This window comes from Dendrobates tinctorius, unplaced genomic scaffold (assembly GCF_039654945.1).
Source record: "Dendrobates tinctorius isolate UK_male_01 unplaced genomic scaffold, ASM3965494v1 ptg000173l, whole genome shotgun sequence".
In the NCBI taxonomy this organism is placed as follows: Eukaryota; Metazoa; Chordata; class Amphibia; order Anura; family Dendrobatidae; genus Dendrobates; species Dendrobates tinctorius.
Window position 1 is genome coordinate 2,895,624 of NW_027361840.1, and position 288,358 is coordinate 3,183,981.

At 48.8% G+C, this 288,358-nt stretch overlaps 4 protein-coding genes and 1 long non-coding RNA gene across 5 annotated transcripts; 2 read left to right on the forward strand and 3 right to left on the reverse strand.

Moving 5' to 3' along the window:
• Positions 1-46,330: 46,330 nt before the first annotated feature.
• On the reverse strand, positions 46,331-160,567 carry LOC141053930 (uncharacterized). The gene is made up of 3 exons (XM_073551100.1): positions 160,280-160,567; positions 100,148-100,256; positions 46,331-48,703 (listed from the first exon to the last, which is right to left on the reverse strand). The coding sequence occupies exons 2-3, from the start codon at positions 100,206-100,208 to the stop codon at positions 46,524-46,526; spliced, it is 2,241 nt and encodes a 746-aa protein (XP_073407201.1). The 5' UTR covers positions 100,209-100,256; positions 160,280-160,567; the 3' UTR covers positions 46,331-46,523.
• LOC141053952 (uncharacterized) lies at positions 92,258-96,834 on the forward strand. The gene is made up of 2 exons (XR_012221299.1): positions 92,258-92,455; positions 96,199-96,834. It is a non-coding gene; the product is annotated as an uncharacterized lncRNA (long non-coding RNA).
• On the reverse strand, positions 145,097-147,802 carry LOC141053994 (uncharacterized). The gene is made up of 2 exons (XM_073551136.1): positions 147,641-147,802; positions 145,097-147,570 (listed from the first exon to the last, which is right to left on the reverse strand). Exons 1-2 carry the CDS (start codon positions 147,795-147,797, stop codon positions 145,541-145,543), a joined length of 2,187 nt encoding a protein of 728 aa, XP_073407237.1. The 5' UTR covers positions 147,798-147,802; the 3' UTR covers positions 145,097-145,540.
• On the reverse strand, positions 148,336-150,405 carry LOC141053995 (uncharacterized). Its single transcript, XM_073551137.1, has 2 exons — positions 150,286-150,405; positions 148,336-150,215 (listed from the first exon to the last, which is right to left on the reverse strand). Exons 1-2 carry the CDS (start codon positions 150,298-150,300, stop codon positions 148,341-148,343), a joined length of 1,890 nt encoding a protein of 629 aa, XP_073407238.1. The 5' UTR covers positions 150,301-150,405; the 3' UTR covers positions 148,336-148,340.
• A 42,254-nt stretch (positions 160,568-202,821) lies between the features above and the next one.
• Positions 202,822-209,058, forward strand: LOC141053989 (uncharacterized). The gene is made up of 2 exons (XM_073551132.1): positions 202,822-202,895; positions 205,364-209,058. The coding sequence occupies exons 1-2, from the start codon at positions 202,822-202,824 to the stop codon at positions 207,417-207,419; spliced, it is 2,130 nt and encodes a 709-aa protein (XP_073407233.1). The 3' UTR covers positions 207,420-209,058.
• The last annotated feature ends 79,300 nt before the right edge of the window (positions 209,059-288,358 follow it).

Here is a 288,358-nt window from a genome sequence, read left to right on the forward strand (position 1 = left end):
CACTGCGTCCCCCTCTGGGGAACTGCTCCCTGATTTCCTACAGTTCTCTCGCTCTCAAGTAAAACCTAAGCTCCACCCACCTCCCAGCACCCTTCATGAACCAAGCTGGGTGTCATATAAGGTGCCCTGCTGTTCTAAGGTGTCTGTGCTGGGTGCAGGTGCTGGAGTCTGGTCAGGTGTCTCCATCTTACCTGGATAGTGGGATACTACACCTCAGGAAGAGGTGCAGTACCTCTGTGGCAACTGAACACTCAGGGGCACCACATACCCCCCGTTAAGCATAGCATATCCGCGGGCTGTAACAAGTAAGAAAAACATGATGATACTGGAACATACAAAAATATTTTAGATAGATCTGTCAACCTATTAGCAATATCAAACGCATCTTCCCTTTATGGGAGGCACTTATAGTTGAACATTGCATAAAATAGTTTAACACATTACCTGTAAGTTACTAATGCTATCTTATATACTATTACCATTTTAAAGTGCTACTGGCAACAGCTGTTATCTGTTTATTGGTTCGATACCATATTAAAGTTCCTTCATTACTACTGAAATACTTTTTCCATTTCCTTTTACCACTTTTAAACTGGGTGACAACCGCCATTCTAAGGTTCGTCACCTACTACAAACATCTTGGTCCCTAATTAACCATTTCTGTTTCCATTTTTCAAAAACTGCTTTAGGATCCTATCTATTATTATCATTTTTCTAGCTGCATTCACCATAAATATATATTACATCCTGCACCTATACATTTATCATACACAAGTCTTACCTAACAGTTGCGTGGTAACTGTTACCAATACCTATAGCCTATTATCTACATTATCAACATATGTTTCTTGTACACAGCATAATAATTACAGTTATATTATCACTTTTACTATTACATCCAAAAGGCTATTTATTAAGTGAAGTAGGTGACAGATACTGTTCCAGCCGGTATCTTCAAGTGTCCATCTGTTGTCTGGAGAACCCGCTCAAAACCTCCGACGTTGGTCCTGGGTGGGCTGCAGGACATCCCTGCTCTTCCCCTTAGACCCTGTCTTTGGCCACACCCAACGGGTTTTGGTTCAGGTCTGTGATTTTGTGTGATGATGAAAAGATTTGCGTAAAACCAAGGAAGAGCACCTAAAAAGGTGTTGAACTATGTACAAATAGAGTGTCCGGATCACTCAGCGTTCATGATCTCACAGTCTGGAAATATTTTGATAAATACCCTCCTGGGGTAAACTATTTACAATAACTTGCTGCAAGTTTCGTTCAGCTCGTAAGGACTGGAAGCATCTGGCTTTTGTTGCCTCCAGGGAAGAACTTCTGTATTCTTTTTGCTAGGGTGCACAAGACATGCATTTTCCATTAGTGTATGCTGTAACACTTCCTACAATTGTTCTGGAGGGAGAACTGCCTGTGGTTGAGTCATGGCAGCTTGATGCTTTTTAGAAGCCGGTGACATTGCTGCTGAAGGTGGCTCCAGTGCTTTGCCCACCACTTGGTTAACTGTGGAAGCTGTTGCTGTAGCTGCAGGGGTTGCGGTGGTTACTACTGCCCCCTGGTGGTCAGATGAAGCTTTTGGTGAATGCTTGATTGGTTTTGGTGCCCCCTGGTGTTCTTGCGGTACTGCTAGCTCTGTGGGAATCCTGTGGACATGAAGCGCGTACCATCCCCTGTCTCCAAGATGGCGGGTGAAGGAGACGTACTCCCCCAGAAACAGGTCACGCTCTGGATGCCCGTGGATTAAATGAGCTTCTACATCTCGCCTGTTGACAAATAGTTCTGGGGCTTCCCTGGAGTCCTGTATGAAGCCGAACCCCCTCTTGTTGTCAAAGAGGAGGAATCTGCCCCATCCCATGGGACTGCAGTCATCCAGTTGTTCACCCCGGACCTGTCTCTTGTGCATTAGATCCCGTTCCACCAGGGCCTGCTTCTGCCTTCAGTGCTCCATCTCCTCCTGCTCAAACTGGAGCACCTGCCGATGGCAGAACTACTCCGTGGAGATGGGAAACCCCCTGACTTCAGCTCCCTGTACATCCCTTTGGGGAATTCCTGCCTGCTGCACGCTACTGAAGGTGTCCACGGCATGGGGACAGGTTCCAGTATCCCTCCCCTGGGCGCTATTTTCCGGTCCCAGGTGGCGTCCATCACAACCTGGCTGGATTTTGGGGTCGGTGGTAACCCGATGGGGCCTAGCAGGACATCCCATGTCCCAGGGGTGATAGCTGTACCTGTTCCTCCAGAGCCATGATCATTCTCTTCAGCCTCAGGTGACGGGGAGACTGTTGCGGCAGGTACCGGGAAGCTGGCGATGGGTATCGGGGAACTGCTGGTGGGTACTGGTGGTGAGGGTACCAGGGGGATGGCGGACTGCTCCTGGGTAGTCTGTCTTCTCAGCGCAAGCAGAGCCTGTCGCTGCTGAAGACTCCTGCTCAGCTCCTCGATCTCCTTCTCCAGCTGCACCAGGTCGAAGTCTGCTGAGGGGCCGAGCCTGATTCCATAGAGCCGAGAGAAGCTGGTATCTCTCCACCGAGCTTCACAGGCCTCCTTCCATCTTCCATCATGGCCTCCAGGTGCTGTGTCTTCTTCTTGGCTCTCTTTCCCACCGCGGAGCTTCTCTCCACCCCCTGGGGCGGTGTCTTTTTCCTTTACCACCATACCAGGCCAGAATCTGGACCCCTCTGGGTCTAATAGATGCACCTCTTCTGGGGTGGCTGAGGGCTGCTAAAGTTATAGGCTGGGGAGGGTCAATATGCATGGCCCCTTACCAGTCTGAGAATACCAATCCCCAGTTGTCCACTTTAGCTTGTCTGGTTATCAAAAATGATGGGGATCCTACTTCATTTTTTAAAAATTATTTATTAAATAATTTTAAAGTGCACCTGTCAGCTGTTTTGGCCGCTTTAAGATGCGGCCACCACCTTCCAGGGCTCATCTACAGCATTCTACACTAGTGGCCAAAATTGGGGCAACACTTCAAATTTTTGTCGTTTTTTAACCCCTTAGCGGCAGAGCCAGTCTGCAGCTTAATGACCAGGCCAATTTTTACAATTCTGACCACTGTCCCTTTATGAGGTTATAACTCTGGAACGCTTTAATGGATCTTACTGATTCTAAGAATGTTTTTTCATGACATATTGTACTTCATGTTAGTGGTAAAATTTCTTCGATAAGTCTTGTGTTTATTTATGAAAAAAAAGGAAATATGGTGAAAATTTAGAAAATTTTGCAATTTTAAAACTTTAACTTTTTATGCCCTTAAATCAGAGAGATGTGTCACACAAATTTCTTAATAAATAACATTTCCCACATGTCTACTTTACATCAGCACAATTTTGGAAGCAACATTTTTTTTTGTTAGGAAGTTATAAGGGGTAAAAGTTGATCAGCGATTTCTCATTTTTACAACAAAATTTACAAAACCATTTTTTTAGGGACCACATCATATTTAAAGTTATTTTGAGGGGTGTGCATGACAGAAAATACCCAAAAGTGGCACCATTCTAAAAACTAGACCCCTCAAGGTGCTCAAAACCACATTCAAGAAGTTTATTAACCCTTTAAGTGCTTCACAGGAACAAGAGCAATGTGGAAGGAAAAAATTAACATTTAACTTTTTTTTGCAAAAAATTTACTTCAGAACCAATTTTTTTTATTTTTACGAGTGTTAAAAGAGAAAATCAACCACAAAGTTTGTTGTACAATTTCTCCTGAATACGCCGATACCCCATATGTGGGGGTAAACCACTTTTTCAGCACAAAGCAGAGCTCGCAAGGGATGGAGCGCCGTTTGACTTTTTCAACGCAGAATTGGCTGGAATTGAGATCGGATGCCATGTTGCGTTCGGAGAGCCCTTAATGTGCCTAAACAGTGGAAAACTCCAAGTGACCCCATTTTGGAAACTAGACCCATTAAGGAACTTATCTAGATGTGTGGTGAGCACTTTGAACCTTCAAGTGCTTCACAGAAGTTTATAACGTAGAGCCGTGAAAATAAGAAATCCATTTTTTTCAACAAAAATGATCTTTTCGCCCACAAATTTTTATTTTTACAAGGGTAACAGGAGAAATCATACCTGCACAGTTGTTGTGCGATTTGTCCTGAGTACGCTGATACCCCATATGTGGGGGGAACCACTGTTTGGGCTCATGGGAGAGCTTGGAAGTGAAGGAGTGCCATTTTGGAATGCAGACTTTGATGGAATGGTCTGCGGGCATCATGTTGCGTTTGCAGAGCCCCTGATGGGCCTAAACAGTGGAAACCCCCCCACAAGTGACCCCATTTTGGAAATTAGACCCCCTAAGGAACTCATCTACATGTGTGGTGAGCACTTTGAACCCCCAAGCGCTTCACAAAAGTTTATAAACGCAGAGCCGTGAAAATAAAGAGACTTTTTTATTTCCACTAAAGTTATTTTTTAGACCCCAATTTTTAGACCCCCAAAGTTGGTAAATAGTGGAAACCCCTCAATTCTTGCTCCAACCTTAACCCCAACACACCCCTAACCCTAATCCCAACCCTAATCCCTAATCCTAATTCTAACCCTAATCCTAGTTCGCCCTAACCCTAATTCTAACCCTAGCCCTAACCCTAACCCTAGCCCTAACACTAGCCTAACCCTAGCCCAAACCTAACCCTAGCCCATCCCTAACCCTAACCCTAGCCCAACCCTAACCCTAACCCTAGCCCTACCCTAACCCTAATGGAAAACTGAAAAAAAAATATTTTCTTTGTTTCATTATATTTGACTATATAAGGGGGTGATACACGGGGGGGTTATGTACTTTTTTTTATTTTGATCACTATGATCATTTATCATAGTGATCAAAATAATGAATGGAATCTGCCAGCCGGAGCCGGCAGATTCCCGGCGGGCGCACTGCGCATGCGCCCGCCATTTTCAAGATGGCGGCGCCCATCGGAGGACGCCGGCGGGACGTGGGACCACCGGGAGGCGACGGAGGGCCACGTAGATGTACCGGGGGGGGGGATCGGGGACCCTATTTCTCTCTCCTCTGATGTGCGATCACATCAGAGGAAAGAGAAATTAAATGTAAAATCGCGGCTTTTTTTGGGGGTCGCCGTTATAGGGTTAATAACGGCGATCGCAAAAGCGGGGTCAGTAAAAACCGACCGATTCATGTTCTCTGGGGTCTCAGCTACCCCTGGCAGCCGAGACCCCGGAGAAAATCTGACACTGGGGGGCGCTATTCACTTGAATCACAGCGCCGTGAATTAATGGCGCTGTGGTTTTAGTACCCTTAACTACCGCCATTAAAAGGCGTATCGGCGGTCATTAAGGGGTTAAAGTGTTTAGCATGCAATCATGCAAAGTGTTTATAACAATAATGCCACAAGTAGTCTATGGTAGATTAGAACACTTCTACATAGAAAAAAAGGTTACCATAATACAAAATATCTCATCATTACTTCTAATAGAACAGTGAAATGGCCGAATAAAAATGTCACATCCTAATATTTTAATTTCATGCTATCCCCATGTGTTCTTCCTTTAGTAGCATGTAGGGTATTCTTTGCATCTTCTTGGCATTGATTCAACAAGGCTTCAAATAAAAATTTATGAATTTTACTCACAGAGAATGAAGTACAGTATTTCTTGTCATAATTATAAAAACTACCGACAAAATATCAAAAACAAGTCTCTTAATATCTTTAGTAACAGATTGCGTGCCTGGGCTATAAATATAATCACATAATCAAATAAGAAAGATCTCCAAAAGTTCCAGAAGCCTCAAAAATTATTACAAATTTTAAGTGTATCCACAATAAACTTTAAAGGGGTTGTCCGGGCTTTTCACATAATCTCAGTGCATATCTGGGCTGCAGAATGCTGACAATAAGTAATTTACCTTCAGTGGCCAGTTTGCAGGGTTTCCAAGATATGATCTCTTGCTTCTAAAAAAAACGTCCGGGGGGGTGTTCTGGCATTGAAATGAGAACTGGTCGCTTCCTCCTACTCTACTAAAAACATGCCCTCTATAGCAACAACCCCACCCTCCATAGCAACAGGCCCTCCCCGACCACATGAAGAAGCCTATCCCTCCTCACACAATAACAAATCCTCCCCCTCTAGCAGCCTCCACGCAGAGAGCAGGACCACCCAGCTGCTCCTCCCCCAGACACACGCTGAACAGTGATCTATGGAAAGTAAAACAATTGAGGAGGAAACGACCAGTTCTCATTTCAAAGCCAGAACACCCCCCTGGACGTTTTTCATAGAAGCAAGAGATCATATCTTGGAAGCGCTGCAAACTGGCCACAGAAGGTAAATTACTTATTGTCAACATTCTGCAGCCCAGATATGCACTGAGATTATGTGAAAAGCCCGGACAACCCCTTTAAGTGTTGCCACAGTTTTGGCAACTAGTATATAATGCTGTAGCTAAGCCCCAGTTCCGACCTGAAAGATATGAAGAATAAGTTTTATTATACTCATCGGGGGGCGGTCCGATGCGGTTCGGTCCGATGGGTGTTGCAGGTCCGGGTCCGGCGCCTCCCATCTTCTTAAAAACATATATGACATGCACAAAATGTGAACAAGTCGGTCAGACAGTGCTCACGCCACCCAATGGCTGAAATACAACAAGAAAACACAAAATGACAAATTTGCAAAAATACCCTGCAGTAAAAAATATGGCAGTAATCAGCAAGTGCTGGATAACAAATACAGGGTATTTAGTCGATACGTTTTTTGCAAAAAATATATGCCAAGCTGCTCCACCACGTCACGGTAACCCTTCACGGAGCAGTTCCTATCTAATGTATTTAAAACCTGAACATGTGAACAGTGTCTAAATGAACAGGATAAACATTTCGACTAAATACCCTGGATTTGTTATCCAGCACTTGCTGATTACTGCCATATTTTTTACTGCAGAGTATTTTTGCAAATTTGTCATTTTGTGTTTTCTTGTTGTATTTCAGCCATTGGGTGGCGTGAGCACTGTCTGACTGACTTGTTCACATTTCGTGCATGTCACATATGTTTTTAATCTGTTTTTTCCTTGCTCAGCATGGTTTGGAAGACCCCAGCCCTCTCTTGTGTGATATGCACATAAATGAGCTGCCATAAACCACAAGCCCATATACTAAGGAGGCGCCGGAAGTGTCCTCACAGTATAGCTAGTTGATTGACTTTTCTGCAGCCTTTCAATAAGTGTTTGGGCTGCCGAATCTGAACAGTAACACAGCATTCCTGGAAAATTCCGTGTTTGGTGTCTGTGCATGGACACAAGGTGTTCGGTACGAACACTGAACTTTACTATTCGGGTTCGCCCATCCCTTGTCAGAAACTCTTGTTTGGACATGCAGCAAGACTTGAGGGGGATGGCGCAGCATTTGACTTTCGGAGTACAAGTTTTGCTAGAATAGATTTCAGATATCATGTCACATTTGCAGAGCCCCTGAGATGCCGTAACAGCAGAAACCCCCCCGAGGTGACCCCATTTTAGAAACTATACCTCTCCAAGAATTACTCCAGGGTTGCATTGAACATTTTAAATGTACAGATATTTCACAGAAGTGTATAACAATGGATTATGAAAGTGAAAAAATAAATTATTTCAAGTATAATGTTTAAGCACAAGTTTTCAGTCCCTCTCCACATAAAAAGCAGACATGGTGTTTTGTTTAGAGGAAAAAAAAAGGTTGAAGTCAGCTCACCTTTCTGCTATGTGCAGCTTGTCTCACCATCAGCCAACGCCCTGCACGGATCCAAGAGAGTAAGGAAACATCAGTCCAAGAAATGGAAGGATCCAGCGATGTCAGGAGACGGTTAAAAACAAATATTTATTGTCAATATGGCATTAAAATATTCTCAGGCACATAATGTCCGGCAACACTGCATGGAAACAGTGGTTAAAGTGGCCTAGGCTAAACTACACCCCTCCAAGCCCGAATACTGTTGTGTTTTCCTGGTGTAGTTATTCTACAGAATGACTACAATGCAGAAAGTAGGGCTACACTAAGGGTGTGTGCACACGCTGCGGATTCTGCTGCGGATCCGCAGCGGTTTTGGTCCTGCAGAACCGCAGCAGAATCAGCTACGTTGTACAGTACCATTAAAATGAATGGAAAATGGAACCCGCAGTGCAGACGGTGCGGAACTTTCCACGCGGATTTGCTGCGGTTTCAAAACCGCAGAAAGAATTGACATGTCAATTCTTTCTGCGGATTCCGCTGCGGTTTGCCATCTGCTCCATTGTAGAGATGATAAACCGCAGGGAAAACCGCAGATAAACCACAGGTCTTCTGACCTGCAGATTTTACTAAATCCGCTCGGACAAATCCGCAGAGCATTCCGACAGCGTGTGCACACAGCCTTAACAATATGTGTTGGAGGAGTTGCATTACACTGACAGTAGATGGCGCTGTTCCATCAGTGCAAAGTTAATGTTATGTCGTATGGCAGCTTGCTATGAATGTTTCTCTCTGCTCTCTATGATGTGCACTCATTTCTCCAGTGTGAGTTCCTCTTCTATCCTGAAAAGATATGTAAAGTGAGTTTGCAACACCCCCAACAGCAAAATAAGGTTTCCAATTTTGACAACCATGGAAGACCAACTATATAACCAGCTATTGAGATTCTACACTGCAAAAGAACAAAAGTGCCCCCAGTGGATCAATGCCCTACCTCCAGAGAAACATGTAAGAGCCAAGTCCCAGTCCAGACAAACATCTAAGCCATATCGAGCAGATGAAGGGTTTCTTTACCATGGGGAAAAGGAGGTTCGAACAAAATATCCTAAAGGCCTGTCATGACAATCCAGTTTCTGGTGGCCATTGTGGCATTGCTTAAGCTATCGTTGCCAGCCCCTCTTGCATTGAAGGTGCTCGTACACTTGATTTACTTTTTTTCTTGATTTATGGGTTGTATATTGTTTTGAGATTATGTTTACGATTTTTTTGGGTATCAAGTGAAGCTGCTGAAAACTTTATTGGACCTGATTCAATTTTTTTAATTTTTTTGTTATTAAAAAATGCCTATAGGGTCCAGACCTTGTTAAAGCCGAGCTGGTAGGTGAACAAAGTCATTGCTCTAACATCTTATATTACAGGAGCTTTTTTTTATTTAAAAAAATAAATTTTGAATTCTCCTAAGGAAAAAAAAGTTCCAATTTGAACTGACGAAATTGGTGACCCTAGGGACAGATGGGCTTTTACGGCAGAACGTGGAAATCCAGTGGTTAGGACTCAAATGTATCCTATGTATTAATTTTTGCTGTTTTTTCCTAAATGTCCCTAAATTCATTGATCACAGTTTTTTTATTTCTCACTTTTTTAATATATATTTACTATTTTGTTGTTGTTACCTCTTGTGTGTCTATAATATCCAGCTTCAGATAATTTTTTTTTTCTTTGTTTCACCTCGTCTTCCCACAGGTGCACATAAAAATCTAATACAAATAAACTGATTTTATGTTTTCTAGTTTATTATAGTTGTGTTTTTTAATGTACTTATTGAAACTATATTTTGTTTTTGTTGCTTTCTGCTGTCATTCACGCTTTCCTGCCCCAAGTTACAATGTGACTTGACCACTTTTCACTCCAGAGATTATTCACCTATTGTCCTTTTATTTATATATATATATATATATATATATATATATATATATCTCCAAAGAAAGCCTTTCATGGTGTTTTAACTGAATTATTTTTTTTTTACATGTCGGATTATCTGAACATTAAAACTTACAAAAAAAAATGTAAAAATATGCAAAACACAAGCCGCGGAGACACAGTGTTTTGCATATTTTTACATATTTCCCATAAAGGATGGGGGCAGTGCTCTAGAATCACTGTGTTGAGAAACATGTGATGTGTCTCCGCAGTGTTGGATGTTGATCTCCATGAGTTCATTCATCCTCATTTTTCACAGTCTTCTACTAGGCATTGCTCCTACTGGCCAGTTTCCTACTCCACACTGATGAGGTGCGGAGTTTCCTGAATACCCTGAGTGCTGTCTCTTGGCCTTCCGGCATCGCCACTTCGGTGGCTTAAGCCGGTCGCTGCTTTTGGGAGATAGCCAGGAGGTTTCGGAGAGGAGACCCTTGGAGTTGTGGATGATGGGAGTCAGACTTCAATTCTCTGGGACCGGTGATAGCCGGGTCAAAAATGGATTCAGGATTGACATCGCTGAAGATAAGAAGTTGCATTTTTCCCTGGGATATTTGGTCAACATGGTGTTTTATGACATCCTGAAGATTCGGAAGTCCGATATAATATGCCTGCAGGAATTTAGGAGAGAAGGCAGATATGTACTGGTGCTATCTTCTATGGCGGCTTGCCAGAATTTGTTTACTGCCCTGAAAAATGGAGTGGCAAATCCTTTGCTGGAAGGTCTTACCTTTACTGTGCTGTACTCTAAGGGAGATATCCCACTTGTAGTTTTCATGCATAACCCTTTTGTTTCCGTGGAGGACATTGGTTTATTTTTGAAAAGACATTGCATTTATGTTCAGTACTCCCACAGGGTCCTGAATGGAGAAGGGCTTTGGACCGGGAAGTACAAATTTTTTGTGAGATTTGGGATGGATCCCCAAGGCCCGGGAGGCATCCATTACCCCCCTCTTAATTTTTCAATTGGGAAAAATACTGTTTTTTTCTTTCCAGATGCCCCGATGTATTGCAGGAGGTGTAAAAATTTTGGGCATACCCAGGATAGTTGCAAGGAGATGCCAACTTGCAGGAATTGTAATGCTTCTGGCCATATGGCAAAAGACTGCACAAATCCTGTTATGTGTACTGCTTGTGGTGAGGAGGGCCATAAGTATCGGGACTGTAAGGCCAGGATCAGTCCTAGGTCTTACGTTGAGGTCTCAGGTGGGGCAGCTGCACCCCCTGCTGCTGTTGTTGACATTCCACAGGTTTCAGACCCAGAACTTATTGAGGAACCTGAAATCATGGATGCACATGAGGAGGCCCTTCCCCAAACGGAGTCTCCCAGCCCAGAGGTGGCAGTTTTGGGTGCTACTGATGTTGAATGTGAGCTCCCTCATCAGTCTGATGTCTGTGGGGAGGGGGAGTTGGAGAGTACTCTTGGCAATACCCCCAGTGTATCTTGGTTTGCTACTGAGGAGGAGTTGGCCAGTTGTGGAGGTCCTCTGAGGACGAGGAGTTTGGAACTTCCTGTAAGAAGCCCAGAACGGATTGGGCAGACCCCGGTGAAGTTGGCTTAAGTCCGGTGAGTGAACGTAGTTACCCTCAGAATGTCTTCTCTCCTGACACCAATGCTTTTTTTAGGCATTCGCGCAGACATAAACAGATTCAAGGAGTTGCAGTTCCAGATGGAAGACGAAAATGGCTGAAGAGGAAATGGCGTGTTTGTCGTCATGTAAATAACACAGTCATGTTATGGCTCCCCAAGCTGGTTGTGGCATTGCGTCCCTGAATGTCAGGCAAATTAGATCCAAATTCAGGAGGGCAATCGTTCTAGATTATATTAAACAGATGAATGCTCACATCTTTTGTCTTCAGGAATGTGGGATTGTGGACGCTCCAAGCGATAAGGACTGGCCTTACGGACAGCATGTAGGGTCTGGCTCATGTGTTAATAGGAATGATGGTGTAGGGATATTAATGGGTAACAGGGAGATTAGTTTAGATAGCTACACGGTGGTAGAGGTGGGTAGATGTATAATTGCACATGTTAGCTATAGGGGGTGGCGGGCTAGAATTTTTAATGTGTACTGTCCATCAGGACACGACAGGAAAAAGGAGCGTCTGGCTCTTTTGGAAAAATTAAGTTTGTTTCTTCCGGGCAAAATGCCTACAGTTTTAGTTGGAGACTTTAATTGCACCACAGCAGGGAATTGTGACATAACTGGTAAAAAGTTATCCAATCTTATTTCTGATTTTTCCCTTCTAGATGCTGCTGCTCTGAAATTTGGCATCCCACCACCACCAACGTACCATGCTGATAGGGGTGGTATTGCATCCAGGATAGATAAAATGTTGTTTTCCAAAAAAATTTTGTGTATGAATTTTGAACAAAATGCTGTACCTTTTTCTGATCATGAGTGTTTGAGAGGTGTGTTTAGTGCGATTGATGATCGTGTGTATGGGGGTGGGGTTTGGAAGCTGAATGTAAGATTGTTAGAAGATGAGGATGTGATGAATGAATTAAAAATAAAGTATAAAGACTGGAGAGTATGTAAGAGGGATTTTGCGTGTGTACTGGAATGGTGGGACTGGGCTAAGGTGTGTTGCAAAAAATTCTTCAAAAAGTGGGGCTATAAAAAAGCTGCTATTTATTGGAGTAGATTTAATGATTTAAACAGGCGCTTAGACTGGTTAAGGAAGTGTGGAGAAAGTGGCATGGATGTGTCTGATCTGCTGGCTTAGACAAAGAGTGAATTAAAGAGTGTTATGGATGAAAAAGGGAAAGAAATCATCTATTGCACCAAAATAGAACATCTTGAGAAGGATGAAAAGTGCACGAGGTTCTTTTTTAAGAAAATGAATGGGAGAAAGGTTGATATGGATAAAATCCTGGATAGGATTGGTTTGTGTGTGTCAGGTGAGAATGTGATAAAGGAGGTGAATAGGTTCTATAGCAAGTTATATGATAAAAAATGGATTGATTCTGGTCTTGTTTCAGAAGTGCTGAATGGGTTAGAGAACAAGTTGGATAGTGGAGAATGTGATATTTTGAATGAGGACGTAATTATGGAAGAAGTAGAAAATGTGATGAGGAGTGCTAAAAAGAATAAGACTCCAGGTAAAGACGGATTGCCGGTAGAATTCTATGCGAAGGTGTGGGATTTTCTGGGTGCCGATTGGACTGAAATATGTAAGTATATGTGGGAGAATGGAAAGTTGTGTGAATCAGTGAAAGAGGGGGTGGTTGTGCTTGTGCATAAGAAAGGTGAGAGAAAGTGTTTAGAGAATTGGAGACCTATAACATTGCTGAACGCAGATTACAAAATCTACAGGAAATTGTTGGCGAATCGTATGCGTGAGGTGATTGGTAGTGTTGTGGATGAGGATCAAGTGTGTGCTGTGCCTGGAAGAAGTATGAGTGATAACTTATTGTTATTAAGGGATTTGATTGGAGACTGCATGGGAAGGAAACGGAAGTGTATGGTTCTGTCAATTGATTTTGAGAAAGCGTTTGATAGGGTCTCGCATGTGTTTTTGTTTAAAGTTCTGGATAGAATGGGATTTCCTCAAAAATGTGTGAATGGGATAATGTCTTTGTATGATTGTGTGTCAAGTGAGTTTCTTGTTAATGGGTGGTTGAGTGAGAAAGTGAATATTAAGTCTGGTGTAAGGCAGGGGTGTCCCATGTCCCCTGTCTTCTTAGTATGTGTGATTGAACCTCTGTTGTGCTTGGTAAGACGTGATAAAATGATGCAAGGTTTGCTGGTACCTGGGAGTGGTGGGAAGCAGGTGAAAATTCTTGGATATGTGGATGATGTTGTGGCTGTGAGTGAAAGTGTTGCGTCTATGAGTAGGGTTACGTTGCTTCTGGAGTTTTTCTGTGGTGCGTCTGGCTTTAGAGTGAATTGGAATAAATGTAGTTTTAAATGTTTTGAGGATGACAGGGTTAAAATGGAGGGGGTAAAGTGTGAGGAGGGTGCTATCAAAGTGCTGGGAGTATTATTTAATAAGGACTTTGAAGGTAAGGAGAGCTGGGAGGAGTGTGGATTGCGCATAGAGCGTAAGTTACATTTTTGGCGACTGAGAGACTTGACCTTGAGTGGTAAGATTTTGGTCATAAAAGTGGTGATTCTTCCGATTTTGCTTTTTATTGCAACAGTTTTTCCACCGTTGTGTAGGAAAATAAAAAGAGTGGAAAAGTTAGTTTTTATTTTTTCTGGAGGAGTAAAATAGAGAAACTTAAGAGAGAGAGTCTTTTCAAGGCGTGTCACCATGGTGGCATGGCCTTTCCAAACATGGAGATTTTTCTGGGGCTTCAGTATATCAAAACTGTTGTTATTTTGCTGAATAAGGGAAATAAGGGAGCGTACATGGCAAGTTATTCTGCTGGTTGGATGTTATATGGCTTATGTTGGAGAAAGAGGAATACGAGAGTGCCTGTTGCTTTTCAGTGTCCGGTCTGGTATGAGGTGATTGAGAAGTTTGTGAGGAAGCATGATTTGCTGAGTGTGCCGATGAATGATTTTAGAATGGCTAAGAATGTGATGAAAATAATAGGTAAGAATGATGTGGAATGTAATATTGTGGGGTTGAGAGGGAATGAAGTTTCGGTTGCATGGAAGAGTTTGGGAACGCACAGGATGTCTAATAGACAAAGGGATATTGTATGGATGTCCTTGCACAATATTTTGCCTGTGCGACAGGTTCAGAAGAGACGAGGTCTGACCAGAACGGATGTGTGCCCGAGGGAAGGATGTGGTGGATGTGAGACTGTGTGGCATACTATGTGGGACTGTGATTACGCGTGCAGTGTGTGGAAGTGTGTAGGTAGGTTGTGTAAGGAGTTAGCGGGTGTGAGTTTTATTGACTGGCATGTTGCGATGTTTGGAATTGGTGCATGTGGTCGTGTGCAAAATAGAATCCTATGGTTAATTGTGACTTGTGCGATGCAGTTCGTGGGATGTGAGGAATTTAGGAATTTTCAAAGAGAAGCATGTATCTGTGAATAAGTGTGTCGGGCTGATCCTTTCTAGATGATACTTGATTTATAAATTAGACAGCGAAGGCGGTGGTGGTTCTGATGCAGAGGGTGTCTGGAAATTTAAAAAATAGCAGCACCTGATCAAATATCAGTGAATTTTACTGATGTTTATTGATGTTCAGGATGTCTTTTGTGTATACCCTTGGTTTGTTATACTAAAATAAATATGAACCATGATGATGAGAGTTGAAACAACGACGTTTAAGTTGATGAGCTTATATAGAGTTGTTTATAACTAGCCTGAATGGTTTAAAAAAAAAAAAAAAAGAAACAGCTCTCTGTGGATGGATTCCTGACCTTGGTATTTCCCTTGTCATATCTTTAAACTCGTAAAGAGCTGGATATTGACTTAAAGGGCCACTTAATATGGTGGTAATGGTGGTTTCCAAAAGGAGCCACCCCTTGGCTGGGTCCTTCCCTGGAGGAAGATCTGGCTAGTCCCGTGTTTGAGACTCTTAAATGAGGCTCCATGGACTTTATTTGCATATTCCTATTTCCCAGGAGCATTGCAATTAGGATTTCTCTGATTGAGCGCCTTTGCCGGCTGCCGCAGTGTTTTCTTTGACTGGTCTCCCCGAGGTCAGTGATTGTTTTGTGTAGTTGTTTTTTAAAGACTCTGCCGATATCCCCAAAGATGCCATTTGCACCACCTGCCATGCCCGCATCAGTAGGCGTAGCAAAACTACCAACCTGACCATGATCAGCATGATCAGGCACATGGCAGCAAAGCACCTGACTTTGTGGGCTGAACCCCAGGCTCCAAGAACAGTGTCTGTTGGTGACACCACTGCTTCTTCCACTGTTGTGCATGCAAGCCAATCCCCTGTCTACGGTGCATGTGAAGATGCCTCCTGCCCTGCACCTGTCATTGCCCACACTCAGCTAGCACCATCATCAAGCATGTCCACGTCCTTGTTCCAGCCCAACCTTCAGTTGTCCATACCCCAGTCATTGGAACGCAATCGGAAATACGCAGCCAAAACCCCACAGACCACAGTACTAAATTTACACATTTCTCATCTGCTTGTGCTCAAAATGTTGCCTTTTAGGCTTGTGGAGAAGGAAGCTTTCCGCAATCTGACGGCGGCGGCTGTCCCAAGGTATTCGGTCCCCAGCCGACACTATTTCCCCTGGTGTGATGTCCCAGCATTACACAAGCACGTGTCCCTAACATTACCCGTGGCCTCAACAATGCTGTTACTGGGAAAGTCACCTAACCACGGACACAAGTGCTTGTGGGCAGGGATGGTACATCTCCCTGATGGCACACTGAGTTAAAATACTGGAAACCGGGACCCAGTTGGACCTTGGGATGGAACACGTCCTCCCGACACTGAGGAATGGGGGCCCTACGTCAATCAGGGTTTCCCCCACAGTCTACAGCTCCTGCACCTCCTCCTCCACATCTTCAGCCTCAATCTCCGAAATGAGCACATCAGTCACAAGCTGAAAGCACTACAGCACTGTCTCAGCCAAGCGGCAACAGGCTGTGCTGAAGCTAATATGCTTAGGTGACAAACTGCAAAATGTTGAACAGGACAGCTCTGAAAGAGCAGGCAGGTCTGTGGATGACACCGCTGAACATACAGCCAGGCATGGTTGTGTGTGACAATGGCCAGAACCTGGTGGCAGCTCTGAGGTGAGCTCTCACAAGTACCATGTCTGGCCCATGTGCTTAATCTTGTTGTTCAACGGTTATTTAATAGCTACCCGGAGCTCCCGGATCTAATTGTAAAAGTACGCCACCTGTGTGTCCATTTTAGAAAGTCAGCTACAGTTTCAGCCGCTCTTGCCGTGCTTCAGCAGCGTTTGCAGCTTTCGGCTGCCCAGCACATACTACAAACTGCCCACCCATCCATTGAGGCATTCAAACAACCTTTTGTAGCCTGCTTTAGGAGGCCACACTACAAACGTGATACCCTTGTTCGAGCTGATATAGGCACAACCAAGCCAGACACCACATAATGTTTTCTCCGTAATCCCAAAATAGGCACGTTCCTGTGCCTCAATTGTAATCGGTGTAATAACGTTCTCAAGGGTGACATTATACACCACCCACACACCGGTAAGAGATATACCATTAACCAATTTTTCACTTGCGACTCCAATTTTGAGTGTACCTGATTAAGTGCCTTGTGGTCTGTTCTATGTGGGGGAGACCACACAGTGTATCAAGGATAGAATATCGAGACATAAGTCGACTATTAGGTGTAAGAACCTTCTTCTGCCCATCCCTCATTATTTTGTCTCAATGGGTCATAATGTATCACAATTGCGCTTCCAAGTAATTGAATACATCCCTCCACCATGACGCGGTGGTGACCATATTAGCCTGCTGAAACGCAGGGAAGCATTTTGGATTCATGAACTGAATACCCTTGCCCCTAAAGGACTAAATAGGGACTACGATATACAATCTTTCATATAACTTGAATGCTGAACTATGTATTTGCCATTTTTAATTTCTATAATCTTTATTAATTGTACAATGTTTCTGTGATATTCATATTGCCTTGTATCAATCTCTGGATCCATTTTCCTTTTTCTACAGAGTCGCCTATATTGAGTGAAATGAATACTTATCCTCCATTACTACGTTCCTATCTATTCCTGTCCTGCACTGGACCCATTGGCTCCATCTCTTCACCAGTTCTTCACTACACTGTGATACATAAACACTAGCGCTCCCTGGAACGCATAGACCGGCCACTTCCTGCAGTTGGAACGCAGACCACTGTCACTTCCGCCCTGTGGACCGTACGCATCACTTCCTGCCTGCTGTTCGAGGCACCTGTGCACAGCACGCTGCGCGCACACTCTGCTCTCCATAAATAGACACTAGCCGCTCACCCACACACCTCACTGACTGGCGGTGGACACCGTGTCATAGGGTACCCGGCGTGTTTCTATTTTGGTAAGTTAACACTTCACTGGCCTGGCTGCCCTTTCTTAGCGCCATCACAGTACTAACAATTATTCACTATTTTATCTCAGTATACCTGACTACAGGTCACTGACCACCTATGATTCAGGCAACACCTCTTTACCGGTATGTCTAGTCTGTTTTTGGCCCCTGCCTTATATTTTTATCATGACCCTGAAATTTAGCCACCCCTTTTTTCTACCCTAGATCTCTGTCTTCAGTATGTGAGATTTTCACATTAGCATCTAATAATTAACCCTAGGTAGGTTTGCTCTGGCTCTCCTTGGTTTTGGTCTCTAGGAATTCTATTCTGTCTATACATGTTGGATTGTCCTCCTAATTGTTATTATAGTGCTTTGAAAAAACCACTATCTTGTAATCCGAACGCTGCTAACTTATTCTTCTTCTTCTTATTATTATTATTATTAAGTTGATTTCCGCAATTAACGTGGCCCGAACCGCTACACGCACAGACTCCGTTGAGGTGTCGTTTCGAAGCCAGCGTCCATGAGAGGTGTGCTAAGTATTTTTCGTGTCGATCGGATTTGTAGTTTTTGAGCAATTTGCGTTTGAAAATTTTTTTTCCCGTCATTGGAATGCACTGTCTCCAATGCTTTTCAATGGGAAATGGCAAAACGTGCCCTGAGGCGATTGAAATAGCAGTTAAGCTCATTGATATGCGCAGGCAGACCCAGTTACTATGCCAACGCCTACGAACGTCACATGACGCCCCGAGGACAGAACTTCTGCCACATAATATCAGCTCTTAAAGCGAAACCCACAGCACTAATGCAAATCTAGCTTCATCACATGACACATGCCCCTGAGAGAGAATGTGCGCCAAAGTGGATTTAGAAGAAGCCCAGTGTGCCAAACTAGCTCTTAAAGGGCCGACGCGCCAAAGTGATTGTTAAAGGGCCGACGCGCCAAAGTGATTGTTAAAGGGCCGGCGCACCGAAATGAGTCTTAAAGGGCCGACACGCCAAATCGAAAGCTGATGACCACAGGCTTCAAATGGGAGGCTGATCGACCCCCCCGGCCTCCAAATCGGAGGCTGATCGACCCCGGCCTCCAAATCGGAGGCTGACCCACCCCGACCTCCAAATCGGAGGCTGAGCCACCCCGGCCTCCCAAATCGGAGGCTGAGCCACCCCGGCCTCCCAAATCGGAGGCTGAGCCACCCCGGCCCCCAAATCGGAGGCTGAGCCACCCCGGCCTCCAAATCGGAGGCTGAGCCACCCCGACCTCCAAATCGGAGGCTTTGACCCTGGCCTCCCAAATCGGAGGCTGAGCCACCCCGGCCTCCAAATCGGAGGCTGAGCCACCCCGGCCTCCAAATCGGAGGCTGAGCCACCCCGGCCTCCAAATCGGAGGCTCTTTGACCCCGGCCTCCCAAATCGGAGGCTGAGCCACCCCGGCCTCCAAATCGGAGGCTGAGCCACCCCGACCTCCAAATCGGAGGCTCTTTGACCCCGGCCTCCCAAATCGGAGGCTGAGCCAACCCGGCCTCCAAATCGGAGGCTGAGCCACCCCGGCCTCCCAAATCGGAGGCTGAGCCACCCCGGCCTCCCAAATCGGAGGCTGAGCCACCCTGGCCTCCCAAATCGGAGGCTGAGCCACCCCGGCCTCCCAAATCGGAGGCTGAGCCACCCCGGCCTCCCAAATCGGAGGCTGAGCCACCCCGGCCTCCAAATCGGAGGCTGAGCCACCCCGGCCTCCAAATCGGAGGCTCTTTGACCCCGGCCTCCCAAATCGGAGGCTGAGCCACCCCGGCCTCCAAATCAGAGGCTGAGTTACCCCGGCCTCCAAATCGGAGGCTGAGCCACCCCGGCCTCCAAATCGGAGGCTGAGCCACCCCGGCCTCCCAAATCGGAGGCTCTTTGACCCCGGCCTCCCAAATCGGAGGCTGAGCCACCCCGGCCTCCAAATCGGAGGCTGACCCACCCCGGCCTCCAAATCGGAGGCTCTTTGACCCCGGCCTCCCAAATCGGAGGCTGAGCCACCCCGGCCTCCCAAATCGGAGGCTGAGCCACGCCGGCCTCCAAATCGGAGGCTGAGCCACCCCGACCTCCAAATCGGAGGCTGAGCCACCCCGACCTCCCAAATCAGAGGCTGAGCCACCCCGGCCTCCAAATCGGAGGCTGAGCCACCCCGGCCTCCAAATCGGAGGCTGAGCCACCCCGGCCTCCAAATCGGAGGCTGAGCCACCCCGGCCTCCAAATCGGAGGCTGAGCCACCCCGGCCTCCAAATCGGAGGCTGAGCCACCCCGGCCTCCCAAATCGGAGGCTGAGCCACCCCGGCCTCCAAATCGGAGGCTGAGCCACCCCGGCCTCCAAATCGGAGGCTGAGCCACCCCGGCCTCCAAATCGGAGGCTGAGCCACCCCGGCCTCCAAATCGGAGGCTCTTTGACCCTGGCCTCCCAAATCGGAGGCTGAGCCACCCCGGCCTCCAAATCGGAGGCTGAGCCACCCCGGCCTCCAAATCGGAGGCTGAGCCACCCCGGCATCCAAATCGGAGGCTCTTTGACCCCGGCCTCCCAAATCGGAGGCTGAGCCACCCCGGCCTCCAAATCGGAGGCTGAGCCACCCCGACCTCCAAATCGGAGGCTCTTTGACCCCGGCCTCCCAAATCAGAGGCTGAGCCACCCCGGCCTCCAAATCGGAGGCTGAGCCACCCCGGCCTCCAAATCGGAGGCTGAGCCACCCCGGCCTCCAAATCGGAGGCTGAGCCACCCCGGCCTCCAAATCGGAGGCTGAGCCACCCCGGCCTCCAAATCGGAGGCTGAGCCACCCCGGCCTCCCAAATCGGAGGCTGAGCCACCCCGGCCTCCCAAATCGGAGGCTGAGCCACCCCGGCCTCCCAAATCGGAGGCTGAGCCACCCCGGCCCCCAAATCGGAGGCTGAGCCACCCCGGCCTCCAAATCGGAGGCTGAGCCACCCCGACCTCCAAATCGGAGGCTTTGACCCTGGCCTCCCAAATCGGAGGCTGAGCCACCCCGGCCTCCAAATCGGAGGCTGAGCCACCCCGGCCTCCAAATCGGAGGCTGAGCCACCCCGGCCTCCAAATCGGAGGCTCTTTGACCCCGGCCTCCCAAATCGGAGGCTGAGCCACCCCGGCCTCCAAATCGGAGGCTGAGCCACCCCGACCTCCAAATCGGAGGCTCTTTGACCCCGGCCTCCCAAATCGGAGGCTGAGCCAACCCGGCCTCCAAATCGGAGGCTGAGCCAACCCGGCCTCCAAATCGGAGGCTGAGCCACCCCGGCCTCCCAAATCGGAGGCTGAGCCACCCCGGCCTCCCAAATTGGAGGCTGAGCCACCCTGGCCTCCCAAATCGGAGGCTGAGCCACCCCGGCCTCCCAAATCGGAGGCTGAGCCACCCCGGCCTCCCAAATCGGAGGCTGAGCCACCCCGGCCTCCAAATCGGAGGCTGAGCCACCCCGGCCTCCAAATCGGAGGCTCTTTGACCCCGGCCTCCCAAATCGGAGGCTGAGCCACCCCGGCCTCCAAATCGGAGGCTGAGTCACCCCGGCCTCCAAATCGGAGGCTGAGCCACCCCGACCTCCAAATCGGAGGCTCTTTGACCCCGGCCTCCCAAATCGGAGGCTGAGCCACCCCGGCCTCCAAATCAGAGGCTGAGTTACCCCGGCCTCCAAATCGGAGGCTGAGCCACCCCGGCCTCCAAATCGGAGGCTGAGCCACCCCGGCCTCCAAATCGGAGGCTGAGCCACCCCAGCCTCCCAAATCGGAGGCTCTTTGACCCCGGCCTCCCAAATCGGAGGCTGAGCCACCCCGGCCTCCAAATCGGAGGCTCTTTGACCCCGGCCTCCCAAATCGGAGGCTGAGCCACCCCGGCCTCCAAATCGGAGGCTGAGCCACCCCGGCCTCCAAATCGGAGGCTGAGCCACCCCGGCCTCCAAATCGGAGGCTGAGCCACCCCGGCCTCCCAAATCGGAGGCTGAGCCACCCCGGCCTCCCAAATCGGAGGCTGAGCCACCCCGGCCTCCCAAATCGGAGGCTGAGCCACCCCGGCCTCCAAATCGGAGGCTGAGCCACCCCGGCCTCCAAATCGGAGGCTGAGCCACCCCGGCCTCCAAATCGGAGGCTGAGCCACCCCGGCCTCCAAATCGGACCCTGAGGGGCCCAGCCCACCAAATCGGACCCTGAGGGGCCCCGCCCACCAAATCGGACCCAGAGTGGCCCCGCCCACCAAATCGGACCCAGAGTGGCCCCGCCCACCAAATCAGACCCAGAGTGGCCCCGCCCACCAAATCGGACCCAGAGTGGCTCCGCCCACCAAATTGGACCCTGTAGTTTTTGCGCAATTTGCGTTTGAAAAAACATTATCCGTCATTGGAATGCATTGTCTCAATGCATTTCAATGGGAAAATTTTGCCATAGGGAAAACATGGGGCAGTCGTGAGGTGGCAGTTAAACTCATTGATATGCACAGGCACACCCAGATACTATGCCAATGCCTACGAACTTTACATGACCCCACCAGGACAGAGTTTCTGCCAGATAATATCAGCTCTTAAAGCGAAACCCAAAGCACAAATGCAAATCTGATCGACCCTGGCCTACAAATCGGAGGCTGAGCCACCCAGGCCTCCAAATCGGACCCAGAGTGGCCCCGCCCACCAAATCGGACTCTGAGGGGCCTCACCCACCAAATTGGACCCAGAGTGGCCCCGCCCACCAAATCGGATCCAGAGTGGCCCCGCCCACCAAATCGGACCCAGAGTGACCCCTCCCACCAAATCAGACCCAGAGTGGCCCCGCCCACCAAATCAGACCCTGAGGGGCCCCGTCCACCAAATCGGACCCTGAGGGGCCCCGTCCACCAAATCAGACCCTGAGGGGCCCCGCCCACCAAATCAGACCCTGAGGGGCCCCACCCACCAAATCGGACTGAGAGTGGCCCCACCCACCTAATCGGACCCAGAGTGGCTCTGCCCACCAAATCGGACCCTGAGGGGCCCTGCCCACCAAATTGGACCCAGAGGGGCTCAGCCCACAAAATCAGACCCTAAGGGACCCCACCAACAAAATCAGACCCTAAGGGGCCCCACCCACAAAATCGGACCCTGAGGGGCCCCGGCCACAAAATCGGACCCTGAGGGATCCCGTCCACCAATTCAAGCCCTGAGGAGCCCAGGCCACCAAATCAGATCCTGAGGGGCCCCACCCACCAAATCAGACCCTGAGGGGCCCCACACGCCAAAGTGGCCCCTGAGAGGCACCCACAGTTAAAACGGATCCTGAGTTGAAAGTCTTGCTGGGGCAGCAGGTAAGTCTCTCTTAAAAGGGCAGCCCGGGCACCATTTCAAAGCACTATCTGTACTTCCTTCAGGAAATACACATCTAGTTTACATGTATTATTGCATCTATTCGACCTTGATTTTGTATATACTTTTGTTATGTTTTATATTTCTTATTTTGCACTTTATTTTCTTTTGTAGAACACTGATGAACGTCTATCACGACCGAAACGTTTGTAACTAGTGGCTACTGTATGTATTAAAAAAATTCTAATTTTTTGCATCAAAACTCCTTGCGTGTGCCCAGTATTTGATATATGGTCTTAAGGTTTGGGAACCTACTGTCTGGCACTTCCCTGTTTGGCTGTTCTAACATTTATTCCTATACTAAGTAACCCTTATGTTAAGCACGCCTTTATAAGGCCATGACCTCACTTACTTTCTCCTATAACCCAGAGGAGGCATCCAACATTATTGCCCTATCTAAAGTCCCTAGTGATTTCTTGAAAATCCCCCCTAGTGAAACCAGGGAATGGGAACTCTGTCACCACACTAGCCTGGAGCTCCATGGGGCTACCTTAACTGAATACTTTAAGGCAAAGAGAATACTCCGCGGTCTCCAGGTTTCACTCCGCCCCACCCTCTTTAGCGAATCTACTGAGTTTTGCTCCAAATTCAAATTGAGTTTAATCTTTATGGTTGTTACATTAGAACACCTCCATAAAGAGATCTCCGCAAGCCAAGAAAGAGTTAAAAGCATCGAGAGCCAACTAACCGCCACCATTAGCTCCTTGAAGTCCAAATTCGAGACCAACATTTGCCAACACCGTCGAGACATTGAACAGAGGAAAAGGGCTAAATTTCAGTGGGACCTAGAGGACTACGAGCTTAACAGGGTATATAGATGGCGGGACAGACCTACATCCAGACAATCTTTCACCAGACAGGGTCACTGATCTTCAGTATATTTTTCTACCTCTGGCTTGGACACGGAGAGGCCAGAAAGAGTCCCCAACCCAGGTCGTTTTTTAGGACATCAACGGTGACCAAGAAGAAGAGGCCAAGACGAGGGATCCGATGGCCAAAGAAACTTGGACTCTCTACTGGTGACACGCTCCCAGGTACCAATTCACTCGTAGTTAATATTTCCTCCAAATCATTAGGCGTAGCAGAACACCAGGTCCTCCAAAAAGGGCTATCTTTTTGTCCTAGTTACAAAAATAGCACCTTTCACCTTGAGATCGACCTTCAAAGATTCTACAGATCATTATGCCTCAAACTCCATTTTGCCAATAGTGATACAGATGATAATCAATTCCCCACCATCCCCTCGGATAAATGTTTATCTGCTGCAAGCCTCGGCCTATGCAACAAGAGTACATATAGGCCTCCATTAGGCTCCCATGCGGTTGAAACATTAATCCATTTAGCCTCCACATGTACAGCATGAGCCCCAAACTGCCTCACCATGTACAGCATGAGCCCCACACAGCCTCCCTATATATGACATGAGCCCCACATAGCCTCTCTATATACGGCATGAGCTCCACACAGCCTCCCTATATACGGCATGAGCCCCACACAGCCTCCCTGTATACTGCATGTGGGGAGGCTGTATATAGGGAGGCTGTGTGGGGCTCATGCTGCACATGGGGTGGCTGTGTGGGGCTCATGGTGTATATAGGGAGGCTGTGTGGGGCTCATGCTGTACACGGGAAGGCTGTGTTGGGCTCAAACAGAGGCTGGACAGACATCTGACTGGGATGATTTAGCGAATCCTGCTTTGAGCAGGGGGTTGGACCAGATGGCCCAGGAGGTCCCTTCCATGTACAGCATGAGCCCCACACAGCCTCCCCATGTACAGCATGAGCCATACAGCCTTCCCATATACAGCATGTGCCTCACACAGCCTCCCCATGTACAGCATGAGCCCCACACAGCCTCCCCATGTACAGCATGAATCATAGAATCATAGAATCGTAGAGTTGGAAGGGACCTCCTGGGCCATCTGGTCCAACCCCCTGCTCAAAGCAGGATTCGCTAAATCATCCCAGTCAGATGTCTGTCCAGCCTCTGTTTGAGCCCAACACAGCCTTCCCGTGTACAGCATGAGCCCCACACAGCCTCCCTATATACACCATGAGCCCCACACAGCCACCCCATGTGCAGCATGAGCCCCACACAGCGTCCCTATATACAGCATGACCCCTACACAGCCTCTCCATGTACAGCATGAGCCCCACACAGCCTCCCCATGTACAGCATGAGCCCAACACAGCCTTCCCGTGTACAGCATGAGCCCCACACAGCCTCCCTATATACACCATGAGCCCCACACAGCCACGCCATGTGCAGCATGAGCCCCACACAGCCTCCCTATATAAAGCATGACCCCTACACAGCCTCTCCATGTACAGCATGAGCCCCACACAGCCTCCCCATGTACTGCATGAGCCCCACACAGCCTTCTTTTATACAGCATGAGCCCTACAGTCTCCCCACATACTGAATGAGACACACACAGCCTCCTCATATACTGATTGAGCCCCACACAGCCTCCCCTTATATTGCATTAGCCCCACACGGCTTCCCTATATACTGCATGACAGTATACAGCCTTCTCATAGCCTCCCCATGTGTAGCATGTCACCACTATAGCCTCCCCATGTGCTGCACATCACCCCCATAGAATCCCCATGTGCTGCATGTCACCCCCATAGAATCCCCATGTGCTGCATGTCACCCCATAGCTTCCCCATGAGCTGTCACCCCCAAAGAATCCCCATATGCTGCACATCACCCCCATAGCCTCCCCATGTGCTGCACATCACCCCCATAGAATCCCCATGTGCTGCGAGTCACCCCCATAGAATCCCCAAGTGTTGCATGTTACCCCCATAGCCTCCCCATGTGCTGCACGTCACCCCATAGAATCCTCATGTGCTGCGCGTCACCCCCAAAGAATCCTCATGTTCACCCCCATGAAAAAAAAAACACACCACATACTCACCTCGTCCCGTACCCAGGCACCCTGCTTCTGCCTCTGCCTCCGGAGCGCTGACTCTCTGGCTGTACACAGCTGTTGCGATGACATGACGTCATCGTGTCAGCTCTTAGCTGTTTCACATGCTGATTGGTGGAGGAATTGGCCAGAGGCCCCTCCTCCACCAATGCTGACTGCGGGAGACAGCGGGCGGGCGAGAGACGGCAGGTGGGGCGGGCACAGTGCAGCCCACGGACCTCAAGTTTCCAGCCCCACGGCTGTCTCGGTCTGCACTTTGCCCAGGTCTGATTTAATGCATAGGTAAACACTACAGTATGGAGACCCACTTTCTTATAATGGGAACATTTTTTCAGGAGGCCCTCCTATGTCTCATCAAAGGGGTATTGGGGTGCGTCCTAATTTTTGGCAGCACAGCTGCTCACTGCATAGGAAATAAAAGTATAGGAGACCCACTGTTTAACCCCTTCACCCCAAAGACTGTTTTCACCTTAATGATTGGGCCATTTTTTACAATTCTGACCACTGTCACTTTATGAGGTCACAACTCTGAAACGCTTCAACAGATCCTGGTCATTCTGAGAATTTTTTCTCGTGAAATATTGTACTTATACTGGTAAAATATCTTCGATATGACTTGAGTTTATTTGTGAAAATAAACGGAAATTTGGCCAAAATTTTGTTATTTTCAAACTTTTAGTATTTATGCCCTTAAATTAGAGAGTCATACAAAATAGTTTTTTTTGTTAGGAAGCTATAAGGGTTAAAAGTTGACCAGCGATTTCTCATTTTTACAACAAAATTTGCAAAACCAATTTTTTTAGGGACCACCTCACATTTGAAGTGACTTTGAGGCTATGTGCCCACGTAGCGTTTTTGAACCAGAATATTCCTGAGCGGAAATGCACACCCTCTTCCCGGGAAAACGCATGCGTTTTATGAAGTGCTTTTGTAAGCGTTTTTGACGCTTTTGTTACGCGTTTTCACATGCGTTTTTGCAAAACAATTGAATATATGCGGAAACGCGTGTGTTTCTGCAAAATTTATGAACATGGTGTTTCTTTCTGCTTAGCGTTTCCGCAGCGGAAAAAAAAGCACCATTAGCAACTTTAGCCTCAACCCTAACCCCAACCCTAATGGGAAAATGGAAATACATTTTTGTAATTTTATTATTTTTCCCTAACTAAGGGGGTGATAAAGGGGGTTTGATTTACTATTTGTGGCGGGTTTTTAGGTTTGGCAGCTAAAAGATGCTTTTTATTGCAAAAAAGTTTTTGCATCACCACATTTTGAGAGCTATAACTTTTTTATTTTTCTGCTGATGCCACTGTATGGCAGCTTGTTTTTTGCGGGACAAGATGACGTTTTTAGCTGTGCCATTTTTATTTACATCTGTCTTTTTGATCGCATTTTATTGCACTTTTTGTTTGGCGGTATGATAAAGCATTGTTTTTTGCCTCGTTTATTTTTTAACCATTTGCACTGAAGGGGCTAACTAGTGGGAACGTTTTATGGAGCGGGTCGTTACGGACAAGGCAATACCAAATATATATACTTTTATTGTTTTTTTATTTACATAAATAAATGTATTTATTGTAAAAATATTTATTTTTTCTTTGGGGATTTAAAAATATATATATTTTTACACGTTCTATTTTTTTGTTGTTAACTTTATAACATTGTTCCAGGTTGGGACATGACGATATCATGTCAGATCGCCGATCTGACACTTTGCATAGCAGTGCCAGATCAGCGATCTGACAGGCAGTGAAGGAGGCATGCCAGCACCTGCTCTCAGCAGGCGCTCACATGCCACCTCACTGCAGGACCCGGAAGGACCCTGCGACCATCTTGGAGTACTGACAGTGGCATCAGAGGGGTTAAATGCCCACAATCGGTGCTAACAGATCGTGAGCATTGCTGCATGGTGCCAGCTGTCACATACAGATGACACCCGCACGCGAGAGAGGAATACGGACGAGTGAGAGGCGTTAGGCTGCATGCACACGCTGCGGATTCACCTGCGGATTTTTCCGAGCAGATCCGCAGGTAAAAAAGCAGCTAAAGTGACCTGCGGTTTTCCTGCGGATTGGCCAGCGGTTTTCCCCTGCGGTTTGACACCTGGACAATGGAATAGGTGTCAAACCGCAGCGGAATCCGCAGAAAGAATTGACATGCTGCAGATTTAAAACCGCAGCTTTTCCGCACGGAAAAATCCGCAGCATGTGCACTGCAGATTTGAAAACCCATAGGATAACATTATACTGTACACTGCCTGCGGAACTGCTGCGGTTCCGCAGGGCCAAATCCGCTGTGGATCCGCAGCAGAATCCGCAGCGTGTGCACATGTGGCGCCCCTGAGGGTTCAGTCGCCACAGAGGTACTGGACCTCCTCCTGAGGTGTGGTGCCCCACCATCCAGGTAAGGTGGAGACACCTGACCACGCTCCAACACCTGCATCCCACACAACACAGTAGTGTAGCAAAGCACCCTTTGGTGGCTCCTTGCTTGGAACATGAAGCGTGCTGGGACGCGGGTGGAGTTAAGTTTGCATCAAAAGAGCGGGAAGAGTTTAGGATTTGGTCAGTCAGTCTGACAGAGTCAGAGGAGGAGAGAAGATCCCCTGAGTGGGATGGATGAAGGAAGTGCTGCAGCCGACCTCAGTGACCTGGGTCCGCTGGCACAGGAAAGAGACATTAGAGAGAAAGCCTGATTCTCCATAAGAAAGACAGGATTGTACAGAACGTAAGGAGAAAAGGAGGACTAAGGACAAGGGTTAGAGGAGAACCCTTCCCAAGTCCACAGCGCAAGGCCGGGGTCCGGTCCCCGAGGTTGTATGGATACTAATGGTCCTGCAGCAGACACCGGAGGAAGAGGAAGCTGTAAATGCTTTATTCCCACACAAGACTTGGGGGCACAACAGCAACGATAGTGAGCCGGGACTTAGTCACAAGGAGTCCCCGAAGCAGGCTACAGCTGTCTGCAGTACAAGTAGAGTTCATAGGAACAACGGACAGGAGGAACCCCAGTGTAACTCACTACTGGAGTACTTCATTTATAGGCGCTATAAGAGGAGGCGTTCCGAGAAGGCACATGTTGGCGGAGTGTTGGAAAGGAGTACTTCATCTTGCCTGGAGGTTGACTGAGCTCCTGACCCGGAGGACACAGCACGGATGTGGGCCCTTGTACCACAACAGACTGTGAGTAAAGCTTTGGAGCTACATGCCCGGGTGTCCTCCACTTATTCCTGCGTCAACCTACTCAGTACTGCTACATCCACTGCACCTGACACTACTCCATCAACGTGTCATTTCACCTACACTGCCCTGGGACTACAACCCTACCTGTGGAGGGCTATAACATCTTTGCTGCACCACACCATCTGAGGATCTGTCTGCAGAGTCGGCTTAACATCTACATTGCCGAACACCACAGGTGGCGTCACGAATCATCTATTTATAGACTGTCACCATCGGGAGTACACTGAATATTCCCCCTTTTTGCAATGGGCACCCAGGCCACGGGCTGGGTCCCAGATGCCGTGACATCTCCCATTGAGACCAACGGGCCTGGTACCGAGTACCCCACAGCCCTGGGAGGGCGACCCAACTTGGCGTCACGAACAGGTTGACGAAGCCCGGTGCCACCGGGTTCTGTGTGCCTAGGATTTATTGTACTTAACCATTGCTGAAAATGTGCAGAATAGTCAATTTGATAGACTGTAAAATGAACTCTAAAAATGGCCGCCAGCGCGGTGAAGAGGGATGTGACAATATGGGTGGTCCCAAGAAAAAAATGCGAACTGTCCTGGGCCTCCCCTGCCTGAACTTCTATGCAACTGCAACATGGCCCACCCCCTGAGGGGTTCGTATACTGGCCTGGTATGGAGGAGTAGGAAGAAGACACCGCCCCCAGAAGGAGGAGCGAGAGACGGTGGCTGGAAAAGAGTCGAGACAGGAAGAGAGAATGCCATGATGGAAGGAGGACGAACCTTCCTCCCCAGGCAGCCCTTGCGGAACATACGGCCGCTGTGATATCATCTGCAGCGCCCACCACCACCGCCGGGCCGATGCCGCCATTGAATGCGGCCTGCCAGAAGGTACATGAGAGTCCCGGAGCAAGCTGAGGAGCGGGGATTGAGACCAAACCCGGTACCCGCACATGAGACGGAGCATCACTGGGGAGCACCAGGTACGATAACCGCATCTATGACCCTGGTGCTAGGAGTTGTGCCCACGGATAGAAATGGTCCCGTGATCACTCGGGCATCAAGTGGCGACACTCAAATTGCTCCCTGCCAGCAACAACACGTAGCAGTACCGCTAACAGTGGTACCCCCTGATATTGCAGGACAACACCTATTGGTACCAGCAGCAGCTCTTGCTGAATTACTGGCAGCAGAGATACCACCAGCCGCAGCTAATGTGCTACCCTTGCAGTCAGAAGTCACACTCACTGCCATTTCATCTACACAGGCAGTTGCCAACCTCACTCCTGGAGAAAAGGAGTACCTGCAATTTGTGACCAGTAAGCAGGAAGAGGATGCCCTAAAGATCTCCCCTGGAAGCAGCCCAAGCAATCCGCTTCCAGTACCCCAGGAGGGGACAACCAACATTGAAGAATTTACTAACTAACTCTGTACCCAGGAGGGTATTTGCACCCTTGTGCTAGTTTTTCTATTTTTTTTGGTTTATCATGATGTTTACCTGTTGATCCAGTTTTTGCTGCCCAGTTTAATTGGCAGCCTTTACACTTGAACTGTGGAGATCATGGATACTGAGTGATCCAGAACTGTCATTGTAAATAGTTTGGACCTCTTTAGGTGCTCTTTCTTGGTTTTACATAGGACCTCCTCTGTATAAGGACTACCTCATTTCCTTGCTGAATAGGGACATTTCAAGACATGTTGGCCGGACCAGTGTCTACTCTTTATTGAATTGCACTTAAAAATAATGCTTAGTATTTTTGTAATAAAGAAGTAAATAGTGAAGTGTTTGCAGATTTTACAGAGAATGTTTTATAATGTTTAAATAAAAATGTCAAAGTTTAAATAAAGATTTAAAATTTCAGGTGACGAACCAAGTAGCCACGGTTGTCACTTAGGGTTATAGAAAGTAGAAAATGTAAAAGAAAAAAAAATGTGAAGAAATGTGTTAATGATGATACTTGAAGTGGTAGTGAGTTTATCACTTTGAATTAGGTACTATAGTGAGATATAGATAGTTAAATTGTTTGCAACATTCAAGAATGAGTGCCTCTCATATTGAGAAGTTTAGATAAGAATTGTTTATTAGCATTACAAAAATTTTTGTATGTTCCTGTATTTGTCCACCTTTGTTTTCTTGCAGCCCGCGGATGTGCTGTGTTTAATGGGAGGGTAAGTGGTGCCCCTGAGGTTTCAGTCGCCACAGAGGTACTGCACCTCCTCCTGAGGTGTGGTACCCCATCATCCAGGTAAGGTGGAGACACCTGACCACGCTCCAACACCTGCATCCCACACAACACAGTAGTGTAGCAAAGCACCCTTTGGTGGCTCCCTGCTTGGAACACGAAGCGTGCTGGGAGGCGGGTGGAGTTTAGTTTGCATCAAAAGAGCGGGAAGAGTTTAGGATTTGGTCAGTCAGTGAGAGTCAGAGGAGGAGAGAAGATCCCCTGAGTGGGATGGATGAAGGAAGTGCTGCAGCCAACCTGTTAGGCGTCGGATTCCTGACACTGCACAGCGGGAATCCAGAGCCAGACATCCAGCGGTCTCCCATTCCACTCTGACCGCTCGGACTCCTGCTCAACAATCACAGCGAGCCAGCCATTCTCCTCAGACTCGTTCTGTGAGCCTGGATGTTGCTGCCACCTCTGGTGCAGCAATGGTAGCGCAACCTGCTCTGCAGGGAACCGCTCCAGAGGCTAAGTCCTCGTGCCGTGCTACTGGGCATGCTCACAACTTGTCCTCTCAGTGGAGAGCAGGGGTCACATGCGCAGGTCCTGTGTCGGATCTGATTGGTCCTTCCCAAAGTACTGGAAGGTCCCGGAAGCGCATGGCTATAAAAAGCCCGCATGGCGGCTCGGCCATGCGCTAGTGTAGCTTATTATGCTGTGTGTGTATGGTGATGGATGCATGGACTGGTGACTGACTTATTATGAAACCCCTTCCCTTGGATAATACGAATGGTGACAGTATGTTGGGTTAATCAGCTCGTTTGTGGCAAGCTACACGCCACTGAACTTTCCTCACCTGCACTAGCGTCCGTCGGTGCCCGGCTCCTCCGGCACCGTCGCTTAGCGGCTTCAGTTACGGCCGCGCTGCAGTAGCAGCAGCTTTTGTGGTTCGCGGCTGTGACGCCACACGCCGGCTGACCTGTGCAGCTATCAGGTTCAGCCTTCACTTCTATGTTATATTTAGGCGTCTGTGACTCAACAGAGTCTGCCCTCAGGCTCTCGGGTGACGTTAACCCGAGCGCTGTATCGCACTTCCAGCGTATCTGCCATTACTCAGCAGCGGTCTTGTCACCTACCGCACGGTGGACCCCGGGCGGCGAACGCACCTCCTATTATTTATATCTGGTGCGTTCCGCCGACCCTAACATTACACTAGCGCCAGGGTCTGGCTAGTAATGGCGGATGATCAGCGACTGCTGCAGTACATCCGGCAGCTGCAGGGCAGGTTGGCGGCTCTCGAGCGTTCAGCCTCAGCTGTGGATGTTACTGCAGTCGCTGTTCAGGCAGCCACAGAGGCTGTCTCCAGTGTGACCACAGCCATCCCTGCCCCGTCTTTGTCCCACCTCCCGCTGCCCGAAAAGTTCTCGGGTGATAGTGCTTCTTGTAGGGGTTTCGTAAGCCAGTGCTCTATACAGCTGGAGCTGCTGGCCGCACGATTCCCCTCTGAGTGGGCTAAAGTGGGATTTATTATTTCCCTCTTGTCGGGCAGGGCTTTGGAATGGGCCACACCGCTGTGGGAGCGTGGTGATCATGTGGTGCAGTGTGTCTCGCGGTTCTTAGACACTCTGAAACAGGTCTTCCTGGGAGTCACCCATGACACCGCGCTCCGGCTGCTGGCATTATTACAGGGCTCATCCATGGTCAGTCACTTCGCCATCCAGTTCCGGACGCAGGCCTCTGAACTAGAGTGGCCAGACAAGGTCCTCATTCCGGCATTCTGGAGAGGTTTGGCTGGCCATGTGAAGGACGTTCTGGCCACCAGGGAGATTCCCGCTACACTGGAGGAGCTTATCACCGTCTCCACCCGAATATATCTTCGCTTCACCGAGCGAAGGTTGGAGCGGGACCAGTGTAGGCAGAGGTTTAGGTTGGCACCTTGTTTTTCTAAACTTCTGGAATCTCCCGATCGGGCGTCCGAGCGTCAGGGGGCTTCCCGTGATGGATCCAGGCTCCGGTCCGCTCGAGCTCCTGTGAGCTGTCATATTTGTCGGCAGTCCGGTCACTTTGCCAACCGGTGCCCACAGCAGCAGGGAGAACGCGCGCGCCTAGTGGCCGTAGGAGGCGGCGCACTAGAGTCAGCGACGTTTTCCTCCAAGCTGTCCTTTAAGGGGACTCTTGGGTTTGATTCTTCCACTCTGGCAGTGGAGGTTTGCGTGGATTCCGGGGCGGAGGGCAATTTTATGTCATCAGCCTTCGCCCAACGGCACGCTATACCCCTGGTTATGATGTCTACTCCAGTCACCGTCAGAGTGGGGAACGGCGCCACTCTACCCTCACAGATAACACAACAGACCGTCCCCTTGGTACTCTCAGTGGCTCCGTCTCATCAGGAGACGATATCCCTCCTCGTCATGCCCAAGGGTATTGACCAGGTACTTCTAGGGGTTCCCTGGCTGCGGTATCACTCCCCCCATATAGAGTGGTCCTCAGGGAGGATTATTGGGTGGAGTAAATCATGTGAGGGTAGATGTCTGAGGGAGTGCATTCAGGTTGCCTTCACCGAGGTTCCCGCTGATCTCTCCTTGCTCCCCAAACACTATCGACAGTATGCAGACGTGTTCTCCAAAAAGGCGGCGGAGACCCTTCCATCGCATCGCCCCTATGACTGTCCTATTGACCTCTTGCCTGGTGCTGAGCCTCCCCGGGGTCGAGTTTATCCCCTATCTCTCCCGGAGACTGAGGCCATGTCTCAATACATCAGGGAGAATCTGGCAAGAGGATTCATTAGGAAGTCAGTGTCACCAGCGGGGGCGGGATTCTTCTTCGTCCAGAAGAAAAGTGGGGAACTACGTCCTTGCATTGATTACAGGGGTCTTAACGCCATCACCGTTAAGAATAAGTATCCTCTGCCCCTGATATCAGAACTGCTTGATAGGCTACGGGGAGCGAGGGTGTTTTCCAAACTTGATCTGCGGGGGGGGCTTACAACCTGATTCGCATCCGTGATGGGGATGAATGGAAGACGGCATTTAACACCAGAGACGGGCGCTATGAATACCTGGTGATGCCCTTCGGCCTCTGTAATGCCCCGGCCGTCTTCCAAGACTTTGTGAACGATATCTTCCGGGATATGCTTACCACCTCGGTTGTAGTCTATCTGGATGATATTCTCATCTACTCTCCAGATATTGACTCCCACCGGAGAGAGGTTTGCAAAGTTTTCGATCGCCTGCGGGCGAACTCCCTCTATGCCAAGTTGGAGAAGTGTGTGTTTGAGCAGGAGTCCTTGCCTTTCCTGGGCTATATCATCTCCGCCCAGGGATTGGCCATGGATCCTGCCAAGCTACAGGCGGTGATGGATTGGCAGGAACCTCATTCTCTCAAAGCGGGACAGCGCTTTATGGGGTTCATAAATTATCGCCAATTCATTCCCCACTTCTCGACTTTGGTGGCACCCTTGGTAGCCCTCACCAAGAAGGGTGCAAATCCCAAGTTGTGGTCAGAACCGGTCTCCAAGGCCTTCTCCTCCATTAAGTCCCATTTCGCTAGCGCTCCCATTCTACATCGCCCCAATGTAGATAAGCCCTTCATTCTGGAAGTGGATGCCTCTTCCGTCGGCGCAGGAGCGGTCCTGTTCCAGAAGGACACGCAAGGTCGGAAGCATCCATGCTTCTTTTTCTCCAAGACCTTCACACCGGCGGAGAGGAATTATGCCATCGGGGACAGGGAGTTGCTAGCGATGAAGCTGGCCTTCTCGGAGTGGAGACACCTCCTGGAGGGGGCTCGCCACCCTTTCCAGGTGTTCACCGACCACAAAAACTTGGTGTATTTACAGCCCAGCGGCTAAACTCTTGCCAGGCCAGATGGTCTTTGTTCTTTTACCGTTTCCATTTCACCCTCCACTTTCTCTCCGGGGAGAAGAACGTCCGGGCCGATGCTCTCTCCCGCTCTGTGCTGTCATCGGAGGAAGAGGAGGAGGAGCCTCGGCTGATTGTCCCATCCGAGAGAATGAGGACTGTGGCTCCGGTTGCCCTTGAGTCAGTATCTCCGGGCAAGACATTTGTCCCTGCCCGTCTGCGACCAGAAGGTCCTCTCTTGGGCTCACTTGTCCAGAGTGGGTGGACATTTTGGGACAAAACGGACCTCTGAGCTTTTGGCGAGGACGTACTGGTGGCCACATATGGCCCGTGACGTCAAGGACTATATTGAGGCGTGCGTCTCTTGCGCCCAGAATAGGTCATCTAGGCAGCGGCCCGCTGGGCTTCTTTTTCCTCTGCCGACAGCAGACAGGCCCTGGGAGATGGTCGGTATGGACTTTGTGGTGGGGCTACCCAAGTCCAGCGGCAGCACGGTCATTTGGGTTGTCACCGACCATTTCTCTAAGATGGTGCACTTGGTACCTCTCTCCCGGTTACTTTCGGCGCGGGGCCTGGCAGTTTTGTTCATCAAGCACGTTTTCCGCCTGCATGGCATGCCGGACAAGATTGTCAGTGACCGAGTCCCTCAGTTTGCGTCCCGGGTCTGGAGAGAGCTCTGTTCCCTACTCAGCATTGAGCTGAATCTCTCCTCGGCCTATCATCCCGAGACGAATGGGTTGGTAGAGAGAGCCAACCAGACCTTGATCACATATCTTCGACATTTTGTCTCGGCCAGGCAGGACGACTGGGCATCCTTGCTGCCGTGGGCAGAGTTCGCGTTAAACAATGCTGTGGCCGACTCCACCGGTCAAACCCCATTCCTAAATTACGGTCAGCATCCGCGTGTCCCTGTGCCCATGCCCGTGTCTTCCACCGACTCCAGGGTGGCAGACTGGGCGGTGGAGGCACGTGACATTTGGGATCGCACCCAGGATGCTATCCGAGCTTCCAAGGAGAGAATGAGGATCTCCGCTGACGCACACCGGCGTCCTGCTCCAAGCTTCTCCCCTGGTGACATGGTATGGCTCTCCACCCGAAACATTGAACTGCGGGTCGAGTCTCCCAAGTTCGCGCCGCGATACATTGGACCATTCAAGGTCCTTGAGCGACTTAGCTCGGTGGTCTATCGCCTGTCTCTTCCTCCACATTTGGCCATCTCGGACGTGTTCCATGTGTCCCTCCTCAAACCAGTTCACATGGCCCGGTTTTCTGAGCCATCTGCCGGGTCATCAGACTTATCGTCAGACGAGTTTGAGGTTAACGCCATCGTGGGGCGCAGGTTTCTCCGTGGCAAAAAATTTTATTTGGTGGACTGGAAGGGTCATGGTCCCGAGGCTCGGGAAGGTACGGAAGCGCATGGCTATAAAAAGCCTGCATGGTGGCTCGGCCATGCGCTAGTGTAGCATATTATGCTGTGTGTGTGTATGGTGATGGATGCATGGACTGGTGACTGACTTATTATGAAACCCCTTCCCTTGGATAATACGAATGGTGACAGTATGTTGGGTTAATCAGCTCCAGTTTGTGGCAAGCTACACGCCACTGAGCTTTCCTCACCTGCACTAGCGTCCATCGGTGCCCGGCTCCTCCGGCACCGTCGCTTAGCGGCTTCAGTTACGGCCGCGCTGCAGTAGCAGCAGCTTTTGGTGTTCGCAGCTGTGACGCCACACGCCGGCTGACCTGTGCAGCTAACAGGTTCAGCCTTCACTTCTATGTCATATTTAGGCGTCTCTGTGACTCAACAGAGTCCGCCCTCAGGTGACATTAACCCGAGCGCTGTATCGCACTTCCAGCGTATCTGCCATTACTCAGCAGCGGTCTTGTCACCTACCGCACGGTGGACCCCGGGCGGCGAACGCACCTCCTATTATTTATATCTGGTGCGTTCCGCCGACCCTAACACAACCTCAGTGACCTGGGTCCGCTGGCACAGGAAAGAGATAATTAGAGAGAAAGCCTGATTCTCCATAAGAAAGGATTGTACATAACGTAAGGAGAAAAGGAGGACTAAGGATAAGGGTTAGAGGAGAACCCTTCCCAAGTCCACAGCGCAAGGCCGGGGTCCGGTCCCCGAGGTTGTATGGATACTAATGGTCCTGCAGCAGACACCGGAGGAATAGGAAGCTGTAAATGCTTTATTCCCACACAAGACTTGGGGCACAACAGCAACGATAGAGCTGGGACTTAGTCGCAAGGAGTCCCTGAAGCAGGCTACAGCTGTCTGCAGTACAAGTAGAGTTCATAGAAACATCTGACAGGAGGAACCCCAGTGTAGCTCAGTAATGGAGTACTTCATTTATAGGCGCCATAAGAAGAGGCGTTCAGAGAAGGCACATGTTGGCGGAGTGTTGGAAAGGAGTACTTCATCTTGCCTGGAGGTTGACTGAGCTCCTGACCCGGAGGACAAAGCACGGATGCGGGCCCTTGTACCACAACAGACTGTGGGTAAAGCTTTGGAACTACATGCCCTGGTGTCCTCCAATTATTCCTGCGTCAACCTACTCAGCACTGCTACATCCCTCGCGCCTGACACTACACCATCAACGTGTCATTTCACCTACACTGCCCTGGGACTACAGCCCTGCCTGTGGAGGGCTATAACATCCTTGCTGCACCACACCATCTGTCCCAGAGGATGTCTGCAGCGTCGGCTTAACATCTACATTGCCAAACACCACAGATGGCGTCACAAATCATCTATTTATAGACTGTCACCATCGGGAGTACACTGAACATTTCCCCCTTTTTGCAATGGGCGCCCAGGGCCACGGGCCGGGTCCCAGCTGCCGTGACATCTCCCATTGAGACCAACGGGCCCGGTTCCGAGTACCCCACTGCCCTGGGAGGGGGCGACCCACACATACCCTTAAAAGCACGCATTACACACGGACTAATGATTCTCTATGGAGCAGCTCCCAAAAGCCGTATAATTCTCGTCCGTATTCTACAGTCCGTGCCAATCGCAGCATGCCAATGTAAGTCTATAGGGGTGCAAAAAATACGGATTACACACGGACCACACGTGTGACTTGCGAGAAATATGCAGGTCTTTTGGCAGGTGACAGGAAATGGACCAATCCATCATCAGGAAGCTTAGACATGCTAGTTAGCTTAAAAAGCGCTCCAGACATCCAGGAAGTACGACTCCACAGAGTCCTGCAGTGTCATGGCGCTATATTTCCTCAATGTGGAGATGCTGATTGTATTAGTGCAGAAGCAGCCAGAAATCTGGGACCAACGTGATGCCCATTATGCCAACCAGGCGAGAAAGGAGGCGTCATGGATGCGTATATGTCGCCAGATGTTCCACGATTTTGCTGATCAGCCACGTGAGGAGCAGCAGCAACTGAGTAAGTACAACCCAAAAACTGTTTAAAATTACCTCACATCAAAAAAGCCACTTAGAATCAGCCCCCCCTTCCTGTGCTTGGACTTTTTACCTCAGGAGGCGGGTAGATTTTTATGAGACCCATGGTTTTACACTGCCATAATTTGGCCCAGGCCACAAGCTCCTCATCCTCCCAGCCAACCAAGTTATTAAGTGTAGCTACTTGATATATGAACTATTGTGCCCTTGTGTATCTGGCCTGGATGCCCCAATTATATATGCCACCCTGGGTAGAAAGCACACCCTAGAAGGCCACATGCCTAGACTACTGGTAGCAAATTTGACCTATCAAATATGTGAAATTGAGAATATTTCCTGTCACATTGCAGTGGAAGATGTGATGAGACGCTGGCGCAGCATCCACGACCAATACAGGCGAGAACATCAGCAGCGGTCCAGGAGTGGTGATGCGGGCCACATAAAGAGGAAATATATATATTATGACCGCCTCTCCTAACTCGCTCCAATTCTGGATGAGACCGTAAGTAAATACCTCACACCACATTACAGATACTTTACAGGGCCAAAAAAATTGATTTTTTTGGCTCTGTTCTATCTCATAACAGAACTCAGTCCAACCTTACGGAGAGAGGAACTGGCTCAGATACCGAGCCCATCATAGATCCTGGGTCTGTAGGGGAAGAGGTGGCTGGCCCATCTTCTCCCCCTCCAAGAAGCATGGGTGAAGATTCCTCTCAGGAAAACCCAGTGCCTGCACCACATACCCCACCACCAGGACCACATCCATAAGCAGGACCGTCTGCTGCACCATCAGCCATACAGGAGGAGCAGTGCAACATCAGCAGCAGCCCAACTACCCAGATTTGGGGCTCCCCACAGCCTGCTGGACAATCCCGGCGAGGAAGGCGCCAGATCCCTGCTCAAGATACCTGTACCAATGTTGACATAGGGGTACTGAACTATCTGGCTAGAGTCAATAATGATGATGGCGAGGAGGCATACTCACGCAGCCTGGCCCTTTATCTTTGCGCCCTTTCCCGTGAGGTGAGGCTACGTATTCGAGGATGTTTTCAGATCATGCTTGATGCAACCACACACCCCATATGAGTTATTTGAATATCTGGAGAGGCAGCTTTCCCCCAGGAATCTGATGCGCCTTAGGCGTGGTGGTGGTAGATTCAACTGGTTGATGCGTAGCCGCCGAGCCATAACGGAAGTATTGAAGACTCTAGAGTCTCCAGTCCTTCCATAGGCCCCAATGTCAACAATTATAAACTTGTATTGAGGGTTGGCCAGAGCCAATAATACAACAGAAAAGTATTGTTTATAATTGAAGAATTGGGAGCCAGAGTTCGGCGGCTTACGCACCCGGATATGTTTGCCATCAAGGGCCCCAATACAATTATGAAACTGGCATTCCTCCTCAAAGTCCCTTGATATCCTCAACCAGTCTTCCATCCTGGGCTCGGGCATGACGAGTTGATGTAGTCTTGACCACTATGCCAGAAATGGTAGATCTTCCAATCAGAAACTCATGGTGGAGGGCGGCATAAGACAGGCCAGTGGACAGGAAGCTGAAGAACAGAAATGGAACATTTTAGAATGCACAAATTAACACAACACCAGGTACATACATACCAAACTTGTTAGTGATTCTGATCTACTAACACACACATATATTTGGTCGCACAATGACTACATGATATTCAGTACATATTACACATAACATTCTGGTCTGTAAGTTTAAATATATCTGGAATAAGATGAGGGCATTTAAACTTAGTCCAAAAGCACAAAATACATACTTTGGGCAACACATCGTGAACATAGAAAATGTGGTTGTGTAGTACATACCGTAATGTCAGAAGTTGCTCCTCTTCAGATATCGCCTTGCGCATCCTTGTGTCCTGAAAGGTTATCCCAGGGCGCACTGACTCCAAGAGTCAATCAAATGTTGCAAGGCTCATGCGAGAGTATTGGTAAAATTTTTCAGGATGATCCCGCAGAGAATAGAGGCGGTGAAAATGACCTCTTGTGAGTCGTTGCCTCAAAAGTGGATGGACCCACATGCTTCTCCTCCGCGGATCCACCATCACTGGGTATGGCTGACCAAAGTGGCGTGACAAAAGCCAGTTGAAGAGAACCTGCTCAGTTGTGATGAAACTCAGACTGTCTGCCATGTTGCACATACAAAACCAACACACCTAGTCAATGCAAAGTCACAAATGGACAGAATAGAGGCAGCCACCTGTTCCTGAGGCAATAAATAGGTGGCAGGCTAATGATTTAAATAGTTGGCAGGCCTCAAAACCGTTAAATGTCCATTTTGCAAGCCTGCGAGAAAATCTCACCATACAGATTCCATACGGATCCTGACATGCGCAAAATACGCAACCACACCTTGCTTACGGATGACATACGGAGCACTATTTAGGGGTCATTCATCCGTATTACGCATGTAAAATACGGACCGTATTTTGCGTCGGTTACTGTGACCCCGGCCTCATAAATAAAACAGGATGTGTCTGATGATGTGTCACACACCACATGGCCAGCAAAGGTTGTTAAATGTTAAATTGACATTTCCCAGTGAATGCATTTGTATTGGTTGAAAGCAATGTGAAAAACGCAACAAAAACACTACCTGTGAACATAGCCCTAGTGGTGTTGGTACATTTTTTTTTGGGGGGGTGGTTATTGATTTTTCCTTACATACAAATTATTACCCTGGAAAGGATGTCCCTTAACATATTTTCCTGGAAAATCCATTTTTGTTCTGTTTTTGTATGTTTTAGTGTAAGGCTGGTTTCACATTAGCGCTTTTTAAGCGCACGCACGGCCGGGGGTAGCTTCTCCCCCGAGCCGGCTCTCTGCCCGGCATGCCCGCCCCTTGCTTGTAGCGCCGCCTCCTAGCGCACAGCGGCGCCTGCGATCGGCGCACTCTATCTTTAGCATAGGGTGCGCAGGCCGTGCGCTAGTTGCGCTTTGACCTGCGCTGCGCACTTTTGACGGTGCGCCGTGCGCGCCAAAATCAAACTTTTCGGATTTTGGCGTGCTCGGCGCACCGTCAAAAGTGCGCAGCGCAGGTCAAAGCGCAACTAGCGCACGGCCTGCGCACCCTATGCTAAAGATAGGGTGCGCCGATCGCAGGCGCCGCTGTGCGCTAGGAGGCGGCGCTACAAGCAAGGGGCGGGCACGCCGGGCAGAGAGCCGGCTCGGGGGCGGAGCTACCCCCGGCCGTGCGTGCGCTTAAAAAGCGCTAATGTGAAACCAGCCTAAAAGTGACAGCAGTGATCTAGCAGTCAGAAATGCTTCCAGCGGTCTTCCCCATGATGTCCCCGTGTCATTTGAGCACTGTTCATATCGATTTCCAATTTTTTTTTAGACCCTAAATGGACCCTCGAGGGATCGCGGTGAAAATGCTCGGTTTTTCCATAGACTTACATGGGCTCGTTGCTCGGGTTGAGTACCGGAGTATTTGCTCGACCCAAGCAACGAACACCTGAGGCATTTTAGTGCTCGCTCATCACTAGAAACGAGCTTCACCAACTAGAAGAGATGCCCTATTCTGATCATACCATAATCTCCAATAGAAAATCCAGGATGTGGGCACGCCTGACAAGAACTGTCCAAACCACTGTGAGACAGTAAAGCTTCCTTTATTTCAAGTAGGTGTCTACAAGATTCAGTATATATCGTATTGGTATCTTTCCTGAGCCACAAAGAGTAACAAATAGGGGAAAAGGACATCATTTTCCCCTCAAGCTTTAAACATGCCTCCATCACACCTATCCTCAAAAAGCCCTCTCTTGACCCATCCTCTGTATCTAGCTATCGCCCTATATCACTTCTCCCATACGCCTCCAAGCTACTGGAACAACACGTCTACCTTGAACTGTCCTCCCATCTCTCTTCTTGCTCCCTCTTCGACCGCTTACAATCTGGCTTCCGGTCACACCACTCCACTGAAACTGCCCTTACTAAGGTCACCAATGACCTCTTAACTGCCAAGAGCAAGCGACACTACTCTGTCCTCCTCCTCCTGGACCTGTCGGCTGCCTTTGACACAGTGGACCATTCCCTATTATTACAGACCCTCTCATCCCTCGGCATCACAGACTTGGCCCTCTCCTGGATCTCATCATACCTAACAGACAGGACATTCAGCGTCTCCCACTCACACACCACCTCCTCACCTCGCCCCCTATCTGTCGGAGTCCCACAAGGTTCAGTCCTAGGGCCCCTGCTGTTCTCTATTTACACCTTTGGCCTGGGACAGCTCATAGAATCTCATGGCTTTCAGTATCATCTTTATGCTGATGACACACAGATCTACATCTCTGGACCAGATATCACCTCCCTACTAACCAGAATCCCTCAATGTCTGTCCACTATTTCATCCTTCTTCTCCACTAGATATCTGAAACTCAACATGGACAAAACAGAATTCATCATCTTTCCCCCATCTCACGTGACCCCCCCTACGAACCTATCAATTACAGTAAATGACTGCCCACTCTCCCCAGTCCCACAAGCTCGCTGCCTCGGAGTAATCCTTGATGCTGATCTCTCCTTCAAACCACATATTCAAACCCTTTCCACTTCCTGCCGACTTCAACTCAAAAATATTTCACGCATCCGTTCATTCCTCACCCAAGAATCTGCAAAAACCCTAGTCCATGCCCTCATCATCTCTCGCCTTGACTACTGCAACCTCATGCTCTGCGGCCTCCCCTCAAACACTCTCGCACCCCTCCAATCTATTCTAAACTCTGCTGCCCGACTAATCCACCTGTCCCCCCGCTATTCCCCAGCTTCTCCCCTCTGTCAATCCCTTCACTGGCTCCCAATTGCCCAGAGACTCCATTACAAAACCCTAACCATGACATACAAAGCCATCCACAACCTGTCTCCTCCATACATCTGTGACCTCGTCTCCCGGTACTTTCCTGCACGCAACCTCCGATCCTCACAAGATCTCCTTCTCTACTCCCCTCTTATCTCCTCTTCCCACAATCGCATACAAGATTTCTCTCGCGCATCACCCCTACTCTGGAACTCTCTACCACAACATATCAGACTCTCACCTACCATGGAAACCTTCAAAAAGAGCCTGAAGACCCACCTCTTCCGACAAGCCTATAACCTGCAGTAACCACCGATCGACCAAACCGCTGCACGACCAGCTCTACCCTCGCCTACTGTATTATCACCCATCCCTTGAAGATTGTGAGCCCTCGCGGGCAGGGTCCTCTCTCCTCCTGTACCAGTTATGACTTGTATTGTTTAAGATTATTGTACTTGTTTTTATGTATACCCCCCTCACATGTAAAGCGCCATGGAATAAATGGCGCTATAACAATAAATAATAATAATAATAATAATAATCAGGAAGAGAAGCCTTCTATGTAGCATGCACATCATCAATAATGATGAAGACAGAAGAACAGAACACAGAAAAGCAACACAAATTGTAATTTCTTAGTCACAGGAACGAGATTTCACGAGAACAATCAATTGTGAGAAAGTGAAATGTGAGTAATGTATCTGCTATCTGGCACCTGTAGGTTTACATGAGATGGACGGGACTTCTGTACATGAGAAGAGCCGCCATCACCCTCCTGCTTATGGTGGATTATTACCAGTGTGGAGCCGCGACCAAAGAGATATTCAAACTATGGGGGAAAACATAATAAAGAAAATATAGGCACGTTCCCCATATTATATGTTATCATAGTGACCACCGCTTGTGTAACTATGATGGGCAGCTTGTATTGTAGTCAAAGGGTTTAAGAGCAAGAGCATCGCTCCAGGAAGGTAAGACACCATGTTTGTTATAATCTAATGCATAAAGCTCAATGTGTGTGTGTTTATGTCCGGGATTGGCATCCGCACCGTCGCAGCTATAGACCCTAAATTTGGCACAGTCACATGTCTGGACCCCGAGAACGTCATAGGCTATGTTGTGAGGCAAAATTTTAACCCCGCGCGTTCCAATTCACCAAACAATTTTGCCCCTATCTACATAATGGGGAAAAAGTGAAAGGAAAAGTGTTGGGAGGCAAATTGACAGCTGCCAGATGTGAACAAGGGGGACAAAGAATGAGAGCGATGGTGCCAAAGAGTATATACCGTACAGTCACTAAGGTGGGGCCCTGACATGGGATACTCACCACACACGGGGATATGAACACACACACAAAATGCGCCACACACTACCACGCACTTCAACACATATACCACCCTCAGCACACATTTCACCACACATACACCAACCTCGCCACATAAAAGTCGAAACACAAGTCACCACTCAAAACTCGCCACGCTGTCCCAGAGCTGTTTAAAAGATGAAAAATGAGCTATGATTGGTTGCTATCAGCAACAGTTTTCTTTGTAGACAGTTGTGGTAACTGAGGCCTATTATTCTTATCAATTCTATGGTGATATCTGTCATGATCACGTGTGTCTGGACGCAGCGGTTACCGCAAGGCGAACCCATAACACACGTGACCCTGGATACACCGCCTCCAGTGGGGCGAATTTAAATAATAAAGCGTGCAGGTGGATACGCCGCCTCCACCTGGCGGATTTAGGTATTACACGCTATGCATACATTTCTGGAAACACCGCCTCCAGTACGGCGAATTTAAATAATAATAAAGGGGGAACCTGGATAACTTTAACAATGGTGGGCCCTGCGATAAGGAATGGGGAAATGGAGACCTCCTGCACTCCCCTGAGCCAGAGTCCCTACACTCCTCACATTCCCTATACAGGCTCCGCACCTGTCACCGCACGTGTGCCTCAATACCCTAGCTCGCCCTGAACCTAAACCCTCACTAGGGAATAGGTCGGTGCGGAGACTAATCCCACCACTGCACTAACAACACACATGAGGAAAGAGACAATACAGGGGAAACACCACTTAGCTTTGCTCTGTTGCGTACGCTCCTAGCAACAGAGCCCACCACCTGTGTGCATCTTCTCCTCCACCCTGATCCATCACCATAACTGGATCCATCACCATCGTGCAGCATGGGAGCAGAGTCCATCACCACTTGCAGCAGTCCAGTACACAGAGCCCCAAGACGAGTCCAGCTTCTGCCAAGAATCTAAGCATGCTTGAGTCCAGTTCTCAGCAACCAAGTCGAGCATGCCGAGTGCAACTCTCTTCCTAGTCGCCACTCCACAAAGCCATGCCCACACTTCCCGCCGACACCATAAACTGCGACTCCACCAGGCCATGCCAGCCCTTCCTGCAGACACCATTAGCTGCCACTCGTTCTCTCTGGCTGACTGTGCATGACTCCTCTCCAGCTCCATCCTTCCACCAGGCTCTCCAACTCAGAATCAACACAATGAATCAATCAATATCACAAGCAGTGATTGCACACACAAAGCACACCTTCATAGGGTATCACACCTGAATCATAATTAAGTGCAAAACCTAACCTAAGGTGCGATACCACTAACCACCACCGGGGACAGTCAAGACTCCTTTGCACTTGTGAAAGTAAAAAAAGTTCACTTTGTGCTTTTAATACCGCCAGATCCAACACTGGATCATGACAATATCATCCTTCTGTAAAGCTGGAAATAACACAATTTATTACCGTGCCAACACAGACCACCCTCTGACACAGACTGCAGGGGGAGCCCAGTATCACACAAGATAGGATTTTATACATGGCTCAGCAGTCAGTATCACACAGGATATGCTTAGATACACAGCTCAGCAGTCAGTATCACATAGGAAAGGAATAGATACACGGCTCAGCAGGCAGTATCACACAGGATAGGATTAGATACACAGCTCAGCAGTCAGTATCACACAGGAGATTAGACACATGGCTCAGCAGGCAGTATGACACAGGATAGGATTAGATACACAGCTCAGCAGACAGTATCACACAGGATAGGATTAGATGCACGGTTTTTATGTGCAATATAATCATTAAAATTTGTTATAACTAACCACAGTTGGTTACTATGCCCAGGCAATGCCAGCCTCTTCAGCTAGTGTTACTATAAAATGGCTACTTCTCTGTATGAATTTTCTTATGCCTGTAAAGATTTGATTTCTGAGCAAAACATTTCCCACACTCTGAACATGAATATGGCTTCTCTCCTGTATGAATTTTCTCATGACTATTAAGATGTGATGTCTGTGAAAAACATTTCCCACATTCTGAACATGAATATGGCTTCTCTCCTCTATGAATTTTCTCATGATAATTAAGCTGTGATTTATGTGCAAAACATTTCCCACATTCTGAACATGAATATGGCTTCTCTCCAGTATGAAATTTCTCATGACTATTAAGATGTGATTTCTGTGAAAAACATTTCCCACATTCTGAACATGAATATGGCTTCTCTCCAGTATGAAATTTCTCATGACTATTAAGATGTGATTTCTGTGAAAAACATTTCCCACATTCTGAACATGAATATGGCTTCTCTCCTCTATGAATTTTCTCATGATAATTAAGCTGTGATTTATGTGCAAAACATTTCCCACATTCTGAACATGAATATGGCTTCTCTCCAGTATGAAATTTCTCATGACTATTAAGCTGTGATTTCTGTGAAAAACATTTCCCACATTCTGAACATGAATATGGCTTCTCTCCAGTATGAAATTTCTCATGACAATTAAGATGTGATTTCTGTGAAAAACATTTCCCACATTCTGAACATGAATATGGCTTCTCTCCTGTATGAAATTTCTCGTGACAATTAAGCTGTGATTTACGTGCAAAACATTTCCCACATTCTGAACATGGATATGGCTTCTCTCCTGTATGAAATTTCTCGTGACAATTAAGCTCTGATTTACGTGCAAAACATTTCCCACATTCTGAACATGGATATGGCTTCTCTCCTGTGTGAATTTTCTCATGACAATTAAGCTCTGATTTATGTGCAAAACATTTCCCACATTCTGAACATGAATATGGCTTCTCTCCTGTATGAATTTTCTCATGACAATTAAGCTCTGATTTACGTGCAAAACATTTCCCACATTCTGAACATGAATATGGCTTCTCTCCTGTATGAATTTTCTCGTGACGATTAAGATGTGATTTATGTGCAAAACATTTCCCACATTCTGAACATGAATATGGCTTCTCTCCTGTGTGAAATTTCTCGTGACTATTAAGCTGTGATTTCTGTGCAAAACATTTCCCACATTCTGAACATGAATATGGCTTCTCTCCTGTGTGAATTTTCTCGTGACTATTAAGCTGTGATTTACGTGCAAAACATTTCCCACATTCTGAACATGAATATGGCTTCTCTCCTATATGAATTTTCTCGTGACTATTAAGCTGTGATTTATGTGCAAAACATTTACCACATTCTGAACATGAATATGGCTTCTCTCCTGTGTGAAATTTCTTGTGATAATTAAGATGTGATTTATTTGCAAAACATTTCCCACATTCTGAACATGAATATGGCTTCTCTCCTGTGTGAATTTTCTTGTGACTATTAAGGTGTGGTTTAGTTGTAAAACATTTCCCACATTCTGAACATGAATATGGCTTCTCTCCTGTGTGAACTTTCTTGTGACTATAAAGATGTGATGTCTGTGAAAAACATTTCCCACATTCTGGACATGAATATGGCTTCTCTCCTGTATGAATTTTCTCGTGACAATTAAGATGTGATTTCTGCACAAAACATTTCCCACATTCTGAACATGAATATGGCTTCTCTCCTGTATGAATTTTCTCGTGACTATAAAGATGTGATTTATGTACAAAACATTTCCCACATTCTGAACATGAATATGGCTTCTCTCCTGTATGAATTTTCTCGTGACAATTAAGATGTGATTTCTGCGCAAAACATTTCCCACATTCTGAACATGAATATGGCTTCTCTCCTGTATGAATTTTCTCATGAACATTAAGGTCTGATTTATGTGCAAAACATTTCCCACATTCTGAACATGAGTATGGCTTCTCCTTTTTAGGAGGGCTTTTATCTTCAGCATTTCTTCTCTGACTTTTCTTTTTTGTAACAATCTGTGATGAAGTAGGAGATATTCCTTCATTAAAACCATCCAATGATCGATCTCTGCTGTGAACAGCTGGGGGTATAGCCGAGATGTCTTCATGCTGTGTACATGTATCTTGTGTGATACTACAATTATCTGCTTTAAATTCTAAAGATATCAGATGTCCCTCGGAGCTCCCGCTACAGTCATCTGCCAAGAATAAAATGCATGTTATTATTTTTGAACAATATAAACTTAAATATTAAATATATCTTAATATAATAAATTGGGGAAAAAAATCCCATACAAATTGCAAAGTAAGCAGCAGAACTATTATTGACTGACAGAAGTGTCATTTACTTGGGGTGAAGACAGAATAATCAATCATTTCTACTAATGTTCATTGTTGTTCAGTGTGGAATCCTGCCACCCATTGTACTACTGCAGAGTGAAATGGTTGCCGTGTGGCAGTATTAATGCTCCATTGCGCCAGAATTACTGTGCGCGCTGAGAATCAGGAGATGTATAATGCAGTGTACGTGCGCGCACTGCGGACTGATTAATGTGCATTGGGCGGTGCACTCTGCTGCCATTTACTGGCTGATGTGTGCATATGAACGCTATATATTCAGTCTCCCCCCAGAAGCCGCCATAGAAACAGGGAGAAGCCTCCACGCTCAGTGCTGACACTTCCTGTAAGGTGGGACAACCTAGTCCTGTCTAGTCCAGGGAGCGGTGGGAAGCACTACTACTCCCAGAATCGATCCCAGTCAATGCTGAGGGGACATCTTTCTCCATATAATCACCTCTACAAAGGCGTGAAGCTTCTTACAGTCGGGAGAGATAAATCTGAGCCTGTGCTCTCCTCCATGCACTGTGGTTATATCTAGTGATGAGCAAATTTGTTTGGAAATCGATCACCAAACATAAATTTGGCACGAATATGGCACATTCGTATTCGTGATCGGAAACACAATCAAAATTTTATAAAATCGGGAAAAAATTGGTAACATTCTGCACAAGTGCCGGAAAATGTTTGCTTTGCCACAAAAATATTTTCAGCACTTTAGCAATGATATTGGTGGTGTATGATGAGCGTTTGGCACGTGTGATGAGGGGGGGTTGCAGAGCTCAGAGGCGCGGCGTTCTTGTAAGCACAACAGTCTCTTTTTTGTTTCTCTAACTTTCTGTGTGCACATTACAGCTATCCAATCAGGGCGCAGGAAACACCCACAATGTCCTGACACAACGGCTTGTGCCATTGGCTGCTGAAATCACATGTCCCTCTCTGTATAAATAGCAGATAATTTGTTTTAGTGCCATTTTGGCCCTGTAACAGCGCAGAGGCTGCTCCTGATGCTGCCACCTTTAGTTAGTTAGGCGGTTGTATATCAGTCAGATACTGTCGGTAGCTACTGTCCAGTGTGGCTGTTAAATTTACCTTCCAGCTATTTTTTTCTTTTTTCGACATTACCGAGCTCCACAAAGAAAGCCGGCAGGGCACATGTCCTACAAGTATGTTGTGCTCTGCTTCTATTGTGCTCCATGCACGAGTATAGCATTCTCATACACATGTAGCTAGTGAAAAAATATTAAGCAGCCTGCTGTATCCCACCTTGTCATTTAGTGCTGTGGTGATAGAAAACTGCAGACCTAAGGCACATTAAAAACAAAGTTATTATTTTTCTGTTGACAAATGTAAAACAGCCTGCTGTATCCCAAGTTGTCATTTTGTGGCAATGATATGAACCTGTCTGCAAGACTAAGGCACGTTAAAAAAAATTATTTTTCAGTTGCAAAAATGTTAAGACAACCCGCCGTATCCCACGCGTTGTGGATTGCAGAGAATTTTATTAAAGGTTTGTGCAATTATCTTTTTTTTAATTGTTCCCCCTTTTTTGCCTCAGCGTTCCCTAAAGACCGCGTTGTTTTCGTTTTCATTTAAAATAGCTTGTAGTATTGAGTGTGTTACAGAGGCCTGATCTAGAGGCCACAAAATTTCATCTGTTCCTAGTGTCCTACAATAGGGGACATGACTTTAAAAGAGTTTGTAGCATCTAGTGTATTACTGAGGCCTGATCCATAGGCCACAAAAATGTTTTCTGTTACTAACGTCATACAGTAAGGGACCTGACTTTAAAAATGTTTCTAGCACAACTTCTTTGACATACAGGCCTCATCCACACTCAATTTTTTCTTTCTGTGACTAACACGATACAGCACAGCATATTTCAACTTTGAATTTACTGTCGCTGAAATTCAGCTGTTTGCAGAGGTGGTGCAGAGTTTAAAATCTTATTTTTTGTTGCTGATACTGTGCTCCGTCCATACTATCTGAGCAACATGACTGGGAAAAAGAGCAAACCACAAAGAAAATCCGCAATGAGTAGTCCAAAAATGCCCCCCCAAAAAATTATCTATTAAATATCAGAGGTCAGTGACAAACAGGGCTAAAAGTGACGGACTATAACAGCATACACCATACGGGCGGTTAGACAAAGAGTCTTGGAGTGAATTAGATGTTATAAATAGGCATGTATGTAAAACACCATAGCAAGGATCTATGCAGCGATATGAGAAATATATATGATATACCTCATATGCAAGTAAGAATATATATGGTAAATGGCAAAGTAATATTGCATAGTCCACATAAGCATCCATTATTTCAAATAGCTGTAGATCTACCCAGCATAATCAGGAGATAATGTAATAGACATACCAGATAGCAAGACTCCAGACACCACGCTGCCTCCTGCCCACCCCGATGCGCATTTCGGAGATTTCCTTCCTCATGGGGCGTGTCATAGTGTACTGTTATGATTGTGTCACCGAGGAGGAAAAACAAGACAACAAGCTAAGTCTCAGAAAACCAGAGAAGTTGGTAGCTATGCAGATTGCAGATCCCTAATCTTAACAGCACAACTAGAAGCAGTCGTGGAGCGTTCCTACGTTGTTCCTAGATGCTTCGTCACAACCGGAGAACCACATAAGCCTAAAGCTGGAACAGAGAAAAACTAACTGCCCCAGAGCAGACCCCAAAGGAAAGACAACCCCCCACATGTATTGACGGTGAAGCAAGATGAAAGCAAACACAGGCAGGAAAATAGGCTGAGCAAACGATGGGGCCCAAACTAACTAGAAAGGATAGGAAAGGAAAGATACTGTCTGCGATCTGCCAAAAAACCCTACAAAAATGTCCAACACAACTGATAGCTAAATTAACCCTGAAGTCACTAGACTTCTCCCACTATATCAGCACTCTGAAATATTTTGAGACAGAGCAAAAAGAGGCCAATCTAATAAGCGACAAAAAAAAGACAATTTGGCAAATAAGCGTGAAAATCCAGACCAGCCCAGCCGGACTGGCTGACCACACAAAAACTGAAATGACCAACAAGAGCAAGTGAGAACATTAGCAAAAAAACAAACTTATCTTGAAGACTGGAACAGAGCTGAGTCCTAGACCTGAGATGCAGACTAAATCACCAGCAATAGGATAGGGCGTCGGCTGTCTTATATCCACTCAGATCCTCCAGAGATCCAATCGTTAGCTTCCTCACCAAGTGGCAGATCACTACCACTTAAGCCAACCTCTCTACCTCCTGTCACCAACAGAGGGAGAACGGAAGGGGAACTCCCAACTGGTGGAGCAGAAAATGAGCTCATAACAGTACCCCCCCCTTGAGGAGGGGTCATCGAACCCTCATCCAAGCCACCAGGCCGATCAGGATGGGCCCGGTGAAAAGCACGAACCAATTTATTGGCATGAATATCAGAGGCAGAGACCCAAGAATTATCCTCCTGGCCATAACCCTTCCATTTGATCAAATACTGGAGTCTCCGTCTAACCAAATGAGAATCCAATATTTTCTCTACTTCATATTCCATATTGCCTTTAACCAACACAGGGTCAGGAGGTGCCACCACAGGAACTACTGGCTCAACAAACCTCTTTAACAGTGATTTGTGAAATACGTTATGGATTTTGAACGTAACTGGAAGAGCCAGTCGAAAAGAAACAGGATTAAGAATCTCCAAAATCCTATAAGGTCTAATAAATCTTGGCTTAAATTTTGGAGATGCAACCTTCATAGGAATATTCTTAGATGACAACCAAACCATATCACCCACTTTAAACCGGGGACCAATGGTCCTATGCCGGTTGGAAAAACGCTGGGCCTTTTCCTGAGAGAGTGACAATTTATCCACCACTTGGTCCCATATCTGCTGCATTCTAACAACTACAGTGTCCACACCTGGGCAGGACGAAGATTCCACTTGCCCTGAAGAGAATCGAGGATGAAACCCAAAATTACAGAAAAAGGGTGACATCAAGGTGGCAGAACTAGCTCTATTGTTCAGCGCAAATTCGGCCAAGGGCAAAAATGAGACCCAATCATCTTGATCAGCAGCTATAAAACATCTTAAATAAGACTCCAGGGTCTGGTTTGTTCTCTCAGTCTGTCCATTGGTCTGGGGATGAAACGCAGAGGAGAAGGACAACTGAATTCCCAGATTGGAACAAAAGGCTTTCCAAAATCTGGAAACAAACTGGACCCCTCTATCGGACACAATGTTCTCAGGAATCCCGTGTAACCGAACCACCTGTTGTAAAAACAAGGGTACCAACTCAGCGGAAGATGGCAATTTTGGGAGTGGTACAAGATGGACCTTCGAAAATCTATCACAAATTACCCAGATAACAGTCATTCTCTGAGAGACAGGAAGATCAGAAATAAAATCCATTGAGATATGGGTCCATGGCCTCTTGGGCACTGGCAGGGGCATCAGCAACCCACTAGAACGAGAACAGGGTTTAGACCGAGAACAAGTCCCACAGGAATGTACAAAATTCCTGACATCACGAGATAAGGCAGGCCACCAAAACGACCGACTCACCAAATCTCTGGTACCAAAAATACCTGGATGACAAGCAAATGCGGAGCAATGGACTTCAGACATCACTCTCTTTCTCCACTGGTCCAGAACATACAATCTTCCCATAGGGCAACGCTCAGGTTTATCCTCCTGAAACTCCTCCAGGGCGCGTCTCAAATCGGGCGAAATGGCAGAAAGAACTGCCCCCTCACCTAGGATAGTAGTAGGCTCGGACACATTAAGAGAATCAGCAAAGAAACTCCTAGAAAGGGCGTCTGCCTTAACATTCTTAGTGACCGGAAGAAGAGAGACCACAAAGTTAAAATGCGTGAAAAACAAGGCCCATCTAGCCTGTGCAGGATTCAAGCGTTTGGCGGACTTCAGATAAGTCAGATTCTTGTGATCGGTGAGGACCACAAATTGATGTCTAGCTCCCTCCAACCAATGTCTCCACTCCTCAAATGCCCATTTCATGGCCAACAATTCCCGATTCCCCAAGTCATAGTTGCGTTCAGATGGGGAGAACTTTCGAGAAAAGAAGGCACAGGGATTCATCTTAGAAGTCACAGGGTCTTTTTGGGACAAAACAGCTCCTGCACCAATCTCAGAAGCGTCTACCTCCACTTGAAATGGAAGTGAGACATCAGGTTGCCGTAAAACTGGAGCTGAAGTAAACCTCCGCTTAAGCTCCTGAAATGCTGAGACAGCCTCAGGAGACCAATTCAGCACATCAACTCCCTTCTTAGTCAGATCAGTCAGTGGTTTGACAATACTAGAAAAATTACCTATAAATTTACGATAGAAATTAGCAAAACCCAAAAACTTCTGAAGAGCCTTCAAAGAAGTAGGCTGCAGCCAATCATAAATGGCCTGTACCTTGGCTGGGTCCATTTCAATACTCGATGGAGATAAGATAAATCTCAAAAATGAGATCCTCTGTACGCCAAAGAGACATTTTGATCCCTTAACAAACAGGGAATTCTCCCTCAAAATCCGAAACACAGTCCGGACATGTTCCACATGGGAATACCAATCACTAGAAAAGATCAAAATATCATCCAGATATATGATCAAAAACTTATCCACAAAGTCTCAGAAAATATCATTCATAAAACACTGGAAGACAGAAGGGGCATTGGAGAGCCCAAAAGGCATCACCAGGTACTCAAAATGTCCCTCCGGAGTATTAAACGCCGTCTTCCATTCATCCCCATGCTTGATGCAAATAAGATTATAAGCCCCCCTGAGGTCAAGCTTAGTAACCCAGCAGGCACTCTTAACTCTGGAGAATAAATCAGACATCAGAGGTAACGGGTACTGATATTTAACCGTCATCTTGTTAAGGGAACGATAATCAATACACGGTCTTAATGAACCATCTTTCTTGGCCACAAAAAAACCCCCAGCACCCAAAGGTGACGAGGATGGTCTAATATGACCCTTCTCCAACGACTCCTTAATATAGGATCGCATAGCATCATGTTCGGGTACAGATAAGTTGAAAAGCCGACCCTTGGGAAATTTACACTGTAGGGATGTGACTCGCTTAGGTGCAGCGGGAGACAAATATGAGACAGGTTTTTCCAAAGTCCATGCGGTTTATTCACGTCATAAACGCACAAGGCGGCATAACACCAAAAAGGAACCTTTAGTTCAGGCAAAAGAAGACTAATGTCCGTGGTTGTAGACTCAGACCAGGAATCTCAGCACACATGGGAGGCTTAGTCCTCCCCACACACAGCCCCCTGGTTCAGGAGCAGGCCACATTATAAGGCTGTAGCCACACCCACAAACCCAGCAGCTGACTGGTCACATGATTGTGACCTCACCACAGGTCCTTCAAACAAAAACAATCACAATATCTGGTATGCTTTACTTATGCCCTACATTACGGAGATAAGCCATTTATGAACCACATATCTCCCATCAATTACACGACCCTTAGCCCTGCCACATACCTCCCCCCTCTGCCTAAAGCCGTGGGGCTTGGCACTTTCACCTACCAGGCAAGGAATTCTGGAGAGGGCATCGGCATTCCCATGTAGCTTCCCGGCCCTATGCTCTACATGGAAGCTGAAGTCTTGTAGGGCTAAGAACCGGCGGGTGACCCTAGCATTCTTGCCCTTTGTTTCCCTCATCCACCTGAGTGGGGCATGGTCGGATATTAACCTAAACTTCCGTCCCACCAGGTAGTACCGTAATGTGTCCACTGCCCATTTTATGGCCAAACACTCCTCTACAACTGAGTAGTTTCTCTCACAAGTCAGCTTCCTACTCAAGTAGAGAACAGGATGCTCCTCCCCACGTATCTCTTGGGAAAGGACAGCTCCTACCCCGACATCTGAGGCATCTGTCTGGAGGACAAATTCACGTTTAAAGTCTGGGGCCACCAAAACGGGTTGCTTACAAAGAGCTCCCTTCATTTCTTGGAAGGCTGACTCTGCTTCTTCGGACCAGCTGACCATCACTGACTTTGTCCCCTTAAGCAGATCAGTTAGAGGTGCAGCCATTGTGGCGAAGTTTGGGATGAACCTCCTGTAATATCCCACAATCCCCAGGAAGGCTTTAACTTGCTTCTTTGACAGAGGTCTCGGCCATGTTTGAATTGCCTCCACTTTATTGATTTGGGGTTTGATCTCGCCACGCCCCACTACATATCCGAGGTACTTGGCTTCTTCTCTCCCCAAGGCACACTTCTTCGGGCTTATTGTAAACCCCGCCTCTCTTAGAGCGTCAAATACTGCTTGGACCTTTTCCAGTCTCCCAGTCCGGGGTAAAGATGACGATATCATCCAGGTATGCGGCAGCGTATAGCTTATGAGGCGCAAGGATTCTATCCATCGCCCTCTGGAAGGTTGCTGGGGCTCCCTGTAGGCCAAACGGCATCCGGACATACTGGAAGCACCCGTCTGGTGTGGAGAATGCCGTCTTCTCCTTGGCTTCCTGTGCCATGGGGATCTGCCAATATCCCTTTGTCAGGTCCAAAGTGGTTATGTACCTGGCAGGTCCAAGTCTCTCGATGAGCTTATCAACGCGTGGCATGGGATAAGCGTCGAACTTGGAGACCTCATTCAGCTTCCGGTAATCGTTGCAGAACCTCCATTCACCATCAGGTTTTGGGACCAGGACAATCGGGCACGACCAGCCGCTCTTGGATTCCTCTGTGACCCCGAGCTTCAACATACGCTGCACCTCCTTGGAGATTACCTCTCGCCGGGCCTCAGGAATACGATATGGTTTCACGTTCACCCGCACATGTGCCTCGGTCAGAATTTCGTGCTCCACCACCTTTGTGCACCCCGGCAACTCTGAGAACAGGTCGCTGTTTTTCTGGAGTAACTCCCGGCACTGCTGTTTCTGGGCCTTCGATAGAGTCTCCACTATGGTAACGGCTCCAACCTCCCCTTCTAGGCTACCCAGCAAGCACGGAGTTACCGCTGGCTCTCTATCTTGCCACGGCTTGATAAGGTTAACATGGTAAACCTGGTATGGCTTCCGTCTTCCGGGTTGGTGGATCTTGTAGTTTACGTCTCCCAGCTTTTCCACCACCTCATATGGCCCTTGCCACTTGGCCAAGAACTTACTTTCCACCGTCGGGATTAGCACGAGAACTCGGTCTCCCGGATTGAACTGCCTCACTCTGGCTGACTGGTTGTAGACCCTGGCCTGAGCCTCTTGTGCCTGGCGGAGATGTTCTTTAACAATGGGCATCACCTTCGCAACCCTCTGCTGCATCAGTGCCACATGCTCAATGACGCTTCTGTGGGGCGTGACTTCGGCTTCCCAGGTTTCCTTGGCTATATCTAGGAGACCTCGCGGATGCCGGCCGTACAGAAGCTCGAAGGGCGAGAACCCCGTGGAGGCCTGGGGAACTTCACGGATAGAAAACAGTAAATACGGTAAGAGACAATCCCAGTCTCTACCATCTTCCTCTATGACTTTTCTCAGCATGCTCTTCAGTGTCTTGTTAAACCTCTCAACAAGGCCATCTGACTGCGGATGGTACACTGAAGTCCTCAACTGGGAAATTTGCAAGACTCTGCACAATTCTCTCATCACCTTGCTCATAAAAGGTGTCCCCTGGTCGGTCAGGATCTCCTTCGGCAAACCCGTCCGGGAAAACACATGGACCAGCTCGCGGGCTATACTCTTCGCGGAGGAGTTTCTCAGGGGAATAGCCTCAGGATAGCGTGTGGCATAGTCCAGGATGACTAATATATACTGATGGCCCCGAGCTGATTTAACTAAGGGACCGACCAAGTCCATGGCAATTCTTTCAAATGGCACCTCAATAATGGGCAGTGGCACAAGAGGGTTCCGAAAATGAGATGTGGGGGCAGTTAACTGACATGTCGGGCAGGACCTGCAATAGTTTACTATTTCCCGGTGACACCCAGGCCAATAAAACCTCTGTACAATCCGTTCCTGGGTTTTTTCCACCCCCAGGTGTCCCCCCAAGATGTGTGAATGGGCCATGTCCAACACTTTCTGTCTATAGGGGCCTGGTACTATTAACTGCTCTGCCACCTCCTCCCTTATTTTCGTGACCCGGTACAACAATTCCCCACTCAACATAAAATGGGGAAACCTTGTGTCTGCTCCTGGCTCTTGTGCAATCCCATTGATGACGGTGACATGGTCCTCCTACCATCCGGTGCAGATCCACGTCGGCGGCTGGTCATCACCGCCGCTCCATCCACCAGCCCGATCGCGTCGGCCGCTGCGGTTGCCGTCGCCGTGCACGGGAGTGTGGCGCCCCCAGGAGTATGGTCGCCACAGTGGCATTACCTTCCTCCTAGGGAGTGTGATGTCATGCCTGGAAGCAATGAACGGTCTCTCTAGCAGTTAATAACTACATATAACATAGTTCCCACTCCAGGCCAGCAGAGGGAGCTCTGAACCAAAACAAGGGGAAGAGATGCTCTCTGGGGGCCAGGAAGGGGAAATTAGTCAGTTCTGTGAGGAGGGCGAAGTGTGTGGACGTGAGGAGAGGAGCTGGGAGATTGAGCAGAGAGTTCAGGCTCATTCCCAGCTATAGCGCATGATCTGGAGCCCGGTCTCCAAGGTTGTATAGATACTGACGTTCCTGCAGCAGACACCGGAGGAATAGGAAGCTGTAAATGCTCTGTTCCCACATAAGACTCGGAGGCACAACAGCAACGTGTGAGCCGGAGGAGATAGAAGGCTACAGCTGTCTGCCATACGAGGGAGTTCTAAAGAGAACAAGCAAGTGGAACTTCAGTGTAACACAGTACTGCAAGTACCTAAGATAGCGCTAGAAAGGACACTACACAACCCATCTGATAGAGAGATTCCTAAGTTGCTTCCAGGCTAATCAGCTCCTGTGCCATCTGTAATCTGGACCCTGGACTGCCTTTGCCAAGCAAAGTAAAGGTAAAGAAACTGCACCCTGTTGTGTCCTTGCCTTCTTCCCGCAACTTTTCCAGCACTGCTACATCTCTGTGCCGGACACTACACCCTTCTCCTCAACACCTATCCTCACTGCCCTGGGACTACAGCTCTACCTGTGGGGAGCTATTACATCTTGCTGCCTTACACCATCTGTCCCAGAGGATCTGCCGGCAGCATCAGCTTAACACCTTTATTGCCGAGCACCACAGGTGGCGTTACGAATCACTCATAAACTCTATTTCCATCACTCAACCCCTTTTACATGGGCGCCTAGGGCCACGGACCGGGTCACCGCTGCTGTGACATCCCCCTCTGAGATACCGGCCTGGTACCGAGTACCCCACAGCCCTGGGAGGGCGACCCAGGAGCATGTGCCCTGCGCACATTATTCCTCTGCCGGCGTCGCGCTTCACTCGCCTAGGATCGGGCCTCCACGACTTCTCCCGGTGTCGCGCTGAGGCCCGGACATGTCCCGCCCACTTCCGGTTGGTCGGGAGCCGGGCCTGAACACGCTGCAGCTCCGGAACTCTCAGACTGCCCACTTCCTGGGAGCTGGCGCGTGATAGCGCCGCCCACTTCCTGTCATCGGGCCTGTGATAGCTCCGCCCACGTCCCATCATCTGGCCCGCAATAGCTCCTCCCACTTCCTGTCATCGGCCCACAATAGCTCCACCCACTTCCTGTCATCATCACCCGCGCTCTGCCCACTTCCTGGCAGCAGGCACGGGATAGCCCCGCCTGTCTGCAGGGAGCTCTTCCTGTGCTACAGATTGGCCAGGCCTGAGCTCCACAAGCGTTGGGAGACCAGGACACCCGTCTGGCTCCCAGTCCACGAGACGATTGTGCCCCCCCAAACGCTGACATTGCATGGGACTCCCCCCCACAAATTCTACCCTAACCCCACACCTGACCCGCAGCATCTCTGGCAGGCGACGCTGCACCGCTTGCTCGGGAAGACTTGGGGTCAGGTGTCAGAACCCAAAAGGCTGCTGCAGAGCACGCTGTCCGGTCCGACCCGACCGTTCAATGTGCTCTGCCGCATATACAGTATGTCAAAACACAAAACGTAACAAGCACTCCAACCACACAGTACACTCCGCCAACCCCCACAATGACCCTTTCAAAAAAATAAATAAATAAATAAAAATACCCCACCGTGCAAAAAAGCACGTTATCAATTATGCCCCTAGCCACAACGGGCGAAGGGGGTAACATCACTCCCCATAGTAGCAGTGGTCCCAGGCGTAGATGCCGCATGACCTCCCGCTCCTCCTCAGACGACTCCCGTCACCATTCCCACTATCCCTCTAAGAACCGCTCATGCTACATCAATGCCTGACAGCCAGAGGGGATCTTCACCCAGGGGGACCAGCCGGTCCAACCACCAGAAAACCCCGGAGTCCCCCCCCCGTCATGAGAAACTCAGGCTCGGGCACACGACAGGGATCAGACGTCACGTGCTCCATCACTGGCCTGTCAACCTTGGAGATCTATCCCACACTCCCCGGGTTTCTGGTCACTGCAGACACCGGACCTCAAACAACGATACAGCAGGAGCCGGAGTTCCTCCATCACCTGGAGTCACTCCTCGGCCAGAGTCAAAAAGTGGAGTATTCTCATCCCAGCGATCTACATGTTAAAAATCACTCACAAAATAACGATGGTGTTTCCGCCTGGTGGCGGTATGATGAGTTCCGCAAGCGTTTGGCCCTACAGCCCAATCTAGGCTTGATGATTCTGTCACACTAAGGTGCGACCCGTCTTAATTGTCTGTGGCCGAATTGTAGCTATGGCACAAGGTATACGTATACTCGAGAAAAGAATACACAAGACAAGAGGGTATCGTGTCAGTATGATTCTTCTCTGTCTTTAATCAAACGTGTACAGCTTTTATAACAGAATTTGAGCTACATCATCAGTTACATCATGGGCATGTTTCCAGTTACTATTTGCTTTTCCCAGGTCGCTACACAATTATTATGTACATTTCTGGGCTACCGTTGACTGCTCCCACATTGCTAGCTAATACTTATATACACAAGTATTGTCTTCTAGCTTGACTCACCCTGGTCCACCCAGTTTATTCAATATTTGATGAAGCTTAGGTGAGTGATACCATACAGAAACAACCCTAAGAGAATATAAGAAAATATAAGAAAATCAGAAGTATCTTAAAGCAACATGATCCCAATATCCAGCAAAGCGTCCATATAGTGATACAGTTTTGATTCTTGTATATATTCATGTGCCATATATTCTTCCCTTAACAGTCCCTCCTTTGGAGATATGCAAAATCAAAACCCTAATCTCGTCGAACCTATCGATCTGTCCTCCCGGCCTACCTATCTCAACAATGCTGGAACCTAACTAACTAATCTTCACCGTATATACGAGACGACCCATCTCTAGTAGATGGACCCCCTCCTAACGGACTTTGCACAGGAGGAAGTCAGATCCTGGACTTTCCCTCGTTGGCTTGCTTCAGGCAGGCATATTCCGGAGGTGGTGCTTGCATGTTTTCATTGGGACATTTTTCATACAGGGGATCTTCAAAATCGGCATGCATGGTCATCACTGTGGTTTCCATAGTTTTCATCATCATTTTCTTAAGACATGGCACTATGCAGCATAGAATTAAAGAAAATATGATCAAACGACATAAAATAACTTTTGCAAACTTAATGGGTCAATAATTGCCTTTATGGCATCCCCAGTGTATTTTATAAACCGTTGTTGATTATTGTATAAATAGTTTATCCGCTTTGCATTCTTATTTGCGGGGATGGTGGGTTTAAACACAACCATTGTCTCGTTCTCGACTTTGAATTTGTCAGGTGCTCCCTGTGTGCCCCCACTGGTATCTATGCTTCTTAGCCAAAATTTACCTTTTGTGTCACCATTTTCCCTCCCAAGTTTAGTACTTGAGCCTAGTACATATAACCCTTGCTCATACTCTGAAGGGTTGTCAATAGTAAGGTACAGAACTATGCATCCCTCCTTGGGGCAGTGAGTGGCAGTGACAGGGAGTATTGAATCTGGAAGGCCACTCTGACCCTTAAAATGGGCTTTGGACAGGGTCATGCGACTTAATAGGCTTATTCCCCATTTGTCCCTTCGCTGTAGGGCCTGGGCTGGTTGATGTCTCTAGTCACTTTCACCAGTGTGCCACCCAACAAGAGACTAATCCTCCCAGTTTGAACCTTCCCCTATTTCAGCAGTAGTGACACAGATGAATTGTGTATTAAACCTGATATGAAACTGTGCCATGGGGCCTGGACATTCTTATTGTGAGACAGTAGTCAAATTGATATGTTACTCTTGGGGTGGAGACATTATACCAGAAAGTCAGTATGCCCTTCTCATGAGTGACTACCCCTTGGTGATTGACTACCCCTTGAGCTAGGAGAAGGATAAGTGCCAGATGGATGAAGAGTGGCAGCCGCTACTGGACTCTGGATCCGGCATCTCCTTGCAGTGGGAAGCGAGGACCCATGGACTGCTGCGATAGTTGACAGGACTTGGAACAGGCTGTCATCTCTAGGTTCAAGGGTACGTCTGTTGAACCTTTTGGTGATGAGGACTCAGTCACCGGGCAGGATCTGGTGGGCTCCTATGTCCTCAGGTTCTGGGATGGATGAAAAGACTCGAAAATGCATTTTAGTCACATGTTTTTAAACTTAGTCTACATATAGGCAATTATACTTGTGCGTGTATGTGACCCAAGGGAAAGACTAAACTCTTATGCTATGACTTCCCTGTTTCCTGTATAGCATCAAGTATGTAGAGTTTTGTTCGAGGCCTTAAATTTTCCTTGTTCATCCTTAGGCATATTTCATCCTGTATAACTTCATCTTAGGTCCATTTCTTCTTTTCTTCCTTGGATACTTGTTTCTGGAGTGTCAGAACATCTTTTTCCAGGGTTATTCCTTTTCCTCTGTTTCCGTGTCAACCGGTATTACTGCTGCTTCTTTTGCTGTTACTTCAGCTAGTCTGTTGCCCACTGCTTCCCTTGAAGTGTCTCCAGTGTGTGTGCTTTTACTTTTACCACCGCAACTCTTCCTGGCATCAACAAGGACTCCATTAATTCTTGTATGGCTTTGTGGTGTCAGACTGGCGTTCCGTTAGCCGTGATGAAGCCTCTTTCCCTCCAGATTGATCTTGACAGCTTCATGTTGAGTGGACCTCTCGTATGCTTCTGTCAAGGCCCGCAGTCCTGCCTTTGGATGTAGGCAGTGGTTTTGCTGGCAGCAAGTTACTTCTGTGGCTACTGCTATACCAGTGTGCGAACGGCCTTCTTGGTCTGCATACCTTGGTCTAGCCACAAAGAGCATCAGGTCAGGATCTTCCAGGTGTTCTCTTGCCTCATGACAGCAAGACAATCGCGTTCAGCCATTTCAGAGTCGACTACCTCTTCCACTAATGTGTCAGAGATGTGGTTTTCATCCTGACAGCAAGACAATCGCGTTCAGCCATTTCAGAGTCGACTACCTCTTCCACTAATGTGTCAGAGATGTGGTTTTCATCCTCCATCTTCCTCCCCCCTTTGGCTGAGGTAGAAGAGTAGCTGGATTATGGACAGCACATCTGGAGATGGTGACGTTGTCTGGGAGCAGAGTAGGGCATTGCAGACAGAAATATCAGAAGCTTTATCCAGCACAGGTGGGTTGCAAACACGGTTCTCATGCAGGTTTGGACTTCACGAGTCACTTGGTCAGGTTTTGGAGAGTAGAAGCCAGGAGGGCATTGTCTTCCTCCGTGAAGCTGTGTTAGGGCTCCATTTACATGGTCAGGCTTCTTCATGACAAACAGACAAAACAGTTCAGTATAGCGTGGCAGTCCTAGAGCTGTGAAAATGTGATTGCAATTTAGCATATAAAACACACCGATACCTTCTTTGGTTAACCTTAAAATAGTTATAAAAAAGGTTGCATGTGTAGAAGAGCAGTATTGTCTTGGCTGTCTTCAGTCAGGGTCGGAGGTCATCCATATGTATTGTAAAAAAAAAAAAAAAAAAAGTGGCTGTGGGATGTATCCTCTTCCAGGGCTCCAGGACCATGGTCATGGCTCGGGTGAACATAGAGAGGCTATACTGTGCCCCTTGAGGCATCATAGTCCAAATATATTGCTGGCCCTCGTGTGAAAACAAGCAGGTACTGGCTTGCAGCATGTAGAAATAAACTGAAGAAAGCATTGGCCAGGTCAATCACCGTGAACCATAGAAAAAATAAATAGAATTGATAAAAACAAAACATAGTGTGTGGGTTTGGTACCATAGATGTGTTCAGTACTATAACTTCATTGACAGCACATAAGTCATGTATTATCCATAACTTCATAGAAATAATTGCAAATTATGAAATGGAGGGTAAATATTGCAATTTCCTTGGCAGCTGGGCTACTGGCTTCTGCCCCACCTTTACAAACTGGATTTTCAGCCTGCCAATATTGAATCTGGAATCAGTGCCATTAGTTCAACGCCCACATGATCTACAGATGTGTCCTGTAAAAAAAAAAAAAAAAAAGAAAAGACTACATACTTCTTCAGCAAGTAGATCAATGTCCCTGATCAATCTTCTGATTGCATCGGGACCCACCAGGAATTTGAGAGGAGTATCCTCAACCCTGTCTGGGTGAGAGATGTTGTTTCTCCATTGTATTTTTGTGGGGGGGGGGCGAGCTGTTTACTAGGGTATCTGTCTCCTGGCATTTCCAGGAGTCCTTGCATGTAGTAGATTGTGTATAAAAGTATGAGCTTTGAGGCTTAAAAGATGATGATGATTATGTCCCCTCACCATATAACGATAAATACTGTAGATTATCAGTCTGAGCTATTTATTTCCTGTCTCTTCCTGTTCTGTTTAATTATATACCTCCATGTCATATTCATCTTTTTCTTCATTATTCTTTTCATAAACGACATTAATTAATAAACCTATAATGGATGCTGGACAGGATGTAGCATAAGACGTGCCGTCTATATAAATAGTTGGAAAGAAGGTACGGCTCTTTGGGTTGGTCATCTGACAGTCAGAACAAGTCTCACGATGTTCTGCATTCTGCGTTTGACAGCTGGCACACGTCCAGTCATCTGGAATGTATATAGAAGTATAAATGAATGTAATGCAGATATTGCAACTGACATCTTCCTGTGTAAATATTTGTTTTGCACAAAATTCAGTAATCTTGTTATATTCCTCTCCTCATCCCTTTTTTCCTAACTTCCTCTGCCATCTTATAAAATGCTTCAGGGTCCTGTAACAACTCATAATACCTGAGGCTGGGACGCTGCTCTCCACTCAGTAACACATTCTTCTATTCCTTCTTATCTAATGCTCCTCCCCTCGTGATCGGAGGGTTTCTTAACGTACATTTTCTTTCTCACTCCACTATGGGTCATATCTGTCTTATAGATATCGACTGACTGCTCCCACCCATTCTATCATCTGAATTCTGAGTATATCTGAAAAACATTTGTATGTGTGCGTCTTAAAACAAATTCTCACGGGGTTATGAACAGTTGGATATGTGACTGTAAAAGCTGTATGTACTCCTTATGTCCGAGTAAAGGGGTCTTCAGTGAACATAGTGATGTCTAGCTATCTTGAACACAGTAATATAGGGAATTAACCAACAACTAACACCAGAGTATTTCACAAATCTTGTGTATCCAGAAACTGCGTAGTATAAAAATACCTTATAAATTGTTAAAATTTCTGTTTCCTCAAAACTTTCGCTCTAAAACCTTTCAAAGAAAACCATCTCATAGAGAAATGTAGTGACATTAGTAAAACAATAACTAAAAAGTAACAATAGACCTCGGATCTCACAGAGATATCTGTACAAATCAAGCAATTACCATTCAAGTAATTCTCTTTCTACCTGAACCAACTAACCTTATAATTATAGTATGCAGAACAAAACCAGTTTATCCAATTCTCTAATTTCACAACATATATATGTATACACACATAGAATGCATTCAAAAATTTTAACCACATGCTAGTACGCCTCCTGCAAATTATACACACTACAAAAGACAATGAATTTAAAACTGGTACTGACATCAAATACTGCGAATCCTTGACACCAAAACAATTCGCAATTTACCTATCCATATGCCAGCCTGATTTGTAGAGGTGAAAAATCTACACCTGGGCAAACCATACTTTTCAGGGAGAGAGCAATCACTCAGTCACATCAACACGGTAATTGAAATTACCCTTCCACCCATATAACTTATGAACCTATGCTGCAGCTAAAACACCATCATCTTAGCCAGATGATGTCCTGTGGGAAACCCGCAAGAAGTCACCAACCACTTAGAGGTTGGAAAATCACTGAGAGTAATCAAGCCCCTACTCCCACTTGCCCACTGGGAGAGACACAGTTCAGACTTCTGCGATCATCGGTCAAGCCGAGAGCAGGACCGGAACCAGAGTGACAGTGAATTTGCTCAGTACGTCTCCCTATCTATTTTTTTTTTTTTTTTCCTTTTCAGGCTGGCTGAGGTAACAATCACGTATGCAAACAACCAAAACAGCAAAGCAGAGAGGCAAAGCAGATAAGGCAGACAATTAAACTTTTAGATTACCGTAATTATAAATATGCTTGAAGGGTTACTGTGTGTATACTATAAAACAACTCATTACACTCTATATTTTATATCCTCCGGACCGAATACAGATAATGTAGCGTGATTGTTAAACACTTTGCATTCAGGAAATGCAGCTGAAATAGCAGTCTAACCAGTATGGCAGTATATTCAATATGAGAGCTGCGGACAGGCATGTCTCAACAATGCATCAATACTTCAAAACATAAAAAAAACTATTATGAATGTATTCCTTATCCCTTTCACTGTTCTTTTGTTACCAAGGCAACTAGGGCTGGGCTTTTTGTCACTTTAGGTATAGTAAATAGTGGTAATCACCTCTAGATAGGTGGTTGATATTTCAGCAGAGGGGGGAAAAATTAGTAATCACCTCTTTCCTTAAAAATATGTATATGCCGTGTCATTCACGTCACCGGGCCCAGTTTATACTGTGGGCGTATGGCCGGACGTGAGCACCTATATGTGTATATATATAATATATACATAACTTCTTCGACCGTCTAAGTTCGGAACCAGGGTGATAACCCAGTGGAAACATCCCCTTTGTACTCTGCTCTGTATGCTTCTAGTAGCCCTAGTGCAGTATGAAATAGTTTTTAACAGATACTAGATGGATTCTAGATACACCCTCCGAATTGGTTAGACCGGATAATACACACAGACAATTAAGGAATTATATACCTGACCGGGTCCGTAGGCTCAGGACTTTCAAACGTGGTCAGTTTAAGGGTTCAGAGAAGACAGCCAACTATCTCCTCCCAGCCGGACGTGAATACAGAAGGTTAGGTAAGATGATATATTTTCTCACCAGGTCTCGAGCTGCAGTCTCGTCCCGCTGGAAAGACGTCCGTCCTGGGGGGAGATTTTGTTGCGGCTGTGATCATCTGGTATCGTCCTGAGCCCCACGTTGGGCGCCAACTGATGATTCTGTCACACTAAGGTGCGACCCGTCTTAATTGTCTGTGGCCGAATTGTAGCTTTGGCACAAGGTATACGTATACTCGAGAAAAGAATACACAAGACAAGAGGGTATCGTGTCAGTATGATTCTTCTCTGTCTTTAATCAAACGTGTACAGCTTTTATAACAGAATTTGAGCTACATCATCAGTTACATCATGGGCATGTTTCCAGTTACTATTTGCTTTTCCCAGGTCGCTACACAATTATTATGTACATTTCTGGGCTACCGTTGACTGCTCCCACATTGCTAGCTAATACTTATATACACAAGTATTGTCTTCTAGCTTGACTCACCCTGGTCCACCCAGTTTATTCAATATTTGATGAAGCTTAGGTGAGTGATACCATACAGAAACAACCCTAAGAGAATATAAGAAAATATAAGAAAATCAGAAGTATCTTAAAGCAACATGATCCCAATATCCAGCAAAGCGTCCATATAGTGATACAGTTTTGATTCTTGTATATATTCATGTGCCATATATTCTTCCCTTAACAGGCTTGGGAGTAAAAGCCACAGATGTTTGGCTACGATTGATGATGGCTCAAAAGCAGCCCCCCCCTTTATTCATACACGACCACTAATTACTCCATGACTCAACGGTCGCACGTGGACCAGGGGCCCGCTTACTATTTAATGAAGGATACTGCTGATTTACGTGGTAAATATAAACATGGATGTTCATCCTGTGGACGCGGACACCCTACATCATGGTGTACCCGCCAAGCAAATGAAGCTCTTACAAGCTGCTCAGCGGATATATTATGGATTTGATTACAGGTTTTACCCCCGTTAAATGGAGTAAGAGTCCCTAAAGTGGACTCAGCGGAGTATATGTAAGAGTCCCTGGTGTGGACTCAGCGGAGTACTGAATGTATCTCACATATAAAAGCGGAATACGGATCAAGGAGTTGGAGTACACCAGCTCAGGTATCACTCTTACTGTGACACATATAGGTGAATGTTGATAAATCGATAATGAATCAATACTGAGAAAGACAGCTACTAAAAAAAAAAAAAAATTTACAATGCCTAACGACACATCTATTACTGAAGCAAAATCAATTGCGCAGCTACCATCGTTACATTCAAGGACATCCTGCATCAAGGTGTACCCTCAAAGCAAACGGAGCAATTGCGAGGCACAATCCCGGCGGGCGTAACCGCCATAGACCCCTGGCTAAGCCTTTACCCCGATAAAGGAGCTGCCCAGCAGCCATATCACGATTTTAAATACGGCTTTTTATGCCCTTCAAATTTAGCTAACATCGGCAAATAATCTAAAATCACAATCTAAAATTGGCACACGAATTCCCCGAATTTTTACATCAAGTAGATCATGCAAATTCCCCGAGATTTTACATAAAAAAAAAATATTCTGTAGCTCTGTATTTAGTTTGTACCTTGTACTCTGTCTTAGGGTGCTCCTCTACCACATTTCTGTCTAGTCTCAAGGTTCTTCCTTGACCCGGCTCTGGACTTCACCCTACGTTCCGTTGCTAGCTCTGTACTCTGTCTGACCCGGCTCTGGGCTTTAGCATACGCTCCGCTTCTCTTTCACTTACCCGGCTCTGTGCTTCTGCCTATGTTCCGCTCCTGGCTCTGTACCTAGTTTCTTCTCTGACCCGGCTCTGGGCTCTAGCATGGGCCCTAGCATACGCTCCTCTTCTTTGTCTGTACTCGGCTTTGTGCTTCTGCCTACGTTCCGCTCTTTGCTCTGTACTTTGAATTGCCTTGTTTCTCCGCATGCCCTTTGCACGCACCTGGTCTCGCCTTGCCCGCCTGCCTGTGCCTCAGCCGTGCCCGCCTCAATCGTGTCCGCCTGCTTGTGCCTCAGCCATGCTTGCCGGCCAGTGACTTAGCTGTGTCCGCCTGTCTGTGCCTCAGCCCGAGCACCTAGCCAGTGCCCCAGCCATGCTCTGTGCTTCCTTGCACTCTCGCTGTCCCTGCACTGTGCATCGCGTGCCTCCTAGCACGCACAGGCCCTATCCTGAACCCTGGCGTGCCTCCTAGCATGCAGAGACCCTAGCCTGAACCCTGGCATGTCCCTTGGCACGTACAGACCCTTGCCTGCACCCTTGGCATACCTCCCAGTGTTTCTCTAAGTACGCGCAGGTCCTGCCATGAACCCTGGTGTGCTTCCTAGCATGCACAGGCCCTAGACTGAACCCTAGAGGGTCCCCCTAGCATGCATCCTGCCTTGAACCCTGCCTTGGACCCTGGCGGGTCTTCTAGCACGCAGCCTGCCTTGAACCCTGCCTTGGACTTTGGCATGTCTCCTAGCACGCACCCTGCCTTGGACCCTGGCGTGCCACCTAGCACGAACCCTGTCTTGGAACTTGGCCTGCGCTTGCACGCACCCTGCCATGTATCTCCGTGTCTTCGTATTTATGTCTTGAATCCGATTAAACCCTGAGACCACGCTTTATTGAAGATACCCTGTGACCATGTTTTGTCTTGTCTTGTACCCTGCTTGTTCCTGTTGCCATACACACACACACACACACACAAGTGTCTCCCTGAGCCGGCCGTCTGGTTCCAGCAGTCGTGGTGACTCACCCCCTTGGTCTTGCCCCTGACACTCCCTGTATAGGGGTGGTTCCTCACAAGGTCAGCTCGCCCTAGGTGGGTGGGTGCTATGGGAAAGAGGATCCACTCTAGAAATCGACTCAGCAGAAGCTGACTCTGTCACACTGCCAACTTTGCCAAAATCTGAGTCAAGGTAAAAAGTGCAATAATTTGACTGCTACATGTATGAACCTTCACATGCGCAATCAACATGATTCTCTGCGCAAAAATGCGGACCTCAACAACCATCAGCTGCCCCATCAATCACATCTGCTGCTTCTTCCTCCTCCTCTGTTACCATGCCAACTATTGAGATGCAGGTGTTTGACAGCAGAACCTTGGGTTCTTTACTTGCTCCAGTCACACTGTCTGAGAGGCCACCTTCAGCTGTAACGGAAGCGGACATGTCATCTCAGAGAACGATCACACCACAAGTTTCTCAATCCACAGTAATATCTCCGCTTGCACCTCTCTCACAGTCCAGCAGTTTGTCCGGTTAACCATACTCCACACTCTCACATCACTAGAGCCAGCCCATGGTTCCACAATTTTGGTCACATAAAAGATTGTTCCCTCCTACGCATCACAAAGCTAAGAGGTTGAACTCCACCATCTCCAATTTGTTGGTCACGGAAATGCTGCCTTTCCACCTGGTAGAAGCAGACGATTTCTGAAAGCTGACGGCCGTTGCAGTCCCCCAGTACCAATTACCCTCTCGCCATTACTTTTCTAAGAAAGCTGTGCCTGCGCTACACCTGCATGTCGCAGACATCATCAATTCCTTGACTAAATCTCTGTCTGCCAGGAAGCATTTCACCACAGACACTTGGACGAGTAAGCATGGCCAAGGGCGTTACATCTCACTGACTGGACACTGGGTGACTCTGGTGGCTGTAGGGGGCAGGAGCTGCTCCACAAGTTTTGGAATCCACAAGGCTTGCAGGACAAACCTCTATATTTAACACTTCCTCCACTGCTTCTGCCTCCCCTCCTCTATCTCGTCCAACTGCGCCCTCAACCTCTACCTTAACGAGACATGAGTTCCAACAGTGCAGAGCAAACCCCCACCACCTTGATAATGCACAGCCAGGGCTCATCTCAATCAGGCAGTATTAAAATTGAAATGCCTTGGAGATCGCAGTCATACAGCTGAAGAGTTGTGGACAGCTCTCCAGGCCGAGTTTGATCAATGGCTGTCTCTGCTGAACCTGCATCCAGGGAAGGCCGTGTCCGATAACGGTGCGAACCTGGTGGTGGCCCGATGGTGAGACAAGCTCACACACGTGCCTTCCATGGCTCACGTCTTCAACCTGGTGGTACAGCGTTTTCTCAGCCACTATCTTGGCCTGTGTGAGCTGCTCCAAAAAGCATGCAAGATGTGTGCTCATTTCTGCCGTTTGCACCCTTCTGCTCACCGACTTGCATCGATACAGAGGTCTTTGTCCATGCTAGTTAACAGGTTGATATGCAATGTGCCGACACAGTGGAATTCCATTCTGCACATGTTGCAGCAATGAGCCCTGACGCAGTATGTCATGTCGTATAGCCAGGGCCAACGCAGTACGGATGTGGCACATATCTTTACAGAGTGGGCATAGATTAAGGACCTCTGCACCCTTCTGCACAGTTTTGAAATGGCTACTAAGATGGTTAGCGCTGACGCCGTCGTCATCAACATCACTATTACGGTCATCTATATGCTGGAGCAGACTTTGAAAATCCTGCGGAAGATGGTGGTCCCAGGAGAAGAGGAAGCAGAGGAGGATGCCGAAGGGATAACAATGTCTTTAAGTTCAAGACTGTCGTCACACAGGTGGGTGCCAAAGGAGGGTGGATTACTGCGATCGAGGGTGGCTGGGGATAGCAGACAAACATATTGAAGGTGCAAGATCCGAGGAACAAATGGAGGAGGAAGAGGTGATAAGTAAGCAACTGTCAGATGAAGAGGATATTCCTCCCCTCTTTGCTGTTCGTGGTTGGCGGGAGGGGATGGTGGAAACGAGCCTCATTGTTACCCAGCCACCAACACATTATGGGCTTTGACCTCATGTTAGAGCCAAACATATGAGTGCCTTCTTGCTGCACTATCTGCAACATGATCCCCATATAGTTATGAATAACTACAGTGTTGCCACGTTATTAGATCCATTTTATAAAACCAAATTTTGCCAGATGATTCCCGCCCTAGAAAGGGACCCGTGAATGCTGGAGTATCGAAACAAGTTTTTACATAACCTTAAGAGAGCTTTTTCCCAAGACAGCAGTGAAGCCCACAGTTCGTATCGCAGATGTAGACTTCCAACCTCCGGCACGTTAATTTGTCAACGCCAAAACAGTAGCAGCAGCAGTGGCGGATGTGGAAGAAGCAATTTCTGTGGGTCCTTTGACACTTTTTTTAGGCAAGCTCGTGCGCCAGCACAACAGAGTCCAAGTCTTACATGTGGTGAACAAATGGAGATGATGGTGCAGGAGTATCTCAAACTAAATATCAATACCATCAGGGAGGGTTTGGACCCTTCACATTTTGGTCTTACAAAATGGATGAGCATGTCTTCGGAACGTGTTGGTGGTGTCCTGACGGATAAGCGGAGCCGGCTGTCCCCTGAAAGTGTAGACCACTTAACTTTCATCAAGATGAACACACTATGGATTTCCAAGGACTTTTGCACCCCAATCACAGACTGTAGAGACTAGGTGATATTGCATTTTTTAGTGTGATGCATTAATGTCACGTAACTGCACTCTGTGATATCTTTAGTGTGGCTTCTATGCCTGCTGCTGCTGATGTTAACACAAATTTGTGGAAATGTGAACACTCATGGTTGGTCTACATCTGCTGGGTTAGAGTACCAAACCAAAAAGGATGTGGTGGAAATAACAATGTAAAATAAATAACCTATGCACATATAAAAAAATATACCCATATAAACTATGTAAAATATAGGTAAAATCATGTTATAAAAAATCCATGCGTCCAACCGACAAGAGTGAACAGCCACTCAAAATTAGACCCAAAACTTGAATAAGGTTTAAGAAGGAATTATGTTGTGAATTCGCTTTCTGGCCTCCCTCTGGTTATTACTGAAGGTAGTGGAGCTGGTCAGATTGACAGAGGGGTTGGGTTCGAGTTCTCTTTCTGGGCTCCCTCTTGTGGTTACTGGAGGTAATGGAGCTGATCTGATTGACAGAGGTCTGCCACCTGATAATGAGGATGACGATTGGAGATCTGGGGTTTCAGATTGGGATTTAAGACAGCCGACTCCCTCTTTCCCTGCTTGTGATTTTCCTCCTGTGCCTCCTGAGGTCTGATGTCTCCAGCTCTGTCCCTGCATGGTTCAGCCAAGTGATTCATTTGCTTTTCTGTTTGCATTTGATCTGGTTTTGTCTATCTCTGCTTTGTGCAGGTCAGCCAGCTCCAGCTGGGGCTGTGCTGAATCACCACCCATATGTACTGCTTGTGCCAGTTTGTTTTGTCCCGTTAGATTGGTATATTCTGAAAGCAGAGCAAAAGGAGACCAGAGTGCTGATATAGTGGGGGCGAAGTCGTGCGACTTCAGTGTTTTTGTGCATCAGATGGGTTGGACTTTTTGCAGGGTTTTTTTGCGTGATTGCAGACAATGTCTTTTCTTTCCTATCCTGTCTAGTTAGTGTGGGCCCCATCATTTGCTCAGTCTATTTTTCTACCTGTGTTTGTGTTTTCATCTTGTCTCACCGACAATATATGTTTGGGGGCTATCCATTCCTTTGGGGTCTGCTCTGGGGCAGTTTAGATTTCCCCTTTCTTGCTTTAGGCTTAGTTAGCTCTCCGGCTGTGCTGAGACGTCTAGGATCATCGTAGGTACGCTCCACGGCTACTGCTAGTTGTGTGGATAGGATTAGGGGTCTGCAATCCGCTTAGTTACCAACCTCTCTGGTTTTCTGTGGCTTAGCCTGGGCCTGCTCTCCTCCTCGGTGACCCATTCATAACAGAATTAATAGAAAAAATGAAAACTAAAATATCCACTAATATATAAAAAGTGGAAGAGACAATAATGTTGGAAGAATAAACAATGTAAATAAACATCTGCTGGGTTACCTGTCAATCCCAATTATACTATTCTATTCTCGTGACATTTATGCCACTTCTGTGGTTAAGGCCCTCACTTGATTAAATGTGAACTCCTGGTATGGTGTCCATCTGCTGGACTGGGTGTATTGGAAGAACTGTCGGTCCCTATTATACTATTTCTACTGTGGTGAAATTGATGCCACTTTTGTGCTGTTTGCTAGTAATTTTTGGAAATGTGAACATTTTTCTAGTTGGGAGTCCATCTGCTGCTCTGCTGGATTGGGTGTAGAGGAAGACCTCTCGGTCCCTATTATACTATATTTCTACTGTGGAGAAACTGATGCCGCTATGGTGGTGTCTGCCAATAATTTTTGGAAATATGAACACTCCTGGTTAGGTCTCCTAACTCTCTCGTATTGCCTCTAGCAGTAGGCCTCCAAGACCATCAGGCCTCCACTTCCTTGGACTCCACTACCCGTGTTACTATCCTTAAATGTTTCTGACAATGGTGGTCTACGAAACTGATATTTGTGGCACCTAAGTGTGGCTCAGCATGAAAGCAGTTAGAGTTGTTGCATGTGGTATCAGGGCTCCCAGAAAAGGAGGCCTACACTGATCCCTCACCCACCTCGTCTTACTGTGACGCTCAGTTAAAAGCTGTAAATGCTGTCCCAGACCCCGATGATACCTCATGCCTGGCTGATTGCTGTACTACTATGCTGTAATTTGTACTGTGGGTAAATTGAGGCTACTTTCCTGGTGTCTGCTCCTAATTTGATGTGTTTTGGCAGAAAATGGGACCGTTATAAGGTGTTGTGCATGCGTTTGTGTTTGCCTCCCATTGACCTGCATGGCATTCGGCTATAGTCAGCGAATATTCAACAAATTAATCAGCGAATATTACAAATTCAGCGAATGTAATCCAAACCGAACACTTAAATATTCGCTCATCTCTAGTTACATCCTGAAAAGGAAGTCGGAGGACTTTGAAACACACACATAATAAAAAAAGCGTAAAATTTATTGAGTCTCCTGGATCATTACTGTGAATTTTCACCAACAGCTCAGAGGAACCACTATATATTTTCCTATATGTTCCTTAGCATTTCTGATGACTTATCCTTAGTAAAAGTCATCAATATCAAATCAATGGGGGGGTAACACTCAGCATCTCCTGTTACCAGCTGTGGCAGCAGCCAGATGTAAACAGTACACAGCGTGTAACAGCACAGCTCTGGAACCTTCTATCCATAATTCTAAAAGGTTTGTTTTGTGCCATGTCTCATCATGCATCACTAAATGATCACCATTCCCACAGTGAGGCATGGTGGAGGAATCATGAGATGAAATAAGTTTGTAAAAAATAATAAGTAGACTATATATAAGGGGGGATGCTTATGAGCAGGGGAAATAATAAAGGAAAAAGAAAAAAGGAAGAAAGAAAAAATCATAAAAAAAGGGTTTTTTTTGGTTATGAGTGGATGGAAATTGATGCTTGTCAATGTAAATATAGCAGATCCGTTTTATAATTTAACCCTTTGGGAAATCTGGTTTCACGTTTTAGGATCCAGTGTGATTCACATTTGAAAAGCGCTTTTCTTCAATTTCTTCCTCGTGATGGACAATTGACCCTTTCTATGCCTGTGAACATCAGGGGGGATACGTCTCCCTGGTGTGTGTCTGGGAAATGCCTGGATAGCACTTACAATGAGCTTTTCATTCTGGCAGGCATGGCACCGTATAGGGAACGTGAATCTGTCTGCAGAGCCCCATAGATAATTATGCTAGAAACTTCGTGCAGTGCCTCCTCATCCCCACTACTCCCTAGGTTAGGGTTCCCCAACTCCAGTCCTCAAGGCCCACCAACAGATCATGTTTTCAGGATTTCCTTAGTATTGCCAAGGTGATAATTGCATCACCTGTACAATACAAGGGAAATCCTGAAAACATGACCTGTTGGTGGGCCTTGAGGACTGGAGTTGGGGAACCATGCCCTAGGTGATGCCATTAATGAGGACGCCCACTGACCAATGGGAAGAAAGGGGAAGGGGCGTTCGGCCACACCCTCAGGGGTTAAACTCTGGTGCTAGGGTCGGAGACTTCCTCTTCCTCCCGGCTGACCACAGCAACAAGCCAGCAACAGTACTTACTGTTAGCGTGGGTGGTCTGGAGCCGGAAACTCCGGGAGTGGACCCTCTGGACCGTGGCACCGAGGGGCCCCGGGCGAGCTGCCAAGTGGAACTGACCCCTATACAGGGACCGTTAGGAGCAGGCTCAGGGGTTCGAGAACCACGGTAGCCGGTACCGAGAGGGGCGGCTCAGGATGGACCGGAGTAGGACTGTGAGACTGAAGTATAGAATGACAGAACAAGGCTGGAACCAGGAGGCCGGAATGGAGTGAGACAGTAGACTGGAACGAGAAGGAATGGCAGGAGTAGGAACACAGGAGAAAGGAAGGAAGGAGGACGGAAGGAGTGAAGCTGGATGGAACTGGAACACCGGAGGCAAGACTAGAGTAGGGCGGCAGGACTGGAGCAGGATGGAGCAGGAACACTGGAGGCAGGACTGGAATAGGATGGAACAGGAACACTGGAAGCAGGACTGGAGTAGGATGGCAGGACTGGAGCAGGAACATGGAGGCAGGACTGGAGTAGGATGGAACAGGAACACTGGAAGCAGGACTGGAGTAGGATGGCAGGACTGGAGCAGGAACACTGGAGGCTGCTGCGGAGAGCAGACGAGAATGGAACTGCAGGAGCAGAGAGCACACGATGGAGCGAGGCCAGGGTGCTAGGAAACACAACGATCAGGTGCCTCCCTCAGGGGGAAGCGGCCTGATATGGCCCCGTCTGGTCAGCCATTGGTCCAAAGGTGCTTTCGGGTCAGGGCACAGCCGGAGCATAAGCAGGTGGGAGGCGCGGCCACGGCCTATGGCGCATGTGCATAGCATGTAGGGATGGCATCGGCCGCGAGCCCGTCACAGGTGACCGCTGCAGCCGTCGGATGCGAAGAGGCTGCGGCGTGGGAGTGGAGGCCGACTGCAGCGTGGGAGCGGAGACTGGCAGCGACGTGGGAACGGAGGCCGGGTGAGTATGACGGAGCGGTGTAACAGTACCCCCCCGGAGGTTAGCAAGAAACCTCTTGAGGATACGGGGAGCATTGATGTTCTCCCGAGGCTCCCAGGATCTCTCCTCAGGACCAAAGCCCTTCCAATCAACAAGAAAGAAAGTCCAACCTCTAACCCTCTTCATAGCGAGAATGTTCTGCACTTCAAAAACATCATCGGCACCCACTGGCTGAGGACCAGGATCAGGCAAGGAATGAAAGCGATTCAGCACCACAGGCTTCAGGAGAGACATGGAAGGTGTTCGGGACCCAGAGCGAAGCAGGCAACCTCAATTTGTAGGCGACTTCGTTAATACGTCCCAGAATTTCAATCGGACCGATGTAGCGTGGTCCCAATTTGTAGGAGGGCAGTTTCAATCGGATGAATTTGGAGGAGAGCCAGACCTTGTCCCCAACACGATACGGTGGAGGATCTAATCTCTTTTTGTCGGCATAGTTCTTCATCTGATCAGCGGATCTCTTGAGTGACGTGTTGGTCTCAGCCGAAATCATGGAAAATTCAGAGGACAAGGCGTTGGCCGCGGGTACCTCAGAGGCCGGGGTTATTGGAAGAGGAACACCAGGATGTCTGCCAAAAACAATGAAAAACGGAGACTTGGCCGAGGATTCACCAGCATGGTTGTTATAAGCGTACTCTGCCCAGGGGAGTAAGTCGACCCAATCGTTCTGGTGGGCGTTGGAGAAGTGACGTAAGTACCCCATAAGCGTCTGGTTGGTATGCTCTACCTGTCCGTTGGACTGCGGATGGTAGGCCGAGGAGAAGTCAAGGGAAACATTCATGAGCTTACACAGCAATCCCCAGAACTTGGAGGTAAACTGAACCCCTCGGTCAGACACAATGCGTTGAGGTAGTCCGTGAAGTCTGAAGATTTGGTGAATGAAGACTTTGGCCAGTTCCGGCACTGAGGGAAGACCGGGCAGAGGGACGAAGTGGGCCATCTTGGAAAAACGATCCACCACCACCAAAATGACTGTGCAGCCTGAAGAGCGGGGTAGGTCGGTGATGAAATCCATGGCAATGTTTTCCCAAGGAACCGTAGGGACGGGCAACGGAAGCAACAAGCCGGACGGAGGTCTCCGTGGCACTTTGCTTTTAGCACAGGATGGACAAGAAGCCACAAAGTCGAGTACATCTTGGCGAAGCGTGGGCCACCAGTAGTGACGCGTGATAAGGTCAAGGGTCTTCCTAGTTCCGGCGTGGCCGGCCAGTTTGGAGGAGTGCCCCTATAGAAGGACCTTTCGCTTGAGATTCTCAGGCACAAGCGTCTTGCCAGGAGGGGGAGTAAGCCAGTTCACTGGAGCCACGGTGATGATCCTAGTGGGATCAATGATATGCGAAGGTTCCTCCGTGGATTCATGTGGCTGGAAGACCCTGGACAGGGCGTCTGCTTTGGTATTCTTGTTGCCAGGACGGAAACGGAGCTCGAAGTCAAATCGGGCGAATAATAAGGACCATCTGGCCAGGCGAGGGTTAAGTCTCTGGGCAGACTGGAGGTAGGCCAGATTCTTGTGGTCCGAGAAGATGACAAAGGGATGGACAGCTCCTTCCAGGAGGTGACGCCATTCCTCCAAGGTCAACTTGATGGCCAAAAGTTCCCGGTCGCCGATTGAGTAGTTACACTCGGATGGAGAAAAGGCCTTCGAGAAGAAGCCACAAGGGTGCAGGCAACCGGAGGTGGTTCTCTGGGACAGTACTGCCCCGGCACCCGTCGAGGAAGCGTCCACCTAGAGTACAAAAGGTCGATTGCTCTCAGGGCGAAGCAGGACCGGAGCCGTGGAGAAGGCCCGTTTTAGGGTCAGAAAGGCCTCTTCTGCCTCAGGAGACCAATCTTTGGGAGTAGACCCTTTATGGGTGAGCGCAGAAATGGGTCTTGTGATCGCGGAGAAGTGGGAAACAAATTGTCGGTAATAATTGGCGAATCCGAGGAATCATTGTATCGCCTTTACTCCGACGGGTCGAGGTCATTTGAGGATGGCAGACAACTTCTCGGGATCCATCCTTAGACCAGTGTCGGAGATAATGTATCCCAGAAACGGCAGAGTGGTCTGTTCGAAGAGACATTTCTCGATCCTTGCATACAGGCGGTTCTCCCGAAGACGCTGAAGCACCAGGCTGACACTCTTTCTGTGGGACGAGAGGTCCGGCGAGAAGACGAGGATGTCATCTAAGTACACGACCACACAGGAGTACAAGAGATCCCGGAAGATCTCATTGACGAACTCTTGAAACACCGCAGGAGCATTGCAGAGACCAAAGGGCATGACCAGGTACACGTAATGGCCGTCTCGAGTGTTGAAAGCGGTCTTCCACTCGTCACCTGCACAGATACGGACCGGATTATAGGCTCCTCTGAGGTCCAGCTTGGAGAAGACCCGAGCCCCTCTGAGACAGTCAAAAAGCTCCGGAATGAGTGGAAGAGGGTACCTGTTCTTGATGGTAATTTCATTCAAGCCCCTATAGTCAATGCACGGCCGTAGAGTTCCGTCCTTCTTTTTGACGAAGAAAAACCCGGCTCCCGCGGGCGAAGAGGACTTCCGTATAAAGCCTTTGGCGAAGTTCTCTCGGACATACTCAGACATGGCGGTAGTCTCTGCAGGAGACAGAGGGTAAATTCTGCCCCTTGGAAGGGTTGAACCGGGAACAAGTTCAATTGGGCAGTCAAACGGCCGGTGTGGAGCAAGGACCTCCGCCTCCTTCTTATCAAACACATCGGCGAAGGAGCTGTAGGCTGGAGGAAGACCCAGAAGGTCTGGAGGTGACCGATAAGCGACCGCCAGACGGACAGGAGTCAGACAGCGAGCTTGGCATGAGTGACCCCAGCGGAGTATCTCCCCAGAGAACCAGTCGAGAACAGGCTGATGAGTCCTTAACCATGGGAGACCGAGTAGAATGGCGTGAGAGAGCTTATGCAAAATGTAAAACTCTATCTTCTCTCGATGTAAGGCTCCGACTTGCAACTCCACCTCTTCAGTGACCAAGGTGACGGTCACCTGTAGCGGTTTGCCATCCACAGTGGCGATCTGAATAGGGTTAGATAGAGTGACTACAGGAATTTGGTATTTGTCCACCTCTTCAGGCCGAATGAAGTTACCTGCCGAGCCCGAATCCACGTAGGCCACCTCGGAACCAAGCCTCCCTCCTGAAACCAAAAGCACAGAAATCGTAAGGGGTTGAGAGGGATCATCATCACCTAGGGAGGCCTCTCTTACCTGACCTAGGTGGAGTCGTTTCCCTGTCTCTTAGGACAGGTGTGGACATAGTGTGACGAATCACCGCAATAAAGGCACAGACCTTGTGCCCGCCTCTCTCTCTGACGCAACTCGGCCAACCTGAGATGGTCTATCTGCATGGACTCAACCGAAGAGAGAGAAGAGGACCCAGCCGAATGGGAGATGTCAGATCGGGTGAAAGGGGAAACTGACCTGGTGGACCTCCTGTCTCTAGCTGACTCCCGGGCGCGCTCCAGGAAGCGTAGGTCAATGCGGGCAGCAAGCGAGATAAGGTCCTCTAAGGTGGATGGGGTATCTCGACCTGCGAGTTCATCCTTTATTCTGCCTGAAAGACCGCGCCAGAATGCCCCCACCAAAGCCGCGTTATTCCAGCTGAGCTCAGAGGAGATAGTGCGAAAGCAAATAGCGTACTGTCCGACCGTGAGAGTGTCCTGGTGTAAGTTAAAGAGTGACTCAGTGAGAGGCTAACTTGACCCGGCTCATCGAAGACCCTACGAAACGTATCCAGGAAAACCGGGAGACTCGAGACTACCGGGTCGTCACGTTGCCAGAGCGGGTTCAACCAAGATAGAGCCTCTCCCTCCAGATGGGACATGATGAAGGCCACTTTGGCCCGATCTGAGGGATATTGCTGCGGCAGCCATTCAAAGTGGAGGCTACACTGATTTAAGAACCCCCTACAGAGCTTGGGATCCCCGGTGAAGCGAGGCGGCTTGGCGAGGCATCGGGAGAGCTGTAGACGCGGGAGGAGGAGTCGGGACTGCAGTGGCAGCCTGGAGGGCCGACAAGCGACTGTCAAAGGAGGCCATGTAAGACAAAATGTGGGCTTGAGTATCTTGTTGCTGACCCAGCTTCTGTTGGAGACTGGCCAGCTGAGTGGCATTTCAAGGATCGGCCACCTGTAAGGTCGACAAACGGGTGTCCATAGACTTCATGACCGACATAATGCAACCCTAATTTTCCCGTAGGAATAGCAACTCTTTCTGGGTAGCAGCCGTAGTACCGGCGGAGTCCATGGCCTGATCGTACTGTTAGCGTGGGTGGTCTGGAGCCGGAAACTCTGGGAGTGGACCCTCTAGACCGTGGCACCGAGGGGCCCTGGGCGAGCTGCCAGGTGGAACCGACCCCTATACAGGGACCGTTAGGAGCAGGCTCAGGAGTTCCAGAACCACGGTAGCCGGTACCGAGAGGGGCAGCTCAGGATGGACCGGAGTAGGACTGTGAGCCTGAAGTATAGAATGACAGAACAGGGCTGGAACCAGGAGGCCGGAATGGAGTGAGACAGTAGACTGGAACGAGAAAGAATGGCAGGAGTAGTAACACAGGAGAAAGGAAAGAAGGAGGACGGAAGGAGTGAAGCTGGATGGAACTGGAACACCGGAGGCAGGACTGGAATAGGGCGGCAAGACTGGAGCAGGATGGAGCAGGAACACTGGAGGCAGGACTGGAGTAGGATGGAACAGGAACACTGGAAGCAGGACTGGAGGACGGCAGGACTAGAGCAGGATGTAGCAGGAACACTGAAGGCAGGACTGGAGTAGGATGGAATAGGAACACTGGAAGCAGGACTGGAGTAGGACGGCAGGGACTGGAGCAGGATGGAGCAGGAACACTGGAGGCTGCTGCAGAGAGCAGACGAGAAAGGAACTGCAGGAGCAGAGAGCACACGATGGAGCGAGGCCAGAGTGCTAGGAAACACAACGATCAGGCGCCTCCCTCAGAGGGAAGTGGCCTGCGGCCTATGGCACATGCGCATAGCATGCAGGGATGGCATCGGCCGCTAGCCCATCACAGGTGACCGCCGCGGCCGTCGGATGGGAAGAGGCTGCGGCGTGGGAGCGGAGGCCGACTGCGGCGTGGGAGCAGAGACCGGCAGCGGCGTGGGAACGGAGGTCGGGTGAGTATGACGGACCGGTGTAGTACACCTAATGTTACTGCACCCATCACTAATACACTATTAACACCCCCAATGCCTGCCCATAACGCTGCTGCGGAGCGTGCTGTCCGGTCCAACCCGACCGTTCAGCGCGCTCTGCAGGAAATATAGTACATCTCCAACACATGTAACACTTTAACTCTATCCACACACTACACACTGTCAACCCCATTTCAATAATAATAAAAAGAAATAAATAAAAAAATACATTAACCCTTGACCTCCCATATACTGCCATTAATCTTAAAGATAGCAACGTAGGCCACCTCCCATGCCCCACAGCACACCTCTACTTTTCACAGCCCTGTATACACTTAGTGAACCCCTCATGGCTGACGTGAATGCCCCCAACACATCCCATAATAGCAGCGGTTCCTGGCGTAGACGCCGCAGGACCTCCCGCTCCTCCTCCCGTCACCATTCCCACTATCCCTCTAAGAGTCTTTCAATCCCGTTACCACCGCAGACACGGATCACATAGAAGCCGCCACAGATCTCGTTCCGCTAGATGGCGTTCCCTTGTCATATCCGATCGGTCCGACAATCTAAGTGTCATGATAGGCGATCGTGAATCGTCACCGAGGGCTACCAGCCAGTCCAACCACCAGATTAAACCCGGAGTTCCCCCATCGGGAGTCACTCGGGCTCGGGGACACGACAGAGATCAGACGTCACGTACCCCATCTCTGGCTATTAGCCTGGAAGATCTATCCTAACCTCCCAAGGTTTCTGGTCACGGCAGACACCAAACCTCAACCAACCATACAGCGGGAGCCGGAGTTCCTCCATAACCTGGAGTCACCCGGCCGGAGTGAAATAGTGGTGAGTGTTCTCATCCCAGCGATCTAAATGTTGTCAATCACTCAGGAAATAACGATGGTGGTTCCGCCTGGCGGTGGTACAATGTACAGTTCCGCAGGCGCCTGGCCCTACAGCCCAATCTAGGCTGGAGAGTAAAAGCAACAGATGTTTGGTTACAACTGATGATGGCTCAAAAGCAGCCCCCTTTTTCATACGCGACCACTAACTACTCCGGATTTCAACGGTTGCACGTGACCAGAGGCCTGCTTACTATTTAAAGTTACATCTAAATTAGCGAGCCTACGCAAAGACGTACATCTCTGTGGAGTTAACAGGCATTTACAGTATTTGGCTGTATTATGGGCCAGAGGCATGAACGTGGCTCCAAATTATTAATATATCAGGATACCATATAGAAGTCATATAAATAGCCCCCCTTTTCCATACGCGACCACTAACGACTCCGGAATTCAGTGGCCACACGTGGACCAGGGACCTGCTAACTTTTTAAGGAAGGATACTGCCGTTTCAACTTGCCTTGTTAATATTGAGACGAATGCTCTGCATCAAGGTGTACCTGCCAAGCAAGTGTAGCGCTTGACAATCAAAAATCGGTACACCAAGTTATATATGCGTCCCAAAAGTGGACTCAGTGGATGGTGGATTAAGAGTCCCTGGGGTGGAGCCAGCGGACAGCGGAGTATGGGATGGCGTTACACTAGTTTCGGGTATCACTCCTATGACACACATTGGTGAATGTTGCAAAATTGATAATGAATCAATGCCGAAAAAGGCATCTACTATGAAAACAAAATCAATAATAATTCAACACAAATCAAGAATGTTTCAATGCCGAACGAGGCATCTATTACAGAAGCAAAAGCAATAATGAATTAATGCCGAATGAGCCATTTATTTATTACCCTCTGCTCAGCCTGTGGAGGCGGACACCCTGCATCAAAGGGTACCTGCAAAGCAAACGTAACGATTACGAGGTCCGTAATTCCGCCTTTTGCCGGTGCACCCCGAAAGCTTTCATTTGTTAGGCTGTAACGTGGACCAGCTGTTTTATTTCGACATGTGCTTGCCAATGGGCTGCTCCATTTCATGCCACTATTTCGAACTTTTCAATGCCTTCCTAGACTGGGTAGTGCAACACGAAACAGGTAGCAATTCAACAATTGACTACCTCGACGATTTTTTGTTCGTCGGGCCCAGAAAAAAAAAATAGGCATAATCCCGGTGGGTGTAACCGCCATAGGCACCTGGCTTTTATCCCAATAACGAAGCTGCCCAGCAGCCATATCACGGTTTTAAATACGGCTTTTTATCCCCTTCAAATTTAGTCAAATAATCTAAAATCCGTGAGAGCCAGACCTTGTCCCCAACACGATACGGTGGAGGATCTAATCTCTTTTTGTCGGCATAGTTCTTCATCTGATCAGCGGATCTCTTGAGTGACGTGTTGGTCTCAGCCGAAATCATGGAAAATTCAGAGGACAAGGCGTTGGCCGCGGGTACCTCAGAGGCCGGGGTTATTGGAAGAGGAACACCAGGATGTCTGCCAAAAACAATGAAAAACGGAGACTTGGCCGAGGATTCACCAGCATGGTTGTTATAAGCGTACTCTGCCCAGGGGAGTAAGTCGACCCAATCGTTCTGGTGGGCGTTGGAGAAGTGACGTAAGTACCCCATAAGCGTCTGGTTGGTATGCTCTACCTGTCCGTTGGACTGCGGATGGTAGGCCGAGGAGAAGTCAAGGGAAACATTCATGAGCTTACACAGCAATCCCCAGAACTTGGAGGTAAACTGAACCCCTCGGTCAGACACAATGCGTTGAGGTAGTCCGTGAAGTCTGAAGATTTGGTGAATGAAGACTTTGGCCAGTTCCGGCACTGAGGGAAGACCGGGCAGAGGGACGAAGTGGGCCATCTTGGAAAAACGATCCACCACCACCAAAATGACTGTGCAGCCTGAAGAGCGGGGTAGGTCGGTGATGAAATCCATGGCAATGTTTTCCCAAGGAACCGTAGGGACGGGCAACGGAAGCAACAAGCCGGACGGAGGTCTCCGTGGCACTTTGCTTTTAGCACAGGATGGACAAGAAGCCACAAAGTCGAGTACATCTTGGCGAAGCGTGGGCCACCAGTAGTGACGCGTGATAAGGTCAAGGGTCTTCCTAGTTCCGGCGTGGCCGGCCAGTTTGGAGGAGTGCCCCTATAGAAGGACCTTTCGCTTGAGATTCTCAGGCACAAGCGTCTTGCCAGGAGGGGGAGTAAGCCAGTTCACTGGAGCCACGGTGATGATCCTAGTGGGATCAATGATATGCGAAGGTTCCTCCGTGGATTCATGTGGCTGGAAGACCCTGGACAGGGCGTCTGCTTTGGTATTCTTGTTGCCAGGACGGAAACGGAGCTCGAAGTCAAATCGGGCGAATAATAAGGACCATCTGGCCAGGCGAGGGTTAAGTCTCTGGGCAGACTGGAGGTAGGCCAGATTCTTGTGGTCCGAGAAGATGACAAAGGGATGGACAGCTCCTTCCAGGAGGTGACGCCATTCCTCCAAGGTCAACTTGATGGCCAAAAGTTCCCGGTCGCCGATTGAGTAGTTACACTCGGATGGAGAAAAGGCCTTCGAGAAGAAGCCACAAGGGTGCAGGCAACCGGAGGTGGTTCTCTGGGACAGTACTGCCCCGGCACCCGTCGAGGAAGCGTCCACCTAGAGTACAAAAGGTCGATTGCTCTCAGGGCGAAGCAGGACCGGAGCCGTGGAGAAGGCCCGTTTTAGGGTCAGAAAGGCCTCTTCTGCCTCAGGAGACCAATCTTTGGGAGTAGACCCTTTATGGGTGAGCGCAGAAATGGGTCTTGTGATCGCGGAGAAGTGGGAAACAAATTGTCGGTAATAATTGGCGAATCCGAGGAATCATTGTATCGCCTTTACTCCGACGGGTCGAGGTCATTTGAGGATGGCAGACAACTTCTCGGGATCCATCCTTAGACCAGTGTCGGAGATAATGTATCCCAGAAACGGCAGAGTGGTCTGTTCGAAGAGACATTTCTCGATCCTTGCATACAGGCGGTTCTCCCGAAGACGCTGAAGCACCAGGCTGACACTCTTTCTGTGGGACGAGAGGTCCGGCGAGAAGACGAGGATGTCATCTAAGTACACGACCACACAGGAGTACAAGAGATCCCGGAAGATCTCATTGACGAACTCTTGAAACACCGCAGGAGCATTGCAGAGACCAAAGGGCATGACCAGGTACACGTAATGGCCGTCTCGAGTGTTGAAAGCGGTCTTCCACTCGTCACCTGCACAGATACGGACCGGATTATAGGCTCCTCTGAGGTCCAGCTTGGAGAAGACCCGAGCCCCTCTGAGACAGTCAAAAAGCTCCGGAATGAGTGGAAGAGGGTACCTGTTCTTGATGGTAATTTCATTCAAGCCCCTATAGTCAATGCACGGCCGTAGAGTTCCGTCCTTCTTTTTGACGAAGAAAAACCCGGCTCCCGCGGGCGAAGAGGACTTCCGTATAAAGCCTTTGGCGAAGTTCTCTCGGACATACTCAGACATGGCGGTAGTCTCTGCAGGAGACAGAGGGTAAATTCTGCCCCTTGGAAGGGTTGAACCGGGAACAAGTTCAATTGGGCAGTCAAACGGCCGGTGTGGAGCAAGGACCTCCGCCTCCTTCTTATCAAACACATCGGCGAAGGAGCTGTAGGCCGGAGGAAGACCCAGAAGGTCTGGAGGTGACCGATAAGCGACCGCCAGACGGACAGGAGTCAGACAGCGAGCTTGGCATGAGTGACCCCAGCGTAGTATCTCCCCAGAGAACCAGTCGAGAACAGGCTGATGAGTCCTTAACCATGGGAGACCGAGTAGAATGGCGTGAGAGAGCTTATGCAAAATGTAAAACTCTATCTTCTCTCGATGTAAGGCTCCGACTTGCAACTCCACCTCTTCAGTGACCAAGGTGACGGTCACCTGTAGCGGTTTGCCATCCACAGTGGCGATCTGAATAGGGTTAGATAGAGTGACTACAGGAATTTGGTATTTGTCCACCTCTTCAGGCCGAATGAAGTTACCTGCCGAGCCCGAATCCACGTAGGCCACCTCGGAACCAAGCCTCCCTCCTGAAACCAAAAGCACAGAAATCGTAAGGGGTTGAGAGGGATCATCATCACCTAGGGAGGCCTCTCTTACCTGACCTAGGTGGAGTCGTTTCCCTGTCTCTTAGGACAGGTGTGGACATAGTGTGACGAATCACCGCAATAAAGGCACAGACCTTGTGCCCGCCTCTCTCTCTGACGCAACTCGGCCAACCTGAGATGGTCTATCTGCATGGACTCAACCGAAGAGAGAGAAGAGGACCCAGCCGAATGGGAGATGTCAGATCGGGTGAAAGGGGAAACTGACCTGGTGGACCTCCTGTCTCTAGCTGACTCCCGGGCGCGCTCCAGGAAGCGTAGGTCAATGCGGGCAGCAAGCGAGATAAGGTCCTCTAAGGTGGATGGGGTATCTCGACCTGCGAGTTCATCCTTTATTCTGCCTGAAAGACCGCGCCAGAATGCCCCCACCAAAGCCGCGTTATTCCAGCTGAGCTCAGAGGAGATAGTGCGAAAGCAAATAGCGTACTGTCCGACCGTGAGAGTGTCCTGGTGTAAGTTAAAGAGTGACTCAGTGAGAGGCTAACTTGACCCGGCTCATCGAAGACCCTACGAAACGTATCCAGGAAAACCGGGAGACTCGAGACTACCGGGTCGTCACGTTGCCAGAGCGGGTTCAACCAAGATAGAGCCTCTCCCTCCAGATGGGACATGATGAAGGCCACTTTGGCCCGATCTGAGGGATATTGCTGCGGCAGCCATTCAAAGTGGAGGCTACACTGATTTAAGAACCCCCTACAGAGCTTGGGATCCCCGGTGAAGCGAGGCGGCTTGGCGAGGCATCGGGAGAGCTGTAGACGCGGGAGGAGGAGTCGGGACTGCAGTGGCAGCCTGGAGGGCCGACAAGCGACTGTCAAAGGAGGCCATGTAAGACAAAATGTGGGCTTGAGTATCTTGTTGCTGACCCAGCTTCTGTTGGAGACTGGCCAGCTGAGTGGCATTTCAAGGATCGGCCACCTGTAAGGTCGACAAACGGGTGTCCATAGACTTCATGACCGACATAATGCAACCCTAATTTTCCCGTAGGAATAGCAACTCTTTCTGGGTAGCAGCCGTAGTACCGGCGGAGTCCATGGCCTGATCGTACTGTTAGCGTGGGTGGTCTGGAGCCGGAAACTCTGGGAGTGGACCCTCTAGACCGTGGCACCGAGGGGCCCTGGGCGAGCTGCCAGGTGGAACCGACCCCTATACAGGGACCGTTAGGAGCAGGCTCAGGAGTTCCAGAACCACGGTAGCCGGTACCGAGAGGGGCAGCTCAGGATGGACCGGAGTAGGACTGTGAGCCTGAAGTATAGAATGACAGAACAGGGCTGGAACCAGGAGGCCGGAATGGAGTGAGACAGTAGACTGGAACGAGAAAGAATGGCAGGAGTAGTAACACAGGAGAAAGGAAAGAAGGAGGACGGAAGGAGTGAAGCTGGATGGAACTGGAACACCGGAGGCAGGACTGGAATAGGGCGGCAAGACTGGAGCAGGATGGAGCAGGAACACTGGAGGCAGGACTGGAGTAGGATGGAACAGGAACACTGGAAGCAGGACTGGAGGACGGCAGGACTAGAGCAGGATGTAGCAGGAACACTGAAGGCAGGACTGGAGTAGGATGGAATAGGAACACTGGAAGCAGGACTGGAGTAGGACGGCAGGGACTGGAGCAGGATGGAGCAGGAACACTGGAGGCTGCTGCAGAGAGCAGACGAGAAAGGAACTGCAGGAGCAGAGAGCACACGATGGAGCGAGGCCAGAGTGCTAGGAAACACAACGATCAGGCGCCTCCCTCAGAGGGAAGTGGCCTGCGGCCTATGGCACATGCGCATAGCATGCAGGGATGGCATCGGCCGCTAGCCCATCACAGGTGACCGCCGCGGCCGTCGGATGGGAAGAGGCTGCGGCGTGGGAGCGGAGGCCGACTGCGGCGTGGGAGCAGAGACCGGCAGCGGCGTGGGAACGGAGGTCGGGTGAGTATGACGGACCGGTGTAGTACACCTAATGTTACTGCACCCATCACTAATACACTATTAACACCCCCAATGCCTGCCCATAACGCTGCTGCGGAGCGTGCTGTCCGGTCCAACCCGACCGTTCAGCGCGCTCTGCAGGAAATATAGTACATCTCCAACACATGTAACACTTTAACTCTATCCACACACTACACACTGTCAACCCCATTTCAATAATAATAAAAAGAAATAAATAAAAAAATACATTAACCCTTGACCTCCCATATACTGCCATTAATCTTAAAGATAGCAACGTAGGCCACCTCCCATGCCCCACAGCACACCTCTACTTTTCACAGCCCTGTATACACTTAGTGAACCCCTCATGGCTGACGTGAATGCCCCCAACACATCCCATAATAGCAGCGGTTCCTGGCGTAGACGCCGCAGGACCTCCCGCTCCTCCTCCCGTCACCATTCCCACTATCCCTCTAAGAGTCTTTCAATCCCGTTACCACCGCAGACACGGATCACATAGAAGCCGCCACAGATCTCGTTCCGCTAGATGGCGTTCCCTTGTCATATCCGATCGGTCCGACAATCTAAGTGTCATGATAGGCGATCGTGAATCGTCACCGAGGGCTACCAGCCAGTCCAACCACCAGATTAAACCCGGAGTTCCCCCATCGGGAGTCACTCGGGCTCGGGGACACGACAGAGATCAGACGTCACGTACCCCATCTCTGGCTATTAGCCTGGAAGATCTATCCTAACCTCCCAAGGCTTCTGGTCACTCACGGCAGACACCAAACCTCAACCAACCATACAGCGGGAGCCGGAGTTCCTCCATAACCTGGAGTCACCCGGCCGCAGTGAAATAGTGGTGAGTGTTCTCATCCCAGCGATCTAAATGTTGTCAATCACTCAGGAAATAACGATGGTGGTTCCGCCTGGCGGTGGTACAATGTACAGTTCCGCAGGCGCCTGGCCCTACAGCCCAATCTAGGCTGGAGAGTAAAAGCAACAGATGTTTGGTTACAACTGATGATGGCTCAAAAGCAGCCCCCTTTTTCATACGCGACCACTAACTACTCCGGATTTCAACGGTTGCACGTGACCAGAGGCCTGCTTACTATTTAAAGTTACATCTAAATTAGCGAGCCTACGCAAAGACGTACATCTCTGTGGAGTTAACAGGCATTTACAGTATTTGGCTGTATTATGGGCCAGAGGCATGAACGTGGCTCCAAATTATTAATATATCAGGATACCATATAGAAGTCATATAAATAGCCCCCCTTTTCCATACGCGACCACTAACGACTCCGGAATTCAGTGGCCACACGTGGACCAGGGACCTGCTAACTTTTTAAGGAAGGATACTGCCGTTTCAACTTGCCTTGTTAATATTGAGACGAATGCTCTGCATCAAGGTGTACCTGCCAAGCAAGTGTAGCGCTTGACAATCAAAAATCGGTACACCAAGTTATATATGCGTCCCAAAAGTGGACTCAGTGGATGGTGGATTAAGAGTCCCTGGGGTGGAGCCAGCGGACAGCGGAGTATGGGATGGCGTTACACTAGTTTCGGGTATCACTCCTATGACACACATTGGTGAATGTTGCAAAATTGATAATGAATCAATGCCGAAAAAGGCATCTACTATGAAAACAAAATCAATAATAATTCAACACAAATCAAGAATGTTTCAATGCCGAACGAGGCATCTATTACAGAAGCAAAAGCAATAATGAATTAATGCCGAATGAGCCATTTATTTATTACCCTCTGCTCAGCCTGTGGAGGCGGACACCCTGCATCAAAGGGTACCTGCAAAGCAAACGTAACGATTACGAGGTCCGTAATTCCGCCTTTTGCCGGTGCACCCCGAAAGCTTTCATTTGTTAGGCTGTAACGTGGACCAGCTGTTTTATTTCGACATGTGCTTGCCAATGGGCTGCTCCATTTCATGCCACTATTTCGAACTTTTCAATGCCTTCCTAGACTGGGTAGTGCAACACGAAACAGGTAGCAATTCAACAATTGACTACCTCGACGATTTTTTGTTCGTCGGGCCCAGAAAAAAAAAATAGGCATAATCCCGGTGGGTGTAACCGCCATAGGCACCTGGCTTTTATCCCAATAACGAAGCTGCCCAGCAGCCATATCACGGTTTTAAATACGGCTTTTTATCCCCTTCAAATTTAGTCAAATAATCTAAAATCCGTGCGCGCTAAATAATCTAAAATCGGCACGAGAATTCCCCAAGATTTTACCTAGGCAAATTGGCGTTCCCATTTACATTATTGCCATTCAAGAATTTCACAGTCTCGCCTTTAGGTATTGTTCCCGAAAGGAACCCAGAAAATATCGGCTAATACATCACCTTTCCTACCCAAAATGCAATTCGGTTAACGACATAATACCCCCAGAAGACACTTCCGTAACCTACGCCTCATTTGACAGAGCGGCCGAACTCGTGCGTGAAGTGGAGCCCGGTGCCCTGCTTGCAAAATCCGACATATAGTCTGCTTTCTGTCTATTGCCCGTGGAACATCAGAAATACCACTATCACAAAAAAAAAACGGTCCGTGCAACCTGCTTCCTTTCCTCAGCATCGAAATAGATAACAACTAAATGGTTTTTCTTGTTTACCGGCAGATAAATTACAAAAAACACTGCAAGTGCCAGTGGGCACAGCTTTTTCACGCGTTTATCATCAACAACAAAGGGCATTGCCCAGTCGTGCCAAAAAAAAAACCACAGACTCTACCCCTCCATGAGGCCGTATTTGCTATTCTGTAGAACATTCTTAGAATTCTACAATGGGCACACATGCGTCTTGCCGAAGGAAACGCCAAGCAAAATTTTGTGTCTAGCAGTTGTTGGAGATTTATCAAATGGCTTTGTCGTAATCTACAAGGACCAATGGTGCGGTTCCCAATTAAAATATGATAACATCAGATTCATTAACCTAACACCCGGGAATCACAAAAAAGCTTAAACAGCATGTCCTCTTCTTCCCCGCCCGTTCTCTCACTGTTGCGCCGCCTAGTGCTATTATACCTTAGACACAACATCTAGTGCCACGCCAGAGTTACGTCTATTGTGGATAAGATTGTTAACTCTCTGTTATCGTTCGATTAGCAGGTCTTCAAAGTCTTCCTCCTCAATGCACAGCCATCGGGCCTACAGTGTCCTCCCTACCTTTGGGACATGGTGGCCAATAACTGTTGCCCCTAATCCGCTCCTCAGTGACACTGGCTACCCTACAGGCTTATGGTAAGTGGTAAGGCATGGGAAGAATGGTGCTCGTTAATTAAATGAAGACCAGTCGATACGCGCGATCGGGCGAGATGCGGCGTTAGTAGAACTCCTGAATCGGCTCAAGCATAAAGGTGCGGCGGGTACATTAGCGCAATGAAATTTAGCGGGTATAGCCTTTTTCTTCCAGCTTTTGGGGTGGGACGACGTAACTAAATATTTTTTCATCAAGCAAGCTGTTAAAGGCTGGAAATGGCTACAACCTAGTCAGGAATGTCGTCGCCCCGTTTCTTCAAGTCTGTTGCATCACATTATCGCAATCTCTATAACAGTGTGCAAGTCACAATACGAGTTAAACCCAATCGGATATCATACTTGATATATTTTTATCTAATCCCTAATATCTACAGCATTTACAATCGCATTCTTCGCGGCACCTCGCATTAGCAAACTGGTGTTGCAGTCAAAATCAGCATTGACAGGCGGGTTAATCAACAAAGATCTCCTCATATGCAGCGACGCTTTGAGCATTAGGGTGCAGATAGAGGGACGTGGGTCTTGGTCAAGGCGTTAGACAACCCTATATGCCCAGTGAAAATACCTGAACTCTATAGAGTTATAAGACACGCAAGTAGATTCTCTCTCACACACTGACGGGTCCCAGCCGACATTAACCCAAAGGAATACGGGACGCATTCTTTCAGAATAGGGGCAGCCACCGAAGCAGCTAGGTCCGGTATATTGGAAGTCGAAGCACAGCGATTGGGCCATTAGAAATCCGCATGTTTTTGCAAAATATATACACTGTGTTCCAAATTATTATGCAAAAAGAGTTTAGGAGTGATAAAGTTAGAATTTTTTTGCTTGTCATTTAAACTCATTGATGGTGATGTGTGTCAGGGCTCTTTATATCACTGAAAGCAATTGCAGATACCTGTGCAAATTAGTTTGGCAGGTGTGTCCAAATAAAGGCAAGACTACTTAAGAAGGCTGTTCCACATTATTAAGCAGCCTACATTTTTTGCCAAAATGGGAAAGAAAAAGAATGTGTCGGCTGCTGAGAAGCAACAAATTGTGGAGTATTTAGGTCATGGCATGACTACAATCAACATTGCCAAGACACTTCATCGTGATCATCGCACAATCAAGAAGTATGCAGCCGATTCCCAGCACACACGTGTGCGTGCTGTTAAAGAAAAATTGAGGACTCTTTCCAACAGGCAATTGCGTCAGGTTAAAAGAGCCGCTGCAAAAATGCCTTGTCATAGCAGCAGACAAGTTTTTGAAGCTGCTGGTGCATCCAATGTCCTCCGAACAACAAGATGCAGTGTCCTTCAGAGGTTTGCAGCTGTGCGTAAGCCATCCTGTCGACCACCTCTATCCACTGCACACAAGCAGAAACGGCTCCAGTGGCCAAACGAGACATGAAGACTGACTTCCAAACTGTTTTGTTCACCGATGAGTGCCGTGCAACGCTCGATGGTCCAGATGGAGGGAGTGGAGGATGGCTGGTTGATGGACACCCCATGAAAACATGACTAAGGCGCCAACAAGGAGGAGGTGGAGTAATGTTTTGGGCTGGAATCATGGGGAGAGAGATTGTCGGCCCCTTTAGGATCCCTGAAGGGATAAAGATGAACTCCATAATCTATGTGGAGTTTCTAAAACAGCACTTCCCGCCATGGTTCAAGAGGAAGAACCGTGCTTTCCGCAGCAAGATCATTTTCATGCATGATAATGCACCGTCTCATGCTGCAAATAACACATCTGCATCTCTGGCTGCTATGGGCATAAAAGAGGACAAACTTATGGTGTGGCCACCATCTTCCCCTGACCTCAACCCCATTGAGAACCTCTGGAGCATCATCAAAAGGAGTGTCTATGATGGCGGGAGGCAGTTCACATCTAAGCCACAGCTCTGGGAGGGGATTCTGTCCACAGGCAAAACAATTGAAGCACAAACCATCCAAAAACTGACAAATTCAATGGACGAGAGAGTTCAGAAGCTTCTTTCGAACAAGGGCTCCTATGTGCAAATGTAACATCACCTAGAATAAACTTTTGACTTGAAAACTGTTTGATTTCATTTTGTAATAAGCTGATAATGCTTATCATTTCATAATTGACCATTTTTTGTTCAAAATAAAAATAAAAAGGTTGAAAACTCTGCGGTGCATAATAATTTGGAACATGCCTTTTGAGTGTTTATTATTTTTCAAAATATACTGTTTTCAAAGGCAGTTTGTTCAAAAACATTGCAATTATACTAGAATATTAGATGACTGGAAAATAACAGTGACTGCAATTCATATAGGTAATTTAGAGAAAATATGAGGAAATATTTTTTGCATAATAATTTGGAACACAGTGTAAGACCAGACATGCTCTAACACATCTTGTCTCTTACAGGCGGTTGTAAGCCCACAAGTTAGGTTGTAAGACATTCTTTTGTTTATTAGGCATGCAAAAGAGCCAAACTGCACTCAAGCATTAAATAAATAAATAAATAAATAAGTTGTGGGTCCCCGGAACTAAGTCAATTCGCAGAGTCATCACTGAGGCATCAGAGGGCTGCGGTAGCAGCAAATCTTCCCAGGGATGGTTAAAATTCCTAAGACGGCCAAAGGGCCGGTGGTTCTGGTGTTGCACGCCGGCGGTAATGACTTAAAGAAAAAAAAAAAATGGCCGAGCTGTACACAGTGATGTCAACGGACATAGAGCGTTTTGCCTGCTTATTGCCGGATATGGTGGTGGCGTGGTCAGAGATAATACCACGAGCGGTCTAGTAAGGAGCTAAAGATTCTAAAGCCAGTGACAAATTAAGGAAAAAGATCAACACAAAGATGGCAAAATTCGTCAAAGTGAACTATGGCATCAAGGTTCGCCACCACGAGCTTCGGAAAGACAATTCAAATTTACTAAGACCGGACGGCGTTCATCTCACAGATATCGGGCTCGATATATTTTTCACTAATTTACAGGATAGTGTTGAACAGGCCATAATGATGTTGTGTGGGGGACGGAGTCCTGTGTAGGTCATACACATGGTCCTCCGTGGCGGTAGTGTAGAGGGGGCAAAGGTTCGTAACTGCTCATCGGCTTCTTGCCACCAGCAGTGATGGGGATTTCAGCATTGAGTCTGTTGCGAATTTGTACTTGCCTCTCTCTGCTTACAAAATTTAATAAATTGTGACCGACCTGTTCAACCCATCCAGGCCTGTTGGCATTTTTGTTATTACGGGATTGGTGGGAGGCGGGAAGGCACGGATTACGTCACACGGGTCTCTGCAGTCTTATAGAGGTGGATGCTACGACATAAAAACGTTCTGATAATGTGACCTCTCGCTTTCTTGTGGAGCAGCCCGCGTATTGTTAAGCACATAATTTGCATTCCGCTAAGTAAACCTCTTGTGTGATGTTACAGTTGATGAAGGAATCAATACTATATTGCATCCTCTTGTTGTAAGATGAAAAAGACGGAGTTTTGACCATAAGTTTGCATCTTGCACATTTGTGCCACGTCTAAAGCTACCTATGAAAGATAACCAGGTTATGTGAGCGGGAGAGGGACAACCGCATAAACCTGGAGATAACGTCTCTCCTAATGAGCGGAATATCTGGCTCCAGATGGCAGTATGTTAGCCAATTTTTCATCTTCATATAATATTGGTAATTTTTTTTTAAACTAGATGTAATAGCCTGGTAGTCAGTGCTATATGCTGCCACAAATGTGATAGCTTCACATCTTATTTTTTGTACAGGTATAGGAGGGAATTATGAACAATGCCAAATATCAGTTAACTTTACATCCAAACCTTCAGGCCTGTGCTAAAAGGCTGAAGATGAAGAAGAATTTCACCTTTCAGCACAACAAAGACAAAAGTGACTTCCGAATCACCATAAGAACGGCTTCACCAGAGGAAGATGGAAGTTCTGGATTGGCTTAGCTACTCTCTTAGTAGGATTTTTTCCTGGTATTTTAATAGAAGTGTGAAGACTTTATATCCACTGTATGGCTTAAGGATTCCACCTCAACAGGTGAGCCCAATACACAGTCATTACACATTAAGACCTTACACCATTTATTCCACACTGAACAATACGTTCACATTACTGGCCCTACAACTTCATTGACATCAGGTGATGAAAGATCTTTTGTCCAAAATAGACAACATTTCAGACAATTGGAGACAACAAAGAAAGCGATTTCCAGACTCACCTGGAGAACAGAATGGTTAGGTGATTAAATGCACCCTGCCCAACAGATGTCTACATTTCCAGTGGAGTGTGATATGTACAGAGGTGTGAACTGTGACCTATATATTGACTGTATTGTCTTCTATACAGTTTAATGAGCTTTGTGTTAAATTGCGGTCATTAAAATTTTTAAAAAACTGCTTGGCCTGCTACAGTTCACATTTTTAGTTCCAAAAATTGACTACTGTCTCCATACAGTTTATATCTGCTTTGTGTGAAGTTACGGAGGTTTGAAATTTTTAAAAAACACTTGGCCTGGAACAGGTGACCTAATTTTATTTTATTAAAATGTAGTTTCAATTAATCAAGAAAACTTAGTTTCCAGAGACCTAGCAATTGCAAAATGCGTAAGGTGTGTGGTGAGGGACGGGAAGTGCTGATGATGGTGCACGTAGAAGGCGAGGACGTGGGTAAGGAGCATAAGCAACACGCGCATCCACGACACATAGCTTCCTGTACCACTCTGCAGGGAGGCAAGAGTAGAGACACCACTTATGTAGCCACACCAGTGTGAACAAGTGGTCGGTTGAATAGCAGATGCTTCCAGCACCACCCAGTCTTCCACACAGTCCAGTCTCACCACCCAAGAGTCTGGATCACTTAATTTTCACCCTGATCCTCCTTCCTTCCACCATGTTGAGTCCCAGCAGACCTGTGATCCCACACTAGGACACTCCGAGGAGCACTTTGCATCATCATTTCTTGATTGTGGCTTCTTACTCTGCATGCTCGAAGAGGGATAGGAGGACATGCTGTTTAGTGATGCACAAAACGTAGAGCAGCCAAGGCCAAAAGACCATGACGGTGGGGAATGGTACATTTTGTAAAAGGAGGTAAATGATGATAAGACACAGTTGCCAATAAGTCGGGTTGTTGTTAAGTTACCAATTCAGGAAGACCAGGGCAGCTCGTTGTGGTGGAAGACGAGGTGGTGGAAGACAAAGTTACTGACCCAACCGAAGAAGCTGGCATGCAGAGCAAGGCCAGCAGAACTGAAGGGGACAGATTGGCAGCACCGAAACAGGCAGGAATAGGCAGTAGGGTGAACAGGGAGAGAAGGCGGGAAATTATTCCGCCGACACTCGTGAATTTTCCTTCAAAGAGTTAGATGATCCCCACGCTGGTACTTTTTTAAAGAGAGTTCTAAGACAAAAAAATGGTAATTTACAACCTGTGTAATGCCAAGATCAGCAAGGGCCTGAATACTAAGAGCCTAACCACCACCAGCAGGCACATGTCATCTAAGCACCTGACTCGGTGGGACGAACGATTGGGTCTACAATTGCTGCCAATGGGTGACACCACTGCCTCTTCCCCTGAGCTAGGTGATGGACAATCCCCTGTCCATGACACTATTGCAGATGCCTCCCACCCTGCACATGTTATTGCACATTCTGAGGCACCGTTATTATGTGCTACCAAATCGTTGTTCAAGCACAGCTGTCATGGTCACTGTGTGTCTGGGCGCAGGTGTTACCGCAAGGCGAACCCATAACACACGTGACCCTGGATACAGCGCCTCCAGTGGGGCGAATTTAAATAATAATACGTGCAGATGGATACACCGCCTCCACCTGGCGAATTTAGGTATTACACATTAATAAACATTCTGGAAACCCCGCCTCCAGTATGGCGAATTTAAATAAGGGGGACCTGGGAAACATTAACAATGGTGGGCCCTGCAATAGGGAAAGGGAATTGGAGACCTCCTGAGCTCCCCTGAGCCAGTGTCCCTGCACTCCTAACGTTCCCTATGCCGGTTTCGCACCGGGCGCCGCACGCGTACCTCAACGCCCTAGCTCGCCCTGACCCTAAACCCTCACTAGGGAATTGGTCGGTGCGGAAACTAATCCCACCACTGCACTAATAACACACATGAGGAAAGAGACAATACAGGGGAAACACCACTTAGCTTTGCTCTGTTGCGTGCGCTCCTAGCAACAGAGCCCTCCACCTGAGTGCATCTTCTCCTCCACCCGGATCCATCACCATAACAGGATCCTTCACCTTAGTGCAACCTTGGAGCAGAGTCCAACACCAGTTGCAGCTGCTTAGAACCAGTCCCAAGGATGAGTTCAGCTGCTGACACGAAGTCGAGCATGCTTGAGTCCAGCTCAGCGGCCAAGTCCCACATGGTGAGTGCCACTCTCCATAGTCGCCACTCCACCAGCCCATGCAGACACTTCCCGCTGACACCATCACTGCGACTCCACCACGCCATGCCAGCCCTTCGTCCAGACACCATAGCTGACACTCTTCCCCCCTGGCTAAGCTGCGCAGGACTCCTCACCAGCTCCATCCGTCCTCCAGGCTCTCCAAAAAACAGAGTGAACACAAACTCACAATATCACAGGCCGTGATTGCACACCTCTAGCACACCTTTATAGGGTGTAACACCTGATACATGATTAAGTGCACAAAACCTAAAGTGCAATATCAAAACCACCACCGGGGACAGTCAAGACACCTTGGAACTTTCCAAAGTAAAAAAAGTTCACCCAGTGATTTAAAACTGTCAGATCACTTCAGATCATGACAACAGCATTCAGCTGTCCCTATCCCAGGGCTTGAAACGAAAAAGAAAATTCTCAGCCACCCACCTATGGACCAAATGCTAAAAGTGCACATTTCCAGGCTACTTGTCATGGAAATGTTGCCTTTTCAGCTTGTATATACACAGGATTTCTGCAGACTCATGGCGGCAGCTGTCCCTTGATACTTGGTCCTCAGCAGCCACTATGTCTCCCGGTGTGGCATCCCCACCTTTTACCAGCACGTGTCCAGGAACATCACCCATGCCCTTACCAATGCACTTACTGGGATTGTCCACTTAACGACTGATACGTGGACACGTGTTATGTCCCCTAGTCCTTGTGTGGCTGTCCTGAACCCAAACTCCTGGTTCATGTGTGGCCAGTGCCAGAACCTACTCCCTGGTCCTTGTGTGGCCAGGGCCTGAACCTATTCCTTAGATCCGTGAGTCTGGACAGCTATACCAGTCTCCGAATTCAGTCCTGTCAGTGACTCCTTGTCAGTGTCGTTCTTGCTCAGTATCCAGAAGCAGCATAGTCAGAGCAGAGCAAGAGACCGTGTCAGTGTCTGCGTGTGTGATCCTTGGGGTGAGCAGCAGCAGTACCGGAGACTGTGCTGGAGTGGTACCCGGCCGCTATCAGCAGCTCAAGCATGACTCCACCATCAGGAGCTCCAGTGAAAACGAGGAACCCGATTAGCTACGCCTCTCTTAGGTAAGCCCAACCCTGCTCCTATTTCACCTCCTCATTCCCGCTGCATTTTACACCCATATTATAGATGCACAGTGTTGTTATCACATATAGTGCTATCACATTATCACCAGATATCACCTATATTTAAAACCTCCATCCCAAAACTGTCTGGTCCGGAGAATGAGGAGAACGTGACTCTTCTCTGCTTTATTTAATGGTGGCTCCTCACCGGGGCTGTTACCTGTGGGACCGTACTCTGTGCACCGTTCATCACGCTTTTCTTTCTCCATTATGGCTGTAGTATTATTATTTTCAAATTTTACACCCGGATATCAGATCTGTGAAAGAAATAATGGAAAAATCACAAACAGAAGGAAAAGTAACACAAGAAAAAGACCAAAGGAAAAGTCACATGGAAAGTTCTAGATGACCAGAGAAGATCGGTAAAGAGGAGCCGTCAGCTCTCCGGACACGACGGCTTTAGTAAATCCTCATATTCTCCATTATATGATTCTGGAGCATCTCTCTTTATATCTCAGCGTTGTACCGTTCCTCTGTTATTCCTACTGATAATGTATGAATATATGGACAGCTGGGTGTTACCAGGTGAGGGGGTGTCTGCACAGTCCAATCAGTTCACAGAGTCAGTGTATGGACATGCCCCTTTAATAAATATAATGTAAATGCCCAGTTGTCAATTTATTCATAGCTAAGGACCCCCGTGCCAAAATCATCTAGAAAGTTTTTACTCAGAATCAATACTTTTCTTGCTTTACGCGTTTTACATGCAAAGAAACCAGGATCTGGTGACTGCGTCTGTGTCTCCGTCCGTGTAATGTGACTCCACGCCGGGAGGTCAGACGTGGATATTACCAGAAGAGGCTCGTGTGGTCACAGGATCCTTCAGATCTAGATATGTTGACAGAATAGTCCAAGGCCTATTAAACACTTCATGGACCAGGGATTTTGTTTGCTTTTGTTTTTTCATCACAGGTGAGGGATATGGTTGTTTTTCATTTTTGTTTTTTACGCGACACCAGGGATTCAATGGAATTGGCATTAGGTGAGTATTACTTGTAGTGCTGCGGTAGCACAAGGTGCAGTGATGAGGCAGTGACTTAAAAAGTTCCAACACAAAGTCTCTTTAATGCAGTTACTTCACAGCATTAATGTCCAATTCACACAAGTGCGTAGCATTAATTTCCAATTCACAGCACTGAATAGTACCCAGTATCCTCCAGATCGGAGCCGGGAACCATGCCCTCAAGTTTGCAGGCGATAAACACGCTAGTCCTCCTTCGGGCACAAGACAGTCTACCTCCAGTTCACCGCCGGGCACAGGACAGTCCACCTCCGAGACCAGTTGCCGTAGCCGACTGCACCGCTGTGGGTGCCAGGCCTTTGAGCTGCATGGCTCCGCGTGTCTGTGTTGCCTCACATGGATGGAGCACTGCAGAGCCAACTGCTCTGCCCTCTAGCACACACCAGACTGACACTGGACCTGACACACCCAAACCCTTTACTGCAGGGATTTTAAATGGGATCTGTGGCCTTCAGTCACATGGAAAACCCGGGCCTGGAATGAAACGGACTGCACAACTACCATCCTGCAGTCTGTTTCAAAATACAAAAACCCAGAGCAGGTTTTCCCAACTCTGCCCTGGATGCTAGCATGCCCAAGACTAACACTTATTTTTAGTCTCCTCTGCAATCACAGCTGTCTGCAATGCACCCAACATGGCCTCCATACGCCTCCGTGCGCATCCTGGGGAGAACACACAGTGACCTCTACCTGTGACAGCAGTCACTGCCTCACATACTGTTCATTTGTTTTCGTTTTTTTACAGGGAATGTAAGGCTGTATGCCCACGTTGCGTTTTTTAAGCATTTCTGCAGCGATTTTAGACAAGCGTTTCTGCTGCGGAAACGCTTAAGAAAAGCATCCAATGTAATTATAATGGTAAACGCACATGTTGTGCTAATGGTGCGTTTTTTTCCGCTGCGGAAACTCTAAGCGGAAAAAAAGCAGTGTGTTCATTAGTTTTGCGGAAACGCACGCGTTTCCGCATACATTCAATTGTATTGCAAAAATGCACAGGAAAACGCATGCTAAAACGCTTACAAAAATGCTTACAAAAGCGCTTCATAAAACGCATGCGTTTTCCCGGGAAGAGGGTGTGCGTTTCCGCTAAGGAATATTCTGCATCAAAAACACAATGTGGGCACATAGCCTAAATGTTATTTAAAAAAAAGTAAAACAGCCAGTGCGAGTTTTACAATGCGATTCTCGGACGAAAAATACGGCAGTGTGTCTCTGCCCTTAGTCATGTACGGACGAGCTGCTCTCCCTGATTAATGCTCTAAATGCTCAGTGAAAAACAGAGAAGCAGGAAGAGAAGCTCGTTGTCACAGGACCATAAGTATGAAAATAGGCATTAGACCTACCGGTAATTATGTTTCCAGGAGTCCATCCTGACAGCACCAGGGAGGACGTCCTTCGCCTCCTTGCAGGGACAGGAAGAACACACAAGAGGTTGAAAACAGTCTCCACCCACATTCCCTCAGTGTTTTTCCAAGTACCACACCGTGGATGATGCAACTGAACACTTTATTTATAGAATCATATTACAACATATGACATAATTAATTCGGGAAGGGAACTATCCGTGCTGTCAGGATTGACTCCTGGAAACATAATTACCGGTAGGTCTAATGCCTATTTTCCAGGACGTCACTCCTGACAGCACCAGGAAGAATACCAAAGTATCCCCTTAGGGTGGGATGACTGCCTGGAGAACCATTCTCCCGAAAGCAGTCTGCTGGTTAGACAACACATCCAATTTGTAATACTTACAGAATGTGTCCAACCTGGACCAGGTTGTGGCCTTACAGATTTGGTTTACCGAGGCCCCTGTCCTTTCTGCCCAAGAAACTGATAGCGCTCGTGTTGAGTGAGCTTTTAACCTTTCTGTGGGGGGACCCCCTGAGAGACATATATCAAACTGATTAGTGACGTTATCCATCTCGCAATGGAGGATTTTGAGGCCTTTTTCCCTCTATTTTTCCCCCCAAAAAAGGATAAAGTTTATGGTCCTTCCTCCAACCCTCCATGACCTTGATGTAGTCAATAACTGCCTGGCGTACGTCTAATTCGAGTAGGGCTCTTTCTTTGTTGTTTGAGGGGTTCCCACAAAACAAGGGCAAGACTATCTCCTGGTTTAGGTTTTGAACAGACGAAATTTTTGGACAAAAAGGTGGGATCTAGTCTCATAATTATTCGATCCTCCCAGATTTGGAGATATGGATCTCAGATGGATAGGGCTTGTATCTCGATTATACGTTTAGCCGTGGTGATAGCCACTAGGAATGCTACCTTCATGGTTCGATGTGAAATGAGCATCTACTGGTTTTGGATAAAGGGATTTGAGCAAAGGGACCGAAGGACAAGACTAAGATCCCATGGGGGGGACTGACCTCCTTATTGTGGGACGTAACCGCTGAGTAGCCCCGATAAATCTTATTACCCAGGGGTGGGAAGCCAAGGGGTAATCGAGAAAAGAGCTTAATGCCAAGATCTGGACCTTCAGCGTGCTAGGCCTAAGTCCTTTATTAACCCCTTCCCGACCAATGACGCCACATAAGCGTCATAAAAACATGTGCCAGTCTGACCAGTGACGCCTATGTGGCGTCATGAGTTTAAAGCTCCCCTGCGGGTCAGGTGACCGAGGTCACTGAAAGGTCATCTGACCCGCAGTACAGGGGGCTTTGCTCTTCACCACAGGGGGCGTGGCTTTGCCTCCACGTGGCTACGATCGCTCTGATTGGCTGTTAAAAGTGAAACAGCCAATCAGAGCGATAGTAATATTTTATCAATGAAAATTGATGAAATATTACAACCCAGCCATGGTCGATGCTGCAGTAGCATCGGACATGGCTGCAGACCGTGATCCGACCCCCCCTCCACCGACTCACGGGGCCGATCGGCCCCCGATACCGACTGACGGCGGCAATGTGCCGCCGCCGTCATCATCGGCTCCCCTCGCCCTTCTCTAGGCTCCCCCCACCTTCCGACCCCCCCTTCACCCCCCCGGTACCTCCGATGTTCCTCTCCAGCTCCCGGTGTCCCGCGGTCCTGCTTCATGGGCGCCGCCATCTTGGAAAATGGCGGGCGCATGCGCAGTGCGCCCGCCGGCTGAAGATTTATTCACTCATTTTGATCACTGTGATGAACTCTCACAGTGATCAAAATAGAATGAAAAGTAAATAAACCCACTGTTTATCAGCCCCATAGGCAGGATCAACTAATAAAATAATTTTTTTTTATTTTTATTTTTCCATTAGGGTTAAGGTTGGAAAGAGTGTTAGGGTTGGAAAGAGGGTTAGGGCTAGGGATAGGGTTGGAAATAGGGTTAGGGTTGGAATTAGGGTTAGGGATGGAATTAGGGTTAGGGATGGAATTAGGGTTAGGGATGGAATTAGGGTTAGGGATGGAATTAGGGTTAGGGTTGGAATTAGGGTTAGGGTTGGAATTAGGGTTAGGGTTGGAATTAGGGTTAGGGTGGAATTAGGGTTAGGGTTGGAATTTGGGTTAGCGTTGGAATAAGGGTTAGGGTTGGAATTAGGGTTAGAACTAGGTTTAGGGTTGGAATTAGGGTTAGGGTTGGAATTAGGGTTAGGGATAGGGGTGTGTTGGGGTTAGGGTTATGGTTAGGGTTGGGATTAGGGTTAGGGATGTGTTGGGGTTAGGGCTGTGGCTAGGGGTGTGTTGCGGTTAGGGTTGGAGTTAGAATTGAGGGGTTTCCACTGTTTAGGCACATCAGGGGGTCTCCAAACGCAACATGGTGCAATTATTGATTCCAGCCAATTTTGCGTTCAAAAAGTCAAACGGTGCTCCCTCCCTTCCAAGCCCCGACGTATGCCCAAACAGTGGTTTACCCCAACATATGGGGTATCAACGTACTCAGGAAAAATTGCACAACAACTTTGCTGGTCTAATTTCTCCTGTTACCCTTGGGAAAATAAAAAAATTGGGGGCTAAAAAATGATTTTTTTGGAAAAAAAATGATTTTTTTATTTTCACGTCTCTGCGTTATAATCTTCTGTGAAGCACTTGGGGGTTCAAGGTGCTCACCAGACATCTAGATAAGTTCCTTGGGGGGTCTAGTTTACAAAATGGGGTCACTTGTGGGGGGTTTCTACTGTTTAGGCACATCACGGACTCTGCAAACGTAACGACGACCGCAGACCTTTCCATCAAAGTCTGCATTTCAAAACGTCACTACTTCCATTCTCAACCCTTACGTGCGCCCAAACAATAGTTCCTCCCCACATATGGGGTACCAGCGTACTCAGGACAAACTGGACAACAACTTTTGGGGTCCAGTTTCTCCTGGTACCCTTGTGAAAATAAAAAATTGCGCACTAAAAAATAATTTTTTGAGGAAAAAAGAATATTTTTTATTTTCACGGCACTGCGTTATAAACTTTTGTGAAGCACTTGGGGGTTCAAAGTGCTCACTATGCATCTAGATAAGTTCTTTAGGGGGTCTAATTTCCAAAATGGGGTCATTTGTGAGGGAGCTCCAATGTTTAGGCACACAGGGGCTCTCCAAACACGCCATGGTGTCCGCTAACGACGTACGGTAATTTTAATTTCAAAAAGTCAAATGGTTCTCCTTCCCTTCTGAGCCCTGCCGTGCGCCCAAACAGTGTTCCCCCCACATATGGGGTATCGGTGTATTCAGAACAAATTGCACAACAACTTTTGTGGTCCAATTTCTCCTGTTACCCTTGTGAAAATAAAAAATAGCGTGCTAAAAAATCATTTTTGAGGAAAAAAAATGATTTTTTATTTTCACTGCTCTGCGTTATAAACTTCTGTGAAGCACCTGGGGGTTAAAAGTGCTCACTACACATCTAGATAAGTTCCATAAGGGGTCTAGTTTCCAAAATGGTGTCACTTGTGGGGGTTTTTCACTGTTTAGGCACACAGGGGCTCTCCAAACGCGACATGGTGTCCGATAACGATTGGAGCTAATTTTCCATTCAAAAAGTCAAATAGCGCTCCTTCCCTTCCGGACCCAAACGTGTGCCCAAACAGTGGTTTATGACCACATATGAGGTATCGGTGCACTCAGGAGAAATTGCTCAACAAATTTTAGGATCCATATTATCCTGTTGCCCATGTTAAAATGAAAAAACTGAGGCTAAAAGAAAATTTTTGTGAAAAAAAAGTACTTTTTTTTTACCGATCAATTTGTGAAGCACCTGGGGGGTTCAGAGTGATCACTATGCATGTAGATAAGTTCCTTGGGGGGTCTAGTTTCCAAAATGGGGTCACTTGTGGGGGACCTCCAAAGTTTTAGCACACAGGGGCTCTCCAAACTCGACATGGCAACCGCTAAATATTCCAGCATGTTTTCCATTCAAAAAGTCAAATGGCGCTCCTTCCCTTCTGAGCCCTGACATGTACCCAAACAGTGGTTTATGACCACATATGAGGTATCGGTGTACTCAGGAGAAATTGCCCAACAAATTTTAGGATCCATTTTATCCTGTTGCCCATGTGAAAATGAAAAAATTGATGCTAAATGAAAATTTTTGTTGTAAAAATTAAAATGTCCATTTTTTTTCTTTCCACGTTGCTTTAGTTCCTGTGAAACACCTGAAGGGTTAATAACCTTCTTGAATGTAGTTTTGAGTAGCTTGATGGGTGCAGTTTTTAGAATGGTGTCACTTTTGGGTATTTTCTGCCATATTGACCCCTCAAAGTGACTTCAAATGTGAGGTGGTCCCTAAAAAAAATGGTTTTGTAAATTTTGTTGTAAAAATGAGAAATTGCTGGTCAACTTTTAACCCTTATAACTTCCTAACAAAAAAAAAATGTGTTTCCAAAATTGTGCTGATGTAAAGTAGACATGTGGGAAATGTTATTTAGTAACCACTTTGTGTCACATAACTCTCTGGTTTAACCCCTTCCTGACATCAGACGTACTATCCTGTCCATGGGACCTGGGCCCCTATGCCCATGGACGGGATAGTACGTCTACCGCGATCAGCGGCACCCACGTGGTGAGCGCCGCTGATCGCGGGCAGGTGTCAGCTGATTATCACAGCTGACACCCGGCACAATGTGTCAGGGGCGGTCACGGACCGCCCCCGACACGTTAACCCCTTGCACACCGCGATCAAACGTGATCGCGGTGTACCGGGGGGTTAAAGGGAAGCATCGGCAGGGAGGGGGCTCCCTCCGTGCTTCCCTGAGCCCCCCACGGCAGCGCAATGTGCAGCGCTGCTGCGGGGGTCTGTTTCCCTACAAGCCCCCGAATCCAAGATGACGACGGGGGGGCCTGTAGGGAGCTGACTTCCTCAGTGCCTGCAAAGCGCAGGCATGAGGAAGTATGCAGCAGTGCCTGTGACAGATCGCTGATCTGTCACAGTGATCTGTGATGTGACAGACCAGCGATCTGTCACAGGACAGTGATGTCCCACCTGGCACTACGTAATAAAGTTAAAAAAAAAAAAAGTGTTAAAATAATTTTTTTTAAAAAATCGCCAAATACATTAGAAAAAAAAAAAATATATTCCCCCAATAAATCCATTTTTTGGAAATAAAAGAAAAAAAAACAATAAAAGTACACATATTAGGTATCGCCGCGTCCGTAACGACCTGCCCTATAAAACTATCCCATTAGTTAACCCCTTTAGCGAACTCCCTAAAAAATAAAAATAAAAAAGTTATAGCTCGCAGAATAAAGTGATGCAAAAATAATTATTTTTTATATAAAATAGTTTTCATTGCATAAAACCGACAAAACATGAAAAAAACGACCTAAATGAGGTATCGCTGTAACCATACTGACACGAAGAATAAAACCGCTTTATCAATTTTACCACATGCGGAACGGTGTAAACGCACCCCCCCAAAAGAAATTCATGAAACGCTGGTTTTTGTTCATTCAGCGTCCCAAAAATCGGAATAAAATGCGATCAAAAAATGTCACGTGCCCGAAAATGGTACCAATAAAAACGTCAACTCGTCCCGCAAAAAATAAGACCTCACATAACTTGGTGGGTCAAAATATGGAAAAATTATAGCTCTCAATATGTGGTGATGCAAAAACTATTTTTACAATAAAAAGCGTCTTTTAGCGTGCGACAGCTGCCGAAAATAAAAACCGCCATAAATAGTAAATCAAACCCGCCGTCATCACCCCCTTAGTTAGGGAAAAATAATAAAATAAAAAAAAATGTATTTATTTCCATTTTCCCGTTAGGGTTAGGGCTAGGGCTGAGTTTAGGGTTAGGGGTGTGTTGGGGTTAGGGTTGGAGTTAGAATTGGGGGGTTTCCACTGTTTGGGCACATCAGGGGCTCTTCAAATGCAACATGGCATCTGATATCAATTCCAGCCGATTCTGAGTTGAAAAAGTCAAATGGTGCTCCTTCCCTTCCAAGCTCTGCCATGCGCCCAAACAGTGTTCTACCCCCACATGTAGGGTATCAGCCTACTCAGGACAAATTGCAAAACAAATTTTGGGGTCCAATTTCTCCTGTTACCCTTAGGAAAATAAAAAATTGGGGGCAAAAATATCATTTTTGTGGGAAAAAAAATGATTTTTTTATTTTCACTCCCGGGCGCTTTAAACTTCTGTGAAGCACTTGGGGGTTCAAAGTGCTCACCACACATCTAGATAAGTTCCGTGGGGGTCTAGTGTCCAAAATTGGGACACTTGTGGGGAGTTTCAATAGTTTAGGTACATCAGGGGCTCTCCAAACGCACATGACACCCGCAGACCATTCCATCAAAGTCTGCATTCCAAAATGTCACTACTTCCCTTCCGAGCCCCGACGTGTGCCCATACAATAGTTTTCTCCCACATATGGAGTATCAGTGTACTCAGGACAAATTGGACAACAACTTGTGGGGTTCAATTTCTCCTGTTACCCTTGGGAAAATAAAAAAATTGGGGACTAATTGATGTTTGTGGAAAAAATACGATTTTTTTATTTTCATGCCCAGGCATTATAAACTTCTGTGTATCCCTTGGGGGTTCAAAGTGCTCACCACACATCTAGATAAGTTCCTTAGGGGGTCTACTTTCCAAAATGGGGTCATTTGTGGGGGGTTTCCACTGTTTAGGTATATTAGGGGCTCTCCAAAGGCAACATGACACCCGCAGACCATTCCATCAAAGTCTGCATTCCAAAACGTCACTACTTCCCTTCCGAGCCCCGACGTGTGCCCATACAGTAGTTTTCTCCCACATATGGGGTATCAGGGTACTCAGGACAAATTGGACAACAACTTTTGGGGTCCAATTTCTCCTGGTACCCTTGGGAAAATAAAAAAAATTGGTGACTAAAAGATCATGTTTGTGGAAAAAATACAAATTTTTTATTTTCACGCCCGGGCGTTATAAACTTCTGTGAAGCACTGGGGGAGTTCAAAGCTCTCACCACACATCTAGGTAAGTTCCTTGGGGGGTCTAGTTTCCAAAATGGTGTTATTTGTGGGGGGTTTCCACTGTTTTGGTACATCAGGGGTTTTCCAATCGCGACATGGTGTCCGATCTCAATTCCAGCCCAAAACGTCAAATGGCGCTGCTTCCCTTCCGAGCTCTGCCATGCGCCCAAATAGTGGTTTACCGCCACATGTGGGGTATCAGCGTACTCAGGACAAATTGCACAATAACTTTTAGGGTCCTGTTACCCTTGGGAAAATAAAAATTGGGGGTGAAAAGATCATTTTTGTGGAAAAAATATTTTTTAATTGTACCGCTGTACATTATAAACTTCTGTGAAGCCCTTGTGGGTTCAAAGTTCTCACCACATATCTAGATAAGTTCCTTGGGGGGTCTAGTTTCCAAAAGGGGGTCAATTGTGGGGGGTTTCCACTTTTTAGGTACATCAGGGGCTCTCCAAACGTGACATGGCGTCGATCTGAATTCCAGCCAATTTTGCATTGAAAAAGTCAAACGGCGCTCCTTCCCTTCTGAGCTCTGCCATGTGCCGAAACAGTGGTTCCCCCCCACATATCAGGTATCATTGTACTCAGGACAAATTGCACAATAACTTTTCCAGTCCAACTTCTCCTGTTACCCTTGGTAAAATAAAAAAAATTGAACCTGAAGTATTTTTTTTGTGAAAAAAAGTTAGATGTTCATTTTTTTTTTTAAATATTCCTGTGACGCACCTAAAGGGTTAATAAACTTCTTGAATGGGGTTTTGAGCACCTTAAGGGGTGCAGTTTTTAGAATGGTGTCACTTTTGGGTATTTTCTATCATATAGACCCTTCAAAGTGGCTTCAAATGTGATGTGGTCCGTAAAAATAAAATGGTGTTGCAAAAATGAGAAATCGCTGGTCAATTTTTAACCCTTATAACTTCCTAACAAAAAAAAAATTTGGTTCCAAATTTGTGCTGATGTAAAGTAAACATGTGGGAAATGTTACTTATCAAGTTTTTTTTGTGACGTATCTCTGTGATTTAAGGGCATAAAAATTCAAAGTTGGAAAATTGCGAAATATTCAAAATTTTCGCCAAATGGGGTGGGGTGAAGGGGTTAACAGAATAAAAATTTGAAAATTGCTAAATTTTCTAAATTTTTCCCAAATTTCTGATTTTTTCACAAATAAACGCAAAAATTATCAACCTAAATTTACCACTTACATGAAGCCCAATATGTCACGAAAAAACAGTCTCCGAATCGCTAGGATCCGTTGAAGCGTTCCTGAGTTATTACCTCATAAAGGGACACTGGTCAGAATTGCAAAAAATGGCCTGATCATTAAGGTCAAAATAGGCTTGGTCATGAAGGGGTTAAAGCCTGTCTGAAGGAAATCTAGTATCTTTGGGATGTCTCGTTTTCCTTCTGCTGAGTCGGGCCTGCCACAATCTAGACAGAATCTTTTCCATATTTTGTGGTATATCGCAGAAGTTATGGGCTTTCTGCAGGCCTGAATAGTCGAGATGACCTGGTCTGACAGGCCTCGAGCCCTCAAGATCTGCCGTTCAGGATCCAGGCTGACAGGTGAAGTCTTCCTGGGTCTTGGTGAAAGACCGGCCCCTGGTGAATGATGTCTTCCCTCTGTGGAAGCCGGACTGGTTGATCCTCTGCCATAATCCCCAGGAGTGGAAACCAGCTCCTTTTCAGCCAATAAGGTGCCATCAGTAGCACTCTTGCCTGATCCTCCTGAATCTTTCTGAGGATGGCTGGAATGAGAGCTATTGGGGGAAATGCGTATGAGAGAGCTTGCCCCCACTTCTGGCTTAGAGCGTCTGCCCCTTCTGGATTGTCCAATGGATTCAGAGAAAAAAACCTGTACGTCTTGGTATTTTTGCTGGTTGCGAAGAGGTCTATGTGCGGTCTTCCCCAGCGCTGGCATAGGCTCTGGAAGAGCTTTGTGTTCAGCTCCCACTCTGTGGGACAGATCTTCTGCCTGCTTAAGGCTGTGTGCACACGATGCAGATTTGCAGCGGATCCGCAGCGGATTTTACCGCGCAGAAACGTTGCATATCCGCATTGTGATGTACAGTAGCCTTAAAATCAATGGAAAAAAAAAACCGCTGTGCAGGCGCTGCGGATTTTTCCGCGCGGTTTTCCTGCGGTACAAAATCCGCAGCATGTTACTTCTTTTGTGCGGTTTTCCATCTCCCCTGTCACCAAATCCGCAGGGGGAAAACCGCAATGGAAAACCGCACAAAAACCGCAGGAAAACCGCATTAAAAATGGAAGAAATCCGCAGGAAAAATGCAGGTCATTTGACCTGTGGATTTCTTCCATTCTGCGCGGAAAAATCCGCAGGGCCAAAAAGTACGTCTACACTCAGCCTAAATAGTCTGCCACTGTATTTTGGGATCCTTCGAGATGGTCGGCTGTTACTGATAGAACAGATTTCTCTGTCCAAGAAAAAAATCTTCTTTGAAAGGTCCTGGAGCCTCCAATGCCTGGTTCCCCCTTGATGCCGCAGGAAGGACACCACCGTCACATTGTCCGATAGAATCTTGACGTGTTGGTTTTTCAGTCGGGCTTAATTTCTTCTTAGGGCCTCCCATGTGGCGTAAAGTTCCTTGTAGTTGGAGGAAGTGGACCGCATGTTTGCCGGCCATTCCCCTTGAAGAATTCTGCCGTCTAGATGTGCCCCCCAGCCCCATTTGCTGGCATCTGAGGTGATTACGACGCATGGGGAGGTGATCCAGGGGACACCTTTCCTCAGGTTTTCCTGCTTCATCCACCACACCAGGGATCTTCTTACTGCCGGAGACAAGGATATTTTCCTGTCTAGGGAGGCCTGGTGACGATCAAAGGCGGCAAGTACTTCTTTTTTTGAAGGGTTCTTGAATGGAAGTGAGCCCATCGGACACAAAGGATGCAGGATGTCATGAGGCCCAGACCACGCATTGCTACTCTGATGGATACGTGACCTTTTTGAAGTTTCTTCATGCTGTCTCGTATTTTCCTCTGTTTCTCTGCTAGTAAGGAAGTTCTGCTTCTGGAGTCCAGTAGTACCCCCCAAAAGTTTTTTCTGGCACCAAGTCTGATTTTTCTTTGTTTATGATCCAGCCCAGGAACTCTAGAACCTCTATTGTCTTCTCCTTGTGCCGCTGCAGTTCCTCTGTTGATCTTGCCACCAGGAGGAAGTCATCCAGATATGGAATGATGATTATTCCCTGATTTCTTAGGAATGCTACCACCTCCGCGATTAGCTTCGTAAAGACTCAAGGCGCCGAAGCCAGACCAAACGGAAGACACTGGAATTGAAAGTGGCAGGTCCGATTCTGAAGTCTTACTGCAAACCTCAGGAATCTCTGTGATGTTGGGTGAATTGGTATCTGATAGTAGGCACTTTTCAGGTCCAGGGTACACATCAGGGCATTCTTGTCTATCAGATGGACTGTGGATCTGATTGACTCCATCCGAAATCTTTTGTACGCGACCCAGGCGTTTAAGGGTTTTAAGTTTATAATGGTGCGGGATTCTCCGGATGGTTTCGTGATGGCGAATAGGGATGAATAGTGACCCGCACCTATTTCTGCCCGGGGAACCGGAATTATCACGCCAGAGTTGGCCAGGTCTGTTAAGTCGACCTACATCTGTGAGTCGTCTTTTACTCTGAGGGGAGAAAGTTAACTCACCGGTTAACGGTATTTTTCGGAGTCCATGACAGCACCACCTGAGAGAGGGGATCCACCCTTCTTAGGAACAGGAAAACCTACAGATACAAAAGGGCGGCACCTCTCCCATGCATCAGTTGGATTACAGAGTATAAAAAGAGGACCTCCAAGGTTAATGCATGATTATATGTACAACACTATCAATACTTAAATCTTTATCACCCGTGGATATGTACAAAGGGAAGACGTGCACACCCAAATTAACTAAGGGAAGGGAATCTATGGGTGCTGTCATGGACTCCGAAAAATACCGTTAACCGGTGAGTAACTAAGACTTTATTCGGTCGTCCATGACAGCACCACCTGAGAGAATTACAGAGAGTAATCACTACTTTAGGGGGGGGACTACAGCCTGCAGAACCTTGATACCGAAGGAGAGGTCTGCAGAGGCACCCAAGTCTAGTCTATAATGACTATAAAAAGTGCTCGGAGAGGACCAAGTGGCCGCCTTACAAATCTGGTCGATGGAGACTTCCGATCTCTCGGCCCACGAGGTCGCCACGGCTCTGGTGGAATGCGCCTTCAATTTCTCCGGAGCTACTCTACCTTTTGAGGCATAAGCTAACGAGATTGCTTCTCTAATCCACCTGGCTAGTGTACTTTTGGACACCCTAAGACCTTTCCTAGGGCCTTGGTAGGAGACAAAGAGGGCATTGTCTTTCTTCCAGGGATCGGTAGCCGCTAGATACTCCAAGAGGCATCTCCTAACATCTAAAGTGTGTAGCTTCTCCTCTTTCTCATTAGTTGGTTTAGGGAGGAAGGATGGAAGGACTATTTCCTGCGACCTATGAAAGCTGGAGGCTACTTTTGGTAAATACGCTGGGTCGGGTCTAAGTATTACCCTATCCTCTTTTACCTGAAGAAAAGGTGGGCGCCTAGACAATGCCTGAATGTCGCTTACCCTACGGGCTGACGTTATGGCTATTAGGAAAGCTATTTTGAGGGATAGGCTCCTAATAGAGGCTGACGAGATGGGTTCAAATGGCGCTTCTGTCATAGCTGTGAGGACTAGGTTCAAATCCCATGGCGTGAGTCTATTCTTTACTATTGGTCTGGATCTACTCGCTGCTTTGATAAATCTTTTGACCCAATAATTAGCCGCGATGTTGCAGCTAAAGAGGGCCCCTAAGGCGGATACCTGTACTTTAAGGGTACTGGTGGAGAGACCCAAGTCCAGCCCTTTTTGTAAAAATTCCAAGATCTGGCCTATGGGGACGGAATCACCAGTATTTATATTTGAGCTTTCGAGGAACCTTTTCCAAATTCTTACGTAAATCTTAGTTGTCACCACTTTCCTACTTTTTAGTAGAGTGTCAATTAGGTCTGGGGAGAAGCCTTTACTTTCTAGCAGTGACCGCTCAAATTCCACGCCGTGAGATGTAGGCCAGGCACCTGAGGGTGGAAGACCGGGCCCTGGGACAGAAGGTCCGGGATGTCCGGGAGAACCCAAGGATCGTCTATCGACATGATCCTGAGGTTCGAAAACCATGCTCTTCTGGGCCAGAACGGGGCGATGACTATGACCCTTGCCCTGTCTTTCCTGATCTTCCTCAACACCAGAGGAAGTAGAGATAGGGGAGGAAAGGCGTAGGCTAGCCTGAAGTCCCATTTTATCAGAAGCGCATCTACTGCCAGAGGAGTCTCCCTGGGATTTAGGGAGCAAAACTGTGTCGTTTTCGAGTTCTCCTTGGTGGCGAATAGATCCACCTCTGGCTGACCCCATCTCTGCACAATCTGAACGAAAATGGAGGGGTTTAAGGCCCACTCTCCTTGTTTTAACAGATTGCGGCTTAGGAAATCTGCCGCGATGTTCTCTTTCCCTCTTATGTGAAGAGCCGTGAGAGATAAAAAATGACGCTCTGCTAGCTGGAACAACTGTCCCGCCACATTCATCAGAGTTCTGGATCGAGTTCCGCCTTGGTGGTTGATATAGGCCACAGCCACTCAATTGTCCGAGAGAACTCGTACGTGATGGCCCTGTAGATACATAAGGAGCTCTTTAGCTGCGAGTACTACCGCTGTTAATTCTTTCAAGTTAGAAGACATTTGTATCTGATCTCGTTCCCATAGGCCCTGGAACAGAATTTCCTCCATATGCGCCCCCCAACCGGAAGGACTTGCATCTGTGGTGACCACGCGGGTAATGTTATACTCCCAAGGGACCCCTCTAGACAAGTTATTTCTTTCTAGCCACCACTCCAGGGACTCTATTGTGTTTCTGGATAAGGTCAGTCGACCTTCTAAGTTACCCCCCAGGATTCTCTGATACCATAAAACTTCGCCCTGTAGAGTTCTCGTATGAACTTGGGCCCACTGGACTGCGGGAATGCAGGATGAGAGGGAACCCAACAGGGACATGGCTTTCCTGAGGGACATGGAGGGGTTGTTGGAAGCGTTCAGGACCCGGCCATGTAGGTGCAGCAGCTTCTCTGGGGCAGACGGCATTCCTGCTTTTTTGAATCTAGGGTTAGGCCTAGAAATTGTTGAATTTTTGATGGCTGCAAACGGGATTTTTTGATATTAAGTAGCCATCCCAACCGCTCTAGAGCCGCCGTTGTTTTCTGTAATTGTTCTAAACACTGCTCGGCTGAACTGCCTATTATAAGGAGGTCATCTAAATAGGGGACGACAAGAATGTTTAGCTCGCGCAGATGGGCCATCACCTCAGCCATCACTTTGGTGAATACTTGGGGCGCAACCGCCACCCCGAAGGGTAGGGCCGCGTACTGGAAGTGCTGGATTGACCCATCCAACTGAACCGCCAGTCTAAGGAAAGATTGGTGTGCTAGACAAATTGGTATATGGTAGTAAGCGTCTTTCAGATCTAGGACCACCATGAAGCAGTTTTGAAACAGCATTTTTATTGCGGTGTTAATTGTTTCCATTTTAAACGGACGTACGACCAGGAATTTATTGAGGGCTTTGAGGTTAAATATAGCCCTAAATGAGTCGTCCGGTTTACGGACCAAGAACAGGGGGGAATAGAAGCCTTTCCCCCTCTCTTCCTCTGGAACTCTCGTCAGGACTTTTTTGTCCAGTAGCTCGAGGACCTCGGTCTCCAGGGCAGCTTGTTCTAGCGGGGAAGATTTGAGTGGAGTTACCTTGAACCGATCTTGGGGAACGCAGGAGAACTCTAGGTGCAGTCCTGTAGCTATCACCCCCAGTATCCAGCTGCTATTCGAGATTCTGGCCCAGGCCGGGTAGAAGGCAGATAATCTTCCTCCTACCGGAGCCACTAGTCATTGGGGCGGCTTCTTATTATCCCGTGATGGACCTTCTTGGCGCCCCCCTCCTCCATACATGAAGCCCGTACCTCTGGTTTTTTTGTTGTCCCATCTGTTCTGATCTCTGGCCTGTCTCCTGCGGGAATACCCTTTCCTAGAAAAAGGACGTCTCCAGGATGTATTCGGCAGACTCGGAAATTTCTTTTTCTCATCCCCGGCCTTCTCTAACAGTTCGTCTAGGACGGAGCCGAACAAGTATTCACCCTCACAGGGGATAGAACAGAGACGGGACCTGGCTTGGATATCTCCTGGCCAGCATTTTAACCAGAGGGCTCTTCGGGCCGAATTAGACAAACTTGCAGACCTGGCCGCCATTCTTACTGAGTCCGCCGAGGCATCTGCCAGAAAGGCAGCAGCATTCTGGATAATTGGAAGAGACTTACGGATGGAGACTCGGGAGGTTCCATCCTTTAGCTGAGAGTCCAATTGATCCAGCCAGACCATCATGGATCTGGCTGCGCACGTGGCTGCTATTGCTGGCCTTAGGGCGCCTGCTGACATCTCCCATGTGCCCTTTAAAAAGGAATCTGCCTTTTTATCTAGGGGGTCTTTAAGGGAGGCCATATCGTCGAAGGGTATAGATGACTTTTTTGAGGCCTTAGCTACCGCTGCATCCAGCTTGGGGGCCTTATCCCATCGACTTACTATTGGGTCCTCACTCAAAGGGGTATCTACGCTTGAAAGCAGGCGGCATAGACCCCCTTTTTTCAGTTTTTTTCCACTCCCTGTCTATCAGGCTCTGGACTCTTTCGTTTAGTGGAAAAGTCCTTTGTTTTCTGGGGTCTAGACCCCCGAACATAATGTCCTGAGCAGACAGTTCTGTCTTTTTTTCTTCTACCCCCATGGTTGACCTTATGGTTTTAATTAATTTATCCATTTGGTCCAAGGGAAAGCAGAACCGACTGGAATCCTCTTCGGAAGAAGAAGAGGAGGCGGAGGACTCTGAGGAGATATCTTCCTTCCTAGGGCCGACTGAAGACTCTGAGCCTGAAACACTAGCTCGTCTTCTTTTAGAAGAATCTTCTTTTGATAGGGCTTTTATTTCAGTCCTGATTAATTGCCTCAGGTCTGTAGCGAAGCTTGGAGCTTCTTCCGCTACCTGCATAAATAGGGAAGAGTGTAAGAGTCTGATACTCCACTCACGTTCTACCCCTCATCTCCGTCCCTACCGTCTGTCTCACGCAAGACTGACACAATCTCTTGGGGTGGCCATCTGGTAAGGGGCAACTACAGAGGGCACATTCCTTGTGCTTCTGCTTCCCTGTGGCCTTCTTCCCCTGAGAATCAAACACATAAGGGGACACTGCATCAGGGTACATTCACGCAGATCTCTTACCCTTGCAGATGAGGACAGGTACCGGATCATGGGGGGCTGCAGGAGGATCCTTTGACCTAGAGGAACTGCTGTGGCTCTGTCCACTCGCACGTCCCTCCTTCCGCCTCTTAGGTTGGTCACTGGGGCGCTTTGCCACGGGCTGCACCTCTTGTGGGTCCATGGGGGCTTCTGTTGTGTCCATTGCTGGGCCTCCAGAAGCACCTCAGCAGCAATGCCTTCTGTCTTAAGGCTCCCCCTCCGGTTTAGCAGGAACTCTGTCCGGTGTTCGGGCCCCCCATTGGACCGCTCCTCGCGATCCTCCCCCTCCCCTTCAGGTGCCCGGCCCCCTCAGGCGGCGGGCGCGCATCGGCGCGCGTTCACCACAACCGGAAGCCGCCGGCATCCGACTTCCGGTTTCGGCGCTAGGCCCCGCCCCCTTCGCCGTGTCACTTCCACCGCGCGATAGAGGCCGCGGGGACGCGCGGCAAGGGGCTAGGACTGCGCCGCCGGCTCGGAACCGCCGCTCCCTTTGTGGGACACCGCCGGCGGCGCCCGCCCGAACGGACCGCACCCCCGGGGGAAGGAGACACAGGGGGACCCGCTTACCTCACCGGCCCCGTGGAGAAGGCGACCGCCGGACCCTGTCTCCGCCTGCTCTTACCACTGCCGTGGAAATCCTACCCGGACCCACGGTGGCGCATCCAGGGCCCCCAGCGAGACCGAGGTAGGAGAACCCCCCGCTACCTGAGTCGGTCCGCTGGCCTGGGATTCGGTTATCCATGACGGACGATCTGTAGGGAGTTCTGTCCTTGTTAGGAACAGGAAACCAACTGATTTGGTAACCCTCTGCTATTGTTCTCAGTACCCACTGACTTTTTGTGAACCGAGACCACTGGGAACTGAATTCTCTGAGCCGACCCCCTATGTTGGTATAGTCATGTCCTTCTGGATCTAGTACGTGATCCAGAAGGGGGAGCTCTAGGTCTTCCAGCTCTAGAGTGGGTGCTACCGTAGGAACCCCTCTGAGAACTCCCCTGGTATCTATAGTACTGCTGTCTTCTATATCCACCAGGTCTACGAAAGGGCTGGTCCCTAGGTTTCTTTTCCTCTGGAAACCCCTTCTTTATATCGGATGCTTTTTCCAATATGTCATCTAATGCTGGGCCAAAAACCTTTAACCTGGAGAAGGGAAGGGCACAGAGCTAGTTTTTAGAGGCTCTGTCACTTGACCAGGTCTTTAACCAGATAGCTCTGTGAGCCGAATTTGACAAAGAGCCATTTCGGGCCGAGAATCTCACATATTCCGCCGATGCATCGGCTAGGAAGGCTGTGGCTGACTTCATAATTGGGAGTGAATCTATAACTTCCTCCCTTGGGGTTTTATTAGTCAGGTGTTCCTCTAACTGCCCCAACCATAAAGACATAGATCTTGCTACCGAAGTAGCTGCTACGATTTTTTTTAATTAAGGCTACAGATGTCTCCCAGGCCCGCCTTAATAGGTTATCCACCTTCCTATCCATGGGGTCCTTCAGGCTAGAGGCGTCCTCGAAGGGGATAGCTGTTTTCTTGGCCACTTTTGCTACAGGGACATCAATCTTGGGAACTTCATCCCACACTTTAATGTCCTCAGGGTCGACGTCTCTAAAAGTTCCAGGACATCACGAGACGCTTTTCCGCTTCCACCCACTCCTCCAGGACCATTGCTCTCACATGGTCGTTCACTGGGAATACTAATTTTCTCTGCGACCTAAGGCCCCCAAACATCATGTCCTGTCTGGACTGAGGTTTCTGGACCTCCTCTATTGTGTCTCTGATGGCCTGTATCAGGTTGTCTGTATCGTCCGAGGAAAAGAGGTATCTTCTCCCATGCTCTGGTTCATTAGCGCGCACTTTGCCTTTTTCCTGATCCGACTCTGAGGAGTAGGAATTTTCCTCTGAACTAAGCTCCATCTCCCGTCAGGTCCGCTTGGCACTGGGACCTGGATTGGCTGGCAAAGGCTGGGAAAAGGTGGCCATGGAAGTCTGGACCTCCTCTCGAATCAGCGATTTCATCTCTTACTTTGACCGTACAGGTGACGCACATCTTTTTGTGCTTGCTGGAGAGCTTAACCCTGCATACAGGACACCTATTGGTTTTCCCTGGATCTTTCCCTGTCTGTTTGGTTGTGGGAGTGGGCGCTATTGGTTGTGCCTTTTCCTGCATAGTGCAAGAGAGGGACAGTCAGGCTCCAGTCAGGGAAGTCAGGGTCTCGGTCGGTCGGTTTGCGCTAAGCACACTTACCCCGTCCGGATCGACCCTTTTCCCTGGTCCTCCATCCTTCGCTGAGCCTCTGCGAGGTCAGAAAGGCTGCTGCTGCCTGTCTCGCTGTTGCCGCACTCTGCTATTTCAGAGCGCCCGCCGGCGGCCTGGATTTCTGGCGCTCTGACATCACTGGAAGTGCGCCTTGGTCTCCCTCCACGCGACTTCCTGTCCCCGCGCTGCGGCCGGCGTCGGAGCTGAGAGCCTCCACTGCGGGAGGAAGCAGCTCTACCCAGGGGGGTTTCAGCGTTGGGGCCGCTTCACAGGAGGAAGGTTTGGCTGGGCCGCCCGATCCCCCTGGACCCCTCCGGTAAGACGAATACTCTTGTGCATCCCTCCATGCAGGGACAGGAAGAAACACTGAGGGAATGTGGGTGGAGACTGTTTTAACCTCTTGTGTGCTCTTCCTGTCCCTGCAAGGAGGCGAAGGACGTCCTCCCTGGTGCTGTCAGGAGGGACGTCCTGGAAAATCGCATATGAATGAAGTGTCCACGTGATGACTACTGGAACCTGCAGAGCTGAATCCTGACATTGCAGGCTTCTGAATTCTCAGAACAAATGCACTGCACACATTTAAGATTCTCCCGTACCGGTGGACAGTCATGTCAGCACAAGCATCTGATTTGTATACTTCTGGCCACATTCCGACTAGACGTGTCTGACCTCGCTCAGTTCATTCTAATTGAGTGAGGCCACACACGTCTAGTCAGCATGTGACCACATGTATGTAAATCGCCAGCACGAGAGAATCCTGACAGCGTTCAGTGAGCACTGTGAGAATTCAGAAGTCTGCAGTCACATAGAATGACTGCAGACTCATCACAGTCCTGAACAACCCCTTTAAAGCTCCTACCATAAATAAAAACATGAGAATAAGTCAGTATCACAAATAACATTTACATTCAGGTACCTTATAGATGACGTAGTCTCTGTAGTTGTTCTCCTTTTCTTCATCTTGTCCAGACCCCATGATGAGTTTTCTCGTCCACATCTCGTCTCTGCAGACTTCCATCTTCTCCGGTCTTCAGCAGCAAATCTCCACAAGATGCCGTTAAAGATAGAAGTGTCATTATAATGCTCCTGAATAAAAAAATGCCCCTCACTATATTGTCTGCACAAAATATGACCCCTGCACTGTCCCTCTTATGGATATATGCTCTTTACACTGACCTCACCTTTCCATACCGACCCCCCTCTTCACACTGTCCTCTCATACTGTGTCCCCCCTATAGGGCCCAGTATTTATACTGTACTCTCTCATCACACTCCCGCTCCTTGGTATACTATCCCCTTCTGGCTGTGCCCTTACAATGTCCCCCCCATGCTATGCCCCCACTACTCAGTTTCTATTCTGTGCCCGCTCACTTTTTTCCCCCCATACTATCTCCTCATATTATTTCCCTCCCTCCTCATACTGTCTCCTCACACATCCCCCTGTTCACCATACTGTCTCCTCATATATTTACCCCCTTACTCTCTATACTGTCTTCTCACACATACCCCTGACTCTCCATACTGTGTCTGCACACATCCCATCACCCTCACTCCCCATACTGTGTCCACATACATTTTTCACATCACTACTCATACTGTGTTCGCATACATTCCCCGTTCCCTCCCCATACTGTCTGCACTCATCCCCAATCACCATACTGTTTCTGCACCCATCCCCCCATACTGTTTCCTCATACATGCCCCCATTCCCCTATACTGTTTCCTCGTACTTGCTCGCCCATTCCCACGTACTGTTTCCTCGTACATGCCCCCCATTCCCAAGTACTGTTTCCTCGTACATGCCCCCCATTCCCCAGTACTGTTTCCTCGTACATGCCCCACATTCCCCAGTACTGTTTCCTCGTACATGCCTCCCATTCCCCCGTACATGCCTCCCATTCACCCATACATGCCCCCCATTCCCGTGTACTGTTTCCTCGTACACGCCCCAATTCCCAAGTACTGTTTCATCAAACATGCCCCCATCTCCTCCTTTGCACCTCATTTTGTGTCCTCAAATCTCCCCACCATACATTAAATCCCCCATTCACCACTCCAAATCCCCTCCCACACATTAAATCCCACATCCCCACTCCAATTCTCCCCACACAAAACAAATCTCCCTGTTAGGAACGGCGGAACGCACTAAATAAAATAAATAATAAGGTGTGTTCGCCGCTCTGGGTCCACCGTGCAGAAGGTGTTATAACTGCTGCTGAGTATTGGCAGACGTGCTATATGGCGGTATAATGCTCACGGGTTCAACTTCACCCGAAGTGCGCAAAGCGGACTCTGTTAAGTCACAGAGGCACTGTAACATAAACATACAAAAAGCTGAGCCTGTTAGTGTCACAGGCCTCAGATAAATTCACACACAGTATGTGGTCACAGGAGCAGGACCCAAGGCAGAGGAGCTGCGTCCGTCTAGACCTACTGTGCGTGCGGCGTCGCTACTGCGGTCGCCAAAGAGGGCTGCAACTGCAGCGCGACGTAGGACACTGCCACTAGTCGACAAAGCAAAGAAGCAGGCGCAATGACGGACGCTAGCACTGAGGATGATGGAGAAGTGGCTTGAGGCTTGCCACGCGCTTGCGCTGACTCTAATTTAAGTCCCTGTACACATTTGTAATATCAGAGGGAGGGGATCTTAATGAGACATTCACCAGAATAATACATCCATCATCATTCACACAGTAGCAACTAGAGACTATACTAGCGCATGGCCGAACGGTCATGCGCGCTTTTTATAGCCGGGACCTTCCGGAAGCTTCCAGATCTCCAGATGGACCAATGAGATCTGGAGCAGGACCTGGGCACATGACTCCCGATCTCCAATGGGAGACCGTCTCGTGAGCATGCCCAGTAGGAGAACAGAGGGACTTAGTCTCTGGAGCGATCTGCTTAAAAACAATCTACTCTGCGGGAGATAGACAGCAGGAGACCGCAGAATGCGAAGCTCTGATTCCTGCAGAGTAGATGCAGAAACCCGACGCCTAACACTCCCCATCCCCACTCAAATTCTGCCCCCATCTTCACTCCTAATTCCCCCCCACACTTTAAATCTACCCCCATGTATTTAATCTTTGGTGTCTTCAGCTCCAATGGAGCACTTAACACCCATATGCCTCTCTGCAGCACCGGCGAGTGACGTCAGCAGCGTGATCACATGACATGATCACGCAGCTGGCGTCGCTCTGACCCGGCGGTCAGAGCTTCAATTGTACTTGCGTCTCCAAGATGTAAGCATAATGATTCCATGGGAGCCGATGCGCTGCAGCTTCTCTGTGCCGGCTGTCAGCTTGACAGTCGGCACAGAGAACAGCTGACTCAGAGTCTGGGGGGTGCCAGAATGCAGCCGCCGGGGGAGACAATGTGGACCACCGCATTAGGCGGCCTGACTGCGCCCCCCTGCTGGCTGCGCCCAGGGCACATGCCCCGGCTTCCCCCCTTAGATACGCCTGAGTAAGACGCTGGGTGAGAAGGAGACAGCTGTTGGTGCAATAGTAAGAAAGTGGAAGAAATACAAAATGACTGTCAATCGACATCGATCTGGGGCACCATGCAAAATTTCACCTCATGGGCTATCCTTGATCATGAGGAATGCGAGAGATTAGCCTAAAACTACACAGGGGGAACTTGTTAATGATCTCAAGGCAGCTGGGACCACAGTCACCAAGAAAACCATTGGTAACACATTACACTTTAAAGGTTTAAAATCGTGCAGTGACCGCAAGGTCCCCCTGCTCAAGAAGCCACATGTGCAGGCCCGTCTGAAGTTTGCCAGTGAACACCTGGATGATTCTGTCAGTGATTGGGAGAAGGAAGGTGCTGTGGTCAGATGAGACAAAAATTGAGGTCTTAGGCATTAACTCGCCGTGATTCGAGGAAGAGAAATGCTGCCTATTACCCAAAGAACAACGTCCCCACTGTCAAGCATGGAGGTGGAAACATTATGTTTTGAGGGTGTTTCTCTGTTAAAGGCACAGGACTACTTCACTGCATCACCGTAAAATCCTCAGTGACAAAGCTCCTTCCCTCCGCCAGGACAGCAAAAATGGGTCGTGGCCGGGTCTTCCAACAAAACAAGAACACAAGACATACAGCCAAGGCAACAAAAGATTGGCTCAAAAAGAAGCACATTAAGGTCATGGAGTGGCCTAGCCAGTCTTCAAATCTCAATCCTAAAAAAACTTATGCTGGAAGTTGAAGATCCGAGTTGCCAAGCGACAGCCTCAAAATCTAGTGGAGCAAAATTCCTCCTGACATGTGCGCAAACCTCATCATCAACTACAAGAAAAGCCTGACTGCTGCGCTTGCCAACAAGGGTTTTGCCACCATGTATTAAGTCTTGTTTGCCAGAGCGATCAAATACTTATTTCTCACTGCAAAATGCAAATAATATAATTTATACAATGTGATTTTCTGGATTTTATTTTTGATATTCTATCTCTCAATAATAAAATTAATCTACCCTTAAAAATATAGACTGTTCATGTCAGTAGGCAAACTTACAAAATCAGCAGGGGTTCAAATAATTATTTCCCACACTGTATGTGGGGCCCATTATTCGGTATGGAAGACTATGTGGGGCCCATTTTACAGTATGGAGGTCTATATGGGGCTCATTATTCTGTATGAAGGACTATGTGGGGACTAATATTCTGTATGGAGGACTATGTGAGTCCAATTTTTCTGTAAGGAGGACAATGTGGGGACTTTATACTGTATAAAGGATTTTGTGGGGAAACTATACTGTAGCCTGACTGAGCTGAGCCACAGAACACCAGAGAGGTTGGTAACTAATCGGATGGCAGAACCCTGATCCTATCCACACAACTAGCAGTAGCCGTGGAGCGTACTTACGATGATCCTAGACGCCTCGGCACAGCCGGAGAGCTAACTATGCCTAAAGCAAGAAAGGGGAAATCTAAACTGCCCCAGAGAAGACCCCAAAGGAATAGATAGCCCCCAAACATATACTGAACAAATGATGGGGCCCACACTGACTAGACAGGACAGGAAAGGATAGACACTGTCTGCAATTACGCAAAAAACTCTACAAAATGTCCAACACGACTGATGCAAAAAACCCTGAAATCACATGACTTCACCTCCCACTATATCAGCACTCTGGTAGATTCTGAAAGCAAAGCAATAGAGACCAATCTAACAGGGGGCAAAACAAACTGGCACAAGCAGCAACACATGGGTGGTGATTCAGCACAGCCCCAGCTGGAGCTGGCTGACCCGCACAAAGCAGGAATAGACAGAAACTGAACAATTGCAAACAGAAAAGCAAATGAATCACTTAGCTGGACAATGCAGGGATAGAGCTGGATACGTCAGACCTCAGGAGGCAAGGCAGCAAAAAAAATCACCAGCAGGGATAGAGGGCGTCGGCTGTCTTAAATCCCAATCTGAAGCCCCAGATCTCCAATCGTCGTCCTCATTATCAGGTGGCAAGTCTCTGTCATTCAAATCAGCTCCACTACCTCCAGTAACCACCAGAGGGAGCCCAGAAAGAGAACCTGCAACCCCTCTGTCAAACCGACCAGCTCCACTACCTTCAGTAATAACCAGAGGGAGACCGAGGCCAGAAAGCGAATTCACAACAGTACCCCCCCTTGAGGAGGGGTCACTGAACCCTCATCCACGCCACCAGACTGATCAGGATGGGCCCGGTGAAAAGCACGAACCAATCTTATGGCATGAATGTCAGAAGCAGAGACCCAAGAATTATCCTCCTGGCCATAACCCTTCCATTTGACCAAGTACTGGAGTCTCCGTCTGGCCAAACGAGAATCCAATATTTTCTCTGCCTCGTACTCCAAATTGCCCTCAACCAATACAGGGTCCAGAGGCGCCGCCACAGGAACCACTGGCTCCACAAACCTCTTCAACAAAGATTTATGAAACACGTTATGGATCTTAAACGTAACTGGAAGAGCCAATCGGAAAGAAACGGGATTAAGGATCTCCAGAATCTTATAAGGACCAATGAATCTTGGCTTGAATTTTAGAGACGCAACCTTCATAGGAATATTCTTTGAAGACAACCAAACCATATCACCCACTTTAAACCGGGGACCAATGGTCCTATACCGGTTAGAAAACCGTTGGGCTTTCTCCTGGGAGTGGGACAACTTATCCACCACTCGGTCCCAAATCTGCTGCATTCTCTCAACCACAGAGTCCACACTTGGGCAGGTCGAAGATTCCACCTGCCCTGAGGAAAATCGAGGAGGAAACCCAAAGTTACAAAAAAAGCGACAGCGAAGTGGCAGAACTAGCCCTATTATTTAGCGCGAATTCGGCCAAGGGCAAAAATGAGATCCAGCCATCCTGATCAGCAGATATGAAACATCTCAAGTAGGACTCCAAAGTCTGGTTTGTTCTCTTGGTCTGCCCATTGGTCTGAGGATGAAATGCAGAGGAGAAAGATAACTGAATTCCCAGTTTGGAACAAAAAGCTCTCCAAAATCTGGAAACAAACTGAACTCCTCTGTCCGACACAATGTTTTCAGGAATCCCGTGCTACCGAACCACCTGTTGTAAGAAGAAGGGCACCAACTCAGAAGAAGATGGCAACTTTGGGAGTGGTACAAGATGGACCATCTTAGAAAATCTATCACAGATCAACCAGATAACAGTCATTCTCTGAGAGACAGGAAGATCGGAAATAAAATCCATTGAGATATGGGTCCATGGCCTCCTGGGCACCAGCAGGGGCATCAACAACCCACAAGAAAGAGAACAAGGCTTGGATAGAGAACAAGTCCCACAGGACTGCACAAAATTCCTGACATCATGAGACAAGGCAGGCCACCAAAAAGACCCGACTCACCAAATCTCTGGTACCAAAAATACCTGGATGACCAGCCAACGCGGAGCAATGAATTTCAGACATTACTCTTTTCCTCCACTGGTCAGGGACATACAATTTTCCCTTAGGGCAACGTTCAGGTCTGTCCTCCTGAAATTCCTCCAGGGTACGTCTCAAATCGGGTGAGATGGCGGAAAGAACTACATCCTCATTTAGAATGGTAGTAGGTTCGGTTACATCAAGAGAGTCCGCAAAGAAACTCCTAGAAAGAGCGTCCGCCTTAACATTCTTAGTGCCTGGAAGAAAAGAGACCACAAAATTAAAATGCGTGAAAAACAAGGCCCACCTAGCCTGTCTAGGATTCAAGCGCTTGGCTGACTCAAGGTAAATCAAATTCTTGTGGTCGGTGAGGACCACAACTTGATGTCTAGCTCCCTCCAACCAATGTCTCCACTCTTCAAATGCCCATTTCATGGCCAACAATTCCCGATTCCCCACGTCATAGTTACGTTCAGATGGGGAGAATTTTCGAGAAAAGAAAGCACAGGGATTCATTAGAAGTCACCGGATCTTTTTGGGACAAAACAGCTCCTGCACCAATCTCAGAAGCATCTACCTCCACCTGAAATGTGAGTGAGACATCAGTTTGCCGTAGAACCAGAGCAGAAGTGAATCTCCGCTTAAGCTCCTGAAATGCCGAGACTGCCTCTGGAGACTAATTCACCACATCAGCGCCCTTTTTGGTCAAATCAGTCAGTGGTTTAACAATACCAGAAAAATTACTTATAAATTTATGGTAGAAAGTAGCAAAACCCAAAAACTTCCGGAGAGCCTTCAAAGAAGTGGGCTGAACCCAATCATAAATGGCCTGTATCTTGGCCAGGTCCATTTCAATAGCAGACGGGGACAAAATGAATCCCAAAAATTAAATCCTCTGTACACCAAAGAGGCACTTCGATCCCTTAACATGTATGTAAGTATAGTACCTGGATAAGAATGAAGTGATTAAACAGAGTCAGCATGGGTTTGTAACTACTAAGTCATGTCAGACTAACTTAATTTCCTTCTATGACAGAATCACTGATTGGGTGGATCAGGGAAATGCTGTAGATATAGTATATCTTGACTTCAGCAAAGCATTTGACAAAGTCTCTCATACAATCCTTATAGAAAAAATGGCTAAGCATGGAATGGACAAGGCAACTGTTAGGTGGATTCATAACTGGCTTAGTGATCGGACCCAAAGAGTGGTCATAAATGGCTGCACATCCAGTTGGAAGAATGTCTCAAGTGGGGTACCACAGGGCTCTGTCCTGGGCCCTGTATTGTTCAACATCTTGATCAATGATTTAGATGAAGGAATTGAGGTAAACTGATTACATTTGCTGATGACACAAAGCTAGGAGGGATAGCTAATACTAGAGAAGAGAGAGAGAGGATTCAAAAAGATATAAGTAAACTGGAGCAGTGGGCAGCAACTAACAGAATGGTTTTTACCAGGGAAAAATGCAAAGTACTACATCTAGGCAAAAAATATGAAAAAAGCATATATAGAATGGGAGGAATAAGGCTAAGCAACAGCACATGTGAAAAAGACTTGGGTATACTAATAGATCACAGACTGAATATGAGTCAACAGTGTGATGCAGCAGCTAAAAAGGCAAATGCAATTCTAGGAAGTATTAACAGAAGCATACAGTCTAGATCACGTGAAGTCATTATTGAAGTCATCTGGAATACTGTGTCCAGTTTTGGGCGCCACATTTTAAAAAAGACATCAACAAACTGGAGCAAGTTCAGAAAAGAGCGACCAGAATGGTGACCGGTCTGCAAACCCTGTCTTATGAGGAAAGGTTGCAGGATTTGGGAATGTTTAGCTTGCAGAAGAGAAGACTGAGAGGAGACTTAATAGCTGTCTACAAATATCTAAAGGGCTGTCACATTGTAGAAAGATCATCTTTATTCTCATTTGCACAAGGAAAGACTAGAAGCAATGGGATGAAACTGAATGGGAGGAGACACAGATTAGATATTAGAAAAAACTTTTTGACAGCGTGATCAATGAGTGGAACAGGCTGCCACGAGAAGTGGCGAGTTCTCCTTCAATAGAAGTCTTCAAACAGAGGCTGGACAGACATCTGTCTGGGATGATTTAGCGAATCCTGCTTTTGCGCAGGGGGTTGGACCAGATGGCCCAGGAGGTCCCTTCCAACTCTACGATTCTATGATTCTACGATTCATACAGAGAATTTTCCCTTAAAATCCGGAACACAGTCCGGACATGTTCCACATGAGAATCCCAATCACTGGAAAACACCAAAATATCATCCAGATAAATGATCAAAAACATCCACAAAGTCCTGGAAAATATCATTCATAAAAGATTGGAAGACAGAAGGGGCATTAGTGAGCCCAAAAGGCATCACCAGGTACTCAAAATGTCCCTCCGGAGTATTAAACACCATCTTCCATTCATCCCCATGCTTGGTGCGAATAAGATTATACGCCCCCCTGAGGTCAAGCTTGGTAAACCAACAGGCACTTTTAACTCTGCAAAATAAATCAGAAATCAGGGGTAACGGGTACTGATATTTAACAGTGATCTTGTTAAGGGAACGATAGTCAATAAATACATGGCCTTAATGAACCATCTTTCTTGGCCACAAAAAAAACCCAGCACCTAAAGGTGAAGAGGATGGTCTAATATGACCCTTCTCCAATGACTCCTTGATATAAGATCGCATAGCATCATGTTCAGGTACCGATAAGTTGAAAAGCCGACCTTTGGGAAATTTACACCCGGGCATTAACTCAATTGCACAGTCATAACTCCTATGAAGAGGCAAAGACGCAGACTTACTCTCACTAAATACATCAGAAAAATCAGCCAAATAGTCAGGAATATCATGAGACTGGGGAGAGTTGGAGAAAACAGGAGCATCACTAAGAACACATTGACAACCCCAACACACCACAGACACAGATTTCCAATCCAAAACAGGAATATGAGTTTGCAACCAAGGAAACCCCAGAACAATAGTATCATGCAAATTGTGCAACACCAAAAATTTACAATTTTCTTGCTGGTCCGGGGCGACCCGCGTCCAAAACTGGGGTTTATTCTCCGCCAAAGGGGTAGCATCAATACCCCTCAAAGGGATAGGAGTCCGCAGGGGTATCATGGGAAAACCATAAGGTTTAGCAAAGTCCAAATCCATCAGATTCAAAGCTGCTCCTGAATCTACAAAAGCCTTAGCGGAAAATGTAGACAAGGAACAGATCAGGGTGTGAGCAAAACGCTTTTCTCGTTTAAGGCAGACAGAACTAGTATGAGAGGCGTCCCCACCGAAAAAACACAGCTTATTACGCCTTCTAAACTCCTGACGTTGCAACCTAGACACATTGCATAGATTCAGACATGGGTGGACATACCGTCTGTTCAACCGGTGCACTGCACCGGGGCCCAGAGCCTCTAGGGGGCCCCTGAAGGGCGGCTAATGATGAGGGCAATCTGGCAGTTTTCTCCGGGCCCGAGGCTCCGGGAGGCCCCTGGCCAGATTGCCCTCATGTGTAGCGGCGGCCAGGGAGCGATCCAAGCAGCTCCACTGCCTGCAAGAGGGAATAGCAGGAGCGGAGCTGCAAGGACCCGTCCTGCTTCCTGTCTCTGACTGACACAGAGAGTAGCGCGCCGCTGAATGACGTCATCATTCAGCGGCCGTTGCTGTGTCACAGCGAGGAAGCGCGGGCAATGCTGCGGACAGGTGAGAGGTGGTGTCTGTGTGTATATGTATGTGTCTGTGTAAGTCTGTGTGTGTGTATGTATGTCTGTGTGTGTGTATGTATGTCTGTCTATGTGTGTATGTATGTCTGTGTGTGTATGTATGTCTGTGTGTGTATGTATGTCTGTGTGTGTATGTATGTCTGTGTGTGTATGTATGTCTGTGTATGTATGTATGTATGTCTGTGTATGTATGTATGTATGTCTGTGTATGTATGTATGTATGTCTGTGTGTGTATGTATGTCTGTGTATGTATGTATGTATGTCTGTGTGTATAGGTTAGCCTGGCCCTGGAGGAGATGGGGACATGAGGAGAAGACAGTGATGGGGAGAGAAGGCCATGATGCCTGGGGTGATGGGAGAAGGCCATGAGGGGGTAATGGGAGAAGGCCATGAGGGGGTGATGGGAGAAGGCCATGAGGGGGTGATGGGAGAAGGCCATGAGGGGGTGATGGGAGAAGGTCATGAGGGGGTAATGGGAGAAGGCCATGATGGGGGTGATGGAGAGAAGGCAATGATGGGAGTGATGGAGAGACGGCAGTGATGGGGTGATGGAGAAGGCAATGATGGGGAGAAGGGAGTGATGGGGAGAAGGCAATGATGGGAGTGATGGAGAAGGCAAGGATGGGGGTGATGGAGCAGGCAAGGATGGGAGTGATGGGGTGATGGAGCAGGCAATGATGGGAGTGATGGGGAGAAGGCAGTGATGGGGTGATGGAGCAGGCAATGATGGGAGTGATGGGGTGATGGAGCAGGCAATGATGGGGGTGATGGAGCAGACAATGATGGGAGTGATGGGGTGATGGAGCAGGCAATGATGGGAGTGATGGGGTGATGGAGCAGGCAATGATGGGAGTGATGGGGAGAAGGCAATGATGGGGTGATGGAGCAGGCAATGATGGGAGTGATGGGGTGATGGAGCAGGCAATGATGGGAGTGATGGGGTGAAGGCGAAGGCAATGATGGAGTGATGGAGAGGGCAATGATGGGGTGGTGGGGGAAAAAGTAATGATGATGGGGTGGTGGGGGAGAATGCAATGAAGGTGGTGGTGGAAAGGGCATGGTGGAGGAGGAGGAGGAAATGATGGAGGTGGTGGAATGGGCAATGATGGGAGTGGTGGGGTAGAAAGGAAAGATAGTCGTGGGGGAGAAGACAATTATGGAGGTGGTGAAGAGGGCAATGATGAGGTGGGGGAGAGGACAATAATGGGATGCGAGTGGAGGAGGACAATGAGGGGTGTGGGGGATTGGGATGGGAAGAAGGGGAACTTATAATGGCCTTAGGAACAGGGGAAGGTGGAGGAAGACATTATTATCGCTTATTATGTCTAACACAGTCCCTTATTAGATAGTGTACTCACTATGTCTAACACAGTTCCTTAGTATATAGTGTACTCACTATGTCTATCACAGTCCCTTAGTATATAGTGTACTCACTAATTCTGTATAACACCATCCTTAGTTACATAGTTTCCTCTTTTATTATGTATAACACCATCCCTTATTACGTACCATCCTCTCTAGTTATATATGGTGCCGTCCCTTATTATATAGCTTCCTCTGCTGTTATGTATAGTGCTGTCTCATACATAGTGTATTCTTGCTAATTTTGTTATTTACAGTGCCCTCTTTTATTACATAGTCCCCTCTCTTTTTAGATATAAAATGACTGCTGATCGAGGAGCCAGTGACCAAACTACCAGTCCATCAGCTCCTCCATTAGAAAGGAAGCTTTCCCATGCTTAATCAGCGATCATTGCATTATACAGCTAACAAGACAGGACGGTATGTAATAAAAAACAGGGCTCTATATAATCCGATATGTAAGGGACGGTACTGTACATAACAAGAGAGGGCACTGTGTAAGGGACAGCAATATACATAATAAAGGAGACTATGTAATATATATACATGTATGTGTGTGTGTGGCTATATAATATCTATCTATGTATATATATCTAATATATAAATCTCAAGTGTGTGTGTGTGTGTGTATGTATGTCCATGTCCGGGATTGGCATCCGCACCGTCACAGCTACAGCCACAAAATTTGGCAAAGTCACACGTCTGGGCCCCGAGAGCGTCCTAGGCTATGTTGTGAGGTGAAATTTTAACCCCGCGCGTTCCAATTCACCAAACAATTTTGCACCTATCTACATAAGGGGGAAACAGTGTGTGTGTATCAAGCCCCGCCCCTCATTATGATGTCATAATGGTTGACTATGGGATGGAGGATGTGTGATGGGTATATGGGCACGGGACTATGGGATGGAGGATGTGTGATGGGTATATGGGCACTGGACTATGGGATGGAGGATATGTATGACGGGTATATGGGCACGGGACTATGGGATGGCGGATATGTGTGATGGGTATATGGGCACTGGACTATGGGATGGAGGATGTGTGATGGGTATATGGGCACTGGACTATGGGATGGAGGATAAGTATGACGGGTATATGGGCATGGGACTATGGGATGGCGGATATGTATGATGGGTATATGGGCACGGGACTATGGGATGGAGGATATGTATGACGGGTATATGGGCACTGGACTATGGGGTGGAGGATATGTATGACAGGTATATGGGCACGGGACAATGGGATGGCGGATATGTGTGATGGGTATATGGCCAAGGGACTATGGGATGGAGGATATGTACGGTATGATGGGTATATGGGACTGCGGAGAAGCAGCTTGGTATACATTTTTTTGCAAAAAACGTATCGACTAAATACCCTGTATTTGTTATCTGGCACTTGCTGATTACTGTCATATATTTTACTGCAGAGTATTTTTGTTGTGTCTCAGTTAGTGGGTGGTGTGAACGTTGTCTTACCGACTTGTTCATATTTGTGCATGTCACATGTGTTTTTAATCCGTTTTTTCCTTCCTAGCATGGTTTGAGAGACCCCACCCCTCTCTTGTGTGGCATGCACAAAAGAGCTTTCTTGCACCAGCATCCAGCCAATACAACTGAACGCATTGACGAGTGCTCCTTCTCCCATCATCTCCCTCTCAGCATCTGATGCAGACACTGACAGTGGGTGCAATGACGTCACTGCCTGGCGCCCGCTGTCAGGAGAAGAGCAGGAGATAAGAGCAGCGCAGTAGGTGGGAGGAAGAGAGGTATTTTTTTTTTTATGGAGGTGCATTATAATACAAAGGCTGCCTATGGGGGGGCCTTACATTACAGTCTGCCTATGGGGGGGTGCTGCCTAACATTACAGTCTGCCTATGGGGGGGTGCTGCCTAACATTACAGTCTGCCTATGGGGGGGTGCTGCCTAACATTACAGACTGCCTATGGGGGGGGGGCTGCTGCCTAACATTACAGTCTGCCTATGGGGGGGGTGCTGCCTAACATTACAGTCTGCCTATGGGGGGTGCTGCCTTACATTACAGACTGCCTATGGGGGGGGGTGCTGCCTAACATTACAGTCTGCCTATGGGGGGTGCTGCCTTACATTACAGACTGCCTATGGGGGGGGGGCTGCTGCCTAACATTACAGTCTGCCTATGGGGGGTGCTGCCTTACCTAACAGACTGCCTACGGGGGGGTGCTGCCTTACATTACAGTCTGCCTAAGGGGGTGAGTGCTGCCTTACATTACAGACTGCCTATGGGGGGTGCTGCCTTACCTAACAGACTGCCTACGGGGGGGTGCTGCCTTACATTACAGTCTGCCTAAGGGGGTGAGTGCTGCCTAACATTACAGTCTGCCTATGGGGAGTGCTGCCTTACATTACAGACTGCCTATGGAGGGGGGGTGCTGCCTTACATTAGTCTGCCTATGGGGGGGTGCTGCCTTACATTACAGACTGCCTACGGGGGGGTGCTGCCTTACATTACAGTCTGCCTACGGGGGGTGGTGCCTTATATTTCAGTCTGCCTATGGGGGGGTGCTGCCTTACATTAGTCTGCCTATGGGGGGGTGCTGCCTTATATTTCAGTCTGCCTACGGGGGGCCATTTGGCATAAGTTCTGTTGTTTTGGGGATTTCCGTACTTCTCCCAAGGGTGGGGGCCACTTCATAAGTGGAGGAAGATCTCTGGACAATATACTGGGCCTGAATTAATAAATCCAAAATGGAGTCTCCCTCATCCCTCACAACTGCAGAGAAAGGTGGAGAGACAGACCCCAAAAGACTGCAGAGAAAGGGGGAGAGACAGACCCCAAAAGACTGCAGAGAAAGGTGGAGAGACAGATCCCAAAAGACTGCAGAGAAAGGTGGAGAGACAGACCCCAAAAGACTGCAGAGAAAGGTGGAGAGACAGACCCCAAAAGACTGCAGAGAAAAGTGGGAGAGACGGACCCAAAAAGACTGCAGAGAAAGGTGGGAGAGACAGACCCCAAAAGATTGCAGAGAAAGGTGGAGAGACAGACCCAAAAAGACTGCAGAGAAAGGTGGAGAGACAGACACCAAAAGACTGCAGAGAAAAGTGGGAGAGACGGACCCAAAAAGACTGCAGAGAAAGGTGGGAGAGACAGATCCCAAAAGACTGCAGAGAAAGGTGGAGAGACAGACCCCAAAAGACTGCAGAGAAAGGTGGAGAGACAGACACCAAAAGACTGCAGAGAAAAGTGGGAGAGACGGACCCAAAAAGACTGCAGAGAAAGGGGGAGAGACAGACCCCAAAAGATTGCAGAGAAAGGTGGAGAGACAGACACCAAAAGACTGCAGAGAAAAGTGGGAGAGACGGACCCAAAAAGACTGCAGAGAAAGGTGGGAGAGACAGACCCCAAAAGATTGCAGAGAAAGGTGGAGAGACAGACACCAAAAGACTGCAGAGAAAAGTGGGAGAGACGGACCCAAAAAGACTGCAGAGAAAGGTGGGAGAGACAGACCCCAAAAGACTGCAGAGAAAGGTGGGAGAGACAGACCCCAAAAGATTGCAGAGAAAGGTGGAGAGACAGACACCAAAAGACTGCAGAGAAAGGTGGGAGAGACGGACCCAAAAAGACTGAAGAGAAAGGTGGGAGAGACAGACCCCAAAAGACTGCAGAGAAAAGAGGGAGATAGACCCCACAAGACTGCAGAGAAAGGAAGAGACAGATGCCAAAAAACTGCAGAGAAAGGGGGAGAGACAGACCCCAAAAGACTGCAGAGAAAGGTGGGAGAGACAGACCCCAAAAGACTGCAGAGAAAGGTGGGAGAGACAGACCCCAAAAGACTGCAGAGAAAGGTGGGAGAGACAGACCCCAAAAGACTCCAGAGTCAGGCTGTGTGCACAATGATAGGAACTGAAGGAGTTAAATTGAGTTCTGTCTATGTTGCATTCTCTTGTTTAAAACCTTATCTGTTCTTCCAGGAGATGTCTCAGACATCTCCCTTGTGAACCAAGGTCAAATACCTCTGCTTTTTCGCCTAAATGACTTTCTTTGTCTAAAACAAGTTGTAAAATCATTTGTACTGCGCATGTCTGTAAAATGTTTAAATTCTTTACTATAAAAGACGGAAGCCTAACTGATAAGCCAGAGGCGTCTTGAGAGGCATCCCGAGTGGTTTTATACAGCTGGTGTCTGTGTAGTTCTTCTCGACGGAGCTGATTTAATTAGAGACATATGATGCTTCACACCTAAGAACATCGGTCCTTCAGATGAAAGAGTAATCTGAGGGATCCCGACAGTTTCCTGGCGCCCGAACAGGGACTTGATATAGGCACCTCTCCAAGACTACCCGATCTACAGACCACACCAGTTACTGATGAAATTGTGAACAGCAGACCTAAACACCTGGCCATGTAAGAGATCAATTTTTCTCTTCTCTGCTCTTCATAATCTATCATTATAACTAAGGTCCGTATAAAGGGGAATCTAGTAGAGGAGGGGGCCGTAAAATCAGGTCCATATAAGAACTCTGAGGAAATCGGGTGTGACACGCATATGTAATTTCTGCTCGAATGAGAGGTTACTGTAGGTTCTGTGTGTGCACAGCTATTTTTAGAAAAAGAGCTGATGCAAATCAAAATGGGAGAGGTCTGACATTACGGAATATAAGGCTGGGTGAACAGTTCATACTGCGCAGCCCGGACGGACAAGTTTTTCACAATAGACGGTTCCGCACTAGGAATAGAGGAGGTTGTTGAATGGCTACTTTGATTTGAAAGGTTGTGGAAAGTAGACAAATAAGCTGCACAGTAGGTATTCGTTCAAAGAGTGGTGATATTGCCTAACTGGGCCATGTGACAGCGTCCTTTCGGGGAGGTCACCGCCTAAGCTTAAATCAACACCCTTTACGAATAAACCTTGTGACAGATAAGAGTGTGACCGAATGAGCACAGGACCGTGAAATGAGCCTGTGACAGGATATGACTGAAGAACCCCAGTAGATGGACACTTTATTTACAATCCTGTGTGTTGTGGGAGTATTTCTGTTCGGATGCTACATAGCATATAAGTACACGAAACACGTAGTACACCGAGGAACAGACACTCCATTTAGCCTGTTAGCACCTTAGGAAGAAGGTAACGAGGTATAGTAGAGCCTAGTCTTGAGCTTACCCAATACACCACCTAAGGCAGGGGACTAACAGGAAGACAACAAGAGAGACAGGATAAGAATAAAAGATAAAATGGGGAACAGTCAGGGAAAGACACCTGAAGAAGGAAATCGGTTATGTGATATAATTGAGGATAGATATGGAAGTAGTGCAGCAAAGAACCTGGAAGAAGTATTAATCAAATCCAAAGTGCAAGATAGGCAGGCTGTGTGAATCCTTGTATATATGTCTATGAGAACCTCTGAATAAGATGAGAGATGAGTAATTGAGTATAAAAAAAAAAAAAAAATCAGTGAATGAGCACGTATGAATGAATCATCACACATCATTTTTGTGTCAAGAGATTTGTGACCTTTCTAGTTGTGGTGGAATCCCGGACAGATGCGTTATAGATATTTCAAATCTACATCTGAGACTGAATGAATTGAGTAATGATATAGTTCGTGTTATATGTGGCATTACATTGTAAAGTTTCCTGAATGCATTTGGCCAGAAAAAGGGCAAGGCATGGTTAATCTCATTATACAGTTATCTGCCCTTACAGTGAAATCCCGTGATTTTGAGTTTCTTTGTAGAAATTGATTTTGATAAGTCTAAAGAGCTACAGAATTCTGTGAAGGACGACGCTGCATTCTGACGGGAGGGGTGAAGGATGGAGCTGCGTAGTTTTTCTTCTCCCTTCGCTCTTATCTCTGCTGAGTGTGAGCTGTGCTCAAAATTCTCTGTAATTCTATCCGTAAGGTACACGCTGAAAGATTTGTGCATTTTAAAGCAACAGTACTTAATTGAAGATTGGAAGTTAAAAGTAAGATATGGTGCCTAATTTAGAAGGGAATTGTAAGTGATTGCTTGGTCATTAATGTGTTTGAACCTGCTTCTAGTTGTGTGATTGATTTGTATAGCAAATTGTGTCAAATTACAAGAGACAGAGAAGGAAGGAAGTAGTAAAACAAGTGGGACAAATATTGAAAAAGGCAAAAATACCAGAGTGTGAATGTTTGGATGTACAAAAAGGCACAGACAAGGGAAGAAAATAGCAAGTGAATAAATGATGCTTGAGAATGTGCAGCAGTGTGGAAGGTGTATTATGAATGTTTGATTGACAAAGTGTAACCAGAGACCCAGACAAAACAGATGGACTTGTAAACACTGTGGTCAGACTCAGACAAACCCAGACTGAATAGCTACTTGTGTGACCTGTGCTACTGACCTAAGAGAATTGCACTAAATCCTATCCAGACAAGATCATAAGAAGCTGACATAATAGTGTGGATAGTGGGTAGTGGGGACATTGGCCCTTGAGGAGTAAGCTGACAGTAGACATCAGACGGCCAACCCCATCAGGACCTAGAAGTGTGACTAGAATAAGAAAGATACAGGTGTATTATCCCTGGAGCCCCTCTGACCAGCTAGCTTTGCTGAAGCAGCTGCCTGCCCCTGAAGACCAACCATTCCCGTTTTACAGACACATAAAGGAAGTACAGCAGACATATAAGTGTACCTGGGCAGACCTAGAGAGGTTGGTGAGTTTAAAGGCAGGTGACGCACTAGATCATATAATTAAGACACACAGATGTGACAAAGAATCAGGCTTGGGGCATGGATGATAAATCTGCACGATCTGGGGAGACATACTGTGAGTCACTAAGACAATGGGCTGCAGTGGAACAATCAGAGCAGTCTGTACTCCTGACTAATGTGACACAGCAAAGAGGAGAGAGGGTAGAGATATACCTTGGACGGTTACAGCTGAAATGGGCAGACATGGGGTACATTTGCATAAACCCACTTGATGTTAGAATACTGGTGAATGCATTCATTGACGGTATGAACAAAGACTTACGAGACGCAGTACAGACAGCCAGACCTGAATGGAGACATGTAGATCCGAAAGACCTCCTTAAGGTAGCTAAAGAAATTGAGCAAACAAGGACAATAAAACGACCTGTCATGTATGCTGGAGCACAAGGAAAACAGTGGAGACGTAATAGGGAAGGCATGTGAGATGACACTGACGTTTCTTTTGACAATCTATTCCCCACATGACATCCATGCCATACTCCTACAAGTTCAACCAAAACATCTGTCTATGGCCAGACAGCTCCGACTTGAGTGTGCTCTACTAATTCCTGAGTATGTCACTCCTCAAAAGATGTAACGTTCTGAATCCAGCCACCCTCCTGCCTGTGGATTCAGAAAAGGGGGAATTGGTGACCGTATTGGCAAGTGAGGAAGGATACTTTGACATGACGCATGAACATGTCTGCATAGAACTGATGAGTCAGGAGACAGTTGGGTTTGCACACATTCATGAAAAACCTGTTCCTAATGCAGACTTTGAGTTTCTTTTTTGTAGATGGCCCCAGATACCACCAGGATGGACGATTCTACACTGGATATGCAGTAGTATCCTCACATGAGGTAATCCGAGCGGAACCACTCTCTCCTCACATGTCGGCGCAGGAGGCAGAGTTGAAGGCACTCACTGAGGCGTGTAGAGCCGCTGCAGGTAAAGTCGCTAATATTTTCACAGATTCGAAGCCCATTAAAAATGCAGAGCTGGTGAAACAATTGATGGAGGCATTGATGTTACCAGTCCAGGTTGGCATTGTCAAGGTAAAAGCACACACAAAGGTGACTCCGTGGAGGTAGAGGGCAATAGAAGGGCGAACGAGGCTGCTAAAATAGCACAAGGCGGCCTAGAGAGAGCAGTGGACGGTGGCGGGGAGTCAGCGTATTCCAGCCACATTGGGTCTAGATGTCCTGAAATCCCTCCAGCAAAAGGCTGCCCAAACAGAGAAGGTACACCGGGGGAGACTGGGAGCTGAGCTGAACTCAAATGGAGTATGGGAGAATAAGGATAAAATGTGCCCACCAAAGTCCCTGTTCCCAATCATGGCGCAAGCAGCACATGGCCCCAATCACACCTCAAAAAGTCACATGTGTGCCATGGTGGATGCCTTCTGGATCGCTCCTGGCTTCAGTTGCGCAGCCGCGAAACTTGTACAATCATGCCTCATCTGTGCACAGCACAACCCAGGTAAAACAGTAAAAGTCCCTAAGAAAGCGACACCTAGGCCTCTCTACCCGTTTCAGAGACGGCAGATTGACGACATACGGCTACCAAGGTAGGAGTGTATGCAAATATCCTAGTATGTGTAGATCTCTTCTCTGGATGGCCAGAGGCCTACCTGGTGAAAACGGCTACAGCTCGAGCCACTGCAAAGAAACTGGTGATGGAACTAGTACCACGATTCGGTGTCCCTGAAACAATTGAATCAGACAGAGGCACACACTTTACTGCTGAGGTAATGCAAAATGTAATGCAAATGATAGGTGTAGAACAGGCATTTCATACACCCTACCACCCACAGAGTTCAGGGAAGGTAGAAAGAATGAACGGGACACTGAAATTGAAAATACAGAAAACCATGGAGCAGACCCATAGACCATGGCCAGAGTGTCTCCCATTAGCATTATTCTCAGTAAGGTACACACCCACGGGGAAAACTAAACTGTCACCCTTCGAGATACTGTTTGGAAGACCACCGAACACAGGGTTGTACTACCCACAGGTCTTAACACTTAATGTGGATAATTTGACAAGGATGTAATCCAGTTGCAAAAGCATTTAACTCAAATGCATTCTCTAGTTTTCTCTTCCACTCTAGATCCAGATAGTGTGGAAGGAACTCACTGTCTACAACCTGGTGATTACGTATATGTCAAGAAACACTCCAGAAAGACCCTTGAACCCCGATATCAAGGACCTTACCAAGTACTCCTGACAACGCCTACTTCTGTTAAGTTGGAAGGACGACCAACCTGGATCCACGCATCGCATTGCAAACTAGCCACAGAAATTAACAAAGCATAAGAGTGCATAATGTTTTGGTTTGGTTTTGTTGCATTATCTGTAATAATGGTAGCTGCGTGGGACAATCTAAATTCTCCAATGTCCTTGAATAATAAGTTTATACAACATCATGAAAAATTACTGAATGATTGGTCAAATCATTTGCTGGATCTGCACACATTCACCAGTATCAGCCACTAGTATTCCGTTCCTTGTTATTCCTATGCCACCCGAGGAATTATTTGCCTGGACCAGTTGTTCTGATACACTTGCTAATAATGCCACAAATAATGTGAAGTTATGGAACACAACTGTTGGTATACCTATTGTGGGATGGGTAGGATACCCTTGGTGGCAGGGTAATCTTTCAGGAAGTAATACATACCTTCAATATCTGGCATATAAAGGGGGGGCTTGGGTACCCAGGAATAGAACTCTATTAACCTACCTGGGGCAAATTCCAATGTATGGCCTACAAGTTAGTTTTAATGTAACTTCCCACTCTACTGATGCCTTCAAACCAATACTGCTAGAAAGAAGGTTGCATAACACGTCCTGGGAGTATTCCAATTTATTTCCCCAGGGCAATAATGAAACTTGTTTTAATATTTCAGGTAATATACCTTGCAACGAGTCATCTGGATATGAGAAAGGAACTCCCACCTGTGGAAATCCCGATGTAGGGTAGTGTAGCCCTTTAGGACAACTTCCAAATTGGTGTATGGTTCAGAATGTATCTGCGTTCATAGATTTAGTTCATAGACTGGTATTACAACATTCAGCCCTATGGGACCTACCTAGTGACATGTTCTGGGTATGTGGAGACAATGCATATAAATGGTTGCCAGTAGGGGTAAAAGGTGCTTGTACTCTGGGTCGTTTGACTCCAGCTACCTTTGTTATTCCGAATGACCAGTTGAATACTCAGAGCATACCTAAACACACGTTGTACAAAAGAGCTGCTGACAATACACCTCGCCTCTCTGGGAGACCACATATAGTGCAGATGAGTGTGGCTAATAAAATTGTCAGCTCTATTTTTATTTATCCTATGATCACTCAAATGTGGGATAAATTAGTCAGGGCTACAGATTACTTAGATGACCAAATATGGGATATATTGGATATATTGAACACCACCGTTGCTGTCCAAAATCATTGTTGTTTGTATCTTCGTAATATATGTATTTTTTTAAACTTGTATTTTGGTGTATCTCTGTATGCAAGAAAAGATGTAGAAATAGATAAGGAAGTTTGACTGTAAACAACAAGAATTTAACTATTATTCCTTTGAGTCCTAGATTGACATCTCATTTCTGGCATGAAGGAGCGTACTCTTGCAATGATGGACGTGGCTTCAGTATCTGGGGGATGGAGAAGGTAGAAGACCTGTCTCCCTTGGGCAACCCGTCGGCCTGGGATAGTACCTGGTGAACGAGCCACTATCCGCTGTTGTTGCAGGATCCAGTGTTCCAGATTGTGGAAAATGAAGATGTCAAAGGGGGGAATGATAGGAACTGAAGGAGTTAAATTGAGTTCTGTCTATGTTGCATTCTCTTGTTTAAAACCTTATCTGTTCTTCGAGGAGATGTCTCAGACATCTCCCTTGTGAACCAAGGTCAAATACCTCTGCTTTTTCGCCTAAATGACTTTCTTTGTCTAAAACAAGTTGTAAAATCATTTGTACTGCGCATGTCTGTAAAATGTTTAAATTCTTTACTATAAAAGACGGAAGCCTAACTGATAAGCCAGAGGCGTCTTGAGAGGCATCCCGAGTGGTTTTATACAGCTGGTGTCTGTGTAGTTCTTCTCGACGGAGCTGATTTAATTAGAGACATATGATGCTTCACACCTAAGAACATCGGTCCTTCAGATGAAAGAGTAATCTGAGGGATCCCGACAACACGATGCAGATTTGCAGCGGTTCCGCAGCGGATTTTACCGCGCAGAAACGTTGCATTTCTGCATTGTGATGTACAGTAGCCTTAAAATCAATGTAAAAAAAAAACCGCTGTGCAGACGCTGCGGATTTTTCCGCGATACAAAATCCGCAGCATGTTACTTCTTTTGTGCGGTTTTCCATCTCCCCTGTCACCAAATCCGCAGGGGGAAAACCGCATCAAAAATGGAAGAAATCCGCAGGACCAAAAAGCATGTGTGCACTCAGCCTCAGGTGGAGAGACAGACCCCAAAAGACTGCAGAGAAATGTGGAGAGACAGACCCCAAAAGACTGCAGAGAAAGGAGAGACAGACCCCAAAAGGTGGACAGACAGGCCTAAAAGACTCCAGAGAAAGGAGAGACAGACTCCAAAAGACTGCAGAGAAAGGAGAGACAGACCCCAAAAGACTGCAGAGAAAGGAGAGACAGACCCCAAACTGGGGAGAGACAGACCCCAAAAGAAGATGAGAGACAGACCCCAAAAGACTTCAGCAAAAGGGGAGAGACAGACCCCAAAAGACTGCAGAGAAAGGGGGAGAGACAGACCCCAAAAGACTGCAAAGGAAGGTGGAGAGACAGACCCCAAAAGACTGCAGAGAAAGGAGAGACAGACCCCAAAAGACTGCAGAGAAAGGAGAGACAGACCCAAAAAGACTGCAGAGAAAGGTGGGAGAGACAGACCCCAAAAGACTGCAGAGAAAGGTGGGAGAGACAGACCCCAAAAGATTGCAGAGAAAGGTGGAGAGACAGACACCAAAAGACTGCAGAGAAAGGTGGGAGAGACGGACCCAAAAAGACTGCAGAGAAAGGTGGGAGAGACAGACCCCAAAAGACTGCAGGGAAAAGAGGGAGAGAGACCCCACAAGACTGCAGAGAAAGAAGGAAGAGACAGATGCCAAAAAACTGCAGAGAAAGGGGGAGAGACAGACCCCAAAAGACTGCAGAGAAATGTGGAAGAGACAGACCCCAAAAGATTGCAGAGAAAGGAGAGACAGACCCCAAAAGGTGGACAGACAGGCCTAAAAGACTCCAGAGAAAGGAGAGACAGACTCCAAAAGACTGCAGAGAAAGGAGAGACAGACCCCAAAAGACTGCAGAGAAAGGAGAGACAGACCCCAAACTGGGGAGAGACAGACCCCAAAAGAAGATGAGAGACAGACCCCAAAAGACTTCAGCAAAAGGGGAGAGACAGACCCCAAAAGACTGCAGAGAAAGGGGGAGAGACAGACCCCAAAAGACTGCAAAGGAAGGTGGAGAGACAGACCCCAAAAGACTGCAGAGAAAGGAGAGACAGACCCCAAAAGACTGCAGAGAAAGGAGAGACAGACCCAAAAAGACTGCAGAGAAAGGTGGGAGAGACAGACCCCAAAAGACTGCAGAGAAAGGTGGGAGAGACAGACCCCAAAAGATTGCAGAGAAAGGTGGAGAGACAGACACCAAAAGACTGCAGAGAAAGGTGGGAGAGACGGACCCAAAAAGACTGCAGAGAAAGGTGGGAGAGACAGACCCCAAAAGACTGCAGGGAAAAGAGGGAGAGAGACCCCACAAGACTGCAGAGAAAGAAGGAAGAGACAGATGCCAAAAAACTGCAGAGAAAGGGGGAGAGACAGACCCCAAAAGACTGCAGAGAAAGGTGGGAGAGACAGACCCCAAAAGATTGCAGAGAAAGGAGAGACAGACCCAAAAAGACTGCAGAGAAAGGTGGGAGAGACAGACACCAAAAGACTGCAGAGAAAGGTGGGAGAGACAGACCCCAAAAGATTGCAGAGAAAGGTGGAGAGACAGACACCAAAAGACTGCAGAGAAAAGTGGGAGAGACGGACCCAAAAAGACTGCAGAGAAAGGTGGGAGAGACAGACCCCAAAAGACTGCAGAGAAAGGTGGGAGAGACAGACCCCAAAAGATTGCAGAGAAAGGTGGAGAGACAGACCCCAAAAGACTGCAGAGAAAGAAGGAAGAGACAGACGCCAAAAGACTGCAGAGAAAGGTGGGAGAGACGGACCCAAAAAGACTGAAGAGAAAGGTGGGAGAGACAGACCCCAAAAGACTGCAGAGAAAAGAGGGAGATAGACCCCACAAGACTGCAGAGAAAGGAAGAGACAGATGCCAAAAAACTGCAGAGAAAGGGGGAGAGACAGACCCCAAAAGACTGCAGAGAAAGGTGGGAGAGACAGACCCCAAAAGACTGCAGAGAAAGGTGGGAGAGACAGACCCCAAAAGACTCCAGAGTCAGGCTGTGTGCACACGATGCAGATTTGCAGCGGTTCCGCAGCGGATTTTACCGCGCAGAAACGTTGCATTTCTGCATTGTGATGTACAGTAGCCTTAAAATCAATGTAAAAAAAAAACCGCTGTGCAGACGCTGCGGATTTTTCCACGATACAAAATCCGCAGCATGTTACTTCTTTTGTGCGGTTTTCCATCTCCCCTGTCACCAAATCCGCAGGGGGAAAACCGCATCAAAAATGGAAGAAATCCGCAGGACCAAAAAGCATGTGTGCACTCAGCCTCAGGTGGAGAGACAGACCCCAAAAGACTGCAGAGAAATGTGGAGAGACAGACCCCAAAAGACTGCAGAGAAATGTGGAGAGACAGACCCCAAAAGACTGCAGAGAAAGGAGAGACAGACCCCAAAAGGTGGACAGACAGGCCTAAAAGACTCCAGAGAAAGGAGAGACAGACTCCAAAAGACTGCAGAGAAAGGAGAGACAGACCCCAAAAGACTGCAGAGAAAGGAGAGACAGACCCCAAACTGGGGAGAGACAGACCCCAAAAGACTTCAGCAAAAGGGGAGAGACAGACCCCAAAAGACTGCAGAGAAAGGGGGAGAGACAGACCCCAAAAGACTGCAAAGGAAGGTGGAGAGACAGACCCCAAAAGACTGCAGAGAAAGGAGAGACAGACCCCAAAAGACTGCAGAGAAAGGAGAGACAGACCCAAAAAGACTGCAGAGAAAGGTGGGAGAGACAGACCCCAAAAGACTGCAGAGAAAGGTGGGAGAGACAGATCCCAAAAGATTGCAGAGAAAGGTGGAGAGACAGACACCAAAAGACTGCAGAGAAAGGTGGGAGAGACGGACCCAAAAAGACTGCAGAGAAAGGTGGGAGAGACAGACCCCAAAAGACTGCAGGGAAAAGAGGGAGAGAGACCCCACAAGACTGCAGAGATAGAAGGAAGAGACAGATGCCAAAAAACTGCAGAGAAAGGGGGAGAGACAGACCCCAAAAGACTGCAGAGAAAGGTGGGAGAGACAGACCCCAAAAGATTGCAGAGAAAAGAGGGAGAGAGATCCCACAAGACTGCAGAGAAGGTGGAGAGACAGACCCCAAAAGACTGCAGAGAAAGGTGGAGAGACAGACCCCAAAAGACTGCAGAGAAAGGTGGGAGAGACAGACCCCAAAAGATTGCAGAGAAAGGTGGAGAGACAGACACCAAAAGACTGCAGAGAAAGGTGGGAGAGACGGACCCAAAAAGACTGCAGAGAAAGGTGGGAGAGACAGACCCCAAAAGACTGCAGAGAAAAGAGGGAGAGAGACCCCACAAGACTGAAGAGAAAGAAGGAAGAGAGACCCCACAAGACTGCAGAGAAAGGTGGGAGAGACAGACCACAAAAGACTGCAGAGAAAAGAGAGAGAGACCCCACAAGACTGCAGAGAAAGAAGGAAGAGACAGACGCCAAAAGACTGCAGAGAAAGGGGGAGAGACAGACCCCAAAAGACTGCAGGGAAAGGGGGAGAGACAGACCCCAAAAGACTGCAGAGAAAGGTGGGAGAGACAGACCCCAAAAGATTGCAGAGAAAAGAGGGAGAGAGATCCCACAAGACTGCAGAGAAAGGTAGGAGAGACAGACCACAAAAGACTGCAGAGAAAAGAGAGAGAGATCCCACAAGACTGCAGAGAAGGTGGAGAGACAGACCCCAAAAGACTGCAGAGAAAGGTGGAGAGACAGACCCCAAAAGACTGCAGAGAAAGGTGGGAGAGACAGACCCCAAAAGACTGCAGAGAAAGGTGGGAGAGACAGACCCCAAAAGACTCAAGAAAAAGGTGGAGAGACAGACCCCAAAAGACTGCAGAGAAAAGTGGCGAGACAGACCCCAAAAGACTCCAGAGAAAGGTGGACAGACCCCAAAAGACTGCAGAGAAAGGTGGAGAGATAGACCCCAAAAGACTGCAGAGAAAGGAGAGACAGACCCCAAAAGACTGCAGAGTAAGAAGAGACCGACTCCAAAAGACTGCAGAGAAAGGTGGAGAGACAGACCCCAAGAAAAAGACTGCAGGGAAAGGTGGAGAGACAGACCCCACAAGACTGCAGAGAAAGTGGGAGAGACGGACCCAAAAAGACTGCAGGCAAAGTTGGGAGAGACAGACCTCAAAAGACTGCAGGGAAAGGTGGAGAGACAGACCCAACAAGACTGCAGAGAAAGGAGAGACAGACCCCAAAAGACTGCAGAGAAAGGAGAGACAGACCCCAAAAGACTGCAGAGAAATGTGGGAGAGACAGATGCCAAAAGATTGCAGAGAAAGGTGGGCGAGACAGACCCCAAAAGACTGCAGAGAAAGGTGAGAGAGACAGACCCCAAAAGACTGCAGAGAAAGGGGGAGAGACAGACCCCAAAAGACTGCAGGGAAAGGTGGAGAGACAGACCCCTATAGACTGCAGAGAAAGGAGGGAGAGACAGACCTCAAAAGACTGCCGAGGAAGGTGGAGAGACAGACCACAAAAGACTGCAGAGAAAGGGGGAGAGACAGACCCCAAAAGACTGCATAGGAAGGTGGAGAGACAGACCTCAAAAGACTGCAGAGCAAGGTGGGAGAGACAGACCTCAAAAGACTGCAGAGAAAGGGAGAGAGACAGACCCCAAAAGACTGCAGAGAAAGGTGGGAGAGACAGACTCCAAAAGACTCCATAGTCAGGCTGTGTGCACACGATGCAGATTTGCAGCGGTTCCGCAGCGGATTTTACCACGCAGAAACGTTGCATTTCTGCATTGTGATGTACAGTAGCCTTAAAATCAATGTAAAAAAAAAACCGCTGTGCAGACGCTGCGGATTTTTCCGCGATACAAAATCCGCAGCATGTTACTTCTTTTGTGCAGTTTTCCATCTCCCCTGTCACCAAATCCGCAGGGGGAAAACCGCATCAAAAATGGAAGAAATCCGCAGGGCCAAAAAGCACGTGTGCACTCAGCCTCAGGTGGAGAGACAGACCCCAAAAGACTGCAGAGAAATGTGGAGAGACAGACCCCAAATGACTGCAGAGAAATGTGGAGAGACAGACCACAAAAGGTGGACAGACAGGCCTAAAAGACTCCAGAGAAAGGAGAGACAGACTCCAAAAGACTGCAGAGAAAGGAGAGACAGACCCCAAAAGACTGCAGAGAAAGGAGAGACAGACCCAAACTGGGGAGAGACAGACCCCAAAAGAAGATGAGAGACAGACCCCAAAAGACTTCAGCAAAAGGGGAGAGACAGACCCCAAAAGACTGCAGAGAAAGGGGGAGAGACAGACCCCAAAAGACTGCAAAGGAAGGTGGAGAGACAGACCCCAAAAGACTGCAGAGAAAGGAGAGACAGACCCAAAAAGACTACAGAGAAAGGTGGGAGAGACAGACCCCAAAAGACTGCAGAGAAAGGTGGGAGAGACAGACCCCAAAAGATTGCAGAGAAAGGTGGAGAGACAGACACCAAAAGACTGCAGAGAAAGGTGGGAGAGACGGACCCAAAAAGACTGCAGAGAAAGGAGGGAGAGACAGACCCCAAAAGACTGCAGAGAAAAGAGGGAGAGCGACCCCACAAGACTGAAGAGAAAGAAGGAAGAGAGACCCCACAAGACTGCAGAGAAAGAAGGAAGAGACAGATGCCAAAAGACTGCAGAGAAAGGGGGAGAGACAGACCCCAAAAGATTGCAGAGAAAGGTGGGAGAGACAGACCCCAAAAGATTGCAGAGAAAAGAGGGAGAGAGATCCCACAAGACTGCAGAGAAGGTGAAGAGACAGACCCCAAAAGACTGCAGAGAAAGGTGGAGAGACAGATCCCAAAAGACTGCAGAGAAAGGTGGGAGAGACAGACCCCAAAAGATTGCAGAGAAAGGTGGAGAGACAGACACCCAAAGACTGCAGAGAAAGGTGGGAGAGACGGACCCAAAAAGACTGCAGAGAAAGGTGGGAGAGACAGACCCCAAAAGACTGCAGAGAAAAGAGGGAGAGAGACCCCACAAGACTGAAGAGAAAGAAGGAAGAGAGACCCCACAAGACTGCAGAGAAAGAAGGAAGAGACAGATGCCAAAAGACTGCAGAGAAAGGGGGAGAGACAGACCCCAAAAGACTGCAGGGAAAGGGGGAGAGACAGACCCCAAAAGACTGCAGAGAAAGGTGGGAGAGACAGACCCCAAAAGATTGCAGAGAAAAGAGGGAGAGAGATCCCACAAGACTGCAGAGAAAGGTGGATAGACAGACCCCAAAAGACTGCAGAGAAAGGTGGGAGAGACAGACCACAAAAGACTGCAGAGAAAAGAGAGAGAGACCCCACAAGACTGCAGAGAAAGAAGGAAGAGACAGACGCCAAAAGACTGCAGAGAAAGGGGGAGAGACAGACCCCAAAAGACTGCAGAGAAAGGTGGGAGAGACAGACCCCAAAAGACTGCAGAGAAAGGTGGGAGAGACAGACCCCAAAAGACTCAAGAAAAAGGTGGAGAGACAGACCCCAAAAGACTGCAGAGAAAAGTGGCGAGACAGACCCCAAAAGACTCCAGAGAAAGGTGGATAGACAGACCCCAAAAGACTGCAGAGAAAGGTGGAGAGATAGACCCCAAAAGACTGCAGAGAAAGGAGAGACAGACCCCAAAAGACTGCAGAGTAAGAAGAGACCGACTCCAAAAGACTGCAGAGAAAGGTGGAGAGACAGACCCCAAGAAAAAGACTGCAGGGAAAGGTGGAGAGACAGACCCCACAAGACTGCAGAGAAAGTGGGAGAGACAGACCCCAAAAGACTGCAGGCAAAGTTGGGAGAGACAGACCTCAAAAGACTGCAGGGAAAGGTGGAGACAGACCCCACAAGACTGCAGAGAAAGGAGAGACAGACCCCAAAAGACTGCAGAGAAAGGAGAGACAGACCCCAAAAGACTGCAGAGAAATGTGGGAGAGTCAGATGCCAAAAGATTGCAGAGAAAGGTGGGCGAGACAGACCCCAAAAGACTGCAGAGAAAGGTGAGAGAGACAGACCCCAAAAGACTGCAGAGAAAGGGGGAGAGACAGACCCCAAAAGACTGCAGGGAAAGGTGGAGAGACAGACCCCTATAGACTGCAGAGAAAGGAGGGAGAGACAGACCTCAAAAGACTGCAGAGGAAGGTGGAGAGACAGACCACAAAAGACTGCAGAGAAAGGGGGAGAGACAGACCCCAAAAGACTGCATAGGAAGGTGGAGAGACAGACCTCAAAAGACTGCAGAGCAAGGTGGGAGAGACAGACCTCAAAAGACTGCAGAGAAAGGGGGAGAGACAGACCCCAAAAGACTGCAGAGAAAGGTGGGAGAGACAGACCCCAAAAGACTCCAGAGTCAGGCTGTGTGCACACGATGCAGATTTGCAGCGGTTCCGCAGCGGATTTTACCACGCAGAAACGTTGCATTTCTGCATTGTGATGTACAGTAGCCTTAAAATCAATGTAAAAAAAAAACCGCTGTGCAGACGCTGCGGATTTTTCCGCGATACAAAATCCGCAGCATGTTACTTCTTTTGTGCGGTCTTCCATCTCCCCTGTCACCAAATCCGCAGGGGGAAAACCGCATCAAAAATGGAAGAAATCCGCAGGGCCAAAAAGCACGTGTGCACTCAGCCTCAGGTGGAGAGACAGACCCCAAAAGACTGCAGAGAAAAGAGAGAGAGAGACCCCACAAGACTGCAGAGAAAGAAGGAAGAGACAGACGCCAAAAGACTGCAGAGAAAGGGGGAGAGACAGACCCCAAAAGACTGCAGAGAAAGGTGGGAGAGACAGACCCCAAAAGACTGCAGAGAAAGGTGGGAGAGACAGACCCCAAAAGACTCAAGAAAAAGGTGGAGAGGCAGACCCCAAAAGACTGCAGAGAAAAGTGGCGAGACAGACCCCAAAAGACTCCAGAGAAAGGTGGATAGACAGACCCCAAAAGACTGCAGAGAAAGGTGGAGAGATAGACCCCAAAAGACTGCAGAGAAAGGAGAGACAGACCCCAAAAGACTGCAGAGTAAGAAGAGACCGACTCCAAAAGACTGCAGAGAAAGGTGGATAGACAGACCCCAAAAGACTCCAGAGAAAGGTGGATAGACAGACCCCAAAAGACTGCAGAGAAAGGTGGAGAGACAGACCCCAAAAGACTGCAGAGAAAGGAGAGACAGACCCCAAAAGACTGCAGAGAAAGGAGAGACAGACCCCAAAAGACTGCAGAGAAAGGTGGGAGAGACAGACCCCAAAAGACTCCAGAGAAAGGTGGATAGACAGACCCCAAAAGACTGCAGAGAAAGGTGGAGAGACAGACCCCAAAAGACTGCAGAGAAAGGAGAGACAGACCCCAAAAGACTGCAGAGAAAGGTGGAGAGACAGACCCCAAGAAAAAGACTGCAGGGAAAGGTGGAGAGACAGACCCCACAAGACTGCAGAGAAAGTGGGAGAGACAGACCCCAAAAGACTGCAGGCAAAGTTGGGAGAGACAGACCTCAAAAGACTGCAGGGAAAGGTGGAGAGACAGACCCCACAAGACTGCAGAGAAAGGAGAGACAGACCCCAAAAGACTGCAGAGAAAGGAGAGACAGACCCCAAAGACTGCAGAGAAATGTGGGAGAGACAGATGCCAAAAGATTGCAGAGAAAGGTGGGCGAGACAGACCCCAAAAGACTGCAGAGAAAGGCGAGAGACCCCAAAAGACTGCAGAGAAAGGGGGAGAGACAGACCCCAAAAGACTGCAGGGAAAGGTGGAGAGACAGACCCCTATAGACTGCAGAGAAAGGAGGGAGAGACAGACCTCAAAAGACTGCAGAGGAAGGTGGAGAGACAGACCACAAAAGACTGCAGAGAAAGGGGGAGAGACAGACCCCAAAAGACTGCATAGGAAGGTGGAGAGACAGACCTCAAAAGACTGCAGAGCAAGGTGGGAGAGACAGACCTCAAAAGACTGCAGAGAAAGGGGGAGAGACAGACCCCAAAAGACTGCAGAGAAAGGTGGGAGAGACAGACCCCAAAAGACTCCAGAGTCAGGCTGTGTGCACACGATGCAGATTTGCAGCGGTTCCGCAGCGGATTTTACCGCGCAGAAACGTTGCATTTCTGCATTGTGATGTACAGTAGCCTTAAAATCAATGTAAAAAAAAAACCGCTGTGCAGACGCTGCGGATTTTTCCGCGATACAAAATCCGTAGCATGTTACTTCTTTTGTGCGGTTTTCCATCTCCCCTGTCACCAAATCCGCAGGGGGAAAACCGCATCAAAAATGGAAGAAATCCGCAGGGCCAAAAAGCACGTGTGCACTCAGCCTCAGGTGGAGAGACAGACCCCAAAAGACTGCAGAGAAATGTGGAGAGACAGACCCCAAATGACTGCAGAGAAATGTGGAGAGACAGACCCCAAAAGACTGCAGAGAAAGGAGAGACAGACCCCAAAAGACTGCAGAGAAAGGAGAGACAGACCCCAAAAGGTGGAGAGACAGGCCTAAAAGACTCCAGAGAAAGGAGAGACAGACTCCAAAAGACTGCAGAGAAAGGAGAGACAGACCCCAAAAGACTGCAGAGAAAGGAGAGACAGACACCAAAAGATTGAAGAGAAAGGTGGGAGAGACAGACACCAAACGACTGCAGAGAAATGTGGAGAGACAGACCCCAAAAGACTCCAGAGAAAGGAGAGACAGACCCCAAAAGACTGCAGAGAAAGGAGAGACAGACTCCAAAAGACTGCAGAGAAAGGTGGAGAGACAGACCCCAAAAGACTGCAGAGAAAGGTGGAGAGACAGACCCCAAAAGACTGCAGAGAAAGGTGGGAGAGACAGACCCCAAAAGATTGCAGAGAAAGGTGGAGAGAGAGACACCAAAAGACTGCAGAGAAAGGTGGGAGAGACGGACCCAAAAAGACTGCAGAGAAAGGTGGGAGAGACAGACCCCAAAAGACTGCAGAGAAAAGAGGGAGAGACAGACCCCACAAGACTGCAGAGAAAGAAGGAAGAGACAGATGCCAAAAGACTGCAGAGAAAGGGGTAGAGACAGACCCCAAAAGACTGCAGGGAAAGGGGGAGAGACAGACCCCAAAAGACTGCAGAGAAAGGTGGGAGAGACAGACCCCAAAAGATTGCAGAGAAAAGAGGGAGAGAGATCCCACAAGACTGCAGAGAAAGGTGGAGAGACAGACCCCAAAAGACTGCAGAGAAAGGTGGGAGAGACAGACCACAAAAGACTGCAGAGAAAAGAGAGAGAGACCCCACAAGACTGCAGAGAAAGAAGGAAGAGACAGACGCCAAAAGACTGCAGAGAAAGGGGGAGAGACAGACCCCAAAAGACTGCAGAGAAAGGTGGGAGAGACAGACCCCAAAAGACTGCAGAGAAAGGTGGGAGAGACAGACCCCAAAAGACTCAAGAAAAAGGTGGAGAGACAGACCCCAAAAGACTGCAGAGAAAAGTGGCGAGACAGACCCCAAAAGGCTCCAGAGAAAGGTGGATAGACAGACCCCAAAAGACTGCAGAGAAAGGTGGAGAGACAGACCCCAAAAGACTGCAGAGAAAGGAGAGACAGACCCCAAAAGACTGCAGAGTAAGAAGAGACCGACTCCAAAAGACTGCAGAGAAAGGTGGAGAGACAGACCCCAAAAAAAAGACTGCAGGGAAAGGTGGAGAGACAGACCCCACAAGTCTGCAGAGAAAGTGGGAGAGACAGACCCCAAAAGACTGCAGGCAAAGTTGGGAGAGACAGACCTCAAAAGACTGCAGGGAAAGGTGGAGAGACAGACCCCACAAGACTGCAGAGAAAGGAGAGACAGACCCCAAAAGACTGCAGAGAAAGGAGAGACAGACCCCAAAAGACTGCAGAGAAATGTGGGAGAGACAGATGCCAAAAGATTGCAGAGAAAGGTGGGCGAGACAGACCCCAAAAGACTGCAGAGAAAGGTGAGAGAGACAGACCCCAAAAGACTGCAGAGAAAGGGAGAGAGACAGACCCCAAAAGACTGCAGGGAAAGGTGGAGAGACAGACCCCTATAGACTGCAGAGAAAGGAGGGAGAGACAGACCCCAAAAGACTGCATAGGAAGGTAGAGAGACAGACCTCAAAAGACTGCAGAGCAAGGTGGGAGAGACAGACCTCAAAAGACTGCAGAGAAAGGGGGAGAGACAGACCCCAAAAGACTGCAGAGAAAGGTGGGAGAGACAGACCCCAAAAGACTCCATACTCAGGCTGTGTGCACACGATGCAGATTTGCAGCGGTTCCGCAGCGGATTTTACCGCGCAGAAACGTTGCATTTCTGCATTGTGATGTACAGTAGCCTTAAAATCAATGTAAAAAAAAAACCGCTGTGCAGACGCTGCGGATTTTTCCACGATACAAAATCCGCAGCATGTTACTTCTTTTGTGCGGTCTTCCATCTCCCCTGTCACCAAATCCGCAGGGGGAAAACCGCATCAAAAATGGAAGAAAGCCGCAGGGCCAAAAAGCACGTGTGCACTCAGCCTCAGGTGGAGAGACAGACCCCAAAAGACTGCAGAGAAATGTGGAGAGACAGACCCCAAATGACTGCAGAGAAATGTGGAGAGACAGACCCCAAAAGACTGCAGAGAAAGGAGAGACAGACCCCAAAAGACTGCAGAGAAAGGAGAGACAGACCCCAAAAGGTGGAGAGACAGGCCTAAAAGACTCCAGAGAAAGGAGAGACAGACTCCAAAAGACTGCAGAGAAAGGAGAGACAGACCCCAAAAGACTGCAGAGAAAGGAGAGACAGACACCAAAAGATTGAAGAGAAAGGTGGGAGAGACAGACACCAAACGACTGCAGAGAAATGTGGAGAGACAGACCCCAAAAGACTCCAGAGAAAGGAGAGACAGACCCCAAAAGACTGCAGAGAAAGGAGAGACAGACTCCAAAAGACTGCAGAGAAAGGTGGAGAGACAGACCCCAAAAGACTGCAGAGAAAGGTGGAGAGACAGACCCCAAAAGACTGCAGAGAAAGGTGGGAGAGACAGACCCCAAAAGATTGCAGAGAAAGGTGGAGAGAGAGACACCAAAAGACTGCAGAGAAAGGTGGGAGAGACGGACCCAAAAAGACTGCAGAGAAAGGTGGGAGAGACAGACCCCAAAAGACTGCAGAGAAAAGAGGGAGAGACAGACCCCACAAGACTGCAGAGAAAAAAGGAAGAGACAGATGCCAAAAGACTGCAGAGAAAGGGGTAGAGACAGACCCCGAAAGACTGCAGGGAAAGGGGGAGAGACAGACCCCAAAAGACTGCAGAGAAAGGTGGGAGAGACAGACCCCAAAAGATTGCAGAGAAAAGAGGGAGAGAGATCCCACAAGACTGCAGAGAAAGGTGGAGAGACAGACCCCAAAAGACTGCAGAGAAAGGTGGGAGAGACAGACCACAAAAGACTGCAGAGAAAAGAGAGAGAGACCCCACAAGACTGCAGAGAAAGAAGGAAGAGACAGACGCCAAAAGACTGCAGAGAAAGGGGGAGAGACAGACCCCAAAAGACTGCAGAGAAAGGTGGGAGAGACAGACCCCAAAAGACTGCAGAGAAAGGTGGGAGAGACAGACCCCAAAAGACTCAAGAAAAAGGTGGAGAGACAGACCCCAAAAGACTGCAGAGAAAAGTGGCGAGACAGACCCCAAAAGGCTCCAGAGAAAGGTGGATAGACAGACCCCAAAAGACTGCAGAGAAAGGTGGAGAGACAGACCCCAAAAGACTGCAGAGAAAGGAGAGACAGACCCCAAAAGACTGCAGAGTAAGAAGAGACCGACTCCAAAAGACTGCAGAGAAAGGTGGAGAGACAGACCCCAAAAAAAAGACTGCAGGGAAAGGTGGAGAGACAGACCCCACAAGTCTGCAGAGAAAGTGGGAGAGACAGACCCCAAAAGACTGCAGGCAAAGTTGGGAGAGACAGACCTCAAAAGACTGCAGGGAAAGGTGGAGAGACAGACCCCACAAGACTGCAGAGAAAGGAGAGACAGACCCCAAAAGACTGCAGAGAAAGGAGAGACAGACCCCAAAAGACTGCAGAGAAATGTGGGAGAGACAGATGCCAAAAGATTGCAGAGAAAGGTGGGCGAGACAGACCCCAAAAGACTGCAGAGAAAGGTGAGAGAGACAGACCCCAAAAGACTGCAGAGAAAGGGAGAGAGACAGACCCCAAAAGACTGCAGGGAAAGGTGGAGAGACAGACCCCTATAGACTGCAGAGAAAGGAGGGAGAGACAGACCCCAAAAGACTGCATAGGAAGGTGGAGAGACAGACCTCAAAAGACTGCAGAGCAAGGTGGGAGAGACAGACCTCAAAAGACTGCAGAGAAAGGGGGAGAGACAGACCCCAAAAGACTGCAGAGAAAGGTGGGAGAGACAGACCCCAAAAGACTCCAGAGTCAGGCTGTGTGCACACGATGCAGATTTGCAGCGGTTCCGCAGCGGATTTTACCGCGCAGAAACGTTACATTTCTGCATTGTGATGTACAGTAGCCTTAAAATCAATGTAAAAAAAAAACCGCTGTGCAGACGCTGCGGATTTTTCCGCGATACAAAATCCGCAGCATGTTACTTCTTTTGTGCGGTTTTCCATCTCCCCTGTCACCAAATCCGCAGGGGGAAAACCGCATCAAAAATGGAAGAAATCCGCAGGGCCAAAAAGCATGTGTGCACTCAGCCTCAGGTGGAGAGACAGACCCCAAAAGACTGCAGAGAAATGTGGAGAGACAGACCCCAAATGACTGCAGAGAAATGTGGAGAGACAGACCCCAAAAGACTGCAGAGAAAGGAGAGACAGACCCCAAAAGACTGCAGAGAAAGGAGAGACAGACCCCAAAAGGTGGAGAGACAGGCCTAAAAGACTCCAGAGAAAGGAGAGACAGACTCCAAAAGACTGCAGAGAAAGGAGAGACAGACCCCAAAAGACTGCAGAGAAAGGAGAGACAGACACCAAAAGATTGAAGAGAAAGGTGGGAGAGACAGACACCAAACGACTGCAGAGAAATGTGGAGAGACAGACCCCAAAAGACTCCAGAGAAAGGAGAGACAGACCCCAAAAGACTGCAGAGAAAGGAGAGACAGACTCCAAAAGACTGCAGAGAAAGGTGGAGAGACAGACCCCAAAAGACTGCAGAGAAAGGTGGAGAGACAGACCCCAAAAGACTGCAGAGAAAGGTGGGAGAGACAGACCCCAAAAGATTGCAGAGAAAGGTGGAGAGAGAGACACCAAAAGACTGCAGAGAAAGGTGGGAGAGACGGACCCAAAAAGACTGCAGAGAAAGGTGGGAGAGACAGACCCCAAAAGACTGCAGAGAAAAGAGGGAGAGACAGACCCCACAAGACTGCAGAGAAAGAAGGAAGAGACAGATGCCAAAAGACTGCAGAGAAAGGGGTAGAGACAGACCCCAAAAGACTGCAGGGAAAGGGGGAGAGACAGACCCCAAAAGACTGCAGAGAAAGGTGGGAGAGACAGACCCCAAAAGATTGCAGAGAAAAGAGGGAGAGAGATCCCACAAGACTGCAGAGAAAGGTGGAGAGACAGACCCCAAAAGACTGCAGAGAAAGGTGGGAGAGACAGACCACAAAAGACTGCAGAGAAAAGAGAGAGAGACCCCACAAGACTGCAGAGAAAGAAGGAAGAGACAGACGCCAAAAGACTGCAGAGAAAGGGGGAGAGACAGACCCCAAAAGACTGCAGAGAAAGGTGGGAGAGACAGACCCCAAAAGACTGCAGAGAAAGGTGGGAGAGACAGACCCCAAAAGACTCAAGAAAAAGGTGGAGAGACAGACCCCAAAAGACTGCAGAGAAAAGTGGCGAGACAGACCCCAAAAGGCTCCAGAGAAAGGTGGATAGACAGACCCCAAAAGACTGCAGAGAAAGGTGGAGAGACAGACCCCAAAAGACTGCAGAGTAAGAAGAGACCGACTCCAAAAGACTGCAGAGAAAGGTGGAGAGACAGACCCCAAAAAAAAGACTGCAGGGAAAGGTGGAGAGACAGACCCCACAAGTCTGCAGAGAAAGTGGGAGAGACAGACCCCAAAAGACTGCAGGCAAAGTTGGGAGAGACAGACCTCAAAAGACTGCAGGGAAAGGTGGAGAGACAGACCCCACAAGACTGCAGAGAAAGGAGAGACAGACCCCAAAAGACTGCAGAGAAAGGAGAGACAGACCCCAAAAGACTGCAGAGAAATGTGGGAGAGACAGATGCCAAAAGATTGCAGAGAAAGGTGGGCGAGACAGATCCCAAAAGACTGCAGAGAAAGGTGAGAGAGACAGACCCCAAAAGACTGCAGAGAAAGGGAGAGAGACAGACCCCAAAAGACTGCAGGGAAAGGTGGAGAGACAGACCCCTATAGACTGCAGAGAAAGGAGGGAGAGACAGACCCCAAAAGACTGCATAGGAAGGTGGAGAGACAGACCTCAAAAGACTGCAGAGCAAGGTGGGAGAGACAGACCTCAAAAGACTGCAGAGAAAGGGGGAGAGACAAACCCCAAAAGACTGCAGAGAGAGGTGGGAGAGACAGACCCCAAAAGACTCCAGAGTCAGGCTGAGTGCACACGATGCAGATTTGCAGCGGTTCCGCAGCGGATTTTACCGCGCAGAAACGTTGCGTTTCTGCATTGTGATGTACAGTAGCCTTAAAATCAATGTAAAAAAAAAACCGCTGTGCAGACGCTGCGGATTTTTCCGCGATACAAAATCCGCAGCATGTTACTTCTTTTGTGCGGTTTTCCATCTCCCCTGTCACCAAATCCGCAGGGGGAAAACCGCATCAAAAATGGAAGAAATCCGCAGGGCCAAAAAGCACGTGTGCACTCAGCCTCAGGTGGAGAGACAGACCCCAAAAGACTGCAGAGAAATGTGGAGAGACAGACCCCAAAAGACTGCAGAGAAAGGAGAGACAGACCCCAAAAGACTGCAGAGAAAGGAGAGACAGACCCCAAAAGGTGGAGAGACAGGCCTAAAAGACTCCAGAGAAAGGAGAGACAGACTCCAAAAGACTGCAGAGAAAGGAGAGACAGACCCCAAATGACTGCAGAGAAAGGAGAGACAGACACCAAACGACTGCAGAGAAATGTGGAGAGACAGACCCCAAAAGGTGGAGACAGGCCTAAAAGACTCCAGAGAAAGGAGAGACAGACCCCAAAAGACTGCAGAGAAAGGAGAGACAGACCCCAAATGACTGCAGAGAAAGGAGAGACAGACCCCAAAAGACTGCAGAGAAAGGAGAGACAGACCCCAAAAGGTGGAGACAGGCCTAAAAGACTCCAGAGAAAGGAGAGACAGACTCCAAAAGACTGCAGAGAAAGGAGAGACAGACCCCAAAAGACTGCAGAGAAAGGAGAGACAGACCCCAAAAGACTGCAGAGAAAGGTGGAGAGACAGACACCAAACGACTGCAGAGAAATGTGTAGAGACAGACCCCAAAAGACTCCAGAGAAAGGAGAGACAGACCCCAAAAGACTGCAGAGAAAGGAGAGACAGACTCCAAAAGACTGCAGAGAAAGGAGAGACAGACTCCAAAAGACTGCAGAGAAAGGAGAGACAGACCCCAAAAGACTGCAGAGAAATGTGGAGAGACAGACCCCAAAAGACTCCAGAGAATGGAGAGACAGACCCCAAAAGACTCCAGAGAAAGGAGAGACAGACCCCAGAAGACTGCAGAGAAAGGAGAGACAGACTCCAAAAGACTGCAGAGAAAGGTGGAGAGACAGACCCCAGAAGACTGCAGGGTAAGGTGGTCCTATGAAGTACTGACTAAGGGGCTGAATACTAATGCACGGCACAATGTTCGGGTTTATAGTTGTAGAATAATTCTTAATCCTTCCTGTATTATTTCCTTTTCTTTGTATCATAGAAAATCCCAATAGAATCCATAGAGGTTTGTGGGTGTAATGTGAGAGCTGAGGAGAAGTTCCCGGGGAATGAAGACTTTTTCAAGGCGCCTGTCCAGTAACTCTCGGCCCTTCTATAGACAGAGGACGAGGCTCGCACTGATCCTGGGGACCGTCCTCCTCCGGAGCCTCCTCAGCAGAAGACATGGCACCCGGGGCACAGACTACAAGTCAGTGTGGATGGCGGCTCCATAGTGACTGTGTGGACAGAGGTCAGCGCCACCAGACAGAGCGACATCAGCTGTGCAGACAGTGAGAGGAACACAACCGCAGGAAGGGAAGGCGAGCAGTGTGAGAAGCCGCACCGTGAGAACACTCACCAAGCCCTGACGCCGGAAGACAAGTGGTCGGGGGCTCAGCAGAAGAGAGGCCTGGAGGTAGGAACACGAGGCCAAACTGAGGGGGAAGGGGCCACTAGACAAAGAGAGGGGCGTGAGCCGAGCCTGGGAGACCCCCGGCCATGACATCACCAGCCCCGGCCATAGGACTCTCCTCAGCACCTCAGGACCCGGTCAGTGCTGCTCATAGGGCGACTGACGCCGCGGCAGCCATGTTGGATAAGGGAACACTGCCCTGAGCCAGCAGCAGTGCTGAGGTAAAATGTTCACACAGAGGCGACAACAACACCAGCAATATAAGAAAACGGCGTCCACAGTGATATGGAAGGACAGAAATGATACAATCCACACACGAAACCGCCAAATCGCCCCACAAGCCCCAATACGGCCATTCAGCGACACACAAAGAAGTCGCAGCTCTCAGAAGGAGGCGGCGGAGAAACTCATTTATTTTTGCAAAATATGATTTTAATGTGTAAAAGTAGCAAAGCGTAAAAAGATATAAATGTTTTACCGCTACAATCATACTGACCCGAAGAATAAATCGCTGTCGTCACTTTTACCGCAAAATAACATATAAAAACAATAAGTGAGTTTCTGTTTTGCATTTGATAAATCTGAAGAAAAAGCGATCACTAAATATTATCCCCCGAAACAGTCACAAGAAATCTCCAACAAATGTGACAGCTCTCCGAGCATGTCTAGTGTGTGACAGCAGCAAAACATAGAAGCCATAGACATCCAGCATCGCTGTAATCACAGCACCCCGAAGAATATATCCGCCTCATCTCTGACACCGCACGAGGAGCGGCGTAACGATAAGAGCTAATCTTCTACTGCACTTTATTTGCTCATTTTACCTCCCAGAAACAGCGCTCCTTCCTTCTCAGCCCTGACGTGTGGCCCGGGCCGCCATCAGGGCATTACTGCCCTATCTGCTGTATGGGGCCTGATGAGCAGCGGCACACAGGGGAGCCCGCAGGGCCCCGTCTCTTGTGGTTCTGCTCACCAGGCCCCATCGTACACTAATGTGCTGTGCGCTGTGGGCCTGTGGTGCACACATCTGTGAGATTGGGGACCTCCGGAGTGAACCCTCAGGACTGCGACGACGAACCTCCCTCGGGCGAGCTGAACCAGGTGGACCACCCCCTATACAGGGAGTGTTAGGGGCAGACCCAAGGGAGACTATCGCCGCGGAAGCTGATACCTGGGAACAGGCGGGTAAGTAAGCAAGCAGGGAAATACAGGCGACCAGATGAGAGATGACGACGGCCACAGGGATGGTTGCTGAGACTGCAGGAATGGTGATGGACGGCAGACGAAACTGGCAATGGCGGCAGGCAGGAATCGGTACAGGACAGGACACCAGAGCAGGAGGACGGAAGCAGGAGCGGACTGGATCTAGGAGGGAACACAGGAAAGTCACAAACAGGCAGAACAGCGGAGACCACGGAGAGGTAGACAGCGCAGGAATGAAGAGGAACGCAGGAGCGCGTGGACCCGATACCACAAATGATAGGCAGTGAGCACAGGGTGAGACTGCCTGATATAGGACATGCTAGAGGACTTCCGGGTCAGAGTGCAGCTGAACCATGGGACCAGGAGATAGGATGCCAGGTCTAGGGGGCATATCTAACAGTACGCCTGTGTGCAGGAGCCGGCCGCCGGAGGGATGATTAACAGGTGCCAGCAGAGGGGGCGGAGCGAGAGGAGCGGACGCGCCGGAGAGGCCCAGACGGCATGGAGACAAGGGAGGCTGCGGGGACCGAAGGCGCCGCAAGCGGTGGAGCTGCGGCATCGGCAGATGGAGAGCCCCGGGCAGAGGTAGCAGAGACAGCGGCGGTCGGGACAGCAGACGCCGCAGAGCGGACCAGAGCCGGAGAGGTCAGCGTGCCAGGCGCCGGGGAGGAGGTGAGCGTGACAGTACCCCCCTCCTTACGCCCCCTCTTCTTAAGACCGGAAAGGAATCTGGCCAAGATACGAGGAGCCTGAATGTTTTCCCGAGGCTCCCAAGATCTCTCCTCTGGACTGAAACCCTTCCAATCAATTAAGAAGAGGGTCTTACCTCTGGACTTTTTCATTGCGAGAATGTCTTTGACTTCAAAGACATCTTGTGCAGATACAGGCGGAGGAGGACAGCCGGTGGTGGGGTGAAAGTGGTTAAGTACGACAGGCTTTAAGAGAGAGACATGAAAATAATTTGGAATCCTGAGCGAAGCGGGAAGTTTCAGCTTGTAGGCCACATCGTTGATACGGGCCGAGACTTCAAACGGACCTATATACCGAGGACCCAGTTTATACGAGGGTTGCTTCAGGCGGACGAACTTAGAAGACAGCCATACTTTATCTCCGGGCTGGTACCGTGGGGAATCCAGGCGTCTCTTATCGGCATGTCTCTTGATCCGGCCTTGAGCCTGATCAAGCGCGGTTTTGGTCTGCCAGACCCTGGAGAACTCGGTCAGAAGATCGGCCGCCGGCACACCCGAGACAGGACGTACCGGCAAAGGAACACCTGGATGTTGCCCGTAGACAATAAAGAAGGGTGACTTGGAGGAGGACTCACTGTAGTGATTGTTGTAGGTGAATTCGGCCCATGAGAGCATGTTGGACCAGTCGTTCCGGTGAGCATTGGAAAAATGCCAGAGATAGGTCACGAGAATTTGATTTGTTCGTTCTGCCTGGCCGTTAGTCTGAGGATGGTAGGAAGAGGAGAAATCCAACGTTACCTCCATCATACGGCATACGGCCCTCCAAAACTGCGAGGTGAACTGCACCCCTCTGTCGGAAACGATATGCTTGGGGAAGCCATGAATCCTGAAGATATGGGTGACGAAAATCCTTGCTAATTCTGGTGCGGAGGGTAACCCTGGCAACGGAATAAAGTGGGCCATTTTGGAAAATCGATCCACCACAACTAAGATGACGGTGTGACCAGAAGATCGTGGCAGTTCAGTAACAAAGTCCATTGCGATGTGTCGCCATGGGACCGAAGGAATCGGAAGCGGGTGCAAGAGACCAGACGGTAGATGCCGAGGAACTTTGTTTCTGGCACATGACGGGCAGGAGGCGATAAAACTTCGGACATCCTGAAGAAGAGATGGCCACCAGTAAAAACGAGAGATGAGAAGGAGTGTCTTCTTGAGACCCACGTGGCCGGCCAGCTTGGAGGCATGACCCCAGCGTAACACTCGCTTTCTCTCGCTCTCTTGCACAAAGGTCTTACCGGGCGGCAAAGAAGTCAGGTTAATGGGTGCAACCATGATGACTTTACCAGGATCTACGATGTGTGATGGCTCTTCCTCAGTATTGGAGACCAGAAAAGACCTGGATAGCGCGTCAGCTTTCAGATTCTTGTCACCGGGACGGAAATGAAGCTCAAAATCGAACTGGGCAAAGAACAGCGACCATCTGGCTTGTCGGGGGTTAAGTCTTTGTGCTGACTGGATGTATGCCAGATTCTTGTGGTCGGTGTAGATTTTAAACGGATGAACAGCTCCTTCCAGGAGATACCGCCACTCCTCCAAAGCCAGTTTGATGGCGATTAGCTCTCTGTCACCAATAGTGTAGTTTCTCTCGGTGGTGGAAAACATTTTAGAGAAAAAACTACAGGTGAGTAGCCGGCCGGAGGAAGATTTCTGGGAAAGAACTACCCCGGCTCCTATGGCTGACGCGTCCACCTCGAGAATGAATGGTTTGTTAATTTCAGGACGATGTAGGACGGGAGCGGAAGCGAAAGCTTGTCTCAACGACAGAAAAGCATCCTTGGCCTCCGAGGACCAGAGGTGAGGGTTGGCTCCTTTACGGGTCAAGGCGGAGATAGGAGCGGTCAGAGAAGAAAAGTGTGGGATGAATTGCCGGTAATAGCAAACCCAAGGAATCGTTGGATCGCCTTGACTCCCTGAGGACGCGGCCATTTGAGCACGGCGGACACTTTTTCAGGGTCCATGCGGAGACCCGAGTCGGAAATGATGTATCCCAAGAATGGCAGGGACGACTGCTCGAAGGCGCATTTCTCGAGTTTGGCGTAGAGACGCTGCTCTCTTAAGCGTAGTAAGACTTGGCGAACGTCTTTTCTGTGGGAAGCCAGGTCCGCGGAGAACACAAGGATATCGTCCAAATACACCACCACACAGGAGTAGAGAAAGTCTCGAAAGACGTTGTTGACAAACTCCTGGAATACCGCGGGAGCATTGCACAGGCCAAAGGGCATGACTAAATATTCATAGTGGCCGTCTCGGGTATTGAAGGCGGTCTTCCATTTATCTCCGGGGCGAATGCGGATCAGATTATACGCCCCTCGGAGATCCAGTTTAGTGAAGACTCGTGCTCCCCGTAGACGGTCGAATAGCTCCGGAATGAGAGGCAACGGATATTTGTTTTTGATGGTGATATCGTTGAGACCCCGGTAATCAATGCAGGGACGAAGGGAACCATCCTTCTTCTTGACGAAAAAGAACCCTGCTCCTGCCGGTGAAGATGATTTGCGAATGAAACCTCTGGCCAGGTTCTCTTGGATGTATTCGGTCATAGCCTGGGTCTCGGAGGGAGATAGAGGATAGATCCGACCACGGGGTGGAGTAGAGCCAGAGACCAGGTCGATCGGGCAATCATAGGGCCGATGCGGGGGCAGAACCTCCGCCCCCTTCTTGCTGAAGACGTCCGCGAAGGCCCAATAGGCCAAAGGTAATCCTGTAGGGACTAGAGCGGAAGGCATGGCGTTCTTCGGTTGAACGGCAGACAGACATTCGGCTTGACACGACTGTCCCCAACGCAGGATGTCCCCTGAGCGCCAATCCACAACAGGCTCATGAGTCCTTAACCAGGGCAGGCTCAAGAGGATGGTGTGAGATAACGAAGGCAGAACATAAAAGACTATCCTCTCTCGGTGTAAGGCTCCAATCTGCAGTTCCACTTCTTCAGTGACCTGAGTGACGGACATCCGCAGGGGTCGACCGTCGACTGAAGCAATCTGCCGAGGAGTCTCCAGGGATCGGTCAGGGATCCGAAGTCTTTTAACCGCCTCAAACTGAATAAAATTGCCGGCAGCACCCGAATCAATGTAGGCCCACTCAGAAGATCGTTTGGAGTCTACATGCAAAAGAACGGAAAGAATCAGGGGTAGAGAGGAATCACAATCACCTAGGGAGGCCTCTCTTACCTGACCTAGGCGGAGGCGTTTCCCAGGCGTATGGGACATGAACGGAGGAAGTGGGATGCACTCCCACAATAGAAACAGAGCCCCTGATCAATCCTCTCTCTCCGACGCTCCTCCACCAGCTTGAGATGATCCACTTGCATGGTTCCGGTGCAGAAGCCGTCGAGGACGTCACTGAGTGGGAGCGGGGTGGTCTACGAGCGGCTGGCAGGATGCGAGGCCTCCTCTCTCTAGCAGCCTCTCGGGATCGCTCCTGAAAGCGGAGGTCGATACGGGTGGCCAAGGAGATCAAATCCTCCAAGGAGGCTGGAGTATCTCGTCCCGCCAGCTCGTCTTTGATTCGGCCAGAGAGCCCCCGCCAAAAAGCCCCTAACAAGGCCTCGTTATTCCACCCCAGTTCAGAGGATAGGGTGCGAAAGCGTATGGCGTACTGGCCTACCGAGAGAGTGCCCTGTTGGAGATTAAACAACGCTTCGGTAGTGGAGGCCAAACATCCCGGTTCATCAAACACCATCCGAAAGGTGTCTAAAAAATTGGAGAGTTGGGAGACAATGGGATCGTCTCGCTCCCAGAGAGGATTTACCCAAGCTAGAGCCTCCCCCTCCAAATGAGATACAACAAAGGCCACCTTGGCCCGATCCGTAGGGTACTGCGGGTAAGACAGCTCGAAGTTGAGCAGGCATTGGTTTAGGAACCCTCTGCATAATTTGGGATCCCCATTATACCGTGGAGGTCTCGCCAGACGGGGTGGGGGGTTGCCGCCTGGACCGGAGCAGAGGCTGCGGACTGGAGGGCCAGGAGACGGTTATCCACCAAGGCCATATAATTTAAAATATGTGCCTGAGTGTCGCGCTGCTGAGCGAGCTCCCTCTGGAGACCCGCCATTTGGGAGGCGCTGGTGGGATCTGAGGACCGAAGGGAGGACAGACGAGACTCCATAGACTTGAGGAAGGACATTATCCTCATCTGATTCTCTCGTAGGAACAGTAGTTCCTTTTGGGTCGGGGTACCAGTGGGGTCCATGGCCTGACTATACTGTGAGTTTGGGGGCCTCCGGAGTGAACCCTCAGGACCGCGATGACGAACCTCCCTCGGGCGAGCTGAACCAGGTGGACCACCCCCTATACAGGGAGCGTTAGGGGCAGACCCAAGGAAGACTATCGCCGCGGAAGCTGATACCTAGGAACAGCCGGGTAAGTAAGCAAGCAGGGAAATACAGACGACCAGATGAGAGATGACGACGGCCACAGGGATGGTTGCTGAGACTGCGGTAATGGTGATGGACGGCAGACGAGACTGGCAATGGCGGCAGGCAGGAACCGGTACAGGACAGGACACCGGAGCAGGAGGACGGAAGCAGGAGCGGACTGGATCTAGGAGGGAACACAGGAAAGTCACAAACAGGAAGAACAGCGGAGGCCACGGAGAGGTAGACAGCGCAGGAACGAAGAGGAACGCAGGAGCGCGTGGACCCGATACCACAAATGATAGGCAGTGAGCAGAGGGTGAGACTGCCTGATATAGGACATGCTAGAGGACTTCCGGGTCAGAGTGCAGCTGAACCATGGGACCAGGAGATAGATACGCCCCCTAGACCTGGCATCCTAACAGTACGCCTGTGTGAAGGAGCAGGAGCCGGCCGCCAGAGGGATGATTGACAGGTGCCAGCAGAGGGGGCGGAGCGAGAGGAGCGGACGCGCTGGAGAGGCCCAGACGGCATGGAGACACGGGAGGCGGCGGGGACCGAAGGCGCCGCAAGCGGTGGAGCTGCGGCATCGGCAGATGGAGAGCCCCGGGCAGAGGTAGCAGAGACAGCGGCGGTCGGGACAGCGGCCGCAGACGCCGCAGAGCAGACCAGAGCCAGAGAGGTGAGCGTGCCAGGTGCCGGGGAGGAGGTGAGCGTGACATCATCGGTGTCGGAGCCCGGGAGCTTTCTCGGAGTTGTGCACGGCCATCATTCCCTGACAGCTGCGCAGCTCCGACTGCGTCCGCCCACCCTGGACTGCCGCGTACCCGATAGCGTCATCACATACGCGCCGACATGTATGAGTACACTGTGACCAGAAATGGAGCTGTGCCTGCGTGTGTGCGGGTGTCTGTGGGTGTGTGTCTGCATGTGTGCAGGTGTCTGCATGTGTGTGTGGGTGTCTGCATGTGTGTGCGGGTGTCTTTGTGCAGGTGTCTGTGTGTGTTGGTGTCTGTGTGTGGTCTGTGTGCGTGAGGGTGTCTGCGTGTGTGTGCAGGTGTCTACGTGTGTGCGGATGTCTGCGTGTGTGCTGGTGTCTGCATTTGTGTGCGGGTGTCTGTGTGTGCGGGTGTCTACGTATGCATGTGATTGTGTGCAGGTGTCTGCGTGTGTGCAGGTGTTTGTGTGTGTGCAGGTGTCTGCGGGTGTGTGCCGGTGTGTGCCGGTGTCTGTGTGCGTGCGGGTGTCTGCGTGTGTGCGGGTGTCTGCGTGTGCGCTGGTGTCTGGGTGTCTGTGTGTGTGTGTGCAGGTGTCTGCGTCGTGTGTGCGGGTGTGTTTGTGTGCGGGTGTCTACGTGTGCTTGCGGGTGTCTGCGTGTTTGTGCAGGTTTTTGTGTGTGTGCGAGTATGTGCTGGTGTCTGTGTGTGTGTGCTGGTCTCTGTGTGTGTGCGGGTCTCTGTGTGTGTGCGGGTGTCTGTGTGTGTGCAGGTGAGTGCGTGCTGGTGTCTGCAGATGTGAGCGGGTGTCTGCGTGTGCGGTAACGCTAATGCCGGTACTGTCGGTCACAGCGCTGCGGGATCATGCTGGCAGATGTCAGGGTGATTCCACAGCTGACTGTGACCCGCAGCGGTGAAGCAGGCATGTCCCTCATGAGACTACTGCTCCCATCCGGCTATGTCTGGTGTCACTGATAACAGTGACAGCAGGTGCCGCTGATGGGAGAGTAGTATCATCTGCCGGCGCCTGTGCTCACTGTTAAAAAATAAAAGTAAAATTACATACATATTCATTATTCACAAAATACATACATCTTGATCTATAATACATACATATTCACATAGAAATTAAAACCCATTATACTCACCGCACACCAAATCCCCGACGCCCTCTTCTAGAAATAATGTATAATGATAAACCAACACGTACTTCCTGTCCACCATAGTCCAAGGTAACCCAGATTGTCCCACAGCGATCTCACGTGTAGAACAGTCACATCGGTAGATGTGACCGCTCTACCTGGTCGCCGGAGATACACTGACAGGAGATAATCACCCCCATGTTGTATCAGCTGATCGGCTCCGTGCTGTCACGGCACCGCTGCGTGGGAAAGTTCTCACACAGCGGTAGTGCCGTAAAGGGAGAGCACCGTAGTGGTGAACTCTGGTGAACTCTCAGTGCAGCTCCGTGATACACTGACATGAGGTAATATCTCCCCCAGTGTATCACCGGAGGTCGGGTAGAGCGGTCACATCTCCCGATGTGACTGTGTAGTGACCCAGTCCAGAGTGTGTCTGTCCCTTTAAGTAATACTGAATTGTGAGTAGCTTCTGTACACTACTGCTCACTCTCTAACTGGCTCTCTACATTATTTGTGAGCTGTAATTCTCCATTTCTCGTCACCTTCATTTTAGATGCAATGCATTTCTCATTTGCTGTGTTCTGTCGCCATCTAAAGGTGAAACTGTACAATGACTGAATTATTGTTTTGTAAGGAGCTGAGATGTGAATTCGGTCTCCTATTAGCCAGCTCCTAGTCACATGGTCAATAGGAGGAGCTGTTTTTCCAGGCAAGTGTAGGATGTTCTTTAGTCTGAGGGATGCCATCAGGGAGAGCAGAACAAACATGGAGGAGGTTTTTACCTCAAGATCTCCTGCAGGCGTAAAAGCCTGAGTTCCCTCTAACCTGTACAGACATCATTCTATTTCTGACAGGATTCACCACATCTAAAGTATTTATGACTGGATTCACCACATCGAAAAAGTATTTATGACAGGATTCACCACATCTAAAGTATTGCTGACAGGATTCACCACATCTAAATTATTGCTGACAGGATTCACCACATCTAAAGTATTCCTGACAGGATTCACCACATCTAAAGTATTCCTGACAGGATTCACCACATGTATTTCTGACTGGATTCACCACAGTTTTTACATTCACCTATAAGTACTTGTGCACGTGCCGTGACACACTGTGGAGATAACCCCAAATACAGGTCTGTAACCTCTAATTGCTGCGTCTACCTCCCAATGTAACATACCAAAATACATTATCCAGTGCTCTTAAAGCTCCAGACCCCAATCACATCTCAGCATGTACCGTATATACTCGAGAATAAGCCAACCTGAGTATAAGCCGACCCCCCTAATTTTGCCACAAAAAACTGGGAAAACTTATTGACTCAAGTATAAGCCTAGGGTGGGAAATGCTCCATAGATTATTCCCCCATATGGTGTCCCCAGAAGAAGCTCCATAGGCTCCATAGATTGTTCCCCCATATGCTGCCCGCTTAAGAAGCTCCATAAATTATTCCCCCATATGGTGTCCCAGAAGAAGCGCCATAGATTATTCCCCCATATGGTGTCCCCAGAAGAAGCTCCATAGATTATTCCCCCATATGGTGTCCCCAGAAGAAGCTCCATAGATTATTCCCCCATATGCTGCCCCCATAAGAAGCTCCATAGATTATTCCCCCATATGCTGCCCCCATAAGATGCTTAATAGATTATTCCCCCATGTGCTGCTGCTGGTGCTGCATGTAAAAATTAAAATAATGACATACTCACCTCTCCGTCGCTGGGTGTCAGGTGCCGGTGTCACTGCTGGCACCTGAGATACTCACCTGTCTTGCGTCCATGGCTGCTCATCGCTATCTGCCACGTCATCGGTCAGTGACGTTCAGATTGCAGGGGGCGCGGCGCGCACTAACCACGTCACTGCGCCCTCTGCTGTCTGAAGTCACTGACAGATGACAGACAGCAGCAAGCAGCCATGGACGCAGGACAGGTGAGTATCGCTATACTTACCCGTCCTGATGCTGTCTCTTGAGCCCCCAGCTTCTCCGCGCTCTCTCTTTCTGCCTTCAGCGGTCATGTGATACCGCTCATTAAAACTCATGAATATGCGCATATGTAAAGTTTGGGCAGAAAAACAGAGAATTTTTGGATGTAAAAATCGATATTGTAGATGGTAATATGATCACCAAGGTACATAGAAAACCAACCGCGACTAATTCACTCCTACACTTTAATAGTGCATACCCCATGCATACTAAAGAAGGGCTTCCTTTCAGTCAGATGGTTAGATTAAGGAAACTGAACAATAATGATGACATCTGTAATAAACAAATTGAGGAATTAAAAACACGATTGTTGAGGAGAGGTTATCCTATTGGTGTTGTAAATGAAGCTCACGAACGAGTCAAAGCCATTTCACAAAGTGATTTATTAAAAAGGGTCACCAGACGTCACAAAAAACAAATGAATAGCGAAATAAATCCACAAAAGAGATTTTTCTTTAGCTTTAAACATAGCTCCATCGACAGGATTATACACACAGCCATTAGAAAAAATTGGCATGTTTTACGCTCTGACAAAGATTTGAATGAAATTAGTACTTTGGCTCCGCAATTTGCATATAAATGCACTCATAATATAGCTGATCTTCTAGTACATAATCGTTTGCTCCCCCTTGATAAAAATTGGTTACAAAAAAATTCACGAAAGGGAATTTTAAATGCGGTAATTGTAATTAAAGTCATTTACATATGACTTCCAATCCTCTAAAAATCGGACCTGTTCAGCATTGGGTAAAAGATTTTCTTTCTTGTAAAAGTAAATTTGTGGTATATGTCTTGTTTTGTCCTTGTTTATTTTTTTACATAGGAAAAACTATTAGACCACTTGCAACAAGATTTCGTGAACATTATCATTCTATTAGTACAGGAAAAGGGTCTTTGCGCTTGATAAAACATATGCAAGAAAAACACAACTCCAACCCTGAATTATTACGCTTTGCTGGTTTAGAAATGGTAAAATTTCCACCACAAGGTGGTAATCATAATAAACTCTTGATGAGACAAGAAGCCAGATGGATAATTAAATTAAAAGTGCAGGATCCAATAGGACTGAATGATAGGTTGGATTTGTCTATCTTTCTGTAAAGAAAAAAATCTTTTGAAAAAAATTCTTAAAAAAAAATTCTTAAAAAACAATTTTTTGCTTCATTGCAAAAAGAATTTTTGGAAAAGATAAGAAGAAAATAGGTTGTTGTGATCCTTTCATTACTTTTTTAGTCAGCATGAAGATGTAATTATGTCACTTGTTTTTAATGTGAAAATGTTTGTTCATGATTTTAACTGTTCACTTGCTGTTAAGGTACTGTCACACTTAGCGATATCGCTAGCAATATCGCTATAACTTGTGACGTTATAGCGATATTGCTAGCGATATCGCTGTGTCTGATACCTCCGACCGGCTCCCCCGCTGGTTATCGCTGATCGCGCGAGAACGTCCTGGACTGTTTCTCGTCGTCAGCTTCCTGCGGCGCTTCCTGTGGAGAGACGAGCGACGCGCGTGGAGCGGGGCGGGAGGACGCAGGATCGCCTAGTGTGACAGATAAGTAGCGACCCCCGACCGCTACGATGTCGCTGGTGAGATCTGCCTGTTTGGCAGCTCACTAGCGATCACTTAGCGATGTACCAGCGATCCTGACCGCGTCATATGGCTGGTCGGGATCGCTGGTGCATCGCTAAGTGTGACAGTACCTTTAGTCATATACCTATTTAAGGAAATTACATCACGTAATTACACACCTGGGCCTGTTGAAGCGTCTGTGTACGCGAAACGGCTATCGTCCACTTTTTCTCACCACATGCCTCATATTACCTGCCTGTCCTTTATTGTGTGACCTTTAATGGTTGAATAAAGAAACACTACACTGCAAATTGGGTGAGTGCCGCATCTTTGTTTCTTCATTCATATACTTTATATGTTTTTTCTGATGCAGAGCACCGTTATCCCTAGCAGCATGCTGCATACTGTGTGCCTGTGGTTGATCCAGGGCTGGTTGCTGGTGGATTGATGCCTTGGTGCCGTTCACTTGTGTTTTCTCTGGATTGAAAGTCCTGACATTTTTGTAACAGTCAATCTATCAGTCTCTGGAAAGTAGTGGGGGCAGTTTTCATCCCAAAGGGCAGTCCCAGGAACTCAAAAAGCTCAAATGGAGTACTGAAGGCCGAGCGCTCCCGAGTGTCCTCCGTTAAGGGTATCTGCCAGTACCCCTTGCTCAAGTCTAACATGGTCACAAATTGGGCACTGGCCAGACGATCCAATAGATCATCAATCTTGGGCATGGGATAAGCATCACTCTTGGTGGCATCATTTAATCATCTGTAATCAACGCAGAATCGTGTTGTACCATCCTTCTTGGGGACCAGGACGACAGGAGAGGCCCAAGAACTGTGAGATGGCGGAATAACTCCCAGTCGTTTCATCTCCTCCAGTTCGTTCTTTATCATGCCTTGAACAGCCTCTGGAACCCGGTAGGCAGCCTGCTGGACGGGGCGTTGTCCGGGGGTTTCCACATGGTGGCTGGTGAGAGTAGTCTTCCCCAGCTTTGAGGAGAAAGCAGCAGCCCTCGGCCTTAGTATGGCAACAATATCGTCCTTTTGTATATCCGATAAATGGGAGCCCAGGGGCACTTGTTCCAGTGATCCTCCCGCTTGGGCAACCTTGAGGAGATCGGGGAGATACTCGTCGTCGGCGGTATCACTAGGGGGGTGGCAGACAGCTAGAACAGACAGAGATCGGTCGTGGTAGTCTTTCAGCATGTTAATGTGGACGGTTTTCTGTTGTCGACCACTAGAGTCCAGGGCAATAACATAGTGTCATTAGTTTTCTTGACAACCTGATAAGGGCCTTCCCACACTGCTTGAAGCTTGTTGGCAGGGGAAGCAGTAATCATGAGCACTTGCTGTCCTTCCATAAATTCCAGGGTCCTGGCATTACGGTCATACCAGGTTTTTTGTCTGGACTGGGCCATTCGCTGATGTTCTTTAGCGAAGGTAGCTAGCTGGGTGAGACGGTCTCTGAGTTCTAGAACATAGGGAATGATGGGCATTCCGGTATCTGAGATGTCTCCCTCCAAATGTTCTTTCAGAAGAGTGAGAGGCCCATGGACCTTCCGGCTAAACAGTAGTTCGAAGGGAGAGAACCCTGTGGACTCTCGGTAGACTAAAAAGCATGTACTTATATTTTTAGGAACTGCTGGTTACTATCGCAAATTTGTTTCTAGCTTCAGCTCCTTGGCCAAGCTCCTAACCGACCTGACCCGCAAGAACATGCCTAGGAATGTGACGTGGATGACTGCATGCGAGGATGCCTTTTCAGCGTTAAAGACCGCACTCGTCACTGCTCCTGTCTTGGCTGCCCCGGATTATAAGCGCAGGTTCCTCGTGCAGACAGATGCATCCACCTTTGGGATTGGGGCAGTACTTAACCAAGTGAACGCCGCCGGAGAAGAACATCCTGTTGCTTTTGCCAGTCGGAAACTACTGGATCGGGAAGTTGCCTATGCCACTATTGAAAAGGAGTGCCTTGCCATCGTATGGGTGCTAAAAAAATTGCAGCCATACTTGTATGGCAGAGACTTTACAATTGTTACAGACCACAACCCCCTCACATGGCTGAACCGCATATCAGGGGACAATGGAAGATTGCTGCGGTGGAGCTTGTCCTTACAACCCTACAGCTTCTCCATCCAATACAAGCGGGGAAGCCAACACCAGAACGCCGATGGACTGTCTCGACAAGAAGAACCATAGGCTCCCCAGGCCGACCTACCCCTGCCACTGTACAAGGAACTATAAATGGTTGAGCAATGTGGACTAAAGTGAGGCCAGAGGTCTGTGCAGACCTCATAGCGTGCTCACTTATTATTGAGGGGAGAGGTTGTGATGGTGTGATAGGCTATGTGGATATCATTTTGTGTATATTTCTAGTTCACTTATTTTCATAGTGTTTTTCCTGTATGTCTATAGCCTGACTGGATCTGTCTCTTGATAACCCCCTGTAGTTCTTTAATCCCCAAGGCTCCTTTATTCTCCTCTGGGAGGCCTGGAAACTGCCCAAACCTGTTTGACTACCCCTGGACACAAGGAAGGGGGTGGGGTGAACAGGAGCTGGAGAAGTCAGTTCCTGTGTGGAGTGGTTTGTGTAAAGACTGCACTTCAGAGAGAAGGACCCATTTTATCCTCTGCTAGAGTTTTGGAATCTCGTCTCCCTGGACATTTTATCCTGTTACTGGACTACATTCTTGTTCTGGACTATTGTATCCTCAGTGTGGTGGATTGTTTATGGACCTTCTAATTTTGCCTGTAATAAAGGTCTTGGGATTGTTCACTCTTCTCTCACTCTGTTGATTGTGTGGTTTCGGAGAAGGACCCCGTGACAGCCATATAGGCCGAAACGTTTTGTACAGACTGCATTAATAAAAATTTGTCTTCTAATTAAGGACATCTTAAGTTGAGTGGCATGTTATTTTCACTATTTCTTAGACTTTAAAGCTCTAGCCTTGCGGGTAATGGGTAATGACTCACCTTGCCCCAGCTATGCTCCTGCTCCTTGTTCTCTAGACCTGGCTGCTGGAATATCGACCGTATCTCCACCTTCACATGCTCCATTTATGCAGGTCACACAGTACGTGCCAGCCCCTACTCTCGGTCATACTCCTATTACCACAGATGCACTTGTCCAAGTCCTTGACTCTGTATGCCAAGCCTTAAAGGAACTAAAAAGCCAATCCCATGCACCACGCGAGACATCCGTAAGTCGAGCAGTGTCCCCAAAAACCACGTTCTAGTCGCCCAGGTGTTGGAGGGCTTCCATCTAGAGATTGTGCCTACTGTACTTATTGTGAGCGTCATGGGCACTATAAGTATCAATGCTATAGGTTAAACGGGTCACCCCTGAGGCCGAGGGCCGCCACTCGGGAGGTGAATCCAAAATCCCAGAGGGACAGTCACAATGGGTCTCCTGATTTGTCTTCAAATGCCCATATACACTCACTGGCCACTTTATTAGGTACACCATGCTAGTAAGGGGTTGGACCCCCTTTTGCCTTCAGAACTGCCTCAATTCTTCGTGGCAGAGATTCAACAAGGTGCTGGAAGCATTCCTCAGAGATTTTGGACCATATTGACATGATGGCATCACACAGTTGGCGCAGATTTGTCGGCTGCACATCCCTGATGCGAATCTCCCGTTCCACCACATCCCAAAGATGCTCTATTGGATTGAGATCTGGTGACTGAGGAGGCCATTTGAGTACAGTAAACTCATTGTCATGTTCAAGAAACCAATCTGAGATGATTCGAGCTTTATGACATGGCGCATTATCCTGCTGAAAGTAGCCATCAGATGTTGGGTACATTGTGGTCATAAAGGGATGGACATGGTCAGCAACAATACTCAGGTAGGCTGTGGCGTTGCAACGATGCTCAATTGGTACCAAGGGGCCCAAAGAGTGCCCAGAAAAAATTCCCCACACCATGACACCACCACCACCAGCCTGAACCGTTGATACAAGGCAGGATGGATCCATGCTTTCATGTTGTTTACGCCAAATTCTGACCCTACCATCCGAATGTCGCAGCAGAAATCGAGACTCATCAGACCAGGCAACGTTTTTCCAATCTTCTACTGTCCAATTTCGATGAGCTTGTGCAAATTGTAGCCTCAGTTTCCTGTTCTTAGCTGAGAGGAGTGGTACCCAGTGTGGTCTTCTGCTGCTGTAGCCCATCTGCCTCAAAGTTCGACGCACTGTGCGTTCAGAGATGCTCTTCTGCCTACCTTGGTTGTAACGGGTGGCAATTTGAGTCACTGTTGCCTTTCTATCAGCTCGAACCAGTCTGCCCATTCTCCTCTGACCTCTGGCATCAACATGGCATTTCCGGCCATAGAACTGCCGCTCACTGGATTTTTTTTCTTTTTCGGACCATTCTCTGTAAACCCTAGAGATGGTTGTGCGTGAAAATCCCAGTAGATCAGCAGTTTCTGAAATTCTCAGACCAGCCCTTCTGGCACCAACAATCATGCCACGTTCAAAGGCACTCAAATCACCTTTCTTCCCCATACTGATGCTCGGTTTGAACTGCAGGAGATTGTCTTGACCATGTCTACATGCCTAAATGCACTGAGTTGCCGCCATGTGATTGGCTGATTAGAAATTAAGTCTTAACACACAGTTGGACAGGTGTACCTAATAAAGTGGCCAGTGAGTGTATGTCGGATTTTGCAAGCAGGGCACCGGGCTCCACTTCACGCACGAGTTCGGCCGCTCTGTCAAATGAAGCGTAGGTTACGGAAGTGTCTTCTGGGGGTATTATGTCGTTAACCGAATCGCATTTTGGGTAGGAAAGGTGATGTATTAGCCGATATTTTCTGGGTTCCTTTCGGGAACAATACCTAAAGGCGAGACTGTGAAATTCTTGAATGGCAATAATGTAAATGGGAACGCCAATTTGCCCAGGTAAAATCTTGGGGAATTCTCGTGCCGATTTTAGATTATTTAGCGCGCACGGATTTTAGATTATTTGACTAAATTTGAAGGGGATAAAAAGCCGTATTTAAAACCGTGATATGGCTGCTGGGCAGCTTCGTTATTGGGATAAAAGCCAGGTGCCTATGGCGGTTACACCCACCGGGATTATGCCTATTTTTTTTTTCTGGGCCCGACGAACAAAAAATCGTCGAGGTAGTCAATTGTTGAATTGCTACCTGTTTCGTGTTGCACTACCCAGTCTAGGAAGGCATTGAAAAGTTCGAAATAGTGGCATGAAATGGAGCAGCCCATTGGCAAGCACATGTCGAAATAAAACAGCTGGTCCACTTTACAGCCTAACAAATGAAAGCTTTCGGGGTGCACCGGCAAAAGGCGGAATTACGGACCTCGTAATCGTTACATTTGCTTTGCAGGTACCCTTTGATGCAGGGTGTCCGCCTCCACAGGCTGAGCAGAGGGTAATAAATAAATGGCTCATTCGGCATTAATTCATTATTGCTTTTGCTTCTGTAATAGATGCCTCGTTCGGCATTGAAACATTCTTGATTTGTGTTGAATTATTATTGATTTTGTTTTCATAGTAGATGCCTTTTTCGGCATTGATTCATTATCAATTTTGCAACATTCACCAATGTGTGTCATAGGAGTGATACCCGAAACTAGTGTAACGCCATCCCATACTCCGCTGTCCGCTGGCTCCACCCCAGGGACTCTTAATCCACCATCCACTGAGTCCACTTTTGGGACGCATATATAACTTGGTGTACCGATTTTTGATTGTCAAGCGCTACACTTGCTTGGCAGGTACACCTTGATGCAGAGCATTCGTCTCAATATTAACAAGACAAGTTCAAACGGCAGTATCCTTCCTTAAAAAGTTAGCAGGTCCCTGGTCCACGTGTGGCCACTGAATTCCGGAGTCGTTAGTGGTCGCGTATGGAAAAGGGGGGGCTATTTATATGACTTCTATATGGTATCCTGGTATATTAATAATTTGGAGCCACGTTCATGCCTCTGGCCCATAATACAGCCAAATACTGTAAATGCCTGTTAACTCCACAGAGATGTACGTCTTTGCGTAGGCTCGCTAATTTAGATGTAACTTTAAATAGTAAGCAGGCCTCTGGTCATGTGCAACCCTTGAAATCCGGAGTAGTTAGTGGTCGCGTATGAAAAAGGGGGCTGCTTTTGAGCCATCATCAGTTGTAACCAAACATCTGTTGCTTTTACTCTCCAGCCTAGATTGGGCTGTAGGGCCAGGCGCCTGCGGAACTGTACATTGTACCACCGCCAGGCGGAACCACCATCGTTATTTCCTGAGTGATTGACAACATTTAGATCGCTGGGATGAGAACACTCACCACTATTTCACTCCGGCCGGGTGACTCCAGGTTATGGAGGAACTCCGACTCCCGCTGTATGGTTGGTTGAGGTTTGGTGTCTGCCGTGACCAGAAGCCTTGGGAGGTTAGGATAGATCTTCCAGGCTAATAGCCAGAGATGGGGTACGTGACGTCTGATCTCTGTCGTGTCCCCGAGCCCGAGTGACTCCCGATGGGGGAACTCCGGGTTTAATCTGGTGGTTGGACTGGCTGGTAGCCCTCGGTGACGATTCACGATCGCCTATCATGACACTTAGATTGTCGGACCGATCGAATATGACAAGGGAACGCCATCTAGCGGAACGAGATCTGTGGCGGCTTCTATGTGATCCGTGTCTGCGGTGGTAACGGGATTGAAAGACTCTTAGAGGGATAGTGGGAATGGTGACGGGAGGAGGAGCGGGAGGTCCTGCGGCGTCTACGCCAGGAACCGCTGCTATTATAGGATGTGTTGGGGGCATTCACGTCAGCCATGAGGGGTTCACTAAGTGTATACAGGGCTGTGAAAAGTAGAGGTGTGCTGTGGGGCATGGGAGGTGGCCTACGTTGCTATCTTTAAGATTAATGGCAGTATATGGGAGGTCAAGGGTTAATGTATTTTTTTATTTATTTCTTTTTATTATTATTGAAATGGGGTTGACAGTGTGTAGTGTGTGGATAGAGTTAAAGTGTTACATGTGTTGGAGATGTACTATATTTCCTGCAGAGCGCGCTGAACGGTCGGGTTGGACCGGACAGCACGCTCCGCAGCAGCGTTATGGGCAGGCGTTGGGGGTGTTAATAGTGTATTAGTGATGGGTGCAGTAACATTAGGTGTACTACACCGGTCCGTCATACTCACCCGACCTCCGTTCCCACGCCGCTGCCGGTCTCTGCTCCCACGCCGCAGTCGACCTCCGCTCCCACGCCGCAGCCTCTTCCCATCCGACGGCCGCGGCGGTCACCTGTGATGGGCTAGCGGCCGATGCCATCCCTGCATGCTATGCGCATGTGCCATAGGCCGCAGGCCACTTCCCTCTGAGGGAGGCGCCTGATCGTTGTGTTTCCTAGCACTCTGGCCTCGCTCCATCGTGTACTCTCTGCTCCTGCAGTTCCTTTCTCGTCTGCTCTCTGCAGCAGCCTCCAGTGTTCCTGCTCCAACCTGCTCCAGTCCCTGCCGTCCCACTCCAGTCCTGCTTCCAGTGTTCCTATTCCATCCTACTCCAGTCCTGCCTCCAGTGTTCCTGCTACATCCTGCTACAGTCCTGCCGTCCTCCAGTCCTGCTTCCAGTGTTCCTGTTCCATCCTACTCCAGTCCTGCCTCCAGTGTTCCTGCTCCATCCTGCTCCAGTCTTGCCGCCCTATTCCAGTCCTGCCTCCGGTGTTCCAGTTCCATCCAGCTTCACTCCTTCCGTCCTCCTTCTTTCCTTTCTCCTGTGTTACTACTCCTGCCATTCTTTCTCGTTCCAGTCTACTGTCTCACTCCATTCCGGCCTCCTGGTTCCAGCCCTGTTCTGTCATTCTATACTTCAGGCTCACAGTCCTACTCCGGTCCATCCTGAGCTGCCCCTCTCGGTACCGGCTACCGTGGTTCTGGTACTCCTGAGCCTGCTCCTAACGGTCCCTGTATAGGGGTCGGTTCCACCTGGCAGCTCGCCCAGGGCCCCTCGGTGCCACGGTCTAGAGGGTCCACTCCCAGAGTTTCCGGCTCCAGACCACCCACGCTAACAGTACGATCAGGCCATGGACTCCGCCAGTACTACGGCTGCTACCCAGAAAGAGTTGCTATTCCTACGGGAAAATTAGGGTTGCATTATGTCGGTCATGAAGTCTATGGACACCCGTTTGTCGACCTTACAGGTGGCCGATCCTTGAAATGCCACTCAGCTGGCCAGTCTCCAACAGAAGCTGGGTCAGCAACAAGATACTCAAGCCCACATTTTGTCTTACATGGCCTCCTTTGACAGTCGCTTGTCGGCCCTCCAGGCTGCCACTGCAGTCCCGACTCCTCCTCCCGCGTCTACAGCTCTCCCGATGCCTCGCCAAGCCGCCTCGCTTCACCGGGGATCCCAAGCTCTGTAGGGGGTTCTTAAATCAGTGTAGCCTCCACTTTGAATGGCTGCCGCAGCAATATCCCCCAGATCGGGCCAAAGTGGCCTTCATCATGTCCCATCTGGAGGGAGAGGCTCTATCTTGGTTGAACCCGCTCTGGCAACGTGACGACCCGGTAGTCTCGAGTCTCCCGGTTTTCCTGGATACGTTTCGTAGGGTCTTCGATGAGCCGGGTCAAGTTAGCCTCTCACTGAGTCACTCTTTAACTTACACCAGGACACTCTCACGGTCGGACAGTACGCTATTTGCTTTCGCACTATCTCCTCTGAGCTCAGCTGGAATAACGCGGCCTTGGTGGGGGCATTCTGGCGCGGTCTTTCAGGCAGAATAAAGGATGAACTCGCAGGTCGAGATACCCCATCCACCTTAGAGGACCTTATCTCGCTTGCTGCCCGCATTGACCTACGCTTCCTGGAGCGCGCCCGGGAGTCAGCTAGAGACAGGAGGTCCACCAGGTCAGTTTCCACTTTCACCCGATCTGACATCTCCATTCGGCTGGGTCCTATTCTCTCTCTTCGGTTGAGTCCATGCAGATAGACCATCTCAGGTTGGCCGAGTTGCGTCAGAGAGAGAGGCGGGCACAAGGTCTGTGCCTTTATTGCTGTGATTCGTCACACTATGTCCACACCTGTCCTAAGAGACAGGGAAACGACTCCACCTAGGTCAGGTAAGAGAGGCCTCCCTAGGTGATGATGATCCCTCTCAACCCCTTACGATTTCTGTGCTTTTGGTTTCAGGAGGGAGGCTTGGTTCCGAGGTGGCCTACGTGGATTCGGGCTCGGCAGGTAACTTCATTCGGCCTGAAGAGGTGGACAAATACCAAATTCCTGTAGTCACTCTATCTAACCCTATTCAGATCGCCACTGTGGATGGCAAACCGCTACAGGTGACCGTCACCTTGGTCACTGAAGAGGTGGAGTTGCAAGTCGGAGCCTTACATCGAGAGAAGATAGAGTTTTACATTTTGCATAAGCTCTCTCACGCCATTCTACTCGGTCTCCCATGGTTAAGGACTCATCAGCCTGTTCTCGACTGGTTCTCTGGGGAGATACTCCGCTGGGGTCACTCATGCCAAGCTCGCTGTCTGACTCCTGTCCGTCTGGCGGTCGCTTATCGGTCACCAGACCTTCCGGGTCTTCCTCCAGCCTACAGCTCCTTCGCCGATGTGTTTGATAAGAAGGAGGCGGAGGTCCTTCCTCCACATCGGCCGTTTGACTGCCCAATTGAACTTGTTCCCAGTTCAACCCTTCCAAGGGGCAGAATTTACCCTCTGTCTCCTGCAGAGACTACCGCCATGTCTGAGTATGTCCGAGAGAACTTCGCCAAAGGCTTTATACGGAAGTCCTCTTCGCCCGCGGGAGCCGGGTTTTTCTTCGTCAAAAAGAAGGACGGAACTCTACGGCCGTGCATTGACTATAGGGGCTTGAATGAAATTACCATCAAGAACAGGTACCCTCTTCCACTCATTCCGGAGCTTTTTGACTGTCTCAGAGGGGCTCGGGTCTTCTCCAAGCTGGACCTCAGAGGAGCCTATAATCCGGTCCGTATCTGTGCAGGTGACGAGTGGAAGACCGCTTTCAACACTCGAGACGGCCATTACGTGTACCTGGTCATGCCCTTTGGTCTCTGCAATGCTCCTGCGGTGTTTCAAGAGTTCGTCAATGAGATCTTCCGGGATCTCTTGTACTCCTGTGTGGTCGTGTACTTAGATGACATCCTCGTCTTCTCGCCGGACCTCTCGTCCCACAGAAAGAGTGTCCGCCTGGTGCTTCAGCGTCTTCGGGAGAACCGCCTGTATGCGAGGATCGAGAAATGTCTCTTCGAACAGACCACTCTGCCGTTTCTGGGATACATTATCTCCGACACTGGTCTAAGGATGGATCCCGAGAAGTTGTCTGCCATCCTCAAATGACCTCGACCCGTCGGAGTAAAGGCGATACAATGATTCCTCGGATTCGCCAATTATTACCGACAATTTGTTTCCCACTTCTCCGCGATCACAAGACCCATTTCTGCGCTCACCCATAAAGGGTCTACTCCCAAAGATTGGTCTCCTGAGGCAGAAGAGGCCTTTCTGACCCTAAAACGGGCCTTCTCCACGGCTCCGGTCCTGCTTCGCCCTGAGAGCAATCGACCTTTTGTACTCTAGGTGGACGCTTCCTCGATGGGTGCCAGGGCAGTACTGTCCCAGAGAACCACCTCCGGTTGCCTGCACCCTTGTGGCTTCTTCTCGAAGGCCTTTTCTCCATCCGAGTGTAACTACTCAATCGGCGACCGGGAACTTTTGGCCATCAAGTTGACCTTGGAGGAATGGCGTCACCTCCTGGAAGGAGCTGTCCATCCCTTTGTCATCTTCTCGGACCACAAGAATCTGGCCTACCTCCAGTCTGCCCAGAGACTTAACCCTCGCCTGGCCAGATGGTCCTTATTATTCGCCCGATTTGACTTCGAGCTCCGTTTCCGTCCTGGCAACAAGAATACCAAAGCAGACGCCCTGTCCAGGGTCTTCCAGCCACATGAATCCACGGAGGAACCTTCGCATATCATTGATCCCACTAGGATCATCACCGTGGCTCCAGTGAACTGGCTTACTCCCCCTCCTGGCAAGATGCTTGTGCCAGAGAATCTCAAGCGAAAGGTCCTTCTATAGGGGCACTCCTCCAAACTGGCCGGCCACGCCGGAACTAGGAAGACCCTTAAACCTTATCACGCGTCACTACTGGTGGCCCACGCTTCGCCAAGATGTACTCGACTTTGTGGCTTCTTGTCCATCCTGTGCTAAAAGCAAAGTGCCACGGAGACCTCCGTCCGGCTTGTTGCTTCCGTTGCCCGTCCCTACGGTTCCTTGGGAAAACATTGCCATGGATTTCATCACCGACCTACCCCGCTCTTCAGGTTGCACAGTCATTTTGGTGGTGGTGGATCGTTTTTCCAAGATGGCCCACTTCGTCCCTCTGCCCGGTCTTCCCTCAGTGCCGGAACTGGCCAAAGTCTTCATTCACCAAATCTTCAGACTTCACGGACTACCTCAACGCATTGTGTCTGACGGAGGGGTTCAGTTTACCTCCAAGTTCTGGGGATTGCTGTGTAAGCTCATGAATGTTTCCCTCGACTTCTCCTCGGCCTACCATCCGCAGTCCAACGGACAGGTAGAGCATACCAACCAGACGCTTACGGGGTACTTACGTCACTTCTCCAACGCCCACCAGAACGATTGGGTCGACTTACTCCCCTGGGCAGAGTACGCTTATAACAACCATGCTGGTGAATCCTCGGCCAAGTCTCCGTTTTTCATTGTTTTTGGCAGACATCCTGGTGTTCCTCTTCCAATAACCCCGGCCTCTGAGGTACCCGCGGCCAACGCCTTGTCCTCTGAATTTTCCATGATTTCGGCTGAGACCAACACGTCACTCAAGAGATCCGCTGATCAGATGAAGAACTATGCCGACAAAAAGAGATTGCATCCTCCACCGTATCGTGTTGGGGACAAGGTCTGGCTCTCCTCCAAATTCATCCGATTGAAACTGCCCTCCTACAAATTGGGACCACACTACATCGGTCCGATTGAAATTCTGGGACGTATTAACGAAGTCGCCTACAAATTGAGGTTGCCTGCTTCGCTCTGGGTCCCGAACACCTTCCATGTCTCTCCTGAAGCCTGTGGTGCTGAATCGCTTTCATTCCTTGCCTGATCCTGGTCCTCAGCCAGTGGGTGCCGATGATGTTTTTGAAGTGCAGAACATTCTCGCTATGAAGAGGGTTAGAGGTTGGACTTTCTTTCTTGTTGATTGGAAGGGCTTTGGTCCTGAGGAGAGATCCTGGGAGCCTCGGGAGAACATCAATGCTCCCCGTATCCTCAAGAGGTTTCTTGCTAACCTCCGGGGGGTACTGTTACACCGCTCCGTCATACTCACCCGGCCTCCGTTCCCACGTCGCTGCCAGTCTCCGCTCCCACGCTGCAGTCGGCCTCCACTCCCACGCCGCAGCCTCTTCGCATCCGACGGCTGCAGCGGTCACCTGTGACGGGCTCGCGGCCGATGCCATCCCTACATGCTATGCACATGCGCCATAGGCCGTGGCCGCGCCTCCCACCTGCTTATGCTCCGGCTGTGCCCTGACCCGGAAGCACCTTTGGACCAATGGCTGACCAGACGGGGCCATATCAGGCCGCTTCCCCCTGAGGGAGGCACCTGATCGTTGTGTTTCCTAGCACCCTGGCCTCGCTCCATCGTGTGCTCTCTGCTCCTGCAGTTCCATTCTCGTCTGCTCTCCGCAGCAGCCTCCAGTGTTCCTGCTCCAGTCCTGCCATCCTACTCCAGTCCTGCTTCCAGTGTTCCTGTTCCATCCTACTCCAGTCCTGCCTCCATGTTCCTGCTCCAGTCCTGCCATCCTACTCCAGTCCTGCTTCCAGTGTTCCTGTTCCATCCTACTCCAGTCCTGCCTCCAGTGTTCCTGCTCCATCCTGCTCCAGTCCTGCCGCCCTACTCTAGTCTTGCCTCCGGTGTTCCAGTTCCATCCAGCTTCACTCCTTCCGTCCTCCTTCCTTCCTTTCTCCTGTGTTCCTACTCCTGCCCAGTCTACTGTCTCACTCCATTCCGGCCTCCTGGTTCCAGCCTTGTTCTGTCATTCTATACTTCAGTCTCACAGTCCTACTCCGGTCCATCCTGAGCCGCCCCTCTCGGTACCGGCTACCGTGGTTCTCGAACCCCTGAGCCTGCTCCTAACGGTCCCTGTATAGGGGTCAGTTCCACTTGGCAGCTCGCCCGGGGCCCCTCGGTGCCACGGTCCAGAGGGTCCACTCCCGGAGTTTCTGGCTCCAGACCACCCACGCTAACAGTAAGTACTGTTGCTGGCTTGTTGCTGTGGTCAGCCGGGAGGAAGAGGAAGTCTCCGACCCTAGCACCAGAGTTTAACCCCTGAGGGTGTGGCCGAACGCCCCTTCCCCTTTCTTCCCATTGGTCAGTGGGCGTCCTCATTAATGGCATCACCTAGGGCATGGTTCCCCAACTCCAGTCCTCAAGGCCCACCAACAGGTCATGTTTTCAGGATTTCCCTTGTATTGTACAGGTGATGCAATTATCACCTTGGCAATACTAAGGAAATCCTGAAAACATGATCTGTTGGTGGGCCTTGAGGACTGGAGTTGGGGAACCCTAACCTAGGGAGTAGTGGGGATGAGGAGGCACTGCACGAAGTTTCTAGCATAATTATCTATGGGGCTCTGCAGACAGATTCACGTTCCCTATACGCTGCCATGCTTGCCAGAATGAAAAGCTCATTGTAAGTGCTATCCAGGCATTTCCCAGACACACACCAGGGAGACGTATCCCCCCTGATGTTCACAGGCATAGAAAGGGTCAATTGTCCATCACGAGGAAGAAATTGAAGAAAAGCGCTTTTCAAATGTGAATCACACTGGATCCTAAAACGTGAAACCAGATTTCCCAAAGGGTTAAATTATAAAACGGATCTGCTATATTTACATTGACAAGCATCAATTTCCATCCACTCATAACCAAAAAAAACCCTTTTTTTATGATTTTTTCTTTCTTCCTTTTTTCTTTTTCCTTTATTATTTCCCCTGCTCATAAGCATCCCCCTTATATATAGTCTACTTATTATTTTTTACAAACTTATTTCATCTCATGATTCCTCCACCGTGCCTCACTGTGGGAATGGTGATCATTTAGTGATGCATGATGAGACATGGCACAAAACAAACCTTTTAGAATTATGGATAGAAGGTTCCAGAGCTGTGCTGTTACACGCTGTGTACTGTTTACATCTGGCTGCTGCCACAGCTGGTAACAGGAGATGCTGAGTGTTACCCCCCCATTGATTTGATATTGATGACTTTTACTAAGGATAAGTCATCAGAAATGCTAAGGAACATATAGGAAAATATATAGTGGTTCCTCTGAGCTGTTGGTGAAAATTCACAGTAATGATCCAGGAGACTCAATAAATTTTACGCTTTTTTTATTATGTGTGTGTTTCAAAGTCCTCCGACTTCCTTTTCAGGATGTAACTAGAGATGAGCGAATATTTAAGTGTTCGGTTTGGATTACATTCGCTGAATTTGTAATATTCGCTGATTAATTTGTTGAATATTCGCTGACTATAGCCGAATGCCATGCAGGTCAATGGGAGGCAAACACAAACGCATGCACAACACCTTATAACGGTCCCATTTTCTGCCAAAACACATCAAATTAGGAGCAGACACCAGGAAAGTAGCCTCAATTTACCCACAGTACAAATTACAGCATAGCAGTACAGCAATCAGCCAGGCATGAGGTATCATCGGGGTCTGGGACAGCATTTACAGCTTTTAACTGAGCGTCACAGTAAGACGAGGTGGGTGAGGGATCATTGTAGGCCTCCTTTTCTGGGAGCCCTGATACCACATGCAACAACTCTAACTGCTTTCATGCTGAGCCACACTTAGGTGCCACAAATATCAGTTTCGTAGACCACCATTGTCAGAAACATTTAAGGATAGTAACACGGGTAGTGGAGTCCAAGGAAGTGGAGGCCTGATGGTCTTGGAGGCCTACTGCTAGAGGCAACACGAGAGAGTTAGGAGACCTAACCAGGAGTGTTCATATTTCCAAAAATTATTGGCAGACACCACCATAGCGGCATCAGTTTCTCCACAGTAGAAATATAGTATAATAGGGACCGAGAGGTCTTCCTCTACACCCAATCCAGCAGAGCAGCAGATGGACTCCCAACTAGAAAAATGTTCACATTTCCAAAAATTACTAGCAAACAGCACAAAAGTGGCATCAATTTCACCACAGTAGAAATAGTATAATAGGGACCGACAGTTCTTCCAATACACCCAGTCCAGCAGATGGACACCATACCAGGAGTTCACATTTAATCAAGTGAGGGCCTTAACCACAGAAGTGGCATAAATGTCACGAGAATAGAATAGTATAATTGGGATTGACAGGTCTTCCACTACAGCTAACCCAGCAGATGTTTATTTACATTGTTTATTCTTCCAACATTATTGTCTCTTCCACTTTTTATATATTAGTGGATATTTTAGTTTTCATTTTTTCTATTAATTCTGTTATGAATGGGTCACCGAGGAGGAGAGCAGGCCCAGGCTAAGCCACAGAAAACCAGAGAGGTTGGTAACTAAGCGGATTGCAGATCCCTAATCCTATCCACACAACTAGCAGTAGCTGTGGAGCGTACCTACGATGATCCTAGACGTCTCAGCACAGCCGGAGAGCTAACTAAGCCTAAAGCAAGAAAGGGGAAATCTAAACTGCCCCAGAGCAGACCCCAAAGGAATGGATAGCCCCCAAACATATATTGTCGGTGAGACAAGATGAAAACACAAACACAGGTAGAAAAATAGACTGAGCAAATGATGGGGCCCACACTAACTAGACAGGATAGGAAAGAAAAGACATTGTCTGCAATCACGCAAAAAACCCCTGCAAAAAGTCCAACCCATCTGATGCACAAAAACACTGAAGTCGCACGACTTCGCCCCCACTATATCAGCACTCTGGTCTCCTTTTGCTCTGCTTTCAGAATATACCAATCTAACGGGACAAAACAAACTGGCACAAGCAGTACATATGGGTGGTGATTCAGCACAGCCCCAGCTGGAGCTGGCTGACCTGCACAAAGCAGAGATAGACAAAACCAGATCAAATGCAAACAGAAAAGCAAATGAATCACTTGGCTGAACCATGCAGGGACAGAGCTGGAGACATCAGACCTCAGGAGGCACAGGAGGAAAATCACAAGCAGGGAAAGAGGGAGTCGGCTGTCTTAAATCCCAATCTGAAACCCCAGATCTCCAATCGTCATCCTCATTATCAGGTGGCAGACCTCTGTCAATCAGATCAGCTCCATTACCTCCAGTAACCACCAGAGGGAGCCCAGAAAGAGAACTCGAACCCAACCCCTCTGTCAATCTGACCAGCTCCACTACCTTCAGTAATAACCAGAGGGAGGCCAGAAAGCGAATTCACAACATAATTCCTTCTTAAACCTTATTCAAGTTTTGGGTCTAATTTTGAGTGGCTGTTCACTCTTGTCGGTTGGACGCATGGATTTTTTATAACATGATTTTACCTATATTTTACATAGTTTATATGGGTATATTTTTTTATCTGTGCATAGGTTATTTATTTTACATTGTTATTTCCACCACATCCTTTTTGGTTTGGTACTCTAACCCAGCAGATGTAGACCAACCATGAGTGTTCACATTTCCACAAATTTGTGTTAACATCAGCAGCAGCAGGCATAGAAGCCACACTAAAGATATCACAGAGTGCAGTTACGTGACATTAATGCATCACACTAAAAAATGCAATATCACCTAGTCTCTACAGTCTGTGATTGGGGTGCAAAAGTCCTTGGAAATCCATGGTGTGTTCATCTTGATGAAAGTTAAGTGGTCTACACTTTCAGGGGACAGCCGGCTCCGCTTATCCGTCAGGACACCACCAACACGTTCCGAAGACATGCTCATCCATTTTGTAAGACCAAAATGTGAAGGGTCCAAACCCTCCCTGATGGTATTGATATTTAGTTTGAGATACTCCTGCACCATCATCTCCATTTGTTCACCACATGTAAGACTTGGACTCTGTTGTGCTGGCGCACGAGCTTGCCTAAAAAAAGTGTCAAAGGACCCACAGAAATTGCTTCTTCCACATCCGCCACTGCTGCTGCTACTGTTTTGGCGTTGACGAATTAACGTGCCGGAGGTTGGAAGTCTACATCTGCGATACGAACTGTGGGCTTCACTGCTGTCTTGGGAAAAAGCTCTCTTAAGGTTATGTAAAAGCTTGTTTCGATACTCCAGCATTCACGGGTCCCTTCTAGGGCGGGAATCATCTGGCAAAATTTGGTTTTATAAAATGGATCTAATAACGTGGCAACACTGTAGTTATTCATAACTATATGGGGATCATGTTGCAGATAGTGCAGCAAGAAGGCACTCATATGTTTGGCTCTAACATGAGGTCAAAGCCCATAATGTGTTGGTGGCTGGGTAACAATGAGGCTCGTTTCCACCATCCCCTCCCGCCAACCACGAACAGCAAAGAGGGGAGGAATATCCTCTTCATCTGACAGTTGCTTACTTATCACCTCTTCCTCCTCCATTTGTTCCTCGGATCTTGCACCTTCAATATGTTTGTCTGCTATCCCCAGCCACCCTCGATCGCAGTAATCCACCCTCCTTTGGCACCCACCTGTGTGACGACAGTCTTGAACTTAAAGACATTGTTATCCCTTCGGCATCCTCCTCTGCTTCCTCTTCTCCTGGGACCACCATCTTCCGCAGGATTTTCAAAGTCTGCTCCAGCATATAGATGACCGTAATAGTGATGTTGATGACGACGGCGTCAGCGCTAACCATCTTAGTAGCCATTTCAAAACTGTGCAGAAGGGTGCAGAGGTCCTTAATCTATGCCCACTCTGTAAAGATATGTGCCACATCCGTACTGCGTTGGCCCAGGCTATACGACATGACATACTGCGTCAGGGCTCATTGCTGCAACATGTGCAGAATGGAATTCCACTGTGTCGGCACATTGCATATCAACCTGTTAACTAGCATGGACAAAGACCTCTGTATCGATGCAAGTCGGTGAGCAGAAGGGTGCAAACGGCAGAAATGAGCACACATCTTGCATGCTTTTTGGAGCAGCTCACACAGGCCAAGATAGTGGCTGAGAAAACGCTGTACCACCAGGTTGAAGACGTGAGCCATGGAAGGCACGTGTGTGATCTTGTCTCACCATCGGGCCACCACCAGGTTCGCACCGTTATCGGACACGGCCTTCCCTGGATGCAGGTTCAGCAGAGACAGCCATTGATCAAACTCGGCCTGGAGAGCTGTCCACAACTCTTCAGCTGTATGACTGCGATCTCCAAGGCATTTCAATTTTAATACTGCCTGATTGAGATGAGCCCTGGCTGTGCATTATCAAGGTGGTGGGGGTTTGCTCTGCACTGTTGGAACTCATGTCTCGTTAAGGTAGAGGTTGAGGGCGCAGTTGGACGAGATAGAGGAGGGGAGGCAGAAGCAGTGGAGGAAGTGTTAAATGTAGAGGTTTGTCCTGCAAGCCTTGTGGATTCCAAAACTTGTGGAGCAGCTCCTGCCCCCTACAGCCACCAGAGTCACCCAGTGTCCAGTCAGTGAGATGTAACGCCCTTGGCCATGCTTACTCGTCCAAGTGTCTGTGGTGAAATGCTTCCTGGCAGACAGAGATTTAGTCAAGGAATTGATGATGTCTGCGACATGCAGGTGTAGCTCAGGCACAGCTTTCTTAGAAAAGTAATGGCGAGGGGGTAATTGGTACTGGGGGACTGCAACGGCCGTCAGCTTTCAGAAATCGTCTGCTTCTACCAGGTGGAAAGGCAGCATTTCCGTGACCAACAAATTGGAGATGGTGGAGTTCAACCTCTTAGCTTTGTGATGCGTAGGAGGGAACAATCTTTTATGTGACCAAAACTGTGGAACCATGGGCTGGCTCCAGTGATGTGAGAGTGTGGAGTATGGTGAACCGGACAAACTGCTGGACTGTGAGAGAGGTGCAAGCGGAGATATTACTGTGGATTGAGAAACTTGTGGTGTGATCGTTCTCTGAGATGACATGTCCGCTTCCGTTACAGCTGAAGGTGGCCTCTCAGACAGTGTGACTGGAGCAAGTAAAGAACCCAAGGTTCTGCTGTCAAACACCTGCATCTCAATAGTTGGCATGGTAACAGAGGAGGAGGAAGAAGCAGCAGATGTGATTGATGGGGCAGCTGATGGTTGTTGAGGTCCGCATTTTTGCGCAGAGAATCATGTTGATTGCGCATGTGAAGGTTCATACATGTAGCAGTCAAATTATTGCACTTTTTACCTTGACTCAGATTTTTTGCAAAGTTGGCAGTGTGACAGAGTCAGCTTCTGCTGAGTCGATTTCTAGAGTGGATCCTCTTTGCCATAGCACCCACCCACCTAGGGCGAGCTGACCTTGTGAGGAACCACCCCTATACAGGGAGTGTCAGGGGAAAGACCAAGGGGGTGAGTCACCACGACTGCTGGAACCAGACGGCCGGCTCAGGGAGACACTTGTGTGTGTGTGTGTGTGTGTGTGTATGGCAACAGGAACAAGCAGGGTACAAGACAAGACAAAACATGGTCACAGGGTATCTTCAATAAAGCGTGGTCTCAGGGTTTAATCGGATTCAAGACATAAATACGAAGACACGGAGATACATGGCAGGGTGCGTGCAAGCGCAGGCCAAGTTCCAAGACAGGGTTCGTGCTAGGTGGCACGCCAGGGTCCAAGGCAGGGTGCGTGCTAGGAGACATGCCAGAGTCCAAGGCAGGGTTCAAGGCAGGCTGCGTGCTAGAAGACCCGCCAGGGTCCAAGGCAGGGTTCAAGGCAGGATGCATGCTAGGGGGACCCTCTAGGGTTCAGTCTAGGGCCTGTGCATGCTAGGAAGCACACCAGGGTTCATGGCAGGACCTGCGCGTACTTAGAGAAACACTGGGAGGTATGCCAAGGGTGCAGGCAAGGGTCTGTACGTGCCAAGGGACACGCCAGGGTTCAGGCTAGGGTCTGTGCATGCTAGGAGGCACGTCAGGGTTCAGGCTAGGGCCTGTGCGAGCTAGGAGGCACGCGATGCACAGTGCAGGGACAGCGAGAGTGCAAGGAAGCACAGAGCATGGCTGGGGCACTGGCTAGGTGCTCGGGCTGAGGCACAGACAGGCGGGCACGGCTGAGGCATTAACAGGCGGACACAGCTAAGTCACTGGCCGGCAAGCATGGCTGAGGCACAAGCAGGCGGACACGATTGAGGCGGGCACGGCTGAGGCACAGGCAGGCGGGCAAGGCGAGACCAGGTGCGTGCAAAGGGCATGCGGAGAAACAAGGCAATTCAAAGTACAGAGCAAGGAGCAGAACGTAGGCAGAAGCACAGAGCCGAGTACAGACAAAGAAGAGGAGCGTATGCTAGGGCCCATGCTAGAGCCCAGAGCCGAGTCAGAGAAGAAACTAGGTACAGAGCCAGGAGCGGAACATAGGCAGAAGCACAGAGCCGGGTAAGTGAAAGAGAAGCGGAGCGTATGCTAAAGCCCAGAGCCGGGTCAGACAGAGTACAGAGCTAGCAACGGAACGTAGGGTGAAGCCCAGAGCCGGGTCAAGGAAGAACCTTGAGACTAGACAGAAATGTGGTAGAGGAGCACCCTAAGACAGAGTACAAGGTACAAACTAAATACAGAGCTACAGAATATTTTTTTTTTAATGTAAAATCTCGGGGAATTTGCATGATCTACTTGATGTAAAAATTCGGGGAATTCGTGTGCCAATTTTAGATTGTGATTTTAGATTATTTGCCGATGTTAGCTAAATTTGAAGGGCATAAAAAGCCGTATTTAAAATCGTGATATGGCTGCTGGGCAGCTCCTTTATCGGGGTAAAGGCTTAGCCAGGGGTCTATGGCGGTTACGCCCGCCGGGATTGTGCCTCGCAATTGCTCCGTTTGCTTTGAGGGTACACCTTGATGCAGGATGTCCTTGAATGTAACGATGGTAGCTGCGCAATTGATTTTGCTTCAGTAATAGATGTGTCGTTAGGCATTGTAAATTTTTTTTTTTTTTAGTAGCTGTCTTTCTCAGTATTGATTCATTATCGATTTATCAACATTCACCAATATGTGTCACAGTAAGAGTGATACCTGAGCTGGTGTACTCCAACTCCTTGATCCGTATTCCGCTTTTATATGTGAGATACATACAGTACTCCGCTGAGTCCACACCAGGGACTCTTACATATACTCCGCTGAGTCCACTTTAGGGACTCTTACTCCATTTAACGGGGGTAAAACCTGTAATCAAATCCATAATATATCCGCTGAGCAGCTTGTAAGAGCTTCATTTGCTTGGCGGGTACACCATGATGTAGGGTGTCCGCGTCCACAGGATGAGCATCCATGTTTATATTTACCACGTAAATCAGCAGTATCCTTCGTTAAATAGTAAGCGGGCCCCTGGTCCACGTGCGACCGTTGAGTCATGGAGTAATTAGTGGTCGTGTATGAATAAAGGGGGGGGCTGCTTTTGAGCCATCATCAATCGTAGCCAAACATCTGTGGCTTTTACTCCCAAGCCTAGATTGGGCTGTAGGGCCAAACGCTTGCGGAACTCCTCATACCGCCACCAGGCGAAAACACCATCGTTATTTTGTGAGTGATTTTTAACATGTAGATCGCTGGGATGAGAATACTCCACTTTTTGACTCTGGCCGAGGAGTGACTCCAGGTGATGGAGGAACTCCGGCTCCTGCTGTATCGTTGTTTGAGGTCCGGTGTCTGCAGTGACCAGAAACCCGGGGAGTGTGGGATAGATCTCCAAGGTTGACAGGCCAGTGAGGAGCACGTGACGTCTGATCCCTGTCGTGTGCCCGAGCCTGAGTTTCTCATGATGGGGGGGACTCCGGGGTTTTCTGGTGGTTGGACCGGCTGGTCCCCCTGGGTGAAGATCCCCTCTGGCTGTCAGGCATTGATGTAGCATGAGCGGTTCTTAGAGGGATAGTGGGAATGGTGACGGGAGTCGTCTGAGGAGGAGCGGGAGGTCATGCGGCGTATACGCCTGGGACCACTGCTACTATGGGGAGTGATGTTACCCCCTTCGCCCGTTGTGGCTAAGGGCATAATTGATAACGTGCTTTTTTGCACGGTGGGGTATTTTTATTTATTTATTTATTTTTTTGAAAGGGTCATTGTGGGGGTTGGCGGAGTGTACTGTGTGGTTGGAGTGCTTGTTACGTTTTGTGTTTTGACATACTGTATATGCGGCAGAGCACATTGAACGGTCGGGTCGGACCGGACAGCGTGCTCTGCAGCAGCCTTTTGGGTTCTGACACCTGACCCCAAGTCTTCCCGAGCAAGCGGTGCAGCGTCGCCTGCCAGAGATGCTGCGGGTCAGGTGTGGGGTTAGGGTAGAATTTGTGGGGGGGAGTCCCATGCAATGTCAGCGTTTGGGGGGGCACAATCGTCTCATGGACTGGGAGCCAGACGGGTGTCCTGGTCTCCCAACGCTTGTGGAGCTCAGGCCTGGCCAATCTGTAGCACAGGAAGAGCTCCCTGCAGACAGGTGGGGCTATCCCGTGCCTGCTGCCAGGAAGTGGGCGGAGCGCGGGTGATGATGACAGGAAGTGGGTGGAGCTATTGTGGGCCGATGACAGGAAGTGGGAGGAGCTATTGCGGGCCAGATGATGGGACGTGGGCGGAGCTATCACAGGCCCGATGACAGGAAGTGGGCGTCGCTATCACGCGCCCGCTCTCAGGAAGTGGGCAGTCTGAGAGTTCCGGAGCTGCAGCGTGTTCAGGCCCGGCTCCCGACCAACCGGAAGTGGGCGGGACATGTCCGGGCCTCAGCGCGACACCAGGAGAAGTCGCGGAGGCCCGATCCTAGGCGAGTGGAGCGCAACGCCGGCAGAGGAATAATGTGCGCAGGGCACATGCTCCTGGGTCGCCCTCCCAGGGCTGTGGGGTACTCGGTACCAGGCCGGTATCTCAGAGGGGGATGTCACAGCAGCGGTGACCCGGTCCGTGGCCCTAGACGCCCATGTAAAAGGGGTTGAGTGATGGAAATAGAGTTTATGAGTGATTCGTAACGCCACCTGTGGTGCTCGGCAATAAAGGTGTTAAGCTGATGCTGCCGGCAGATCCTCTGGGACAGATGGTGTAAGGCAGTAAGATGTAATAGCTCCCCACAGGTAGAGCTGTAGTCCCAGGGCAGTGAGGATAGGTGTTGAGGAGAAGGGTGTAGTGTCCGGCACAGAGATGTAGCAGTGCTGGAAAAGTTGCGGGAAGAAGGCAAGGACACAACAGGGTGCAGTTTCTTTACCTTTACTTTGCTTGGCAAAGGCAGTCCAGGGTCCAGATTACAGATGGCACAGGATCTGATTAGCCTGGAAGCAACTTAGGAATCTCTCTATCAGATGGGTTGTGTAGTCTCCTTTCTAGCGCTATCTTAGGTACTTGCAGTACTGTGTTACACTGAAGTTCCACTTGCTTGTTCTCTTTAGAACTCCCTCGTATGGCAGACAGCTGTAGCCTTCTATCTCCTCCGGCTCACACGTTGCTGTTGTGCCTCCGAGTCTTATGTGGGAACAGAGCATTTACAGCTTCCTATTCCTCCGGTGTCTGCTGCAGGAACGTCAGTATCTATACAACCTTGGAGACCGGGCTCCAGATCATGCGCTATAGCTGGGAATGAGCCTGAACTCTCTGCTCAATCTCCCAGCTCCTCTCCTCACGTCCACACACTTCGCCCTCCTCACAGAACTGACTAATTTCCCCTTCCTGGCCCCCAGAGAGCATCTCTTCCCCTTGTTTTGGTTCAGAGCTCCCTCTGCTGGCCTGGAGTGGGAACTATGTTATATGTAGTTATTAACTGCTAGAGAGACCGTTCATTGCTTCCAGGCATGACATCACACTCCCTAGGAGGAAGGTAATGCCACTGTGGCGACCATACTCCTGGGGGCGCCACACTCCCGTGCACGGCGACGGCAACCGCAGCGGCCGACGCGATCGGGCTGGTGGATGGAGCGGCGGTGATGACCAGCCGCCGACGTGGATCTGCACCGGATGGTAGGAGGACCATGTCACCGTCATCAATGGGATTGCACAAGAGCCAGGAGCAGACACAAGGTTTCCCCATTTTATGTTGAGTGGGGAATTGTTGTACCGGGTCACGAAAATAAGGGAGGAGGTGGCAGAGCAGTTAATAGTACCAGGCCCCTATAGACAGAAAGTGTTGGACATGGCCCATTCACACATCTTGGGGGGACACCTGGGGGTGGAAAAAACCCAGGAACGGATTGTACAGAGGTTCTATTGGCCTGGGTGTCACCGGGAAATAGTAAACTATTGCAGGTCCTGCCCGACATGTCAGTTAACTGCCCCCACATCTCATTTTCGGAACCCTCTTGTGCCACTGCCCATTATTGAGGTGCCATTTGAAAGAATTGCCATGGACTTGGTCGGTCCCTTAGTTAAATCAGCTTGGGGCCATCAGTATATATTAGTCATCCTGGACTATGCCACACGCTATCCTGAGGCTATTCCCCATGAGAAACTCCTCCGCGAAGAGTATAGCCCGCGAGCTGGTCCATGTGTTTTCCCGGACGGGTTTGCCGAAGGAGATCCTGACCGACCAGGGGACACCTTTTATGAGCAAGGTGATGAGAGAATTGTGCAGAGTCTTGCAAATTTCCCAGTTGAGGACTTCAGTGTACCATCAGCAGTCAGATGGCCTTGTTGAGAGGTTTAACAAGACACTGAAGAGCATGCTGAGAAAAGTCATAGAGGAAGATGGTAGAGACTGGGATTGTCTCTTACCGTATTTACTGTTTTCTATCCGTGAAGTTCCCCAGGCCTCCACGGGGTTCTCGCCCTTCGAGCTTCTGTACGGCCGGCATCCGCGAGGTCTCCTAGATATAGCCAAGGAAACCTGGGAAGCCGAAGTCACGCCCCACAGAAGCGTCATTGAGCATGTGGCACTGATGCAGCAGAGGGTTGCGAAGGTGATGCCCATTGTTAAAGAACATCTCCGCCAGGCACAAGAGGCTCAGGCCAGGGTCTACAACCAGTCAGCCAGAGTGAGGCAATTCAATCCGGGAGACCGAGTTCTCGTGCTAATCCCGACGGTGGAAAGTAAGTTCTTGGCCAAGTGGCAAGGGCCATATGAGGTGGTGGAAAAGCTGGGAGACGTAAACTACAAGATCCACCAACCCGGAAGACGGAAGCCATACCAGGTTTACCATGTTAACCTTATCAAGCCGTGGCAAGATAGAGAGCCAGCGGTAACTCCGTGCTTGCTGGGTAGCCTAGAAGGGGAGGTTGGAGCCTTTACCATAGCGGAGACTCTATCGAAGGCCCAGAAACAGCAGTGCCGGGAGTTACTCCAGAAAAACAGCGACCTGTTCTCAGAGTTGCCGGGGTGCACAAAGGTGGTGGAGCACGAAATTCTGACCGAGGCACATGTGCGGGTGAACGTGAAACCATATCGTATTCCTGAGGCCCGGCGAGAGGTAATCTCCAAGGAGGTGCAGCGTATGTTGAAGCTCGGGGTCACTGAGGAATCCAAGAGCGGCTGGTCGAGCCCGATTGTCCTGGTCCCAAAACCTGATGGTGAATGGAGGTTCTGCAACGATTACCGGAAGCTGAATGAGGTCTCCAAGTTCGACGCTTATCCCATGCCACGCGTTGATGAGCTCATCGAGAGACTTGGACCTGCCAGGTACATAACCACTTTGGACCTGACAAAGGGATATTGGCAGATCCCCATGGCACAGGAAGCCAAAGAGAAGACGGCATTCTCCACACCAGACGGGTGCTTCCAGTATGTCCGGATGCCGTTTGGCCTACAGGGAGCCCCAGCAACCTTCCAGAGGGCGATGGATAGAATCCTTGCGCCTCATAAGCTATAAGCTGCCGCATACCTGGATGATATCGTCATCTTTACCCCGGACTGGGAGACTGGAAAAGGTCCAAGCAGTATTTGACGCTCTAAGAGAGGCGGGGTTTACAATAAGCCCGAAGAAGTGTGCCTTGGGGAGAGAAGACGCCAAGTAACTCGGATATGTAGTGGGGCGTGGCGAGATCAAACCCCAAATCAATAAAGTGGAGGCAATTCAAACATGGCCGAGACCTCTGTCAAAGAAGCAAGTTAAAGCCTTCCTGGGGATTGTGGGATATTACAGGAGGTTCATCCCAAACTTTGCCACAATGGCTGCACCTCTAACTGATCTGCTTAAGGGGACAAAGTCAGTGATGGTCAGCTGGTCCGAAGAAGCAGAGTCAGCCTTCCAAGAAATGAAGGGAGCTCTTTGTAAGCAACCCGTTTTGGTGGCCCCAGACTTTAAACGTGAATTTGTCCTCCAGACAGATGCCTCAGATGTCGGGGTAGGAGCTGTCCTTTCCCAAGAGATACGTGGGGAGGAGCATCCTGTTCTCTACTTGAGTAGGAAGCTGACTTCTTGTGAGAGAAACTACTCAGTTGTAGAGGAGTGTTTGGCCATAAAATGGGCAGTGGACACATTACGGTACTACCTGGTGGGACGGAAGTTTAGGTTAATATCCGACCATGCCCCACTCAGGTGGATGAGGGAAACAAAGGGCAAGAATGCTAGGGTCACCCGCCGGTTCTTAGCCCTACAAGACTTCAGCTTCCATGTAGAGCATAGGGCCGGGAAGCTACATGGGAATGCCAATGCCCTCTCCAGAATTCCTTGCCTGGTAGGTGAAAGTGCCAAGCCCCACGGCTTTAGGCAGAGGGGGGAGGTATGTGGCAGGGCTAAGGGTCGTGTAATTGATGGGAGATATGTGGCTCATAAATGGCTTATCTCCGTAATGTAGGGCATAAGTAAAGCATACCAGATATTGTGATTGTTTTTGTTTGAAGGACCTGTGGTGAGGTCACAATCATGTGACCAGTCAGCTGCTGGGTTTGTGGGTGTGGCTACAGCCTTATAATGTTGCCTGCTCCTGAACCAGGGGGCTGTGTGTGGGGAGGACTAAGCCTCCCATGTGTGCTGAGATTCCTGGTCTGAGTCTACAACCACGGACATTAGTCTTCTTTTGCCTGAACTAAAGGTTCCTTTTTGGTGTTATGCCGCCTTGTGCGTTTATGACGTGAATAAACCGCATGGACTTTGGAAAAACCTGTCTCATATTTGTCTTCCGCTGCACCTAAGCGAGTCACATCCCTACAGTGTAAATTTCCCAAGGGTCGGCTTTTCAACTTATCTGTACCCGAACATGATGCTATGCGATCCTATATTAAGGAGTCGTTGGAGAAGGGTCATATTAGACCATCCTCGTCACCTTTGGGTGCTGGGGGTTTTTTTGTGGCCAAGAAAGATGGTTCATTAAGACCGTGTATTGATTATCGTTCCCTTAACAAGATGACGGTTAAATATCAGTACCCGTTAACTCTGATGTCTGATTTATTCTCCAGAGTTAAGAGTGCCTGCTGGGTTACTAAGCTTGACCTCAGGGGGGCTTATAATCTTATTTGCATCAAGCATGGGGATGAATGGAAGACGGCGTTTAATACTCCGGAGGGACATTTTGAGTACCTGGTGATGCCTTTTGGGCTCTCCAATGCCCCTTCTGTCTTCCAGTGTTTTATGAATTATATTTTCTGAGACTTTGTGGATAAGTTTTTGATCATATATCTGGATGATATTTTGATCTTTTCTAGTGATTGGGATTCCCATGTGGAACATGTCCGGACTGTGTTTCGGATTTTGAGGGAGAATTCCCTGTTTGTTAAGGGATCAAAATGTCTCTTTGGCGTACAGAGGATTTCATTTTTGGGATTTATCTTATCTCCATCGAGTATTGATGGACCCAGCCAAGGTACAGGCCATTTATGATTGCCTGCAGCCTACTTCTTTGAAGGCTCTTCAGAAGTTTTTGGGTTTTGCTAATTTCTATCGTAAATTTATAGGTAATTTTTCTAGTATTGTCAAACCACTGACTGATCTGACTAAGAAGGGAGTTGATGTGCTGAATTGGTCTCCTGAGGCTGTCTCAGCATTTCAGGAGCTTAAGCGGAGGTTTACTTCAGCTCCAGTTTTACGGCAACCTGATGTCTCACTTCCATTTCAAGTGGAGGTAGACGCTTCTGAGATTGGTGCAGGAGCTGTTTTGTCCCAAAAAGACCCTGTGACTTCTAAGATGAATCCCTGTGCCTTCTTTTCTCGAAAGTTCTCCCCATCTGAACGCAACTATGACTTGGGGAATCGGGAATTGTTGGCCATGAAATGGGCATTTGAGGAGTGGAGAAATTGGTTGGAGGGAGCTAGACATCAATTTGTGGTCCTCACCGATCACAAGAATCTGACTTATCTGAAGTCCGCCAAACGCTTGAATCCTAGACAGGCTAGATGGGCCTTGTGTTTCACGCGTTTTAACTTTGTGGTCTCTTTTCTTCCGGTCACTAAGAATGTTAAGGCAGACGCCCTTTCTAGGAGTTTCTTTGCTGATTCTCTTAATGTGTCCGAGCCTACTACTATCCTAGGTGAGGGGGCAGTTCTTTCTGCCATTTCGCCCGATTTGAGACGCGCCCTGGAGGAGTTTCAGGAGGATAAACCTGAGCGTTGCCCTATGGGAAGATTGTATGTTCCGGACCAGTGGAGAAAGAGAGTGATGTCTGAAGTCCATTGCTCCGCATTTGCTTGTCATCCAGGTATTTTTGGTACCAGAGATTTGGTGAGTCGGTCGTTTTGGTGGCCTGCCTTATCTCGTGATGTCAGGAATTTTGTACAGTCCTGTGGGACTTGTTCTAGGTCTAAACCCTGTTCTCGTTCTAGTGGGTTGCTGATGCCCCTGCCAGTGCCCAAGAGGCCATGGACCCATATCTCAATGGATTTTATTTCTGATCTTCCTGTCTCTCAGAGAATGACTGTTATCTGGGTAATTTGTGATAGATTTTCGAAGGTCCATCTTGTACCACTCTCAAAATTGCCATCTTCCGCTGAGTTGGTACCCTTGTTTTTACAACAGGAGGTTCGGTTACACGGATTCCTGAGAACATTGTGTCCGATAGAGGGGTCCAGTTTGTTTCCAGATTTTGGAAAGCCTTTTGTTCCAATCTGGGAATTCAGTTGTCCTTCTCCTCTGCGTTTCATCCCCAGACCAATGGACAGACTGAGAGAACAAACCAGACCCTGGAGTCTTATTTAAGATGTTTTATAGCTGCTGATCAAGATGATTGGGTCTCATTTTTGCCCTTGGCCGAATTTGCGCTGAACAATAGAGCTAGTTCTGCCACCTTGATGTCACCCTTTTTCTGTAATTTTGGGTTTCATCCTCGATTCTCTTCAGGGCAAGTGGAATCTTCGTCCTGCCCAGGTGTGGACACTGTAGTTGTTAGAATGCAGCAGATATGGGACCAAGTGGTGGATAAATTGTCACTCTCTCAGGAAAAGGCCCAGCGTTTTTCCAACTGGCATAGGACCATTGGTCCCCGGTTTAAAGTGGGTGATATGGTTTGGTTGTCATCTAAGAATATTCCTATGAAGGTTGCATCTCCAAAATTTAAGCCAAGATTTATTAGACCTTATAGGATTTTGGAGATTCTTAATCCTGTTTCTTTTCGACTGGCTCTTCCAGTTACGTTCAAAATCCATAACGTATTTCACAAATCACTGTTAAAGAGGTTTGTTGAGCCAGTAGTTCCTGTGGTGGCACCTCCTGACCCTGTGTTGGTTAAAGGCAATATGGAATATGAGGTAGAGAAAATATTGGATTCTCATTTGGTTAGACGGAGACTCCAGTATTTGATCAAATGGAAGGGTTATGGCCAGGAGGATAATTCTTGGGTCTCTGCCTCTGATATTCATGCCAATAAATTGGTTCGTGCTTTTCACCGGGCCCATCCTGATCGGCCTGGTGGCTTGGATGAGGGTTCGATGACCCCTCCTCAAGGGGGGGTACTGTTATGAGCTCATTTTCTGCTCCACCAGTTGGGAGTTCCCCTTCCGTTCTCCCTCTGTTGGTGACAGGAGGTAGAGAGGTTGGCTTAAGTGGTAGTGATCTGCCACTTGGTGAGGAAGCTAACGATTGGATCTCTGGAGGATCTGAGTGGATATAAGACAGCCGACGCCCTATCCTATTGCTGGTGATTTAGTCTGCATCTCAGGTCTAGGACTCAGCTCTGTTCCAGTCTTCAAGAAAAGTTTGTTTTTTTGCTAATGTTCTCACTTGCTCTTGTTGGTCATTTCAGTTTTTGTGTGGTCAGCAAGTCCGGCTGGGCTGGTCTGGATTTTCACGCTTATTTGCCAAATTGTCTTTTTTTTGTCGCTTATTAGATTGGCCTCTTTTTGCTCTGTCTCAAAATATTTCAGAGTGCTGATATAGTGGGAGATGTCTAGTGACTTCAGGGTTAATTTAGCTATCAGTTGTGTTGGACATTTTTGTAGGGTTTTTTGGCAGATCGCAGACAGTATCTTTCCTTTCCTATCCTTTCTAGTTAGTTTGGGCCCCATCGTTTGCTCAGCCTATTTTCCTGCCTGTGTTTGCTTTCATCTTGCTTCACCGTCAATACATGTGGGGGGTTGTCTTTCCTTTGGGGTCTGCTCTGGGGCAGTTAGTTTTTCTCTGTTCCAGCTTTAGGCTTATGTGGTTCTCCGGTTGTGACGAAGCATCTAGGAACAACGTAGGAACGCTCCACGACTGCTTCTAGTTGTGCTGTTAAGATTAGGGATCTGCAATCTGCATAGCTACCAACTTCTCTGGTTTTCTGAGACTTAGCTTGTTGTCTTGTTTTTCCTCCTCGGTGACACAATCATAACAGTACACTATGACACGCCCCATGAGGAAGGAAATCTCCGAAATGCGCATCGGGGTGGGCAGGAGGCAGCGTGGTGTCTGGAGTCTTGCTATCTGGTATGTCTATTACATTATCTCCTGATTATGCTGGGTAGATCTACAGCTATTTGAAATAATGGATGCTTATGTGGACTATGCAATATTACTTTGCCATTTACCATATATATTCTTACTTGCATATGAGGTATATCATATATATTTCTCATATCGCTGCATAGATCCTTGCTATGGTGTTTTACATACATGCCTATTTATAACATCTAATTCACTCCAAGACTCTTTGTCTAACCGCCCGTATGGTGTATGCTGTTATAGTCCGTCACTTTTAGCCCTGTTTGTCACTGACCTCTGATATTTAATAGATAATTTTTTGGGGGGGCATTTTTGGACTACTCATTGCGGATTTTCTTTGTGGTTTGCTCTTTTTCCCAGTCATGTTGCTCAGATAGTATGGACGGAGCACAGTATCAGCAACAAAAAATAAGATTTTAAACTCTGCACCACCTCTGCAAACAGCTGAATTTCAGCGACAGTAAATTCAAAGTTGAAATATGCTGTGCTGTATCGTGTTAGTCACAGAAAGAAAAAATTGAGTGTGGATGAGGCCTGTATGTCAAAGAAGTTGTGCTAGAAACATTTTTAAAGTCAGGTCCCTTACTGTATGACGTTAGTAACAGAAAACATTTTTGTGGCCTATGGATCAGGCCTCAGTAATACACTAGATGCTACAAACTCTTTTAAAGTCATGTCCCCTATTGTATGACACTAGGAACAGATGAAATTTTGTGGCCTCTAGATCAGGCCTCTGTAACACACTCGATACTACAAGCTATTTTAAATGAAAACGAAAACAACGCGGTCTTTAGGGAACGCTGAGGCAAAAAAGGGGGAACAATTAAAAAAAAGATAATTGCACAAACCTTTAATAAAATTCTCTGCAATCCACAACGCGTGGGATACGGCGGGTTGTCTTAACATTTTTGCAACTGAAAAATAATTTTTTTTAACGTGCCTTAGTCTTGCAGACAGGTTCATATCATTGCCACAAAATGACAACTTGGGATACAGCAGGCTGTTTTACATTTGTCAACAGAAAAATAATAACTTTGTTTTTAATGTGCCTTAGGTCTGCAGTTTTCTATCACCACAGCACTAAATGACAAGGTGGGATACAGCAGGCTGCTTAATATTTTTTCACTAGCTACATGTGTATGAGAATGCTATACTCGTGCATGGAGCACAATAGAAGCAGAGCACAACATACTTGTAGGACATGTGCCCTGCCGGCTTTCTTTGTGGAGCTCGGTAATGTCGAAAAAAGAAAAAAATAGGTGGAAGGTAAATTTAACAGCCACACTGGACAGTAGCTACCGACAGTATCTGACTGATATACAACCGCCTAACTAACTAAAGGTGGCAGCATCAGGAGCAGCCTCTGCGCTGTTACAGGGCCAAAATGGCACTAAAACAAATTATCTGCTATTTATACAGAGAGGGACATGTGATTTCAGCAGCCAATGGTACAAGCCGTTGTGTCAGGACATTGTGGGTGTTTCCTGCGCCCTGATTGGATAGCTGTAATGTGCACACAGAAAGTTAGAGAAACAAAAAAGAGACTGTTGTGCTTACAAGAACGCCGCGCCTCTGAGCTCTGCAACCCCCCCTCATCACACGTGCCAAACGCTCATCATACACCACCAATATCATTGCTAAAGTGCTGAAAATATTTTTGTGGCAAAGCAAACATTTTCCGGCACTTGTGCAGAATGTTACCAATTTTTTCCCGATTTTATAAAATTTTGCTTGTGTTTCCGATCACGAATACGAATGTGCCATATTCGTGCCAAATTTATGTTTGGTGATCGATTTCCAAACAAATTTGCTCATCACTAGATATAACCACAGTGCATGGAGGAGAGCACAGGCTCAGATTTATCTCTCCCGACTGTAAGAAGCTTCACGCCTTTGTAGAGGTGATTATATGGAGAAAGATGTCCCCTCAGCATTGACTGGGATCGATTCTGGGAGTAGTAGTGCTTCCCACCGCTCCCTGGACTAGACAGGACTAGGTTGTCCCACCTTACAGGAAGTGTCAGCACTGAGCGTGGAGGCTTCTCCCTGTTTCTATGGCGGCTTCTGGGGGGAGACTGAATATATAGCGTTCATATGCACACATCAGCCAGTAAATGGCAGCAGAGTGCACCGCCCAATGCACATTAATCAGTCCGCAGTGCGCGCACGTACACTGCATTATACATCTCCTGATTCTCAGCGCGCACAGTAATTCTGGCGCAATGGAGCATTAATACTGCCACACGGCAACCATTTCACTCTGCAGTAGTACAATGGGTGGCAGGATTCCACACTGAACAACAATGAACATTAGTAGAAATGATTGATTATTCTGTCTTCACCCCAAGTAAATGACACTTCTGTCAGTCAATAATAGTTCTGCTGCTTACTTTGCAATTTGTATGGGATTTTTTTCCCCAATTTATTATATTAAGATATATTTAATATTTAAGTTTATATTGTTCAAAAATAATAACATGCATTTTATTCTTGGCAGATGACTGTAGCGGGAGCTCCAAGGGACATCTGATATCTTTAGAATTTAAAGCAGATAATTGTAGTATCACACAAGATACATGTACACAGCATGAAGACATCTCGGCTATACCCCCAGCTGTTCACAGCAGAGATCGATCATCGGATGGTTTTAATGAAGGAATATCTCCTACTTCATCACAGATTGTTACAAAAAAGAAAAGTCAGAGAAGAAATGCTGAAGATAAAAGCCCTCCTAAAAAGGAGAAGCCATACTCATGTTCAGAATGTGGGAAATGTTTTGCACATAAATCAGACCTTAATGTTCATGAGAAAATTCATACAGGAGAGAAGCCATATTCATGTTCAGAATGTGGGAAATGTTTTGCGCAGAAATCACATCTTAATTGTCACGAGAAAATTCATACAGGAGAGAAGCCATATTCATGTTCAGAATGTGGGAAATGTTTTGCACATAAATCACATCTTAATAGTCACGAGAAAATTCATACAGGAGAGAAGCCATATTCATGTTCAGAATGTGGGAAATGTTTTGCACATAAATCACAGCTTAATTGTCACGAGAAAATTCATACAGGAGAGAAGCCATATTCATGTCCAGAATGTGGGAAATGTTTTTCACAGACATCACATCTTTATAGTCACAAGAAAGTTCACACAGGAGAGAAGCCATATTCATGTTCAGAATGTGGGAAATGTTTTACAACTAAACCACACCTTAATAGTCACAAGAAAATTCACACAGGAGAGAAGCCATATTCATGTTCAGAATGTGGGAAATGTTTTGCAAATAAATCACATCTTAATTATCACAAGAAATTTCACACAGGAGAGAAGCCATATTCATGTTCAGAATGTGGTAAATGTTTTGCACATAAATCACAGCTTAATAGTCACGAGAAAATTCATACAGGAGAGAAGCCATATTCATGTTCAGAATGTGGGAAATGTTTTGCACGTAAATCACAGCTTAATAGTCACGAGAAAATTCACACAGGAGAGAAGCCATATTCATGTTCAGAATGTGGGAAATGTTTTGCACAGAAATCACAGCTTAATAGTCACGAGAAATTTCACACAGGAGAGAAGCCATATTCATGTTCAGAATGTGGGAAATGTTTTGCACATAAATCACATCTTAATCGTCACGAGAAAATTCATACAGGAGAGAAGCGATATCCATGTTCAGAATGTGGGAAATGTTTTGCATGTAAATCAGAGCTTAATTGTCATGAGAAAATTCATACAGGAGAGAAGCCATATTCATGTTCAGAATGTGGGAAATGTTTTGCACGTAAATCAGAGCTTAATTATCATGAGAAAATTCATACAGGAGAGAAGCCATATTCATGTTCAGAATGTGGGAAATGTTTTGCAAATAAATCACAGCTTAATTATCACGAGAAATTTCACACAGGAGAGAAGCCATATTCTTGTTCAGAATGTGGGAAATGTTTTGCACATAAATCACAGCTTAATTGTCATGAGAAAATTCACATAGGAGAGAAGCCATATTCATGTTCAGAATGTGGGAAATGTTTTGCACGTAAATCAGAGCTTAATTATCATGAGAAAATTCATACAGGAGAGAAGCCATATCCATGTTCAGAATGTGGGAAATGTTTTGCACGTAAATCATATCTTAATTGTCACGAGAAATTTCATACAGGAGAGAAGCCATATCCATGTTCAGAATGTGGGAAATGTTTTGCACGTAAATCACATCTTAATAGTCACGAGAAATTTCATACAGGAGAGAAGCCATATTCATGTTCAGAATGTGGGAAATGTTTTTCACAGAAATCACATCTTAATAGTCATGAGAAATTTCATACTGGAGAGAAGCCATATTCATGTTCAGAATGTGGGAAATGTTTTTCACAGACATCACATCTTAATAGTCATGAGAAAATTCATACAGGAGAGAAGCCATATTCATGTTCAGAGTGTGGGAAATGTTTTGCTCAGAAATCAAATCTTTACAGGCATAAGAAAATTCATACAGAGAAGTAGCCATTTTATAGTAACACTAGCTGAAGAGGCTGGCATTGCCTGGGCATAGTAACCAACTGTGGTTAGTTATAACAAATTTTAATGATTATATTGCACATAAAAACCGTGCATCTAATCCTATCCTGTGTGATACTGTCTGCTGAGCTGTGTATCTAATCCTATCCTGTGTCATACTGCCTGCTGAGCCATGTGTCTAATCTCCTGTATGATACTGACTGCTGAGCTGTGTATCTAATCCTATCCTGTGTGATACTGCCTGCTGAGCTGTGTATCTATTCCTTTCCTGTGTGATACTGACTGCTGAGCTGTGTATCTAAGCATATCCTGTGTGATACTGACTGCTGAGCCATGTATAAAATCCTATCTTGTGTGATACTGGGCTCCCCCTGCAGTCTGTGTCAGAGGGTGGTCTGTGTTGGCACGGTAATAAATTGTGTTATTTCCAGCTTTACAGAAGGATGATATTGTCATGATCCAGTGTTGGATCTGGCGGTATTAAAAGCACAAAGTGAACTTTTTTTACTTTCACAAGTGCAAAGGTGTCTTGACTGTCCCCGGTGGTGGTTAGTGGTATCGCACCTTAGGTTAGGTTTTGCACTTAATTATGATTCAGGTGTGATACCCTATGAAGGTGTGCTTTGTGTGTGCAATCACTGCTTGTGATATTGATTGATTCATTGTGTTGATTCTGAGTTGGAGAGCCTGGTGGAAGGATGGAGCTGGAGAGGAGTCATGCGCAGTCAGCCAGAGAGAACGAGTGGCAGCTAATGGTGTCTGCAGGAAGGGCTGGCATGGCCTGGTGGAGTCGCAGTTTATGGTGTCGGCGGGAAGTGCGGGCATGGCTTTGTGGAGTGGCGACTAGGAAGAGAGTTGCACTCGGCATGCTCGACTTGGTTGCTGAGAACTGGACTCAAGCATGCTTAGATTCTTGGCAGAAGCTGGACTCGTCTTGGGGCTTTGTGTACTGGACTGCTGCAAGTGGTGATGGACTCTGCTCCCATGCTGCACGATGGTGATGGATCCAGTTATGGTGATGGATCAGGGTGGAGGAGAAGATGCACACAGGTGGTGGGCTCTGTTGCTAGGAGCGTACGCAACAGAGCAAAGCTAAGTGGTGTTTCCCCTGTATTGTCTCTTTCCTCATGTGTGTTGTTACTGCAGTGGTGGGATTAGTCTCCGCACCGACCTATTCCCTAGTGAGGGTTTAGGTTCAGGGCGAGCTAGGGTATTGAGGCACACGTGCGGTGACAGGTGCGGAGCCTGTATAGGGAATGTGAGGAGTGTAGGGACTCTGGCTCAGGGGAGTGCAGGAGGTCTCCATTTCCCCATTCCTTATCGCAGGGCCCACCATTGTTAAAGTTATCCAGGTTCCCCCTTTATTATTTAAATTCGCCGTACTGGAGGTGGTGTTTCCAGAAATGTATGCATAGCGTGTAATACCTAAATCCGCCAGGTGGAGGCGGCGTATCCACCTGCACGCTTTATTATTTAAATTCGCCCCACTGGAGGCGGTGTATCCAGGGTCACGTGTGTTATGGGTTCGCCTTGCGGTAACCGCTGCGTCCAGACACACGTGATCATGACAGATATCACCATAGAATTGATAAGAATAATAGGCCTCAGTTACCACAACTGTCTACAAAGAAAACTTGCTGATAGCAACCAATCATAGCTCATTTTTCATCTTTTAAACAGCTCTGGGACAGCGTGGCGAGTTTTGAGTGGTGACTTGTGTTTCGACTTTTATGTGGCGAGGTTGGTGTATGTGTGGTGAAATGTGTGCTGAGGGTGGTATATGTGTTGAAGTGCGTGGTAGTGTGTGGCGCATTTTGTGTGTGTGTTCATATCCCCGTGTGTGGTGAGTATCCCATGTCAGGGCCCCACCTTAGTGACTGTACGGTATATACTCTTTGGCACCATCGCTCTCATTCTTTGTCCCCCTTGTTCACATCTGGCAGCTGTCAATTTGCCTCCCAACACTTTTCCTTTCACTTTTTCCCCATTATGTAGATAGGGGCAAAATTGTTTGGTGAATTGGAACGCGCGGGGTTAAAATTTTGCCTCACAACATAGCCTGTGACGTTCTCGGGGTCCAGACATGTGACTGTGCCAAATTTAGGGGCTGTAGCTGCGACGGTGCGGATGCCAATCCCGGACATAAACACACACACATTGAGCTTTATGCATTAGATTATAACAAACATGGTGTCTTGAGACTTCAGGTTTTTATGCTCCTATTACCTTCCTGGAGCGATGCTCTTGCTCTTAAACCCTTTGACTACAATACAAGCTGCCCATCATAGTTACACAAGCGGTGGTCACTATGATAACATATAATATGGGGAACGTGCCTATATTTCATTATTCTGCTTTCTCCCATAGTTTGAATATCTCTTTGGTCGTGGCTCCACACTGGTGGTAATCCACCATAAGCAGGAGGGTGATGGCGGCTCTTCTCTTGTACAGAAGTCCCGTCCATCTCATGTAAACCTACAGGTGCCAGATAGCAGATACATTACTCACATTTCACTTTCTCACAATTGATTGTTCTCGTGAAATCTCGTTCCTGTGACTAAGAAATTACAATTTGTGTTGCTTTTCTGTGTTCTGTTCTTCTGTCTTCATCATTATTGATGATGTGCATGCTACATAGAAGGCTTCTCTTCCTGATGTCCTTTTCCCCTATTTGTTACTCTTTGTGGCTCATGAAAGATACCAATACGATATATACTGAATCTTGTAGACACCTACTTGAAATAAAGGAAGCTTTACTGTCTCACAGTGGTTTGGACAGTTCTTGTCAGGCGTGCCCACATCCTGGATTTTCTATTGGAGATTATGGTATGATCAGAATAGGGCATCTCTTCTAGTTGGTGAAGCTCATTTCTAGTGATGAGCGAGCACTAAAATGCCTCAGGTGTTCGTTGCTTGGGTCGAGCAAATTGGAATACTCCGGTACTCAACCCGAGCAACGAGCCCATGTAAGTCTATGGAAAAACCGAGCATTTTCACCGCGATCCCTCGAGGGTCCATTTGGGGTCTAAAAAACATCTGAAATCGATATGAACAGTGCTCAAATGACACGGGGACATCATGGGGAAGACCGCTGGAAGCATTTCTGACTGCTAGATCACTGCTGTCACTTTTAGGCTGGTTTCACATTAGCGCTTTTTAAGCGCACGCACGGCCGGGGGTAGCTCCGCCCCCGAGCCGGCTCTCTGCCCGGCGTGCCCGCCCCTTGCTTGTAGCGCCGCCTCCTAGCGCACAGCGGCGCCTGCTATCGGCACACCCTATCTAGCATAGGGTGCGCAGGCCGTGCACTAGTTGCGCTTTGACCTGCGCTGCGCACTTTTGACGGTGCGCCGAGCACGCCGAAATCCGAAAAGTTTGATTTTGGCACGCACGGCGCACCGTCAAAAGTGCGCAGCGCAGGTCAAAGCGCAACTAGCGCACGGCCTGCGCACGATCTGCGCACCCTATGCTAAAGATAGGGTGCGCCAATCGCAGGCGCCGCTGTGCGCTAGGAGGCGGCGCTACAAGCAAGGGGCGGGCACGCCGGGCAGAGAGCCGGCTCGGGGGCGAAGCTACCCCCGGCCGTGCGTGCGCTTAAAAAGCGCTAATGTGAAACTAGCCTTACAGGCGCACACTAAAACATACAAAAACAAAACAAAAATGGATTTTCCAGGGAAATATGTTAAGGGACATCCTTTCCAGGGTAATAATTTGTATGTAAGGAAAAATCAATAACCACCCCCCCAAAAAAAAATGTACCAACACCACTAGGGCTATGTTCACAGGTAGTGTTTTTGTTGCGTTTTTCACATTGCTTTCAACCAATACAAATGCATTCACTGGGAAATGTCAATTTAACATTTAACAACCTTTGCTGGCCATGTGGTGTGTGACACATCATCAGACACATCCTGTTTTATTTATGAGGCCGGGGTCACAGTAACCGACGCAAAATACGGTCCGTATTTTACATGCGTAATACGGATGAATGACCCCTAAATAGTGCTCCGTATGTCATCTGTAAGCAAGGTGTGGTTGCGTATTTTGCGCATGTCAGGATCCGTATGGAATCTGTATGGTGAGATTTTCTCGCAGGCTTGCAAAATGGACATTTAACGGTTTTGAGGCCTGCCAACTATTTAAATCATTAGCCTGCCACCTATTTATTGCCTCAGGAACAGGTGGCTGCCTCTATTCTGTCCATTTGTGACTTTGCATTGACTAGGTGTGTTGGTTTTGTATGTGCAACATGGCAGACAGTCTGAGTTTCATCACAACTGAGCAGGTTCTCTTCAACTGGCTTTTGTCACGCCACTTTGGTCAGCCATACCCAGTGATGGTGGATCCGCGGAGGAGAAGCATGTGGGTCCATCCACTTTTGAGGCAACGACTCACAAGAGGTCATTTTCACCGCCTCTATTCTCTGCGGGATCATCCTGAAAAATTTTACCAATACTCTCGCATGAGCCTTGCAACATTTGATTGACTCTTGGAGTCAGTGCGCCCTGGGATAACCTTTCAGGACACAAGGATGCGCAAGGCGATATCTGAAGAGGAGCAACTTCTGACATTACGGTATGTACTACACAACCACATTTTCTATGTTCACGATGTGTTGCCCAAAGTATGTATTTTGTGCTTTTGGACTAAGTTTAAATGCCCTCATCTTATTCTAGATATATTTAAACTTACAGACCAGAATGTTATGTGTAATATGTACTGAATATCATGTAGTCATTGTGCGACCAAATATATGTGTGTGTTAGTAGATCTGAATCACTAACAAGTTTGGTATGTATGTACCTGGTGTTGTGTTAATTTGTGCATTCTAAAATGTTCCATTTCTGTTGTTCTTCAGCTTCCTGTCCACTGGCCTGTCTTATGCCGCCCTCCACCATGAGTTTCTGATTGGAAGATCTACCATTTCTGGCATAGGTCGACATGTAGTGAAATATGGTCAAGACTACATCAACTCGTCATGCCCGAGCCCAGGATGGAAGACTGGTTGAGGATATCAAGGGACTTTGAGGAGGAATGCCAGTTTCCTAATTGTATTGGGGCCCTTGATGGCAAACATATCCGGGTGCGTAAGCCGCCGAACTCTGGCTCCCAATTCTTCAATTATAAACAATACTTTTCTGTTGTATTATTGGCTCTGGCCAACCCTCAATACAAGTTTATAATTGTTGACATTGGGGCCTATGGAAGGACTGGAGACTCTAGAGTCTTCAATACTTCCATTATGGCTCGGCGGCTACGCATCAACCAGTTGAATCTACCACCACCACGCCTAAGGCGCATCAGATTCCTGGGGGAAAGCTGCCTCTCCAGATATTCAAATAACTCATATGGGGTGTGTGGTTGCATCAAGCATGATCTGAAAACATCCTCGAATACGTAGCCTCACCTCACGGGAAAGGGCGCAAAGATAAAGGGCCAGGCTGCGTGAGTATGCCTCCTCGCCATCATCATTATTGACTCTAGCCAGATAGTTCAGTACCCCTATGTCAACATTGGTACAGGTATCTTGAGCAGGGATCTGGCGCCTTCCTCGCCGGGATTGTCCAGCAGGCTGTGGGGAGCCCCAAATCTGGGTAGTTGGGCTGCTGCTGATGTTGCACTGCTCCTCCTGTATGGCTGATGGTGCAGCAGACGGTCCTGCTTATGGATGTGGTCCTGGTGGTGGGGTATGTGGTGCAGGCACTGGGTTTTCCTGAGAGGAATCTTCACCCATGCTTCTTGGAGGGGGAGAAGATGGGCCAGCCACCTCTTCCCCTACAGACCCAGGATCTATGATGGGCTCGGTATCTGAGCCAGTTCCTCTCTCCGTAAGGTTGGACTGAGTTCTGTTATGAGATAGAACAGAGCCAAAAAAAATCATTTTTTTGGCCCTGTAAAGTATCTGTAATGTGGTGTGAGGTATTTACTTACGGTCTCAGATCCAGAATTGGAGCGAGTTAGGAGAGGCGGTCATAATATATATATTTCCTCTTTATGTGGCCCGCATCACCACTCCTGGACCGCTGCTGATGTTCTCGCCTGTATTGGTCGTGGATGCTGCGCCAGCGTCTCATCACATCTTCCACTGCAATGTGACAGGAAATATTCTCAATTTCACATATTTGATAGGTCAAATTTGCTACCAGTAGTCTAGGCATGTGGCCTTCTAGGGTGTGCTTTCTACCCAGGGTGGCATATATAATTGGGGCATCCAGGCCAGATACACAAGGGCACAATAGTTCATATATCAAGTAGCTACACTTAATAACTTGGTTGGCTGGGAGGATGAGGAGCTTGTTGCCTGGGCCAAATGATGGCAGTGTAAAACCATGGGTCTCATAAAAATCTACCCGCCTCCTGAGGTAAAAAGTCCAAGCACAGGAAGGGGGGGCTGATTCTAAGTGGCTTTTTTGATGTGAGGTAATTTTAAAGTTTTTGGGTTGTACTTACTCAGTTGCTGCTGCTCCTCACGTGGCTGATCAGCAAAATCGTGGAACATCTGGCGACATATACGCCTCCATGACGCCTCCTTTCTCGCCTGGTTGGCATAATGGGCATCACGTTGGTCCCAGATTTCTGGCTGCTTCTGCACTAATACAATCAGCATCTCCACATTGAGGAAATATAGCGCCATGACACTGCAGGACTCTGTGGAAGCGTACTTCCTGGATGTCTGGAGCGCTTTTTAAGCTAACTAGCATGTCTAAGCTTCCTGATGATGGATTGGTCCATTTCCTGTCACCTGCCAAAAGACCTGCATATTTCTCGCAAGTCACACTGTCGGGGTCGTAAACGACAATGAATCCTCATTCACCAGTCATTCCAAATCATTGTGCGAGCGCAAAACATCTGGTACCGATTAAGAATGACTCAGACACGCAGCTGATTCAGTCTTAGCTGATGTCCCGCATCCACACCTGTCAGGAGCAGTACAACAACTGGCTTTATTTACAAATACACAATACTATATTGAGTGTTAGGGGAAGGCGTGCATTAGGCGGGGTTTATGCAGTATACATCTAGTGTCCAGTCTCTCTCTGATTCGTCAAAACGTCTCCCGATGGTTACTTCTTCTTCACATTCCTGAGTTATCTTTTTTAGGAGAAATGAAACTTAACTCTTTAGACACTGAATTTAAGTGAAAGTGAACACTGGCAGCCATCTTTAATACAGTTACATTTGCATTAGCAAGCAACTAGGAAAAACTTATTGTTTCACAGTATAAAAATATAAAAGTTATATAAGAAAATATATTTTCACCTTGACAACACGTGTGGTCCGTGTGTAATCCGTATTTTTTGCACCCCTATAGACTTACATTGGCACGCTGCGATTGGCACGGACTGTAGAATACGGACGAGAATTATACGGCTTTTGGGAGCTGCTCCATAGAGAATCATTAGTCCATGTGTAATGCGTGCTTTTAAGGGTATGTGTGGGTCGCCCCCTCCCACGGCAGTGGGGTACTCGGTACCGGGCCCGTTGGTCTCAATGGGAGATGTCACGGCAGCTGGGACCCAGCCCGTGGCCCTGGGCGCCCATTGTAAAAAGGGGGAAATGTTCAGTGTACTCCCGATGGTGACAGTCTATAAATAGATGATTTGTGATGCCACCTGTGGTGTTTGGCAATGTAGATGTTAAGCCGACGCTGCAGACATCCTCTGGGACAGATGGTGTGGTGCAGCAAGGATGTTTTAGCCCTCCACAGGCAGGGCTGTAGTCCCAGGGCAGTGTAGGTGAAATGACACGTTGATGGTGTAGTGTCAGGCGTGAGGGATGTAGCAGTGCTGAGTAGGTTGACGCAGGAATAATTGGAGGACACCAGGGCATGTAGTTCCAAAGCTTTACTCACAGTCTGTTGTGGTACAAGGGCCCGCATCCGTGCTTTGTCCTCCAGGTCAGGAGCTCAGTCAACCTCCAGGCAAGATGAAGTACTACTTTCCAACACTCCGCCAACATGTGCCTTCTCTGAACGCCTCTTCTTATGGCGCCTATAAATGAAGTACTCCATTACTGAGCTACACTGGGGTTCCTCCTGTCAGATGTTTCTATGAACTCTACTTGTACTGCAGACAGCTGCAGCCTGCTTCAGGGACTCCTTGCGACTAAGTCCCGGCTCTATCGTTGCTGTTGTGCCCCCAAGTCTTGTGTGGGAATAAAGCATTTACAGCTTCCTATTCCTCCGGTGTCTGCTGCAGGACCATTAGTATCCATACAACCTCGGGGACCGGACCGCGGCCTTGCGCTGTGGACTTGGGAAGGGTTCTCCTCTAACCCTTATCCTTAGTCCTCCTTTTCTCCTTACGTTATGTACAATCCTTTCTTATGGAGAATCAGGCTTTCTCTCTAATTATCTCTTTCCTGTGCCAGCGGACCCAGGTCACTGAGGTCGTGTTAGGGTCGGCGGAATGCACCAGATATAAATAATAGGAGGTGCGTTCGCCGCCCGGGGTCCACCGTGCGGTAGGTGACAAGACCGCTGCTGAGTAATGGCAGATACGCTGGAAGTGCGATACAGCGCTCGGGTTAATGTCACCTGAGGGCGGACTCTGTTGAGTCACAGAGACGCCTAAATATGACATAGAAGTGAAGGCTGAACCTGTTAGCTGCACAGGTCAGCCGGCGTGTGGCGTCACAGCCGCGAACACCAAAAGCTGCTGCTACTGCAGCGCGGCCGTAACTGAAGCCGCTAAGCGACGGTGCCGGAGGAGCCGGGCACCGATGGACGCTAGTGCAGGTGAGGAAAGCTCAGTGGCGTGTAGCTTGCCACAAACTGGAGCTGATTAACCCAACATACTGTCACCATTCGTATTATCCAAGGGAAGGGGTTTCATAATAAGTCAGTCACCAGTCCATGCATCCATCACCATACACACACAGCATAATATGCTACACTAGCGCATGGCCGAGCCACCATGCAGGCTTTTTATAGCCATGCGCTTCCGGGACCTTCCAGTACTTTGGGAAGGACCAATCAGATCCGACACAGGACCTGCGCATGTGACCCCTGCTCTCCACTGAGAGGACAAGTTGTGAGCATGCCCAGTAGCACGGCACGAGGACTTAGCCTCTGGAGCGGTTCCCTGCAGAGCAGGTTGCGCTACCATTGCTGCACCAGAGGTGGCAGTAACATCCAGGCTCACAGAACGAGTCTGAGGAGAATGGCTGGCTTAACCGTGATTGTTGAGCAGGAGTCCGAGCGGTCGGAGCGGAATGGGAGACCGCTGGATGTCTGGCTCTGAATTCCTGCTGTGCAGTGTCAGGAATACGACGCCTAACATTACCCCCCTTCCTAAGGCCCGCTTCACTGCGCTCAAAGGCCGCAATTAGGAGCGGTGCGTGAATGTTTTCCACCGGCTCCCAGGTCCGAGCCTCGGGACCATGACCCTTCCAGTCCACCAAATAAAATTTTTTGCCACGGACAAACCTGCGCCCCACGATGGCGTTAACCTCAAACTCGTCAGACGATAAGTCTGATGACCCGGCAGATGGCTCGGAAAACCGGGCCATGTGAACTGGTTTGAGGAGGGACACATGGAACACGTCCGAGATGGCCAAATGTGGAGGAAGAGCCAGGCGATAGACCACCGAGCTAAGTCGCTCAAGGACCTTGAATGGTCCAATGTATCGCGGCGTGAACTTGGGAGACTCGACCCGCAGTTCAATGTTTCGGGTGGAGAGCCATACCATGTCGCCAGGGGAGAAGCTTGGAGCAGGACGCCGGTGTGCATCAGCGGAGATCCTCATTCTCTCCTTGGAAGCTCGGATAGCATCCTGGGTGCGATCCCAAATGTCACGTGCCTCCACCGCCCAGTCTGCCACCCTGGAGTCGGTGGAAGACACGGGCATGGGCACAGGGACGCGCGGATGCTGACCGTAATTTAGGAGGAATGGGGTTTGACCGGTGGAGTCGGCCACAGCATTGTTTAACGCGAACTCTGCCCACGGCAGCAAGGATGCCCAGTCGTCCTGCCTGGCCGAGACAAAATGTCGAAGATATGTGATCAAGGTCTGGTTGGCTCTCTCTACCAACCCATTCGTCTCGGGATGATAGGCCGAGGAGAGATTCAGCTCAATGCTGAGTAGGGAACAGAGCTCTCTCCAGACCCGGGACGCAGACTGAGGGACTCGGTCACTGACAATCTTGTCCGGCATGCCATGCAGGCGGAAAACGTGCTTGATGAACAAAACTGCCAGGCCCCGCGCCGAAAGTAACCGGGAGAGAGGTACCAAGTGCACCATCTTAGAGAAATGGTCGGTGACAGCCCAAATGACCGTGCTACCGCTGGACTTGGGTAGCCCCACCACAAAGTCCATACCGACCATCTCCCAGGGCCTGTCTGCTGTCTGCAGAGGAAAAAGAAGCCCAGCGGGCCGCTGCCTAGAGGACCTATTCCGGGCGCAAGAGACGCACGCCTCAATATAGTCCTTGACGTCACGGGCCATATGTGGCCACCAGTACGTCCTCGCCAAAAGCTCAGAGGTCCATTTTGTCCCAAAATGTCCACCCACTCTGGACGAGTGAGCCCAAGAGAGGACCTTCTGGTCGCAGACGGGCAGGGACAAATGTCTTGCCCGGAGATACTGACTCAAGGGCAACCGGAGCCACAGTCCTCATTCTCTTGGATGGGACAATCAGCCGAGGCTCCTCCTCCTCTTCCTCCGATGACACCACAGAGCGGGAGAGAGCATCGGCCCGGACGTTCTTCTCCCTGGAGAGAAAGTGGAGGGTGAAATGGAAACGGTAAAAGAACAAAGACCATCTGGCCTGGCGAGAGTTTAGCCGCTGGGCTGTTTGTAAATACACCAAGTTTTTGTGGTCGGTGAACACCTGGAAAGGGTGGCGAGCCCCCTCCAGGAGGTGTCTCCACTCCGAGAAGGCCAGCTTCATCGCTAGCAACTCCCTGTCCCCGATGGCATAATTCCTCTCCGCCGGTGTGAAGGTCTTGGAGAAAAAGAAGCATGGATGCTTCCGACCTTGCGTGTCCTTCTGGAACAGGACCGCTCCAGCGCCGACGGAAGAGGCATCCACTTCCAGAATGAAGGGCTTATCTACATCGGGGCGATGTAGAATGGGACTTAAATGGGACTTAATGGAGGAGGCCTTGGAGACCGGTTCCGACCACAACTTGGGATTTGCACCCTTCTAGGTGAGGGCTACCAAGGGTGCCACCAAAGTCGAGAAGTGGGGAATGAACTGGCGATAATAGTTTATGAACCCCATAAAGCGCTGCACCGCTTTGAGAGAATGAGGTTCCTGCCAATCCATCACCGCCTGTAGCTTGGCAGGATCCATGGCCAATCCCTGGGCGGAGATGATATAGCCCAGGAAAGGCAAGGACTCCTGCTCAAACACACACTTCTCCAACTTGGCATAGAGGGAGTTCGCCCGCAGGCGATCGAAAACTTTGCAAACCTCTCTCCGGTGGGAGTCAATATCTGGAGAGTAGATGAGAATATCATCCAGATAGACTACAACCGAGGTGGTAAGCATATCCCGGAAGATATCGTTCACAAAGTCTTGGAAGACGGCCGGGGCATTACAGAGGCCGAAGGGCATCACCAGGTATTCATAGCGCCCGTCTCTGGTGTTAAATGCCGTCTTCCATTCATCCCCATCACGGATGCGAATCAGGTTGTAAGCCCCCCCGCAGATCAAGTTTGGAAAACACCCTCGCTCCCCGTAGCCTATCAAGCAGTTCTGATATCAGGGGCAGAGGATACTTATTCTTAACGGTGATGGCGTTAAGACCCCTGTAATCAATGCAAGGACGTAGTTCCCCACTTTTCTTCTGGACGAAGAAGAATCCCGCCCCCGCTGGTGACACTGACTTCCTAATGAATCCTCTTGCCAGATTCTCCCTGATGTATTGAGACATGGCCTCAGTCTCCGGGAGAGATAGGGGATAAACTCGACCCCGGGGAGGCTCAGCACCAGGCAAGAGGTCAATAGGACAGTCATAGGGGCGATGCGATGGAAGGGTCTCCGCCGCCTTTTTGGAGAACACGTCTGCATACTGTCGATAGTGTTTGGGGAGCGAGGAGAGATCAGCGGGAACCTCGGTGAAGGCAACCTGAATGCACTCCCTCAGACATCTACCCTCACATGATTTACTCCACCCAATAATCCTCCCTGAGGACCACTCTATATGGGGGGAGTGATACCGCAGCCAGGGAACCCCTAGAAGTACCTGGTCAATACCCTCGGGCATGACGAGGAGGGATATCGTCTCCTGATGAGACGGAGCCACTGAGAGTACCAAGGGGACGGTCTGTTGTGTTATCTGTGAGGGTAGAGTGGCGCCGTTCCCCACTCTGACGGTGACTGGAGTAGACATCATAACCAGGGGTATAGCGTGCCGTTGGGCGAAGGCTGATGACATAAAATTGCCCTCCGCCCCGGAATCCACGCAAACCTCCACCGCCAGAGTGGAAGAATCAAACCCAAGAGTCCCCTTAAAGGACAGCTTGGAGGAAAACGTCGCTGACTCTAGTGCGCCGCCTCCTACGGCCACTAGGCGCGCGCGTTCTCCCTGCTGCTGTGGGCACCGGTTGGCAAAGTGACCGGACTGCCGACAAATATGACAGCTCACAGGAGCTCGAGCGGACCGGAGCCTGGATCCATCACGGGAAGCCCCCTGACGCTCGGACGCCCGATCGGGAGATTCCAGAAGTTTAGAAAAACAAGGTGCCAACCTAAACCTCTGCCTACACTGGTCCCGCTCCAACCTTCGCTCGGTGAAGCGAAGATCTATTCGGGTGGAGACGGTGATAAGCTCCTCCAGTGTAGCGGGAATCTCCCTGGTGGCCAGAGCGTCCTTCACATGGCCAGCCAAACCTCTCCAGAATGCCGGAATGAGGACCTTGTCTGGCCACTCTAGTTCAGAGGCCTGCATCCGGAACTGGATGGCGAAGTGACTGACCATGGACGAGCCCTGTAATAATGCCAGCAGCCGGAGCGCGGTGTCATGGGTGACTCGTGGTCCCAGGAAGACCTGTTTCAGAGTGTCTAAGAACCGCGAGACACACTGCACCACATGATCACCACGCTCCCACAGCGGTGTGGCCCATTCCAAAGCCCTGCCCGACAAGAGGGAAATAATAAATCCCACTTTAGCCCGCTCAGAGGGGAATCGTGCGGCCAGCAGCTCCAGCTGTATAGAGCACTGGCTTACGAAACCCCTACAAGAAGCACTATCACCCGAGAACTTTTCGGGCAGCGGGAGGTGGGACAAAGACGGGGCAGGGATGGCTGTGGTCACACTGGAGACAGCCTCTGTGGCTGCCTGAACAGCGACTGCAGTAACATCCACAGCTGAGGCTGAACGCTCGAGAGCCGCCAACCTGCCCTGCAGCTGCCGGATGTACTGCAGCAGTCGCTGATCATCCGCCATTACTAGCCAGACCCTGGCGCTAGTGTAATGTTAGGGTCGGCGGAACGCACCAGATATAAATAATAGGAGGTGCGTTCGCCGCCCGGGGTCCACCGTGCGGTAGGTGACAAGACTGCTGCTGAGTAATGGCAGATACGCTGGAAGTGCAATACAGCGCTCGGGTTAACGTCACCCGAGAGCATGAGGGCGGACTCTGTTGAGTCACAGAGACGCCTAAATATAACATAGAAGTGAAGGCTGAACCTGATAGCTGCACAGGTCAGCCGGCGTGTGGCGTCACAGCCGCGAACCACAAAAGCTGCTGCTACTGCAGCGCGGCCGTAACTGAAGCCGCTAAGCGACGGTGCCGGAGGAGCCGGGCACCGACGGACGCTAGTGCAGGTGAGGAAAGTTCAGTGGCGTGTAGCTTGCCACAAACGAGCTGATTAACCCAACATACTGTCACCATTCGTATTATCCAAGGGAAGGGGTTTCATAATAAGTCAGTCACCAGTCCATGCATCCATCACCATACACACACAGCATAATAAGCTACACTAGCGCATGGCCGAGCCGCCATGCGGGCTTTTTATAGCCATGCGCTTCCGGGACCTTCCAGTACTTTGGGTAGGACCAATCAGATCCGACACAGGACCTGCGCATGTGACCCCTGCTCTCCACTGAGAGGACAAGTTGTGAGCATGCCCAGTAGCACGGCACGAGGACTTAGCCTCTGGAGCGGTTCCCTGCAGAGCAGGTTGCGCTACCTTTGCTGCACCAGAGGTGGCAGCAACATCCAGGCTCACAGAACGAGTCTGAGGAGAAAGGCTGGCTCGCTGTGATTGCTGAGCAGGAGTCCGAGCGGTCGGAGCGGAATGGGAGACCGCTGCATGTCTGGCTCTGGATTCCCGCTGTGCAGTGTCAGGAATCCGACGCCTAACAGGTCGGCTGCAGCACTTCCTTCATCCATCCCACTCAGGGGATCTTCTCTCCTCCTCTGACTGACTGACCAAATCCTAAACTCTTCCCGCTCTTTTGATGCAAACTAAACTCCACCCGCCTCCCAGCACGCTTCGTGTTCCAAGCAGGGAGCCACCAAAGGGTGCTTTGCTACACTACTGTGTTGTGTGGGATGCAGGTGTTGGAGCGTGGTCAGGTGTCTCCACCTTACCTGGATGATGGGGTACCACACCTCAGGAGGAGGTGCAGTACCTCTGTGGTGACTGAAACCTCAGGGGCACCACATACCCTCCCATTAAACACAGCACATCCGCGGGCTGCAAGAAAACAAAGGTGGACAAATACAGGAACATACAAAAATTTTTGTAATGCTAATAAACAATTCTTATCTAAACTTCTCAATATGAGAGGCACTCATTCTTGAATGTTGCAAACAATTTAACTATCTATATCTCACTATAGTACCTAATTCAAAGTGATAAACTCACTACCACTTCAAGTATCATCATTAACACATTTCACATTTTTTTTTCTTTTACATTTTCTACTTTCTATAACCCTAAGTGACAACCGTGGCTACTTGGTTCGTCACCTGAAATTTCAAATCTTTATTTAAACTTTGACATTTTTATTTAAACATTATAAAACATTCTCTGTAAAATCTGCAAACACTTCACTATTTACTTCTTTATTACAAAAATACTAAGCATTATTTTTAAGTGCAATTCAATAAAGAGTAGACACTGGTCCGGCCAACATGTCTTGAAATGTCCCTATTCAACAAGGAAATGAGGTAGTCCTTATAAAGAGGAGGTCCTATGTAAAACCAAGAAAGAGCACCTAAAGAGGTCCAAACTATTTGCAATGACAGTTCTGGATCACTCAGTGTCCATGATCTCCACAGTTCAAGTGTAAAGGCTGCCAATTAAACTGGGCAGCAAAAACTGGATCAACAGGTAAACATCATGATAAACCAAAAAAAATAGAAAAACTAGCACAAGGGTGCAAATACCCTCCTGGGTACAGAGTTAGTTAGTAAATTCTTCAATGTTGGTTGTCCCCTCCTGGGGTACTGGAAGCGGATTGCTTGGGCTGCTTCCAGGGGAGATCTTTAGGGCATCCTCTTCCTGCTTACTGGTCACAAATTGCAGGAGTGAGGTTGGCAACTGCCTGTGTAGATGAAATGGCAGTGAGTGTGACTTCTGACTGCAAGGGTAGCACATTAGCTGCGGCTGGTGGTATCTCTGCTGCCAGTAATTCAGCAAGAGCTGCTGCTGGTACCAATAGGTGTTGTCCTGCAATATCAGGGGGTACCACTGTTAGCGGTACTGCTACGTGTTGTTGCTGGCAGGGAGCAATTTGAGTGTCGCCACTTGATGCCCGAGTGATCACGGGACCATTTCTATCCGTGGGCACAACTCCTAGCACCAGGGTCATAGATGCGGTTATCGTACCTGGTGCTCCCCAGTGATGCTCCGTCTCCTGTGCGGGTACCGGGTTTGGCCTCAATCCCCGCTCCTCAGCTTGCTCCGGGACTCTCATGTACCTTCTGGCAGGCCGCATTCAATGGCGGCATCGGCCCGGCGGTGGTGGTGGGCGCTGCAGATGATATCGCAGCGGCCGTATGTTCCGCAAGGGCTGCCTGGGGAGGAAGGGTCGTCCTCCTTCCATCATGGCATTCTCTCTTCCTGTCTCGACTCTTTTCCAGCCACCGTCTCTCGCTCCTCCTTCTGGGGGCGGTGTCTTCTTCCTACTCCTCCATACCAGGCCAGTATACGAACCCCTCGGGGGGTGGGCCATGTTGCAGTTGCATAGAAGTTCAGGCAGGGGAGGCCCAGGACAGTTCGCGTTTTGTTCTTGGGACCACCCATATTGTCACATCCCTCTTCACCGCGCTGGCGGCCATTTTTAGAGTTCATTTTACAGTCTATCAAATTGACTATTCTGCGCATTTTCAGCAATGGTTAAGTCCAATAAATCCTAGGCACACAGAACCCGGTGGCACCGGGCTTCGTCAACCTGTTCGTGACACCAAGTTGGGTCGCCCTCCCAGGGCTGTGGGGTACTCGGTACCGGGCCCGTTGGTCTCAATGGGAGATGTCACGGCATCTGGGACCCAGCCCGTGGCCTGGGCGCCCATTGCAAAAAGGGGGAAATATTCAGTGTACTCCCGATGGTGACAGTCATTAAATAGATGATTTGTGACGCCACCTGTGGTGTTCGGCAATGTAGATGTTAAGCCGACGCTACAGACAGATCCTCAGATGGTGTGGTGCAGCAAAGATGTTATAGCCCTCCACAGGTAGGGTTGTAGTCCCAGGGCAGTGTAGGTGAAATGACACGTTGATGGTGTAGTGTCAGGCGCAGTGGATGTAGCAGTGCTGAGTAGGTTGACGCAGGAATAAGTGGAGGACACCCAGGCATGTAGCTCCAAAGCTTTACTCACAGTCTGTTGTGGTACAAGGGCCCACATCCGTGCTGTGTCCTCCGGGTCAGGAGCTCAGTCAACCTCCAGGCAAGATGAAGTACTCCTTTCCAACACTCCGCCAACATGTGCCTTCTCGGAACGCCTCCTCTTATAGCGCCTATAAATGAAGTACTCCAGTAGTGAGTTACACTGGGGTTCCTCCTGTCCGTTGTTCCTATGAACTCTACTTGTACTGCAGACAGCTGTAGCCTGCTTCGGGGACTCCTTGCGACTAAGTCCCGGCTCACTATCGTTGCTGTTGTGCCCCCAAGTCTTGTGTGGGAATAAAGCATTTACAGCTTCCTCTTCCTCCGGTGTCTGCTGCAGGACCATTAGTATCCTTACAACCTCGGGGACCGGACCCCGGCCTTGCGCTGTGGACTTGGGAAGGGTTCTCCTCTAACCCTTGTCCTTAGTCCTCCTTTTCTCCTTACGTTCTGTACAATCCTGTCTTTCTTATGGAGAATCAGGCTTTCTCTCTAATGTCTCTTTCCTGTGCCAGCGGACCCAGGTCACTGAGGTCGGCTGCAGCACTTCCTTCATCCATCCCACTCAGGGGATCTTCTCTCCTCCTCTGACTCTGTCAGACTGACTGACTGACCAAATCCTAAACTCTTCCCGCTCTTTTGATGCAAACTTAACTCCACCCGCCTCCCAGCACGCTTCGTGTTCCAAGCAGGGAGCCACCAAAGGGTGCTTTGCTACACTACTGTGTTGTGTGGGATGCAGGTGTTGGAGCGTGGTCAGGTGTCTCCACCTTACCTGGATGGTGGGGCACCACACCTCAGGAGGAGGTCCAGTACCTCTGTGGCGACTGAACCCTCAGGGGCGCCACATGTGCACACGCTGCGGATTCTGCTGCGGATCCACAGCGGATTTAGCCCTGCGGAACCGCAGCAGTTCCGCAGGCAGTGTACAGTATAATGTTATCCTATGGGTTTTCAAATCTGCAGTGCACATGCTGCGGATTTTTCCATGCAGAAAAGCTGCGGTTTTAAATCCGCAGCATGTCAATTCTTTCTGCGGATTCCGCTGCGGTTTGACACCTATTCCATTGTCCAGGTGTCAAACCGCAGGGGAAAACTGCTGGCCAATCCGCAGGAAAACCGCAGGTCACTTTAGCTGCGGTTTTACCTGCGGATCCGCTCGGAAAAATCCGCAGGTGAATCCGCAGCGTGTGCATGCAGCCTAACGCCTCTCACTCGTCCGTATTCCTCTCTCGCGTGCGGGTGTCATCTGTATGTGACAGCTGGCACCATGCAGCAATGCTCACGATCTGTGTTAGCACCGATTGTGGGCATTTAACCCCTCTGATGCCACTGTCAGTACTCCAAGATGGCCGCAGGGTCCTTCCGAGTCCTGCAGTGAGGTGGCATGTGAGCGCCTGCTGAGAGCAGGTGCTGGCATGCCTCCTTCACTGCCTGTCAGATCGCTTATCTGGCACTGCTATGCAAAGTGTCAGATCGGCGATCTGACATGATATCGTCATGTCCCAACCTGGAACAATGTTATAAAGTTAACAACAAAAAAATAGAACGTGTAAAAATATATATATTTTTAAATCCCCAAAGAAAAAAAAAATAATTTTACAATAAATACATTTATTTATGTAAATAAAAAAACAATAAAAGTATATATATTTGGTATTGCCTTGTCCGTAACGACCCGCTCCATAAAACGTTCCCACTAGTTAGCCCCTTCAGTGAAAATGGTAAAAAAATAAACGAGGCAAAAAACAATGCTTTATCATACCGCCAAACAAAAAGTGCAATAAAATGCGATCAAAAAGACAGATGTAAATAAAAATGGCACAGCTAAAAACGTCATCTTGTCCCGCAAAAAACAAGCTGCCATACAGTGGCATCAGCAGAAAAATAAAAAAGTTATAGCTCTCAAAATGTGGTGATGCAAAAACTTTTTTGCAATAAAAAGCATCTTTTAGCTGCCAAACCTAAAAACCCGCCACAAATAGTAAATTAAACCCCCTTTATCACCCCCTTAGTTAGGGAAAAATAATAAAATTACAAAAATGTATTTCCATTTTCCCATTAGGGTTGGGGTTAGGGTTGAGGCTAAAGTTAGGGTTAGGGTTGGAATTAGGGTTAGGGGGGTGTATTAGGGTTAGGTTTGTGGTTAGGGTTATGGTAAAGGTTGGGGTTAGGGGTGTGTTGGAGTTAGAATTGGGGGATTTCCACTGTTTAAGCACATCAGGGGCTCTCCAAATGCGACATGGTATCTGCTAATTATTGCAGCATATTTTACATTCAAAAAGACTAATAGCCCTCCTTCCCTTCCGAGCCCTGCCATGTGCCCAAACAGTAGATTTCCCCCACATATTGGGTATCGGCATGCTCAGGAGAAATTACACACCAAAATGTATAGTCCATTTTCTCTTTTTACCCTTGCAAAAGTAAAAAAAAAAATTTAGTCAACATGAAAATTTTTGTGAAAGAAAAGTAAATTTATTTTTTCCTTCCACATTCCAAAAATTCCTGGGAAGCACCTGAAGGGTCAATAAACTTCTTGAAAGTGATTTTGTGTACCTTGAGGGGTGCACTTTTAGAAAAGTGTCACTTTTGGGCATTTTCTGTCATATAGACCCTCAGGCTGTGTGCCCACGTAGCGTTTTTTAAGCGTTTCCGCAGCGCTTTTAGACAAGAGTTTCTGCTGTGGAAACGCTTAAGAAAAGCATCTAATGTAATAGAATGGAAAACGCACATGTTGTGCTAATGGTGCTTTTTTTTCCGCTGCGGAAACGCTAAGCAGAAAGAAACACCATGTTCATAAATTTTGCAGAAACACACGCGTTTCCGCATATATTCAATTGTTTTGCAAAAACGCATGTGAAAACGCGTAAAAAAAGCGTCAAAAACGCTTACAAAAGCACTTCATAAAACGCATGCGTTTTCCCGGGAAGAGGGTGTGCATTTCCGCTCAGGAATATTCTGGTTCAAAAACGCTACGTGGGCACATAGCCTCAAAGTCACTTCAAATGTGAGGTGGTCCCTAAAAAAATTGGTTTTGCAAATTTTGTTGTAAAAATGAGAAATCGCTGGTCAACTTTTAACCCTTATAGCTTCCTAACAAAAAAAAACTATTTTGTATGACTCTCTAATTTAAGGGCATAAATACTAAAAGTTTGAAAATAACAAAATTTTGGCCAAATTTCCGTTTATTTTCACAAATAAACTCAAGTCATATCGAAGATATTTTACCAGTATAAGTACAATATTTCACGAGAAAAAATTCTCAGAATGACCAGGATCTGTTGAAGCGTTTCAGAGTTGTGACCTCATAAAGTGACAGTGGTCAGAATTGTAAAAAATGGCCCAATCATTAAGGTGAAAACAGTCTTTGGGGTGAAGGGGTTAAACAGTGGGTCTCCTATACTTTTATTTCCTATGCAGTGAGCAGCTGTGCTGCCAAAAATTAGGACGCACCCCAATACCCCTTTGATGAGACATAGGAGGGCCTCCTGAAAAAATGTTCCCATTATAAGAAAGTGGGTCTCCATACTGTAGTGTTTACCTATGCATTAAATCAGACCTGGGCAAAGTGCAGCCTGCGGGCCACATCCGGCCCTCTGGCTGTCTCAGTCCGGCCCGCGGACCGAGACAGCCGTGGGGCTGGAAACTTGAGGTCCGTGGGCTGCACTGTGCCCGCCCCACCTGCCGTCTCTCGCCCGCCCGCTGTCTCCCGCAGTCAGCATTGGTGGAGGAGGGGCCTCTGGCCAATTCCTCCACCAATCAGCATGTGAAACAGCTAAGAGCGGACACGATGACGTCATGTCATCGCAACAGCTGTGTACAGCCAGAGAGTCAGCGCTCCGGAGGCAGAGGCAGAAGCAGGGTGCCTGGGTACGGGACGAGGTGAGTATGTGGTGTGGTTTTTTTTTTCATGGGGGTGAACATGAGGATTCTATGGGGGTGACGCGCAGCACATGAGGATTCTATGGGGTGACGTGCAGCACATGGGGAGGCTATGGGGGTAACATGCAACACTTGGGGATTCTATGGGGGTGACACGCAGCACATGGGGATTCTATGGGGGTGACGTGCAGCACATGGGGAGGCTATGGGGGTGATGTGCAGCATATGGGGATTCTTTGGGGGTGACAGCTCATGGGGAAGCTATGGGGTGACATGCAGCACATGGGGATTCTATGGGGGTGACATGCAGCACATGGGGATTCTATGGGGGTGATGTGCAGCACATGGGGAGGCTATAGTGGTGACATGCTACACATGGGGAGGCTATGAGAAGGCTGTATACTGTCATGCAGTATATAGGGAAGCCGTGTGGGGCTAATGCAATATAAGGGGAGGCTGTGTGGGGCTCAATCAGTATATGAGGAGGCTGTGTGTGTCTCATTCAGTATGTGGGGAGACTGTAGGGCTCATGCTGTATAAAAGAAGGCTGTGTGGGGCTCATGCAGTACATGGGGAGGCTGTGTGGGGCTCATGCTGTACATGGAGAGGCTGTGTAGGGGTCATGCTTTATATAGGGAGGCTGTGTGGGGCTCATGCTGCACATGGGGTGGCTGTGTGGGGCTCATGGTGTATATAGGGAGGCTGTGTGGGGCTCATGCTGTACACGGGAAGGCTGTGTTGGGCTCATGCTGTACATGGGGAGGCTGTGTGGGGCTCATGCTGTAAATGGAGAGGCTGTGTAGGGGTCATGCTGTATATAGGGAGGCTGTGTGGGGCTCATGCTGCACATGGGGTGGCTGTGTGGGGCTCATGGTGTATATAGGGAGGCTGTGTGGGGCTCATGCTGTACACGGGAAGGCTGTGTTGGGCTCAAACAGAGGCTGGACAGACATCTGACTGGGATGATTTAGCGAATCCTGCTTTGAGCAGGGGGTTGGACCAGATGGCCCAGGAGGTCCCTTCCAACTCTACGATTCTATGATTCTATGATTCTATGATTCATGCTGTACATGGGGAGGCTGTGTGGGGCTCATGCTGTACATGGGGAGGCTGTGTGAGGCACATGCTGTATATGGGAAGGCTGTATGGCTCATACTGTACATGGGGAGGCTGTGTGGGGCTCATGCTGTACATGGAAGGGACCTCCTGGGCCATCTGGTCCAACCCCCTGCTCAAAGCAGGATTCGCTAAATCATCCCAGTCAGATGTCTGTCCAGCCTCTGTTTGAGCCCAACACAGCCTTCCCGTGTACAGCATGAGCCCCACACAGCCTCCCTATATACACCATGAGCCCCACACAGCCACCCCATGTGCAGCATGAGCCCCACACAGCCTCCCTATATACAGCCTCCCCACATGCAGTATACAGGGAGGCTGTGTGGGGCTCATGCCGTATATAGGGAGGCTGTGTGGAGCTCATGCCGTATATAGAGAGGCTATGTGGGGCTCATGTCATATATAGGGAGGCTGTGTGGGGCTCATGCTGTACATGGTGAGGCAGTTTGGGGCTCATGCTGTACATGTGGAGGCTAAATGGATTAATGTTTCAACCGCATGGGAGCCTAATGGAGGCCTATATGTACTCTTGTTGCATAGGCCGAGGCTTGCAGCAGATAAACATTTATCCGAGGGGACGGTGGGGAATTGATTATCATCTGTATCACTATTGGCAAAATGGAGTTTGAGGCGTAATGATCTGTAGAATCTTTGAAGGTCGATCTCAAGGTGAAAGGTGCTATTTTTGTAACTAGGACAAAAAGATAGCCCTTTTTGGAGGACCTGGTGTTCTGCTACGCCTAATGATTTGGAGGAAATATTAACTACGAGTGAATTGGTACCTGGGAGCGTGTCACCAGTAGAGAGTCCAAGTTTCTTTGGCCATCGGATCCCTCGTCTTGGCCTCTTCTTCTTGGTCACCGTTGATGTCCTAAAAAATGACCTGGGTTGGGGACTCTTTCTGGCCTCTCCGTGTCCAAGCCAGAGGTAGAAAAATCTACTGAAGATCAGTGACCCTGTCTGGTGAAAGATTGTCTGGATGTAGGTCTGTCCCGCCATCTATATACCCTGTCAAGCTCGTAGTCCTCTAGGTCCCACTGAAATTTAGCCCTTTTCCTCTGTTCAATGTCTCGACGGTGTTGGCAAATGTTGGTGTCGAATTTGGACTTCAAGGAGCTAATGGTGGCGGTTAGTTGGCTCTCGATGCTTTTAACTCTTTCTTGGCTTGCGGAGATCTCTTTATGGAGGTGTTCTAATGTAACAACCATAAAGATTAAACTCAATTTGAATTTGGAGCAAAACTCAGTAGATTCGCTAAAGAGGGTGGGGCGGAGTGAAACCTGGAGACCGCGGAGTATTCTCTTTGCCTTAAAGTATTCAGTTAAGGTAGCCCCATGGAGCTCCAGGCTAGTGTGGTGACAGAGTTCCCATTCCCTGGTTTCACTAGGGGGGATTTTCAAGAAATCACTAGGGACTTTAGATAGGGCAATAATGTTGGATGCCTCCTCTGGGTTATAGGAGAAAGTAAGTGAGGTCATGGCCTTATAAAGGCGTGCTTAACATAAGGGTTACTTAGTATAGGAATAAATGTTAGAACAGCCAAACAGGGAAGTGCCAGACAGTAGGTTCCCAAACCTTAAGACCATATATCAAATACTGGGCACACGCAAGGAGTTTTGATGCAAAAAATGAGAATTTTTTTAATACATACAGTAGCCACTAGTTACAAACGTTTCGGTCGTGATAGACGTTCATCAGTGTTCTACAAAAGAAAATAAAGTGCAAAATAATAAATATAAAACATAACAAAAGTATATACAAAATCAAGGTTGAATAGATGCAATAATACATGTAAACTAGATGTGTATTTCCTGAAGGAAGTACAGATAGTGCTTTGAAATGGTGCCCGGGCTGCCCTTTTAAGAGAGACTTACCTGCTGCCCCAGCAAGACTTTCAACTCAGGATCCGTTTTAACTGTGGGTGCCTCTCAGTGGCCACTTTGGCGTGTGGGGCCCCTCAGGGTCTGATTTGGTGGGTGGGGCCCCTCAGGATCTGATTTGGTGGCCTGGGCTCCTCAGGGCTTGAATTGGTGGACGGGATCCCTCAGGGTCCGATTTTGTGGCCGGGGCCCCTCAGGGTCCGATTTTGTGGGTGGGGCCCCTTAGGGTCTGATTTTGTTGGTGGGGTCCCTTAGGGTCTGATTTTGTGGGCGGAGCCCCTCTGGGTCCAATTTGGTGGGCAGAGCCACTCTGGGTCCGATTAGGTGGGTGGGGCCACTCTCAGTCCGATTTGGTGGGTGGGGCCACTCTGGGTCCGATTTGGTGGGCGAGGCCCCTCAGGGTCTGATTTGGTGGACGGGGCCCCTCATGGTCCGATTTGGTGGACGGGGCCACCCTGGGTCTGATTTGGTGGGCGGGGCCACTCTGGGTCTGATTTGGTGGGCGGGGCCACTCTGGGTCTGATTTGGTGGGCGGGGTCACTCTGGGTCCGATTTGGTGGGCGGGGCCACTCTGGATCCGATTTGGTGGGCGGGGCCACTCTGGATCCGATTTGGTGGGCGAGGCCCCTCAGAGTCCGATTTGGTGGGCGGGGCCACTCTGGGTCCGATTTGGAGGCCTGGGTGGCTCAGCCTCCGATTTGTAGGCCAGGGTCGATCAGATTTGCATTTGTGCTTTGGGTTTCGCTTTAAGAGCTGATATTATCTGGCAGAAACTCTGTCCTGGTGGGGTCATGTAAAGTTCGTAGGCATTGGCATAGTATCTGGGTGTGCCTGTGCATATCAATGAGTTTAACTGCCACCTCACGACTGCCCCATGTTTTCCCTATGGCAAAATTTTCCCATTGAAATGCATTGAGACAATGCATTCCAATGACGGATAATGTTTTTTCAAACGCAAATTGCGCAAAAACTACAGGGTCCAATTTGGTGGGCGGGGCCACTCTGGGTCCGATTTGGTGGGCGGGGCTACTCTGGGTCTGAGTTGGTGGGCGGGGCCACTCTGGGTCCGATTTGGTGGGCGGGGCCACTCTTGGTCCAATTTGGTGGGCGGGGCCCCTCAGGGTCCGATTTGGTGGGCGGAGCCCCTCAGGGTCCGATTTGGTGGGCGGAGCCCCTCAGGGTCCGATTTGATGGGCGGGGCAACTCTGGGTCCGATTTGGTGGACGGGGCCACTCTGGGTCCGATTTGGTGGACGGGGCCACTCTGGGTCCGATTTGGTGGGTGGGGACACACTGGGTCCGATTTGGTGGGCGGGGACACACTGGGTCCGATTTGGTGGGAAGGGCCACTCTGAGTCCGATTAGGCATTGGCATAGTAACTGGGTGTGCCTGCGCATATCAATGAGCTTAACTGCCACCTCACGACTGCCCCATGTTTTCCCTATGGCAACATTTTCCCATTGAAATGCATTGAGACAATGCATTTCAATGACAGGAAAATGTTTTTTCAAATGCAAATTGCGCAAAAACTACAGAGTCAGATTTGGTACGCGGGGCCCCTCAGGGTCCGATTTGGTGGGCGGGGCCACTCTGCATCCAATTAGGTGGGCGGGGCCACTCTGGGTCCAATTTGGTGGGTGGGGCAACTCTGGGTCCAATTTGGTGGGTGGGGCCACACTGGGTCCGATTTGGTGGGCGGGGCCACTCCTGGTCTGATTTGGTGGGCGGGGCCTCTCAGGGTCCAATTTGGTGGGCGGGGCCTCTCAGGGTCCAATTTGGTGGGCGGAGCCCCTCAGGGTCCAATTTGGTGGGCGGGGACACACTGGGTCCGATTTGGTGGGCGGGGCCACTCTGGGTCCGATTTGGTGGGCGGGGCCACTCTGGGTCCGATTTGGTGGGCGGGGCCACTCTGGGTCCGATTTGGTGGGCGGGGCCACTCTGGGTCCGATTTGGTGGGCGGGGCCACTCTGGGTCCGATTTGGTGGGCGGGGCCACTCTGGGTCCGATTTGGTGGGCGGGGCCACTCTGGGTCCGATTTGGAGGGCGGGGCCACTCCGGGGCCGATTTGTTGGCCTGGGTGGCTCAGCCTCCGATTTGTAGGCCAGGGTCGATCAGCCTCCGATTTGGAGCCTGGGGTTACTCAGCTTTCGATTTGGCGTGCCGGCCCTTTAAGACTCATTTTGGTGCGCCGGCCCTTTAAGAATCACTTAGCCGCGTCGGCCCTTTAAGAGCCAGTTTGGCGCACTTGGCTTCTAAATCCACTTTGGCGCACATTCTCTCTCTGGGGCATGCGTCATGTGATGAAGCTAGATTTGCATTTGTGCTGTGGGTTTCGCTTTAAGAGCTGATATTATCTGCCAGAAATTGTGTCCTTGGGGCATCATGTGAAGTTCTTTGGCGTTGGCATAGTAACTGGGTCTGCCTGCACATATCAATGAGCTAAACTGCCATTTGAATCGCCTCAGGGCATATTTTCTCTAAGGCAAAATTTCCCCATTGAAAAGCATTGAGACAATACATTCAAATGACGGGAAAAAAATTTTTCTAATGCAAATTGCGCAAAAACTACAAATCGAATTGACACGAAAATTACTTAGCACACCTCTCGTGGACGCTGGCTTCGAAACGACACCTCAACGGAGTCTGTGCGTGTAGCGGTTCGGGCCGCATTAATTGCGGAAATCAACTGAATAAAAAGAAAAAGTTAGCAGCGGTCGGATTACAACATTAATACTAGATGTGTATTTCCTGAAGGAAGTACAGATAGTGGTTTGAAATGGTGCCCGGGCTGCCCCTTTAAGAGAGACTTGCCTGCTGCCCCTGCAAGACTTTCAACTCAGGATCCGTTTTAACTGTGGGTGCCTCTCAGGGGCCACTTTGGCCTCAGGGTCCGATTTTGTGGGTGGGACCTCTCAGGGCCCGATTTTGTAGGTGGGGCCCCTCTGGGTCCGATTTTGTGGCCGGGGCACCACAGGGTCTGATTTTGTGGGTGGGGCCCCTTAGGGTCCGATTTGGTGGACGGGGCCACTCAGGGTCCGATTTGGTGGGCGGGGCCACTCAGGGTTCGATTTGGTGGGTGGGGCCCCTCAGAGTTCAATTTGGTCAGCGGGGCCCCTCAGGGTCCGATTTTGTGGGTGGGGCCCCTCAGGGTCTGATTTTGTGGTTGGGGCCTTTCAGAATCCGATTTAGTGGGCGGGGCCCCTCCAGGTCTGAATTGGTGGGCGGGGCCCCTCAGGGTCCGATTTGGTGGGCGGGGCCCCTCAGGGTCCGATTTGGTGGGCAGGGCCCCTCAGGGTCCGATTTGGTGGGTTGGGCCCCTCAGGGTCCGATTTGGTGGGTTGGGCCCCTCAGGGTCCGATTTTGTGTCTGGGGCCCCTCAGGGTCCGATTTTGTGGCCGGTGCCTCTCAGGGTCTGATTTTGTGGTTGGGGCCCCTCAGGGTCCGATTTTGTGTCCGGAGCCACTCAGGGTCCGATTTTGTGGTTGGGGCCCCTCAGGATCCGATTTTGTGGCCGGGGTCCCTCAGGGTCCGATTTTGTGGCCGGGGCCCCTCAGGGTCCAATTTTGTGGGTGGGGCCCCTCAGGGTCCAATTTTTTGGCCGGGGCCCCTCAGGGTCTGATTTTGTGGCCGGATCCCCTCAGGGTCCGATTTTGTGGGTGGGGCCACTCAGGGTCCGATTTTGTAGCCGGGGCCCCTCAGGGTCCGATTTTGTGGGTGGGGCCCCTCAGGGTCCGATTTTGTGGGTGGGGCCCCTCAGGGTCCAATTTGGTGGGTGGGGCCACTCTGGGCCTGATTTGGTCGGCGGGGCCACTCTGGGTCCGATTTGGTGGGCGGGTCCACTCTTGGTCCAATTTGGATGCCAGGGTGGCTCAGCCTCCTTTTTGTAGGCCAGGGTCTATCAGCCTCCGATTTGGAGCCTTGGGTCACTCAGCTTTCGATTTGGCGCGCCAGCCCTTTAAGACTCATTTTGGTGCGCCGGCTCTTTAAGAATCACTTTGGCGCGTCGGCCCTTTAAGAGCCAGGGTGGCTCACTGGCCTTCTAAATCCACTTTGGCGCACATTCTCTCTCAGGGGCATGCGTCATGTGCTGAAGCTAGATTTGCATTTGTGCTGTGTGTTTTGCTTTAAGAGCTGATATTATGTGGCAGAAGCTCTGTCTTGAAGAGGTCATGTGACGTTCGTAGGCGTTGGCATAGTAACTGGGTCTGCCTGCGCATATCAATGAGCTTAACTGCCATTTCAATCGCCTCAGGGCATGTTTTGCCATTTCCCATTCAATTGAGACAGTGCATTCCAATGACGGGAAAAAAAAATTTCAAACCCAAATTGCGCAAAAACTACAAATCCGATCGACACGAAAAATACTTAGCACACCGCTCATGGACGCTGGCTTCGAAACGACACCTCAACGGAGTTTGTGCGTGTAGCGGTTCGGGCCGTATTAATTGCGGAAATCAACTTAATAATAATAACTAGATGTGTATTTCCTGAAGGAAGTACAGATAGTGGTTTGAAATGGTGCCCGGGCTGCCCCTTTAAGAGAGACTTGCCTGCTGCCCCTGCAAGACTTTCAACTCAGTATCTGTTTTACCTGTGGGTACCTCTCAGGGGCCACTTTGGCCTGTGGGGCACCTCAGGGTCTGATTTGGTGGGTGGGGCCCCTCAGGATCCGATTCAGTGGACTGGGCTCCTCAGGGCTTGAATTGGTGGGCTGATTAGGTGGGCGGGGCCCCTCAGGGTCCGGTTTGGTGGGCACGGCCCCTCAGGGTCTGATTTGACGGGTGGGACCCCTCTGGGTCCGATTTGGTGGGCGGGGCCCCTCAGAGTTCCATTTGGTGGTTGTGGCACCACAGGGTCCGATTTGATGGCGGGGCCCCACAGGGTCTGATTTGGTGGGAGGGGCCACTCTGGGTCCAATTTGGTGGGCGGGGCCCCACAGGGTCCGATTTGGTGAGTGGGGCCCCGCAGGGTCCAATTTCATGGGCGGGGCTCCTCTGGTTCCGATTTGGTAGACGGGCGGGGCCACTCTGGGTCTGATTAGGTGGGCGGGGCCCCTTATGGTCAGATTTGGTGGGTGGGACCCCTCAGGGTCTGATTTGGTGGGCGGGGCCACTCTTGGTCCAATTTGGTGGGCGGGGCCCTTCAGGGTACAATTTGGTAGGCGGGACCACTCTGAGTCTGATTTGGTGGGAAGGGCCCCTCAGGGTTCGATTTGGTGGGCGGGCCACTCTGGGTCCGATTTGGAGGGCGGGGCCACTACGGGTCTGATTTGGTGAGCGGGGCCCCTCAGGGTCCAATTTGGTGGGCGGGGCCTCTCTGGGTCCGATTTGGAGGGCGGGGCCACTCCGGGGCCGATTTGTTGGCCTGGGTGGCTCAGCCTCCGATTTGTAGGCCAGGGTCGATCAGCCTCCGATTTGGAGCCTGGGGTTACTCAGCTTTCGATTTGGCGTGCCGGCCCTTTAAGACTCATTTTGGTGCGCCGGCCCTTTAAGAATCACTTAGCCGCGTCGGCCCTTTAAGAGCCAGATAGTGGTTTGAAATGGTGCCCGGGCTGCCCCTTTAAGAGAGACTTGCCTGCTGCCCCTGCAAGACTTTCAACTCAGGATCCGTTTTAACTGTGGGTGCCTCTCAGGGGCCACTTTGGCCTCAGGGTCTGATTTGGTGGGTGGGGCCCCTCAGGATCTGATTCGGTGGCGTGGGCTCCTCAGGGTTTGTATTGGTGGCCGGGATGCCTCAGGTTCCAGTTTTGTGGGTGGGGCCCCTCATGGTCTGATTTTGTGGGTGGGGCACCTCAGCGTCCAATTTTGTGGGTGGGGCCCCTTATGGTCCGATTTTGTGGCCGGGGCCCCTCAGGGTCTGATTTTGTGGCCGGGGCCCCTCAGGGTCCGATTTTGTGGCCGGGGCCCCTCAGGGTCCGATTTTGCGGGTGAGGCCCCTCGGGGTCCGATTTTGCGGGTGGGGCCCCTCGGGGTCCGATTTTGTGGCCGGAGCCCCTCAGGGTCCGATTTTGTGGTTGGGGCCCCTCAGGGTCCGATTTTGTGGCCGGGTCTACTCAGGGTCCGATTTTGAGGGTGGGGCCCCTTAGGGTCCTATTTTGTGGTTGGGGGCCCTCAGGGTCTGATTTGGTGGGCGGGGCCTCTCAGGGTCCGATTTTTGAGGGAGGGGCCCCTCAGGGTCCGCTCCATAAACACACGGCTCTGCTTCATAAACACTCAGCTCCCCTCCGTACCCCTCGTACACACACGGCTCTGCTCCGTACACCTCGTACACACACGGCTCTGCTCCATACACCTTGTAAAACCCCTCCTGACCCCACACAAGTACACACACGGCTCTACTACATCCACCTTGTAAACCCCTCCTGAACCCACACAAGTACACACACGGCTCTGCTACATCCACCTTGTAAACCCCTCCTGACCCACACAAGTACACAAACGGCTCTGCTACATCCACCTTGTAAAACCCCTCCTGACCCACACAAGTACTCACACGGCTCTGCTACATCCACCTTGTAAAATCCCTCCTGACCCCACACAAGTACACACACGGCTCTGCTACATCCACCTTGTAAAACACCTCCTGACCCACACAAGTACACACACAGCTCTGCTACATCCACCTTGTAAAACACCTCCTGACCCACACAAGTACACACATGGCTCTGCTACATCCACCATGTAAAACCCCTCCAGACCCCACACAAGTACACACACGGCTCTGCTACATCCACCTTGAAAAACCCCTCCTGACCCCACACAAGTACAAACACGGCTCTGATACATCCACCTTGTAAAACCCCTCCTGACCCCACACAAGTACACACACGGCTCTGCTACATCCACCTTGTAAACCCCTCCTGACCCCACACAAGTACACACGCGGCTCTGCTACATCCACCTTGTAAAACCCCTCCTGACTCCACACAAGTACACACGCGGCTCTGCTACATCCACCTTGTAAAACACCTCCTGACCCACACAAGTACACACACGGCACTGCTACATCCACCTTGTAAAACACCTCCTGACCCACACAAGTACACACACGGCTCTGCTACATCCACCTTGTAAACCCCTCCTGACCCCACACAAGTACACACACGGCTCTGCTACATCCACCTTGTAAAACCCCTCCAGACCCCACACAAGTACACACGCGGCTCTGCTACATCCACCTTGTAAAACCCTCCTGACCCCACACAAGTACACACACGGCTCTGCTTCATCCACCTTGTAAAACACCTCCCTGACCCCACTGTCCCACACATAAACGTTACCTCATCCATCCAGACCAGGACCGTAATGACAAGCGACCAGCACAGCAGAGTCCTGCAGCCGCCCTGATCATGTGACCCCTGACTCCTCCCCTCCTGTGACCTCATCACAGGTCCTGTGCCGACACCGCACACAAGATTACAGCCGAAGGAAGCGAGGACCATTGCTGGCTGTAAGGCTGTGTGCACACGATGCGGATATCCAGTGGATCCGCAGCGGATTTTACCGCGCAGAAACGTTGCATATCCGCATTGTGATGTACAGTAGCCTTAACATCAATGAAAAAAAAAAAAGTACAGCAGACGCTGCGGATTTTTCTGTGCAGTTTTCCTGCGGTACAAAATCCGCAGCACGTTACTTCTTTTGTGCGGTTTTCCATCTCCCCTGTCACCAAATCCGCAGGAGGAAAACCACAGAAAACCGCAGGAAAAATGGAAGAAATCCGCAGGAAAAATGCAGGTCATTTAACCTGCGGATTTCTTCCATTCTGAGTGGAAAAATCCGCAGGGCTAAAAAGTCGTGTGCACTCAGCCTAAGGGGCTGCGTCACTGCGTGGGTCCCTCGTGGAGGGCGCAGGATGGGGTCAGCACATGGGGGGCGTGGCGGCGGCCGGCGGGTATCCCAGACAGCGTGAGTGGGTCCTCCCATCTCGCCAGGGCCCCGGCACTTGCCCGGGTGCTGACGCCGGCCCTGGCCTACGCATATCAATGAGCATAACCGTCACCTCACGACTGCCCCATGTTTTCCCTATGGCAACATTTTCCCATTAAAATGCAATGAGACAATGCATTCCAATGACAAGAAAATGTTTTTTCAAACGCAAATTGCGCAAAAACTACAAATCCGATCGACACGAAAAATACTTAGCACACCTCTCGTGGACGCTGGCTTCGAAACGACACCTCAACGGAGTCTGTGCGTGTAGCGGTTCAGGCCGCATTAATTGCGGAAATCAACTGAATAGTAATAATAATACTAGATGTGTATTTCCTGAAGGAAGTACAGATAGTGGTTTGAAATGGTGCCTGGGCTGCCCCTTTAAGAGAGACTTGCCTGCTGCCCCTGCAAGACTTTTAACTCAGGATCCGTTTTAACTGTATGTGCCTCTCAGGGGCCACTTTGGCCTCAGGGTCTGATTTGTTGTCCGGGATCCCTCAGGCTCCTATTTTGTGGGTGTGGCCCCTCAGGGTCCGATTTTGTGGGTGTGGCCCCTCAGGGTCCGATTTTGTGGGTGTGGCCCCTCAGGGTCCGATTTTGTGGGTGTGGCCCCTCAGGGTCTGATTTTGTGGGTGTGGCCCCTCTGGGTCCAATTTTGTGGCCGGGGTCTCTCAGGGTCCGATTTTGTGGTTGGGGCCCCTCAGGGTCCGATTTTGTGGTTGGGGGCCCTCAGGGTCCGATTTTGAGTCCAGGGCCCCTCAGGGTCTGATTTCGTGGTTGGGACCCCTCAGGGTCCGATTTTGTGGCCGGGGCCCCTCAGGTTCCAATTTTGTGGCCGGGGCCCCTCAGGGTCCGATTTTGTGGGTGGGGCCCCTCAGTGTCCGATTTTGTGGCTGGGGCCCCTCAGGGTCCGATTTTGTTGGTTGGGCCCCTCAGGATCCGATTTTGAGGGTGGGGCCCCTCAGGGTTCGATTTTGTGGCCTGGGCCCCTCAGGGTCCGATTTTGTGGTTGGGGCCCCTCAGGGTCCGATTTTGTGGCCGGGTCTACTCAGGGTCCGATTTTGAGGGTGGGGCCCCTTAGGGTCCTATTTTGTGGTTGGGGGCCCTCAGGGTCTGATTTTGTGGGTGGGGCCCTTTAGAGTCCGATTTGGTTGGCGGAGCCCCTCAGGGTCTGATTTGGTGGGCGGGGCCTCTCAGGGTCCGATTTTTGAGGGAGGGGCCCCTCAGGGTCCGATTTTGAGGCGGGGCCCCTGAGGGTCCGATTTTGTGGCCGGGGCCCCTCATGGTCCGATTTTGGGGTTGGGGCCCCTCAGGGTCCGATTTTGTGGTTGGGGGCGCTCAGGGTCCAATTTTGTGGGTGGGGCCCCTCTGGGTTCGATTTTGTGGCCGGGGCCCCTCAGGGTCCAATTTTGTGGGTGGGGCCCCTCAGGGTCCGATTTTGTGGGTGGGGCCTTCAGGGTCCGATTTTGTGGGTGGGGCTCCTCAGGGTCCAATTTGGTGGGCGGGGCCACTCTGGGTCTGATTTGGTGGGCGAGGCCACTCTGGGTCCGATTTCGTGGGCGGGGCAACTCTGGGTCCGATTTGGATGCCAGGGTTGCTCAGCCTCCTTTTTGTAGGCCAGGGTCTATCAGCCTCCGATTTGGAGCCTTGGGTCACTCAGCTTTCGATTTGGCACGCCGGCCCTTTAAGACTCATTTTGGTGCGCCGGCTCTTTAAGAATCACTTTGGCGCGTCGGCCCTTTAAGAGCCAGGGTGGCTCACTGGGCTTCTAAATCCACTTTGGCGCACACATTCTCTCTCAGGGGCATGCGTCATGTGATGAAGCTAGATTTGCATTTGTGCCGTGGGTTTAGCTTTAAGAGCTGATATTATGTGGCAAAAGCTCTGTTCTGGAGATGTCATGTGACGTTCGTAGGCGTTGGCATAGTAACTGGGTCTGCCTGCGCATATCAATGAGCTCAACTGCCATTTCAATCGCCTCAGGGCACGTTTTAAGCTTCCCATTGAAAAGCATTGACACAGTGCATTCCAATGACGGGAAAAAAAATTTTCAAACGCAAATTGCGCAAAAACTACAAATCCGATCGACACGAAAAATACTTAGCACACCTCTCATGGACGCTGGCTTCAAAACGACACCTCAACGGAGTCTGTGCGTGTAGCGGTTCGGGCCGCATTAATTGCGGAAATCAACTTAATAATAATAAGAAGAAGAAGAAGAAGAAGAAGAAGTTAGCAGCGTTCGGATTACAATATAGTGGTTTTTTCAAACCACTATAACTAGATGTGTATTTCCTGAAGGAAGTACAGATAGTGGTTTGAAATGGTGCCCGGGCTGCCCCTTTAAGAGAGACTTGCCTGCTGCCCCTGCAAGACTTTCAACTCAGGATCCGTTTTAACTGTCGGTGCCTCTCCGGGGCCACTTTGGCCTCAGGGTCCGATTTTGTGGGTGGTGCCCCTCAGGGTCCGATTTTGTGGCCAGGGCCCCTCAGGGTCCGATTTTGCGGTTGGGGCCCCTCAGGGTCCGATTTTGTGGCCGGGGCCCCGCAGGGTCCAATTTGGTGGGCGTGGCCCCTCAGGGTCTGATTTGGTGGGCGGGGCCCCTCAGGGTCCGATTTTGTGTCAGGGGCCCCTCAGGGTCCGATTTTGTGTCAGGGGCCCCTCAGGGTCCGATTTTGTGGTTGGGACCCCTCAGGGTCCGATTTTGTGGTTGGGGCCCCTCAGGGTCCGATTTTGTGGCCGGGGCCCATCAGGATCCGATTTTGTGACTGGGGCCCATCAGGGTCCGATTTTGTAGCCGAGGCCCCCAGGGTCCGATTTTGTTGGGGCCCCTCAGGGTCTGATTTTGTGGCAGGGGCCCCTCAGGGTCTGATTTTGTGGGTGGGGCCCCATAGGGTCTGATTTTGTGGGCGGAGCCCCTCTGGGTCCAATTTGGTGGGTGGGACCACTCTGGGTCCGATTTGGTTGGCGGGACCACTCTGGGTCCAATTTGGTGGGCGGGGCCTCTCAGGGTCCGATTTGGTGAGCGGGGCCACTCTGGGTCCGATTTAGTGGGCGGGGCCCCACAGGGTCCGATTTGGTGGGTGGGGCCCCTCAAGGTCTGATTTTGTGGGTGTGGCCCCTCAGGGTCTGATTTTGTGGGTGGGGCCCCTCAGTGTCCGATTTTGCGGGTGGGGCCCCTCAGGGTCTGATTTTGTGCCCCGAGCCCCACAAGGTCCGATTTTGTGACCGGGGCCCCTCAGGGTCCGATTCTGTTGCCGGGGCCCCTCAGGGTCCGATTTTGTGGCCTGGACCCCTCATGGTCAGATTTTGTGGTTGGGGCCCCTCAGGGTCCGATTTGGTGGGCGGGGCCCCTCAGGGTCCGATTTGGTGGGCGTGGCCTCTCAGGGTTCGATTTGGTGGGCGGGGCCCCACAGGATCTGAATTGGTGGGCAGGGCCCCTCTGGGTCTGATTTGGTGAGCAGAGCCCCTCTGGGTCTGATTTGGTGGGCGGGGCCCCTCTGGGTCTGATTTGGTGGGCGGGGCCCCTCAGGGTCTAATTTGGTGGGCTGTGCCACTCTGGGTCCAATTTGGAGGCCAGGGCAGCTCAGTCTCCGTTTTGTAGGCCAGGGTCGATCAGCCTCAGATTTGTAGGCCAGGGTCAATCAGCCTCCGATTTAGGCCTGGGGTCACTCAGCTTTCGATTTGGCGCGCTGGCCCTTTTAAGAATCACTTTGGCGCGTCGGTCGTTTAAGAGCCAGGTTGGCGCACTGGGCTTCTAAATCCACTTTGGCGCATATTCTCTCTCAGGGGCATTCGTCATGTGATGAAGCTAGATTTGCATTTGTGGTGTGGGTTTTGCTTTAAGAGCTGATATTATCTGCCAGAAACTCTGTCCTGGAGGGTCATGAAAAGTTCATAGGCGTTGGCATAGTAACTGGGTGTGCCTGCGCATATCAATGAGCTTAACTGCTATTTGAATCGCCTCACGACTGCCCCATGTTTTCCCTATGGCAAAATTTTCCAATTGAAATGCATTGAGACAGTGCATTCCAATGACAGGAAAATGTTTTTTCAAACTCAAATTGCCCAAAAACGATAAATCTGATCGACATGAAAAATACTTAGCACACCTCACGTGAACGCTGGCTTCGAAACGAAACCTCAACGGAGTCTGTGCGTGTAGCGGTTCAGGCCGCATTAATTGCGGAAATCAACTGAATAGTAATAATAATACTAGATGTGTATTTCCTGAAGGAAGTACAGATAGTGGTTTGAAATGGTGCCCGGGCTGCCCCTTTAAGAGAGACTTGCCTGCTGCCCCTGCAAGACTTTCAACTCAGGATACGATTTAACTGTGGGTGCCTCTCAGGGGCCACTTTGGCCTCAGGGTCTGATTTTGTGGGTGGGGCCCCTCAGGGCCTGATTTTGTGGGTGGGGCCCCTCAGGGTCCGATTTTGTGGGTGGGGCCCCTCAGGGTCCGATTTTGTGGCCGGGGCCACTCAGGGTCCGATTTTGTGGCCGGGGCCACTCAGGGTCCGATTTGGTGGCCGGGGCCCCTCAGGGTCCGATTTGGTGGCCGGGGCCCCTCAGGGTCCGATTTGGTGGGTGGGGCCCCTCAAGGTCCGATTTTGTGGCTGGGGCCCCTCAGGGTCCGATTTTGCGGCCGGGGCCACTCAGGATCCGATTTTTGTGGCCGAAACCCCTCAGGGTCCAATTTTGTGGGTGGGGCCCCTCAGGGTCCGATTTTGTGGCCGGGGTCCGTCAGGGTCCGATTTTGTGGGTGGGGCCCCTCTGGGTCCAATTTGGTGGGCGGGGCCTCTCAGGGTCCGATTTTGTGGTTGGGTCCCCTCAGGGTCCAATTTTGTGGTTGGGGCCCCTCAGGGTCCGATTTTGTGGCCGGGGCCTATCAGGGTCCAATTTTGTGACTGGGGCCCATCAGGGTCCGATTTTGTGGCCGTGGCCCCTCAGGGTCTGATTTTGTGGCAGGGGCCCCTCTGGGTCTGATTTTGTGGGCGGAGCCCCACTGGGTCCAATTTGGTGGGCGGGACCACTCTGGGTCCAATTTGGTGGGCGGGACCACTCTGGGTCCAATTTGGTGGGCGGGGCCTCTCAGGGTCCGATTTGGTGGGCGGGGCCCCACAGGGTCCGATTTGGTTGGCGGGGCCCCTCAGGGTCCGATTTGGTGGGCAGGGCCTCTCTGGGTCTGATTTGGTGGGCGGGGCCACTCTGGGTAAGATTTGGAGGCTGGGGTCGCTCAGCCTCCAATTTGGAGGCCGGGGTCGTTGAGCTTCCGATTTGGAGGCTGAGGTCAAAGAGCCTCCGATTTGGAGGCCGGGGTCGATGAGCTTCCGATTTGGAGGCCGGGGTCGATGAGCCTCCGATTTGGAGGCCGGGGTGGCTCAGCCTCCGATTTGGAGGCCGGGGTGGCTCAGCCTCCGATTTGGAGGCCGGGGTGGCTCAGCCTCCGATTTGGAGGCCGGGGTGGCTCAGCCTCCGATTTGGAGGCCGGGGTGGCTCAGCCTCCGATTTGGAGGCCGGGGTGGCTCAGCCTCCGATTTGGAGGCCGGGGTGGCTCAGCCTCCGATTTGGAGGCCGGGGTGGCTCAGCCTCCGATTTGGAGGCCGGGGTCGCTCAGCCTCCGATTTGGAGGCCGGGGTCGCATTTGGAGGCCGGGGTGGATCAGCCTCCGATTTGGAGACCGGGGTGGATCAGCCTCCGATTTGGAGGCCGGGGTGGATCAGCCTCCGATTTGGAGGCCGGGGTGGCTCAGCCTCCGATTTGGAGGCCGGGGTGGCTCAGCCTCCGATTTGGAGGCCGGGGTCGCTCAGCCTCCGATTTGGAGGCCGGGGTCGCTCAGCCTCCGATTTGGAGGCCGGGGTGGCTCAGCCTCCGATTTGGAGGCCGGGGTGGCTCAGCCTCCGATTTGGAGGCCGGGGTGGCTCAGCCTCCGATTTGGAGGCCAGGGTGGCTCAGTCTCCGATTTGGTGTGTCGGCCCTTTAAGACTCATTTGGGTGCGCTGGCCCTTTAACAATCACTTTGGCGCGTTGGCCCTTTAAGAGCTAGTTTGGCTCACTGGGCTTCTAAATCCACTTTGGCGCACACATTCTCTCTCAGGGGCATGTGTCATGTGATGAAGCTAGATTTGCATTTGTGCTGTGGGTTTCACTTTAAGAGCTGATATTATGTGGCAGAATCTCTGTTCTGGAGATGTCATGTGACGTTCGTAGGCGTTGGCATAGTAACTGGGTCTGCCTGCGCATATCAATGAGCTCAACTGTCATTTCAATCGCCTCAGGGCACGTTTTGCCATTTCCTATTGAAAAGCATTGGAGACAGTGCATTCCAATGACGGGAAAAAAAAATTTCAAACGCAAATTGCGCAAAAACTACAAATCCGATCGACACGAAAAATACTTAGCACACCTCTCATGGACGCTGGCTTCGAAACGACACCTCAACGGAGTCTGTGCGTGTAGCGGTTCGGGCCGCATTAATTGCGGAAATCAACTTAATAAGAAGAAGAAGAAGAAGAAGAATAAGTTAGCAGCGTTCGGATTACAATATAGTGGTTTTTTCAAACCACTATAACTAGATATGTATTTCCTGAAGGAAGTACAGATAGTGGTTTGAAATGGTGCCCGGGCTGCCCCTTTAAGAGAGACTTGCCTGCTGCCCCTGCAAGACTTTCAACTCAGGATCCGTTTTAACTGTGGGTGCCTCTCAGGGGCCACTTTGGCCTCAGTGTCTGATTTTGTGGGTGGGGCCCCTCAGGGGCCGATTTTGTGGGTGGGGCCTCTCTGGGTCCGATTTTGTGGCCGGGGCCCCTCAGGGTCCGATTTGGTGGGTGGGGCCCCTCAGGGTCCGATTTGGTGGGTGGGGCCCCTCAGGGTCTGATTTTGTGGCCGGGGCCCCTCAGGGTCCGATTTGGTGGATGGGGCCCCTCAGGGTCCGATTTTGTGGACGGGGCCCATCAGGGTCCGATTTTGTGGCCGGAACCCCTCAGGGCCCGATTTTGTGGGTGGGGCCTCTCAGGGTCCGATTTTGTGGCCGGGGCCCCTCAGGGTCCGATTTGGTGGGTGGGGCCCCTCAGGGTCCGATTTGGTGGCCGGGGCCCCTCAGGGTCCGATTTGGTGGGTGGGGCCCCTCAGGGTCCGATTTTGTGGCCGGGGCCCCTCAGGGTCCGATTTGGTGGTTGGGGCCCCTCAGGGTCCGATTTTGTGGCCGAGGCCCATCAGGGTCCGATTTTGTGGCTGGAACCCCTCAGGGTCCGATTTTGTGGGTGGGGCCCCTCAGGGTCCAATTTTGTGGTTGGGGCCCCTCAGGGTCCGATTTGGTGGCTGGGGCACCTCAGGGTCCGATTTTGTGGGTGGTGTCCCCTGGGTCCGATTTGGTGGGCGGGGCCGATCAGGGTCCAATTTGGTGGGTGGGGCTCCTCAGTGTCCGACTTTGTGGTTGGGGCCCCTCAGGGTCCGATTTTCTGTCCGGGGCCCCTCTAGGTCCGATTTTGTGGTTGGGGCCGTTCAGAATCCGATTTGGTGTGCGGGGCCCCTCAGGGTCCGATTTGGTGGGCAGGGCCACTCAGGGACCGATTTGGTGGGCGGGGCCCCTAAGGGTCCGATTTGGTGGGCGGGGCACCTCAGGGTCCGATTTGGTGAGCGGGGCCCCTCAGAGTTCAATTTGGTGAGCGGGGCCCCTCAGGGTTCGATTTGGTGAGCGGGGCCCTCAGGGTTCGATTTGGTCAGTGGGGCCCCTCAGGGTCCGATTTGGTGGGTGGGGCTCTTCAGGGTCTGATTTGTTGGGCGGGGCTCCTCAGGGTCCGATTTGGTGAGCGGGGCCACTTAGGGTCTGATTTGGTGAGCGGGGCCCCTCAGGGTCTGATTTGGTGGGCGGGATCTCTGAGTATGATTTGGTGGGTGGGGCCCCTCAGGGTCCGATTTGGTGGGCGGGGCCCCTCAGGGTCCAATTTGGTGGGCGGGGCCCCTCAGGGTCTGATTTGGTGGGCGGGGCCCCTCAGGGTCCGATTTGGTGGGTGGGATCACTCAGGGTACTATTTGGTGGGCGGGGCCCATCAGGGTCCGATTTGGTGGGCGGGGCCCATCAGGGTCCAATTTGTCGGGCGGGGCCCATCAGGGTCCAATTTGGTGGGCGGGGCACCTCAGGGTCTGATTTGGTGGGTGGGGCCCCTCAGGGTCGGATTTGGTGGGCAGGGTCCCTCAGGGTCCGATTTGGTGGGCGGGGTCCCTCAGGGTCCGATTTGGTGGGCGGGGGGGCACACTTTGACGCACATTCTCTCTCAGGGGCATGCTTCATGTGATGAAGCTAGATTTGCATTTGTGCTGTGGGTTTCGCTTTAAGAGCTGATATTATGTGGCAGAAGCTCTGTCCTGGGGGCGTCATGTGACGTTCATAGGCGTTGGCATAGTAACTGGGTGTGCCTGCGCATATCAATGAGCTTTACTGCCATTTCAATTGCCTCAGGGCACGTTTTAAGTTTCCCATTGAAAAGCATTGAGACAGTGCATTCCAATGACGGGAAAAAAAATGACGGGTCGATGAGCCTCCGATTTGGAGGCCGGGGTGGCTCAGCCTCCGATTTGGAGGCCGGGGTGGCTCAGCCTCCGATTTGGAGGCCGGGGTGGCTCAGCCTCCGATTTGGAGGCCGGGGTGGCTCAGCCTCCGATTTGGAGGCCGGGGTGGCTCAGCCTCCGATTTGGAGGCCGGGGTGGCTCAGCCTCCGATTTGGAGGCCGGGGTGGCTCAGCCTCCGATTTGGAGGCCGGGGTGGCTCAGCCTCCGATTTGGAGGCCGGGGTGGCTCAGCCTCCGATTTGGTGTGTCGGCCCTTTAAGACTCATTTGGGTGCGCTGGCCCTTTAACAATCACTTTGGCGCGTTGGCCCTTTAAGAGCTAGTTTGGCTCACTGGGCTTCTTTTAAATCCACTTTGGCGCACACATTCTCTCTCAGGGGCATGTGTCATGTGATGAAGCTAGATTTGCATTTGTGCTGTGAGTTTCGCTTTAAGAGCTGATATTATGTGGCAGAGGCTCTGTGCTGGGGTTCAAGTGAAGTTCGTAGGCGTTGGCATAGTAACTGGGTCTGCCTGCGCATATCAATGAGCTCAACTGTCATTTCAATCGCCTCAGGGCACGTTTTGCCATTTCCTATTGAAAAGCATTGGAGACAGTGCATTCCAATGACGGGAAAAAAAATTTTCAAACGCAAATTGCGCAAAAACTACAAATTCGATCGACACGAAAAATACTTAGCACACCTCTCATGGACGCTGGCTTCGAAACGACACCTCAACGGAGTCTGTGCGTGTAGCGGTTCGGGCCGCATTAATTGCGGAAATCAACTTAATAATAATAAGAAGAAGAAGAAGAAGAATAAGTTAGCAGCTTTCGGATTACAATATAGTGGTTTTTTCAAACCACTATAACTAGATGTGTATTTCCTGAAGGAAGTACAGATAGTGGTTTGAAATGGTGCCGGGCTGCCCCTTTAAGAGAGACTTGGCTGCTGCCCCTGCAAGACTTTCAACTCAGGATCCGTTTTAACTGTGGGTGCCTCTCAGGGGCCACTTTGGCCTCAGGGTCCGATTTTGTGGGTGGGACCCCTCAGGGCCCGATTTTGTGGGTGGGGCCCCTCTGGGTCCGATTTTGTGGCCGGGGCACCTCAGGGTCCGATTTTGTGGGTGGGGTCCCTTAGGGTCCGATTTGGTGGGCGGGGCCACTCAGGGTCCGATTTGGTGAGTGGGGCCCCTCAGAGTTCAATTTGGTCAGCGGGGCCCCTCAGGGTCCGATTCTGTGGGTGGGGCCCCTCAGGGTCCGATTTTGTGGTTGGGGCCTTTCAGAATCTGATTTAGTGGGCGGGGCCCCTCAGGGTCCGATTTGGTGGGTGGGGCCCCTCAGGGTCCGATTTGGTGGGTTGGGCCCCTAAGGGTCTGATTTTGTGGGTTGGGCCCCTAAGGGTCTGATTTTGTGGGTTGGGCCACTCCGGGTCCGATTTTGTGTCTGGGGCCCCTCAGGGTCCGATTTTGTGGCCGGCGCCTCTCAGGGTCCGATTTTGTGGTTGGGGCCCCTCAGGGTCCGATTTTGTGTCCGGAGCCTCTCAGGGTCCGATTTTGTGGTTGGGGCCCCTCAGGATCCGATTTTGTGGCCGGGGTCCCTCAGGGTCCGATTTTGTGGCCGGGGCCCCTCAGGGTCCGATTTTGTGGGTGGGGCCCCTCAGGGTCCAATTTTTTGGCCGGGTCCCCTCAGGGTCCGATTTTGTGGTTGGGGCCCCTCAGGGTCCGATTTTGTGGTTGGGGCCCCTCAGGGTCCGATTTTGTGGTTGGGGCCCCTCAGGGTCCGATTTTGTGAGTGGGGCCCCTCAGGGTCCGATGTTGTGGCCGGGGCCCCTCAGGGTCTGATTTTGTGGCCGGATCCCCTCATTGTCCGATTTTGTGGGTGGGTCCCCTCAGGGTCTGATTTTGTGGCCGGGGTCCCTCAGGGTCCGATTTTGTGGCCGGGGCCCCTCAGGGTCCGATTTTGTGGCCGGGGCCCCTCAGGGTCCGATTTTGTGGGTGGGGCCCCTCAGGGTTCAATTTTTTGGCCGGGGCCCCTCAGGGTCCAATTTTGTCGGTGGGGCCCCTCAGGGTCCAATTTTGTGGGTGGGGCCCCTCAGGGTCCAATTTTGTCGGTGGGGCCCCTCAGGGTCCAATTTTGTCGGTGGGGCCCCTCAGGGTCCAATTTTGTCGGTGGGGCCCCTCAGGGTCCAATTTTGTGGTTGGGGCTCCTCAGGGATCGATTTTGTGGTTGGAGCCCCTCAGGATCCAATTTTGTGACCGGGGCCCTCAGGGTCTGATTTTGTGGGTGGGGACCCTCAGGGTCCGATATTGTGGGTGGGGCCCCTCAGGATCCGATTTTGTGGGTGGGGCCCCTCAGGATCTGATTTTGTGGTTGGGTCCCCTCAGGGTTCAATTTTGTAGGCGGGGCCCCTCAGGGTCCGATTTTGTGGCCGGGGCTCCTCAGGGTCCGATTTTGTGGTTGGGGCCCCTCAGGGTCCGATATTGTGGTTGGGGCCCCTCAGGGTCCGATTTTGTGAGTGGGGCCTCTCAGGGTCCGATGTTGTGGCCGGGGCCCCTCAGGGTCCAATTTTGTGGGTGGGGCCCCTCATGGTCCAATTTTTTGGCCGGGGCCCCTCAGGGTCCAATTTTGTGGGTGGGGCCCCTCAGGGTCCAATTTTGTGGGTGGGGCCCCTCAGGGTCCGATTTTGTGGTTGGGGCCCCTCATGGATCGATTTTGTGGTTGGGGCCCCTCAGGATCCAATTTTGTGACCGGGCCCTCAGGGTCTGATTTTGTGGGTGGGCCCCCTCAGGGTCCGATATTGTGGGTGGGGCCCCTCAGGATCCGATTTTGTGGGTGGGGCCCCTCAGGATCTGATTTTGTGGTTGGGGCCCCTCAGGGTTCAATTTTGTAGGCGGGGCCCCTCAGGGTTCAATTTTGTGGCCGGGGCCCCTCAGGGTCCGATTTTGTGGGTGGGGCCCCTCAGGGTCCAATTTGGTGGGTGGGGCCACTCTGGGTCTGATTTGGTGGGCGGGGCCACTCTGGGTCCGATTTGGTGGGCGGGGCCACTCTGGGTCCAATTTGGATGCCAGGGTGGCTCAGCCTCCTTTTTGTAGGCCAGGGTCTATCAGCCTCCGATTTGGAGCATTGGGTCACTCAGCTTTCGATTTGGCGCGCCGGCCCTTTAAGACTCATTTTGGTGCGCCGGCTCTTTAAGAATCACTTTGGCGCGTCGGCCCTTTAAGAGCCAGGGTGGCTCACTGGGCTTCTAAATCCACTTTGGCGCACACATTCTCTCTCAGGGGCAAGTGTCATGTGATGAAGCTAGATTTGCATTTGTGGTGTGGGTTTTGCTTTAAGAGCTGATATTATGTGTCAGAAGCTTTGTCTTGGAGAGGTCATGTGACGTTCGTAGGCGTTGGCATAGTAACTGGGTCTGCCTGCGCATATCAATGAGCTCAACTGCCATTTCAATCGCCTCAGGGCATGTTTTGCCATTTCCCATTCAAAAGCATTGGAGACAGTGCATTCCAATGACGGGAAAAAAAATTTTCAAACGCAAATTGCGCAAAAACTACAAATCCGATCAACACGAAAAATACTTAGCACACCTCTCATGGACGCTGGCTTCGAAACGACACCTCAACGGAGTCTGTGCGTGTAGCGGTTCGGGCCGCATTAATTGCGGAAATCAACTTAATAATAATAAGAAGAATAAGTTAGCAGCGTTCGGATTACAATATAGTGGTTTTTTCAAACCACTATAACTAGATGTGTATTTCCTGAAGGAAGTACAGATAGTGGTTTGAAATGGTGCCCGGGCTGCCCCTTTAAGAGAGACTTGCCTGCTGCCCCTGCAAGACTTTCAACTCAGGATACGATTTAACTGTGGGTGCCTCTCAGGGGACACTTTGGCCTCATGGTCTGATTTTGTGGGTGGGGCCCCTCAGGGCCTGATTTTGTGGGTGGGGCCCCTCAGGGTCCGATTTTTTTGGGTGGGGCCTCTCAGGGTCCGATTTTGTGGCCGGGGCCACTCAGGGTCCGACTTGGTGGCCGGGGCCCCTCAGGGTCCGATTTGGTGGCCGGGGCCCCTCAGGGTCCGATTTGGTGGCCGGGGCCCCTCAAGGTCCGATTTTGTGGCCGGGGCCCCTCAGGGTCCGATTTTGTGGCCGGGGCCAATCAGGATCCGATTTTTGTGGCCGGAACCCCTCAGGGTCCAATTTTGCAGGTGGGGCCCCTCAGGGTCCGATTTGGTGGCCGGGGCCCGTCAGGGTCCGATTTTGTGGGTGGGACCTCTCAGGGTCCGATTTGGTGGGCGGGGCCCCTCAGGGTCCAATTTGGTGGGCAGGTCCCCTCAGGGTCCAATTTTGTGGGTTGGGCCCCTCAGGGTCCGATTTTGTGGCCGGGGCCCCTCAGGGTCCGATTTTGTGGCCGGGGCCCCTCAGGGTCCGATTTTGTGGCCGGGGCCCCTCAGGGTCCGATTTTGTGGCCGCGGCCCCTCAGGGTCTGATTTTGTGGGCGGGGCCACTCTGGGTAAGAATTGGAGGCTGGGGTCGCTCAGCCTCCAATTTGGAGGCCGTGGTCGTTGAGTTTCCGATTTGGAGGCCGAGGTCAAAAAGCCTCTGATTTGTAGGCCGGGGTCGATGAGCCTCCGATTTGGAGGCCGGGGTGGCTCAGCCTCCGATTTGGAGGCCGGGGTGGCTCAGCCTCCGATTTGGAGGCCGGGGTGGCTCAGCCTCCGATTTGGAGGCCGGGGTGGCTCAGCCTCCGATTTGGAGGCCGGGGTGGCTCAGCCTCCGATTTGGAGGCCGGGGTGGCTCAGCCTCCGATTTGGAGGCCGGGGTGGCTCAGCCTCCGATTTGGAGGCCGGGGTGGATCAGCCTCCGATTTGGAGGCCGGGGTGGATCAGCCTCCGATTTGGTGTGTCGGCCCTTTAAGACTCATTTGGGTGCGCTGGCCCTTTAACAATCACTTAGGCGCGTTGGCCCTTTAAGAGCTAGTTTGGCTGACTGGGCTTCTTTTAAATCCACTTTGGCGCACACATTCTCTCTCAGGGGCATGTGTCATGTGTAGAGTTGAGCGATACCATCCGATACTTCAAAGTATCGTATCGGATGGTATCGGCCGATCTTTAAAAAAAGTATCGGTATCGCCGATTCCGATACCGGAAGTCCCATTCAAGTCTATGGGACTTCCGGTATCGGAATAAGAAAAACCCTTTCCTGCCCTTGTACAGCCTCTCTGGGGTCTGTACGGGCCTTTCGGGGGGCTGTGCCGGCCTGCCAGGGGGTCTGTGCAGGCTCCGGTGGTCTGTGCCGGCCTGCCGGTGGTCTGTGCAGGCTCCGGGGAGCTGTGCCGGCCTGCCGGGGGGCTGTGCCGGCCTGCCGGGTGGCTGTGCCGGCCTGCCGGGGGACTGTGCAGGCTCCGGGGGGCTGTGCCGGCCTGCCGGGGGGCTGTGCCGGCCTGCCGGGGGGCTGTGCAGGCTCCGGGGGTCTGTGCAGGCATCGTCCGATGGGACTACAAGTCCCATCGGGCGATGCCTGCTACCATGACAGTGATTGACACATTAGCCAATGATGGGACAGTAGTAGTCCCATCATCCGGCTAATGTGTTAAATGTAAAAAAAAAAAAAATTACATGCTACATACATACAACATGCATACTACATACATGCTACATTCATACTGCATACTACATGCTACATACATACTACATATATACTACATGCATGCTACATACATACTACATGCTACATACATACCACATACATACTACATATATACTACATGCATGCTACATACATGCTACATACATACTACATACATACTACATATATACTACATACATGCTACATACATACTACATGCATGCTACATACATACTACATGCTACATACATACCACATACATGCTACATATATACTACATGCATGCTACATACATACTACATATATACTACATGCATGCTACATACTACATGCTACATACATACTACATATATACTACATACATACTACATATATACTACATACATACTACATACATACCACATATATACTACATACATACTACATGCATGCTACATACATACTACATGCTACATACATACCACATACATACTACATACATACTACATGCATGCTACATACATACCACATATATACTACATGCATGCTACATACATACTACATGCTACATACATACTACATGCATGCTACATACATACTACATATATACTACATGCATGCTACATGCATGCTACATACATACTACATACATACTACATGCTACATACATACCACATATATACTACATACATACAATACATTCATACAATACATACATAGACATACAGTACATATAACATAGAGTAACATACTTACCAATACTTGTCACATTGTTCCCCGAAGCCATTGTCTTTCCGGAATAAATATTAACATAACAAACCACAAAAATACTCACCCACGATCCGAAGCAGTCCACGAGTGTGTCCCACGACGATCTTGGGTAGAGAACTGCAGCATCAGATGATGCTGCCGTTCTCTACGGGCTGCAGGAATCCAATGACGGAAGGTAGGTATCCTTCCGCACTGTATTCCTCCGCCACTTAAAAAAAAAAAAGTCCCTAGTCTCACTTTATGCCATTGCTGCGTGGGAATTTCCCACACAGCAATGACAAAGTGAGACTAGGGACTTTTTTTTTTTTAAGTGGCGGAGGAATACAGTGCGGAAGGATACCTACCTTCCGTCATTGGATTCCTGCAGCCCGTAGAGAACGGCAGCATCATCTGATGCTGCAGTTCTCTACCCAAGATCGTCGTGGGACACACTCGTGGACTGCTTCGGATCGTGGGTGAGTATTTTTGTGGTTTGTTATGTTAATATTTATTCCGGAAAGACAATGGCTTCGGGGAACAATGTGACAAGTATTGGTAAGTATGTTACTCTATGTTATATGTACTGTATGTCTATGTATGTATTGTATGAATGTATTGTATGTATGTAGTATATAAGTGGTATGTATGTAGCATGTAGTATGTATGTAGTATGTATGTAGCATGCATGTAGCATGTATGTAGCATGCATGTAGTATATATGTAGTATGTATGTAGCATGCATGTAGTATATATGTAGCATGTATGTAGTATGTATGTGGTATGTATGTAGCATGTAGTATGTATGTAGCATGCATGTAGTATGTATGTAGTATATATGTGGTATGTATGTAGTATGTATGTAGTATGTATGTAGTATATATGTAGTATGTATGTAGTATATATGTAGTATGTATGTAGCATGTAGTATGTATGTAGCATGCATGTAGTATATATGTAGTATGTATGTAGCATGCATGTAGTATGTATGTAGTATGTATGTAGCATGCATGTAGTATGTATGTAGCATGTATGTAGCATGTATGTAGTATGTATGTGGTATGTATGTAGCATGTAGTATATATGTAGCATGTATGTAGTATGTATGTGGTATGTATGTAGCATGTAGTATGTATGTAGCATGCATGTAGTATGTATGTAGTATATATGTGGTATGTATGTAGTATGTATGTAGTATATATGTAGTATGTATGTAGTATATATGTAGTATGTATGTAGCATGTAGTATGTATGTAGCATGCATGTAGTATATATGTAGTATGTATGTAGCATGCATGTAGTATGTATGTAGTATGTATGTAGTATGTATGTAGCATGCATGTAGTATGTATGTAGTATGTATGTAGCATGTATGTAGTATGTATGTGGTATGTATGTAGCATGTAGTATATATGTAGCATGTATGTAGTATGTATGTGGTATGTATGTAGCATGTAGTATATATGTAGCATGCATGTAGTATGTATGTGGTATGTATGTAGCATGTAGTATATATGTAGCATGTATGTAGTATGTATGTAGTATATATGTAGTATGTATGTAGCATGTAGTATGTATGTAGTATTTTTTTTTTTTTTTTTTTTTTTTAACATTTAACACATTAGCCGGATGATGGGACTACTACTGTCCCATCATTGGCTAATGTGTCAATCACTGTCATGGTAGCAGGCATCGCCCGATGGGACTTGTAGTCCCATCGGACGATGCTTGCACAGACCCCCGGACATCAGCACAGCCCCCCGGCAGGCCGGCACAGCCCCCCGGCAGGCAGGTACAGACCCCCACAGGGTGCACAGACCACCGGCAGGCCGGCACAGCCCCCCGGCAGGCCGGTACAGACCCCGGGCAGTCCACACAGCCCCCCGGCAGGCCGGCACAGCCCCCCGGCAGGCCGGCAGAGACCCCCGGAAGGCCCGAAATGACGGCGCATCATGATGCGCACACACCGCGCATCATGATGACGTCAGGCCGTCAATCAACTGAACTTCCGATTCCGATGCCGAATTCCGATATTGAAAAAATATCGGAAGTCGGTATCGGAATTCCGATACAGCAAGTATCGGCCGATACCCGATACTTGCGGTATCGGAATGCTCAACACTAGTCATGTGATGAAGCTAGATTTGCATTTGTGCTGTGAGTTTCGCTTTAAGAGCTGATATTATGTGGCAGAGGCTCTGTGCTGGGGTTCAAGTGAAGTTCGTAGGCGTTGGCATAGTAACTGGGTCTGCCTGCGCATATCAATGAGCTCAACTGTCATTTCAATCGCCTCAGGGCACGTTTTGCCATTACCCATTGAAAAGCATTGGAGACAGTGCATTCCAATGACGGGAAAAAAAATTTTCAAACGCAAATTGCGCAAAAACTACAAATCCGATCGACACGAAAAATACTTAGCACACCTCTCATGGACGCTGGCTTCGAAACGACACCTCAACGGAGTCTGTGCGTGTAGCGGTTCGGGCCGCATTAATTGCGGAAATCAACTTAATAAGAAGAAGAAGAATAAGTTAGCAGCGTTCGGATTACAAGATAGTGGTTTTTTCAAAGCACTATAATAACAATTAGGAGGACAATCCAACATGTATAGACAGAATAGAATTCCTAGAGACCAAAATCAAGGAGAGCCAGAGCAAACCTACCTAGGGTTAATTATTAGATGCTAATGTGAAAATCTCACATACTGAAGACAGAGATCTAGGGTAGAAAAAAGGGGTGGCTAAATTTCAGGGTCATGATAAAAATATAAGGCAGGGGCCAAAAACAGACTAGACATACCGGTAAAGAGGTGTTGCCTGAATCATAGGTGGTCAGTGACCTGTAGTCAGGTATACTGAGATAAAATAGTGAATAATTGTTAGTACTGTGATGGCGCTAAGAAAGGGCAGCCAGGCCAGTGAAGTGTTAACTTACCAAAATAGAAACACGCCGGGTACCCTATGACACGGTGTCCACCGCCAGTCAGGGAGGTGTGTGGGTGAGCGGCTAGTGTCTATTTATGGAGAGCAGAGTGTGCGCGCAGCGTGCTGTGCACAGGTGCCTCGAACAGCAGGCAGGAAGTGATGCGTACGGTCCACAGGGCGGAAGTGACAGTGGTCTGCGTTCCAACTGCAGGAAGTGGCCGGTCTATGCGTTCCAGGGAGCGCTAGTGTTTATGTATCACAGTGTAGTGAAGAACTGGTGAAGAGATGGAGCCAATGGGTCCAGTGCAGGACAGGAATAGATAGGAACGTAGTAATGGAGGATAAGTATTCATTTCACTCAATATTGGCGACTCTGTAGAAAAAGGAAAATGGAGCCAGAGATTGATACAAGGCAATATGAATATCACAGAAACATTGTACAATTAATAAAGATTATAGAAATTAAAAATGGCAAATACATAGTTCAGCATTCAAGTTATATGAAAGATTGTATATCGTAGTCCCTATTTAGTCCTTTAGGGGCAAGGGTATTCAGTTCATGAATCCAAAATGCTTCCCTGCGTTTCAGCAGGCTAATATGGTCACCACCGCGTCATGGTGGAGGGATGTATTCAATTACTTGGAAGCGCAATTGTGATACATTATGACCCATTGAGACAAAATAATGAGGGATGGGCAGAAGAAGGTTCTTACACCTAATAGTCGACTTATGTCTCGATATTCTATCCTTGATACACTGTGTGGTCTCCCCCACATAGAACAGACCACAAGGCACTTAATCAGGTACACTCAAAATTGGAGTCGCAAGTGAAAAATTGGTTAATGGTATATCTCTTGCCGGTGTGTGGGTGGTGTATAATGTCACCCTTGAGAACGTTATTACACCGATTACAATTGAGGCACAGGAACGTGCCTATGTTGGGATTACGGAGAAAACATTATGTGGTGTCTGGCTTGGTTGTGCCTATATCAGCTCGAACAAGGGTATCACGTTTGTAGTGTGGCCTCCTAAAGCAGGCTACAAAAGGTTGTTTGAATGCCTCAATGGATGGGTGGGCAGTTTGTAGTATGTGCTGGGCAGCCGAAAGCTGCAAACGCTGCTGAAGCACGGCAAGAGCGGCTGAAACTGTAGCTGACTTTCTAAAATGGGCACACAGGTGGCGTACTTTTACAATTAGATCCGGGAGCTCCGGGTAGCTATTAAATAACCGTTGAACAACAAGATTAAGCACATGGGCCAGACATGGTACTTGTGAGAGCTCACCTCAGAGCTGCCACCAGGTTCTGGCCATTGTCACACACAACCATGCCTGGCTGTATGTTCAGCGGTGTCATCCACAGACCTGCCTGCTCTTTCAGAGCTGTCCTGTTCAACATTTTGCAGTTTGTCACCTAAGCATATTAGCTTCAGCACAGCCTGTTGCCGCTTGGCTGAGACAGTGCTGTAGTGCTTTCAGCTTGTGACTGATGTGCTCATTTCGGAGATTGAGGCTGAAGATGTGGAGGAGGAGGTGCAGGAGCTGTAGACTGTGGGGGAAACCCTGATTGACGTAGGGCCCCCATTCCTCAGTGTCGGGAGGACGTGTTCCATCCCAAGGTCCAACTGGGTCCCGGTTTCCAGTATTTTAACTCAGTGTGCCATCAGGGAGATGTACCATCCCTGCCCACAAGCACTTGTGTCCGTGGTTAGGTGACTTTCCCAGTAACAGCATTGTTGAGGCCACGGGTAATGTTAGGGGACACGTGCTTGTGTAATGCTGGGACATCACACCAGGGGAAATAGTGTCGGCTGGGGACCGAATACCTTGGGACAGCCGCCGCCGTCAGATTGCGGAAAGCTTCCTTCTCCACAAGCCTAAAAGGCAATATTTTGAGCACAAGCAGATGAGAAATGTGTAAATTTAGTATTGTGGTCCGTGGGGTTTTGGCTGCGTATTTCCGATTGCGTTCCAATGACTGGGGTATGGACAACTGAAGGTTGGGCTGGAACAAGGACGTGGACATGCTTGATGATGGTGCTAGCTGAGTGTGAGCAATGACAGGTGCAGGGCAGGAGGCATCTTCACATGCACCGTAGACAGGGGATTGGCTTGCATGCACAACAGTGGAAGAAGCAGTGGTGTCACCAACAGACACTGTTCTTGGAGCCTGGGGTTCAGCCCACAAAGTCAGGTGCTTTGCTGCCATGTGCCTGATCATGCTGATCATGGTCAGGTTGTTAGTTTTGCTACCCCTACTGATGCGGGCATGGCAGGTGGTGCAAATGGCATCTTTGGGGATATCGGCAGAGTCTTTAAAAAACAACTACACAAAACAATCACTGACCTCGGGGAGACCAGTCAAAGAAAACACTGCGGCAGCCGGCAAAGGCGCTCAATCAGAGAAATCCTAATTGCAATGCTCCTGGGAAATAGGAATATGCAAATAAAGTCCATGGAGCCTCATTTAAGAGTCTCAAACACGGGACTAGCCAGATCTTCCTCCAGGGAAGGACCCAGCCAAGAGGTGGCTCCTTTTGGAAACCACCATTACCACCATATTAAGTGGCCCTTTAAGTCAATATCCAGCTCTTTACGAGTTTAAAGATATGACAAGGGAAATACCAAGGTCAGGAATCCATCCACAGAGAGCTGTTTTTTTTTGTTTTTTTTTAAACCATTCAGGCTAGTTATAAACAACTCAATATAAGCTCATCAACTTAAACGTCGTTGTTTCAACTCTCATCATCATGGTTCATATTTATTTTAGTATAACAAACCAAGGGTATACACAAAAGACATCCTGAACATCAATAAACATCAGTAAAATTCACTGATATTTGATCAGGTGCTGCTATTTTTTAAATTTCCAGACACCCTCTGCATCAGAACCACCACCGCCTTCGCTGTCTAATTTATAAATCAAGTATCATCTAGAAAGGATCAGCCCGACACACTTATTCACAGATACATGCTTCTCTTTGAAAATTCCTAAATTCCTCACATCCCACAAACTGCATCACACAAGTCACAATTAACCATAGGATTCTATTTTGCACACGACCACATGCACCAATTCCAAACATCGCAACATGCCAGTCAATAAAACTCACACCCGCTAACTCCTTACACAACCTACCTACACACTTCCACACACTGCACGCTTAATCACAGTCCCACATAGTATGCCACACAGTCTCACATCCACCACATCCTTCCCTCGGGCACACATCCGTTCTGGTCAGACCTCGTCTCTTCTGAACCTGTCGCACAGGCAAAATATTGTGCAAGGACATCCATACAATATCCCTTTGTCTATTAGACATCCTGTGCGTTCCCAAACTCTTCCATGCAACCGAAACTTCATTCCCTCTCAACCCCACAATATTACATTCCACATCATTCTTACGTATTATTTTCATCACATTCTTAGCCATTCTAAAATCATTCATCGGCACACTCAGCAAATCATGCTTCCTCACAAACTTCTCAATCACCTCATACCAGACCGGACACTGGAAAGCAACAGGCACTCTCGTATTACTCTTTCTCCAACATAAGCCATATAACATCCAACCAGCAGAATAACTTGCCATGTACGCTCCCTTATTTCCTTTATTCAGCAAAATAACAACAGTTTTGATATACTGAAGCCCCAGAAAAATCTCCATGTTTGGAAAGGCCATGCCACCATGGTGACACGCCTTGAAAAGACTCTCTCTCTTAAGTTTCTCTATTTTACTGCTCCAGAAAAAATAAAAACTAACTTTTCCACTCTTTTTATTTTCCTACACAACGGTGGAAAAACTGTTGCAATAAAAAGCAAAATCGGAAGAATCGCCACTTTTATGACCAAAATCTTACCACTCAAGGTCAAGTCTCTCAGTCGCCAAAAATGTAACTTACGCTCTATGCGCAATCCACACTCTTCCCAGCTCTCCTTACCTTCAAAGTCCTTATTAAATAATACTCCCAGCACTTTGATAGCACCCTCCTCACACTTTACCCCCTCCATTTTAACCCTGTCATCCTCAAAACATTTAAAACTACATTTATTCCAATTCACTCTAAAGCCAGATGCACCACAGAAAAACTCCAGAAGCAACATAACCCTACTCATAGACGCAACACTTTCACTCACAGCCACAACATCATCCACATATCCAAGAACTTTCACCTGCTTCCCACCACTCCCAGGTACCAGCAAACCTTGCATCATTTTATCACGTCTTACCAAGCACAACAGAGGTTCAATCACACATACTAAGAAGACAGGGGACATGGGACACCCCTGCCTTACACCAGACTTAATATTCACTTTCTCACTCAACCACCCATTAACAAGAAACTCACTTGACTCACAATCATACAAAGACATTATCCCATTCACACATTTTTGAGGAAATCCCATTCTATCCAGAACTTTAAACAAAAACACATGCGAGACCCTATCAAACGCTTTCTCAAAATCAATTGACAGAACCATACACTTCCGTTTCCTTCCCATGCAGTCTCCAATCAAATCCCTTAATAACAATAAGTTATCACTCATACTTCTTCCAGGCACAGCACACACTTGATCCTCATCCACAACACTACCAATCACCTCACGCATACGATTCGCCAACAATTTGCTGTAGATTTTGTAATCTGCGTTCAGCAATGTTATAGGTCTCCAATTCTCTAAACACTTTCTCTCACCTTTCTTATGCACAAGCACAACCACCCCCTCTTTCACTGATTCACACAACTTTCCACTCTCCCACATATACTTACATATTTCAGTCCAATCGGCACCCAGAAAATCCCACACCTTCGCATAGAATTCTACCGGCAATCCGTCTTTACCTGGAGTCTTATTCTTTTTAGCACTCTTCATCACATTTTCTACTTCTTCCATAATTACGTCCTCATTCAAAATATCACATTCTCCACTATCCAACTTGTTCTCTAACCCATTCAGCACTTCTGAAACAAGACCAGAATCAATCCATTTTTTATCATATAACTTGCTATAGAACCTATTCACCTCCTTTATCACATTCTCACCTGACACACACAAACCAATCCTATCCAGGATTTTATCCATATCAACCTTTCTCCCATTCATTTTCTTAAAAAAGAACCTCGTGCACTTTTCATCCTTCTCAAGATGTTCTATTTTGGTGCAATAGATGATTTCTTTCCCTTTTTCATCCATAACACTCTTTAATTCACTCTTTGTCTAAGCCAGCAGATCAGACACATCCATGCCACTTTCTCCACACTTCCTTAACCAGTCTAAGCGCCTGTTTAAATCATTAAATCTACTCCAATAAATAGCAGCTTTTTTATAGCCCCACTTTTTGAAGAATTTTTTGCAACACACCTTAGCCCAGTCCCACCATTCCAGTACACACGCAAAATCCCTCTTACATACTCTCCACTCTTTATACTTTATTTTTAATTCATTCATCACATCCTCATCTTCTAACAATCTTACATTCAGCTTCCAAACCCCACCCCCATACACACGGTCATCAATCGCACTAAACACACCTCTCAAACACTCATGATCAGAAAAAGGTACAGCATTTTGTTCAAAATTCATACACAAAATTTTTTTGGAAAACAACATTTTATCTATCCTGGATGCAATACCACCCCTATCAGCATGGTACGTTGGCAGTGGTGGGATGCCAAATTTCAGAGCAGCAGCATCTAGAAGGGAAAAATCAGAAATAAGATTGGATAACTTTTTACCAGTTATGTCACAATTCCCTGCTGTGGTGCAATTAAAGTCTCCAACTAAAACTGTAGGCATTTTGCCCGGAAGAAACAAACTTAATTTTTCCAAAAGAGCCAGACGCTCCTTTTTCCTGTCGTGTCCTGATGGACAGTACACATTAGATATTCTAGCCCGCCACCCCCTATAGCTAACATGTGCAATTATACATCTACCCACCTCTACCACCGTGTAGCTATCTAAACTAATCTCCCTGTTACCCATTAATATCCCTACACCATCATTCCTATTAACACATGAGCCAGACCCTACATGCTGTCCGTAAGGCCAGTCCTTATCGCTTGGAGCGTCCACAATCCCACATTCCTGAAGACAAAAGATGTGAGCATTCATCTGTTTAATATAATCTAGAACGATTGCCCTCCTGAATTTGGATCTAATTTGCCTGACATTCAGGGACGCAATGCCACAACCAGCTTGGGGAGCCATAACATGACTGTGTTATTTACATGACGACAAACACGCCATTTCCTCTTCAGCCATTTTCGTCTTCCATCTGGAACTGCAACTCCTTGAATCTGTTTACATCTGCGCGAATGCCTAAAAAAAGCATTGGTGTCAGGAGAGAAGACATTCTGAGGGTAACTACGTTCACTCACCGGACTTAAGCCAACTTCACCGGGGTCTGCCCAATCCGTTCTGGGCTTCTTACAGGAAGTTCCAAACTCCTCGTCCTCAGAGGACCTCCACAACTGGCCAACTCCTCCTCAGTAGCAAACCAAGATACACTGGGGGTATTGCCAAGAGTACTCTCCAACTCCCCCTCCCCACAGACATCAGACTGATGAGGGAGCTCACATTCAACATCAGTAGCACCCAAAACTGCCACCTCTGGGCTGGGAGACTCCGTTTGGGGCAGGGCCTCCTCATGTGCATCCATGATTTCAGGTTCCTCAATAAGTTCTGGGTCTGAAACCTGTGGAATGTCAACAACAGCAGCAGGGGGTGCAGCTGCCCCACCTGAGACCTCAATGTAAGACCTAGGACTGATCCTGGCCTTACAGTCCTGATACTTATGGCCCTCCTCACCACAAGCAGTACACATAACAGGATTTGTGCAGTCTTTTGCCATATGGCCAGAAGCATTGCAATTCCTGCAAGTTAGCATCTCCTTGCAACTATCCTGGGTATGCCCAAAATTTTTACACCTCCTGCAATACATCGGGGCATCTGGAAAGAACAAAAAAACAGTATTTTTCCCAATTGAAAAATTAAGAGGGGGGTAATGGATGCCTCCCGGGCCTTGGGGATCCATCCCAAATCTCACAAAAAATTTGTACTTCCCGGTCCAAAGCCCTTCTCCATTCAGGACCCTGTGGGAGTACTGAACATAAATGCAATGTCTTTTCAAAAATAAACCAATGTCCTCCACGGAAACAAAAGGGTTATGCATGAAAACTACAAGTGGGATATCTCCCTTAGAGTACAGCACAGTAAAGGTAAGACCTTCTAGCAAAGGATTTGCCACTCCATTTTTCAGGGCAGTAAACAAATTCTGGCAAGCCGCCATAGAAGATAGCACCAGTACATATCTGCCTTCTCTCCTAAATTCCTGCAGGCATATTATATCGGACTTCCGAATCTTCAGGATGTCATAAAACACCATGTTGACCAAATATCCCAGGGAAAAATGCAACTTCTTATCTTCAGCGATGTCAATCCTGAATCCATTTTTGACCCGGCTATCACCGGTCCCAGAGAATTGAAGTCTGACTCCCATCATCCACAACTCCAAGGGTCTCCTCTCCGAAACCTCCTGGCTATCTCCCAAAAGCAGCGACCGGCTTAAGCCACCGAAGTGGCGATGCCGGAAGGCCAAGAGACAGCACTCAGGGTATTCAGGAAACTCCGCACCTCATCAGTGTGGAGTAGGAAACTGGCCAGTAGGAGCAATGCCTAGTAGAAGACTGTGAAAAATGAGGATGAATGAACTCATGGAGATCAACATCCAACACTGCGGAGACACATCACATGTTTCTCAACACAGTGATTCTAGAGCACTGCCCCCATCCTTTATGGGAAATATGTAAAAATATGCAAAACACTGTGTCTCCGCGGCTTGTGTTTTGCATATTTTTACATTTTTTTTTGTAAGTTTTAATGTTCAGATAATCCGACATGTAAAAAAAAAATAATTCAGTTAAAACACCATGAAAGGCTTTCTTTGGAGATATATATATATATATATAAATAAAAGGACAATAGGTGAATAATCTCTGGAGTGAAAAGTGGTCAAGTCACATTGTAACTTGGGGCAGGAAAGCGTGAATGACAGCAGAAAGCAACAAAAACAAAATATAGTTTCAATAAGTACATTAAAAAACACAACTATAATAAACTAGAAAACATAAAATCAGTTTATTTGTATTAGATTTTTATGTGCACCTGTGGGAAGACGGGGTGAAACAAAGAAAAAAAAAATTATCTGAAGCTGGATATTATAGACACACAAGAGGTAACAACAACAAAATAGTAAATATATATTAAAAAAGTGAGAAATAAAAAAACTGTGATCAATGAATTTAGGGACATTTAGGAAAAAACAGCAAAAATTAATACATAGGATACATTTGAGTCCTAACCACTGGATTTCCACGTTCTGCCGTAAAAGCCCATCTGTCCCTAGGGTCACCAATTTCGTCAGTTCAAATTGGAACTTTGTTTTCCTTAGGAGAATTCAAAATTTATTTTTTTAAATAAAAAAAAGCTCCTGTAATATAAGATGTTAGAACAATGACTTTGTTCACCTACCAGCTCGGCTTTAACAAGGTCTGGACCCTATAGGCATTTTTTAATAACAAAAAAATTAAAAAAATTGAATCAGGTCCAATGTAGTTTTCAGCAGCTTCACTTGATACCCAAAAAAATCGTAAACATAATCTCAAAACAATATACAACCCATAAATCAAGAAAAAAAGTAAATCAAGTGTACGAGCACCTTCAATGCAAGAGGGGCTGGCAACGATAGCTTAAGCAATGCCACAATGGCCACCAGAAACTGGATTGTCATGACAGGCCTTTAGGATATTTTGTTCGAACCTCCTTTTCCCCATGGTAAAGAAACCCTTCATCTGCTCGATATGGCTTAGATGTTTGTCTGGACTGGGACTTGGCTCTTACATGTTTCTCTGGAGGTAGGGCATTGATCCACTGGGGGCACTTTTGTTCTTTTGCAGTGTTGAATCTCAATAGCTGGTTATATAGTTGGTCTTCCATGGTTGTCAAAATTGGAAACCTTATTTTGGTGTTGGGGGTGTTGCAAACTCACTTTACATATCTTTTCAGGATAGAAGAGGAACTCACACTGGAGAAATGAGTGCACATCATAGAGAGCAGAGAGAAACATTCATAGCAAGCTGCCATACGACATAACATTAACTTTGCACTGATGGAACAGCGCCATCTACTGTCAGTGTAATGCAACTCCTCCAACACATATTGTTAAGGCTGTGTGCACACGCTGTCGGAATGCTCTGCGGATTTGTCCGAGCGGATTTAGTAAAATCTGCAGGTCAGAAGACCTGTGGTTTATCTGCGGTTTTCCCTGCGGTTTATCATCTCTACAATGGAGCAGATGGCAAACCGCAGCGGAATCCGCAGAAAGAATTGACATGTCAATTCTTTCTGCGGTTTTGAAACCGCAGCAAATCCGCGTGGAAAGTTCCGCACCGTCTGCACTGCGGGTTCCATTTTCCATTCATTTTAATGGTACTGTACAACGTAGCTGATTCTGCTGCGGTTCTGCAGGACCAAAACCGCTGCGGATCCGCAGCAGAATCCGCAGCGTGTGCACACACCCTTAGTGTAGCCCTACTTTCTGCATTGTAGTCATTCTGTAGAATAACTACACCAGGAAAACACAACAGTATTCGGGCTTGGAGGGGTGTAGTTTAGCCTAGGCCACTTTAACCACTGTTTCCATGCAGTGTTGCCGGACATTATGTGCCTGAGAATATTTTAATGCCATTTTGACAATAAATATTTGTTTTTAACCGTCACCTGACATCGCTGGATCCTTCCATTTCTTGGACTGATGTTTCCTTACTCTCTTGGATCCGTGCAGGGCGTTGGCTGATGGTGAGACAAGCTGCACATAGCAGAAAGGTGAGCTGACTTCAACCTTTTTTTTCCTCTAAACAAAACACCATGTCTGCTTTTTATGTGGAGAGGGACTGAAAACTTGTGCTTAAACATTATACTTGAAATAATTTATTTTTTCATTTTCATAATCCATTGTTATACACTTCTGTGAAATATCTGTACATTTAAAATGTTCAATGCAACCCTGGAGTAATTCTTGGAGAGGTATAGTTTCTAAAATGGGGTCACCTCGGGGGGTTTCTGCTGTTACGGCATCTCAGGGGCTCTGCAAATGTGACATGATATCTGAAATCTATTCTAGCAAAACTTGTACTCCGAAAGTCAAATGCTGCGCCATCCCCCTCAAGTCTTGCTGCATGTCCAAACAAGAGTTTCTGACAAGGGATGGGCGAACCCGAATAGTAAAGTTCAGTGTTCGTACCGAACACCTTGTGTCCATGCACAGACACCAAACACGGAATTTTCCAGGAATGCTGTGTTACTGTTCAGATTCGGCAGCCCAAACACTTATTGAAAGGCTGCAGAAAAGTCAATCAACTAGCTATACTGTGAGGACACTTCCGGCGCCTCCTTAGTATATGGGCTTGTGGTTTATGGCAGCTCATTTATGTGCATATCACACAAGAGAGGGCTGGGGTCTCCCAAACCATGCTGAGCAAGGAAAAAACAGATTAAAAACATATGTGACATGCACAAAATGTGAACAAGTCAGTCAGACAGTGCTCACGCCACCCAATGGCTGAAATACAACAAGAAAACACAAAATGACAAATTTGCAAAAATACTCTGCAGTAAAAAATATGGCAGTAATCAGCAAGTGCTGGATAACAAATCCAGGGTATTTGGTCGAAATGTTTATCCTGTTCATTTAGACACTGTTCACATGTTCAGGTTTTAAATACATTAGATAGGAACTGCTCCGTGAAGGGTTACCGTGACGTGGTGGAGCAGCTTGGCATATATTTTTTGCAAAAAACGTATCGACTAAATACCCTGTATTTGTTATCCAGCACTTGCTGATTACTGCCATATTTTTTACTGCAGAGTATTTTTGCAAATTTGTCATTTTGTGTTTTCTTGTTGTATTTCAGCCATTGGGTGGCGTGAGCACTGTCTGACCGACTTGTTCACATTTTGTGCATGTCATATATGTTTTTAAGAAGATGGGAGGCGCCGGACCCGGACCTGCAACACCCATCGGACCGAACCGCATCGGACCGCCCCCCGATGAGTATAATAAAACTTATTCTTCATATCTTTCAGGTCGGAACTGGGGCTTAGCTACAGCATTATATACTAGTTGCCAAAACTGTGGCAACAATTAAAGGGGTTGTCCGGGCTTTTCACATAATCTCAGTGCATATCTGGGCTGCAGAATGTTGACAATAAGTAATTTACCTTCTGTGGCCAGTTTGCAGCGCTTCCAAGATATGATCTCTTGCTTCTATGAAAAACGTCCAGGGGGGTGTTCTGGCTTTGAAATGAGAACTGGTCGTTTCCTCCTCAATTGTTTTACTTTCCATAGATCACTGTTCAGCGTGTGTCTGGGGGAGGAGCAGCTGGGTGGTCCTGCTCTCTGCTTGGAGGCTGCTAGAGGGGGAGGATTTGTTATTGTGTGAGGAGGGATAGGCTTCTTCATGTGGTCGGGGAGGGCCTGTTGCTATGGAGGGTGGGGTTGTTGCTATAGAGGGCATGTTTTTAGTAGAGTAGGAGGAAGCGACCAGTTCTCATTTCAATGCCAGAACACCCCCCCGGACGTTTTTTTTAGAAGCAAGAGATCATATCTTGGAAACCCTGCAAACTGGCCACGGAAGGTAAATTACTTATTGTCAGCATTCTGCAGCCCAGATATGCACTGAGATTATGTGAAAAGCCCGGACAACCCCTTTAAAGTTTATTGTGGATACACTTAAAATTTGTAATAATTTTTGAGGCTTCTGGAACTTTTGGAGATCTTTCTTATTTGATTATGTGATTATATTTATAGCCCAGGCACGCAATCTGTTACTAAAGATATTAAGAGACTTGTTTTTGATATTTTGTCGGTAGTTTTTATAATTATGACAAGAAATACTGTACTTCATTCTCTGTGAGTAAAATTCATAAATTTTTATTTGAAGCCTTGTTGAATCAATGCCAAGAAGATGCAAAGAATACCCTACATGCTACTAAAGGAAGAACACATGGGGATAGCATGAAATTAAAATATTAGGATGTGACATTTTTATTCGGCCATTTCACTCTTCTATTAGAAGTAATGATGAGATATTTTGTATTATGGTAACCTTTTTTTCTATGTAGAAGTGTTCTAATCTACCATAGACTACTTGTGGCATTATTGTTATAAACACTTTGCATGATTGCATGCTAAACACTTTAACCCCTTAATGACCGCCGATACGCCTTTTAACGGCGGTAGTTAAGGGTACTAAAACCACAGCGCCATTAATTCACGGCGCTGTGATTCAAGTGAATAGCGCCCCCCAGTGTCGGATTTTCTCCGGGGTCTCGGCTGCCAGGAGTAGCTGAGACCCCAGAGAACATGAATCGGTCGGTTTTTACTGACCCCGCTTTTGCAATCGCCGTTATTAACCCTATAACGGCGACCGCAAAAAAAAAGCCGCGATTTTACATTTAATTTCTCTTTCCTCTGATGTGATCGCACATCAGAGGAGAGAGAAATAGGGTCCCCGATCCCCCCCCGGTACATCTATGTGGCCCTCCGTCGCCTCCCGGTGGTCCCACGTCCCGCCGGCGTCCTCCGATGGGCGCCGCCATCTTGAAAATGGCGGGCGCATGCGCAGTGCGCCCGCCGGGAATCTGCCGGCTCCGGCTGGCAGATTCCATTCATTATTTTGATCACTATGATAAATGATCATAGTGATTAAAATAAAAAAAAGTACATAACCCCCCCCGTGTATCACCCCCTTATATAGTCAAATATAATGAAACAAAGAAAATATTTTTTTTTTCAGTTTTCCATTAGGGTTAGGGTAGGGCTAGGGTTAGGGTTAGGGTTGGGCTAGGGTTAGGGTTAGGGATGGGCTAGGGTTAGGTTTGGGCTAGGGTTAGGCTAGTGTTAGGGCTAGGGTTAGGGTTAGGGCTAGGGTTAGAATTAGGGTTAGGGCGAACTAGGATTAGGGTTAGAATTAGGATTAGGGATTAGGGTTGGGATTAGGGTTAGGGGTGTGTTGGGGTTAAGGTTGGAGCAAGAATTGAGGGGTTTCCACTATTTACCAACTTTGGGGGTCTAAAAATTGGGGTCTAAAAAATAACTTTTGTGGAAATAAAAAAGTCTCTTTATTTTCACGGCTCTGCGTTTATAAACTTTTGTGAAGCGCTTGGGGGTTCAAAGTGCTCACCACACATGTAGATGAGTTCCTTAGGGGGTCTAATTTCCAAAATGGGGTCACTTGTGGGGGGGTTTCCACTGTTTAGGCCCATCAGGGGCTCTGCAAACGCAACATGATGCCCGCAGACCATTCCATCAAAGTCTGCATTCCAAAATGGCACTCCTTCACTTCCAAGCTCTCCCATGAGCCCAAACAGTGGTTCCCCCCACATATGGGGTATCAGCGTACTCAGGACAAATCGCACAACAACTGTGCAGGTATGATTTCTCCTGTTACCCTTGTAAAAATAAAAATTTGTGGGCGAAAAGATCATTTTTGTGGAAAAAAATGGATTTCTTATTTTCACGGCTCTACGTTATAAACTTCTGTGAAGCACTTGAAGGTTCAAAGTGCTCACCACACATCTAGATAAGTTCCTTAATGGGTCTAGTTTCCAAAATGGGGTCACTTGGAGTTTTCCACTGTTTAGGCACATTAAGGGCTCTCCGAACGCAACATGGCATCCGATCTCAATTCCAGCCAATTCTGCGTTGAAAAAGTCAAACGGCGCTCCATCCCTTGCGAGCTCTGCTTTGTGCTGAAAAAGTGGTTTACCCCCACATATGGGGTATCGGCGTATTCAGGAGAAATTGTACAACAAACTTTGTGGTTAATTTTCTCTTTTAACACTCGTAAAAATAAAAAAAATTGGTTCTGAAGTAAATTTTTTGCAAAAAAAAGTTAAATGTTAATTTTTTCCTTCCACATTGCTCTTGTTCCTGTGAAGCACTTAAAGGGTTAATAAACTTCTTGAATGTGGTTTTGAGCACCTTGAGGGGTCTAGTTTTTAGAATGGTGCCACTTTTGGGTATTTTCTGTCATGCACACCCCTCAAAATAACTTTAAATATGATGTGGTCCCTAAAAAAATGGTTTTGTAAATTTTGTTGTAAAAATGAGAAATCGCTGATCAACTTTTACCCCTTATAACTTCCTAACAAAAAAAAATGTTGCTTCCAAAATTGTGCTGATGTAAAGTAGACATGTGGGAAATGTTATTTATTAAGAAATTTGTGTGACACATCTCTCTGATTTAAGGGCATAAAAAGTTAAAGTTTTAAAATTGCAAAATTTTCTAAATTTTCACCATATTTCCTTTTTTTTCATAAATAAACACAAGACTTATCGAAGAAATTTTACCACTATCATGAAGTACAATATGTCATGAAAAAACATTCTTAGAATCAGTAAGATCCATTAAAGCGTTCCAGAGTTATAACCTCATAAAGGGACAGTGGTCAGAATTGTAAAAATTGGCCTGGTCATTAAGCTGCAGACTGGCTCTGCCGCTAAGGGGTTAAAAAACGCCAAAAATTTGAAGTGTTGCCCCAATTTTGGCCACTAGTGTAGAATGCTGTAGATGAGCCCTGGAAGGTGGTGGCCGCATCTTAAAGCGGCCAAAACAGCTGACAGGTGCACTTTAAAATTATTTAATAAATAATTTTTAAAAAATGAAGTAGGATCCCCATCATTTTTGATAACCAGACAAGCTAAAGTGGACAACTGGGGATTGGTATTCTCAGACTGGTAAGGGGCCATGCATATTGACCCTCCCCAGCCTATAACTTTAGCAGCCCTCAGCCACCCCAGAAGAGGTGCATCTATTAGACCCAGAGGGGTCAAGATTCTGGCCTGGTATGGTGGTAAAGGAAAAAGACACCGCCCCAGGGGGTGGAGAGAAGCTCCGCGGTGGGAAAGAGAGCCAAGAAGAAGACACAGCACCAGGAGGCCATGATGGAAGATGGAAGGAGGCCTGTGAAGCTCGGTGGAGAGATACCAGCTTCTCTCGGCTCTATGGAATCAGGCTCGGCCCCTCAGCAGACTTCGACCTGGTGCAGCTGGAGAAGGAGATCGAGGAGCTGAGCAGGAGTCTTCAGCAGCGACAGGCTCTGCTTGCGCTGAGAAGACAGACTGCCCAGGAGCAGTCCGCCATCCCCCTGGTACCCTCACCACCAGTACCCACCAGCAGTTCCCCGATACCCATCGCCAGCTTCCCGGTACCTGCCGCAACAGTCTCCCCGTCACCTGAGGCTGAAGAGAATGATCATGGCTCTGGAGGAACAGGTACAGCTATCACCCCTGGGACATGGGATGTCCTGCTAGGCCCCATCGGGTTACCACCGACCCCAAAATCCAGCCAGGTTGTGATGGACGCCACCTGGGACCGGAAAATAGCGCCCAGGGGAGGGATACTGGAACCTGTCCCCATGCCGTGGACACCTTCAGTAGCGTGCAGCAGGCAGGAATTCCCCAAGGGGATGTACAGGGAGCTGAAGTCAGGGGGTTTCCCATCTCCACGGAGGAGTTCTGCCATCGGCAGGTGCTCCAGTTTGAGCAGGAGGAGATGGAGCACTGAAGGCAGAAGCAGGCCCTGGTGGAACGGGATCTAATGCACAAGAGACAGGTCCGGGGTGAACAACTGGATGACTGCAGTCCCATGGGATGGGGCAGATTCCTCCTCTTTGACAACAAGAGGGGGTTCGGCTTCATACAGGACTCCAGGGAAGCCCCAGAACTATTTGTCAACAGGCGAGATGTAGAAGCTCATTTAATCCACGGGCATCCAGAGCGTGACCTGTTTCTGGGGGAGTACGTCTCCTTCACCCGCCATCTTGGAGACAGGGGATGGTACGCGCTTCATGTCCACAGGATTCCCACAGAGCTAGCAGTACCGCAAGAACACCAGGGGGCACCAAAACCAATCAAGCATTCACCAAAAGCTTCATCTGACCACCAGGGGGCAGTAGTAACCACCGCAACCCCTGCAGCTACAGCAACAGCTTCCACAGTTAACCAAGTGGTGGGCAAAGCACTGGAGCCACCTTCAGCAGCAATGTCACCGGCTTCTAAAAAGCATCAAGCTGCCATGACTCAACCACAGGCAGTTCTCCCTCCAGAACAATTGTAGGAAGTGTTACAGCATACACTAATGGAAAATGCATGTCTTGTGCACCCTAGCAAAAAGAATACAGAAGTTCTTCCCTGGAGGCAACAAAAGCCAGATGCTTCCAGTCCTTAGGAGCTGAACGAAACTTGCAGCAAGTTATTGTAAATAGTTTACCCCAGGAGGGTATTTATCAAAATATTTCCAGACTGTGAGATCATGAACGCTGAGTGATCCGGACACTCTATTTGTACATAGTTCAACACCTTTTTAGGTGCTCTTCCTTGGTTTTACGCAAATCTTTTCATCATCACACAAAATCACAGACCTGAACCAAAACCCGTTGGGTGTGGCCGAAGACAGGGTCTAAGGGGAAGAGCAGGGATGTCCTGCAGCCCACCCAGGACCAACGTCGGAGGTTTTGAGCGGGTTCTCCAGACAACAGATGGACACTTGAAGATACCGGCTGGAACAGTATCTGTCACCTACTTCACTTAATAAATAGCCTTTTGGATGTAATAATAAAAGTGATAATATAACTGTAATTATTATGCTGTGTACAAGAAACGTATGTTGATAATGTAGATAATAGGCTATAGGTATTGGTAACAGTTACCACGCAACTGTTAGGTAAGACTTGTGTATGATAAATGTATAGGTGCAGGATGTAATATATATTTATGGTGAATGCAGCTAGAAAAATGATAATAATAGATAGGATCCTAAAGCAGTTTTTGAAAAATGGAAACAGAAATGGTTAATTAGGGACCAAGATGTTTGTAGTAGGTGACGAACCTTAGAATGGCGGTTGTCACCCAGTTTAAAAGTGGTAAAAGGAAATGGAAAAAGTATTTCAGTAGTAATGAAGGAACTTTAATATGGTATCGAACCAATAAACGGATAACAGCTGTTGCCAGTAGCACTTTAAAATGGTAATAGTATATAAGATAGCATTAGTAACTTACAGGTAATGTGTTAAACTATTTTATGCAATGTTCAACTATAAGTGCCTCCCATAAAGGGAAGATGCGTTTGATATTGCTAATAGGTTGACAGATCTATCTAAAATATTTTTGTATGTTCCAGTATCATCATGTTTTTCTTACTTGTTACAGCCCGCAGATATGCTATGCTTAACGGGGGGTATGTGGTGCCCCTGAGTGTTCAGTTGCCACAGAGGTACTGCACCTCTTCCTGAGGTGTAGTATCCCACTATCCAGGTAAGATGGAGACACCTGACCAGACTCCAGCACCTGCACCCAGCACAGACACCTTAGAACAGCAGGGCACCTTATATGACACCCAGCTTGGTTCATGAAGGGTGCTGGGAGGTGGGTGGAGCTTAGGTTTTACTTGAGAGCGAGAGAACTGTAGGAAATCAGGGAGCAGTTCCCCAGAGGGGGATGCAGTGAGAGAACGTTTTATGCAGCTCTCTGTGAGCTGGAGCTGCTGGGAGGAAAAGGAAAGAAAGACAGTTATTCATTGGAAGGAAGGAATAGATGGGACGTGTGGAGAATAGCTGGGGACTGGGAGCTAGAGTAGAGCCCTTCCTCAAGCTAAAGCGCCAAGAGCCGGGCTCTGGGAAACCGAGGTTGTGTGGATGCTAATGGTCCCACAGCAGAAACCGGAGGAGTAGAGACTTCAGACTCTCTATTTCCAACTAAGACTCGACAGCACAACAGCAGCACGAGTGTGCCAGGACACTGGAGTGAAGTGGTCCCTGAAGTAGGCTACAGCTGCCTGTCATGCGAGTTCTATGCAATAACAGACAGAAGGAACTTGAGTGTAATCCAGAACTACAAGTACTTCACAATAGCGCTAGGAAGGAGTCATCCAGGAAAGGCACATAACGAGGGAGTGGTGGGAAGGAGTACTCCATCTGCCTGGGTGTTATGAATGGGCACCGAGGAGGATAGCAGGCCCAAGCTAAGCCACAGAAAACCAGAGAGGTTGGTAACTAAGTGGATGCAAATCCCTGATCCTGTCCACACAGCTAGCAGTAGCCATGGAGCGTGCCTACGATGATCCTAGACGCCTCGGCACAGCCAGAGAGCTAACTAAGCCTAAAGCAAGAAAAGGGAAATCTTATCTGCCCCGGAGCAGACCCCAAAGGAATAGATAGCCCCCAAACATATATTGTCGGTGAGACAAGATGAAAACACAAACACAGGCAGAAAAATAGACTGAGCAAAAGATGGGGCCCACACTGACTAGACAGGACAGGAAAGGAAAGACACTGTCTGCAATCACGCAAAAAACCCTGCAAAAAGTCCAACACTTCTGATGCACATAAAACACTGAAGTCGCACAACTTCACCCCCCTATATCAGCACTCTGGTATATTCTGAAAGCAAAGCAAAAAGAGACCAAAATAACAGTGGAAAAAACAAACTGGCACAAGCAGTAACATATGGGCGGTGATTCAGCACAGCCCCAGCCGGAGCTGGCTAACCCGCACAAAGCTGAGATAGACAAAACCAGATCAAATGCAAACAGAATAGCAAATGAATCACTTAGCTGAACCATGCAGGGAAAGAGCAGGAGACATCAGACCTCAGAAGGAACAGGAAGAAAATCACCAGCAGGGATAGAGGGAGTCAGCTGTCTTAAATCCCAATCAGAAACCCCAGATCTCCAATCGTCTTCCACATTATCAGGTGGCGAGCCTCTGTTAATCAGATCAGCTCCACTACCTCCAGTAACCACCAGAGGGAGCCCAGAAAGAGAACTCGCAACCCCTCTGTCAATCTGACCAGCTCCACTACCTTCAGTAAAGCCAGAGAGAGAATTCCCAACACCTGGGAGTTGATTGAGCCCCACACCTGGAGGACACGGCACAGAAACGGGCATCTGTGAGCACCAGAAAAGTGACTAAAGCTTTGGAACTGCATGTGGCTGTGTCTGTTGCCTTCTTCCTGCGTCAACCCGCTCGGCACTGCTACATCTCTGTGCCTAAACACTACACCATCTTCCTACAACTGCCCTGGGACTACAGCTCTACCTGTGGAGAGCTATTACACCTCTGCTGCATCACACCATCAGTCCCAGAGGATCTGCACTGCAGCGCTGGTCACCTTCTGACCAGATACCACAGGTGGCGTCATAAACTTACCTACACATAAACTTTATTCAACACCAATCTCCTCATTTTACATGGTCACTAAGGGCCACGGACCGGGTCACTGCCATCGCGACACATCCCTTTAAGATACCGGTACGGTACCGAGTCACCCCACATGCCCTGGGGGTGTTCTACAAACTACACATAGAGGCTTTTTGGCACAGTACTCCCACGGGCAGGGGTCCAGAGTACACAGAGACATTTTTGGAACAGTACTCCAACAGGCAGGGGTGCAGAATACACACAAAGCCTTTTTGGCACAGTACTTCCACAGGCAGGAGAGCAGAGTACTCACAAGCTTTTTTGCAGAGTGCACACACACAGACCCTAACACTGTCCCTCACTCCAGCTGCATCCTATCCCTAGGATGCAGGAGGATCGGTCCTAGGCCTCCTCCTCTTCTCTTTGTATACAGCCCCTAATAGACAAACAATCAGTAGATTTGGTTTCCAGTACCATATCTATGTTGATGACACCCAATTATACACTTCTCCTGGTATCATGCCTGCATTACTACAAAGCACCAGTGATTGTCTTACCGCTGTCTCTAACATGATGTTCTCCCTCTATCTGAAACTGAACCTGTCAAAAACTGTAATCCTCGTGTTTCCTCCCTCTACTAACCTACCTATGCCTGCCATTGCCATTTCCATGTGTGGTTCCACCATTACTCCCCAGCAACATGCCCGCTGTCTTGGGATCATACTTTCATTCACCCCCCCACATCCGATCACTGGCTCGCTCTTGTAATCTGCACCTCAAACCCATTTCTAGAATTCGACCCTTTCTTACTTTCGACTCTGCAAAAACTCTTACTGTTTCTGTTATTCATTCTAGTCTGGACTATTGTAATGCTCTACTAATCAGTCTCCCTCTTACCAAACTCTCCCCCCTCCAATCTGTCCTGAATGCTGCAGCCAGGATCATATTCCTCACCAATCGTTACACCGATGCCTCTACCTTGTGCCAGGCCTTACACTGGTTACCCATCCACTCCAGAATTCAGTATAAACTTATTACCCTCACCCACAAAGCACTCCATGGCTCAGCACCACCCTACATCTCCTCCCTCGTCTCAGTCTACCACCCTACCCGTGCCCTCCGTTCTGCTGATGACCTGAGGTTATCATCCTCATTAAGCAGAACCTCCCACTCCTGTCTCCAAACCTTTTCATGTGCTGCGCCAAATTTTTTGGAATGCACTACCCAGGTTAATTCTATTAATCCCCAAAACCCACAGTTTTAAGCGTGCCCTAAAAATGCATTTGTTCAGACTGGCCTACCACCTCAATGCATTAACCTAAATATCCCTGTGTGGCCAATTCAATATTTTTACCATAACCAGGTTCCTCTCATCATGTTCTCACACGCTTTATGCATTTAATAGACCTCTGTGTCTGTACTGTTACATATTTAGACTGTTAACTGGTTCATGTGTGGCGACCTGTGACTTTGCCGCCACAAAATGGTCAACTATGTACTACTTTATATGTGTTTTGTAAATGATGGGAGTTATGCTTTCTCTATTGGAGACAACTGCATGTGGGTCGCCCTCCCAGGGCTGTGGGGTACTCGGTACCAGGCCGGTCACTCAGAGGGGAAGGTGTCACAGCAGCAGAGACCCGGTCCGTGGCCCTGGGTGCCCAAGTAAAAGGGAGATTGAATGGTGGAATGTAGGTGATTAGATGAATAGTTTGTGACGCCACCTGTGGTGTTCGGCAAGGGAGGTGTTAAGCCGACGCTGCATGCAGATCCTCTGGGACTGATGGTATGGTGCAGCAAAGATGTTATAGCTCCCCACAGGTGAAGCTGTAGTATTAGGGCAGTGTAGATGTAGAGGCAAAGGGAAGGCGTAGGTGAGGCAATGTCGGGCACCAAGATGTAGCAGTGCCGGGTGTGTTGACGCAGGAATAAGTGGAGGACACCAGAGCATGTAGTTCCAAAGCTTTATTCACAGTCTGTTGTGCAAACAGGTGCCTGCCTCTGTGCCGTGTCCTCCGGGTCAGGGACTCAGTCAACCTCCAGGCCAGGTAGAATACTCCTTTCCAACACTCCGCCAACATGTGCCTTTCTGAACGTCTCCTCTTATAGCGCCTATAAATGAAGTACTCCCAGTACTGAGTTACACTGGAGTTCCTCCTGTCCAATGTTCTTATGAACTTTCCTTGTACGGCAGACAGCTGCAGCCTACTTCGGGGACTCATTGCTTCCTAGTCCTGGCTCACTTCTCTGATGCTGTTGTACCCCCAAGTCTGATGTGGGAATAAAGTATTGTTAACTTCTACTCCTCCGGTGTCTGCTGCAGGATCATTAGTATCCATACAACCTCGGGGACCGGGCCCCGGCCTTGCGCTTAGAACTTCTAGGAAGGGTTCTCCTCTAACCCACGTCCTCTGTTCTCTTTTACTCCTCACGTTCCGTACTAATCCTTCTTTCTATGGAGAATCAGGCTTTCAGTCTATGTTGCTCTCTCTCTCTTCCTTTCCGGTGCCAGCAGACCCAGGTCACTGGGGTCTGCTGCAGCACGTCCATCCATCTATCCCTCTCTCTGGGGATCTCCTTCTCTCTCCAACTCACTAACCAACTGACCTTCTCATCCTAAACTCTTCCCGCTCTTTTAATGTAACCTAAGCTCCACCCACCTCCCAGCACGTTTCGTGTTCCAAGCAGGGAGCCACCAATGGGTGCTTTGCTATACTCCAAGCAGGGAGCCGCTGAAGGTGCTTTGCTACACTACTTTGTGGTGTAAGGTGCAGGTGTTGGAGTTTGGTTGGGAGTCTCCACCTTACCTGGATGGTGGGGCACCGCACCTCAGGAGGAGGTGCAGTACCTCTGTGGCGACTGAGCCTCAGGGGCGCCACATAAGCACACAATTTTACCTCACTCTCTTACTTTCCTGAAGCTTAGAGCTTTGGAGATGTACCCTAACTGGGAGGGGAGGAGTTTAGTTGTTGTTCTGTGAGGAAGACGGTGTGAAGAAATTGGAGAATGTTCTGGGAGCAGTGACATGTGCTCTCCCCTGGAACAATGCTTAGGAGAATCAGGGCTTCAGCCCCTAGGCCAGCTATGCTTTTAGAGTCAGATGGTAATGTAGTGGTATGCGGGGAAGGTGTGCTGTTCCCACAGAACTGGGGGGTGACCCACCTCTTGGCATCGACAGACACGAGACAGAGACATGAGTTATATTCAACTGGTTCCGTTTTTATTGGCCGCCCTTCTGACGACCAGCACAGTTCTTGACAGGAGATATTACACTGTTCTCTTGTTCACAGGCCCGAGTACCTTCATTTCTTGACTAACACCATCGTGGTTTCCTTCGTCGTTCTTTCCACCGTGGCTGCCCTAGGCAAATCCACCACGGCGTTTCACCCTCCAAAGTACACCGTCGTCTGGTACTCACAGACTGTCTCTGTCTACGACCACTATCCTATAGGGTCACCCCCGTGACCGTCTCCATCGTCAGTTACTCTCTGTAGGGGTATTCGACTTTTCTCCCTACAGCAGGTCCGCCTCTCTAGTGAGCTCCCTGGGCTGACTGAAGCTTCTAGAAGCTTACCTCAGGATTTATGCTCTCAGCCCAGGTAGCCCCGCCCACTGTCACCTGACAGTTACCTCTGACCAATTAGAGTGACCTTGACCTCTGGCAGTTATGTAACACTCTCATGGCAGTTACATAACCACCCTTTACAAGCTCCTCACTGCCATCTAATGGTCACTCTCAATATGGCACCCTTTCCCTTGATCTGAGTGCCTCTGTCAGGTCAACCTCCCCACATTCTCCCTTCCTTTGACCATTGTCGTCCTCGACAATCTTGTCCTGGGGTGAAAGTGGTGTCCGAAATCTGCACTGTCATAGTCGGCGGCTGGGTCACACAGACCCTCTGTCACCCAGACTCCTAGTCACACAGACCCCTTTGTCACACAGACTCCTGGTCACACAGACCCTTATGTCACACAGACCCTTGGTCACACAGACCCCTTTGTCACACAGACCCCTTTGTCACACAGACTCATGGTCACACAGACCCTTGGTCACACAGACCCCTGTGTCACACAGACTCTTGGTCACACATACCCCATTGTCACACAGACTCCTGGTCACACAGGCCCTTGGGCACACACACTTGGTCACACAGACCCCTTTGTCATGTACCCGGTCTGTCAGTCTCCTTCTTGTCCCATCGTCCTGTCATCTTGGACAAGTCATGGTCGTCATGCTCTCCATACCCGGGACCTGCTGAATATACATTTTCTTGTTTAAAATAAATAACACTTTAACATTTCAAATTCACTAAACAGTTTTCCACATTTGTTGCAATACGTTTTTTATCAAAACAGAGCTCTCTTTTTTTTTTTTTTAACACAACTACACACACAAAAAAAAAACATGTCAACCAGATTAGGACAGGGATGCCCCCTTCCTTTAAATATAACACTCTCATTAGGCATCCCTGATGCACCAGGAGGATATGTTTCCAGGCAAGATGGAATGCTCCCTTCCAACACTCTGCCAACATGTGCCTTTCTGAACGTCTCCTTTATAGCGCCTATTTGGATGAAGTACTCCCAGTACTGAGTTACACTGGAGTGCCTCCTGACAGATGTTCCCAAGAACCTTACTTGTATGACAGACAGCTGTAGCCTGCTTCGGGGACTCCTTTCTCCTGAGTCCCGGCTCTCTATCCATGTTGCTGTTGTGCCCCAAGTCTTAGATGGGAGTAGTGCATTTACAGCCCACTTAGAACTTCAAGGCAGCGTTCTCTCTCTCTAACTCACGTCCTCTATGTTCCCTTTTCTCCTTCGTTCCGTACTTGTCTCTCTTTCTTAAGGAAACTTTGGTTTCAAGTCTTTGTCTTTCTCCTTCTTTCCTTTCCCGTGCCAGCTGGCTCAGATCACTGAGGCAGCTGCAGCACTCCTTCCTCCATCCCTCTTCCAGGGATCCTCACTCCTCTCTGAGTGACTTCCTAACCGACTGACCTCCTGTCAGACTGACCTGTCATCCTACACTTTCCCACTCTTTTATATACTCTCAACTCCACCCACCTCCCAACACGTCTCGTGTTCCAAGCAGGGAACCACCAAAGGTGCTCTGCTACCCTCTGAGCATGGAGCCGCAATGTGGATTTGCTGAACTACCGTCTGGTGTGGGATGCAGGTGTTGGAGTGTGGATAGGAGCTCCCACCTTACCTGGATGGTGGGGCACTACACCTTGGGAGAAAGTGCAGTACCTCTGTGGCGACTGAGCCTCAGGGGCGCCACATACCCCCCCGTTAAACACAGCACGTCCGTAGGCTGCAAGGTAAACAAAGTTGACAGCAAAGAAAGATACAAAAATTTTGTAATGCAGAACAAACATTTCTTATACTAAACTTCCTAGTATAGGAGGTGCTCATTCTTTAATGTTGCAAACAGTCCTTAATTAACTACCTAAAGTTTTTAATTTTAAGTGCAATTCTCAATTCAAAGTGCTATTCTCTGTTACTCACTATCACTTCAGTATTCTTTATTAACACATTTCTTTTTATGTCTTGTGCATATTTTCCACTTTTCACTCTGCACCTTCAATCCTCCAATTCTTTATTCTCTTTATTCTTTATTCAATTCTTTTATCTCTGTGTCAAAACATTCCTAATTTTCCGTAAAAGCCATTTCTCAGTTACCAATACTCTTATATAACACATTATCAAATACTTCACATTTAAAACATTCAACAATTCTTGAAAGTGCTGGACACCACTCCCAGCCGGGATCTCTTGCAGTGTCCTTTGATTGGAATCAGGTTCCAAATGAGGTAGACATCATCTTCGAAAAGTGTCCTTATGTAAAACATTATCTTTGCAAAGTGTCCTATGTAAACATTATCTTCGCAAAGTGTCCTATGTAAAACCAAGAGAGAGCACCTAAAGAGGTGCAAACTATTTACAAGAGAGTTTGTGATACACTCCAAGATCATGATCACTGTAGTTCAATTGTAGAGGCTGCCAATAAAACTGGGCAACACGGGAAAACACAAAACATGATAACCAAAAATAGAAGGCACAACTGGTGCAAATAAACCTTCCTGGGTAGCAAAAGTGGCTTATTTATTTTGAGTGGTGATCCCCTCGTGGGGTTCTGGAACTGGAACCGCTACCAGGGGTGATACTTGGGGTTCTGCAGGGGTTGCAGCCGGTTCAGCCAGAGCGGTAGCGGGTACCGATAGGTGTTGTTCTGCGATTGCAGGTGGTACCACAGCGAGTGATACTACAGCCGGTTGTTGCGGGTATTGGGCAATTTGATGGCCAGCACATGAGGTCGGCACGATCACTAGACCGTTTCTGTTTGCGGGTGTGGCTCCTAATACCAGGACCATGGTAGGGGCGGTCATTCATACCTGCTACCTCCCGGCAATGTTCCGGCTCCTGCGGAGGCACAGGATGGCGAATGATGGCGGCCGCAACCCCCGGGGTTGTCTGTCGTACGGCCGGAGACTGCATCCGTCCCGACTCAGGACCAGGACAGGCCGGTAGGAGCCTGCGCAGCCGCGCCGGCTTTGGGCTGGGACTCCGCTCCCATCCCACAGTCTCCAGGGCTCTCATGTACCTTCTCCTGGCAGGCCGCGTCCAGTGACAACACCGGCCTGGAGGCCGCGGCGGGCGCGGTACAGGGCGTTGAGGCGGCTGTATGCTCCGCGAGCGCTACCTGGGGGAGCGTGGCTTCCCCCCGCCATTCTCTTCTGGCCTCCGCACTCCCTCCATCATGGCGTTCTGGCGTTCTTCTTCCTGCCTCAAGCCCCGTTCCCACCACTGGCTTCTTCTGCCCCTCCTTCTTGGGACGGCGTCTTCTTCCAGCGCCTCCATACCAAGCCAGTATACGAACCCCTCGGGGGGTGGGCCATGTTGCTGTCACATAGTAATTCGGGCAGGGAAGGCTCAAGACTGTTCGCGGTCTTTTCCTAGGACCTCCCATCTCTTCACGCCCTTCTTCTCCGCACCAGTGGCCATTTTTAATGTTCATGTTAGTCTATTAAATTGGGTCTTCTGCACATTCTCAAAAGATTTAAGTCCAAGGCACACAGAACCCGATGGTATCAGGTCTCGTCATCCTGTTCGTGACGCCAAAATTGGGTCGCCCTACCAGGGCTGTGGGGTACTCGGTACCGGGCCGGTGTCATGGGGATGTGTCACAGCAGCAGTGACCCGGTCTGTGGCCATGAGCGCCCAATGGAGTTTATGTAATGGTTTGAATGAATAGTTCGTGATGCCACCTGTGGTGTTCGGCAAGTGAGGTGTTAGGCCGACGCTGCATGCAGATCCTCTTGGACTGATGGTGTGTGACAGCATAGATGGTGCAGCTCCCCACAGGAGGAGCTGTAGTCCCAGGGCAGTGTAGATATGATGTTGAAGGAGAGGCACAAGCAGTGTCGGACTGGGGTGCCAAGGGTCCACCAGTAACATGGACTTTGGGGGGCCCACTTTTCACCTGCATACAAATATTACGCTACCCTCAATCACAAATTTACCTATATTTCTACAGAAATAATAAGCTGGGTAGTTTGGTTAATGAATGAGGAGATGCTGCTTTTTTCTGTACAGAGTGAATCAAGTGAATTATGCCAAGTACTGACCATACAATGGGGGTGGGGACCAGCTCTGCACAGGGGCCCACCGGGGGATTCCACTGTTCCCCTATGGGCCAGTCCGAGCCTGGGCACAAGCGATGTAGAAACTGGTACCCAGATGTAGCAGTGCTGGTTGTGTTGGCGTGAGAATAAGTGGAGGACACCAAGGCTTGTAGTTCCAAAGCTTTATTCACAGTCTGTAGTGCACACAGGTGCCTGCCTCCGTACTGTGTCCTCCAGGTCAGAGACTCAGTCAACCTCCAGGCAAGATGGAATGCTCCCTTCCAACACTCCGCCAACATGTGCCTTTCTGAACGTCTCCTTTATAGCGCCTATTTGGATGAAGTATTCCCAGTACTGAGTTACACTGGAGTGCCTCCTGACAGATGTTCCCAAGAACCTTACTTGTATGACAGACAGCTGTAGCCTGCTTCGGGGACTCCTTTCTCCTGAGTCCCGACTCTCTATCCATGTTGCTGTTGTGCCCCAAGTCTTAGATGGGAGTAGTGCATTTACAGCCCACTACTCCACCGGTGTCTGCTGCAGAACCATTAGTGTTCATACAACCTCGGGGACCGGGCCCCGGCCTTGCGCTTAGAACTTCTAGGCAGGGTTCTCGCTCTCTAACCCACGTCCTCTATGTTCCCTTTTCTCCTTCGTTCCATACTTGTCTCTCTTTCTTATGGAAGCTTTGGTTTCAAGTCTTTGTCTTTCTCCTTCTTTCCTTTCCTGTGCCAGCTGGCTCAGATCACTGAGGCAGCTGCAGCACTCCTTCCTCCATCCCTCTTCCAGGGATCCTCACTCCTCTCTGAGTGACTTCCTAACTGACTGACCTCCTGTCAGACTGACCTGTCATCCTACACTTTCCCACTCTTTTATATACTCTCAACTCCACCCATCTCCCAGCACGTCTCGTGTTCCAAGCAGGGAACCACCAAAGGTGCTCTGCTACCCGCTGAGCATGGAGCCGCAATGTGGCTTTGCTGAACTACCGTTTGGTGTGGGATGCAGGTGTTGGAGTGTGGTTAGGAGCTCCCACCTTACCTGGATGGTGGGGCACTACACCTTGGGAGAAGGTGCAGTACCTCTGTGGCGACTGAGCCTCAGGGGCGCCACACATGGAGCGTGGTGATGAGGCTGGGCTGGAGTGCTGCCGGTGGGACCGGTGACACGCTCACCTTCACAGCTGCCGCGGCTCCCTGCAGGCTTTCCCACTGCTCCTTTTTCAGCCATTGATCTTCACCCCGCCGTCCGACAGGGCCGGCCTCCAGGCCCGACAGCTCCGTGGAGAAACTCACTGGGCAGGTCTCCAATTCTTGGTGCCACCGCCATTCCTGGCGTCCGATACCCCGACAGCTACAGCGTCTCATGCCGTCCGAGGTCCAGTAGCTGAATGGCGCCATACAGCCGCAGCAGGTCTCTCCACGTGGGCCACTCCCGTTCTTGGAGGGTGCGGCAGTGGGCTTCTCCACCCATCTTCCAGGGTCCAACATGAGGGAACAGTTCTCTTCAGATGAACACCACTCCCCCCAGGGGTGGATTTGATAAAGCACCGGGTCAGTCCGTACAATCAGCAATGCCTGTATCTCTCTTTTTGGACACCAAATCACCATAGCCATTTCTTTGACAGCCAGCAATCCTCAGTCCAGTATTTTTTTTTTATTTGTAATCCACAGGGAACAGCAACCAAACTATTCTTCACCCCACACAACTTGGGGGCGTTTGTTTCTTGATGGCAGGCTTGCCACTGAAGATGTTGTATTGGTGGCGGCTATCCTGCCGACTATGCCAAATGTAGTGGTAGGGCTGAAGGAGGGCGTGCTGTGGTGCTGCTGTGAATTTTGACGTTGATACTGATAGACGGGGAAGGTGTGCTGTTCCCACAGAACTGGGGGGTGACCCACCTCTTGGCGTCGACAGACACGAGACAAAGACAAGAGTTATATTCAACAGGTTCCGCTTTTATTAGCCGCCCTTCTGACGACCAGCACAGTTCTTGACAGGAGATATTACACTGCTCTCTTGTTCACAGGCCCGAGTACCGTCACTTCTTGACTAACACCGTCGTGGTGTCCTTCGTGGTTCTTTCCACCATGGCTGCCCTAGGCAAATCCACCACGGCGTTTCACCCTCCAAAGTACACCGTCGTCTGGTACTCACAGACCGTCTGCGACCACTATCCTTTAGGGTCACCTAGGGCTGCCACTAGGAATTTCAGGGCCCCATACTGGCAAAATTTTCAGGGCCCCCTTTAGACTCCGCCCAGGCTCCATCCAGCCCTGCCTCCAGCCCTCGAACTGTCCACAGTCCCACCGCTCTCTTGGAAAAACTCCACTTCTCACCTATCACACATTAACAGTTCCCATCACCAGGTCACACATATAGCCAGCAGCTTTTGCTTTGGCCTAAAGATTGTTTTAAGCCGCCACCATAAGAGGGTAGACACTTTTGGCCAGGCCCTACTCTACTGTAACCTATTAAATATTTGTTAAAATATGCAATACAATTTAGGTATATTTTTATTTATTTTCAATTTTTTAAAATGACCAATAATATCACATACAAGGAACAAATACCACCGCACCATGTCCAGACCACAACTTACCACCACATACAAGGAACAAATACCGCTACACCATGTCCAGACCACATATTACCACCACATAGTGACTTATAATAAGACATACAAGGAACAAATACCGCCATACCATGACCAGACCACATATTACTACCATAGTGACCGAATAATATCACATACAAGGAACAAATACCACCGCACCATGAACAGACCGCAAATTACCACCACAAAGTGACCAAATAATAGAATATACAAGGGACAAATACCACTGCACCACGCCCAGACCACATATTACCACCACATCTTTCATCCAGCACAGATCGCCATCACGTCTTCCAGCCAGGACTCGTCTCTGCAGGAAATAACACAGTTATCTAGAGCTCCGCTTGCAGAACACATTACTTATTTTTTCCCAACTTCTACATTACACCACATGAAGAAAAAAAGGCGACATAGTATCACTCTACACAGTAACAGGACCGCCCCCCCATTTACAACAGTATCCTCAAGAAAATAAAATAAATACATCACTGCAGTAATAATATCCCTTAATTAGCCCCTATGGTAATAATATCCCTCATCCTGACCCCCATGTGTCTCATTCCTGGCTTCAGCCATATGTTCTCCCATCCTACCCTCATCAGTATCCATTCTGCCCCATATGATCTCCCCTCCTGACCAATCTGTCTAAATCGTATCCATCCTGCCCCATGACCCTGCCCCATCTGTCTCCAATCATGCCCGGTGTCACACATTCTGCCCCCTCCGGTGTCTCACTGTCACATTCTGCCCCCTCCTGTCTCACTGTCACATTCTGCTCCCTCCTGTGTCTCACTGTCACATTCTGCCCCCTCCTGTGTCTCACTGTCACATTCTGCCCCCTCCTGTGTCTCACTGTCACATTCTGCCCCCTCCTGTGCCTCACTGTCACATTCTGCCCCCTCCTGTGTCTCACTGTCACATTCTGCCCCCTCCTGTGTCTCACTGTCACATTCTGCCCCCATGTCCAGCATTCTGCCCCAGTGTCTGGCATTCTACCCGCAGCGTCCAGCATTCTGCCCGCAGCGTCCAGCATTCTGCCCCAGCTCACAGCCTGCCCCCATGTCCAGCATTCTGCCCCCAGCGTCCAGCATTCTGCCTCAGTCTCCAGCATTCTGCCCAGCTTCGAGCATTCTGCCCCATGTCCAGAATTCTGCCCCAGCATCCAGCATTCTTCTGCCCCATGTCCAGCATTCTGCCCCATCTCACAGTCTGCCCTCATATCCAGCATTCTGCCCCCAGCATCCAGCATTCTGTCCCCAGCGTCCAGCATTCTGCCCCATGTCCATTCTGCCCCCAGTGTCCAGCATTATGCCCCATGTCCAGCATTCTGCCCCCAGCATCCAGCATTCTGCCCCATGTCCATTCTGCCCCCAGTGTCTAGCATTATGACCCATGTCCAGCATTCTGCCCCAGCATCCAGCATTCTACCCCATGTCCATTCTGCCCCCAGCATTCTGCCCCATGTCCAGCATTCTGCCCCCAGCGTCCAGCATTCTGCCCCCAGCATTCTGCCCCCAGTGTCCAGCATTCTGCCCCCAGCATTCTGCCCCCAGAGTCCAGCATTCTGCCCCCAGCATTCTGCCTCCAGCATTCTGCCCTGGGCTCCCTGGATAGCCGCTCTCAAAAAAAAAAAAAAAATTCTTCTTACCTTGTTATCTAGCTGTGCTCCAGCGGCAAGGCTCCCTTCCTCTCCCAGTCCCACGTGGCACACTGACTGAATGAGGAAGTGGAGGAGCAGAGCAGTGTGTGACGTCAGGTGAGGGCAGAGCTGTGGCTGCCGGACCATTGTGCAGGGGGGGGATTTCGGCGCTGGCTGAACCATGGTGCGGGGGGGGCTGCCCAAGGGGCCCGGGGGGCCCAGCAGGCGCTGAGTCTGAATTTAAAATAAAGCTGCAGAAGCCTGAATAAAATGTAGGGGGCCCCAGCGCGGATCGGGCTGCCAGCGTGGTCGAGCCCCCCTAATCACCGGGCCCCATACACATGTAAGGCCTGTCATGCCC

Excerpts from the sequence above, each read along its gene's own strand:
- LOC141053930 (XM_073551100.1), bottom strand. The coding sequence starts at position 100,208 with ATGGAGAAAGAAAAGCGTGATGAACGGTGCACAGAGTACGGTCCCACA. Across the intron at positions 48,704-100,147 it reads TCCCACAGGTAACAGCCCCG|ATGACTGTAGCGGGAGCTCC; the intron begins GTGAGGAGCCAC and ends TATTCTTGGCAG.
- LOC141053989 (XM_073551132.1), top strand. The coding sequence starts at position 202,822 with ATGAGGAAGGAAATCTCCGAAATGCGCATCGGGGTGGGCAGGAGGCAG. Across the intron at positions 202,896-205,363 it reads GTCTGGAGTCTTGCTATCTG|TTTATATTGTTCAAAAATAA; the intron begins GTATGTCTATTA and ends TTAATATTTAAG.
- LOC141053994 (XM_073551136.1), bottom strand. The coding sequence starts at position 147,797 with ATGGAGTCTTTTGGAGTCTGTCTCTCCCACCTTTCTCTGCAGTCTTTT. Across the intron at positions 147,571-147,640 it reads TTCCTATGCAGTCTTTTGGG|GTCTGTCTCTCCCTCCTTTC; the intron begins GTCTGTCTCTCC and ends CAGTCTTTTGAG.